A 288,358-nucleotide genomic window follows, 5' to 3' on the forward strand; every position below is an offset into this window, starting at 1 on the left:
AAGAGAAATTGCACATTTTAGCTTTTTGTTCGAGCACAAGTTAATTTGTATAAAGATTCTTTTATCCATCAATCATAATTTCTTTCAGTGTTGCACACGTTTGCAGTATAAAATAGTGACTCGACTTCTTCTGTGCTTATTTGGACTATTTTATGTATTCAGGCTCAAGCCCCACATATCGCCCAAACTGCCACTCCACCTTCATTTCCTGCCAGGCCCCAGCACGGGCTCTCCCTCATCTGACCTCTCACACAGTGAACCCCATGAATGGACAATAGTGCCCTTCAGTGGGGCCCCATGACCATAGCAAAGCCTGCAGCTGGAGCACATAGCGAGGCTGCCCTGGCCCGAGGGCACGCTAACAGCTGAGGAAGATCACTAAACAGCCGAGGGGATTTTTTTGGAAATGCTCAGGGAAATCACAGATGTGAGGATGAAAAGTGGCCTGCAAGCCATACGAGAGGATCAAGAGCTGGAGCTGTTTATTAGATGCAGAAGAGCGGTGGCCTTTAACAGGTGCTCAGGGGCTGGCTGGTGGATCTAACGCTAAACTGCATGAGGATGAACCTCTGCCTCATCCAACAAAGGAAGCAGGGGATTATGGCTGTACAATAACATCCACTGCAGTTTTGCTGCGTGTCAAAAATATTTAAAGAATATTAGGTTTCAGGATGAAATAATAAAAAAAACAAATCATGTTTTCCCAGTCACATAGCTAAATACAGTGATGGAAACTAAGTAAGTACATTTACTCAAATGTACTGTATTTTTGATGTATATCATAGGTCTATTTGCATTATATGCTACATTACACTTCTTTTTCACTACATTTCCGATATCACTATTGAGGGACTTGTCTTGTAATTCAGTGACTAAATATGTTACATATTGTTTTCTCTAGAAATCAGTAACAGGTAACACAATACAAAACTAATCTCTATAAAAGTTTGTCAAACACACACATTACACACATTACAAATTTGGAAAGAGATATTGCTGTTGAATTTTTCAAATGTATTTTTTGACACTCTGCACCACAAGCCAAGTGCCATATATCTCCATTACATTTGAGAGGAGTCAGACATCTCTACGACCACGACACTACAGGTAAGAGGAAAAATATGTATTTTTGACTTGGTGATGAACTGTTCCTTAAAGTAGTCCTTTATAACACTATCAAAGAAGTGAAATACAAAGTTAAAGTTTCGTAAAAAGCATCCTTATAATTATTAAGAATTTAAAATTAAGCAAACAAGTTTCATCAGATCATTTTACGTAAATGTATGACATCACCTTTTCCCAGCTTTTCTCCAACTACTCAAACAAGCAAAAAGAGCACAAACTAAAAACACAAAATACAGAAATATCTCATGCGAAATAGGTCACAATACTAATAAGTTGATTAAGAAAATAGGTGAGGACATCGGTTTTCAGAGCCCGCAAAGACACCATTCTGGCCTCATGTGCTGAACATAATCACATTCTGATCCATTAATTTTCATTGTTACAGCTAGGGCAAGTATTTTGGTATGTTTGACCACATTTTATGCTCCATGTGGCTCACAGAGAGCCAGTGGTGGGTTTAATGGTGTTATGGAGCTTGCTGATTGAGTATTGATCTTTGCGTTGCTTGTGTAATGAATGATCAATGTCTCTTAGCGAACACGTGTCTGCAACATGCTGTCAGCGCGGCGCGGCCTCCTCTGACGTCTTTGTATCGAAACTTACTGGCATCAAAGGAATGTCTGTTTGGTGTTTTGGTGCCTTGTTATTTCCCCTGAAGGGTTTCTAATTAGACAAGAAAATCAATTATGACTGAAAACACACCAAATGTCTTATCTGCAAATGCCAGGGAGTTATTTGGTAGTTTGTGCCACAGGGCTAGTGCAGGCAAAAATATATACATACTAATGAGAAGCGGGGAGAAATAAAAGTCAGTGCAGGAATAAATCCATCTGTGGTGTCTTTGGACAGAATAAATGTGATTAAAATGTTGCCGTCATCATCAACATCATCACACCACTTCCTTCTCCAGTCTTGTAACGACATGCTGTCCAAGAAGCCATTTGCTCCAGCCAGCCCGGCTGCACAGTGAAGTCGTCCAAATACTTGCCGGCGCCCCCGCTCTGCCTCTCCAAATGAGTTTTCATTAGCATAATGTTGTGTGCTGCTGCTTGGTGATTTCTTTTAATCAACCCCGGAGTCACTGGTAATTAGTAACAGACGACTAATGGATTCTGATGGACACTCTTGGCATCCCCTGACTTACAGTCGGCTGATTTGGTACTAAGAGGAATATCAGTGGCAGCTGCGACTTACAAATGTATTCATATCATGGGATTGTGGGCGAATTAATATCGGTTGACATTGATTTTTAAACAGCTGTCTGCTAGTGAATTCTGCACATTTTGATATTCTCTCCCACCTCCGCCGTTTGTCTCAGCAAAGGTTGTCTCCAGCACATTTTAGCTCATTGGATCTCTGATTTGACATTAACCTAATCTTACCCCGCAGGAAAAAAACTCCTCTGAGCCGATTGGAGGAAATTGACATTCCCTCCACCTTCTCCATCTTTGACTGTGTCTTGCAGCTTTGTTTCTCCACAGGACATGTGGTGATTGGAGCTCTGAAAGGTAATAGAAGGAATAATATCCTGCAGTGCAGAGACACAGAGTGAGAGACTCAGTGCTTCTGTAGAGAGGAGGTGGAGGAAAAAAGTTGTTAAAATTCATAGGACAAAAAAAGGAATCAACTGCAGAATATATTACACAGCATCACTGTTCCAAGGACAGGAAAGGTCAGGCTGCTCGTCTGGCATGCCGTCGAGCAGTCAATGGGACTGGTGGGACCACATTGTAAGAAAAAGCGAGGATTAAAGCTGCAGAATGGCGAGCTCCGAATCCATACACACAATCTGTGATAGCTTCCCTGCATCACTGTCCACACATATATATGTGTATATATATATATATTTATATATATATATATACGTGTCCCCTGACAGCGTGTGTGGGCTTGTATTTGCAGCACAAGTGGGCCCATCCACAGTAGCCACTGACCCATTTCTCCTTTCAAATTTAGCAGCTGACGCAACGCCCCGATGCTCCTCTTCACTCGGCTGCTCTGACCTTTGCTGGAGAAGACTTAGAGATCATGTACCCTACAGCACACAGAGAGCTTATCTCCAGCCTAATCTGTCCTGAGGCTGAGATTGATGCCATCCAGGCTTTGAAGAAGTTCAATACAGACGTGTTCCTTCAGCAGAAATTCACAAGGATGAGTTGCAGCAGGATTACAAATTACCAAAGTTGTTTAATCACGGATTGATAAGAACAATAGTTTCCCAGGAGACCAGACGACCACGCATTTAGCTCCCAGACATGCAACCTCCCAAACGTCATTCTTTGTCACTCTGTTTGCTTACCGTTTCTTAAATATACACAGATCACTCACGCCTACACACACAGAACTCAAAAACCTGAGCTTTCCCACAGATTCCTCCCTCTATCGCCCTCTAACCCTCAGCTCCACACATGCACTCTTTTATTTCATGTTCAAAGTTATGGCAATGCAAGATTGAATTTACACAGAAACCCCACCCAGCCTGCCTCTCCCTCCTCCCAGAGACTCAGGATTTCAACACAGGCCAGGAGGCTGGGTGTATATACTATATATGAGTGTGAGCCACACCCCGCAGCTGTGCACCTGGAACTACTCCCATTCCAGCATGGCAATGAACCCACACACCTGTTCACACCTGAGGCCTGCGCCTCTGGACCGCCACCTCCTCAGCCTGCCTTTGCTTCATCCATCAACTCCTGAGACTGACATGAGCTGAGAGCGGAGGCGGTTAAAAAAAAAAAAAAAAGGTGTCATGACTATCCGTGTCTCAGCAGAATAATGTCAGGTATGTAACAGTCAGAGCTCTGTGAGCCAAACTTAATACCAAGCAGTCGATGTCTGCTTTGATTAGACATTTCTGCTATTTTTCACATCTTTCACATCTGGCTGGGTGTAATCTCACCCAGCAAGTTAAACCAGCGCCTAGCACAATACGTTAGCATGATGAATTCCAAATGACTGACTTGGACCTTTTCTTACTTGGAGAGGAGTTCAGGATAGAAAAGGCATTTTTGTTGACATCTTTCACAATGAATGCAGCAGGTTTTTGTGTGATCTTTTGCAGCTGCGTGTCATTTATTGCATCGCTGATCTGTATTTCATCTGTGTGCCTCTGATTTAAAAAGGTTTGCAAGATAAAAATATCAGAACAGGTTCACTGAGAAAGACCTGGAGTCAGACACCTGAACTAAATTTGACACTACTTTGCTGTTTCCAGCACAATTTCCTGTCTTACTCATTATCTTCCCCAGAATAATGTTGCTTGTTCTACTCCAATGCTTTTACTGGATTTAAAATACACAATACAGTAATTATTCAATATTGTCAGATAATTTTAGAAAAAGAAGAAGAAGCGTATCAATAAAGTCACTCTGGATTGGACTAAATCCCGACTTTATGACTTTGATATTTCAATTCATGCATTTTATGCAAACCCCCTAAAATGTTTGAAAATTTGAGATTCATCCCTAATCTTCAGAGCAAACTTCTGTGTTAAAATATTCTAAAGTCAACTTTCACTTACTTGGCTTCTCACTGAGCTTTTTATGATATTCCAGAGCCTTCTGCTGCGATTACAGCTTGCTCAGGTGTCATCACATGGTTGACAGCTCTGTGAAAAACAAAGTAAGCTTGAGTTGAGAACATTTGACCACAGACTTTTTCAAATATATTTCTATATGTATAACATGGGCATTTTGTGAAATAAAACAAAGCAAACAGTCATTGTCAAAGTTTGGAACCTAAAAAGTCTTAAGGTCAAAAATGTTGAACAATTACTTCACTAATCTGCATCATCAGGACTGTGTGGGTGTGGTTAGATTAAATTTGACTGACAGTTTCATCTCCCTTCCAACATAAACAAACAATGCAACTGTCATCAGATTATGTTTAAGAGTGTTAAATTCTGATAGCACAACTCTGTAATGTTAAAACATCCACAGTATCGACAAATTAAAATGATATATTTTTCAGTTTCAATAGAGAGTTTAAAACATGGACACATCATCTTTGTCAAAATGAAAAACCAGAGGCAGCAGGAGTGTTTCTGGTAACCCTCAAACCACCGGTGCTCATGGAGGGCAATACTTCCAAAAATAAAAAGGAGGACGTTACAACCAAAAAAGTGGTCTAAAATATCCAGGTCCAGGCACTCAGGATGGTTGAGTGACTGCAGAGTGTAGTGATACACTGAGTGTGTGTTAGTGTGTCACAAATCTCTGCATACTCTATATAGACATGTGTATATGCTTTTATATTACCACATATCACAAACTTCATGTAAATGAATTAGTTTAGTTTAGTTTAGTTTAGTTTAGTTTAGTTTAGTTTAGTATAGTTTGAGTGTATCCCCAGCCACAGCATCAGTCTTCCTGCAGGGTCCGACACATTAAAATAAATAAATCCATTTTAAAAATTAACAAGCAATATAGTGCATTTCACATATTCAAACATCATGTTACATACAAAAAAGGGAAAAAGGAATCACATATCAAATGTTAAACACTTCAAACAAAATCTGCAAGCGGAATTTCATGAGTTACATCATTTCATTTGAAGTCTGCTCATAAGGTTACTCTTTTATTGTTTTCTTGAAAGAAGCTCTGATAATTATTTAAATGATCTAATTTGGTAAAGAGTTCCATCCTGTAATGGCTAAGTAAATTACAGCACATTCAAGGAGTGCTTGGAAAATGAAACGCTGCCATTTCTTAACCCTTTGAATCCTGGAGTGATTTAACTTTTTTGTGCTGTTTTCAGTTGCCTTTAACAAATATTAAAACATTTGAACCCTGAGCAAATGGTGTGATTTCTGTCAAAAACCTGGGGGGGGGTTAAACATGCAATGAGCAATTTGGTAATACAAGTTTCACAAATCGCAAGAAATTTGTAGATTTAGAAAGCCATTTCAAAAATGCTCTCTGCGAAAAAAAGAAAAAAGCTGGGAAAAAATTATACTTATAATTATCATAATTACATTCTTAAAATGTTGTTACAAAATTATTAAATGTTTTTCCATGTCTGTCTGTAACTTATTAACTTTTTTTAAATTTCATTTTATTTTATTTCATTTTTTGCAAATTTAAGGTCTATTTCCTGTACTCTTTTTTACGTCTTTTTTTTTCATATATATTTAAATATACATCTGTTTCATTTTGTGCATTAATGTGCTTCACCATCTGTTTGCCAGGATTCTGAAAAATACTTGTTAGGTATAGACCAATATTATTTAACCTCATTGTTTTTGATCATTAAATAACAAAGGCTTTTGTTTCTGTTTGTTTTGAATCGTCCTCTGTGACCACCTGTCAGTGTCCCATGTGGGTGAATGTGTCACTTTGCAGCACAAACAGTCTTTGCTAATGACCGGACCATTCCAAACAAATCTGGGAGGTCTGAGCGCGCTCAGTTGCTCCACAGCGGGGGCTCCCTGCTCTCCCTCATGCCTGCTGACAGGTATGGTATAAGACCATCTGTTGTGCTCTCCTATTGGTCTTTTTACTTCAACAAGCTGAATGGATTTAACAGAGGAAGTGTCTGCATCTGTGAGGGTTGACCACCAGCATACAAAGACAACACGGACACAGCAAGTGGATTCAAGGAAAAACACAACTGTGGATACTCCTGATGGCATCAATCCTGTTGGTTCCTTCAACCTGCTGTTAGTTTCCTACATGTCTCAGAATGACTCTCAACAACTCCCATGAACTTTTCCTGCTAGTCTTTGGCTTAAATGTGACAGTTAGGTCGAATTTGGATACAGAATATTTTTTTAAAACCAGCTGTCATGAATTTTTCCTCCTTTGCTGTTAATCATAAACATTTCCATGTCACATGTTTGATCTATATTTTTTTTAAGTTGGAAAAATAAATATGTAATATATCCCACTTTGCTCCACTTTCTGGCTCTCAGCTACATTTCCTGACAGGAACACATCTCTAGTCAACACCCAAAATATCTGCAGTATTCACATTCTCATTTGTATAAAATGAGGCTACTCATCAACGCACACTACAACTAAACAAGTAACGTCCCCTAAACACTAAGGGCAGGTTTTGTGTGCAAAAACTTTAAATAATTAAAATGAAAAGCAGCAAGTCCTGATACGTACAGTACATATGAGAAACTGGAACGAAGAAATGTTTTTTGCATAAAAAATGACATACATGATTATAAAAAAAGTAGCAAATTAATTGTCTAATTAATCAACAAATTATTTCAGCTGCAATTGTATATTTTCGTGTGGTTTGTGCGCAAAAATCTTGATTTATAAAGTATTTATCTAATATTAGTAATAGAGTAAAAAGTGCAATATTTCCCTCTGAAGTGTATTGGAGTACAAGTGGAAAGTGGCATGAGATTAAAATGCTCAAGTAACGTAAACGTTCCTCAGATTTGTATTTACATATTTACATTCCAGCTCTGGTCAGCAGAGGGCCGCACAGTAACTGAGATTACAGTTATTGGGATCAATGAACCAAGTATAGTAATATTTCTTTAGCCCTGAAATTTAATAATCCAGTCATTACAATTACTCTAAAACATTATCTAAATTTGATTTAATCATTTCATGCATTTTTTAAAATGTTTCTCAAATATAAAATGTATTTTTTCCTTGTGCTGGGCAACAATCTGTGGATTGAAAGTGAGATCTTTTTCTCTTATCTTGGTAAGAGTGCTCTTGACCAGTTGTCAAGTATTAATAATTTTCTTGCCTAAGACAGGAGCAAAAATAAGAAAACATTGGTCAATCCCAAAAATCAATGGGTACTAACAAAATAAGACCAAATTGTGGATATGAGCAGAAGTAAGAGGAAATTTGTTCGTTTATCGTTTCTTGCATGAGGCCCAGTTTTTGGTATTGTGATATGGTAATCAGATGTGAATATTTTTTAATAAAATATAGGGATTTAATGGTTTCTTTTAGAAAATGTGCAGCTGCAGTGGTAAGTCAGATCATGAAACATCTTGTGTCGTGCAAATTGAAATTGTAAAAAACAGTTAACAGCGCTATGGTAAATGCAATGGCTTCTGATCTGTGATATAGCACCTGTGGGATAATGGTTAAAGTTATACTTAGAATCAGTGAATTTGGTTTTCTTTTCTTTCTTTTTTTTGACATTTTGTTCATTTGGTTTAACTTCACAGCAGCCATCATACAATCATCTTCAGTTAAGTAAGTTGACAGAGTGAACCATTTTTTTACACTCTTAAAGCAACAATAACAAAAAAACAAATAAACAAATAAAAATATTGAAAATAGGGTGTTCAAAATTTTATAGAAATGAATATAAATAAAAAATACAGGGTTGAGTTATCATATTTAAACTAAAGAAGGGTGTTTCTGGGAAATATACGTTTTCCACTTCTTCCACGTCTTCAATTTTAGTTCCCTGAAGCCTATTTGAAAAGGTAATTCTTTCTATTACAAAAATTTTAGAAATGATATCATGCCAGTTAGAAATTTGTTTTCCTTTTGATGACGTCAGTGGAGATTGTTTTTGTTTCAGGTGAGGTGGTCCAACACTAAATTGTTGTGGGAAAACGTCATACTATATGGCCATACTACTTTTTTGTTTATCTGTTAGCATTAACTAGGTCATACATTATAATGGAGCTGTAATCTGAAGCAATTTTTTTTCTCTATTGAATTCTTTTGTCACTATTAACTCTGACAAAAACAAAAATAATCTAATCTAAATGACAACACAGATCCAAGAGCTGAAGGTAGATCGCCAATATCTGTTATTATTTATTCCTTAATTTTCACATGACATATTGATTTGATCATCATCTTGAAGTTTATCAAAGAATAAAGCAGTGTGTGCCTGAGAAAACAATACCACGAGCTGCGCTGGAATGTCTCAACAGTGAGCACGGTTGTCAGTTTGAATGTCAGCCATGCGTCTCTGCTGGGAACGGATGTATCTTTCCAGTTTGGCACCAATCCCGATGAGGTACCTCCAAAAAGGAGGCCATCTTTCATTCTCCTCAGTCTCTAAGAATAATAAACTTTCTCTCTCCTCTCTATTTGTATGTGACCAATGTTCAGTATTAGACAAGGCTGTCACTGGTGAGAGCCCAATTAGAGGTCTGAGACCGCCCCGAGGGCTTATTTTCTGCTCTGTGTTTTGAGGAGTCAGTTGCCAAGCACTGCCATGTGCACTGAAATCATTAGCGACTCTCTGGCACGTCACCCTGGGACTCTAAATACTTTAATTCTCTGTGGTTGTCTCTGAATTGATTAATTGGTTGTCCAGAAATAACACAGGCTTTTCTGTCTCAACAAGCATCCAGTGTGTTGATATCGTACTCTGTTTTACTGTGGATGTTGTTGTCACATTTAAACTTCAGCTGCTCAGGTCTTATTGGCAAAACCATCATTTTTATTAGTCTTTTTAATTGTATTTGTCAATTTATAAGTTACCTCTTTAGCTTCATTTACTTACACTGAATACCAAAATTTAACAGGATGCTGTTACAAACTGAATTTTTTTGTTGTTGTTGTTGTATAATGTATTCAAGAATTACAACTTTAAATCCAGATTCAACTGTAAAAGCGTTTTTGTCAAAGCTGCTAGTAACTGAAGCAGGAGGAGTTTCATCTTACATAAAGCAAATATATTCTATACACTTTCACATCATCTGGCACAAATAACATACCAAAGTCTACTTATTCACAGGGTATAAATGGCACATAATAATAGCTAGAGAAACTACCAAAACTAAAATTTCAGTGGCTGAAGTCCACTGGAGGTGCTTACATCATAGGACAGCTGGACTGTTCAAAACAGACCAAAAACACTTCTGAGTGGTGCAAGACCACCCACGCAGTCAACACTCTATGACAAAATCACACTTTGTTTTCATTATTTCAACTTCAAATATTATTAAATGGCACATGAAGCCTATGGTGCTTAATCTGCTGCAAGATGTTTGAACATTTCCAAGCCTGAATTATTCATTGATTGAAAGATTTCTGAGGTCAGTATTTATAATGAATGGACACAAGTGTTACACTATTGATTGGGCAACCAAGCAAAATGAAATACATTTTCTGTTCTACTTCTACACTTCTATTTTGGTGCAAACATTTACCTGCAAGCCTGGCAGATAGCTCTCCGAGATTTTCTCACCAAACAAAAAATGTACCCACATTTGGCTGCTTGTACACGCAAACTTGTGTTACATTTGAGTGTCCTGCACCAAATGGATAAAATGTACATTACTTTGAACAAAAGTGTTTCACTGAGCTAAACATTACAGCTCAGCCATGGGGGACACCATTAGTGTTTACATAGTGCTCTATCACGAGCATGAGCCTCTTGTCAGTGAGTAGATGCTCGCTTTTTTTCAGCGTGATACAGTTAATGGGTTTAGAAAGAAAATAGTTCCTACATGAGACTGCTCACAAAAAGATCTGGGCACAGTTGGTTGAAAACAATCTTATTCACGCCCCACCCTTTTGTGAGATTAATGAGGTCTGTTTGTGGAATTCAACAGCCACGACCTGAAACATGTGGAGGATGTGGGGTTAATTTAGTGGGATACACCATCAACATTAAAGTGGTACAGTTTCACGCAGTATGAACTATTAGTTGTTAACATAAACTATCAGTTTCCATCTATCTGAAAATGTACCACCTTTTCATCACTTACTTTTTGCATTATATACACAACTCTTTTGTCATGGGCATAGTTTTAATTCCTTACACAGCTCATGATGTCATGATGACGCTACTGTGCTGCATACATTTGTTTCAGCCCAGCCACCAGAGGAAAATGTTGAAATTATGCATTTCTTCAAACCACAAATGCATTACATTTGCACATTTAATACGTATCATATCAATGTTTATAAAATGACCAGTCCATACCCGGGGATATGCGCATCGTATGCAGACCACAGACCAATATATTGGTGCAGACTTTTCCAAAAATGCAAATAAACAGGCTAAAAAAAAATCTGCTTTGTAACAACATAGGTTTAACAGGTGTAACAACTGCTGTGAAAGAATGTAAAACGTAACGCTTTATTTCTGTCTTTCAAGTTGCAATTCCACCTTTGACCACATTGTGGGTTGCAATGGCAGAGTGGCGCTGTCTGTGTTGTTACTCATTGACTCCACGAGCAGAAGAGGAAGCAAGTCAGTGTTATTTGTGAAGTATTTTCATACAAAACGGGCACGGGTAGTAGGTGAATGAGACAAAAGGCTTCATCAGTTTCTACCTATGGAAATACTCAATGCCCATGTGCAATTTCAGATTGACTGGACAACACATTGAGGAGAAAAATTAATGCAGACCAAGCCACCAGGAAGTGATGCAAATTAAAATTTTACATTGTGGCCAAAAGTGGAATTACACCATCCACATTCATCACATGATGCCAGTGGGCCTGGAGAGACTTTTGATTGATTTATATTGGGAAAGAAAAGTCTGCTAATAAGTGGATAATATTTGTGAGCATCAAAACCCCTACGAAATGGCTCATTTCACCATCTAGATTTAAGCCATCCCAGTGGCTAACTTAGCTTGCAGATAGCCTATTTGGAACGGGGGCTGCAATTAGCCAGCTAGCTAGCTACAGCATATAGCATACTTACTGTAGATTTAAAGGGCTGCAACAATTTCTGCCCACCTGTGACACTGCAAGATCCCCAGTCTTTGTGAAATCTAATTCTGTGGCTAAAAACTCTCTGAGACATTGTGAGAATTAATTTAGAAATCTTCTAAATGCATTTTCAAAGTATTCTAGTGTATGGTATGCATTAATCACATATGACGCGGCATACATTCTTATAAATGCATGAACATGACTACTACTTACACTTTATTTAACGCCTACAATGAAACATTACGATGAAGCATAAATTATTAGACATGCATCAATATGCACCTTCCTTTACATTACACCTACAATGATAACTTATGATCCTTGAGTCCTTACTACAGCTAACTGTTGATGTATGAATAAGTGAGTATAAATGTTCATAATGCATTATAAGCCCCAACATTCAACCAAGTTTATAACAAGTCAAGAGCATCCATAAGACACTTGCCACTTATAAATCATTGTAAGTCAAATCTATAATGACTACTGATATAGTGCATCAGTTAGCATTATGTGTGTTTATGAGTGTATTCATGAAGCATTATAAATGCATTATAATTCACTATGAATGCTCTCATAATGCGTTATAGATGTGGCCTTCATAGAAGTTGTTAGCGAGCTTATTTTCGCTTCATGCACCAATGAGAAGTTCTCATAGGAATGAACAGGGTCTCGCCTCTTATCCAGATTTTCTTTATACATCCATAATGCAGACAGGCAGACATGCAGACAGGAAGACATGCGGACAGGCAACAGACGGATAGACAGACGGATGGAGTTGTCTTCATTTTATAGTAGGATGTAGTACCTAAGCCGACATTGTCATTGGGAGGTTGAGGACATGCTGGATGGTGTGACTCCTAGATGAGATGCCTGCCAAGCTGCAGACCACTTTTCGAGACCAGCAAAGAACAAAACCAGTTATTATTTAGTGAGCCATTGCTATTTATCAGCAGATTTTTGGCCACCCAATATGCAGGTTTTTTAGCAACCTGTCACTGTTTTCCCATGAGGTTAGTGCCACAAAAAGCAACTGTTTTTTTTACATAGACATTGATGGCTTTTCCAGCCATGTTTGCACCACAAAAACATATTTTTAAAGCCCAAACATCTTTTCCTAGTCATAACCAAGCTGTTTATGTGCTTACACCTAACCACAGGTTAACAACAGGGTTGATGAATTGTGAAGAGAAGTAACATTTCAACAAATCTGCGACATAATAAGGTAACATATCCATGGTTTGCAGAAAAGTACAATGCAAACATTTTATTTGGTATTTATTTGGTTGTTTATTTATGGTACAGACACACTGCTTTAGATGTCTGTCTGGATTTTCCTTCTAAACTAATGTAGTATAATTATATTAGTGTAGTATTGCATTATAGAAATACATGTAAATACATACATGTATTAATAGCATTTAACACGTTTACAACGTGGTCTTCTAAGTGCAAATGTGCCATATGGCCTCAGGGACAAAACCACACAGTGAAAGCGGAGGGGGAGAAAAGCCCTGACCTTTGACTGTCTACAAAGCATTCCCCAGACTGTGGGCCCATTGAACAGAGGTTTTTTCAGAGGTTTTCATAGAAAGAGCATCTCTAATGTGACCGCCATGCACAACTCACCGCAAATACTAATATCACCCAGGAAACTCATTCTCTGTGCAACTGCCAATGAGCTGTCATTACTCTAGGCTAGACTACAGGATGAGTCTGCTGCATTCACGGCCTTCTTGTTTAGGTGCTTTGTTCGTATGTAAAACATGTACTCTGTGTTTTCTCTCTCACACACAGATGAACCCCAAATGTCATGTGTCCATCAGTGCAGTTTGTAAATCCAGTTGGTATTCTTGGCTTCACTCTGCAGAGGATATCTGTCTCCAATTCAACATCTGTTTAACAGTCCTGTCAGCTGGAACAGTGGATAATCTCTAATTCTTCCAAATGTGGCACGAGTCGTGCATAATGCTGGCTCCAACTCGGGGAAAATAAGAAAATAAATGCACATCCAAGCAGCTCTGCCAAGATATAGATTAACTGCAACTGGCTCTTGTTTATGCATTTGGTTAGTGCTGTCTGAATTTTACAATATCACTGTGCCTCCAGTAGACAAAATATCAACAGCAAAGCTCATATTAAATTTAGTGGCTGAGAAGTTATTTTTAGGTTAGACCATTTTTAGTTTTTTTGAGGCCTCCAGGCTGTCAGTTACTTCAGATGTTGTCGAAATGGCTGTTAAAAACGCTCAACACGTTTAAAAACTCTTATCTGCTCATTGTGTTTGCTCAGCCTGTATACTCTGCCTAACTCCTTAGACTTAGTTGGTGTTTTTATGATGCTTATCGGATGTGACAGCTCTTTTTGTCGTGACGATCTTCATGCTTCATAATGTTTTCCTCGTAATCTACCGCAGTCCAAAAAAAAATGGATGAAAGGGAAAATATCTGCAAAACACAGAACAAATTGTCATCCATGCCTCTCGTGAATGGCTCGATTAAGATCTAGCAACAGCAGTGTTTCCGCACTTTCAGCCAGAACTTGTGTTGTTATTCCTTCGCTCCACTGGGAAGGCAGAGGAGGGCTTGGTGTAAACACCTTGAGAGGGCTTTCGCTCTCTTTTCTGTGCAGGTGAGAGGCTCCACAATGCACCTCTGTAGCACGAGCCCCCCTGTACAGCCGCAGCTATCTCTCTACTGGGTTCGGGGGGTCACTATTTTCCCACCAGGAAAACTTCTTTTTCAGCTCATATGCGACGGATGCATTATAGCCTCTGAATGAGAATCGTAGCTCTCAATGTGCATTCCTCTGGGTTTCTGTTCTTACAGAGGGCCACTGAATAAGAAATCAGCATCTCTATAAAACGCTCTTTTTGGCACACAGCCCCCCCACCCCCCCCCCTCCCAACTCCATCCACCCCTGCCTGCCCCCCCCCCCCTTCCCACTGCCATTCTGTGAAGTTAGGAATCCATAGGAGGTTTATTTGAGATGCAAGCACAAGTGTGAGAACACTGGGCTTGGGAAAAAATCCTTTCCTCTGAATGGGGGCATTTCAAAAACCAGACGTTTTTTTCAGGAACTCCTTAAGGCCCCGTCCTCTGTCAGCTGAACAAAACACTGAAGCCATTCAGGAAAAAAAAAAAGCTTCATTACTGGCTAATTTGATTGAGTGTCATTGTGATAATAGATTTGCCTCATTTAAAGTCTTTTCCCCCTCTCTCTTGTTTCCGTTTTGTCTTATCAGGATGGTAATTGTAGCAAGCCTATCTAGTAAATACGTTAGAGGCCTAACAATGTTTGAGGGCACAGATCAGATGCTTTATCCATAGCCCAGGCTCTGCTTAGCTACTGGTGTTCAGAAATGAAAGGAAAAGTCAGTCACACAGTGATACCCAGCCGCTTCATTCAGCTCTGCTCCCATTTACACTTTCTGAAAACATCAAAGTCGGTCGCCGTCAGAGTCGAATCACAGAAAAGAAGGACACAGAGGAGAGACAAAATTCCCTTTAAACTCAACATCAAATTGGCTTTTCATGACGACCAGTTCAACTGTCACACACATGAATAATGCATTGCATTCAGGGGTTATTGGGTTAATTTGCTACTCTGATTTTAAAACATCATTTACAGGATGTTTTTTTTCTATTCCTGTGGTACAGAACATATTTTACCATTTTAATCTACCTTACACGCATCCTTTCTGCATCTGATTTGCACACATTTTCATAAACAACTGAACTACTATTTGCTGCCATTGGAGTCTATCGTTCTCTTTCTTAAAAAGCTGCACACACCCCACCTCATAAAAAAGAGAAGAATTATTTTCTGCTGACACACAGATTGGATTTTCAGTAAGGCATTAGCACTACAAAATGGATCAAAGGATGATATTCGTAGAGGCATCGCTGGTGCAGCATAATGAGGTGAATCTAATAACATTGTTGTAAAAACCATCCATAATGTCGACTAATGCACAGATATAGACGACAGGAAGAGGCTGGCTCTGAATACAAACTCTATCTTGGCTCCACTGTCGCCAGATTCTTTGTTTCTTTTCCTCCTGCTGGCTTTTGCTCAATTTTGTTCTGCACCCAAATTTAAAGACTTCTAATGAAACCGTTCAGGCTTATTCAGACACGGCAGGGAAGCTGTTGCATAATCACTCACAGACTTTGCATATGAATGTTGTTGAAGGTGAAAAGAGAAATGCAGCTATTTTCTGTTTTCTGCAAAATACTTTAATACTCTTTATTTAAGAAATATTCGAAAAAATTCTCTTCTCAAACCTTTAGTTTGCCGCCTGCACAGACCTCTCTCAGTGAGATTATGCTGAATAGTAAATTATTTTGAAAGAAGAAGAAAAATGTGCTTGTGTTTACTTCTAAATGAGCCTCTGGTGCCTGGATGAATTGGATCAATGTGTTTTACGTGACGTTGTCTTATTGTACTGAATATTACGGCTTTCTGGGAACAAAAGTCCCGAGAGATGAAGTTGACACAAACCCAATTGTGCAGGGATGTTGCACATTTGTGTTTGATTCAGTCTGCTGTGGTTGATTTGTGTCTGTAGGACTGGAGCTCCAACATGTTGGAGTCATGTCATGTAAGCTCTGAAAGGCAAGGGTGTGAAATTGCTGAGCCTTTTCTCCATCAAAAAATAATGCAATTCTACAATGGCTTCAACCAACGATTTCTTTATCCATTAGGCTAATCAGCTGATTAGTTAAAAAAAAGTATAAAAACCCACAGTCCAATATGACATGTTTAAATGTCTTGGTTTATGTGTGCAACACTTCTCACTTAAAGGGGATCTATAATGCCCATTTTCTGGTTCATACTTGAGTTTAAGGTTTCTATTGGAACATGTTTATGTGCTTCAATATTCAAACAGACTTGATTTTTTTCCTCACACTGTTGGTGCTGGGACACCTGTATTCACACCCTGTCTGAGAAGGCTCCGTTTAGCACCTGTCTCTTTAAGTCCCCTCCCAAAGAAGCAAGTCTGCTTTGATTAGTCAGCGTTTCCAGGTCTTCCACATTTTGCCATCTCTGCACCATCGGTGTAGCTGGGGTAATGACTGTAAAGGAGAATAGCGACACAATGTTGTCGCCTAAAGGGGGTTTTGCGTGCTGTTTTGTTTGCTGTTGTCTGACATTGCACAGTACTGGGAAAAAGAATCCCCCCTCCCCTCAGGGACAATAAAGTCTAAGTCTTCTACTAGGGGTGTAAATCACTAGTTTGATCACAGTTCTTTGGACAATGATAAGATATTGGCGATAGCACAAAGTCTGACATTTCGACTGTAAAAAAAAAAAAAAAATACCAATAAAAGCCTCTAAACACAACCAGACATGTTCCAGCAGCAATATGATCCAAAATCGTGGAGAAATTACCAACATCAGCAAGCCAGATGACATGTTTCCCATACATTAGCATGTAGGTTTATGTAGCAGTGTACTTTTAGCATTTTTAGCTTTTTAACAAAATAGGCAACCAAGATGTAATGTTTTCCTTAGGTAAGCATGAAGCTTCATGTAGCAGTCTAGGCTACATGACGTAAAAGCTTTAGAGTGGCACGCCTGGAGCAGGAGATCATATAAACAAGTGCTATTATGATCGCACAGTTTATAGCCAAAGTAGAAAAAACTGTTAGAAACAGAGTATTGAGAACGGTCTAAAGCCTGAGGTTCAGGAGTTACTTTTACATACACACATCTTACCTCATGATTTGAATCTTTGCTCAAGTTCAAATGAATGTCCATCATGTGTCTGACAGAAAATGAGAAAAAAAAGCTTAATAAGTCCCCATTATCTATCATTTATGACAAATTAAAGCATCAGATCTGCAAATTTAAGAGGCTGGAACACATGAACGTTTGGCATTTAACCCTTTAAAATCTGGATCAGCATCTGTTTTCTTATGCTGCGTTCAGACGCCTTTCATAAGCATTTAAATATTCAATCCTTTGGTTTCCTTTAAAAAAGACAAAAGAAAAAAAAAGAAAAAAGACAATTAGCAACTTGGCAAGAGATGCCATTTTTTTAATTTTTTAAAGGAGAGGAAGATAAAGTTATTAGAAATTAATTTTTTAAAATAGGGATATATATACAGTATATATACAAAGAAATTTCTTGCTAAATTTTGAGTAATTTCTCGTTAGATGCTTATTACCCTCTCCTGATTTTTTTTAAAAAAAAATCAAGCCTCTTTGCTCAAGTTTCAAAGTGTTAAGCATCATAAATGGCTAAAACTGATCAATTTTCAAAGCAGTTTGTTGATCAACTAACTAATCTGCAAATACTTTCAGCTCTAAAATCTCCACTTCACACGAATCTCCACAATCAAGTTAACTTCAATGATTTGCTGTCCACTGAGAACAAACTAGCCTATGAAGTCATTGACTGGTGACCCTTTTACATCTAAATGCATACACTGTATTCCCTACAATTTGGTATCCTCATGCTTAATATGTCTGCTGTAAAAGCTTCAGCTTAAAACCTCACAGAGTTGTTGGAATAAACAGCTTTTTGGGAGGTCTATTACTTTAATTAACACTGAGGGCGAGCCTGACAGCTGTGATGGCAATAGGCGAGGCAATCACAGGTGCTGTGTGGGGCGCAGCGAGGAATGTGAGGGAGTGTTTGACAGAAGAGGCCATGTGCAGAAATAAGATGACAGGTGGTTGGCCTGATCCAACGCCAGGCTGCCAAAATGAGTTTGCCTTTGGGAGCTCCACAGAAACATGACAGTGTTAATGAAAATGGCAGTGATTAAACGTGTTATGCTCCACAACAGCATATCCCAAGGTTAGGATAGTGAAAAGGAAAGTCTGACATTACCTGAAATAGAAACTCATGAATGGCATGAATGGAAGGCTTATTTTTACTGCACTGAAGTTCAATAGAAGTATTTTAAAACTTTTTCTTCACACATTTTTTTTGTTTGAGTGTCTCTAACATAGTTTTTGGGTACTATTTTATCTGAATATGATGTCAAATATTGTGAGATTTATATTGAAAGTGATTAAACTGAATCTAACAGAGCAGAATTTCTTGGCATCCATATTAGACTCACTTTGCTGTTTGTAGATGAACCGAATCTGATTTTCACGGGAAAGCTTTGTTCTGTCATTAAAAATTAAACATTAAAAACTGTGGTGCAGAGCACTCTGGTTTTTGTTATAACCTCACTTCCTCTGCATGTTTTGGGGTCTCTGTGGGAGCTGCTCTGAATACCTCATAGCTTCCCGAAAGTAGAAACAGACACCCCCAGGTGCAATACAAGATTGACATGCATGTGAGCACGGAAACATGCAAAGAACGTGTTTTTTTTTTTTCTTTTTTAAGGAAAGGCTTTTTCTAAAGTAGAAGCATTTGTCAGCTGTTTGACATTTACATAAAAGCATCAGCTAACAAAAATTTATTAAACAAAACGCTCCCTACTTCTGAGTGGAGGAAGAAGTACTCAGATCCTTAATTTAGGTAAAAGTGCCAGTACAACATAAAATCACATGTCACATAATTACATGTAAAAGTATTTCATTCAAAAACCATAAGTAAGTATTTTCACCAAAATAAAGTAATCAATATGCAAAACAGCCCCTGTGAAAGATTTATTATTATGTATTATATTATTATTTATTATTATTTTATACAGATGCATCAACGCATAAGCAGCATTTTTATTGTGGTAGTTGGAGCGAGTTTTAATTACTTTATATACACTTTGATAGTTTAGTCCCCCGTGGGTCACAAAGTAAATTACAAAATAGATCTCGGGGGTCATGAAATGATTAATGGGGCATAAAGAAGGAAAAATTCCTGCCAACATTTTTTTTTTTTTTACTTAAATATTACTTCTTTCTGATATTAGTATGGCCTCAAACAGTTATTTAAATAAGACTAGAAAGTTTAGAGGGAAAATGACTTTGGTGGAAACAAGACAAGGGGACGGACTAGATACTGCTTTTGTAAAGCGCTAACATGTCGAGGAGACATCGATTTTATTTTTAACAAAGTAGCTTTAAAGGAATAAAACCCCCAATTTAAACATCAATTGCTCACTGCATGTTATGTTGAATTTGTGAAGAAAATTTTGTTTTTCTCACGTCTCCACGGTGAACGAAGAATCCCAAAAAGCAAAGATTCTTCAGGAATTGAAGTCATTGGGGTCCATGTTTAACAACAGCAAAACTATGTCAAGCATCAGTTTATGAACTCACACAATTTGTGCAGTATAATCCAACCCTCATTTATCCAGTCATATGCTCAGTACTTCCCCCGAACATGCAGTTTTGTTAAAACCATCATATTGAAAACTTCAGCATGAACAGGGCAGGCACACTTCTCATCTGTGTAAGACTGCTTATGTGGAGGTGTTTCAAATATTAGGCTTTTACAAAAACTGCATGTGTGTGACTGGATAAATGTCATACAGCACGACTTATGTGGCAGTTTGTAAACAGATGACTTCATAAAGTTTGGCTGCTGTTAAACACAGACCACTTTTACTTTCATTTATCAAGAATGTTTGTCTTTTCTGGATTCTTAGTTCACTTTGGAGGCATGCGTGAAAAATAAAGTTTTCTTCTGCAACTCAACATGACGTGGAGTGAGTTATTCATACACAAAAGGTCATTCAGAGGCTAAAGTACGTTCAATCTAAATTTAAAAAATTAAATAGAGTCTGATGAATGTAGTGGAGTAAAAAGTAGAATATTTCTACATCAAATGTGGCTAAGCCAGTGCAGAAAGTAGCAGAAAATAGAGATACACAAGTAAGAACAAATAGAACGGAAGTACAGTTCTTGAGTAAATATTCTTTCCACCACTGCTGACCCTCCAAACATCTTTCTAAACCTGCCAGTGAGACCAAACCACATTCACATTTTTTTCCTCCAACTTTGATACATGTTTACCGTCAACAATGCACTCACGAATAATACATCCATATTCTGTACCAACTTATGATGAATCCCTTTTTCTCACGTTCCTTGGAAAAAAAACACTAAGCTTGTATACAAAAACTTTCACAAAGGTAAATAGACGGTATGTATTAGTCCCATGGGCATATATTTTTGTATATGTATGGATGTGTTCTGATCCCTGCCAGCATTATTCCACCATGTTACTGTGGATGTTCTCAGTGTCAGCTAAGTTTCCAGGGAGTTGCTGCTGCGCGAGGAGCCGTGCATGCCGAGGCCTGTTTTTTAAGCCTGCCATTCTGACACACACAAAGGTGCTGCTCATCCAGGCTTTGTGTCGAGGATTAGGAGAGCAGATACGCTGCAGCCACAGAGAGACACATTCAAAAGTTGCTGCTTCCGTTTTCTCAAATAACCTCACATTTGAAACTGGCTGGTAAATTCCTCACAATACGACACAGGATCTTACTATGTGGAGCAGTGAAAGTATCAGCAGCAGCCGATGATGTCGGGTTTAAAAGTGAAATATCATTACAATAAAGAAGTCGCCACGAGGGGAAACGGTTAAACCAATAATCCGCAGTGTTATTAGCAAACAAAGTAGACTGTCAGAAAATAATTTAACTAGCCTGACAAGTTAAGGGTTTTATTGCTGAGCTCACAACACAGCACAAAGGACGTCCAGTTGTTTCTAACAGGTTTTAAGCCAGAAAACAGCACGAGCTATCAAGTCCAATCAGTTTTGCTCTCTAATGTCACAACCCAGAGGTTCAGAGCGCTGGACTGAGAGCAGCAGGAGAGGATTAATGGCCTCTGAAGCATGTCGAGGTAGTTAAAAATGCACTTGTTATGGGTTAAATTGTTACTAAACTTTCTCTTTCCAGGATCTGATCATATTTTGGAGCTAGAGGGTGTTTTGAGCGTCAGTGCTTTTATTTTTTCACTAAATAAACCATTGTTCTCACAGTTTTATGTTAGATGCATTATTACACAACAAGTAAGCAATCCAACCAAGCAATCTGATTGGTCAACAAAATAACATAACAATAATAACACAATAACATCAAACATTTGAAGTATGCTCAAATCGCCATGACAGTACATCTTATTCCTCACTGAAAATATTATTCCGACACTTCTTGAGCGATGCAGTTGCAAATATTCAAAAAAATGGAAATATTTACTAATTGGGTGACAAGGAGCATTTCAGGTTATGATATTTTGATAACACAGTGTCAAAAAAACTGTAGACTATAAACTAACACAAAGATGATGGTAACCAGTACAAACCACCATGTTCTGAATAGACTGTTAACACTGACAAAAAAATGACCTTTGCGTTTTGGAACATAAAACAACAAACCCGCAGACTAAAAACTACTCAGTCCAGCACTAGGCATGGTGGGAAATATAGGCTAAGTGATTGGGGTCGCAGTGAAAACATTGTTTTTGAAATGTGGATAGAAGCAGAACATACTGTTAGCTAACAACATGTTGTGAATTTTGGAAATGATGATACCTCTGTCATATTTCCATTAACTTTGACTTTTGAACTTTACCTTGCTCTTTAGTTATTGGAAATGTTTGTTATCCTCTGACATCCTCCATCAGCTGTGTCGCTGACACGGAGCTACTAGCATAAAAATACAAGGTAAAGTTTGTGGATGTAATAATTAAATCTGCATGTGGCAAAAAAAAAATTTCAGCAGATACCTTAGTCGAAACAAGACTCAGAGAGCTGAGCATTTCTGTGTTTATATCTGGTGTATTTATTTAGTTTGGGAAACCCCACAATCTCTAGAAAGCATAAGCACAAATTGGCTGGCGGACTCAACAGAGACGAGAAAATGTGTCTGTTGCTAGGTCATTATGAAGGTTCGACCTACTTGCTGGAGTTAGTAAACTAGGTCTCATTTCATATAGGATGCTACTGGTCTGACTGATTGTTTTCCAGTTATTAGTCAGTGTATTTCCATGGAAATGGAGATCACACTCCCAAAAAACATTTTAATTTTGAGAGCTAATTGCCCTAAAACAATACGATTATACATCTTTATTTTGTTGGTAATTACACTCCAGGGTGTGCTTTAACGTCATTTGAGCACCTCAGTGATGCTTGTGGACCTCATCCTAGCCGTATCACTACTGTGCTCAAATGACCCTCTCGTGTAATATTGCTTAAATAAACCATTGTTCTCACAGTTTTATGGAAGATGCATTATTCTCTTCTTGATCGTAGATTATCTCTGATGAGAGAGAAGGTCAGGGGGGAAAAAAGTTAAAACATGGCATGAAAGCACTGATTAAGCAAGAATAAAGAGTGATGTTGCCACTGCTTGCATGGCTGTCAATATAATGGCTGATTTTTAATGTCTACGCCGAATAAACCTTTCTCTTCGACATATTTGCTTTGCTTTCAGTTGTGTTGATAGAAGCAAGAATCCAGCTGCATGGATGTCAGTGACGCTCTCGATCGCTGTGAGGCCTGTCTATGCTCATCTCTGGATCCTCCAGCTCTCCTTTCATACACCCTTCATGCTTTCTGTATCTGTCTAAGTCTTCCCTGCCTGGTTTTATTCGAGCCGTTTGCCTGTGTGGTTCCAAGTGGATGCTTTAGAAGAGTTTTTTTTTCTCTCTCTACCCTCCATTGTGTTAAAACTATACTGGCTGACAGTTCCCTCTGTGAAACCAGGGCTTCAGTTCTTTGTCAGCCCGCTGCATTGTGACAGAGGATTCGCAGGTGCAAAAAGGACTGGGTAAATGAATAGAAAAATATTGTGGGAAAGGTATGTGTTTGAGAGCAAATGCAAAAGAAAGAATCTGGGAGACAGAGAGAGAAAGCTGGAGGATGTAAAATACTGAGCAACTCTGGATTTTTTAGAATAACATTAGTAAGCCCTCTGGGTATAATGGATGTTTGCAGGTCGTATGGCTGAAGGTTTTGAACAATGCATTGGGGTATTTTATACAGAGAGATACAGATATCAAGTCTCCATTCTCGAATGACCGTCGTTCTTCAACTGCTCTAAATCTACTTGGAAAAGCAGTCAGTACCATCTATCAATACTGTTAAAATGCATCAGAGGACAAAAACAGGCAGATTTTCTGGCAGAATTCATTCTTGGCTCTGGGATCTGACAAAAATTGAGTTTCTTATCTAAAATGGCAGAGTGATTTCAAATTTCCCCTGCGCAGGGTTCAGTGACCAACTGAGAGCTCACTCCAGTTTGCCACATACTGATGGTAGCACCATTGTGTGAGAAACACACCCTAAAGAAGGATGTATTTAAAGATACTGTTGATAAAATCAAAATGTCTCATTTTTGTTTTCAGATTCACATCTATCTGCCACACACTCTGTGTATTTCTCCTGTGTACAGGGTGTGGTAGTGTTTTCCAAATGGGGTAAAGTTGGGTCTAACATGTGAGAAGCTAAGTGTTTGACTGCTGATACCCAGGAATTCGCTGCAAAGATACAGCTGGGATCACGAGTGCGGATCACCTTACTGTGAAAAAGAGACTGATAGCAGCTGGAAAGCAAATGAGCATGTGTCAGCCATCTGGAAAAGTCACCCAAAACACTATGCATCCTCTGTGCTGAGACAAAGGGGTCATTTTACTTTATGAAAAGACTTGTTCATCCTTTTTCCACTGCAGATGTAGCAGACAACTGTAGTTCCTTTTCAGCTGGTTACAACACAATCAATGCAACAAATCAGAGTTTTAGCACGCCTTTTAGTCTTTCACAAATCACCTCCCACACTGAACAAACGTACATTCACCACATTTGAGGTACTTGAGCTAAAATGTTCTGGCCTGTGTGCCCTCACCTCTCCAACAGACTCTACTGCACTCCAAGTGAGCTGCACCTGCTGCAGTTAAGGTCAACAGCCAAATTTGGAAGGTTATATGAACTGGCTAGTAAAGTTAATGTGTGTTTGTGCAGGCCAGGCTGCTAAGAGCTTTAAACTCTTTCACCAATTGCCGAGCCCTGAGCACCACCAAAAACAGCATATACTGAAGGGAAACTCTTTTTTTCACAACCTGGACCCTCTTTTTCCATGTTTTTGTGTTTGACCAGTGGGAACAACCATTTTTGAAATTGGTCCAGTATTGAGCAAGAGCACTGCAGTCAGCAGCTGCGAAACAGGCTGCAATGCAGTCCTTTCTGGCATTTGCGCACCGCTAAAAATGCTTGCTTTTCCACTGATAGGCTAAGGCTACAGCCACACACACACACACACAAAAAGAAACTCATTTTAAAACACATTTTTTAAATGAAAATGATCTCTGTACACACGAGCCCATACAGAAAAAAATCTATGTCCTTACTAACTTGCCTGAAAACGCATACCACATGAGGATTCACATAAGCTTAACAAAAATACTACAGAGATGGCGAAAAGTAAGACCACAGATTTCTTTGCTTGGACTGACAACAAGGTAGAACTTATTGAGAGTAACAGAATATAAGGCGCACACACACACAAAGCTGGGCTTTTGCAGAGCTGCAGATCATGATTATTTAGTAAAATTTTGCAACCACACTGCAGTTTGCAAATACTATAAATATGTGAACTGGAGAGCTGTTAGTTTGTTTCCAGGGTACAGTGCATAAATCATCACAGTTAACGGCGCTGCGGTAAAAGTCTAAGTTAATGAGTGGGAGTGGCAGAAGTGTGAGCAAGTGATGCTTGTCTTTGTATTTGCAGAGCTCCAGTTGTGACTATTTGTAATTATTGCAATATAATTTTCAAGCCATATCACCCAGCCCTACTTTGCAGTGTGTTTTTTCGCTGCAGTCCTCTCGTTCAATACTTGACTAATTTTAAAAAAATGTTGTTCCATATTGTCACGTAGACATAAAAACATGGGACAACATGGAGAAGTTCCAAAGTTTCCCTTTCAGAGGATGGTAGAGTGTTGTCATAGAAAAGGGCAACTAGGCATTCATTGTGTTGTGTGATAAAAGGAATCATGCTTACTTTCTTACTTCCACAACCCTGACCAATAAGTGCATGTAACGGCGCATTGCTTGACAGATTGAAACTTTCAGAAAGTTACTGAAGTTGTCAAATACAGCCCTCCATTTAATTCAGCGTGGGAAAGATGTGGACGGAGGGGATTTCAGACCCTGTTTGACCATCCAAAAGCACTTGAGCTGAAGCATACTGACAACATTACAGTGAACAGCTGCTGCCTAGAAACATGTCTCACAACATCAACACAGGGTTATAAAGCTATCTAGACAGCTTCAAACTCTGACCACAACCACCAATCTTCAGAGAGATTGGAACAGTAAGTTTTTTTTAAGACTTCTGTGGCATTCAGGTTAAACTGTTCAGATTAAAAGTGGGAAAGATATTCACCTCCCACCTTCAACTTGTTATTCTGACAACTACAATATCTTCTCCTTCAAAAAGGAACATTCAGAATTGCCAACAAACCCTGGCAACATGGCTGTAAAGTCTCCATCACTGGCAGCTGGATTTAAACACCATCAAAATCAATAGGGCTAATTTTAAAGGAGCAAAACACTATTTATTTGTATCTGGTTTTACTTGTTAATGAACCGCTGCAGTAAGAAGGTGATTTGAGGGCGAAAACCATCCCCCTTGTTAGTAAAATGACCAAAATGTGTCTCCCTTGTTAACATGCCAAGTCAGAATAACAAGGTTTGCTTTTCTTGATCCTCCCCCTCTGAAAGTATTGTGTGAATGCAGAATTAGAAGTGACTCTTCAGATGAAATCTGTGGACTGCTGGAAACCATTTGTTTCACTCAGTAGCAATTGAGGTTGAATGCTCGCTTCAGTGCACACCTCTCTAATCGCTACAGCAAAACAACCCAAGGTGCTGCATAGGTGTTTGCGTGTTGCTGCAGGGTGCAAGCAAAAGCTGAAATCTGAACCCACAACTCAAGATTAAAGGTTTATTAAAAGCTAAGACACTGTAGAGTAGTATTAACTCTTTAGATTGTACAACTTAGAAAATCACAGCAACTATAATTATCCCCTCATTTAAAAGCTGTGAGTTAAGCATTGTGAGGTGTGGATGCGAATCACACACAAAATAAACTTAACAGTACATGATTTGGAGTCCAGTCACACTCCAGTCATAAATTTAATGATTTTAGACTCAACTTGACAAAATCAAAAAAGATTTGCAACTTGACTTCAACACCAATGAGTAGTGACCTCATTTGGACTTGAGCCTTTTGACTTGAAAATACCCAGAAATGAAAAAGTATGTTATTTGCTCCAGATCAATTTGTTTCTTGAATCAACTAAAGTTAAGGCTATTCATTTCAAACAAGCTGACACTTAACTCACTTAACTAAATGTTTCAAAACAAATGAAGAGGGAAAAGCACGTAACATGCACCCAACAGTCCCTAAGGGTTAAAATATGTACTTAGCAAACTAATGCTTAGCTGATGATAGCCAAGTAAATTTTAAACAAACTTGGAACAAATAGTCCAAATTTGAAAAAGCATTCAGGATTTTTTTAAATGTTTTTTTTTTGTTTTTTACTCTGTTAAAATGGCATTACAGTGGGTGACGAGCATGTTATGACTTGTTTAGGACATGAAACTCAAAGTTTAAGACTTGAGATTTGTCAGTTTTAACTTGGGACTTGATTTGGGACTTGTGTGTTAGAGTATTGTTAGTCAAAGTAGAATGTTGTACAATGACTCTGCACTGTTTAACTTTTCAGCTGTGCCATCCTGTGTTTTATTTTTGCCTGAGGCTTCTTCTAGCTGAGCCCCCGTTGTGCCAAGGCAGCAGTCTCATTAAACCCAATGAGGAAGCCCCCCTGTTTTTCACTGCAGTGTTATTGTCAGAGTCAAAAGGGCCCTGAGGCCGTGGAAACCAGTTACACTTGGACTAGCCCTTGAGCTCATCCAGGTGGGGTTTGATATTCAGAGGAAACAGGAAGGTCACATATTTTCCTCCTTAGCATGGAATGTAGTCTAATCTGTCACCGACTCCTCACCTCTCTGCTGCTTGTTTGTTCAGTTTGTGGCAACAGGAAACCCTTATTACACCCTTGAAAGCACAAAAATGTCATCTCTTGCTCATCACAGAGATTATTAATGCAAGATCTCCCCAGTTCTATAAGATATTTGATCAGAGATTAAAAACAAGCTTGTTTTCATGTTATTTTCCAGCCAGTGCACAGAAAAAAACTTGCTTGCCTTCGAATGTGGAGCTCAGAAGTACAAAGAGCTCAATTTCACACTCTTTGCTGCCTCCTCACACCTGAAGTAAAGTTGAAGTGGCAGCTCTAGCTCCTATCAGGGTGCTGGACATAATAGCCATGTGCTAAGTGGATGGCTGGGTGCCCTCAGCCAACTAACAAGAGGCAGCAGCACAGCTTTGGCTTTGCTACTGGCAAAGACCTGTCAACTGTGGCTTCAGGGGAAATTTCATTTCCTTGATCAGGATTTTGGAATCTGTCCATTTGATGTTTTAAAAAACAACCATTAAAATGAAAATTCCTCTTTTGACATGAACACAGTTTAATATGGTGTGCTGTTTTTTTTAAGAAGTGTGCCTTTAAGCAATGGTGGAAGGTCTGTGATAGCACAGTTTCCTGTCATGGATATTCTCAGTTACTATACCTTCATGCCTTTTTGGATACCTTTTCTACCTGCAAATCTAATTTGGCAGTTCACTAGGCAGGTTTCCATTACAGATTTGTGCAATTCTTAAGCGATGTTTTCAATATGTCTGTAAAACACAATTGCAAGATGTCTGCGTTTTCATTGAGTGATGTCATGCAACTTCTCCTCCCAGGATAACATTCCAAGAAGCATGGTGATGGATGTTCAAAACATTAGCAGCTTTATTTCTATTGCAGCAACCACACTAGCCGTCATTTTTTCTAATCCAAGGCCACGTAGGCATGCTATGCGTGCGATAATGGAAATGCAAGACCCTTATACATAGGAGCAGCCACGTACTATCTATCTATCTATCTATCTATCCTATTGTGTCAGTGGTGGCATGTCAACAACAGTGTGTTCTGTTTGAGAACAGCAAAGGATGCTTTTCTGTTTGTTTGGTTGGTTTATCACAGCCTTCTGCAGCTGATTTAAAATGGGTGTTAAAGTGCTTTTAACTGAGATTCTTCTGCTTTCTTCTTTTTCTCTGCAGCCAAAGGTTGAGATGATTTACATGCCCTGACAGTTACAGTAAGTGTCTGTCAGGACACGTGATAGCTCTTCATAAAAGGTAACCTATTTGAACTAGTGTGTCATTTGTCATATCATTGAGTTTTCATCAGCCAAAGGTATGTTTCTTCCTAGCTTTGCTTTGATTGGCGCAAATGAGAGGAAATGTAGACAATGCACGGGCAAGTAGAGGCATACAGACACAGGTTTTTCCTATATTAGCCATGAACCCACTATTCACTTTTTTCCCCCTACAAATTGTAACTTAACTGCCACATGACAAGGGGAGGTTGTAAATCACTTGCTCAGATAATTTCAGCAATATTATGGTGGCACCCTTAGCCTTTTTTGAATATAGATCTTAACTGTCACATTAATCTAAATCTTGACTTAAAACTGTCTACGCAATTTAGGCAAACCTGCCATGGATCACAAATGGTTCAGCTGTACAGATACATTACAATGAGGTTAAATATGTGGCGACTCCTACTCTCGCTTTAATTAAAGTTACTGTTGAGAGGACCAGCCTGCATGTTGAGACAGAGGAGATAAAGTCAACGTGGCCTGGAGGCAACTATGACTCACTGATGTTATTTTGGCTCTGGAATTGGTATTTTTTTCTGAGGGGTGGGGGGCCTTGAGTCTCCTCCTATTTCACAACTTTTCAGGCAAGCCGCTCTGTGTGAGGCGCTCACCACGTAGTGCCGTCAGGAAAACATCAACAGCCTCCATCGCCATTTCACTGCTCGAAAAACACCTGACCAAACACCGCGGGGGCTGGGCCAGACTCTAAAGCTCCAAAACCACTAGACTCACTGTTAATTAACCTCATTGCATATTAAGCACAATCCTCGAGCGAAGGCATAACAAATCAAACCTTTATAGCTTGTTCAGCACCAGTGTTTTTCTTTTTTCCCTTTTTAGGGTCTGATACAATTAACCTGCTTCTATTGCAACAGCCGAGACGGAGAAATTACAGTATCGTTTTACATATGATGATCAATAAGAGCATCATTTAGCCCGAGGGGAAGGTCCACTGTCTCTGAGGGCTGGGGATATCTGTAAGTCTTTCTCCTGTAATTAGACTTCCGTGGGCTCTTCAATTAATCTGAACCCAAAGCGCTGACATTTCCACAGCTCATTAATGAAAAACCGCACATTACAAAGATGGAGTGGACTGCAAGGCTGCACATGGATGTGAACATGGATGACATTTAGCAGCATCGTGGCCCTGCTGTCTGAACAACACAAGAGGCATTTCCAAATGTTTGGGAGCACCTAACGGGAAATATTTTGCCCTGCTGAAGAGATTTCATACATCTTAATGAGTTTCAAATTAATCTGTTTTCTCAGCCACCACTGAATTCCACTCTCCAACAGTTTTAAGGAGACTATAAATATTTTAGCATGGAAATGATCTTTTTCTGGGGCCCTAGAAGTGTTAATTCAGTTGCCTCCACCTACTGAGGATACAATTATGCTGCTGGACAGATTGTTCTGAAATTTTATCAAGCAACTGACCCATGATAATCGTTTTAAAACTAAAATAGGCTGCCAATTTGTATTGCGGATGGAATCTACTTTACTGCATGGACATTGGGAAGGAATGAAGCTTTTACATGCAATAATGATCATATTTGCTTGAAATAATGATAATTTGAAAGGAATTAGAGTATTAAAATGTGAAATGGAGCGAGTTGTGTTGTGTGGGATTTCTAGGAGCAGCTTTCCTGATTGGATACTTTAAAGTTAATGTGTGAGGTCAAAGTAAAAAAGAGAGAGCGCTAGAAGCAGCCAGGGCTAGAGGTGAACAATGAAAAACTTGCAAGCTATCAGTGCCATAATGCTGAATTTACTGGCTAGACTTATCAGGAATTAATTTCACATTGTCTCTTATTGGATTTGAATTTCTAAAAGCCAAATGCAGCTTTCCTCATATGATAAAGGTTGAGGCGACAGCAAACACTACATGAATCAGATTACTGTGCAGCTTAAAGAACCAGCGTGTTTCTCACTATCAGCAGAGCATGAAGGCTGTAAAGCGATTTCGGGGCAGCCGATAATTTGCTGGCACCTGCAAAAACTTGAGCTTTCCTCTGTGGCTATTGTGACAAGATGGGACAAAAGGAAGGGCAGAACGCAGTCCCTGCAGGTGTTCACACAGGACAACACTGCAGAACTCTAGTAAAGTGCAACAACCAAGCAGAAGGAGCCAAGACATAAAAGAGGCGTGAAGAATTTAGGCTGGCTGACACTGGCAGCGCTTTAACCTTCAAATACACATAATACAAATAGCAGGACTGAGACTGTGAATTGCTGCTTGTTGTGGTAAAGTCTACACTTTGCCTGCATTCTTATTTCTGTCAGTTGTTATCATCGCCCTGCATTTACACAGGTCAAGGATGGATAACCACAGTTTAGACGGAGCGAAAATTTTATATATTATAGTTCGGATAGGCAGCTCCAGAGAATTGTCTTGTGTTGTATCTCTACAACAATATTTCAGCCAGAAGAATACTAAACTGAGTGCTGCTGGCACAGCAGTGAGTGAGGAAAACAAAAGATTTCCTGACAAAAAAAAAAAAAATTCTAGCTTAAACATTATTATCGTTAAACAATACATTTTTGTAGTCTGAGGAATGAATGTAATTCACACATTTTCTGGATTAAATTCTAATTTACTTTGAGTCCAAATTGGAGTACCCCCCTTCATTGTGTGTGTAAAATGCAAAAATAAATAAATAAACATATATATAAACATATATATATATATATATATATATATATATATATATATATATTATATTATATATATATATATATATATATATTTTTTTTAAATGCAATAATTGTTTGTATGACAGCAAAGACAAACAAAGGCATAATGTCAAAACCGCTTATTATTTCCAAAACTGATTAGTTGTGAATTACTATAAATTAAATTGCCAGAAAGGTGTTTCACACTGTCTGGAGAAAAGCATTATCTAATTCTATATTCATAAACTGAATATTCAGATAGTGGTTCACTTTTTGCACCGAATTCCAGAAGCAGGAAATTAAAAAGCAGCTGTTGTATTGAGATAAGCCATGGTTTTCTTGCATGCATTTATGGCATCTTGCATGCTAATGGAGTCATGGCTGCTCACCAACATCGCACGCGGGTTTTTCTAAAACCCTGTCAGGTGCAAAATTGTGATGATCATTCATGGTCTATAACAGCTATTCATTAACTAATGGTCCTCCCTAAAAAATTGGCTTGATGAGATCAGATCTGTTTAGTAGCGGAGCTAATTGTTTGTCTTGCCGTCTGTACACACTCTGTCTGGTTGTGTCCATGTCTGGAATTAAACAGTGTGCATAATTCTCACTGGATTGCTGTCTGGCTATAGAAAGAGAGAAAATAAAGAAGAAGAAACTCTTCTTCGCCGCTCAAAATGAGAAAGGAGATTCTGTAATGAGGGTTTGCACATTCAAGCCCATTCCTCTGTGCGCACGCACAGGCCAATTTGCAAGCTTCCTGCATTCATATTGTTACTGACTGTGGCAGTAATTCCACACAGTGTCTGAGCCCCCACATATCACCCCTTAATAGAATTTTTTGAATTCATGCTCACACCTTATTACCAAAGACGGTGCAGCACCCCCCTCTTTTTTAAATGTCAATCATGTACATGAAGCATACATCTTAGTCTATATGTATTTTCACTGAATACCAAGTGACTCTCACTGTTTTAATTGTGTTTTTCTCATTTAACAGCCTTTACAAGATCAGAAACCACTGGCAGTAACGGGTCATTTTTTACACAAAAAACTACTCCGCAGTCACATTTGATACACTCAGCGGGGTCTACAAGATATGTTTCATAATACTGTGACAGCAATCCCACACTGAGGGATATACATATATAATATATGGGTGACATACATAAATGGATATTATTTCACACAGAGGTCAGGTCTTATGGTGTGTGGAGAATACAATAAAAGGCATGTGTCATTTAAAGGAGCAGACAGACATTAGCATTCTGTGGCAGTTGTTGGAAATCCTGTTCAAAGTCAACATGGCAGAACCATTTCTCTGATAAATACTGAACAAAGCCATGCAAAAGTAGGGCAGAGTATAGGACCCACACTGAGGACAAAAAATCAGAGATTTTCAGAATAAACTCATGATACTACTGGAATTACTACTAACTACTACTATTAACTAAATTTCGAGAAGTATTGGAATATTACGTGAAAGCAGTCATAATTTATTGAAAAAGGGGTCATATTAGATGAAAAAAGTTATTCAATGAAAGAAAAGATCATATGTGAAATTTACGAGTTTATTGAAATAAAGTTACGACTTAATACACGTAATATAATGTGACATTTTCTCTTGAAATAGTATGAAGTTATCTTCATTAAATTATTACCTTTAATACTGTGGCTTTATTCTAGCAATCTCTAATTATTTTTCTCAATGTAGAGCTAATATTCCATCGTACATAAGCTACTTGTACAACAGCTACATGTTATGAGAGTTATATATATTTGTATCTTATATTGGCATATACTGTGTATTTTGTATTTTCATTTAAGAATAGTTTTAACTCATTGAGCTGGCAGTGTTGCAAAGTAAATTAAAACAGATAAAGCAGCTTTTGTTTCTCAATACAATAGGTCTTGAAAAATGTGAAAAATCGCTTTGAAGCTAAATAATTTCGTTTTTTTTCCTTTGAGGCTGTCAATTTGAAGAAAACTGTTGTGTTGCTCTAATTGTGGTTCCTTTAACTATGAATGCAATAACCTGTTATTTTTGCAGATTAGGGCTGCAGTTAGCAATTACTTTCCGGATAAATGGATTCTCCGTTTAGGCTATAAATGTCACAAAATTGTAGAAAATTTGCATGACACTTTTTTGAAGCCCATTGTGATGTCATCATCATTTTCTGAAACCAAAATCCAAAACTTAAATGATACAGAGTTTATTATCAGATAAGGCAAAGGAAAGCAAATCCTCACAACTGAGCAGATGGAAATGACTTAAACGGTTAATTGATTATCAAAATAACTACCATAATAACTTAAGGGAGTGATCTTTTCAGCTCTATAACATATTAAGTTCATGAATTTTTAATCAACTCCATGTGGCAAGGAATAATATATTTAAAACTGTGTACAATAAACAGAAATGTAACACATTTCTATAGGTTGACACACTGATCACAGGAGGATGAGTCTGTATGGTCTCAGGCTGTTACATCATTGGTGGGCATCCGAAACACAATGCAGAGTGACACCTCAGAAAAAAGACAAGCTAATTGTTATGCTGCTGCAGTTCAAAAGGCTACGAGAAGGTCAGTAAGCACACTCAGTGTTTACTAATCCATGTGTGACTCAGAAATACGGCAATTGCTGACTAGTTTCCTACGTCTTTTCGTCCACTCCCAACATGTGATCAGCTGCTGGGACATTTCTTGTTATTGTTTTACTTATCACAGTCATATTCTATTTGCACATGAAGATGCAATGATCTGAGTTCAAATATCGTCAAACTTCTAATAAAAGCCTGGTCCTAATTAAACGCACAGTCCCTTTTAATAGCCCGGTGAGGCGACACATTTTGACAAATAAAGACCTGTCTCAATTAGAGGCTCGGTCTGGTTACCATGCAGTTCATTTTTACAGAAGTTTTTTGGATGTATAAAACTGGGTTGTTGGCTACCTGCTGGTGTTAACATTAGTAAGCTGCTTAGATCACGCATCCAAACATGTATATGTTTAAACTTTTGTCAATAAATGGACATGCTACTCACAATGTCAGCTTAGTAAAATTCTCCACAGTTAAATCATTTAGTTAATTTAAGTGAAACCATGTGTATCAAAAACGACCGTATTATCAGCATAAGAGAGACGCAAAAAATAGATTCGCCGATGTACAATTTTTTTTTTTTTTAAATAGGGAAAAATGTCCAGTGAACTATATTCACAATGTATAATATAACAATAATATAATATTTAAAAATATTAGACAGGATTATTAGAATTTTTAAGCATTTCTTCGAATAATTTCTTACTTTGTTTCTTGACTTTTTGGTTTGTTTGTTTTTTAAAATTTCTTGGTTTTTTTTATTGTTTGAATTTTTTGGCAATTTTTTGGGGTAATGTTCTTGTACTTTTTTTTGTTAAGATATATTTTCGGGCTTTTTGCCTTTATTTGATAGGACAGATATAGCTTGAAAGGGGGAGAGGGGGTAGGGTGACATGCAGCAAAGGGCTGAGGCTGGAATTGAACCTGTAGCTGCTGCGGCAAGGACACAGCCTTTGTACATGGGACACCCACTCTACCAACTGAGTAACTGGACACCCCAGTTTTCTTGTACTTTTCACCGATTTCTTGCTGACTTCTGGGTCATTTCTTCTTTTGTTGCTTATTACCTTCTCTCCATGTTTTTGGATAAGATTAAATCCTATTTGGTTGCAGTTAAATACATAATTTGATTATGTTTCCATTTTTTCTACAAAGGTTTTGTGTGAAAAGAATTAAAAGCTTGTCCCATATAGACTCCTGTCTCAAATATAAGCTTGGTGAGTTCAGTAATTTAAGCAAATAATAGCCCAGGCTATTAATTTAGGTTTTACAGTACAAAGAATTAAGAATAAAAAAAGAAACAGATACTGGAACTAAGTCTGTCATCATTAGGCTGGATTTCTGATAAACTGATGACCAGCATCTAAAAACATATAGCATGTGATGTTCTGAAGAAATGAAGCAAGAAAATTAAGCAAGATTTGCATGTGTTTATTGAACTTTCCTGTTTATCATGTTGCAGAAATATTGCAGTAACTTCCTATAATTCTGTGTGTCAGTAAAGTTGAAGTAAAATCATTCAGTATAAGCCTCTTTTGGATATAATATTCGTTCTATATCACAAGGTTTGAAAAATAATTGTCTCTGCCAGGATCAAGGAGCTTGTAATCTTTTTTACATTGGTCTCACAGGAATTCTCACCTCTCTGACAGATTTTTCTGCTGTTTCTACCTCTACACACTTTCTGTTTTATTTGCTGAGGCACCCTGAGTTTAACAGATTTTTATAATGGACTAAATCACAGGCTACTAAAGGAAATCACAGAGAGCCGCAGGGGTAGGCATTACTGAACGCTTCTTTTATTCCAGCCTGTAATAGTTACATGGCTGACTGTCACTGATTTGTTCTGTAAAATGAAGCCGACACTAAACTGCAACAAATAAAAAAATCCAAGTGTTTTATTAATGTGGTGATATGTAAAGCAGATCTGTTGTGTTCACTGGCCATAATACCTCAGCAAGGCAGCGAGTTCGCCAGCTGTGTTTGAGATGGGGCCGGCATCCGGCACGTCTAAAACCATTCTTTTCACACTGGGGTGTCACTCTTTCATGTTCTTTGGTTACATCAGTGTAAAATATGCTGCCTCTCAGTGGCCATCTGGGGAGGGCAGGTCTGGCCTGTGATAGTAAACGAGTGGATTACAGGGGTCAGTTTCTTGCTGGATGCACAAAGGGATGATGTAATGTGACAGCGCTGTCTGGTAGCTGCATGCCTACTGCAATGTCTACTGCATCAGCGTTAACAGAAGGTGAAATCACAGGGGTTTTAACTATCAGCTCTGCATGTCTGCTGGATTTGGGACAGTAACCACACTAAACTGATCACTCTACTGCTTGGGTCAGATACTGGAAGTCTCTGGCCTCCCTGGTGTGACGGATTTTCCTGATCAGAGGGAAACTGGAGCAGAGAGAACCTGGTATGTTGTACAGAGTGGAGGCTGGAAAAGCTGTAGAGGAAAAAGGAGGAGGGTGGGGGGTGGCTCTTGTGGTATTTTCCTGCATGCAGTCTGATCCTAAAACACAGGTGCAGCCTCCATGCAGTCCTCTCTGCCTTTGAGCATACCCCCACCCCCCCTTAACTCCCTGCTGCAAAGTGTTTGTCCATCTGATCCTCCATTAAATCCTGATTATTATGGATTTGTCTTTTTCCAACCTGTGATTTGCAAAGATGACGGGCTGCTAAAGGTTATCCGGTGAGGGTGTATATCTCGCAATGCAGCGTATTTGTTGGAAATCATAAGAATATTAAAGCAATGTGTAAATGGAGTTAAATTCAGTTTAAGCTGGTATTTGTGTTGTCAGATTTGCAGAAACTTCTATCTTAATCCTGCAGAACAGATAGTCCTTACTCTGAAATAAGGGGGAAAAAATAGGGCAAATATCACTGTCAAGACAACGACATGTGATTTAAGATGACAATACATGGGTTTAGTTTTACTTGATCTAACAGAAAATAACACTACAGTAGCCTACACTGTTTCATGACTCCTATCTCCCAAAGAGTGAACAACTATAAAAAAAAAAAGGAGGGGGGGGGTCCACAGCTGAGATTTGGGGCTCCCAGCGGCGTCATGCAGAGCCGATCATTGTCTCTCTCACACTTTCTAACTAGCCATTTCACAACATCCAGACAGCGGGTCGGGCCGTACGCAGCAGCAGCAGCAGCAGCTCTGCCCTCAGGGCTTTTTTCTCCCCGACGTCGACCATAACTAACAATTTGGATTCAGCGCGCGGATGAGGGCAATTACTGGACTTAATCTATCATAATGTCTCCTTTCCGATCGACCGATAATCAAATGAGTTAAGCAATGGCTGCAGAGATCTGAGTTCCCCTCCGGGTGGCTTGAAGTGGCTGTTTAAATGAATCCCAACTAACGAGAGAAAAAGAGCACTTTCGTTTCCCCGAGACGCAGATCGGTGGATACCATGCACGCACTGCTGGATTTAACACTCAGAAAGCCGCTGGGTACGTTTGATTTCGGATTACAGTGACACACAGGACGAGTTCGAGTTTTGTTTTGTTTTGTTTTTTTTTTTTTAAAGGGGGAGAATTTTTAGAAGTCTGCTTCCTCTCACTCCTGTTCGCTGTCCTCAGGGTTCCTGCAGGACTCCCAGAGTCGCGGAGAGCCCATGCAGTCGCCAAGGTTGGTTTAGTTGGATTTTAACCTACATTTTATAAGTTTGTTTTACGCACGAATCTTGACGGTGTTTGCTTTTCTTGCTGGCGTTTCAAACCGTATCTGCGTGTTCTAAAATGTGTCTATTTTACAGCCAGATGTATACAGTCAGGGGAGCTGGATTTCGGCAATATCGAGAACTTGATCCATTGCTGCTGTCACACAAAAATACACATGAATCACTTGACTCGTATCGTTTTAAATATCGATGGATGCTGCGCTATTTTATTAACCATATTGTATAAAGCATTTATTACTCTCAACATGCCGAATATTAAAAACAAAACAAAAAAAGGATGGTCTTCTTTAGAGCGGTGCAACAATTGAAACGCGCCTGCTGGCTGCACATTTACACCTCTGAAAGCCTAATTGCATGACAGCATGTAATTAGACCAATAACCGAGCTGTCCATAAAGATCAAATATAATGACAGGTTTGGGTGTCCTCATAATGCCATGTGCGTTTGTGTCATGATTTGAGGTTTCATATCAGAGCTCTTGACAAGCGCCATCTGTTGGAAAAGAGGATCAGTCCGCTGTGACTGTTAAGACACATGCACAGAAAAAAATGCAGGCTAGTGCAAATCATGAAACACTGGAGAAGAGCTGCAGCTCATCAATATTACTTACACGACAGCATATTTAGTGTGTGGAAATGTCAAAGTGGTGTCAGGTTTGACAGGTGATATCAGAGATTTAAAGCTGCTATTCATAATATTGGATTATATACTGTATTTATGGAGATGTTTTATTGTTTTTTTATGTCTCCTTTACCAGTCACAGCATTTGGAGAACCTTACTGGCCTCTGATGATGTCTCTGTAGAAATCTCTCTGTGGCAACATGTCCTAATTCATACATGATTTGCTTGATTCGCTAAAAAGAGGTGTTAGTAAACCCTATAGTTAAAAATCAATCAATTAAAAGGCCATCAAACAATCTATCGATTGATCCGTTACTAAAACTGTCGTTCAAAAGCCAAAACATAGCCGATGGCAAACGCTTGACAAGAAAAGGCTAATGAGGAGAAGAGGTTCTAACCTCATTTTGATTGGTGGTTGTCAAACTGATAAAATGAGCCATTGTGGTGAGAATAAGGGCTGCAGGTTATCATTATGTCCACCATAGATTGATTGTTAACTCTATAAAATATCAGAAAACAGTAAAAAATGGCATCACAATTTTCCAGAGCTTAAGATGATGTCTTCAAATTGCTTCTACAGCCCCAAAGCCAAAGCCTTTCATTTGACAGTGATTTGAAATGAGAAAAACAGTGGATCTTTGTACTTGAGAAGCTGAAACCATGAGAATGTCTGATATTTTTGCTCAACATGTGGCTTAATTGATTTTATTGATTATCAAAACAGCTGTTTAATCATTTTTTTTCCCCGTGAAATGACTGCTCTATTAATTGATTAATCATTTACACACTAAAACTATGATATTTCTTATTGGTAATAAAGAATAACTGTCCTAACTGAAGATTGATTTTGGACATCAAAATAAGTCGCTATCCATTAATATATATGTAAGAAATCTGTAAAATAATTAATTTCTCTAGGATCATTGTCACTAGAGCTGCAACAATGAGTCGGTTAATCGAATCATCGATTGAGAGAGAATTAACTATTTTGATAATCGAATAATCGTTTCAGACATTTTTCATGCAAAAATGTCAGACATTTGCGGGTCCTCGTCTCTTAAATTTGAGAATTTGCAGCTTTTCTTTTACATAGCCTGTATCACAGAGAATTAAGAGTCCTTGGGTGGACAAAAGAAGGAATTTGGACTCTGGTGGATAGTAATGAACATTTTTCTCAATTTTTTTAACCTTGTATAAACTATACAATTAACCGATTAAACGCAAAAATAATCTGCCGATAAATCAAAAATGAAAATTTTTTGTTGCAACCCTAATTTCACTGTCACTTTGCAAATGATTTCAGTCATCCATAAATATCTCTAGATATCTATTATTGAATACCAGAGTTTACCTGTTATTATTGGGATTTCAGAAATCTTTTCATGACAAATGCTCGGAAATGACTAATTATATGAGCAGGGTTGAAACATACCATATTAACGTCTTGTTCATCATCTTTTTCCAGATGTGACACAGAAACAAGGATTCTAAGCTTTTCAAACGTACGGTTGACTAACATCTGTCAAACTTAAATATATTTCTATGCCCTTAGAATGTCATAGGACAATATATTTTTCTAGTTTGCTTCTACATCCATAGTGTTGCTACTAAAGTGCCAAAAAACTGTTCCACAATTATTCAAAACACATCACAGCCAGGCTTATACCTTTCAGCTGCAGTCATTGACTTCAGATGGGAATACATGGCGTATTGGAGCTGGAAATCAGTCTGCATAGGGCCACCCTTGTTGAAAACATGTGTAGGCTCAGACCTCATTGTACATAAATGTATCCATCATCCACCAGAGGGACAGCATTCACAAAGACATTCACCGCGCTATGGAAAAACACTGTAGAGCCAGGCACAACCTGAGTGTGCAGCCATCCATCTGTGTGTATTTCGGTCTAAATGGCAAGAAAAGACGGCAGTACTGTGTCATTTGTACAAGACAATCAAAGGAGGTGCTATAAGAGGAGGGGATCACTGCCCACTCTCCTGATCAGTGGTAGAAATGTATTCAAATCCTTTAAACAAATATGCAAAAACGTACTGTACGTATGAATCTAAAGTCAAATCACTTCTTATGGTTCCTTGTCTTATTGTTGGTGTTTAAACTACAGCAATCCTTGTGGTTTGTTTTGCAAGTTAAATCTTTTTACCTTAAGTACATATTTCCATCCAGAGTGCGGCAGTTTTCATTGAGATCACACAGCTCATGCTCTCTGAATGTTAACGTAGAATTTTGGTCATTTGACAACTCAAGGACTAGTTTATATCACATGATTAGAGGCATATAACACGAAATGGGGTTTTAGATATTAATTCTAAATTCTCCTCCCCAATACTGAAACAAAACCTACACTCATGGTTTGATTTGATTCTTTTGGAGGTTAAATTCCATAATAACCCTTGCAGGTCGCCCATTTTTATATTTACCCTTTGTCAAGCTGACAATGCACCGGAGAGTTAGACAGTATCACACATTGAGCTGAAACTCTGGCGATATCAATGTGTCAGTCAATGGAAAATTAACTGCTAATTATTTTGATAACTGACTAATCATAAAGGGATAATCATAGCAAAAGTGCTGTATTTATGATAGTTCCACTTTGTTAAACATGAGAAGTTGTTTGCCATGTATGAAAACTAAATCCTTTAGGTTTAAGACACAAAACAACCAGTTTGAATATGCCAGCTTTGGCTTTCAGAAACTGTAATGGGCAATTCTTATTATTTTCTCACATTTTATAGACAAAATTAGTAATTAAGGCCATGTTTAGAAAGAACGGCCCTACAAAAAATGGAAAAGTCTTTCATTTGCGGTTCAAAAAAATCCGTTCATATAACATTGTGAGAACGCCCCTTTTGTACACGGATCCATGAAAATGACCAAAAACGCTGTAGTTTGCATGCCAGGCCAGTAGTTGGTGGTGTAACTTTGTAATGGCACACTACAGAAGAACACCATGCGCCTGTAGTGTGGGCGTGAAATCACCGTTGTCACAGGATCCACGCATTGCCAGTTCTCGCAGCGACAGACAGGATGGCATTTTCAAAAGATTTCACTCTGGAACCCGGATTCACAGATTGCATTTTCAGGCCCTCAAAATGCTTTTGTAATGTGAATGAAAGGCCGAACCATAACCAAAGTTTAACGTTTTATGAAAGTACCCTTGCTGTTTAACGGCCACTAAGAAAATGAGCAGATAAATCTTTAAGAAACGTACGAGTTAGTTCAAGCCCTAATTATGTATATTCTTGAACAGCTTGTTCCAGTTCTATACATGAATGTCAAGACTGCTTGTTCTTACAGTTTCACTATTTCATCACGCGTATATCGTAATTAGGGCTGTCAGCATCAACATGTGATGCAACTAAGGTCTTTAATAACTTTTTTTTTTAAATCAAGTCAATCACAGGCCAACATCCCTGCTCTAAGAGGCTATACAGAGCTGAGTTTCAAAGCTATAGTGATGACACAGTTACCATATGAAACTGGAAGACTAGAGGAAGTGGTACAAACCACGTCACGCTAGCTTCCCAAGAAGTGGGATGAATAAAAACAAAGTTGGGCTAAATTTTGGTGACAGAAAACTGTCATTGTCATTTCACAGGGGTCCCTTGATTTCTATTCTCAAGACATTTGAATAAAAATTAATTCTATGGGTACCCATAAGTCTCTTCTTTACAAACATGCCCACTTTATGCTAGTCCCATGCAGGACCTTTAAACTGTTTTGAAATGATCTAAAATTAAGTTTGACAAATTTAGCATTTTTATAAAATTTTAGAGTTACCACTCTAATGTAAAACAGAGTTGATTGGGCTTTGGTTGCTCTATGTAAGCTAACTGCTCTACCAGTGCTGGGTTGAAAAGGATAACTTGGCTTGCAGCCACCATTTCTGGTGATGCACATATGGCACAGGTGTGCCAAACACAGTAGTGAGAGCTGATATGAATGTCAAATCATATAATCTACAGCTTTTAGGGAATAAACGTGACATTTTCGTCAAATGTTGTTGGTTCTTTTCCTCCTCTTAGCTCTGTATTACTTTCAGCACGCTCTGTAGAGAATGGCACTGGTGACGCCTCTCTCAGGGCTGTGAGGACGAGTACTCTGCGGGTCGCTAAGACTCGGTCGTCGTCGAACAAGTCTGCACATTGAGTTGTAATTTGAAACTTGGAGAGGGGGTTTAAGGGCAGAACAGGCAGCCGTGATTGGTTCAGTGTGTCCGCTGGCTAACACAGGCTGCACCTTCTCGACACTCCCTAAAAGGAAGACAGATTGCCTGGCTTCTCTCAGCCGTTTGTCCCGCATTGAGTGTTAGCTAGCTAACTGAGCTGTAGCGGCTGAGCCAAACATCATACTAAAGAGGCCAAAAATACAAAAACTTCTCACCACATAGTGATGAAAAGGCGGGAGCGACTTCAGGCCTCTTTTATGGACTTTTTGTGGGTTTTCTCAGCGAGGACTCGGCGGCTCTAACTCTTCTCCTCTGTCCTTCCTTAATCCGGTTTGACCAGGGAGAGGAGTGAAGTGCGACCCCGAGCTGGATGGATGGTTATGGGGAAAAGAGGAAGACCCTCGGCGCTTGACGTGTGCAGAGTCCTTGCGGTGTTTCTCTCCCTCCTCCCCTCCGGTAAGATGCTACTTTTTTACTTGTAAATTAAAAAGTTAAAGTTTTTAAAAAGGCGACCGACTGTTTCACTGCTATAGTTTAAATTACTGCTATGGCTGGAAATACTGCTATAGTTTAAATTACCTAACGTCATTACATGTTAAACGTAAACGTAACGTAACAGTTTTTGCGTTCACGAACTACTTTTTCACTTTTGCGAGCAAGTTCCGCAACTACTTATGAGCCGAAATATTTTGGTGACATAATAAATGAACTACAGATACTAAGTGCACTTAAAAATGATGAGGGTTTTTTTTTGTTTTTTTGTTTTTGTTTTGCTAAAGTTCGCAAATTGTTTTAAAGTAGCGAAATATGTATACTCCGTCGTACAAATCAATTGGTATCCCACAAAACTCCATGAAAAAAAATATTCAAATTCACTGGTTCAGAGATTTAGGGCGAAGCGCTTACTTACAGACGTCTGGAAAAGGTTGGATGTTTGGAAAATATTACAACAGGCTTAAGAGTGAGCAATCATGCCATTGCAAGGCAAAGCTCGACTAGTTTAAGTGTTTTGTGTTATTTTATTTTATTAGAGGAAGGCAAAACAAAGTGAGAGGTCTCTTTGGAGCTCCTGCAGCCCTCAGCCCTTGTTTTGTTTGGGGGATGGTGCATGCCTCAGTATTTCACTTAGGCTCCTTGAAATAACTTTATTTTTCAAACTTCAAGTTGGCATAAATTTTGAGATGTTTTGATTTATGCCCTTGAAATTAAAAGACATTTTCTTGCTCAAAATGTGATGGTGGTATTATGGTTTGCATTTGCCTGTTGAAATGTTTAAAGTCCACCAAAAAAAAGCAATTCTGGACATGATTTTCAAAAGGTCCAGTGAGCTTTAGAAGAGGCAGCGTAATGTTACATAAGAAATCCATATTTTGCATTTAAAGTGACTTAATATCCATGTAATATGACAATTAAAGTGAGCCACTTTTTGCAGTGGGGACACCTCATTCAACTCACCTTGCACACTTGCCAAACCCTTATCAGTTTCCCTCTTAAGTCACTTACTGTCAAACAACAAAGTGATAATGCACTGATCGTCAAGATCTAGATTAATTTATTGCCATCCATCAAACGGCTGGTAAACGCAGAGGCAGTGTGGGTGTTGGAGGGAGAGCTGCGGTCAGGAGAGATATTGTTTAAAGTGTGACTTCAAAGTGTTGATATTGCTTTCCCCCCTCCCTTGAGACACTGGGTGAAACTTCTCACAGCCCATTCAAATACTTATATTAGTCAGAGTTAATACTGGTCAAACATGGTGTGGCAACAGGGCATCCTGAGAAATGTTTAAAGAATGTTTGTGTAAAGAGTTGGCCGGATGTGGCAATAAAGCTGGAGACAACAATCTACGGTCAAGCGGCCTTTACTATCACTAAAGGTGCAGATTGGGATCTCAAATGGCATTTATACTTTTACATAAACTCTAAGCCACTGGGTGTGAAATGGAAGTACGCTACAATTACCCAGGTTGACCCAAGGGAGGTTCAGACCTGCTTTTATGCTTTTCTATATAAAGGTTTAGTTCACCATTTGCTCAGAATTACAAAGTTTCATGCTGTAAAAATGTACAAGTATAGATGTAATTTGTCAGTTTGAATGGTTCATAAACAAACTCAGCAGCAACATACAGTACGATTATGCTATCCTTATCTAGTCCATCCTTTAGCGTTTGAGTATTTTTTACAATTTTTTAACCAGATTCCAAATGACAGACAAAGCAAAGTATGTGGCAAAAGATAGGAACTACAGTTTTGTTACAATTATTATAATGCGTATAATTTGAAATGTAGTATGTAAGAAAAGTAAGACTACATTTGGCACTGCAGCCTCACAGCAATGGCTGTCTAAGCATTGGCATTCGTTTGCATTCATGATAGCTAGTTGGAAAAAAATCTTGATTATTCTTGTTTTAGATACTGTATTATATGGATTTTCAGTTTTTGAACTGCTGCCTACAACAAGCAAAATCTATTTATAACTTTTCTGTGTCATTATCATGTTTCTCTGGCTTCTTTTGTTAACCCATGTCTTGTTCCTCCCTGACAGCGACTCTGCAGTGCAAGATCCTCAAGTGTAACTCTGAATTTTGGGCCTCCACCTCAAACTCTGGACCAGAGGAGGAGTTTTGCACCGCGCTGCGGGCATACAACAGTTGTGTACGCCGGACTGCGCGTACCTGCAGGGGGGACTTGGCATACCACTCCGCCCAGCATGGCATAGAGGATCTCATGAGCCAACACAACTGCTCCAAGGAGGGGCCCACTTCCCAACCTCGTGCCCGCACCCCACTTCCTCCTCCGCCCCCGCCGCTCCTGCCCGACAGCCAGGAACGCTCAGATGGCCCCGAAGTGTGCCACTATGAGCGCAGTCTTCCACGCAACACAGCGCCGCCCAACTACACCCACTGTGGCTTCTTTGGAGACCCACACCTCCGGACATTTGGTGACGACTTCCAGACGTGTAAGGTGGAAGGAGCCTGGCCACTCATCCACAACAAATACCTGTCCGTCCAGGTGACCAACACACCTGTAGTGCCGGGGTCTCTGGCCACCGCCACGAGCAAGGTGGGGATTCCTCCTGTTTGTCCTGTATCCATGTCAGTATGGTCCACTTAGGTTAGAAACTACAACTCTACTGAACATGTAGTTTATTAACAAGGGCTGCATCTAACAATAATGTTAATTTATCGACTCATCTGATGATTATTTTCTCCATTAAATACACAATTTTCCCCTGTGACATCCTCATATGTCTTGTTTTGTCTGACCAACAGTCCCAAACCTCAAAATATGTGGTTTGATATTCAATTTAAGATAAAGAAATGCACATCTGAGAAGCTGGAACAAGCTTAATAATCAACTAACCAACCAGTCGTTTCAGCACTACAATCAACAGACAAATATTCATCCACAACTGTGATAACCAGTTAATCACTGAAGTCATTTATAAGTATTTATCTGATTTTTATCATTTTATTTTGAATATGTGTTGAGTTTGGACTGTTGGTAAAACAAACAACAGAACAAAAAATCATTTGTGCGATGTAAATGTGTGAAAAATTAGCATTTACTGACATTTTCTAGGCTAAATCATTTTTAAAAATCAACAAGTTAATCTGAATTTATGACAATCGTTAGTTGCACCTTGATGTGTTGATTTTGTTTTTGTTCTTGGTGACTTTTTGTCAGTGCTGCATTTAAACATCTTGCCGTTCATATTTTAGTTTGTGTCCATGTGGTCTGCTGGTGAGAGCTGCCTCTGTCAGACTGGACTCTGGTTAGTGTTTGGATGAGGTCCATAATAACAGATAAAGAAGCCAAACCCAGCCCAATCGCAAAGATCTTGATAAGCTTTATAAATGATATGTTAGTGTTAGAACAGCAGGGCTGCGTCAAATGTTAACACGAGGCTCCATTTTCACTTTTCACAGTGGACAGCTCAGGCTGATGTTTGGCCTACTTAGAACAGAGTCCATGCTGAGCACACTACATGAAGGAGTGTTGTGTCTGCACGAAATTGTAGATATTTTCGTGACATTATGAGATATTTTCTTTTATAGATTTATCAGCAGCACATTCCTCAGGATTGTTGTTTTGTTTAATGGTGCATCTCTTAGTTTGCTGTTTCTGAAATGGCTTTCAGTAAAACTTGAGGTCAAAAACAAAGACGTAGGAGTTTTTGTTGTTGGCATATTAAAGTAGAGTTGGTCTAGATTTGGCAAAGTTTTGACAGCTGTGATTGTGGACCACAGCCACTTTGCAGAGTATCACAACTGATGTATTTAGACTGAGGTATAAGAGGACTTTGTCCTTAATCACATTCGTAGAAAGTATAATTTTCTGCAATCAGGGTTTCTTAATGACACTCTATTAAGCGTTTGTGGGATTTTAGCTTTTAAAGTAATGACATTTCTTTATGTTGCTGTTCTTGGAAGCAAATGAGACAGCTTTTTTAAGATCTTGATTCTGGACAAAGGAAAAACAAGGCAGCAGCCAATGCCACCTGTGCAAACAAGGCCCCTCTGGTAAAAAGATCTGCATTAGCAGAGCTCTGTGTTGCTGCATTGCTCTGGCTACAGCAAATAAAACTGTCTGGTTATTTTCATCTTCATTCTGATGCAGGGATAATAGAGGCATTTTTCTTTTGTTTGTTTTCATTAAAAGCTTTAGAAATGATCCAGGGAAGAAAACAGAAGTTAATGTAGGTGGGAAATGTTACCCGAGGGAAGGGGGGAATGGAGACAGAGCTGGTGCAGCAGAGGAACTGTCAGGCTAATATAGTATTCTGCAGACGTCCCCCCTGTCCTCTGTCCCAAGCGAGCAGACATCAGAGTCTCTAGGCTGTCCTGACAATGGCTCATTGGTGTCCTGATGAAACCAAGCTTGCAGAGTCCTGAGCGGTCTCACTTAATTAGCTGCAGAGTATATCACTGCGTCCTGGCCCGACGCCACTCCCTGGAGCATAGTTCTGGGGTTCACAGGCAGGTTCTTCAGCGCTATGAATGGATCGTCTTTGTGTCTGCAAACTGAGGCCTGATTTTTACATGGCCGAGACTCGTGTTTTTTGAGGGCGTTTACCTTGGCCTCCCCCATGTTGAGCCAGCGCTGAAATGTGACACTTAAGTGGGGTTATGGGGTGGATGGCACATATTGCACAAACTTTTACAAAAGTTTAAGCACTTCCTTTTTTTAAAAAAAAAAATATGATGCTTAAATTTTAATTTTAATTGCTTTAGATTCTGTTGTGACCCAAAAAAACAGCAACTAATGATTGAATACTTGCATTAATGATATTTTTTCCACTTTCTGTCCCCCTGCAGCTGACAATCATCTTTAAGAACTTCCAGGAGTGTGTGGATCAGAAGATGTATCACGCAGAAACAGATGAGCTGCCAGCTGCGTTTGCAGATGGCTCAAAGAACGGAGGGGATCGCCACGGGGCCAACACCCTACGCGTGGTGGAGAAGGTTCCCGGGCAGCACGTGGAGATTCAGGCCAGGTACATAGGAACAACCATAGTGGTGCGGCAGGTCGGCCGCTACCTGACCTTTGCTGTGCGGATGCCGGAGGAAGTCGTAAACTCGGCCGAGGAAGGTGATAACCAGGACTTGTACCTGTGTCTTCACGGCTGTCCCGCCAACCAGCGCATCGACTTCAGGAACTTCAAGGCTCGAGCAGCGGAGGCCCACAGCGCAGGAAGGAGCAGGAGCGGCACGGCGGCACACGGCTTCACCTATCAGTCCGCCAAAGCCAAGTGCAAAGAGCGGCTACCAGTGGAGGACCTGTACTTTCAGTCCTGCGTGTTTGACCTCCTCTCCTCTGGAGACATAAACTTCACCATGGCAGCCTACTACGCCTTTGAGGATGTGAAAATGCTCCACTCAAATAGCAAGAGATACCACATCTTTGAAAAGGATGCTTTTACGGGAAACGCAGCACAGATGGGCAAAGATTTCCCGTCACTCCTCTTCATTAACCTCCTTGCTGTCTTATTGTGGATTGAGTGTTGCACAGTTCATCTATAGTCCCTTTACAACAGTGTCGTCATGGTGCATCTGTCAGTGAGTGTTAGTACCATCGCTGTGTCGTCCATCGGCTTCTCTCCTCTGCTCCGGCTCTGTGATGTGACCGTTGGTTTGCCAGCAGGGCCGTCGCAGCCCTCATTTTAGTAGTATTGTCATGTCTTGACTTCAGTCTGATGACGAGGCGAGGTCACCGTGCTCCCACCTATCATCACATGTGTTTAGCTGCTTCATGGGACTGGTCTTTGATGAGAGCAGCGGTGAGAGAGCCCAGCCACTCCAGAGCTCAGGATATCCACCTGGGATTAAATCCCACATTCTCAGCGGCCGTGCATACCTATGGGAAGCCGGACAAGATGATCTTTTGCAGAAAGAAGAGTTTGCTGATCCTCCCTCCCCCCCGATCCACTCATTGGTGCCAAGCCAGTGAAGCTCTCCGTGGCTCATGTGGCAGAGCGGGAGGACCTGACAGGGGCTTTTGTTAACCTAAGGCCAGAAGCAGCTCTATGTTTGATTAGTTTCCAGCTTTGGAAAAGCCTGAGCCTTTTGGAGGAAACACTCAGCCAAAAGGATGTCAGAGCAGCGTCTCCAGTTGTCTGCTGTGGAGATTAATGGGTCATATTGTTAGGTTGTGTGTGTGTGTGTGTGTGTGTGTGTGTGTGTGTGTGTGTGTGTGTGTGTGTGTGTGTGCGCGCGCGCGCGTTAGTGCAACATGTGTGCAGAATTCAGCGTCAGTGGTTAATTTTGCGTGTTTGAGGGTGCAGGAGTTCGCAGAAACAAGATCGCTAATCTCCAGTGGGAGAAACCTTTCCCATGTTTTTTCAGTTGCACCCAAAAAATTAGCAGAAATAGAAAAGATGAGGCGCTCCAACGGTCTGTCAAAACGACCCCTTATCAGCCAAGTAGCAACTCCCAAAAGAGAACTGATAAAAATAATCTCTTTTCATTTTTCATAAAGACTTCCAGTCTATTGTTGGAGCTGTTGATCAGACCGTGTTTTGTATCTGTGATGTGAATGTAGCTGACAAGAAAAGCAACAGAATAAACTTAGCTGAGGGCACTTCATAGCGTTTACAGAATGTAGATCAACCAATCAAACTGAGACACCTCTTTGATAGCAGTTTGTAAATTTAAACTCCATTTCGAGCCGCAGTGGTGTAGATGCTGTTAGTATTAGCTATAAAGACGTCACCTCCAGTCACTTCAGCGCTTTATAGACTCGCAGTGTGCTGACCTGACTGTGGCTCGGTGCGTAAATGATAAGCATATGTCTGTAGACGTGATTTCATGGCTTAAGTCATTGCCAAAGAACAAGCCCTTGTGCCAACATTTCCCTTACTACTAAATTTCCAGCTTTCAGTCTTAAATATTCACACTGGGGGGGGGGGGTTCTTAACAGTATATAACTGGTGTTTGTGGGTGAATTTGCAGTACAGTAACACACTGTAAACGCAGCGTTAGTTTCCGTTTTAGCACTCTCACCTTTGCTTTTCTTGTGTTTCATGATAACACTTTCCATTTGAACTTTGGCTGCAGTACCTGCTAATGTGTAAGTCCTCCCTGTTACTCCTCGGGCACACTTTTTCAGTCATTTATCCTTTACACTGAAGTATTCGGCAGGCCTTACTACTGCTATTTGGAACATGTAATGGTGCAGTTTGACTAAAAAGAAAAAAGAAAATCATACAAACAAGTGATTGTAATGTTGAATCTTGTGTTAATAGATGTAATTTGTGTTGTGAGTTTTACAGTATATGGTTCTACAAGTGAAATGTGAGATTGTACATACGTTTTGTGAGTTTAAAATTTGTATATTACCAGTTGTGTTTTGAATCTATCACTCCTGTTTTTTGTACATCAGATGTTTTGGTGAATGTGAAACTTTTTTTTTAATTTGAAAAGGGATTTTTTGCAGAAGCATGAACACCACAGAACAAACTAGTCTTTACTTTGTACAGTATACTAGCCTGGAGGACGTGATAACACGCTGGTTGTCATCACTTGATGTAAACCATCCTGAATGCAGCCCACCTCATTTAGAAAGGGAATGTAGGAACATGTTCTGGGGTGCTCATGTTTCTGAGTTTAAAGCACTTTATGTTTTCTTTATCCATTTAGCTCTTATTTTGTTTGTGTCGGACTTGTAATGGTAGAAAAGAGTTTAAAAATAATAGCTGAATGGGAAATGCCAGAAAGATCAAACTGTATTTGTATGTAAAGCAATTGTGGTGCCACACACCAGCTGTTTATAATGTAAATTATTTATTGAATTAAAGAAAATGTCTTGTTAATGAGGTGCCGTTTTGTCTCTGTTTGTGTGAGAGCATTTTTTAAAATTGGCCTGTGTGTGTTTTCTTATGAAAATGTGCAGTGCTTGACTGCCCCCTGCTGTAAAGACGTAGTGGTGAACATGAGCAGATATTTGAAGTAAGACGTCTCAAGAATGTTCCTAAATTTTGACTTATGAGTCAAAAAACTATGAAATCTTAGTGTAAAGTAAAATTAAAAGTTTTGTATTAAATAACTGAACATGACTTTACCCCAAATTTAAAGATACTCTGCAGGATTTTCTGTAATAAATAAATAAATCAAATCCCTCCTAATCATCATATATAACATGGTAGAAGTGTGTGGCAATGTATTACTTCTGCAGATACTCTGCCTGTATTTTCTTATTTTTTCCTAATTTTCTGTGTTCGGGACGTTTATTGGTGTGCTCAGGTGAGATGGTCTTTACAAAGAAAACATTCCTTAGTTAGTCCTCAATTTTTTCACTGTTATGTTATACAGGTTAGTTGACAGAGGGTAGTGAAACGCACATCACGTGGGGCTATCAAAAACTAGCACGTTGGGGGGTACTTGGCCTTGCATCAGTGTTTCGGTAGCCGTGCAGACCAATGCTAGAGAGGACTACTGCCAGAGGAGGTAGATGTGCTAGGATTATGGTCATAAAGTTGTGCTAGTTGTGTACCAATGATTTCTCCTGCTGTCTCCTCTATTCACTCTTAACTAAGGAGGTCTCTGAAGACCTCTTTAACAATTTTTGAGCTGGAGACCAGGTCTGAACATTATATTAAAATTATAAACACCATTCTTATTCCTTGTATTAAATGGATTAAAATTATTACGATTTAATTGTGTTTCAAGGTCCAGTGTGTAGGATTTAGTGGCTTCTAGCAATAAGAAAGGAGTGAAAACTGAAAGGAGTGCCAAGCCACTTCCCTTCTACTGAACTACACCCACCAAAGATCACAGTGCAGAAGGAAGCGTGCATCTACTCATGGACAAGGGGCTTGTGTCAATACAGTGCAAGATGTAAACATTATCAGCATCCTCCTGCATTCAGATGTCTTTCAAAAGCATTTAAACTTCAGAAGTTTGACTTTTTTAGAATTTTTGGGGGAAAAAGACCGTGAGCAACTTTGCAAGAAATATCCCACAAATTGCAAGAAATTAGTCAAACAAGAAAATTACGTGAAATTTTGCCTAAAAGAAAAAACTATGGAGTTATTTTTGTTTTTCAGACCATGATACAAAATTTATACTATTTATTTTAGACTATTACTATTTAGAAATTTCTGTGGTCATTTTCTTGTTTGTTTTTTCTTATTTTTCTTCTTTTATTTCCATTTTCAGGTAATTTTCTTTTTCAGATCTTGCAGTTTCTTTTTTTTTTTTTTTTTTTACCAATTTTTAAGTTTCCTTCTTCCCATGTTTTCAAGCCAATTTACCCAAGTTTCAAAGGGTTAACCGGGCTATTACCTTTTGGAAAGAGACATTGCTGTTGAGTGTTTCAAATGTCTTCTTTCTTTCTTTTTTGGCATTTTAAGCACCATAAGCTGAGTGCCATCTAGTGTCTCAACAGCTGACATCTCCAACACTCTGAAACTTACACCAAAACAATTGAGATTGATAGTGCAACAGGTAAGAGGAAAAATGTGTTTTCGACTTTGGGGTGAACTGTCCCTTTAAGACCAAACTCTTAATTAAAAAAAAAAACAAACATCCCTGGCAATGCAAAAATCATAACAAAATGCATTCATCAGGAAGATTTAAGTCAAGTAAAAGTAAATGTCAGTACATATTTTCATTGTGTAACAAAGTTTATTACATATGTCCAAACATATGTACAGCACATTTCTCATGAAGAGTGGTTTTGTCACAAATATAAATTATTTAGACTTTCTTAAAGAACATATGATACAGGAACTGTAGCTTGCTTAACGTGGAAGAAAAGATGCTCTGGCTGTTTGCTGAAACAGGTCGACTAAGTGCCCTGGACACACACACACACACACACAATTTCTTTATTATACTGATGTTTGTTTTTTTTTTAAATCCCCCAAATCATCAAATCTTTTGGAAACCCCAGAACAACATGGTGATTACCAGAATACATGGTCCCTTCACCACTTCACTCAGAGCTATTTCCTTTACATGAGTGTAATACTACATCCTGCCTGCACCAGGCCCCGCTACTGTCCATGAACAACATACAGTATGATAATACACACATAAATAAGGCACAAATGGAGAAGCATAAAAAAAGAGGGTTTGGCACAGGAAAAGAGCGGCCAAAGGTAATAAACATAATGAAATGTCATCAGCAACTTCTGATAACCTTTTAACAGCCGACCAGCATCGCCAAACCAAAGATAAGGAAAGAAAATGTTTTACGGCGTTCAGACATAATTAAGTACTTTCATACTGTAAGTGGAAAGATGAGTGAATGAAACTACACTGGAGTGGAGTACCATTTTTAACCATCGTAATACTAAAAGGCTTAAATAAAGGATTGTTCTAAGTCATAGTGTTATGAGCCTTTGCACGAGTTGTTGCAATAAATACTGCTTAGAGAGCTTCCATTTCATTGGGCCTACTAAGAAGGGAAAGTGGTTAAAGTGAACAAAGCAAGAAGATTGCCATGATTTATATCGCTACACAGTTACAGAAATAATGATCATTTGTACACATGAGCAACACGAGTTTGCTAAAACTTTCTGTCGAGTGTTTGGAGGAAACATACTGGCTTCATTAATCATTCAAATTTCATAATAGGCCGTGCCTTCACACCGCCATTTTACCCCCAGCGGTGATTCTGGTCAGCTACATGTTCAAGAGAAACATTTTGAAGGTGCGGATAACACGTTACACATTCTTTTGTATTGAAATCTTCTAATGACATCATTTGCAAGACTTAAAGCTAAACACAAAAAACGTAATGTCCATGTCATGCTTCCTTTGGGAATAATCCCATACATTTAACCGTTCAGAAAGGCCGACGCCTTCAGGCACTTTTAGGATTGAGATCAGTCTTCAGTTCATTTATCCTAAATTCCGCTTAGAAAGTAGTCCATGGGACTAAGCATCCATAAGCGCTCCACTCAGTCTTACCATGGTCGACTGATTTGAGTCAATTCATTTAAATAAAGATGCTCAAGTTTTTCATCGTGGAGATGACGGGATAAACAAACCTTCAGGGCACAAGTCGTTCACAGCCACAGTCAGTGGGAGAAAAGAGCAGAACAGTTTTGCTGGTAAAGAGGGTACATGTTGATTCCCTTTCCAACTGTGAGCTTATGATTGGCAAGTCCAGATTTGTCCATCAGCAGCATGTAGTGGCTTTGACCCCTGACACAAACACCCAGATCAGCCTCTCAGCCGGCACTGGCTTATTTTTATGTTTTCCTGTTGTTCCAGTTTGGATCTGTCGCCACATTGGGATCTATGGGACGCTCTGGAGGAGAGCGGGAGTCCTGGGGAGACTTCTGAGCCTGCGGGGAGCGGGGGTCCAGCAGTGGAGGAGGTTTGTCGGGGTGGAAGGGCCTGTTATAGTGCTCGGGCCCGGGCGGACCTGCTGTCCTGTGCTCTGGCATTCTCCTGAAGTCCTGAGGGGGGCCCTCTCTTCCCTGGTGGTAGTTGGGACGGAATTCATCAGGACGTCTTCTTTTGGGGTCTGAATGCCTGGAAGATCATTTATAGCATTTTTTAAAAACAAGTGTTACGACATAAAAGAGGTGGACTGTACTTTACTTCTACTCCACTCCAGTTCAGAGGGAGATGCTGTACTTTTTACTCCACTACTGTTGTCTGACAGCTTCAGTTACTTTTCACATTACAATTTCCATCTACTTCCTGTCCCAGCGGAAACTGTGTCTCCAGGTGTGTTGATTCTGAATGTCAGAAACTGATGCCTGGAACACACTACCTGCCTGAGTGTCGGGGGGTGGGGGCAAATCTAGAGAAACGGTGGCTTGCGGAAAAACAGTGGTTCTCAGCAGAAATACACCATGAAAATGGTGTTTAGATAATTGTATTGACTCTATACCACTCTATACCTTTTATTAGTTTCAATGTCTTCAACTGTCACAGAGATGAGAAAATACAAATATATCTGCTTCAAAATCTCAACATTTCCTGCTTTGAAAAGTGTTAGATGTCCCTGTCTTGGCCACTGGTTAGGAAACTTAACATTAAGTTTGGCTCTTGAGAAACTAACTTATAGAGTGTGAAAGACAGCCTCTGAGTTAAATAATATTTGGAAGAAGTTCTTGAAATGTGTAAAATATGGTGGTATTAAAGAGGCATTAGAGGAGTGAGGTGAAAATGTCAATTTACTGTGAGAAATGTGGAATATACCCTGACTGATGCTGTATTTAAATACTTTTTCATTTTATTTACTGCCATTTGTATTTATTTAAGACCCTTTGCACGTCAAATTTGCGTTTAACTTCCTGTTTTTTGTTTTATTGTGATTAATCTTATTATTGCAATTATTATTATTATCATTATCATTATTATTTGCTTTGACACTGTCACATATTTCCTTTGGGGGACATTTCAGATGTTTGTACATCGGTGCTGTATGTTAAAATGTGTAACTGCATAAAAGTAATAAACATGTTTTCGCATTGCTTCTGTTTCAAAATAAAATTCTTCTGACGGCATGTCTGTTGACAGAATCCCACCAGTTGTTGACACAACGTATTTTGTTATTTAATATTTACAGGGCCGTGTTGTTGACAATGCAGGAGCTGTACGGCTTCATAAATGAGCAAAATATGTGCTTACAACTGTGGAAATACAGAACTCATAGCAGCAGGCAGTCCTGCAGAACAACACTGCCAGTGTGAGCACCACGAGCATGCAACACGCTGCAGTTCGTCAAGGTTGCTGTCACGCACCGCTCACGCATGCAGTGTGTTCCAGGTATAAAGGCTGAATTGTTCCAGTATTGTCGAGAATATTCCCCTTCTTAGAGGAGCAGTGTGTAGGATTTGGTGGCATCCAGCAGTGAGGATAGCAAATCGCCACCAGCAGAAACATCTCCTATGTGCCGAGAGCAAACTCCCGGTTAGGATTTGTTCAGTGTTCATTATTCATGAGATTTTTTCAGGGGCTGAATTATCCACAGAGGTCTCTTTCTCTCCAAGACAAATGGACCCGGTGATTTAAACCCATCCACACACTGAATTAAACAGTTTCACGTTACAAATCAGCGTTTCTCCAGGACTGTTTGGCTTGTCGCTGAGGGGGCCACTAGCTCAGCACCTGCTAATGAGTGCTTACATTTTTCCTCCGATCACTTCATATCCGAAAGTTCAGCAGCTTTTTACTTGGATGTGAATTATCTGCAGAGGTCTATTCCTTGCAAAACAAATGTACCCAGGAATTTAAACCGGTAAAAACACTGAATATAGCAGTTTCCCAATAAAAATGTTTTTTTCCTGTGCCATTCGGCTCGTAGCGGAGGTGCTCCTGACTACAGAGGCTGACTGAAAAAAGGCAAATGGACCTGTCTTAAGCTGGAGTTTGGTATGTCCATTCTAGGCCCAATGTAAAATTGCAACATGATGGACTCCATAGACCAGGAGCCGCTCCCTGTGTAGATATAAACAGCTCACTCTAAGGTAATGAAAACAAGTTTCTTTTTTTTTTAAGGCAATTTTAGGCAAAACAAAATATACGCATTATATTATATTTAATTTCTGCCAATAAATCCCTCTAAATCCCACACACTGGACCTTTAAGATAAATAAACTCTTTAAAAACCTTCTTGATGAAATGGAAAATGCTTCATCACAAAATGAGAACAGGGCTGGTCTTTCTGACACCAGGAAAATTTGACCTTTTTAGAGATACATTGTTCTCAAGAGACAGCAACACCACAAACACATGATGATCTTCTGTAATATGATTCATTATTGTAGAACAAACTACCCAACTGTATATAAAGGAGTGAAAATGGGCACAACCTTATGAAAATTGTACATTTTACGCACTTTTCATTCTTTGATAATTTTGCCTGTGTTCCTGTATATGGCATACATTTGGGCAAGATTGCATATTTCTGTTTAATTTTAAAATTTTCCAGCTCAGCTCCTACAATTAGTCTAAAATACACAGTGCAAGCAAAATTGTTAAATTCATACTGTTACGTGCAAATGATGCACCATGAAATCCATTCAAACTGCAATTACTGATCAAAGCATAAAAACATGCATTGTTTTATTTCTGGGTGTCATTCTGGGCTTTTGACTTAGATTTTGTCTTTATTTTTTTCCACCTGATGACATCATTTTTTTACCATATTTGTCATTTGGAGAAAATATATGCTATTTCCACTAGGTGCACTGTCACTATCAATGTTGCTGCAAATCATTGACTGACTGTCCAAAAAAAATCTACTTAGCATGTAGTATATTGAAAATAATTCATGTTTTGTGTTTTTTTTAAAAATCTAAAACATATTGGCAACATGACAAAAACTGGCATTTAAAGGGTAAAATTCTGAAAATTAATGAACATTTGATATTTATGATTAAGACTGATGATGATTAAAAAGTATGTCAATGAAAGTAGAAAGAAATATTGATGTAGAATATTTTTTTAAAGCTTGATTTTCAAAAGTGCATTTTGTGCACAGAGCGATACGTGTGTGTAATATTAAAGCCAGATCTAGCAGGTAATACTTAAGTAATTTCAAAGTTCGGTATTAATACTTGTACTTCAGTAAAGGTTTAGAATACTTATTCCAGCACTGATTCCCTCATATTTAAAAACATGTAATCAGAGTAACTCTCACCTGTCATAATAGGGTCTGTGGCCTCTGTGGTCCCGGTCGTTGCTGTACTGCTCATATGGCCTTTTTCGGGGGGAGCTGTTGTTGCGGTAACCGCCTGAGCTGCGGTACGGATCTCCATGTGGACGTCGATCTCCGTAGTGATCCTTGTAGCGATCGTATGGATGATGTCGGTCACCCTGCCATGGCTGGTTGCTGTTGCCTGGGTAATTATATTTACGGTCCCTCTGCCAGTCTCCTCTATCTGCAATTACACATGTAAAAACTTCTGTAAATCTTAAAGGAACCGTTTCAACATTTTGGGAAAAACTCTTTCACTTTCTTCCAGACATTTCAATAAGACAGTTGACAGAACTCTTGTGTCTGTGTGGTGAATATGAAGCTACAGCCAGGACACGGTTAGCTTAGCTTAACACAAAGACTGGAAACAGGGGAAAAGTTACCCTGTCCAATGTCAAGAAAATCTGTCTGCCAGCAGCTTTAAAGATCACTGCGCTAAATTGCAAGGGGTCTGTCTGCATCTGAATTGTAAATTCCTTATCTGTACAATCATTGAGATGGATATGTTTTTAACTCAAACACAGCCACAAATTTTCAGTGTATTCCATCTTTAGCGGGATTTTATTTTCACTAATCTGAGTAATATTTAAGATGAGCATGTTTTTGCACTGAAACACAACCAGATCTTTGATCTACTTGGTTCTTGGCTGGACTGCAGGCTGCAGCACAACGAAGTGGGTAAAAACATCAGGCTATGGTAGAATCATGACAAAAAAAATCAAAGAAAAAAATTACAAGATAAAATCTCAGCAAGTCTACAGTATCAGCTGGAAGGACGCTCCGCTTCTGAAACGCTCCCGGGGGGATACAGAGCCGCGTGGCGGACGGAGCAAAACAGTGTCGCAGACATAATCAACATGCTGCTGGTGGAATCAAGGCGTAACGCTCACTCTGTTCAGACATTTCCGTTGCTGAAACTAAAAGAATTCTATCAGCATGTACCATCATTGGGAAAGTGCCGCTTGTTAGTTGAGTTGTACGGCTCTCTGTGGTGTCCGTGGGGGCCAGGCTGAGTCGAGTGAGGGGCAGGCTTGGAGGACTGAGTACTCGTGGAGTCCCGACTGGAACCAGAGGGCTCTGGTCTGAAGTTTTTCACCCTTGCTCCAGGATCCTCTTTCTTCTTCTGCTCCTTCTGGAGATGTCACAGGAATTTTTAGGGTTGGTCAGTATAGAAACATCATGTTTACTTCCTAACACTTGATAAACCAGAGTGTTAACAACTCAAAAATATGAACCACTTGCCTCTTCCTCGTGAGATCGCTTCTTCTGTGCCATTTTGTAAAGCTTGTGAAGCTTCCTTGCACCAAACTCTGTAAATTTGGACACAAAAATCCAGAGGTTTCTGGCAAAAAAAGGAACAAAATAATCATTATCAGAGTTAAACAGGATAAAAATCAGGACTGATTTCACAAAGATAATAGCTAATCATCTCACCTCCGCCATATTTTGACGTGTTCGGGGTCACTGTAAGCTTTAAGGCATTCCGTGATTCGGTCTCCAATCTTCAGCAGGCATGTGCGAGTGTGCTGGAGCTGCTCCTGGTCGGTCAGACCCTCGTCTGGTTTATCCAGCTGCTTCAGGGCCTTCTTCACCGGCCTCATGCGCTCCTTACACTACACACGTGCACAAATCGCCAATGTTATTGGAGTGCACTCCTCAGAAATACCTCCAAACTCCACTGGCTTAATCTTTGCATAAAATCTAAAGGAGAGACTCACAATACTGAAAGTCTCCTGGTCGAGTTCATCGTCCTCCTTTCCTTCGATGGGAATGGGATCAGACCCGGCAGTAATGTGAACTGGACCTTGAGTCTTCTTCCCTTTGGCTCCTTTAGCCTAAAGTACAAAAACACCAGAAATTGAAGACAATTAACTCATTCATACAAAGGCCGATTTTTGTTATGCTACAACAAAAATCTGTTTTCCATCAACCATGTATCAATATAAACTTCAAAAAGCTAGTGCAAATCACGTATGATGGGGTTATGAATACTTTGCAGAAATACCTTATCTTTTCTGGGCTTGGTGCCCTTTTTTTCTTTGTCCCCGTCCTTCTCTTTTTTAGGAGTTCCCTGTTTTTCTTTGTTCTCTTTGTTATCCTTTTTCTTTTGTCTTTTCTTGGCAGGGGACTTCTCTGCTCCATCATCCTGCTCAAACACCAGAGAAGAGACAACATATGTTAAACAATATAACTGAAGGTCAAACAATAAGAAAGGACAAGGATTCAGCTGGATTTACCTAATCTAATGTACCACGACACCCCTTTTCCACCCAAAATTAGCATGTGTATGCAGGTTTTTCAAAAACAGTCTGTCAGCTTTCGTGTGTGGGTTGTTTTGTTGGTGTGTCCGTGTGACATCACAGACAGACCGGAGAACACATAAACAGTAGACAGCAGCAGGAACAGAGGTCATTGAAAACTCTTCAGTGGTTTCTTCTCTTTCTATATCTCTTACTTATTCAGTCTCTCTTTCAAATTCAGTGCAGATGAATTGAAGGCGATAAAAACTCGTGTCTGCTGCAGAGTCATTTGACCCGGGTGTGAACGCCAATCATTCTCAGTGCATTAAAAAGACAGATGTTAGCAGTTTTTTTTGTGCTGTGGGAATGAGGCTAAAGTCTATTTTGCAGGTGGCTGCGTCTTTTTGTTTTATAATTGTTGCAAGGTGGGGTGTCAGTGGCTCAGTGGATAGAGCGGGTGCCCCCAAGTACAGAGGCTGAGTTCTCGCCCCAGCGGTCACAGGTTCAACTCCAGCCTCGGCCCTTTGCTGCATGTCATCCCCTTTCTTTCCCCCTTCCACATGTACACACTGTCCCATCAAATACAGGCGAAAAAAGCCAAATAATATCTTTCAAAAATAATAAGGCAACCACAGAATCACCTGTCCTGAGCTTAACCACTAATTTGCTGTGAGGTAAACTCACAGGTCTGTACCTTAAAGCTGCATTAAAAATAGATAGCAGATGATTCCAATATCCCCGCTCACTTACATGGGGTCATTGCCTTTTCCTCCCTATTAGCTAGACGTGCAATTCTATGTAACTGAAAGGATATAAAATCCTCAATCACAGGGCCAGTGGAAGATGTGATGCAGGACATTAAGCTGGAAAAAATAAGATGCACCCTCGACGTTTCCATTAAGGGAAACCTTAGTGGGGATCTACTGATAAACTGTGAATAATCTACCTAACTCTACCTGGAACTTTGAATTCACGCCTCTACAAGTGGTCTGCCCTATATATGCTAAAATGCACTACAATGCACATATTTTGTTATGATGTTTTTGGTTTTTTTTGTTTTTTTTTCTTCCTTCCATGTCTCTACATTTCTGTTCATGGATGTACTTTGAGATTACATTATATGTTCATGTCTGAAAATCTGACAAATCTCTATAAATAAAGTCTTATAAAAAACAGACAGGCAGATGGCTCCTGCTATGGCTCTGACTGAGAGTGAGAGTCTGTACCCAAACAGTACGCTGCTCACAGGAAACTGGAGATCCTTGTGTGACCATGAGACTCACAAAAAGAAGAGCAATCACCGGGACTATCAGCAGCTGGTCCAGGGGCTTTGCCTGGATGATGGTCGATTCAAGGCTTAAATTAGGATGAGTCGAGACAGTTTGACAATCTGTTGTCGATCATCAGGCCTAATCATGGTTGGCAGAAAGTAGTTCAGGCGACAATCTGTTCAGATTTGTGGCTTGCTGAAGTTAAAAGTCACACAAACCATATAGGCCCCTACTTTTTGTCATCAACACCACAGAAGGCCCCGCCTTTCATGCATCTGATTGGATAATAGGAAAACCTCAGAGGACATTGAGTGCTTTTACCTCTCAGAGTTGAAGTAGTGTCAAATTGAGGCGCTCAGGGTGCTCCAGCAAAAACGTGGGGCGCACAGAGCAGAAAAATGCAAGGCACACAGCAAGGCAAAAGCAGCAAGCAAAACGCTTCACTCTCACTGAAACTAATTCCACAGTTCTGCTTTCTGTCTGATTGGAGTCTTACTCTGCTCATCTAAAAATAAAGCAGAATAACACTTGTTTGATTAGGTGTTGCAATTGTTACTGTGTATTTTGCTACATGGCAGGGCCTAATTTAGTTCTATGTGTAATTTATCCACTAATCGAGGCCGAGGGTTGCAGTCGGTGTGACTTTACTGGGCTGCAAAATCAAATTTGTTCATCCCTAGAGATAAGTAGTAAAAATCTTTTCTTATTCTGGCGACAACAACACCTGCAAATTAAAAGGGCAAGTTGTACATGTAGTAACATGTTTTAAGGTGGAAAACATCAGCTCCAGCAAGCCCCTGCACATAGATTTGTGAACTGTAGGCAGCAGAAAACTTATGCCACAGACTAGCAGGTGACACTGACCTTGACCTCGCCCTCCTCTGACGGGTTGTCGGACAGGCGAGGCGAGGAGATGTCGTTGCCCTGCTCGTCCTTGAGAATCTGCTTCTCCTTTTTCACCCGGGGCTTCCTCTTCCTCACTTTGACCTTTGGAAGGAGACAGTGGGTGAGCTGTGTGGGTGGTGGGTCCAAGGCAAACATCATGTGGTGAAAACAGTATGGATGACATGCTCAGTGATTGGTAGCAGCATACCTCCTCCCCTGTTTTAGACAGCTCTGTGTTGTCTTGCTCTTTTTTCAGCAGCTTGAGGAGGTACTCGGCTCTCGCCTGTAAATGCTTGGCCTGAGGCTTCTTGCTTGGATCGTCTGGGAGAATCTGGGCAGAGGGATGTCGGACACATAATTGATTAAAGAGGTGCTGCTGATTATGGTGTAAGTGGTAATGATGACAAATACACAAAAAACTGAAATCTTAACCTTTTAACTAGGTCTTGACTTATAAATGGTTTTATTTTCAAAATGACCAGTTTTGGTGGAATGTTATACATTTCTAATCAACTTAATGATAAAGGTAGAAAACTAACATTTACCTTATCAGCCAGTTTCAGGTCAGGATCAGTCTTGACCAGATCCCAGTTGCCAAAGCCATGCTCATAGGTACCGAGCAAGAGCTGAATGTCATCCTGCAGATCCCAGTCTACATCAAAGTGGGCTACTTTGACCCTGCATGTCAGTTTAAACCTGTTGGAAACAGATTTGTCAAATGTAATCTGCAACAGAGATGCACTTCTCTTAAAATCTTTCCTTAATGCAAAGCCTGTGCTGCTCCTTCTATTTGCAGTGGTATGCATAAATATTTGTGTTTTTATATTTTTAAATTACACACTAGTTTCATACATTGCATTGTAGCATAAGCTACAGTTTTATAGTTTATTATATTTTATAAACTTTACACACTCAGCAAATTATCCTTATTATAATTTAAATTCCCACAGACTGATTTTTCATTTTGGTAATTTTCATTGATGTTTTCACAATTCCATAATGAGCATATTTACACCCCCCTGGGGATCAGTTAGTATTTTTGATTCTTACTTATTTCTCTCTGCAGGATTAGCCGGCACCACTTTGTGCAGCGGTTCAAACTCTTCCTCGTGCTGGATGATGGACTTGGCATTGACCTGGACTCCTGAGATCTTGATGTTAATTCCTCGTCGTTTCCCAGGACCTTTGGCTGAAATAATAACATGTATAATGTTTGAACCTAAAAAAAATGTTGCAATTTCAAAGACCTCTAAACAAGTAAAACCAACACACCTTCAACAGGGTTCTCTTTCAGCTGTTCCTCATGCTCCTGCACTGCAGCCACACAACTGGTGTGAATCAGTTCACCGAGACGCTTCAGGTCTGCTATGGATTTGTCGACCAGTTCAGAGTCTCGGGCGATGGCTTCCAACCTGGATACAGACAGGAGCAACTTGAACATTTGAGCAACTAAGTTGTCTGACAAACGATGCATTCAAATCATGAAACGCAACACTTATTTTTAGTATCGTTTAACATTGCCCACCTTTCCAGCGGAGATCCAAATTTCTTGTATGCTTTGATGAACCTGTTGATGATATTATGAATATTTTCAAAATTCAATATTTTTTGAATATGTTCATGTGAGAAATTTTGCCTTGATACAAAATGCTCATGAACGCTCATTGAAAACTTCACCTGCGGATCTCTGCATCAGTAAAACCCTCCACGTTGTTTTTGCGGGCTCTTGGTCGGCCTCTCCTCTTTGGCTTCTTGTCATCGTCACTATCATCGGTCTCACTGTCAGAGCCCGACGAGCGGTGCTTCAGCTTGGAGCCCACATCACTGTCGCTGTCATTGGCCTGAGCCTGACACACAGAGGAACCACAGCAAAGCCTCAAGATCTGATCTTATAATGCTGCTGGATGACGATAAGTCTTTTTTAAAGTCTGCTGCTGTGATGCAGCAGTTATCTGTAACAAATTTTCTTAAATCAATCTGTAAATTACCCTCTTGTTAGAACTTCTGCTTCTGGGCAGCATAAAGATGTCCTCCATCTCCCGCTGCTTCTCCTCCTCCTCGACTTTGCGTCGTTGATCTTGGGGGATGATGTCATCCCATTCCCGCACGGGTTTATCCTCAAACTCTGGAGCCGTCTCCTCCATGCTGGAGAAATTAGCCACCTGAGGAGAAGCAAGGAAAGAATTAGAAACCAGTAAAGAATTTATGCCTCGTTTCCAACGAGCAGTCTGGCTCAGTCCTGTTGAGTTTGACACACAACAGTGTTTTGGTTGTAGAGGGGTAGTTTAAACCTTTTCATAAGCTGATCAAAAGAAAATATGTATCATGTAAACAATGAGGCTGATTTATCCCTGGCTGTGTTTTTTTCTGTGCATGCTTAGTCCTCACTTCTTATCCTCGTAATTGCCTCCAGTAGATATACCTTGGTATCACAGTGTTGCTGTTGCTTGATTAAGAGCATCATAACAGCAAATACTACACTGAACACATGATATAATCCATTTTAGACATTAAGTTGACTGAGTTACTCGAAAGACCCCATAACCATTGGAAGAGAGCGCTGTGCTACAGTCAGAAGTTAACCATTATTTGTTTTTCACTGCGAGAAAATGCACTTGCGGCATGAGAGTGTGTGAAAAGTGTCTGCGTGTGTCTCAGGTGCAAGAGTTGGCAGCCCTGTCAGTTTATTATATTCATCATTTTTGCCCATGTCACACAGCTGCTCCGTTTACATGTGTTGGCACAAGGAAACACCAGATCATATTAGAGGACATCCTGTGTAAAAAGTTGACCCAAAATCTTTCAATTAGATTGAGAAAAGGTGTGTATGTAAACGCAGCTGATCCAATGATAAATGGTGGAGCTAGAAACACTGTAGTCCACTGACTGATCAATAGAGTACCTGTTCTGTTTGTGCTGAAAATGACACGTAAACCTGTTCTGTTTTCTGCAGACTTTCCACAGGTACTTTACCCAAAGTAGTGGTAACACAGCTTTAGATACTTTACACAACAATACATCACTTGCAGGCACCTTAAACTGAGAAAGAAGTTCATCTGTAGCACTTGAGCCCTGGTCGCTTTCTCTTGTTTCAGCCAGCCTCAGGATCTCATCAATATCCATCTCCTGCAGACACAAAGAAACTGCTGTAATTTTACAGCTGTATCAACACAAACATTTATAATACACAGACAACTGCTAGTCTCTGTAATACCTGTGGTTCAGACTCCTCTCCTTCTGGCTCTTTGAAAAGCTCCTCTGCACCAAATTTAAGGATGGCAGTCAGTTCTTCTTTATTGAATGGGTTTGAACTGTAATAAAATGCAGAAATATTAACCAAACAGAAAGCTTCAGGATCTCAAAATTAAACAAATAATGATTTCTGACTTCTTACTTTGTGTTTCCGGAGTTGCTGTCCAGCACAGTTCGACCGGTGGTGTCCATTCTCTGAATGACAAGATGGTCCAAAACCATCTTCTTCTTTGCCCTCTCAATGATGTCCTCTTCCACTGTCCCCTTGGTTACCAGCCGATAAATATTCACCTATGACAGGAAAATATAGATGTAATTTTGTTTTTTACTGTAAAATAATTGTACCCATTCTGCAGCATCTTCAGGGATTCCTTCATCTTACAGGAAAGGGGATTTAAGACTTTTTAAGAACTTTTAATCCCACTGGTAATTAAATTTAAGTTTTACATTTTTTCAACAGTTACTAGAGATGGGAGAATCTTGTCAAATACTTTTTGTGACATAAAACATGTGTTTTTGATGACATTATTGCAAGATGCCATTGGTAAATTATTACTTTTTCAAAGTGACCCTTTTTTGAGCATTTACGGTGCAACATTAAAAAAAATCCCAAAATTTGAATTGTTACGACTTTTGAAAGACTGATAAAAGATATTTTAAGAACAGTTCAGGCCTTATTTTTAGATTCAATGCCTCTCAAGACTTTTCAAGGAGTGCAGAAGCACTGATATTTACAGATAAACCAAGTCAATTCGAGCCATGGATTACCTGTTTCTTCTGGCCGATCCTGTGAGCCCTGGCTTGTGCCTGCAGGTCATTCTGAGGATTCCAGTCAGAGTCAAAGATGACTACGGTGTCTGCTGAGGCCAAGTTTATCCCTAAACCTCCAGCTCTGGTGGACAACAGGAAGCAGAAGTCCTGGAAAATAGGTCAAACAGATGTAATCCACACTAAAACACACACCAACATTTGTAAATATAACTTGCATTATGAATCATAAGAACAAAATATGGAAATGGTAATCATCAATCAACTTTGATGAAGATGTTTCAAGTGATAATGTATATTTGATCATTTTTACACAATTCATAAAATAAATCCTTCAAGTGCTAAAAAAAACAGGCACAAAATGCAACTACCATAGTCCTGAAAACATGAGAGTGCCTTTTGTGATATGCAGATATTCTAATAAATGTGTTGTGCATTTGAGCATAAATGCATTACTTTGTTACTCAAACTCCTTCAACAACATTGAATTATTAGTATACATACCTCTGAGCCTTCGGCATTAAAGTGGTCAAGTGCTTGCTTTCGGATTTCTCCCTTTATAGAACCGTCCAGCCGCTGAAGGGGAGAGAGGCAAACGGAGAGAATTAACCTGTTTTTAAATTTCCCGGGCAGCTATCCAGTGTGACCTTGGCATCACTTTGCTTTACGTGCCATCGTTCCCAGTCTATACGCTCAGACTGATCACAACAGTCTACACTGAAGTCAGAAAAAACATCCAGAGTCCAGCGACTTACAGAAGTTGAGCTGGAAATAACTTGTTGATATAAATAACCACACTAACTCTCAGCCTGGCAGAGTATATGTGCAACAACACTGACATCTGATCCTCATCAGAGTCTAACCCACCTGACACAATCTCCCAAAAAGCCCCCTGAAGTGTGAACAGACTAAAAGACAACAGTCAAACTGTTCGTCATGACACCTTTTCTGGAGATACTGGAGATACAGCTGGTTTCTCTTTTTCATCGTTACCACTGGCAGATGGACAGCACCATATGTTTTGGATTATATGGTCAAAAATGTTGGGGTCTTTCGCAAATAATACTAAAAAAGGTAATCAAAGACAGTTTTTACTGTTCTAGCAAATACTTTGTTTGAGCAGAGAGCACAATAGACATTTGTCCTTTTGATCTATGAACACTTAACAAGCAGAGAACTACTTGATTAAATTCTATTTTATTTATAGAGCCATATTCACAAATCACAATATGCCACAAAGGACTTTACTGCAAACATCCCTCTGTCTTTAGACCCTCGCAACAGATGAGGGAAAAACTCCCAAAGAAACCCCCTTTAACAGAAAAATGTCCTTGCACAAAAGCCTACCTTTAAATATTCAAGCACTCATAACAGGTGGAATTAATTTTTCTATGTTAATGCAAACTATAGCATCATATAGTGGACCTGAATGTTGCCAGCAACCTGAGTCCCCAACTAATAATTTAGTAAGTCAGATTATTGTTTTGTCAAGTCTTGCCTATCACTGACTGACTTTTTGGAGAGGTGCAGTGCAGCAGTGCAGTACATAATACTAAAGCGGAGCAGAGGAGCTCAGTAGACAGACAGCACACATTACTTATGTCGGTGTATTGGCCTGTTGGTTTTTCTTGAGAGACAAACATAGAAAGACAAAGTGTAAGAGAGCTACAACCAGCTTTTTCTATGCTTCTCCACGGCTGATTCCTGCTGATTTCTAATTTCTGGAACAGGGATGCGTTATATTGGATTTTTTTGCTGGTATCCAATACGCTGACATTCAACAACTCATTTGGCCAACAAACAAGATCAACATATCCACCTTTTCCCCACCTAATTTTAGTGGTCATCATCAAGTCTCTTCTGCTGTGGAATTATCATATTATGCATAGGCCAGAGATGCACTTGTTGTTAACTACGCATATGCACGACGGCTGCCATGCGTTCTCGGCATTGGTTTGGCGTGTCGTGTGTGCGTCCTCAAAACGAGCTGCAGTATGTATATAAACAGCAGGGGCAGCATAGAGGCAGAGCAGATGTGACATAGTAAACACAGCACCGGAGATTACAAATGGCAGAAGAGCCAGCATGAGAGACACGTACTCCCCATTGTCCCATGGGTCGGATTTAGAGGCCTTATGCACCTCCGCCACTGTCACCTTTTCTGCCTTTATCTCAGCATTGACATGATAATAACCTCCGCGAGTGTCGCCATGTCTGATGTTTACATCCCACACATCTGAAAGATGTATTTGGCCTGAGCTCTCGTGTGCCCTCAAGAGGTATCTTTCAGTAACGTGTCTCCTATAGGCGAGTATATATACAAAAACACTCACGATGCAGCTGGATGCGTACACGAATGCAAGGTTAAAAAGCAAGTATATCTCCAGCGTTACTGTTATCATGAAGGCCACCAGCAGATCAAGACATGAAATAATTTTCAGTGTATGTAATGTTCATTCATTCTGCAAAAAAGGAATAATACTTTAACTTAGGGTTTATGCTTTGTACCTGTTAACTTTGTCAAAAATAAAAAATAAAAAAGATATTAAAAAAAAAATATCAGTTTGTATACTGGCAGAAATGTTGGCTGATATTTCATTTTAAAGCCAATATCTGCCGATACCGATGATGTGCTAAAATCAGACATTCAGCACCCCAATATACCCACATGTAAGAATCCTTTGTTTCATGACCTCATTTTCCAGCCACTGCTACTTTTACTCTCTGTGAGACTGGCAGTCAAATCAGGCTCCTTAGATTGAGTTATCAAATAGTCAGCTATTAGGACACACCTCTGCACAGTGTAACGTTTTGTATGTGAATGTGGCTCCTGTGTGGTACTAGAAATGAACAATGCAGCCCTGACAATGTGCAGCATGTACCTGGAACGGGTAGCGATTCTTGGCGAGGTATTCAGCCAGAATGTCCAACATCCTGACCATCTGGGAGAAGATGAGGACTCGGTTGCCTCTCTCTCTGAGTCTGGTCAGCAGCTTGTCGAGCAGCACCAGCTTCCCGCTGCCCCTCACTAGACTCTGAAAAGGCACAAAGTTAAGGGTGTCAGGGACAATAAAGCAACACTGAGCCTTCTGCTGGGACTGTCGCCTCTTCCATCGATGTTATATCACAACTAGTTTCCTTTGCAGAGCAGAGATATCCTGAGGTGCTGCTGGCAGCTAGAGAGGCTTTATATGAGACGTACCTGCAGGTGTTCCTGTTGTGACTCTGTCTCTGCATCCTCAGGCTGTTTAATGAGGAAACTGTGGTTGCAGCACTTTTTAAGCTCCATAACGATGTTCAGGAAGCCGGAGGAGCTGCCTCGGGTGCCTTTGGAAAGAGCTTTGTAATTCCTCGTTAAAATCCACCTGGAAATATTGAGGAACAAATTCAGTTAATGGGGAGGAGAAATGCAGTTACTGTACAGGGAGTTGAAGATGGAGTAGAAAAGATAACAAAAGACAAAAATAAAATCATACTTGTAGAACTGTTTCTGCTGTGCGGTCATGTCTACGCGGAGGATCTGTTCCACCTTGGCAGGGAGAGATTTTTCCACATCTTTCTTGACACGTCGCAGGAGGAAGGGCTCGAGGACTTTGTGAAGACTCTGATAACCATTTTCCCTTCCTTTCCCATGCTCGTCCTCAAAATCCTCCCAGGAATCAAACCTGCGGCGGCAGACAGAGATAACAAACGTCACTCATCTCTGGCTGGAATTCAATCTGACGCCCTGCTCTTCTTCACTATCACATCAAATAGGACGTACTTATCAGGCATGAGGAAATGCAACAGTGACCAGAGCTCTTTGAGGGAGTTCTGCAGCGGTGTGCCGGTAATGAGGAGCCTGTGATTGGACCTGAACTCCATTAATGTTTTGTACAGCAGCGAGTCGTCGTTCTTCAGCCTGTGAGCTTCATCCACACCCAGAAACGCCCAGTTGATATTCCCAAGCACCCCCTGGAGAAAAACAAGTCCTTGTAAACAAAAGTGACCAACACTGCACAGACATCAAAATAATAATAATAATAATAATAATAATAACAATAACTTTATTTAGTACCTTCAAAAACAGCATTTACAAATATTGCTTTGATAATCAAAGCAAAACAGAGGCAAGAAACCCCAGAGACAATAAAACAATAAAAGGCAAACAATAGCCAGACAAGAGTTAAGATTGAATTAAACAGGACATTACAGGCACAAACATGTTAAAAATATTATACCAAAATAAAGGCGGTAAACATAAAAAAAATATATATATTATTAATACTAATAACAATAACCAAGATCAAGACAATAAAAAATAAAAGCCAACTTTAAAAGATAAATTAAAAGACCAATAAAAAAGAGATGGCATCACATAAAAGCAGGTCTTTAAAGGTAAGGTAAGTCGTTCCAAAGCCGAGGGGCCCTGATGGCAAAAATACGGTCACCTCTGGTTTTGACCTCAACTTTGGAACGGCCAGAGGGGCCCACCTGAGGATCTAAGGCTGCAAACTGGCTCGTAAGGGGTCAACATTTCTGTTATGCAGCTTGGGGTGAGACCAAGACCAGCTTCAAAAATGATCAGTAAAATCTTAAAATCGATTCTAAAACAGGGAGAGAGGGCAGGATTGGGGTGATGGGATGTCATCTGTAAAAATCAGTGAGAAGCCTATTTCATGAAAAAAATAAAATAAACACAAAGAAACTGCCCCTACCTTATCTTTAAGTAGGATTTCATAAGTGGTTAATAGTGCGTTGAAACGGATCCTTTTCGTTGAATGGTTCACCCACTCGTAGTCACGGATCTACACAAAACAGGAGCAACAGTGTAAGTTGATGGAACCAACTCTGGAGATACGAGCAAACAATACGAGAACACCTGCGGGCTCTGGCGTACCGTTTTCCTGCTCATGACATCACCGAGGTAGACCACCACATTCATGTCTGGGGCCCAGGTTACAAACTCCCTCTGCCAGGAGGTGAGCGTGGACAGCGGCACCACCACTAAGAAGGGCCCGTACAGCTGATGCTGGTGGAAAAGGTACGACAGGAAGGAGATGGTCTGGATGGTCTTTCCAAGCCCCATCTCATCAGCCAGGATGACGCTATTGCACCTGATGATGAAGAATAAGGTTTTAAAAATATATATATTTACATACATTTTTAAGCATTACTTTTTTGAATAGGGTTACCAAAACCAACACAAAATATGATATATATTTACACACTACCTGCACCAGGAGTGAGCCAGCCAGTTCAACCCATCCAGCTGATAATCTCTCAGCTGCAGGTTGTCATCTCCGATATATGATGGCTGTTTCTTCAGAGCAACAAACCTTGGTCTTTGCTTTAACACCTGAAATGACAAATTTCCTCAATTAGAGCAGAACAAGAGAGAGAGAGAGAGAGAGAGACAGAGAGAGAGAGACAGAGAGAGAGAGAGAGACACAGAGAGAGAGAGAGAGACAGAGAGAGAGAGAGAGAGACACAGAGAGAGAGAGAGAGACAGAGAGACACAGAGAGAGAGAGAGAGAGAGAGAGACAGAGAGAGAGAGAGAGCGAGAGACAGAGAGAGAGAGAGAGAGAGAGAGAGAGAGAGAGAGAGAGAGAGAGAGAGAGAGAGAGAGAGAGAGAGAGAGAGAGAGAGAGAGAGAGAGAGAGAGAGAGAGAGAGAGACAGAGAGAGAGAGAGAGAGAGCGTCATGCATGAAATGATGATAAAAATATTTATTTTATTGAATATGAAATGTAACGTACTATAGGCCTATTTTTACCGTATTTAATCGGACCTGGGCCCAAAACTGCTGTCGTGTTTCGGGTCTGATCGGGCTTGGACAGAAAATGTGCTGATTCATGTCGGGTCGGGCCTGATTTTTTGGGGCCTGATAAGAGCCTTACTTCACACACACCTTTAACCATGACAGCAGAGAGGATCTGTACAACCAGCACAGTTTCAAGGTGGGCACCCAAGATTTAGTTTCACCAATTCTCAGTATCTGACCAAATGCCATCAATATCCCTTTGAATATAAAATGTCATCACTTCATTATTTTATTCAATTAGACAATTGGGTGAACTTTTGTCATTATAAGCAGATGAATTTTTGAGTTATGGCCAAAAACAGTGACCTTTGACCACCAAATTCCAGTCAGTTCATCCTTTAAGTCAAAGTAGACATTTGCACAAAACTTGGGAGAAATTCCATCAAGGCATTATTGTTTTTGTGAGAAGGGGTCAGACAGACAACCTAAAAAAAATGCCATTGCCAGTGCGATGGCCTGAAAAAATACCACCATATCAAATAAAAGAGGAGCGGCTAAAAAAAATTTCATATGGAGACCAAAGCACTTTGAGTTGTTCAGATTCAGCTCTTACCTTGCAGTCTTTAGAGGGGACGGTTTTACTGGAGTTTCGGTTAGTGAAGCTGTCGATGCAATGCTGAAACTTCTTTCCAACCAGCGCTCCATCTTCCCAGCTGCACTCTGAGTACGGTAAGCCCATCCACTTGCATAGATACTCTGGCTCATTGGAGGACGGGGTCTTGTGACTATGAGCTGTTTTTTTTTTTTTAAAAAAAGCACACAAGTGCAAACCAGTGATTGTGAGTAGCAGACCAGTGATTGTGACAGAAAATATAAGCACAGAGATGCATGGCACTGAAGACCAATAACCCTGTAACACCTTGATCAACATCAGTTTCCTTATGCTGCATTCTGAAGCCTTTAAATAACATTTACACCTCTTGAAAAAACTGGGTTTATTTCTTTCAAACACACAAGAAAAAAAAATGAGACACTTAGCAAGAAATGTGCCGTAAAGTGCAGAAACCTACTAAAAGTGGACTATTAATGGATCACAAGATACTATTAAAAACTACAAGGTAAAAATTTCGAGAACACTATAATTCTCTAAATGATATATTTAACATTATGTAAGCACTTTCTTGAAGTCACTTTCTTGTTTGTTTGTTTTTCTTGGGGTTTTTTTCTTACTTTCACTTATTTTCTTGTACATTTTTACTAATTTCTTGCTAATTGTGGCTTGTGTCCCTCTTCCAAATTTTTTTGAAAAAAAAAAAATCAAGCTAATTTACTCGGAAAGGGCAGTCAACAGAATGTGATGGTGAAAATTTAGAAAACGCACTCACAGGGGAAGTCAGAGGATCCTGGTGTCTTTCCGGTTTTTATTGCTGTTAAAAGAAAAAATATTTTAGTACAATTTTAGTACAACAACAAAGATTATCTGCTGTACTACTAGACAAAACCAAAAGCATCTGATAAGTTCTTACAGATAATACGCTCCACAATCTGAAACTGCTTGTTTAGGTCAGAAATGAGCTCCTGTTGGCAGTTATGAAACTCTACATCCTCAGGAGATGCCCGGTTCAACCTTTAAACAAGGAAACAATAAACTGTGAAAATTTTCAAAAAAAGATGTACATTTGCCAATAAAATGTTAACGTGAAGACAAAGATTTTCACCATGAATTGAGCTCGTCTTGTTTCTTTTTGTAGTTGTCCAGTTTCTTGAGTCCTTTGACCTTTTGCTGCGTCAGAGAGTCCATGCTCTCCCACGTGTTGTGGATGTAGGACCAGCCCTTCCACTTGATCAGATAGTGAGTCTCCCCTTCATCGTTTTTGGGGTCAAAGCCTTCATTGGGATCCCCGTTCTCCTGCACAGCATACACAGTAGTGGAAGCCCCAGTGGCTGCAGGAGCAAAGTAAGACAACTTTATGACTTTGTGCATGTGGCAAAATGTATTTTTATGAAAAACAATGTGATTTATCAAAGAGTTAAGCCTGGTATACACTGTGCGCTTTTAGGCTGTCCCAGACCAAAGATGACCATTGTGACAGAAACGTGCAATATCTTTGGCCCTGGCTCTAAAGCGATGCTCCTACATCACACAGTGAGAGAGATTCAGTCATTGTCACGGTCATCGGCCTGGGATAAAATTCTGACACTATCAGAAATTTGGGATGAGAATATCAATAGGCGGGCTTCTTTTACAGATTTGGGCAAAACATAAGTAATATTTTCTAAATATCGATAAAATACAAGTGCAAGATGAGTGCATTTCCATTGAGTGATGTTTTGCGACTCCTCCTCCACGATAATATGAGTGCTTCAGAGACTAGTGAAAATGCATCACCTGCTTTTTTGCCCGTCCTGGTGTCCATGACTTTTTCAATGGTCTCACTGTCGTCATCCTGCTGCTCCTCGGCTATGTCGCCCGTCATTTCAATCAGGTCATCAGAGTCCGTTTCAAAGTCATGTTGGTCCTCTTTGTAACTGTGACACAACAGAACAGAAGATAAGAATGAGGTGGATACAGGTGAGGACCGAAATGACAGCTACAAAAGAGATTTTTTAATACCTGCGCTAATGGAAAACAGTCTGAAAGCTAAACTATGGGGAGAATGGGGATGCACCTTTTGACTTTAGTCGCCCCCCGTCTTCGAGTCTGTCTCTTTGGAGTGTCTTCCTCATCGTCGTCATCATCGTCATCGTCATCATCGTCGTCGTCGTCGTCTTCTTCAGCAGATGAGTCCTGTTTCCTGGACTTCCTGCTTTTTTGAGACAGCTGCTTTTTGGCTGTGGATGATTTGGTCTGAGGTCTGTAAAATACACAGTTAAGCACAAACACATGCACAAACTTCTTAGAGACAAAGGAAACAACCTCCTGCATCAGTGATTTTGGTCTCTTCTGGCCGATTAACAAACAGCAGCCAGTGTGGTCAAATTTCTTTCCAATTAGAAGAATATTTTTTTTCATATTTTAGGTTTAAATTCAATTGTTAATTGACTGCAGCATTCAAGTGTAACACTTCACACCAAAGTAAAGGAGGGAAAACCGCTCACACAATATGGAATGATTTGGAGATGACCAGTGGGTAGCTGTCTGATGGCCAGGCTTCGCTACACTCTTACCTTCTAGCAGGAAGTCGTCTGGATCTAACTTTTTTCTCTTCCTGCTCACTGTCTGCACTGTCGGAAGCCTCCTCCTCCTCCTCCTCCTCCTCCTCCTCTTCATCATCATTTGAGTCATCATCTTTCCAGATATTTCTTACAACAAAGAAATGCCACAAGTTCACCCTCAAGGCCCATCACTGCTACAACCAAATTTTAAATTTCATGAAAAACTGGCCATAGGGCGTTCACTACAATCAGATTTGATATGGGATGAGCCGCTGATCTGTCCAATCAAATTTGAGTGTAAAACATGAACTGGCTGGCTGAAACTAACTGAGCCCATTTGGAACAAACAGATACCCAATCACAAACAAGCTTCAAATGATAAGAATCACAATATGAACACAGACTGGCAACACGATGATAAAAGCAGACATGGACTGCGTGAATCTACATGGATCAAATGTTGAATAACAAAATCTTGCTAACAAGAGTTCAGTAAAAGCCTCTCAACATGGCAGAATTTTAAAAATATTGTGCTGCACTATCAAATATATTATAAATTAACTAAAAATAAGAATAAAATAGTGACAATACAAATCCTAAAAGATGCTCACAGTTTTCACACTTACTCTTTTTTCTTAGCTCGGGACGTTTTTCTCTTGGGGCTTTCACTCTCTGAGTCACTGCTGCCCTGTAAATACAGAGGTAATAATAATAATGATAATAAATACCGTCAGATCAAAAAGTGAGTTTGATAAAGAGATTTAAAAGAGGTCAATGAAGCGATGCACATTTCAGCCCAATCCAACTTAATCCACATTTAAAAATTACAGATTTGATCACAGTGCTGTACATCAACAGAAAAAATAGCATAACTAACATAAAACAGGACATATAAAAAAAGGCATTAAAACCACAAAGTGAAACCGCCATCAGCCAGCGCTTTGGTTCCATGTGAAATGTGACAGCACTTCTTCACAGACGCCACTAGGTGGCACAAGTGGCTTGTTAACGCCAAGAGAAATAATAGTGCGGAGCCAGGCAGTGCAGCATATTGGCATCTTTTGTCTTTGTTTCATTGTCTGCATTCATGCTTTGTTCACATGCGCTTACCCCAGCTCCGATGTTTAGACGAGCCGGCTCCTGGCGACTGCGGTTTGACCGCCTGACCCCGTACACATCTGGATGTTCATCCCACATCTGTAAACGGAGAGCGATTGCTATCAGAGAGCCTCAGTCTTTCTTTATCAGTATACAAATATAAGATGTGACGTGTTCCCATTCCATTCTGCATTCTAATTTGTAAGTAAATGCTCTCAGACTGCAAAAAAATATTGTTTTCCTTATTCATTAATCTGCTGATTATTGTCTCTATTAATCAAGGTCATGGGACTCACATAGCCCAATTTGGGTCTTATGTGGGTAATGATGTAGATTCTTAAAAAAAACATTCATGTATTAAACAAATGATGGACAGCCTGCCTGAGATTTCTTAGAAAAATTACAGACATTTCAAAAATATGTCTCAGTTTTATCAGCATTCAGTCAGTCTACTACTCAGTGTCATTACAATATAGAAACATATTTCCAACTCCTGTGTGTGGATGCTTCACCACACTAGACTTATGTGAAAGCAGTTGAGGGAGCAAGTTAAATTAACCCCATCTTTAAAAACTGTTATCAAATCAAATGTTTGGGCAGTGCCTTAGCGATAATGTTCCACCAAATTTGTTCAGGTTTCAAAGAGTCAAATAGCTTGTGAAAGGCATCTGAACACAGCACAAGAAAACGGATGTCCATCCAGGTTTCAAATGGTTAATAGTCAGGTAAGCATACCATTATATATGCTAATTTGAGTATATTTTTGTCACTTTTCCATTGTGAGCACCCTACATACTCTAAACCTGCTTCGAGTTAGGATGCAGTATGGAACTGGGACTCAGCTAAGGCAGCAGCTCCGACTGTCCTGCATGTCAGAGTTTTGTGATTACATGAAGAGCCTGATTACACTAACAAAGTTCACTCAATCTCCATCATTGGAGGGCAGGAAGCTTAATCTGCTTTACAAACAGTAAGTCATATAGGTAAGTCTTTTGTACCTCCCTAAAAGTTGAGTGACCTTTACCTTCTTCACGTCTGCCAGGCGCTCCTTCTTTCTAACTGGCTTGTCTTTCACTTCTGCTGCTGTTTGCTGTGATTTGGACTCAGTGGACTCGCTCTCTGACTCTGAGTGACTCTCTGACTCTGAGGAACTGTTTGACTCGGAGTTGTGGGATCTTCTCCTCTCACTCCCATGCTCGCTCTCTGACTGACTTCCAGACTCCGACGCAGAGCGGTTGGATTCCTCTGAGGCCGAATTGCTACAGGAACAAAAACATGTTCAATCCTTTTCATTTTGAAATTCATATATGTTACAACTATTGTATACACACTACTGTACACCCAACAACATGGCAAAAAAATGTGACAAGAGTTGTGGCAGCAACTTAAAAATGTATCAAAATTTAAACTCAAAGTGCACAAAGTCTCACTAGGACATGGAGAAGATGGCATGAGTAAGGTGTGACCGTCAGCCGAGAGGAAACAGAAACGTAATTACATCATGCAGCATGTTCCTTACTCAGCTAACAACCTCATAATAACCTCATTCTCTCTAAGGCACACAAATCCTCTTAGAGTCATTCTGAAAGGACTAAGTCGCACTTTCATACCTAAAATAACAAGAGCTAAAGGTTCATTTAACAAGGCATCACTTCTTTGAGTGCTTACTCTGGATTAAAATTGTTCCTCTCTACTTACTTGTGACATACATAATACACTATAATAATCAAGTGGAATAAATATTAAAAATGATCAACAACAAAGCAGACTCTTATTAGCCCAACTCATATCCTTAATAAACTTCATACTTTTTATGAAGGAACAAGAATCTAAAGACTTATTGGTAAAAATAATGCAACTGGTTTCTAACCTTTTTAGGTCATGACACATGACAACAGAAGCAGTGTGTTGGTGACCCCTTATCACAGGCTATGGCCTTATTCGAACACGAGTTTTGGCAATTTGGGAAGAAGTATTCAATATTATGCAAGAAAACTGAAATAAACATAATTTTGTGTAATAGAAATGTTTTTAAGACAAAAAAATAACTAATTCAGATTTATCTCAAGTCTCCTTGTCCCTGCAAACAGGGTTTAAATATTTTGTTACCACTTAGAAAACAAGATGACACATTCCCAGGGGTACATACTGACGCCATACGTTTAAATTTGATATAAAAGTATCAATTTTCTGCACAATAACTACAACAGACGTTAATGTGGTGAAGGTCATCTGTGAGTATAACATCTATCGATGCATGGTGACCTCTCCTGTCTGGATTTGTCTGTGAGCAGTACGTCGTCTGGGCACATGGGGGCGCTGCACTCAATGAGAATAAGTCTGCAGGAATCACTGCCTTACATGGATCACTTTGGGGAGAAATATGAGTTTGTGTCTATTAAAGATCATAATATTTATTTAGTCTTAATAATTCTTCCATCGTGAATGATTAAGAACAAAGGATTCATACACTATTTGCATTATGAATTACTAAGAATGATTAGTATTCTGACATTTATGAAACTATAGGAACAGTACTGAAGAGGAACAAAAATCTATTTATTGGAACTAAAATATTATAACCTAACTGGTTTTAAAGTGAATATTGTGATGGGTTCACGCACGTCACAGTGTGTACACGGAGCAGCCTCTGTGACCAAACTCGGAAGTGCACGTCTCCTTCTGCTTTAAGAGAGGTCAAAAGTGGGCGGGACATAGACAGAATCTCGAATTTTCATTGGCTATCATGTTGCTAAGTGGGAGCCCAGCCTATAGCAGCGCAGTGCAGGCTTTCCAAGGTCTGAACTCTTCCTGTTCCTCCTCCATGTAGTTCTGAGCTGAGTTTTAATACAGATAAGTGAGCAAGCTGGGCACACAAAGCAAGGGCCATTTTGTGACTCAGGAGAGCATGTTTTTCATACCATACAAAGATATAATGTTGCATTAAGTCAACAGATTTTGTTTTATACTTCTCATTCTGCATCTCTGCATGCTCACAGTGCTCATCTAAGAAGTAATGCTCTCATCAGTAGCAGAGGACATATTTCACACACAGCTGAAAATACTAAAATGGCTGCCACAAGATCACACAGAAAAAACTACAAGTGTGATGTAACCTGCTGCAGTGTACAGTCAGTATAATGCTGTGAGGGTGATTACCTGCATTTAGTATCCAAACTTCTCTGTGTCTTTATCTAAAAACACAACAGTCTAATGTGATCAAGCTGCATTAATTGCTGTGAAAACATGGCAGCAATTCGAACACTAAGAACTTACTTTGGCTGAACATTTATGCAATAAATACAAATATCTTTTTATTTTAAATAATGGCTAGCTCCTTGTGCCATTTCTGAATTCCTGCCCCGTCCTGACACCATGCAAGTGCATCTGATATTAGTTTTTACAACCATCTTTATTGATGAAAATTGTTTCCACTCATTTCTGTATTTGTGAAGATGCAGATACCTGAAGATGATACACAATTGCAAATATTAGCCATCATTATAAATATCAGCAGAAAATACTGTAAAAAAAATTATATATAATGTAGTTCAGTATATATATCGGATATATATATATATATATATATATATATAATATATATATATATATATATATACTGAACTACTGAAGTGTATAGCCTCTTGGCCACAGGCTTTTAAATATAAATTACCTGTCAAGTGATACACATAAAGCTTGATTTAAATAGAAAGAAATATTTGTTGCTTGATTTAAATAGAAAGAAATATTTGTTTCTGTGCAACATTCACAAGCAAACATTATCAAGACATGTGCTTTGGCTAACACCATCAATCAAACATAAAGTTAATATAATAGTTAATACAAAAAGTGCACTTTGAACTAATCTAATCATTTAAAATGACACTAAATTAATATGATAGGGGCTATTACAGTATAGAATATTTTGCTTGCAAACTATTTAGTAATTCTAAAAATAAAGAATAATGTGTGTCAAGAGAAATATTTTAACTGAGACTAAATTGCAATGGGGCCCCTAAGAACAAAAGTAAAAACAACCCTCTCCTAAAATTAAATAATAACTTGGAGGTTAAAAGGGTAAGTTACATAAGCATGTGAACTCTGACATGACATCATAATACACCAAAGTGAAGTAATTTTGTAATATATCTAAAACAAGACAAAATCATTTACAAGCCATTAAAATAATTTGGATGAAGGGTTTAAATGAGCTAAAATAAGTATAAACAAACCTGGATTTATTTTTTTAAAAAAAAAAAAAAAAAAAAAAAACAACAGATCAGTAACTTGGTCAAAACTTTAAGTACAGGTCAAAATAAAAGATTACAGATTGATATAAACATGTAAACTGAAGCCACATACAAACTGATTTAAGGCTGAAGAACTAATGACACATTATGTTATATATACCATCTAAAATGCTGGACATTAGTAATACTAAAGCAATACATTGTTTCTGAATAAATAAAAACCAAGCAACAACGTTGATAAAATGGTGCAATGCAGTACCAACTAGTTAGACAAGGTCATTACATTATAGCGATAGGACATGAAACATTTGTGACAAATCATTAGCAACACAATACAGGACAAATTAGTTTTCCTGTGGTCTAACACATTCATGTTGTGGGCAATGCTGTCTTAACACAGGCCTGAAACCAGTATTGAGTGAGAGAAATGATAGGAAAATCAGGGTGTGGCTATTTAACAATAGCAAGGTCATTCATGACAGTGTGCACTTCATCAAAACCACGTTGCAAATGTATACACAGGTGATCAACCATGCCTGACAAGGTAAACAATCACACCAGATATGAAAAAGGTAAAAACAAGTAGAAGGAGCATACCTTGATGCATTGCTTTGAGTCGATCCTTCATCCTCTTGTTTTTTACTTTTATTCTTCATCATGGTAGTATCCTGAAAAAACTTTGATGGGAGGTCTTTTGTCCTGGTATTTACTGTCAAAAAGTTAGAGGAGCATGAACTATCACACAAGTCCCACAAGATTGCCTTTGCTCAGGTGGCAGTTAAAACCCAGGCGGTGCGACACGAGTCAAGAAAAAGGCATTAAATCGAAAGCTATGAGTGTCATTATTTACATCGCTAAAGTCAAATTAAGCTAGGAAATATGACAGGTGCTGCTACAATACGTTAAATATCCAACGTATGTCTTTCAATATAGTCCACGGATCAAGCCGCATGCAATTAATTCTAACTGCGTCATCACATGAAGGGTAAGAAAAATAAGATTTAAGGATGAGAAAATGAAGAAATTACACACTAGACAATGTAAACAGACGAATTCAAAGTGAAGAAAGGTGGTAGCCTATAAATGAACTATTAGATTCACGTTCGCTCTATCACAGGCTTTTTTACCGACTCGAATATAAATAACAAACTGTAAAAATAATAACTTAATATTATATTACAAAAAGGAGCTTTGTTTCGAAAAGCTTTTAGGCCTTCAAAGTCTTCACCTCCTGTCAGACTCAGAGCGACAGAGGCGAGCAGCACACTAAAAATGGAGGCGCGCCATGGCTGCCAGAGCCCAGTATGGAAAACAACGACAAGCACTCCCTCAGCACAGACGGCACGCACGGCTCGAAAAATCAGCCCAGAAAACACGCAAAACGCCTAAATTCTTGTTAAAACAACGATCGTAAGGTCACAGCACTTCATTTAAGCCCAAAATCAAGCGGTCTCGATCGAAAAACGGGCAAAAGAAGCGGTCTGACGAAAGCCCATGGCACCCTTCCCAAGGCTCAGCCGCCATCTAGAGCTCCTTCCTAGCTCTGAAAGCTTTGCCTTTGATTGACGTTATTTCCATTTACCCCACACTCAGGTGATGTTTAAGTCCCACCCCTTTTGTTCTGTTTAAAATTTACTTTTATATAAACTTACATTTATTTTTTAGCCCCAAGCATGAATTTGAGATCTTTTCTTCCCTCTTCTTCAAAAGGGTAAGAATGCTGATAGACTTTGAAAAAGTATATATAATTTTTTTGATGCACCAATTGCATCATTTCCTGCCCAGACAGGAAGAAGGACGACCAGAAGCCATTTTAGAGAGCCTTTGGAAACCATTTTTGTTCAGACCAAATCCTTTTGAACTACTTGCAATGTATCTTACAAGTAAGATTGTGTTCTTTGATTGTTATAATTGATTGAATTTATAATTTCCATAGGAACTAATTCATTTAAAACTATATTCTCTTTATCTAAATAATCAAGAGATGATTTTCATTGTCGAACAACACTTGAAAAAGAGAGCATTACACTTAAGGAGATTCATCAACCCAGTACGAAGCTTATCGTAAGCATATTTGCTAATTTATTAATTAGCGAAATCAGTGCTAACCAAATTAATTTGTCATACAGATTATCTGAAATATAAAAATCCAACAGCCGAGCTAAAGGACCTCAACCATACCAAAATATTGCGCAATTTATCCTCTCTGTTATTTTCACGTTAATTAGCTAATGAAACAAAGCCAGGGAAAAAAAATACGATGACATACACTTTATTTAAAAACAACAATTGAATATCAAACGTACAAAGGCTGATTTTGAGTTTCCCAAAAACAACAGTGTAATTTTTCACTTTCAATTTTCCACTACGCAGCCAGCAACGGTGTTCCACTGTCCGTGTTGTCGGAAAAAAAATAAAAATCCAAACATCAAAGTCCAGTCAGAAAAAAATGTTTCATCTTGCCAAAATTTGGCTAACCGCCAAATCACTTTGCCATCTTCACGTTTAACAACGCTGTCTCCACTTCAGCAATATCCAGTTGAATGGTGTCTTAAAAAAAGAAGGAAAAGTTGTAAGCCCACAATGCAACTTAAATAAGTAACGCATCACTGTCCAGCAGTTGAAGAAGGCATGCTAAGTATACTAAAATTAAGATAGTTTCACAACATACTTGGCTAGCTTTCAGTTGCGTTAGCTAGCATTACGCAAGTGCGTGTTTTATTCTGAAATATTAAGCTAGTTTTTAAGTTCATAACTGTTACTTTTTTCCCCCCTTTTTTAAACAAAAAATGTCATGAAAAGACATACCGACATAATGCATTGAACAGTAACTACAGATTGGGGGATGTTTGTTATCATGCTTGGCAACTGTTAATAATATTAGGGGCAAAACTGTGTTATTGAATTCGCGTTCAGTACAACTTTTATGCATCACAAATACAAATGCAATAAATTATAAGATTTGGCAGAATCTCGCATGTGGGAATTCTTGTAAGTTGTACGGTGACAAGTGCAGCAAGCCATAATGATCCAAGATCTGTCATTTTTTTTGCAAGGCTACGAATTGATATATTTGATTGGGCAATCCAAAATTATCTGCAAAATGAAATTCGGGTTTAATAGATGATACAACAATTTGCAAACAAATTAATCAACTGACCACCAGGGGTACGATGAGTCTGGGATAAGCCTGATTCACAACATGGGTTTTCATAACGCCTAACAACTACACAACAACAGTGCAGCTGAAATTTCAAATGATCAAAACAACACCGGCATGTACACAAACAATGCAAATTGCAAAATGCAAATGCAAATTGAAAATGTTTATCCAAGTCATCAAAGCAAATACATGATTGACCAACAACAGAAGAAGAACATAATAGCATCCAATAACTATTAATGCAACCCTTCAGACAATAACAGTTTTCACATATCTATTGCTCAGAATCAGAGAAAAAAATGTTCATTTTAGCTCCTTAGTGTTTAACACGGCAGCAAAATAAAACTGGCATTGGCCATGTTTTAGCATGTTTTCAACTTAAAGGCCCAAAACAGAGATTTTAGCTAATATGGAGAATAGAGAAAATCATGGAGAAATGTGGCCTTTTCTGTAAAGTACCAACAGGAGGCAATGCAACCAATACCCACATAAAGCCACATTAAAAATTGCTTGTATAATTATCAATAACTAAAGTAGCCACATGATGAAAATTCTTAAGCATAAAGTTACATTTACAAACTTACTCTTCATTGTGCACTCTACCAGCTAACATCTAGGTCTTTTGCTGGCCTTTAGAATAAAAAAGTGAGTGGTAGCAGAAAGTATTTCTAATAAATGTATAGTTAGGTCCGCTCAAAATAAGTGTGTGTTATCCTAAACCTCAACCTATCCAAATGGGATTTGAGGAACATATCTAGACAGCCAAATTTTCTATTTATTGTATAGAGCTCAATAAGCATGTGAATAAATCAGTCAAATATGGAAAACTTACAGAGCTGTCTTCCTTTTCCTCGAATTCTGCAAATCTTCACACAAGCCCATGCCTCCACTGCGGAAAAGATAAACAATGAATGAAACCCTTATCAACATACATTACAAAGATAAAGAAACTAGCTGGACCACTCAATGTAATTGGCATTTGGGTCTTCTGATTTTAAAATTTCAATTACAAATGACTTCAGATGACTAAAAATAACTACTTTTTCCAGCATAATTATTCTAATAAAACTTAATGTCAGCCAACTGTTATGCTGGTTAAATCAACACAGTGTCATTGACATCCTATAGGGGTTAACAATGAATGGAAGGCCAAATACAGCTAAGAAATTTAGCTATCATTGCTTCACTTATGGAAACTGATTAATAATTAAAACTTATCCTGAAGTCCTTTAAAGGGGTTTTGCAACAGACTTCCTTGTTTTTATTTCACAACAAAAAAGGGGCACTGCATTTACTACATGTGCCGTTGAGCGTCATGCATTCTTAACAAAGGCATGTGCAGACTTTAACCAAACGTGTCACTCTGAGTAGGGTTGATAGTTAGTGCTGTGTGGTGCGTTTATGTGCTCTTGGGGAACTTGTGCATCACTTAACAACTTTTCAATTTACTGAAAAATGTAATTTTTTTTTACATTATTGTGAAATCTGTCATTTTATCAAATTAAGCATTTGATATTTATAAGAGTATGTTTATGCATTTATGTTGTTTTTGAGGGAATTTTTGCCTTTGGCTTTTTGTTTGAAGGTCTCCTTACAATTTCTACAGCTACCCTTTTGACTTTAAGGAGCAAATGTAAAGAAGAAGAAATACACTGGAAGAGGTCAGCAAAAACAAAACAACAACAACAACAACAACAAAAAACATTTCCTAGACTGATTGATTTGTTGTGATCATGTTTTTAAAATTTTGTATAATGTTTAAGCAATGTCCAGATAGACATATATAGCCAGTTTTAGATGTTTTGGACTATAGTGTTTTGAGGATGCAAAAAAATGACATTGTTTCTGAAAGATATGAATCCTAACAAGTAGCCTTGTTTTTTAAAGTTTAATGTAATTTTACCATGGATTCCATTAGTTTCACCCCTATTTACAATTAAGTTTTATAGTTTTATGTTGCAAGTTGACATAATTCTTGTGTTTTAAGACTGGCTTTTCTAATTCATACTTTACGATTTTGCAATGCAATGCTTTTGGCAGCAAATAGCATTACAAATACTCTGACTTCAATTTGACTAAAATTTAGGGCTGTCTGACAAGGTTTTTCCCATGAATCCGAAACCGACAGCAGTAGCATGAGGACATAAATAATGCAGATAAAGTGCATCCCAAGGCACCTCATATTTAACTAGTGTTGAACAAACGAACATAGAGAAAATTAATTTCACTGTTGTCATGATGACTTCTACAGAATTGCATTTATAGAGTTCATTTGTACAGCCAAATTGGCAAATACTTATTTTATAATTACCCTTGCAAAATTTTATAAGTTTACAACATGTTATTTAAAAAAATGGAATACAGTTTGGGATGTTTGATGAACAGGTCCTTACATGCAAGGTTTCATATTATTCACCCAAGCTGACTTGTACTAGGAGTCTCAACTCTTTATTTTGAGTACAACTTATAAGAAGATGCAACATTCAAGTCTTCTGAGAGGCAAATTGGTAAAAGCAACATTGAATTATGCTATATGAAAAGTTTACATGGCTAGTCCATTCGCCCACGGCAATTTTAAGTGTGATCTCAGTTGGGCGCATCTTTTGTAACCCACTAAAATAACTTCTTGTTTTGGGGCCACTGTCAGCATTAGGAAATTTTCAATGCTTAAACTATGACTGGTGGCTCAGTGGATAGAGTAGGCGCCCCATGTATAGAGGCTGTGTCCTCGCTGCAGCTGCCGTGGATTCGATTCCAGTCTCGGCCCTTTGCTGCATGTCACCCCCCCCCCCCCCCCCCCTTTTTGCTGTCCTGTCAATTAAAGGCAAAAACGCCCCCCCAAATATCTTTTTTTAAAAATAAAAAATAACTGATATGAGTGCAGTGTGATGATTGTCCTCAGATGTTTAAATTATTATATGGGCAATATTGTGGACAAAAAAAAGAGGTTCATCATAAAGATTGTGAGTGCTTATCGGGTTAGCTAGCTACTGGAAAAGCCACCATAATCATATTACAAAGCTGAATGTTTTATTCAAATAACTGACTGTTATCACAATTAAATACATAAATGAATCAGTCTTAAAGTTTGTGTTTGTGAGCACTACAACGTTTTCAACACTCACAACACAAAATTACAACAACAAAAAAATGCAACAACAGTGGTTAATATTGAAGGAAACTTCTGGGTACATCCTAATGATTTTAATAGTAAAATCAAACAAAAAGGGATGTGTTGGACACCCACCACTGCAGCTTGTGCTAGGGTTTACTTTATTGTGGAGATAGGTCTGGCTATGAGAGGCTCGCGCTAGGTTGTCTAGTGAAAGAGCTGTGTGCAAAAATGGCTAACGTTAGCATTAGAGGAAACATCGGAGAGATAAGGAGTATGATGTACACCAAAATTGGTTAACCAGTAGATATATCAGAGTTTAAGTGTAGTTAGCATATTTTACTTGATTATGTTGTTTGTTGGCTTGTAACTGGCGTATTCACATTGTCACAGTTGTTGTTACATAAGTATATACCAGAGTAATGATCAAAGTTTGCAAAAGGTTTACAAAATTTCATCTGGCCAAGATTTTAACATTGCATGTTTTGAGTCTGCTCTGTGCTGGCCGTTTTAAGTTTTCTTTGCCAGCATTTGCATATTACACGGCATTTGGCTTTCAAATTTGTGACGAACCAGATCTAGCTCGCCCAGTACTATTGACGTACAGAATATAAAGACACCTCCCTTGTGACAAATTTTGAATGGGCACAAGTCAGTGTAATGAAGGGCACTCATTTTAGAGAAAATTAACATTGGAAAACACATTTTTGAGTGGAGGGGATCTTTTACTGTCAAACTCTATTTTAATTATTTGTTAGTGTGCTAACAAAGTGCTCCATAACTTATGTGAGCTGAATTTACAAACTTAGGTTATTATTTAAAACTAACTACCAATATCTCAAGTCAGGTGTTTGATTATTTACAAGTGTTACTGAAATGAACAACCGCGCTATATCGTACACTAGGGGGCAGAACTGTGCTAGTTTCAGACAAGTCAAAAGGAACCGCTATAATACACAGAAGCTACGTAAGACTATTTTAAACAGCATTTCCTCATAATTACATATACATAGAAGAGAAAAATACTCTGTTCACTATCTATTTAGCCTTGTTCCTGAGATCAGTAAAGAACTGTCACTTTGATCTGACAAATGCAAAGATAGCATACAAGGAATTTTCAACACATATTTAATCTACCTTAAAAAATATACTTACAAATCCCTGTTGCAGTGTGAATCTTCCGAATCCCTCAGTTCACGACATCATGGTGGCCTAACGTCAACCCTTTAAAATAGAAAAATAAAAGGTTAAGAAAGGAAATGTGACAACAGCACACTCTACTGGCTACGCGTATATAGCAGTAAAGACAATGACGCTGACGTCTTCAATGCTTAAAAAAAGCATTGGGTATTAAAGACAAACATACCATTTAGCTTGGGTTGGATGAACTTGTTTCTTCTTTGACGCAATTTGTGAAACATCGGGGGAATACCTGTAAGAATAAAAAGCATGATTACTATAATTTTTGTAGTCACCAATAACAACATCGCAATTTACTTTGGCATAAAAAACAAAAATCAATAGGCTATTTGTTTTGAGATCTCTTAAAGATTATTTTTGAGAATGTTTCAGAGCTCATTAACATATTAAGAAAATCATAAATAATTTGCAACATATTTTGTCGTGAAAATGTTTAATCTTAATGTGCCTTGGTGGCTCAAAATGCAACTAAATTAGTCTTCGACTGTAACATCCTTCTAAGAATAGCTTTGAGAGGACATTTTGTTACGTGCAGGGTGGTAGTGATATCCTTTAGTTTTAACAATATAGCTTAAGATATAACTATTAAAAAAGATTGGATATAATCTGTTTAATTATGTGTGGTATTTGCCTTTATGTGTGGATAAATCCACAACCTTGTCCATGAGACCGTGATATTAGGATGAATTTATTTCTTTATTTAATTTTAATACAATATTTTCAGTTTCCTAAAATTTAAATACTTGTCTAGAGGCTTTCTAACATAAAAATCTTTCTTAACATGTCTTACAGATGTAATGTGAATGGAAAAACGAAATTTATGAACATATTTAAATTACTTCTCCTTTCAGTGCCTGAAAGGGTTAAAAGCCAACACCCTATTTTGTATTTCGAAGTATATCTAAGCTTTTATGACATATAGAACCTTTATTTGGCAAACAAATCAAGTATAGTTTATGTATAGTGTCTACAAGGGAATAATTGTCATCAATAGTCATATTTTGAACATTTTGACAACTTGTCACAATTTATTCAAACTATTTTATATTAATATGTATTAAGCATCTAACACATACTTAAATCTTGTTAGAAACTACATCTGTACACTCTGTGGTATGATAGTGTAAAAAAAGGATCTATTTTTAAGTATTTTTGTGAATTAGAAATCGATCAAAAACCTCAAAAACCAAATATACTGAAAAGAAACAAAAATATGCTTCAGCTTGTTGTGTTGATGCCAATCAGTCTTAATACAACAGTTAAAAAACCAAACATTTGCTTTTATTTGGTGTTTTTGTCGAGTAAATTCAGACAAGGGCATTTGCCCTTTCAAGGACAAAGCAAATTTTAAATGCGTAGGTTGAAATAACTCCAAACAGGTCGAGAACAAATGTACTTGTCGAAATATTAACTAACTTAACTCAAAACAGAGCTAGCAAACATGCAAATTCCATCTAATGAAACACAATTTTAAGCAGATAAAGCTCTCCAGATCGTTTTCTGTATTCTTCGCTGACAACACCATGGCCATTTTTACAACACTGCGTCTAACTGTCGTTCTATCCACCATATTGCCATACAGTCCTGACTCGTATTTTACAGCCACAAATGTCCAATAACTTGAAAGTTCTTACCCATTTCACGGGCCGTATCTATCCGCCGTCGTCTACCCAGGCCAGTGTTGCATTTTGGGGCGACTTTCGTCGTTTTGGTGGGTCTTTGGGCCGCATCGTTCCGTCCTTCTTCCTCTCCGCTCTCGACGCCTTGCTCCTCTGTTGTGTGTGTCCTCCTCTCCGCCTCTGCCTGAGCTGATATCCTTCAGCGGCTCTGCCCACTTTCCTCTCAACGTAAGCCAAACTCCACTTCCTCTCCAGCCCTGTCGAGCTAGCTCTGGCAGCCCACCGAACCTGAAAAAGCGCGGAAAGTGTTCTGGTCTGAGCCGAAACACACAACAATAGATTTAAAACGTTTTTATCAACACAATTAATGGCGTTAACAAAAGTATTTTTGCGAGGAGGGGTTGAAGAAATAGCTACGCAAACCAATCAAATCAAGCTACATTTGCACGTTAACGTCAACTGTTATTGTAAACAACTGACCTGTGTGACCCACTGATAGGAAATCAACTAAAGAATGCTTTTAAGAAAAGCATTTATAATTCTATAAAACTGATACCTATGTGTCATGTTATGTGATATGTTAGAAAAATGTAAATATAATAGGTGTATTGTTTATTAAGGGGTAGCCTAGATATGCACACATTCTCTTGGCAGTGGTCCAGTTTGCCTGCTTTCACTCTCACATCAGCCATACAGGTACATTTTCCTCAAAATACAAGTATATTTGCTCTGTACTAACATCTCTCTTGCTTGAGAGACACCGGCCCCTTTTTAAACTGTTTCCTCAAGGAGAAATAAACTTTTTGTAAAATGCAGAGCTGTTTAATTTCATTTCATTCACTCATTTATTCGCACCATTGAAAACAGTGACAGAAAACATTTCAAGAAGAATATAGAAAAACAAGTGCTGGAGAGGTTAAAAACTCAAAGGGGCTCATAGAAATACTCACTGGAGGTAATACAGTAAATTACAAGTAATACAATAAATGACAGTATTTTAATATAAGCAATCGGGTCAACAATAAACGACAAAAAGCTCAAGACAGACTGTTTGTGCTTGTGTATGTGTGTGTGTGTGCGTGCATGTGACATGTTAATAAATGATTAATAACATATTTATATCCTGATATATGCAGCCTTCAATATAGTTCAGACATCATTGGACATTAACTTTTTTTGTCTACCTGCCACTGTGGCTGGGGGAGTCCAACATCTACCAGTCCCTCAACAGATTGTTTTTTTGGCTGGTGAATGAGGCAAATCCAGCAGCCACTTGCTTACTTTACCAGTTTTTAGTTGGTGGCTGGTGCTAATTTCCCACTTTACCTGATCACCTCCATTGCACAGTAATTACAGAGTGATTAAGGTCATGCACTACTCCATTTTGGAGTAAGATGACATGCACAGGTGGGATTTTTCTGTTTTAAATGTTAGTGTACAAAGCGCATACAACAATTCCTGTAAAGTAAATCTGGGTAGCTGCTTCATCAAAGCTCCTCAGAATAGGGATAATAATAACTAAACATGGATGCATACACTGCCTGTGACCAAATCAATCAGCTTGAACATCTTTTTTTATGTTAACTACAAAAGTTCGAGCAAAGTCCATTGGGGACAACCAAATTTAGCAAACTTTAGCTGTTCAGAATCCGAGCAGTCTTTCTTAAACAGTCCATGGAGTATGTGGTATGTGCTACTCCACCCCCATCACCGACCAATGAGATGCTTATCGCCACAGCGCATGCTCTCTACGGTGGAAGATTTCTTTAAAAAGATCCTCAGCCTAGCAACAGGAGAGCCCTGCAAGTGCATTACAAATCCAAACACTAGTGCAGTGTGCACACAGCAGCCCTGTAGTTCACTGACTGACTGGTTAGAGCGGTTTCATCAGGGAAGTGCTTTCCCAAAATATTCTAAGTGGTGTTTTGCCTTTAAAATAGGTTGCAATCTAAAATTGTGGTTTACAGATTAACTCTTTGAAACCAGGTTTGACAGCATTTATTTCTTGTGCTGTGCTTAGATGCCTTTCACAAACATTTTAACCCCTTAAAACCTGAGGAAATTGGTTTGATTTCTTTCAAAAACATGGGGGAAAAAGGAAATGACCAACTTGGCAAGAAGTGTCCCAAAAATGCAAGAAATGAGTTAATGGTCACAAGAAAATGACCTTTTATAAAGAAAAATAGAGGAGCATTATTAGAAAATTATCAAAACAAAAATAGTGAAAAATGTTCAGAAAAAAACTATTATTAATTGCAATAATTTTATATTTATATATATTTATGTGACTAAAGATATAATAAACATAAAAATATATATTTTCAACACTTTTTAGGTAATTTTGTTGTTTGTTTTTTACTTTTTTGTGTGCTTATTTTCATGTAATTGGCTTGTAATTTATTTTCTTTTACTATTTTTTGGGCCTTGTCTTTAAGATGATGTTGCCTTCTCCCTGTGTTTTTAAAAGAAACCAAATCAGTTTGCTCAGGTCTCCAAGGGTTTAAAACTGAAAATGTGTTCTAACCAGCTCAATTGTTGCACCCACAGACTGTATGAAATATGTTGCTGCACAAAACTTATATAACCTCTCTTAAGAGCACTAATTTGATTCTACTTAAGGCAGGTGTTATGATTGGTGAATGAGAGAAAAAGTAAAATACAAAAACACTTTTTCAACTGATCTGTGTAATTTAGGCAATTTCTTTGAATTGTTTGATTTCTTTGCATTGTTTGATACAATGCAAATACAGGAATTTGCTGTAGTCCCTGTAAGCAAATGTACACAGTTAGATGTTCAGTTAGTCAGCATGGGAAGTTTTTATATAGGCTTCATATTTACAGTCCCCCTCAAAATTTAGAACATGTGCGACTGCCACCCAAATAATTACATGAATGTAGCACAGCATAAACACCATAAATTGAATCAGTAAAACTACATATTGGTGCAAAACAAATTCCAGAATGAGGAAAATTAACTGTTTGATGCTCAGAATTTCTGGAAAAGGATCCCTAAATCCTCTGTTGCAAGTACTGTATGTCCTGCCCCCAATTTTGAATGCAATTTCTGCCCTTGTTTACATGGTACCACCATGACACACTCTCTGGTCTCATATTAACCTGCAGCAGGGATTGGCACTTCACATGAAACGTCTCTTTGTCACAATGGGAAGGTGGAAATGCAACTATTTGTTCTCTGAAGAGAAAAGTAAACATCACTGCTGCAGAAGGGTGTGCCTTAACAGCATCAACAACAGCAATTGTGGGTGTTGCATTAAAGGCATATGCACCAAACATCATGATTAACTCCAAATGACCTTTGGCAGTTGACATAAGGACAAGCTGCGTTCTCATGTTTGCCCTCTTAATGAGCAAGACAACAGATTCTGGTGTGGTCATGTTGTTCAGCAAACAGTGGAGATTCATGTTTGAAATGAAAATTTGGAGGGGGACAAGAGTAACATGTTTCAAAATCAACAGTGACTAAAGTTCATGACTGTACCGGAGAGTAGACTAAACTCTTTCAATGATTAACCCTTTAAAACCTGGATCAACAAGTTTCTTATGCTACCTTCAGACACCTTTACAAACTATGAAACCCTTTCAAAGTTTCAAATTGCTCTGGTTTCTTGCAATGAGCAACTTGGCAAGACCTGTCACACAAATTGCAAGAAATTAGTAAAAGGTGACCAGAGAATGACCTGAAAATTAATTTAAGGATTGTTATTAAAGAACGAATTTTTTTAAAATGGAAAAAATGCACAAATGTATATATTTATATATAACATATGTGTTATATTACATATATATATATTTCTTTTTCAACTCTTTTACAGGGCATTCTCTTTTTTGGCTTATTTTCAGCTAATTTTCTTGTACATTTTTACCAACTTCTTGCTAAACTGGGCCATTGGTTTTGTTAACTTTCTCATTGCCTTCTCCTTATGTTTTTTAGAGAAATCTGATGAATATGCTCAGGTTTCATAGGGTTAATGTTTGTGTTTAATTGCAGGTAAATTGATAGTGAAGGGTGAAAAAGCAAACTGTGGTGCAAGCCAGTTGGAAGCCATGTAACCTGATCACTGTGGCCACATTCAGAGCTGCTGCTCTGTGCAAAGTTCAGACCGTCCTCTCTGAATCCAATGCTCTAGCTAAAGATCTGTATCTTTTTCTGTGGCAACTAAATCATGCTTCACAGAGGGAAAATCTCTTCAATAAATCTATATGCAAAATCAAAATTTAGGCAATGCCCAGGCACTTCATGTTTTAATGTGTATGTTTGTGTACATTATGTTCCTCTAAAATCATAATATCACAACAGATCTACTGTAAGAAAAATTACAGCTTCCATATTCTGTTTTTACTGCGTAATGCTCCACATCCTTCAGGTCTACTCCAACCCCTCAGTGCTGAATTTTGACCTGCGCATTGAAGGAAAATGCAGGCTCCCTGTTGTTATTTTGTGCTGCCATCTGGTGGGCTTTGATCAAACCCAATAGCTCTCATGCAGGAGCGCAGCAGAGGGCCAGCACTCCCTGTAGTAGATGTACAGACATAACACCAGAAATGAAAACAGACAAAGCAACACATGCTGTCTTTAGTCTTTGTTTTCAGATAAAGGAAGCTCCGACAGGTTTGCTCACTGTTGGAAATGATGTTTGATGTCTTTTTAAAATACAAAATACAAGTCCTGTACTAGCCACAGAGGGATTATTTGTAGTAAATCTAAATGTTGCTCTACATTTTCAAACAGCTATGCAGATTTCAAATCTACAGCCTAAAAATAATAAAAGTAGAAATGGAGATAACATCATGAATCATGTGTGTCTCTTGATAATTGAGACAAAGACAGAGATTTGTTTTGTGTTTGCTTCATGCCTATGAATTTGCTGAATGATTATCCCCATCACTGATAAACTGACAGCTTATTTCTTTGTTGTCTGGGCAGGATTTGCCCTGGAATGTGCAGTCGTGACCCCCGGATCTGCTGCCCTTGGAACATCATGTTTGCTAAGGCCCATGGGTAAACAGAGAAATGCTGCCTTTAGATGCTGTTGGAAATATGTCCACCAGTCAACCAAAATGTGCAACAAAGTGGTAAGAGACTAATCTGTGACACTCAAGTATTAGGTTCACTGTGTCAAAAAAGTAAAGGTAATGTAGTATTTGGAATTTATGAAGAATTTGCACTAAATTCAATGTTTCGTCATTAGATATCACATCATCTATTGCACTAGCTAGCACTAACTATTGGCTGGTGTCTTTTCAGCAATAGGAACTGCAGTGTTGTGCAACAGATCCAAACACGACTCACTCTTAAGTTGTTCAAAGTGTGGCCCGCAGGTCAATGGTGGCCCTCAGAAACATTTTGTGCAGCTCCCCTGAACATGTCATAAAATGCTATTAGTAGAGACTCTGGCAGGCTCGACTGAACAAGTTAAGGAAGTCTTTTGTTCCTCAGTCTGTCAACTTATTCAATCAGAGAATGTCTTCCTCTGCCTCAGTGTACCTGGGCTGAACACTGAAATGTAACAGAAATGATTGATTTGCTGCACTGCATCCACTTTTTTGTAATTTCTGATGTGAGTATTAGCAGTTGTATCATGGTTTGGTTATTTGATTAAAAAAATGTTTTTGTTTGTTTGTTTTTTTGTATTTTTCTATTCATGTGAGATGGTTGACATCCTGAGACAAAGGACAATTTTAGATTTTGTTCTGATAATGAAGTCAAATCAATGAAAACAAAATATTTTCATCAGTCATGACCCATTTCAATACTTAAACTTTCACCGGCTTACACTTAATACACTCCTCGGCCACTTTGTCGAACTGCGCCCCCCCAACAAACGTCTGTCAGGTTAGGAATGACAGGTTGTAGAAAACTGGTTGCTTGGCAACTAGTGGCACCTGAGTTGCAGGAATTACGTTCAGCCATCAATACTAGAGCTGTTAGCTAAAATTAGCAATTTCAGTGGACAACTTGGCAGCATAATGAGGAAGTGAGATGGAAAAGCCACCAGGCAGAGCGATATATGGTTGAGGAGAAAGGGGGATTTTAGAAGAAATGGATAAACTCTTACTTCTGGGGTGACACACAAAGTGATCTGCCTTATTTTAAACCATTTAATTTGGTGCTCAAAGAATTTGTATATTAAATGACATCATGAGATCAATCACAAATGCTAGTTCATGTGTAAAGAACACAAGTGTAAGGATCAGCAGTTTCAACAACCAATAGTCAGTTCAGTTTGTTCGGGTCTCCTTGGTGAAAGTGGTTAACGACAATGTCCTGAACCTGTATGGCTCTGAATGATTGTGGGCTCTCTAAACTGGCATTCAATCATGTAAAACTTAAAGCAGCCCTGCTCTAAACACAGCCCCACCACTGTGGACATCAAGGTCATGTCGTCTGTGTTGTTTCTATTCAAGCTATGATGACACATTAAACCGGATGTGTTTTCAAAGATTATGAAAACACATCCGATACTTTTTTTTTTTCCAAATTTATACAATATATGCATCATTAATACTCAAAAATAAAGAAATATAGTTTTGTTTAACTGCATTGTATTACTGAAAAATTACATGACATGAAATGTGAAAAGAATGTAAAATAATTAGTTTGGTGGTTAGGCCAAACATGATGAGGGAAATGGATTTATGCATTTAGAATTCAGATCCTGACCTCAGGGCCAGGATTTCATAATTATTAGTTTATTTTATGGCCTAAGGTAGATTTAATTGTCTCCCTAAATAGAAAAACTGTCCTTGCTTGAATGTATTGCTGTAAAATAAAACAAAAAAACCCCCAAAACCAGACAAGGGACACTTAAAATAACAAACAGAAAACACACACTTTCAAATGACTATGAACAAAAATATGTACAGTTTTAAATATTTAAAATTTCAAAACATAAGGCAAAAAAATGCAATAAACTACACACATCTTAGTTACATGCCAGCAACCAATCACACAACAGTGAGAAATATCCAACAGTTACCTCACTGTCTCCCTGTACCTTTTTGTTGATATCAATGAGGTCTTTAATGTGTCCATAAGATTAGATATACGTAGGCCTCACTTTAAGGGCAAGGGTTGAATGTAACCAAGTACATGTACTTATGTACTAATGCCTTAGTATGAGGTTGTAATGGTTCACTGCAGTTTTTAACTGGACCCAAGAGAAACACCACAAGACAAGGGAAAAAGGGCTGAAAAGGAGGGAGCTGTGGCTTACAGCACAGGTGGTGAGAAGCTGGGCGGCATGTGGCTGAGGTGCTGGAGCTCAGACGAGAGAGACACTTGAAATGGAAAAAACAGTAAATTGTCATGAACCACAAAAACCCCACTGGAGAATCACAGTGGAAGAACGCACACCAAAAACAACACTGGAGACAAGCCATCAGTACCACTATGAAGAGCAGAAACAATCTGGCAGCGTGCAAGAGAGAGAGCAGGGTTAAGTTGCACTTGATGAGTGTGGAATGAGCAACAGGTGTGCATGTAAAGCTTCAGCAGCAGGAAGCCACGCCCAGCCTCTGACAGCACACAGAAACACAGCAGCAGAAAACAGCAAAAAAAAAATCCAGGAAGATGAAAAAAACATACAAAATTCAAACAACCACTGGGGTACATGTACTTAACGTCAACATTTCCATATTGTGCCACTTTATACTTATATTCTGCAACATTTTGGACACCAATATGGTAGCTTACTTTTTACTCCACTATTTGACAGCATGAGTCAGTAGTTACTTTGCAGATTTTTGATTATTAATAGGAAACATAAAACAGCTAATGAAATATGATGCATTATTATGGATTTTGCTCCTCGATAGTCTATTGAAAAATCTGAAAAATTATCCCCACTGTTACCAGCTGCAACAGTAGCAATGCTTACACATTAATCACCAGTTATAATTCAGTAATACAGACCTAACATATATATGATTCTGGAATGGGCCTTTCTGTGTCATGAGTATTTTACGTTTGGTACTTTAAGAATAATTTTAATACTTGGCAAAAAGAATGTCCAGAAAAAAAAGCAAAAATCCCAGAGAAAAATATGACAAGAAAATTAACTAAAATGTCAGAATCACAGAAAAAAAAAATACAATATATAAAATATATATATTGTTTCTTGTGTGTTTATGTCTTTTTCCCTTTCTTTCTCTCTCTCTCTCTCTCTCTCTCTCTATATATATATATATTGCAATATATATATATAACTATGTGCAATTACCTGCATGCTATGTGAAATTACTTGTTGCCTTCTCCTCCATGTTTTTTTTTTTTAAATCAAACCAATTTGCTCAGGTTTCAAAGAGTTAAATTAGATTCTGAATGCAAGACTTTTACTTGCAACAGCTGGTACTTCTACACTGTATACACTATTGCTACTTTCATCTAAATGAAAGATGTGGGTACCTTTACTTGGTAGATGTTGCCTATTACTCCATATCTATTTATACTTTTCTCTCAAAGAATAATCAAATATAAGCCACAAAAACAATAACTGAAGCTGCCATCATATTGGCCTTGTTGACGGGAGGTTTTTAGATGTTAGGAATTACGAGGTGGCCTTGAAGGCACCACGCGCCCACATAATGCTCCTCTTGAGCAGCGGGAACACTGGGCCAGCCTGCAGAGCTCTTCCGGAGGCGGATAATCCCCATCTCTACACGCAGTCCTAATGCAATAAGGAAGGAATCGCTATAACTCACCTTCAGGGGAACACGTTTTGGAAGCAAATGCAAGTTTTGACCTAGAAGTCCAGCATTAGGACGCGCCTGGCCGCGGAGGGACATGGATATTTGCCTTACACAGTATTGTGTAATTAGCAAAAACTGAGAGAGATAAACCGCTCCTCTATGATGTGACAGCTGCTGTCGCATTTCATCTCAAATTCCTCATAGATCGCGTTGTTTATTATCTCAGCAGCATGCTGTCATATAATGTGATTTTAACTTTTATTCTCGCGGCTCTGTGGCGGGTCAGCTGCGTCCCGCAAACTCCGTCTTCACCCGCGACGCACTTGAATTCAACATCATCATCCATCATCAGCGAGGATGAGCAGACACATAACGTGACAGATGCCGCCGTGGGATCCCGGATCTCATCTCTAATGACGCATCTGCCAACTCTGAAAAACATAGTTATTTTCATCTGCGTGCTAACAGCTGCTCTCATCACATGCCTGGTCATCAAAGTGGTCAGGTAGGCAGCTTGTTTCTCTGGAGCCATAAGCAGCCTTATTACAATGAAGCTGCTATCACAGTGTGATCATGGTTTAAATGTCGCTCCTGATGTCTTGCTAAATGAATTGATTAGGAGCATGTGGTTGTGTTAGGCCCGGGTTTATTAATATGCTCACACAGGGGATTGTAGAGTGGAGGCACAGGAGTAAGCAACCTGATTGTGCTTTATCTGGGTTAGCCTGTGTCCTTATTTGACTGTGCAGTATGTTTTTACAGCTCTGATCATAACAACCATCTTTGCAGGTTTACTGTAATCAAATTTTATATCAGGGCTGCAATTTAATATAATTTTCATTACAGGTCAATATGCTAATATTTTGTTGCACTTACCCAGAGATCTTTTAGTCAGTATATATTAGAAAATAGTTAAAAAATGGCCTTCGCAAGTTCCCAGAGCACAATGTGGCGTGTAAAAACTGCTTTGCAAAGATTTAAAACAAAAAAATCTTCCAATTTGAGAAGGAGTAACAAGAGAATGTGTAGCATTTCAACTGATCAATGATTACAATTGTAAGCCATTATTTTTCAGTTAATACAATAAGAAGAATTGTCTCAGCAATATTTTGGTTTTTCTTATCCAAATTGAGCTTTAATATGGTTGTAAGGACTCCAAATGTTACCCTTTGAATCCTCACAGTCTTGGAAAAATAAAATTCTCAGTTAATGAATCAATTGTCACAATTGTAGCGGTCAATTTTCAATTATTACGATAAGACAAATTGTGTCATCACTATTTATTAATATCCATTTAAGCTTTAATATGGTTGTAAGAACTGCAAATGTCACCCTTTAAATCCTCACAGTCTTTGAAAAATAAAATTTTCGATTGACTGTCACAATTGGTATTGATCAGTTTTCAACTATTATTATAACAATAATTGTCTTAGCACTATTTATCCTTATCCAACTTTAATATGGTTGTAAGAACTCAAGATGTCCCTGCTTTAATCCACACCATCTGGAAGAACAAAAATAGGTTTACAGCTGATGTTGTGGTTTAGTCAGTGGAGACTTTATGATGTTTTGCTTGTCTCATGTTTGGTAACGTTTTCTTTCACACAGATCTGGGAGACGAATCAGGAAAACACGGAAATATGACATCATAACAACACCTGCTGAGCGTGTGGAAATGGCCCCTCTGAATGAAGAGAACGACGATGAGGATGACTCAACCCTGTTTGATGTCAAATACAGGTTTGTTCCTTTCAGTTTGAACAAACTTCATGTTGTTCTAAGATGGAAGAAAAGTTGTCTTTTTTACTGCCCAAATAAGAACATTAGCAGCCCTAATCCCATTGAGAATGCGCCACACAAGTGAGGTCTGGATATAGAGGACACTGCAGATATTTACCACTTTATAGTGTCATATTTAACTAGTCCACAATACACACTCTGGCCTTTCATTTCTACAGAAGCGCACCTGCACAGAATACACCTCTAAAGAAATATTCCAGTGTTTCTTTATCAAAGTTTGACTCTATCAAACATATACAACTTCAAAGATTAGTGTAGATTTTAAAAAACCTGAACCCTTTACAGCAGTGATACTCAGCTTGCTTTGACCAGAGGCCACTTTTGCAACATGACAGCAGTCCAGAAGCCACTTAATAAACAAACATAAACATTAATGATATTATATAAATGAATAAACAAGGCAAATCCAGTCACAGCAGCCCTGAACAGGTCAGGTGTATTCAGGGGTGTTTCTTGAATTTGAGGACATTCGTGGTTTAGATTGGACCTCTGTCAGGGGATCTGGGGCATCCTCCCCTGCTGGGACTTTTTTTGTAAACGAGCTCTGTTTTGTGTACTCTGGCTCCATCTACATTCGAAATACAAAAAAAGTCAATGTTCATTAATTTATTTCCAGTGTGTATTAAAAAATGCTAGGCGGGCCACCCTGAACACCTTTGTGGAGGTTTGATCCATAGGCCATACATTGATTATCGCTGCTTAGTGTATTTTTCTACTTTAAAATTACCTGGTTCTGCTTGTCTTACTTTTTCTCAATACCTTAACTTATTTCACATGTTACCGTTGCTGTCTTGCAATGTTTTAACCCTTCAAACCCTGAGTAAATGGGCTTGATTTCTTTGAAAATCATGATAGGATGGCATTGAGCAATGAAAGAAGAAATGACTCAAAAATCAGCAAGAAATTAGTAAAAAGTAAAAGAAAATTACTGGGCAATTAGTGAAAAAACAAGACAAACAAGATTTGGAAAAAGTATGTAAAAGTAGGTTTTTTCCCTAGCTTTTTTTCCCTTTCTTTTTTAAAGATAATTTTGTAAATTAACTAATTACTTGCAATTTGTGGAACATTTCTTACCAAGTTACTCACTGCCTTTTTTTCCTTGTTTTTGACAGAAACTGCACCGATTTGCTCAAAGAGGTTTAAAAGTTTAAATACATGTGAATGGCATGTAAAAAGTAGTGTAAGGAAAGTGGTGTTACTCCAGGTTTCAGAGGGTTCACCTTGATTTCCCTGTGTAAAGCACCTCAGGACTGTGTTTGGAGTGTTAACTTTGCTGGGTGGCGGTTCGGCAAAGTTAGTTAGCCTGTGCTAATAAAGCAGATGTAGGAGTGTCTCACTGCTTTTAGTATGGCACTTAAAATTAAAGCATTCAACGTTTGAAGTAATGCGATGCAGTAAAAAAACACACTGACAGAATATTAGAGTGCATTTAAACATGTTAAAAATGTGTTATTGGTGCTTGCTTTTCTTGAAGAACCTAAAGAATCATTGTTTGAGTGGATCCGATGTTGACACTAGGTTTCACCCTTCCGTCCTTTCTATTGTTCTTTAACACAACCACTTCCTCAAAGGAAGATATGACGTCCTGTTTACCTGACATTCTTGACTTCCAAGTCAGACAGCTCTCTGTGGGCGAACATATTTCCTCCTAACCGAGTGGACAGTAACACCAGATCCAATTCTGTCTAACTGTGGCTTTTCATGTTTTTTGCAGGTGAATCTCAGCATGGACATCAATATTTGATTGCTTCGTCCCGGACAACTCAAATGATTTCTTGTATTTTTGTGTCGTTCTAAGTCTTATCAGATCAGAGACTCCACGTGCTGCTTGTGCATGGCTTTTATCTGTCTTTAGAGGACTGGAGCCGCATGGATATCGTTCTTTGCTGCTTTACTGACGCTTCTATCATGTGGCTCAAACAACCTGCACATATCTCTCTGATATTAAAAAAAAATCATGTTGTGGCTTCAAATCAAAAGTCTTTCAGTGATCAGGCTGTTTGTTAGTGACTTTAGAGTTCAAAATAACATTTTCTGTTTCTTTTTTTTTTAAATTTGACTGTCATTGTTTTTAATTTTTACACTTGAGCTTCAGTGGAGTTTATAGTAGGAACCTGCTTTGAAGCTATGATAAACCCATTAAAACTGAAGACCATAAGATTATTTAAATGTTATTAAAATGCACACTATAAAGAATTAAATAATATACAGTGATTGATATTTTTGATTAAACTTTATACCAAATATATTTCTATCTACGAACCACTAGATTGTGCATATATACTGTGGAAGGCTGTCTGTCCTTATGTATGGAGCAAGCATATATTTTTTTACATGTGTTGTTGTGGACGTTCCTTTTTTTGCTGCTATCTCAGCTGAAGTTTTAAGGTTCAAATTTGTTTAAAAGCTCAAAAAATAATGTCAGGGTATATTTGTGAGGTGTTTATGGATTACATCCATTTGCTATGAATGTAAATGCTTTAATCTGTTGTGATGGGGTGCACAATCATGTGACAATGTCATTTAATCAAGTAACCACTGAGCAATATCAACACCAGATGTGAAGCTTGCAGTGAGGTAGTGACAGTATTTGACATGTTCGACATGCTCCCAGTGTCTTATTTTTTAAAACCAAAACAATGTTATGTCACCATGTAATATCTTGTTACTTGTTTGAAAATGATCCCCAAAATTCAATCCGGTTTCACTCCCAATTCGTGAGTTGACGATGCTTGTTCAGTGACCCGTTGGCATCAGACACTGACGCACTGAGGCATTGCCCAAACCTAAACATGTTTTAAGTTTATTTTGAAAAATATCCAGTTAACAAGCATAAAGCATACATTTACAGTTACGCCATAATTTTATTTTGAAAAGAGACGATGCATGTAAGGAGCATAAATCAACACTCCAACCCTGAATGTCCAAAACTGGGAGGGGTACCCAGCACATCATATATGGACATGACAAGTGTTGATATTTGACGAGTTGGAAGTGAGAATGTGTCTGATATCTCTTGTTTGAGATAATATAGCTATAGTAAAGAATGGCAGAAGTGAAAAGTCTCCAAAAAATAATTTCCATTAATGACTCACTGACGCTTTTAATATTTAACTTGAAAAGAGTCATTTTGAATTCTTGTTTAAATCAATCCACATTTTTTCAATTGGCAACATAAACCTAAAGTGGGATTAATATGGAGGTTTTTCCCTGATTCTGAAAAAATCGTTAAACAATTTAATGCATTGGATGAGTTTTAACTTACTATTAACTCTTTGAAACCCAGGCAAGTTGGCTTGATATCTTTCAAGAACATGGGAAGAAGACAATGAGCTTAAAAAGAAATTACCCAAATTTATCAAGAAAATTCGTATAAGAAAATCACCTGACAATGAGAAATATTAAAAAAAGAAAGTAAAAAACAAAACCACAACATTGAAATGACCTTTGGAGGAAGTGATTTTCATACTTCTTTTTAAATATAGAACCATAACAATTTGAAATTAAGTTTTCTGTACATTTCCCCTGGTTTTTTTTTTCTAAATAAAAAGTTTCTAAATTTGCTGGACATTTCTTGTTTACCCTTCTTTTACCCCATGTTTTCTAATTAAATCAAACCAATTTGCTCAGGGTTCAAAGGCTCGCTTGTAAAAGTCGTCTGAATGCAGCACGAGAGAAGTGATCAGGTTTCAAAGAGTTAAAAACAATGAAAATCATGACTGATTTGTTAAATACTTTATATCTTCAATGCAAATACCAAAAACACAACAATCAACCAAGAGAAGTTAAGTACACAAAAGAAACAGCAGACAAGTTGACAAACCTTCCTTGTCTCTGTCTGCACCCTAAATATAATTACAACAAACTAACAACATTGCAGAGAGCACCTAGATTAGGTTTCTGCAGTAAATGTGTGTGTGTGTGTGTGTGTGTGTGTCTGTGTGTGAGTCTCGTAGGTGACCTTGTGTTTTAATCCAAGCTGTTATTTGATAGTGTACCATGGCCTCCAGCTGCAGCTGTTTCTGAGTGACCTCCATCCCTACCCTAGTTAACAGAAAAGACGGCGATGCCCAACATTTATCTTTCCAGGAGAAAGAACATTGTGTGTTTTTCTTTGTTTGAAACAAAGTTATTAACATTCACAGAAGACTGGATACATTTATTGTCACAGTTGTGGAGTGTGTTTGAATGTCTGATGAGGTTTTATAATCATATGGGATTCAAACTTTTGACCATATTTTTGATATAATGTCCTTAAGCAGACTGCTGGCTGTTTCTTGTGTTTTCCTTCAGACTCTCCGACCAGTGTTTGTGTTGTAACGTGTCATGTTTCATTCGAGTCTCTCACTGTATGTGCAGAAAAACTGCAGATCCATTTTATTTGCGCCTCCGCTAAGTTTGTCTCAGGCGAGTCTGTCACCCGTGTACAGTTATCCTCTTCCAGCGCTTTTCACTTTATCTTTAGTTGTGCGTGAAATTGTGGAAAAACCCGGCTCATCTAAAGATGCTAATTCTGGCGCTTTATTAGAAATGAATCATCTGCTGCAGACATTTCCTGTTGTAAAATGAATCAAAGCCATTGTGGTAGCTATCTGAAAGCTGCAGCTAATTTCCCTCATCCCACATTTAAACACACTGTTTTGGAAGTTTACTGAAAACAAGTCCCTGTGTACCCGCATCTTGTTCGCCCTGTTTCCATGTCTTTGAAACACTGCTGAAATAAAATTGCTTCCTTTGAAGTGCTAAATCGTTTTAAGAGAGAGGCTTGAAGTGCAATTTTTTTTCCCATTCTGATCTTTTGTGTGTTTTCTGCCACAGAAAAATACATTCACTTTGTCTTTAAGTATCCTTGAGTCATACTGAATATTTCCAAAGCCAAAAAAATGAAATATGTTGATTGTATCAAAGAAGACCAAACATGCACAAATTTAAACATTAAGCAGACATTTGATATACATTACAAAAGTAATTGTTTTTTTGGGGTTTTTTTGCAGAAATTGCATGTTAACAGCAACTGTTGCAAATCCAGATTCTGGGTTAATTAGCCTAACTGTGTTGGTCACAGAATGTTTCTATTTATATCGAGCTCGAACAAATAAACTTTTCATCGCTTCAGACTACTCCCATCTCTGGTACAACTTTCGTATCTATTCTTAACTTTACTGGCGGTGTTAGCCAACATGCAAGTCAACAAGCGCATCCTGTCAAAACAACACTATTATGGATAAATCACATGGCTGGAAGAGCATGAGAGGCTGCTTGTTAAGCTGTAAACTCTTGGAATAATTTGAATACTTCTGTTAATATTTATTAAAAGAGGCATTTTGTTGCACAAAAATACCCAAAGTGTTTGGCGGAAAGCCTAGCATTAAGACAACTGAAAAAAACTAAAATCTCAGCTGAACTTCAAGACTTTTACTGTTTTTTGTATATAAATATAATCCAGACTAGCATTGTACTAATTCATTAGTTTGTCAAATCAGTCTGATATTACCCTTAATACAACAAATCTTGAACCTGAACCTTATTTCTCATGTTTTTGTGATTAAGTTACTAATGGAGATGACATTTTTGGAACTGATCCAGTATAGAGAGAGATCTCTGCAGCCTCAGTGGTAAAACCAGCTGTAAAGTAATCCCTGAGGCAGTATGCACTGTCAGTTTACATGTACTAAATGTGTCTGTTTTTGCCACTGACAAGCTCATTATTATGTCCGACAGTATTATAAAGAAATAAAACTAATCCTGTCTGTTTGTTAGTGTGTGTAAGTTTGGTTAAAGAAGTCTTGCCTGAAATCTCCCAGACTTTTCGAAAGTGCCAATATTCAGCAATGTCATTAAAAATCAGATACACAAAGCTACACCCTCTGTAGTCCAACACAACAAACTCTACCAGGCACTCATCTCTCCAACTCATTAACGTTTCTTCCATTGTTTTTCCTGCAAAGATTCCTCCCTTAATAAGATTTCAGAACTAGACTTCTTGTGCAAGACACAAAAACAAACAGCTGCAACTGGTAAGGGAAAAACGTTTCATTTCTCTGTAGTGTCTTTTTTAGTAATTGTTGTCAGACATAACAATCTGAGCCTGTCAGTGGCAAAAACAAGCACTTTTAAGAGCTGTTTACACAGCAACGATTCTTGCATGAAAGGTCAAACACTTGTTGCGGTTTGGCCTTTCGTTCACACAACAACTGCATTTTGGGTGCCTGAAGACAAACTTTTGAAACTGGGTTACAGAGTGTAATCTTTTGAAAACCCCTTCTGTTGCCGTGAGACCTGACAATGCGAAAACATTGTTACTAGTGTTAGTGTTACAGTTCTTCTATGGTGTGTCATTACAAAGTGCTACTGGAAAGGAAAGACTTTTCTGTTTTCAGTAGGGCAGTTCTTGTCTAAACAGTCTTAGTAGATGTAAATTAGCGTTGCACAATTGCCGTAGGGATTACTTTGACGCACTGCTTCTGCAGCAGTCTCTCTCAATAGAGAACCCCAGGCGTGAGTCCTAAAACTCAGATATCCATTAGCATTTCAGCACCTCCAGTTCCCTTGTCTCAAAGTTAATGGGTTTTTTGAATGGGTTTTTGTTTAGAAGCCTGAAATAAGGTCTGTGGTTAACACAAGCTGAGGAGACTTTCACATTTTGCTCTACAACATAAAACATGTCAGTAAATATCCCGCTGTGAACTCTGAAACTTTTATGCATCTTAAAAGAGGTAGTTGCTAACAAGTGGCTAAATAAGACTACACAACATCATTGCTTTTTACTTCTGGCAATTACATTTAGTCTTCAAAAGTCCTGAAAGTGATGTTCATATATGAAGATTATCTTGTTGAACAAGTTATCTAATTATCAGAAATATTTATTTGCCAGTTTATTTTCTGCATTGATACAAAATTCAATGGAAAAATCCAATCAGCTTTTTGACGAGGGAACCAGAGTGATGTTAGCTTCATCGTCATACATCATCCCTAGGGCATACTGGACCAGTTTTCAAGGTTGCTGTATCCATTAGTAACTGAGACACAAAAACATGGAAATAGGGTCCTGGTAAAAAAAAATACCAAAGTTTCCCTTAAACAATACAATAAATCTACTTATTTTTATTTAATTTTTTGGTGGTTTTTAAGTGTTTATTCATAGCTGGATTTCAGAAGACTTTAAAGACTTTATAAAGTGTTGTAACCATGTTTTTCTATCTTTCCTGTTTTCCCAGGAATAACCCAGATAAACCCTGAACACTTTCTGGACATGTGAATGGTCCAATTACAAATTGTCCAATTTATTTATCATAGGCACAAAATACTGTCAGTCAAAACCCACAATCTGTATCTACGTAAAGTGGTTAACCTAAACAAACTATACAAGTACAATTCATACATCATTTAAAATGACTGAAGGCATACACATGATCAGCTCCTCCCCCTCTCAGTGTTATTGCACTGAAACTTGCTGACTTGGATTCAGAATTCATTTAAAGCACACAATTGGGCTCATTTCTTACAATATTTGTAAGAATATTACTAATACATTCCTTTAAAAAATCTAAACTTTCATTTCTATCACACAACTCCAGCCTGACCTCACTATTAATATTTCCAGTGCAGAAGCAGGGCTGGTGTGCTTCGAGAAAAGTTTACAGAAGACAGTTTAGCGCTGGCTAAGTCTGAGTAAACATTCTTATGTGAACAGCTGGTACACTCCCTCTTTATCCTCACAGAAGCTGAATACAGCTCAACCTGTTTCCATTTCTTCATTCAGCTCTCAGGGTGACCTAACTTTATCACATGGCAGCTGCGGTTGACTGGACTTTTGGAATTTTTTTGCTTGTTAGGAATTACCTGTTTGACAGTGAACACCACTGACGGTACTTTATATGAAGCTATAAAAGCATGAAATGTTTCACAAGTTGTTGTATTTTGAAGAAATAAAGCAGCTTTTTAAACAGTTGACTATATTTTTTTTCTGTCATCAACATTCTCCCTGATTATTAAGTGCCTCCATCTTGTGGTCCAAAAAGAGACTCACAGGAGCCATAAATTCAGCAGCTCCACATGATTGTTGGCATGCTGGGTAAATTACAACACACCTTTAACCCTCTATGGTGAGCATTATTATGGCATTTGGTAAAGAAAATGTTGTTGTTTTTTGGTGTTGTTGTTTTGTTTTATCATAAATTGTGTAAGTAGACATCATTGTAAAAAGAATTTCAAAAAAACATATTTTTAGGTATGTTACCTTAAAGCGACACTGCACCAAATGAGAAAAGACAGTTAGTGTTTAGTATCTTAATAAAACTGTATACAATACTTATGGAAGATACTGAAAAACCTTTAAGTTTAAATTTCATGCCATTTGAAAAAGGAAAAATATGAAAAATTAATACTTGTCTTAAGTTTTTTGTCCGATTGTTACCCTCAGGCAACATTGTAACACTGTGAAACAGCCCAGTGTTAATGAGTGTAAGCATATTTCAGCAAACTTTAAAGAACTTTAATAATTAAAAATTAAACTTTACTCATCTGTTATTTTGAATCTATTTCTTTCCAGATTGTAAAATGACAGAAAAATACATTTTCTGACCATCTTTTTGGAGAGAGTTGATGGGGCTGAACCGTGAGAGGGGGGCGCCAAAAAAGTGACTCGACATGACCTCCAGAAAGTCATATTATAATATTAACACTGTTATTGGTAGCCTTATTAAAGTATTGCAGCATAATTGAGAATGGTTTAATGGCCAAAAAAGCAGTGTTACCTAGAGTCAACACCATAGAGGTTACCATAGAGGGTTAAAGGAGCCAAACTGGGAATATTAATTTATGTTGCCTCATGAACTATTTTGGAAACACAAATAAGTGTTCTGGATCCTTAATCTAAAATATATAAGCATGCTTGAAACCTGGATGGACTTTTAAAAATGGCCTTTTCAATGAAACGAAGGGGCCAGCAGATGGACATGACAGCAGAAAAGGGTCTCATTATTTCCAAGGTTGCCATAGAAATCTCATTAAAAGGTAAAACACGCCAGTCAAAGAAGTCACCAAAAGAGCTTGAAATAGAAAAAGTTCATTCCAAGTACTGAAAATAAGTTAATTCAAGTTTCATAAAAGTACGTTCACAAGAAAAGTGTTTGTTCAGAGTCTCATAGTGGTTTCATGGAGATTTGCTCTGGAGCTCCTTCTGTGGTCTCCTGTCCGCATCGCAGGCCCCAGTGTGGAGCCGGAGGGCTCCCAGTCTGTGCAAAGCGCTCAGGGTCCTGAACTCCAAAGGCATGGTGTGAGGACTGGAGCTGGATGTGTACTCATACTTCAGAGTATCATAGTAGTGGTATTTGACTGGTTTGCCCTGCAGGTCGAGTGGGAAGGGCCAGAAGCCGTAAAGATGGATCTCTTCGCAGAAGCGAGTGGCCATTGTGTACATAAGGAGTCCCGTGGTCGGACGCTTGATGTGGACGTTGTTGGTCAGCCAGTACCTGTTGACAAAGACATATCGCATGAGATCAAATGCTACCAATGTCTCTAAAAGTGTCAACAAGAAATACAGCAAAAGGAAGAATATGAGCTCTCTTCTAGGCTGCACACTTAAGTCAGTATTCACGACACTTATCTCTTTCAGTAAGACCTTCCTCCCTCTGGGTTTTGATATTAATCCAAATATACAGTATGGTGGAGCACACAGAGTGGAGCTGAATCCTAACAAGTCACACAACTAAAAAATTTAGAGGGTGAGGATATGTTTCTGTGCTGTGGACCACCAAGCTGCCCCTTCAAAAACTCTCTGCTCACACATAATCAATAAGTGACCTTTTCGTCTCTTCCTCTATTTGCTCAGTGGATGAAGTCAAAATGTTTTCCTCTAAACAAGTAATGTACTCTAGTAGTTCATGTATCTTAGTGAATATTTGCTACATTTCTTCTCTTTTATAGCATAAAATAAATAAAAATGTTCTTGTGCTGCTGATTGGAAAAAATAAGCAATCTGATAATGCCATTTCAGACTCTAGGAGATCGCATTTTTACAGATTGACAATAAAAAAAAGCTTCTTGCAGCCCTAGTCTAAGCACAGTGAAACATTTTTTTCCACACATTTCTTGGCTGAAAAAATCTTGAATCTAGTGCAGCCATCTGCACAGGAAACAAATAATTTCTATTTGTCTAGTTTCCAGTCAAAGACACCCGTACAACAAGTGAAACCGCAGTCTGGAAAATTTGTTTTTTTTTCTCACCACACTGGCAGAGCTTTTGCTGTCTATTGTTTATGAAAAATGATGACTGAACGTTGGATTAATTGTTCAGGTTGGTGCGTTTACAGCATGTTAAACACACTTTGCTCTGCACAGCTGCATACTTCTATTTTAGCTGCTCCTGTGACAGTGAGAGACGCCCTCAGGAGCAGCTTCAGGGGCAGGTGGTCAGACGTTCACTCGCCCCAGCTTCATTTTTCTTTCCAGTCACTCGCCTGTTTCTCCAGCCTCGAGGCTACTGCTGCTGCCTCCTCCGGTGCTCTGCACTCTGGTGTTAGTGTGGAAGGTCGTGCTGAGATGTGGAGGTTGGACTATTTAAAGCAGTTCATGTGCCATGAAGGGCGAACTCCACAGGGCAGGTTTACAGTCCCACCAAACACTACAGCAGGTGATCAGCATTTTAACGAGCAGAGGAAACAGTCTAATTATCGGCGACATTGTCTGATATGACATTTGGTTGGAGTGCAAACGAGCAGATCCTCTGTCCTCTGCTGCACAAGATGGGTATCTGAAGTTCAGTCTTAGTGCGAAAAGGACAAGCATGCATTTCAAACCCAGGACGATTTCAGCTGAATGATTCTCTTGTAAAACACAATCAAACAGACTGTTAACTGCAAATATAATGGCCCTGTTCTACCCCTCCACAATACCCAGTGCTAGTTGGGGCATAAAGAAACAGCATAATTTGGTCACTGACCAGCGGTGGTTGTTAAGCTTTTAACAAAGCAGGAAAGATCCTGAGCAGAGTCTGTTGTGATGAAAGAGGAGTGAGGACAGCACTGAAAATTGCACAGAGGGATTTTGTAACAGCCTGAAGGCAGAGGAGGCTGTATTAGACAGATCTGCAAAAAGCAATCTTAAAAAAAAAAAGCTTCACTGACCAGCTCAGAAAATGAATCAGCACAACTATTAAGGATTAACAAAATATAAAAGTCCTGTTAAACCAGAGCTTAACAGTGTTTGTTATTATCTGTGCTATCCCTGCGGCACTGCACCAGCCTGTCAACTATTACAGCACTATCTAAATAGCACAATTTGAAAGTAAAAGTAAGCAATACTTTGTGTGTAATTCAAACATACAGCAAATTGATCGCTTTAAAAAGCTTTTTCAAAAATGTTATAAATCAGAGTTGATGTTTAAGACCATAGTTTGTAAATTTCACTGGCTCAGATACCTACTATTGCTAGTCTCATTTGTGGTGTTTTGTTTTTTTCATTTTGTGGTTGTGTCTGTTCTTATTTTGTGCCTTTCATTATGTCTTTTCTTTATTGTAAATAAAAGAGAGAGAGAGAGAGAAATCATTCAGAATCGATGCAGTAAAGCTGAGAATGAACACCTGCTCACAATGATCAGATTTTGAAGATCTGAGCTTCAATTTAACGAGTAGCTTGACATTTTGGGAAATGTGCTAATTTGCTTTCTTGCAGAGGGTTAGACGAGACGACTGCATCCTGCTGCTGATTAATCAAGAGATAGTCAAAGCATGTAACTCCCTGTAAAGGCACAAATTGTTTGTTTTTCAGCCAAGCTGGTGTTAGGCATTCATCCCGTCTCCCCTCGGAGTGAATTTAGGGATACATTTCAAGGAGCTGTATGTGAAATTCAGAGTATTAACATAGTAGCAAACAAGTGTTTGCTATGTAAAGACATAGTGGACTAGTGGCATTCCCATCTGAGTGTGTGGTAATCTGAGCTTCTCTGCTAGCTGAAGTCATAGTCTGCCCACATACATGAGTTCCTGTGAGTGTGTCCCACTGACCAGCTAACCCCCGCCACTATGCACTGTGCAAATATGGAACATGTCCAAAGGGGCATTTTTGGACACGCTTCTTTTCAGCATTGGCTGCTTGATGGGTGTGCCACTAGGCCTGTGGGCTGTCTGCTCCTAAATTTCAAATTGGACCAATATGGTGGCTTGTTTGGAAGCTTTCTCTTATACTACGAAAACGGTTCGGCAAAATGGGCCTCATGCAGCAACTTCCTCTTAATTTTCTCCTAATATTAATTTTAATATTCTCTTAGAATGGATCCTAATGTTCTGGTAAGAGAAAATATAAGCTCCAGATGCACCAAACATTCTTAACCACTCTGACCAGGTGTGCTCAATGCTGAACCACACTTGATCATAGGAAGCACAGGTAACGCCCCCTAAACACTATTTAAGGGCAGGTTTTGTGCCGTGTGCAAGACACATGAACAAGACTGGAGACATGACACCAAAAAAAGGTTGTAAGAAAAAGAACTTCTGCAGGAGTGAACTTGACGTACTGTGAAATAAACTTCAACAAAGTGAATGTGATTTCAGTGGAATGAATACAAAATTGTCTTACATGATTATAATAGCTGTCAATAGCCCCTGAATCATAGATATGCTGAATGTCACATACAGCTCCTTCAATTTGTCTTTGGTTTATGAGCAAATACCTGAAAACTAATCACATTCCCATCAGCCTCAGCTTTTCTTTGTGTTTTGTGCTAATTAGAAAATATTTGCATGCCAACACAATAAATTAAAATGGGGAATATGTTAAGCATTACCCCTTCTGAACATCAGGATGTTAGCAGAGTCACACAAAGACACATTTCACACTTGATCAAAACAGATTTGACAGAATGACTCCAGGTGCACACTGAGTGGAGAAAGACTGCAGAGCATTCTCAAACCCGCTGCCCCTGGAGATCAGCTCTAATGCTCTGTTTAAAAATAGCCACCTGGGCTGCAGATTAGAGTTTGCCGAGCCCTTCATTATACTGCTCACAGGTGTTCTTAAGAGACGCTGCCAGCCTGAGCTGCATCTTACCCTCTGACAGCGTGGAGGAGGCGCAGCGAGGGAAAGGCGGTGCGGACATCCACGGTGTGCAGCAGGATGAGACGGAGGGCCCATTCCACCCGCTCCTCTCCCCCCTTGGCCATGAAGGCTGGGATCCACAGCACGCTGCCCCGGAGGCTCTGGAGTCGCTGCAGGAAGCGATCCCTCCACTCCTCGCTCACCAGGTCCTGGAAGGCCCGCTGCACCACTGAGGGGTTCATGGTCACCAAGTTGGTGCGCCAGCCCACATCCTGAGAGTACTCCGCCACTGGTGCCAGGTTACACCTGAAAACAAGACATGTCAATTGAGTTCAAAGTCAAGAAATTTGATACTAATTCCTTTAATATGTGGTCCCTCTGTTTTTTTCAACCATACAAATCTGGAAATATAAAGCAAAGTGTAAAACCGTGATCAACCAACACTGCTTCAAACCTGCTTTGTATAAGTACTATACTAAAGTTATTTGTAGGGGACACCAGGTCTATTATATAATAGTGCTGTCAAACGATTAACCCTTTGGGCTCGCTTCAATATTACACACACTCCTATCGCTCTGCACACAAAATGCACTTTTCAAAATCACGCTTTAAAAAGTATTATACATCAACATGATTTTCTTCTTTCATTGAGTTCTTTTTAACCAACATTAGTCTAAATCATATCAAATAGTCATTACTTTTTAGAATTGTAACCCTTTAAATGCCAGGTTTTTGCCATGATGCTAATAACTGTGTTATTAGATAAAAAAAAACCAAAAAAAAAACCACCAAACCACCAAAAATTGCTGTTTGAATGGGTTTCAATGGAGCATTTTTTGCACTTGTTTACACAGTGTATTTTAGACTTATTGTAGGAGCTGAGCTGGAAATTCCAAGATTAAACAAAAATAGAAAATCTTGCCAAAACGTATGCCACAGCATGAACACTGCCAAAATTATCAAAAAAATAAAGATTGAAAAGCGTAAAAAATGCGCCAAACAGTCCCAAACAGTCCCTGGGGCGTTAATTTTGGAAATTCCAATAAATTGCAGAATTTCAATAATCAATCATGATTTATCACATATTATAATCACCTTTTCAATTCCATTATTTTACTTTCAAAATGAACTCCATATTGACAAGGTAAAGCAATTCTTACAAGATTGTCTTGGCTATGCAGTTTTCCCACTGCCAAAATTTACCTCAACTTTGACAAGCTAGCATGACACTGGTTAGCACAACTGGATTCCTCAGGTCTTCGAATTTCATATGATACCAGTATCATCTCTAACTTTAGAACTCAGCTTGGTACAACCAGGAATGTCAGCTACCGATAAATGCAATTTAAACAAAATAAAGTTACATACACTATGATCACTATGATCAAATCGCCATTAACACATTATCACTTACAGCCCTGTTGTATAGATAACACTGCTAATTCTCTCACAAGCTTCCTTTAAGCTCAGATGCTGTGACCTACAGCCCATACAGAGCGAGCAGAAATGTTCTTCTTACATTTCTCTTTGTATTAACACACGTGTGCCTAGGAAGGAAGAGGCTGAAATGTCTCGATGTGCAGTGGACTGTTGTTAATGAGTTAATTAAAGTGCTCGGCCTATATGTGATTTCAAACAGCCTTTGGTTCTGGCTGACAGCACCCTAAAGGATTCCTCAATATAAAGAAAGTAAGTGGAGCCTTTTCCCAAATTCATTTCGGTATTCTGTGGATGACAAATTAAATGGAAAAACCTGAATAAAAGTGGAAGAACAAGAAAGATATATAATGCTGGATTTTCTGTAAAAACAATGCATAGATTCACACAGAGGTAATCCCTGTCCGTCATCATTTATGACGTGCCAGAGGAGTGTGGTGGTGACTTTTTCTGCAGAGACTCTGCCCTCTGTCTGTATTTTCTTATTTTCTTCTGATTTTCTTTACTTGAATCTTTAATTGAACACTCAGGTGAAGTAAGGGCTTAAAAAAAATCTTGTAGCTGACGGTGCTGCATTGTATATCTTTTATGCAAATGTAACTAATGCAGGACGTGAGGAGGCAGTAACTAGTTTGATACATATGAAAATAACGAGAATCAGTCCTTATGCAGTCCATATTGCTGTGGTCTTCAGTCACGAGACTCCCGCATGAGCTTCATGAAAGCCAAAAATCCACACTTTAATCATACATGTCCTTAAGACTACATGATGATATGCAGCAGCCTAACTGTGACAGGTCTTTATTTTCATGAGCTGATTAAAGTGACCAAAGCTGCCTCTCTGCAATGGCTAATTAACTTCAGACATATACCTTTCTCAAAAACCTTAATCTCCCTGCAGCTCACACACCTGACTGAAACGCTTTTTTTCCCTTCAGTTTACCACCCATCTGTTTATGTCCTTAAGCTAGTCAGAGCAATTGCCCTACGGAAATTTCCACCAGGAGTGAAATAGAGCTGAAATGCGAGTGAAATTCAGCAAAAAAGCAGAGTGGCATTTTGTTTATTGATGTTAACCTCGGCCTCCAAGTAAACACCAGAAAACACAAAGCCAGTAATTATCATGGTGAAGCATCTCTATTCTGTGCAGCCGTGTGGCAGCAAAACAAACCAGGAGTGCTTCTCTTTAACATCTTAACACATTCTAATTTACACTTGTGTGCAAGGACATAGGTTTCATTTCAACATCAGGGGTGGGGCGCATATGAAACCAGAGGTGTGGGGGTCCTCCACCACAAAATTTTAGGACTCAAACACTTAATTTTTCTGCATTCTGGTGAATTTGTATGCACCAATTTGTGCTTTTTAAGCATCTATATATGTTGTCTGTCCACCTATCTATTGTCGTCCACTTATCCGAGGCCAGCTAATGGGGGCAGCTGGCTGAGCAAAGTACACCAGAAGTCCCTCTCCCCAGCAACACTTTCAGCTTTGGAACTTTTTTTTTTTTAAGTGTTATCTGCAAATGCATGGAATTCACAGACTGGGACTTTGTGTTATTTCATAGCTTAATGGTTGTTGTACACTCTGAGAGTTAATGTACCTGCTTTAGAAAACAGCTGTTTCAGTATTACACATGAACAGAAAGCGTGACAAATGTGCACCACCGCCTCTAATTTATTTCTGAGAGATCCAATAAATTGCTCACATACGCCGAACCATTACATTCCCACAACGCTGAGCTGAAACAATCTATAACCCCAAAACAGTCAACCTACTTTATGGAAACCCAACATAGAGCAGAGAACTATATTTAGCTGAGGCATTATCTCCCGATCTGATACATGAATGCCAGAGCAAATTCCTCAGCTTCTCAAAATGCCACGTTCACTGTTGTCTGCCTTCAGCCAAACATTACCGCCGTGCCCTGGCGTGATTATCATGCTGCTGTGGTCCAGAAAATCATGACCTCTCCCCATCAGCATAACATCGCAGCACTTAGAAAAGACAAGATGCGCCAACAGCAGAATCAATTTCAGAATAAAAAGGGGGCACACAAGGATTTTGAGGCCTTTTCAGCTATCGATCAATCAGTTCAATGAGGTGCCACCGCATACAGCCACTTCCTGCTCCATTTATGCAACGCTGATTTATTAGAGGATGTTTCTCACAGTGGATTGTGCGTGTTTTGTCAGATTGTCCCCAGCTGTATACAGAATCCAAATCAGAATACTTTTTTTGTGCAACTTTCATTACAATATGACCCCAGACAGATTTATTTTCCTCCAACGACAAGTATGAAGAGTGATAAATAACCCACTCAGCCACTCCTTAAACACTAAACAGAGGCGGCTGATGACTTCACAAACCCGACTCTCTGGTAAATGAGAGCAGGACCCCTGAGAGCACCGGTGTTTCTCCAAAAAAGCACAATGTTTTTTCTGCTGCAAAGTCTTTTCAAAAATGTCAGCTTAATGTATAATCATGCATTTAATTGCACTCAGTTCGGAAGCTCTTTTTTCCAACTTTTAAATCATTAAAAAGCTTTGACAGCTTTTTCACAAGTGCAATTAATATGCTTCCAGCTGTGTGAGCACCAACTCTAAACCTGAATTAAACTCGGGAAGGCGATTATCATTCCAATGTGAATTATACTCTCGGTTAGAGTGAGATAAACTTAAAACTGAAACTAATGTGCTAATCCATTTCAATTACGGCCCACTTTGACTCGTGTGTTTTATGATTTATCTAAAGTGGAAGAAGACTTCCAGCCCTGAAATCACTTATGCTCTTTCTGCAGGGTGGTAAAAAACACACCTGATAACGAAGTCATGAGAGTCGATGTCAGGTCCACAGCTGCTGTTGAGCAGGATCCCAGAGTTCCCCACGATGGCGCAGCGCCTGTGATGTTGGTTCTTCATGGGGGATACAGTTGGCAAAAGACGGTAGAGATTTTCAGAGATGTTTGTGGTGCTGTGGCGATCAAACACATAGTGGATGATGTCTCCTGGTTTCAGCGTGCCCTTCAGAATGGAGATGTCTCTCTCCGGATCCAGAAATCTCAAAATGTTCTTTCTGTGAGAAGAGAAAATACACAGCAGTTATGAAACGCTCTGCTTGGCTGAGTGTGAAAATATGTTGAGACAATAATAGAGGGAGTGATAAGTCTGCCTGATGAGGTTAGAGAGGGTCTTGTTGAAGGTCCAGCCGTTTGTCGAGAGCCTGGCGGTGCTGTTGTAGCTCGGACTGAGATGATTTATGTCCTTCAATCTTGTCAAAGTGGTCGGATCCGGTGCCGCAGCCTTTCTACATAAGAATGGAACGCCATGTTATTGACACATGATTGTGGATTAACATAAAACAAAAGCCATGTTCATAGGTCCATATATTGTGTGACTTTCTCCCTCTTTTCTCCCCCCAGTTATTTTCATTTTTCCCGTCTGAATCAAGTTTCTAAGAATAAAGGGTGTCATGTTCTCTACAGATTGAACATTTATTCATGTACAAATATTCCTAAGTAAATAAAGCTTTGCTTTTTTATGCTACTATATACTAATACTCCTCTACATGCATTGCACTTTTCTGTTGCACTACGCTCATGGATGGATTAGTTGAGCTACAGAGCCAGGGGCCCCCTGGTCACTTGCAAAATGTCACTGATATTAGGCAGGTTTACATTAACCCTCAAATTGTGCAAAATGAAATTGTGGATATAAAATATGCCTAATGGAAACACGTCAATTTTGGAAAAACTCTCATTTATCACCAAAAAAGTTTTTGCGCTCGCATGAGGTGGTATTTCAGGCGATTTCGAAAAAGCCATATTTCGCAAAACTGCAGTCGATTTTTTCACAGTCGCATAACAACACTCTATGGAAATGCAGTCATCTTCAACTGTGTTTAATCAACATTTCCAAAATATTATTTGAGTTTTGTGAAAATCTGTAATGGAAACCTGCCTACTAACACCTACCACCCTCAAAATAACATAAAATGACCACAAAGACAGAAAAAAACACAAAAAGATGCCAAGGGCCCCATCTTTTCTTAATCCACCCATGACTACAACTCATTTCATAGCGTCATATCTACTCATTGCACTGTGCAGGAAGATTTTACATACAAAGATTATAATATACTGTAAAACACTCATGAGGCTACATACTGCATAATGATTACTTTTCATTCTTCATATACATTTTAGTGACATCAGGCATACAACAATATGAAAATTTAATGTCACGATTATCTAAACCAAAACAACCGAGATTCACAATATATATAATCATCAAAATATGCTTTAGAGTCATAAAAAAACATACTCTAAAACATACTGCAATCACTTAACCTAACAGACAAATATTTTTACTGTATCACAGATAGTACTCATTTTCTGCTTTTAGTGAACATCGTCTTTATTGAAAAACAACCTTAAGAACAGGCTTCTCAGCTATTTGAAATGGCATCACATCTTTTCATATGAAACATGTTAATGCTTGATTATCTTCAGTGTTTTTTCTTTTATTTCAAGTTTGGAGCGTATGCAGTCAGCTCTTGCAGAGTCTCGTCGAGTGCTGCTGGATATTTAGGCTCATCTTGATAATGGAGGCTCGCCCCAATCAACTAATTACGTTTTTAATTGCGATCCACAATAAAATCATATATCCACCCATCCTTTGCAACAATATTTTTGGACTATATAATGCCGTGCTTTTACTGATGAAGGGGTATTTTTTACATAAAGGTATTCCTGCTATTACTTAATTAAAGGATGTGAATACTTCCTCCACCAACGTTGGTTTCTCTTGACTTTGTTTCAGTGAGGCTCGGAATCATTTAAATGCACTGTTGTTGATGTTATTTGAAATTCAGCTTTTTTAAAATCGACGTTATTCTCATGGCAGATGTTTTTTGTTATCACAAACACACCGCCACACTGATGTGTATTTATAGCAGCTGCCTTCTCGCTGTAAAAAGTAATGAGATGCTCACTGTGAATGACTCACAGTCAAGGCTGCAAAGGATTCCAATGACCAACATCTATAAAGATTACACACGGAGACCGGGGAGCCCTCCACGGGTGGTCCACATGCATATGTATGTATATGCATTTCTATAGGCTGTACTTGTGAGTGTGAAGGGAGAAAATTGGATTTCAGACCTGTGCGGTTTAGGGATGAGCCGGTGCAAGTTCGTCTTCTTTGAATGTCCACTATTTCTAGAAGAGAAGAGAGTGGTTTAGATTGAATTAGGAATCTGTAGCCTGAAGGAGTGGCTGATAATGGACTGATGCTTCAAATGCCTCCTGTAATCATATCCTATAACAATAATGCACTGACTGTATTCAACACCAGCCGCATTGTACTCCTGTCTTTTAAGACAGAATGAAGGTGGAAAGCATGCATCAAGGTATTTTTAAAGCAATCCACTGTGGGCCCATTTGCTGATGTAATGAGGAGAAATGTGGCCTTAATGGAACCCCATTATACTGAAAGCAGGTCTTCTTTTTCGCAGGGAAGTGAGCTATCTCTTTGCTGGAATGTTGCACACGCCAGCGGAGTTACATTTACAGTAAATGCTCTGTATATGCATTCAGATCTCCCTGTTTTGCAATCATGACCTTGCTCACATGTGATTGAATCGTGACAAGCCGCCAGCTCATCTTGAAGGAGTGAGAAACAGAAGAGTGCTGCTCTGACAGACAGGTGGGCTGATCTCAGTCTTTTTCAAAATCCTGCTGCCTTTAAGTATATTGTTATAATTGTGTTAAGCTTCATTTATGCAGGAGTGGAATTGGTTCTGGTTCTTCTCCCACCGGCACATCACAAACCAATATGACCTCATTACAACATGAGCCACAGCCGGGTAATTGCATTCAAAACAAAATGTTCTTGCTGAAAGGGAAATGTGAGGATCCAAAAAACACAGACATAAAAAAGTCATTTTTTGCTGTTCAGGTAGAACAGCATCTTTGGAGCGGGGATGATGATGATGATGAGAGGGAGATGAGGACGTTGCACTAGTTGGTTGCCAGAAGTATTTGGGTGCTAAATTAAGGATGTATTTTCTTGCGGGTCAAATACAAGTGGGGCATGTTGCATGACTTGGAAGATTTCTGCTGCACTGCTCAACATTTCAAAGTCTGGAAAATGAAAAAGAGAAAAGAAGAAAGCCTCTTTTGTTTCCAATCTTTCGCCCCCCTCTCTCTCCTGCCCCCCCACAGACACACGTACACACACACACACACACACACACACACACACACACACACACACACACTCTACTCTATAGTGTAAATGTATCCTATCCCGCATGCAGGCTGCTGCAAGACAAATAGCCAAATCCTTGGAGACCCAGGCAGGCTGCTGTCGGAACAGCTGCCACTGCTGCACCCAAGTGTTACAAATGTAGAAACAAACCACACGCACACTCCACATTTAACTCCAAACTCACATAAACTCATTTATTTCACTCATTTTGTCTTTTTTCCCCCAAGCACCACTTCATTGATTCACTGATTGAGGAAATAACCTGCTGGACAAGAAAACAATAGACGCACGCACACACAATGCACGGGGAAATTACGGTGAGCTACTTACGCAGTTTCTTCCTCCACTTCTGCAATATCATCAATTATCAAAACCACAACCAGCAGCGTTACAAAGCCGAATAGCAGCGTGCGCAATACCAGCGGCATGGCTGAGAAAGGGGCAGGCTGCAGCCGGGAGTCCCTCCTTCCCGCAAACACTGGGTTACACGGACCTTCTTGTGTTTCCCATTTAGAAACGGAAAATCCGCTCAGCCATCTCTCCCATTGTTCTTATCACCGGAGTCGGACACTCCCAGGCGAGCTGCGGTCCTTTTCTCCCCAAGCTCTCTCTTCACAGGATGATCTCCCGGTGTCTGTTTCCCGACGGGCCGATGCCGCTGCTGTCTCCACTGTTCCCTCCTATTCCCCAGTCAAACTTTGAAAGCGTGCACCTCCACAGCCTGCCATGGGAGCAGCGAGATATGGACCACATGCGGTCTTAAAGGCGCAGCGGCCAACAGCTCCATCTCCACACCAGCCGCTTTGATTCCGCTCTCCAGGTGTTGGCTCGCAGTGTAAAGGCAGCCAGACAGGTGCAGCTTTGCGCTAAGTGCTCCAAACACAGAGTGCAGTTTGATGCATTGTGTGGTCTGATAGCCTACATTTTTAAAATAGAGGTCAAAGCTTCAGTGAACATCCTGTGGCCCCCGAACACAGTGAGGGAGCCCCAGTGGATCACACACTTAATGAATTTAACGGGGACATCTTTTTTTAGTTCTCTTTCAGTACTGTGCTTAAATTCAAGTTTAAAGTCACTTGTAGGCTACTTTTATTGAGTAAAAACATTTTAAAAATACTTAAAGACTAGAATGTAGTATTTAGGGGAATCTATTGGCAGAAATATAATATTCATAACAATATTTTTATTAGTTTGTAATCACCTTAAAATAAGATTTCTTTTTTGTTACCTTAGCATAAGCCACTTTATACCGACAGAACAGGTTCTCTTCCATGGAGTCCACCATGCTGACATCAGTAGCCCAGGACAGACTAATCATAAAGTGAGCTTTGAAGCCAGTTTCTGTAGTAGCCAAACAGTTAGCAGGTTTCCATTACAGATTTGAGCAAAATTTAAGCTATATTTTTGAAATGTCGATAAACAAAACTACGAGATGACTGCGTTTCCATTGAGTGATGTTATATGACTTCTCTGGTGGTAACATTCCAAGAAGCATGGTGATGGATGTTCAAAACATTAGCAGCTTTATTTCTATTGCAGCCATCACACTAGCTGTCATTATTTCCAATCCAAGCCACGTAGGCGTGTTATGGGAGCGATAATGGACAGGCAAGCCTCTTGTACGTGGGAGCGGCCACGTATGAGGGAATTCTGGGAGGTGATAGTCCAGAATTGTGGATTCAAAACGTCCGGATGATCCGCTCAACTTTTGAAGAGTTATGTGATGCAATAACAGCTCTTGTAGCTCCTGCTGCATCATGAGGGAGCCTTCTACAACACTCTACAGAGGTCTCTCTGTACATCTGTGGGACAAACCAAACTCTGACTCTAGATAGGGTCATCTGTGCTGTTACGTCAGCCACCGTAGTTCTTTGACATGCTTGGAGAATTTTCATTTGTGCTACTTCACCACTAGATGCCACTAAATCGTACACACTGGACCTTTAAAACACTACCTTTCACATTAAGATTTTTTTAAAATATAAACATAGACAATAATCTTGTTTTGTTCAAGATTATACAAATAAGTCCCAGTCTTTTTTTTTTTTTGCTCAGAATCTCTTAAAGAAGTAGCATTTCAAGCTTCTTGTTTCAAAGACTGATATCCTCTTTTCATTTGAAGAGCTGTTCAATACCCTAAGAGTTAAAATTATCAAACATTTCACAAAAAAACAACAATGGAGAAGGAGACTTTTGTTTTTCATTCTTTACACCCTCATTAATCATGTCATGACCCTTCAGATTCACCCTGTGACCTTTTAGAGTGGGGCTGACCCCTAGATTGGGGACCACTGGACCACTAATAAAGCACTTAAAACAAGCTCAGCTTTGACAAGCTGCAACAAAAAGAACATTTTAATGATGGTACTTCTACTTATGTAGTAATGGGTGCAGGACTTTTACTTGTATTTGTAATTGAGTAATTTGTTTTTAGTATACTTAAAATAAGGATCTAAATCTTCCTCCACTGATGCTGGATTTTGGAGCAGTTAACTTCAGCTGTTTGGATGAAGGCTAACATGAAAGTTATGTGACTTTCTTTTTTCACTTTTGGCTGAGATATTCTTACTGAGTAATAAATGTTGGACGCTGCTATCATTCCAAAAAAATGTTTTTGAAGCTCACATTTCTCAGTTTTTTTGCATCGCTCAGGGGATTTCTGTTTTTTTTCTCTCTCTCTCTCCTACCAAATGGCAGGACTGCTGATCTTGGAGAAAGAAATGCATCAGACCATATATCTTTGTATAACAGTTACGACCACCAGCTCTGCTGGGTCTACAATTCTCTTTGATTATATATTTTTCAAAGCTTATGTTGTTTACTCTGAAAAAAGCTAGCTGGGCATGTTTGCTCTTTCTTGCAGTTTCCTGCTAAAGTGTTTGCTGCACCTCCGGCACACAGACGTTAATGTTGGATTCGTAGCAAAGCGCCATTTCACTGAGAGCAACAGCTTACATTAAAGCTCACTAATTGCAGCTCAATTTACTCGTGATTAAGCACTGAGTAAACACATGTTAACATTTTAATTATCTATAAGTTACAGATGTCAGCACAATGGCCATGTTAATTAGGACAGCTATTAAATAAGCTTACAGTGTGTGAGAATATATGGCTGCATTTTGGCAATAATTGTTTTTTTCATAAAGAACTAAAGGTAAAAAATGAGTGCAGTTTTTACAGTATGCCATAAATAAAGTGACTACAGATTATACATTTGTACATCATCGTCGTCCTTCACAGGGATTTCTAGTCCTGCTTGGCTTCATCAGGGTTCCTGCAGACCCTTAAAAAGTCTTAAAAGGCCTTAATTGGGATTAAATCAATTCACTTTACCTAAAAATACCCAGACATAGGAAGTAGGATTTTATGAACTGTTTTTTTTTCTTGTGTTGCACTGTACAATCTCAGTATAATCAACAATTATTATTGATAATAATAATAATAAGAAGAATTATTGTAGTGGAACACATGGAAGACAATGAACATATTATAATTAATAATTACAAAGTAATAATTTAATAAATGTATTTTCTTTATATAATAATATGTTCATTGTCTTCCATGTGTTCCACTCTAAAAACTTTTTAAAATTTATTTTCCCCAACATTTGATGTAGATAATTTAACTTTTTTCACAGGATTGAAAAAAGTCATGTTTTATGTTACAGTCACAATTTTTTCAAATACAACTATTCTTCTTCACGTTTGGTTATTAGAAACATGGTCTTATACTTAATTCCAAGTGGAATTTAAAAAGTCTTATCTACCTTGTGGTAAGCTGCAGTAACCCTGTTCATAGCTTCCTAAATACATTCACGTTTTCAGCTCTACTGCATCATAGTTTAATAATATCTATAACCAATTCATACATGATCACTGACCGCATGCGTAGCCTGTGTTTAATAGCAATTAAGCATTAATTAGCTAAGCAAATGTTGAGTATTAGTTCTGGCTGTTTTCAAATTTCATGCATTTATTATCTACACAATTGCATTTCATAGACACGGATGAAGAGCTAATTTACATAAATTGAAAAGTGCAGCTGGAGCCTTGACAGCATGCATAATGACAAGACTCATGTTCACCCTGGATATAATATCTGATATCTAATTCTGATTCATATATTTTGCATTTAAGTGATTTGACTCTCCTGTTTGTGATGTTGTTATTGAAGAATCTGCATCCGGGCATGAAAATCTAAATCTCAGCAGGCACTCATTCACACCACAATGATTCATATCCACTGATACATGTACAGTATATCTCTCAGCAGAAAGACAGAAGTCAAAGCTCTACAGAGGATTTACTGCTTTCTTTCTTTCTGCCAGAGTTGTTGTGCAACAGTTCATCTTACTAAAGCACCCATTAGGCTAATTGATGCCTCTTGATTAAAGGAGAAAACTCTCACCTGCAGCAGCTTCTATTTAGAGCCTGCTTGCCTTTTTTTTTTTTTTTTTGTGAGTGTGTTTTGACTTTCAACAAGGACACTTTCTGGGAGTCTCGCAGTTGCATTTTGTGTGTCTTTGATGTGACAAGCATCCGGAGCGAGGCATGTATCACAGACTATTGTTAACTGAGGCAGATGCTGCTGATACTGTAGCTGTTGTCATACATCAGCTTTTTTGTCTGGTTGAAGAGTGTCATTGTGCTATTATTAGATGTTACATCCACCTGACAGCACGGGAACACACAGAAATACACATTTTTTTAAAAAGCATGTCATATTTGCATGCACGAGTGCACAGACATGTCGTTTTCACTCTGTGGCTGCTCCAGTACACGAGCCAAACATTAAAATTTGAATAAAGTTGTGATTTAGTTTTTATTGTTTATACGGTATCCATTACTTATTTAATGCCAGAGAGACATTTGATTTAATGACATTTTATGATTCATTTCCTGTCCAGCAGACTGTGTTTTGTTGTTTTTAATCATGTTTGAAGATGACAAAGAAAAGGTGCCTTGAAGAATGTTTGGCATGAAAAATAAAAGCTCAGTTTTGGCTCAGAGCTGCAGATGGGCTTTAGATTTGGTACCAAGCTATTATTTATGATTCATTTTAAACATTTCAAGCTCAAGCTTGTCTGATCAGTCTTCAAATTCACTGCACACTTTGTAAAAGCAACATAACTACACACGCGCACTCATCCGAACCCCTCTGACCCTCTGCGGCTCTGTCAGACGCAGGTCAGACTCTAATTGGCTGTGTGCAGGTGTGACAGGTTCTTTGTTTAGACATGGAGCGTAACCTTTTGAAATGTTTTGGGAATTAAGTCGTCGGCAACTAAGAAATGTCATCTCTTACTTCATGTACATTAATGTTGTTTTCCATTCATGGTAATGTGCAGGCTGAAAAATGTAAAAAGGATTATTTTTTCAGTCCTCTGGTTATGGATTTTATTTTTACCTGGAAGGGGTCATCCCTCTTGAAAATGAGACAATATTTGGTTATTTATTGGCCACTTTGTATGTTTTTTGCTGTATATTTTGAAGAGTGCTAATGTATTAATGTCATTATGGAGATATTGCCCCACAGTTGGTGGAATATGAAACCTCCAAAACACTTTGGCGGCATACAGTTAGTTGAGAAATTTCCATATTAGAACAACTTTCCATCCCCTTAACTCTTTGAAACCTGAGCAAATAGGTTTTATTTCTTTGAAAAACATGGGGGAAAAAGTAGCTAGCAACTTAACAAGATATGGTAAAAAAAAAAAAAAAAAAACGCTGAAAGAATTTGAAAAAAAGTAATGAGAAAATTACTAAAAGCTAGTTAATTCATATATTGTATTGTGTTATATATTATATTTGTAAAATAATTTTCTGGACATTTTCTGTGTTTTTTTAAAAATTTCTAATAAAAGTAATTTTTGAGTAAGTTCATACAGCGCTGTTTATATATCAATATAGTTTTGGTGTGTGTTGCAGAGTGATGGAGATATCACCCTTAGAGATGTCTGCCTATTCTTCAGTATAATGGAACTAGATGGTGCTAGACGCCGCGGCACTTTGTGACGAGTTCGGAGTGAGAACGTATTGGTACCACTGCGCAGAAGGATGTGGGCATCTACTCATGGATTAGAAGCTTGTGCTCATGACATTGTGAGATGTAAACAAAGCTTGCTGCAATGTTAATGAGTTCAGTGGTGCTAGGGGGGCCAGCAGTGTGCACGATTTCTGATCTGCTGCTTCTCTCAGATGTCTCCCTCAAACACGGAGAAACAACATTAAGTTTCAGGCAACACATATCTTGAACAAACTCCCAGAAAACTTGAGATCTGCTCCAACTCTGTTGTCTTAAATCAATAATTCGGTTATTTATTCATAATTTGTACTTCACTGTGGCTGCACTGTAACAATTATTCTACTGTTTTCATTTTTTCCATTCTAGGTCACTCTTATTTTCACACTTTGTGTGTGTGTGTGTTTATATCTTGTCTAAATGTGTTTTTATATCTTATATAAAGCACTTTGAATTGTTGCTGAATAGTGCAGCACAAATAAACTTGCCTTGGCCTGTTTTATCTTTTGTCGCTCTTCCTTTAGCAGCGTTTGCTGTTAGAGAATCTGAGTCACATGAATAAACATGAATATATATGAGCAGATGAACATTCTGCAGCCTTTTTAAAGATGATAAAAGACTGCGACGTGAATGGCATCAGAAACCAGAGTGGATGGACGGGTGAATGACAGGAATCTTTGTCGTTCTTGTTGCAAACTGCTCACATATTGACCTGATTTTATTTAGAAAAAGTAGAGCAAATGATTTAACATCCAGCATCATATTTTACAGCCTCTTAAATTCTCAATGGCTCCCTTTATGAATCGTGACTGAATGATAAAAGATAATAGCTGAGCTGGAAGCTGTAAATCTGCTGCATGAATCAAAATATGAGAAGTCTTTGTACTGGTGTGGTCCATTAATTTTTGGGCTCAATACTTCACATCTTACTGAATGAGCACTTAGTGAAATATTGAGAATATACGATGAGCCGTGAGCAGGCACTGACTGAATTTCACGCTCTTTATGGTGCTTCAACACTTATCTGATAGAAAATAATGTAATTCTGCACAATATGTACAGTACATAAGGCAGAGGGTTCATCATAAAATGTTTCCTAAATTTTATGTATAACACCTGACTTGATTTATATCCCATTTATAGTTTGCTGTCCTTAAATCACCTTCTATTTGTTTTTTCTGCGACGTCCATGTTCCTTATTGGATTTTATGTTTCTCTTTACATTTTTTTTTTACAAGACAAAACCATTCCAATCCAGAGAGACTTCATTTAGAATGAACAATAATTTATACATAGTGCAGGATAAGCATGGATAGTGGAACGTTTTGTCGTGATTAGACTCCAATGTGATGTATATTTAGGGGTGATGTATATTTAGGGGGTAGAGGGGCCATGGTTAGTTGAGGAATATTCCCCTGATGGAGTCTAGATACTGGGAGTGGAGGTGAAGATGAGGATGATGGGATGTGGAGCGGGACTGGGCACTGTTCATCCTGAAATGACAACCAGCAGCAGCAGAGAGGAGAATGGTTTCAAAAATTGATTTGAGAGCCATGAGATTGTGTCAGAATCTGGTTGCATTCATGTGGGGTCGGAATTATTGAAAAAAAAAAAAAAAATCCCCCAATGGGAAATTTCATGTGAACACCCCCTCAACTCAGAACAGTTGGAGGAAATGTTGGTGTACTACTTGCCGAATTGATGTCATATTACATACAAGTGTTTCTGCTGCCCCAATAACAGAATCCAACACAGAGGTCTGACCATTCCAGCAGAAAAAAAATGCACAAAAGTTATGTTCAGTTTTTCAAGAAGTTGTCACACTAGAACTGCACGCAGCTCAACTGAGCAGCAGAGAGGGACTAACGAGGCTGATGCAGGACAGCTGTGACAGAAAGCAGGCGAGAAACACACAAAGATATAAAGAAACACAAGACATGACAAGAGGTAGCCTACAAAATAAATAAGGAAACAGACTGACCATGATGATACATGAAACAAGGAAAAACGAAAACAGGAAACCCTAAAACATACGATAAAAGAGTATCTAAAAAACCCAGGATTAGGACAGAAGTGTTATTATTGTTGCCATTTATATAAAATAAATAAGTTATAGTCTATGTGTAAAATGGCCAAAAAACCAGTGATAGCACAAAGAAAGAAAGGGGGGAGGGGGCGTTCCCAATTAGGGGCTGGTCAGAACCGATTATCTATCTAAATAATGGTTAAGTGTGAGGGGTTCTATCTAAATAATCTTAATGTAACCGACTGTGTCAGAGCCTCTCCAATCTCAAACATGTTTGATATTTACGATTATCGGCTCTGTCGGAATACTGAGCGGAAACCCGTAATAGCCAATATGAGCGAGGAGACCGGGAAGCGTCAACAAACGATATTGTGTACATGTACAGCTCAAAAACATGGTGGGCAACAAAAGGACCTCTGTCTCCAGAGCCTCACTCTGACGCTGCAAAATGTATAATCCACGCTCAATCCATATTCTCAGCCATGACTTGATCCATAACTCTTCTATGTTTTGGTTTTTCGCTGCAAAACAAGACGCATGCAAGTGCAGCAAGCTGACAACAGCGATCCTCCTCCATATTTGTTTTTCTCTAGATCTGGCCGAGTCTTCTAGTGTGTGTGTTCTGACGATCACGTTAACGTAAACGTTAAAAATCGTTATTGTCATTATGTCTGTGGTCTCCCACCTTTTAACAATCGGTTAAGATTTGAAAATTCTCTGTACTAGCCTTTAGAGCAACGCCTATAGTTAGCTGAGTGTAAGAGCCTGAGAGTGACATCTGTGCAAGCTCCATACTGTGAAAACAAGTCTTCTCTTCTCAAAAATTAAAAAAAAAATCCATTTGAAAGAATGCAAAAGCACTCGCATTTCAATTCATTTTCTGAAAAATAATTTATTTCCAGAGTAAAATAAACAATATGTTGCCATACAAAAAGTGTAAGAAAAGGGACAATGTCAAAACTGTAAATGCAGAGAGATCAGTAGACTAACAGGCCGTACAGTATGTGCCGAGTTAAAGAGTTCTTCAAATACACTTCCAGGAATAAATTCAGTGTTGTTGCTCACTTAGTTTGACCTTGACACACACAAACTCTTGGAACGTTTCTGTAACTTTTATTCCAGAAATAAACAGGCCTAGTTGATTTGGTTTGCTTCAATATTGCAGCATATTAGCTCTATCGCTATGAATTGTCCCAAATCTTCTGTGACACACACACATCTCAGACACTTAGATAATATATAATTTACTCCGTCTTTTCAAATACAATCTAATAAAACATTCTGGGCCTAATAATGTAACAAATATATTACTCCTCTTCTCTTTTACTTAAAAGAGATAGAGATATTTTTTTCTTTGTTTGCTCTCCCCCTAGGTGCAAAAGTCAAAAGAAGATATAATTAACATTCTCATTTGAATAATCCCTTATTAAGACGCATTAGGCTGAATAAACTCTGCAGAAAACCAAACATGGAAATTAAACAAACTGCTAGAATGAGAAACAAAAACCTGCAGTCTGACACAAAACTAGTCAAACATGGATGCATCATATGAATTGCACGTTTGCACCTACAGTATGAGACGAGACCTCATGGTCTAGTCTAAACAGTATCAAAAACAAGTGCCTGTGATCCAGCAAGAGAACGAGAAACTCAACAGTGCATGATGACATGAAAACACTACCTTGTTTTAAGTTATACCACTTGATTTTTCGGACAATTCAAACATCTAGTAGGCCACTATATCAACCCAGTCTGGGTGTTTCTCTTTCCTGCATTAGAAAATGCATTTAACTGATGAACTATTAGTCTGTAAACACTTGGCAACTTTTAAATATGAATAACTGAAGAACCAACCAAACTTTTCATATAATCATAAAATCTCCTTTATGAGAGAGTGACAGACAGAACACACAGTGCACTGACTGAAAGGAAACTGTCATTTTTCACACAGATCACTGAAATCATGACAGACCTAAAACAATATGGCAACTCTAGTTGTATAATAGCATCATGTCCACTCGCTAAAAATCAACTATGACTGAGGCCAGACAGTACTGGAGTTTGTCTTCTACCACCGAGTCAAGACAGGAATTCACCGGCAACACTGGACGACACCTCGCTGATACGTAAACGACTAAAATGGACCCTTGAAAGTTTACCGACGACGTGGAGTGGCGTGTGACCTGAACGGGCCATTTAGATAGATTGCCTTTATCAAAAAAAAAAACAATTTTATTTTATCCTTTGGAGAAAAAGAGGAATAAAATATTCCTTTAAATGTCCACATTGTCTTTTTTTGTGTAACAAACTATAAAACTGACTCCATGTTTTCGCAAAACTCATGGTCCTCTAGGTTGTATATAAACTGTGTCCTGTCCACTAGTTTGGGGCCGTCTGTAAGCGAGGGGTAAAACTCGGTCGGCGTCAGGTGGCCCTCGTGGCTTTTGATGTATTTCTTGTAGTTCCTGCGTAAGCAATACCACGTGGTGGTGTAGAGGAGGAAGGCCACACCCTTGAGGATGATGGCGAGGCTCACGTACAGGTGCCGGTACTTTACGTTGTCGTACAGTAGGCAAGCACCCCTGTCGCCGCAGTCCGAACTCCAGAAAAGGCAAGTCGAGTCGATCCCAGCACCGAAGATCAGAGGAGGGGGGATGAATCCTGTCAGAGAGAAGCAATCACTGAGTGATATTCCACTAAAAAGAAAAAATGAGATCTACTTTATGTTGATCTCAGTATTTCATCATTAAGTGGACTTGTTCAATGTTGAAAACATTCATATAGGAGTAGTGTTGTAAAGGCCGCCAACCAAACCTCGCAAACACGCGTCCTAGAGCCCACAACTCATACCCAACCAGCAGGAAATGTTCCCACAGCACTGGATAACGCTACCTACAAGTTGTACTAATGTTTTAAAAAAAACATTTTAATCTAATGTTCCAAGGGTGTTTTAAGGATGTTTACCATTTCAAATTATGTCCCTAAAAGGTTAAATGCTGACGAACGTTTTAACTGCAACATTCTGAGGATGTTTAGGTGATGCTGAGAGTTGCGTTCCTCTGCTGTCCAGAGATGTAATTTGACTAAGTACATTTACTCAAGTACTGCACCTAAGCACAAGTCTGAGGAACCTTTACGTTTCTTATGTATTCATAACACTCATAACACTGTCTTCTTCTACTCCACTACACTTCAGAGGGAAATATTTTTTTTTACAAATTTTAACTCCACTAGTATTGATATATTAGATAACTTTATAAATTAAAATTTTTGCCTGCAAACCAAAAATATGAATATATACAAATACATCTGAAACAATTAGTCGATTAATTAAAAAATTAATTGGCAACTATTTCTTTCATCTTCTAAGTCATTTTTCATGCAAATAAGATTTCATGGTTCCAACTTCTCATGTGCACTGTATGTATGAGGACTTGCTGCTTTTTCTTTTAATTATTTTGATTTATTGAATTTAGTTTTTGAGTGTGTACTTTTACTTTAATTACTTCAATACATTTTCCTGAAATTACATGTACTTTGTTTACGTTTATTCAACAGCAGGCCTATACATATATTTCACGCCTGCAGAAGTTCTTCTTACAACCTGTTTGGATGTCATGTCTGCAGTCTCAGACATCTAGCTTTGCTGACAGGTGACTTATGATCAGTGGGATTCATCATTGAGCATACCTGGTCAGAGCAGATTTGGGTGGTTAAGAACAATTGGTGCATCTGGAGTTGACTTCTCTTATATTTTCTCTTACCAGAAAATTAAGAGAAAAAAAATGAGAGAAATTTAAGAGAATGTTGCTGCATGAGGCCCAATGTGTCTTTTATGACCTGTGTGCTTCTACATAACTCAATTTAGACTTTCTTAATTCCATTACTCTCCCACCTCCTGAATGTGCATTTGTTTTTCCAGAGTCATCATCTCTAAAACTGTGCAGCTGATCTGATTTGTCTCTTTGTCGAAATAAAGAAAACCAACAAAGCACCTCAGGTCGATGGAGGCCTGTATTGAGTGACGAGATGATCGAAACGTGTTCCAGTGAGCTCTGGTAAACCTCCACACATTCAACAGGCACTGTGGCAAATGCTGCTGGAGCGAATATAGAGACAGTGTCTGAAATGAATGTGTCATCCTGTGAAAGTTCTTACCGAGGAGTCGGAGCAAAAGAAACAACACTCCGAGTGCGTACGACTTCAGCTCAGGGCTCACGGTCCTTTAAGAGAAGCAGACAGAATAAATTACCATGTGTTGTTTTCCTTATAGATTCTGTTCAGGTGGAAGCACTCACATCCTCTTCACAAACACTGCACACACACACACACACACACACACACACACACACACACACACACACACACACACACACACACACACACGTTTATAAGCACAAACCCACCTGATCAGGATTATAACAGAGGGCGTTTGGGCCATGGCGCCCACTAGGCTGCAGGCACAGATCACACACAGGAATATGAGGAAAGCCTCCTGGCAGCCCGGCATCGGACACTTCCCCGGAACGGCTGTGGCGGATTCACTCTCAGAGGAAACACAAGCGCATCCCGTCAGGTTCTGTGAAGACAAGAAGACCACCAGCTTCAACCAAGAACTGTTCGAAGAATAAAAAGTATTTTGAATGACAGGGAAAATGTGTTATAGCTGGTGCATGCTATTTTCACATTTGGAGGAAAGCCTGTTATCAACCCTGTACTTTATATCTACACTTTAACAAAAAACTAAAACTACTGCCACAACAGTAATCGTGATATTTTGGTGCTGCTGAGCTGAGAGAAATTCTCTCTGCATGTGATTTGAATATAAAAGATGCTAATCTGTAGTCGGCATCTGATCTGGTAACAACCACAGCACCACTTGACTGCCCAGCTGACGACAGGACTGTGAAACACTGGGGCTATTTAAATATATATATATATTTTCACTTTTCACGCAGGTCAAAATAAGAGTTTGCATCATTTGTAATTGATTTAGTGTTTTTTTCTGAGGAGCAATCAGAAGATAAGTGTCACTGATCGCTGTCACATGACTTGGGATAAAGACCTGAGCGATGCTGGACGCGGTGCGAGCGCTGCCTGATCCAGTGCAGCCAGCCAAGCAGGCGGACAGGTAAGTGACGCCGTTGGAGCCGCACACGGGGCTGATGGAGGAGGTGAAGCAGTTGCATTGACTCATGCACTGAGCTTCTGGTTTCTCACCCGGCTGCAGAGTCCTGCACAGACATATAGAGAGAAATCTGAGCATCCTTTCAATTTCCTGCAACCATATAAGTGTGTGGCACAAACAAAATCCAAGAAGCACTCTTCATCAGTGAGACTCTGGTCCACTTTAAACATCTCCATGGAAACTGCACTACACAGCTAACCTGCTCCAGAGCACGCTGGGTTCAGGCTACTAAAAAGGAAAGTAGTAAAACTCTGAAGTCAGTATTTTCTGCAGGTCCACCACACAGACAATAAAAATGCTTGCATATTGAAAAAAGAACAAATAAAGGCAAGGATACAGCTGGATATCAAACCTTAATACTTGTAAAATGTGTGTGAAACAACAGTATCAAAACAAGAATTTTTATTTTTTTACTGGGGGCACCAAAAAAACTAAAACTAAAAATAATAATAATAATAATAATAAAAGAAAAAGAACGTTAAAAAAAACAAGGAAATTACCTGGGGAAAGTGTTTGAAAAAAAAGAAAAAATACAGTATTACTATCATTATTATTATCATATTATTAGATATTTAAAAAATAATTTTTTAAATCTACAAATTTCTTGCAATTTAACATTTATTTCAGGATAGGATAGGACACAATATATGCTGTTTCGTGATAAATAAACAATGTCGAAAAGACAGGTTCTCAATTATTTGAAAAGGTGTCATATCGTTCTATATTTTAAATCTTTTAAGGTTGGTATGTTTACAGCCTGTTTTTGTGGAGTCTCTTTTATAGCTGGTTTCCCAGCAGCAGTCTCTGTGGGTGCTGGGACAATATATTCCAGATTATCTCTGTGATGGAAATTCACTTGGAAACAACCTATAGAAGATTTTTAAAGGCTGATTAAATAATGACAGTGCACAGTCATCAGTCTGAGTCAAGTTTCACTAATAATGATAGCAATGTTAAAAGTTCTTTAAGCACAGATTAATCCACAAAACTGGCCACAACACAATCTGTGGTAAAATCCTATACTGTCCCATTCCTACCTTGGACTCTGAGAAAGAAAATGCATATTAACTATATTATGCAATATTAAAAAATAATACTAAATCTAGATGCATGAAGCCCTCCTACAACACACTGATATAGAGACATTTTTTGTGTTTTTTTCCCAATGGAGTTATTATAAAAATAAAATAAAATGTCAACAGCTTGATGGGTCTAACAGCCTCTGATTAATCACTTGTCCAGTGATGTAATCTAGAGCTGAGGGGGCATGCTGGCTGAGAGGGTCTCTGACATTTCCATGTAACACGTAGCACAAGTGGCTTTGCTTGGACTCAATAGTAAGTGAATGACTGTATATACGTGTGTAAAATGTGTCCTTATTAAGATATTTACTGTGTAATGGACAAATAATGTTGATTGATTAATTGTAACTTCTGTTCTCAACCCTAAAGCTCTCATACTGTCCAAAATGCCTTTAATGTCTTTAAGTCTCCAGTTTTATTCAGCCAACAGTCCAAAACCCTAAAAGATTCAGTTTACTATCAAAGAAGACTGAGGAAAAAAAAGACATTTTTGCCATTTTCCCTTCAAAAACTGCATTAGCGTTTTTGTTACTGGCATCAGGGGTTGAAACAACCCACCTCCAGACAAAAAATGGCTATAATACATAAACAGCTCGTGACAGGGTAATGTAATTCATTATGACTCATCATTTAAAAAAAAAAGTGAATAAAATGTCCTGTTGCATAATCATTTAGCTCCAAAACTCTTTCATGGGACTGCTGACTGATTCAGTAAAGTCTGTTACATTTGTATTCCGTCTGTGTGGCCATGAGAAACACGAGGCCACTTTCTGAATAGAAAATCTTTTTATAGACACGATGAGACGACACAAAGTTGTTTTGAATAAAAAGAAAGCCCACTGTTCCCCGATGACTGGCAGTGATATGAATTTTTATTTATGTTTTTAGACCCTCTGTGGCTCACCGCCAATAAAATCCTCTAACCTTGGCTGCTATAATGTTGTTTACAGCTCATGTTTATTTATTAGAACAACTGGCTCCTTATGATAGGACACAAACAATTAATTTCTTTCACTCTCTATGGCTCACTGGAATATGGAGTATATAATAATATAATTACACATTATGTTTCTACTAAATCTACTCAGAGAGGTCTGTTTTTACATTGAACTGAACTTCCTCCTGAGGATGAAGCCTTTAATATTATCTTATCACACAACACTCTGCTCCTGATCTGCTGAAACTGCATATGATCAGTTAGTTCTTACAAAACCAGCTTTGTTATAAAAGCTGACTTCTAGCTAAACCAGAAAATCTTGGGTGAATGGAGCTTGTCATAAGACCACTTATCCAGGAAGTTATTATAACTAAATGAATGCTGCGTTCATGTGATGTCAGAAGGTTGGAGTTTCAGAGTTGGGAAGTCTTTCTTCCGACTTTGTTGTGTTCATGTGCTTTGAGATCGTAAAGTGGAAACAACATGGAAGCTACAATGAAGATGGGATGCATTTTAATGCTAAGAGCGTTTAAACAAGAGGTTGATAGCTGTTTCCAGTTTATTTATATATTTTTTAAAATATTTTACTCTTTAAATATTTGTATATTCATGTTTTTTGTTAAATTTTTTTATATTTAATCTAGGTCACTCTACATGGACAGCAGTTAACATTAAAATGATAATACACTTTACATGTGTTCAAAAATTGATATTTAGTATGTGAATTAATAAAAAAGTTTCTCACCATTGACCAAATATTGACTTTTGTCTGACATGTTTATGCATTTATGACGTCAAGTCAGCAACTTGTGTTATAAAATAACGTTATCAGTGTTAGGAAACTGGCCTGGCTGCTTTATAGTTCCATGTTTGCTTGCTTGCTACAGCTAATAGATGTAGATGCTAAAATGTGCAACTACTAAAAGTAAATGATAGCAACTCGGAACAAAATAACCGAACATATAATTTTTTACTATCACTTGTTGACACTGTTTCCATGCTTTCCTCCATTTCTGCTGCCCTGAAACGTCACACAAACATCACCACTCAGCAACTTGCGTATCACTGAAATTTCCCAATTTCCCACTTGTAATTATGACTTTGGAGGGCCGTTCCTGTGCTTGTAATGGATAAATATAGTAAATACGTTATTTCCAAGGAGCATGTGAAGGCAGCACAATTTAATGTGACTGCAATGCAACACGTCATGAGAGCAGCCTGAAGTGTCATGAAGTCACATTCCATCAGAATCATACTTCTCCATAATAAAGGACAGTTCATCCCTAAAATCTTAAATACATAGTTTTCCTCTTACCTGTAGTGCTATTTGTGACGACCCCCCGGGTGTAATTTCTGTGCTGTTGTGCTGTTATCTCACACCTATCTGTGTGCTCTCTTTGCAGGCAGGGCATCGTTAGAGCGACTAGGAACACCTGAGACTGTTTGGGTAATAAGCATGCTATAACTCCCTCTGTGGCTGAACCTCCACTCTGCTGCGGCTTCTTCCTGCCCTGCTTTGTTTTGGTTATGCTGCCTTAGAGAGTTTTTATACACCTTTAAAACACCCATACACATTTTAAACTGATGTAACACACACACACGCATGCACGGATGCACGCACACACACACACACACACACACACACACACACACACACACACACAACTGACTTCTCCTCTCCACATTAAATATTAAGCTAATCGTTAATTTGGTCTAATTTCGTTCAAGTTGAATACATAAATACTGACTGCCATTGGGGGCGGTTCTAGGCATGGGCACAGGGGGGCAGAGTACCATAAATTCTGTGCTTGCCCCGCAACACCAAACAGCCCCAAATAATTCTCTCTTTGAGTGGTTATCGTCACCAGATCAGAAATATTCAACTTGCTTTGTTTGGGGTTAACTTTTGCAAAATGACAGGAGGTCAGGGGACAGCTGCAGCATTCAATACATGTATCTAGGATTTTAGCATGTTTTTTAGGACTTTAGGACATTTCTCAGATTTTAGCACATTTGTAGTAGTTTGGGAAATTTTTCATTTTTCACATTAGACACAAATAGCTGCCATGTATTCATCATCTCTCTTACTCATTGGCGTATTTCACTGTCACTCCTGCGACGGGGCCGGTGTCGCAGCCCAGGAACAGGAAGGACACGTAGCAGGCCGTGGAGATGAGGTTGACCAGCATGGCCATGCGGATGGCTCCCAGCGCCGACAGGTTGAGCTTCTTCACCAGCAGACCGCCCATGAAGATCCCCAGACACGCACATGGAATGGCTGTCATACCTTCAAAATAAATTGATTGAAACCTTTATCATTACACTGGTGTAATACTGTATATAGTGTGTACACTGCTGTGTGTTTGCTGTGAACACAGACCTAACAGCTGGTTTGCTGAGGTGGTGGTGAGGTTGAACTGCTGCTCGAGGTATTTCCCCAAAAAGGCTGCAAAGCCAGCCACCACCGCAATCTCCATGCAGGCCGCCAGGATGATGCAGGTGAACACTGGGTTCGACAGGAGGTGCTTGGTCACCTTGGGGATCACTAGTCGTAAATAAATAAAGACGGATGATCATTAATATCCCGGCATGCTGGTAAGCAGGACAGACAGGACTCCCTTGTTGTCTGTTTTGGCTTCTGCTCTGATCTCATTTGATTACATTTGTTTAGCAATAAAATAGAATAAAAAATCTGAGGGATAAAGATGCAAATTAGCTACCAGCTAAATGGTGCAATTACTTTTAAGTGTGCACTGTCCTTGCAAAAATAAGCAATTAATAAATTAACCCTTAGGGCCCACTTTAACATTACACATACTGTGTGCACAAAATGGGCTTTTCAGAATCAAGTTTTAAAAAATGTTATACACTAATATTATAGAATTAATGTTTAACCAACATCAGTCCTAATCATAAATATCAAATACTCGTTAATTTTCAGAATTTTAATCCTTTGAATGCCAGGTTTTTGTCATGATGCCACTATGTTTTTAGATAAAAACAAAAAGTTACTTTCAATACACTACATGCAAAGTAGATTTTCATTTGATGGTCACAGCTGGGGTTATGTCAATGACTTATAGCAACATTGATTGTGACAGTGCATCTAGTGGAAAAAGCATGTATGTTCTTCATATGCCAAATTTGGTAAAACATGACATCATCAGGTAAAAATGACAAATTCCAAGGCAAAAGCCCAGAATGACATCCAGAAATTACAATGCATGTTTACAATGTATGTAGAATCAAGAAGTTTGAATGGGTTTAAATGGTGCATTTTTTGCACTTAACAGTCTGAATGTAACAATTTTGTTCACAGTATATTTTAGACTTACTTTAGGAGCTGAGCTGGAAATTCCAAGATTAAACAAAAATACGCAGTCTTGCAAAAATGTATGCCATATGCATGAACACAGCCAAAATGATCAAGAAATGAAGAATGAAAAATATGTAAAATATGCCAAAAGTCCCTGAGGATTAATAATACTATATATATTTATGGTAATATTATTATAATATAGCAATAACTTGGTGGATAGTCAGTGAATTAAATGCAGTATTGCAAAGTTCTCCAGGCAACCAGCATAATGAGTAACATTGCTTTTGATGCTCTAAATACACTTAGCTGATAGTATTTTTACTTAAGTAACATTGTTAGCAAAGGACTTTACTGTACTGTTTTAGCATTTTTCATTGTAGTACCAATACTCTTACATATTCAAAGGAGCTAAATACTTCTTTTATCACTGAGCAGGTCTAAGTTGTAGACCCAAATCATAATTTTACATTTAATTTTATTCCCATTTAATAAATCTAGAAAATAAATTCATTAATATATGTCATATATTTCAACAGAATGTGTATTTTCCTTGCATGACAACACTGCAGCACTGCACTGCATACTGCACACTCACCCCTGAGTTGCTGACAGCAGGTGGGGCTGTTGGCAGGCTCGTGGTTGCGCACAACTCCATTGCTGGGCTTTGGAGTATCATAGTCTGCACTCAGAGAGGGAGGAAGCATAACCTGCTCGCTGTCTGCCCCCTCCTCTCTCTCTCTGGTCGGCAGTGACTGGGGGAAGCCAAACATGAAGAGAGCGGAGCAAAAGAGTAAGGCACCGCACAGGAGAAAGCCTGCCCACCAGGCCCCGATCCACCGCGGGTCATCTGGAGTGATACCCAGCTTATCTGTGGAGAGGCACGGCAGAGGTCAATAAAGCACGTACACAGAGGAGCACGGTAAAATGACACAAACATTGGGGGAGTATAAAACTCGCCAGTGTCAATGAAGATAGCATCCACGTAGAACTTCGTGCAGAGGGAGCCCAGGATGAAGCCACAGGCAGGCCCGAACACCAGCGTGGAGAAGAGGATTCCTGCAGAGAAACACATATTAACTTTAGGGGTTTGCTTGGCTTGATTTCATCCACCTGTTGCTTTCATACATATGATAACAAGCCCCAAAACAAGTAGGATAGTTTTATTAGAACAGTATATTGTAGTGTAGGTCACCAACCAAAATCATGAGATGCATGAAGTTATACTGTTAATATCTTCTGAGTGATGCTATAAACTCCTCTGGCAAATGTATGACTGATCCTTTATATTTAGTGCAATAAATGCCCCCATACTGGGAGATTTCAAAAGGTTCCATCAACTTTTGCACATTCAGTATATTGTTGATGAACTTTTGGCATTTCTGTTTTATTAACAGTGACAGAGAGACAGGAAAGTCATCAGAGAGAGAGGGAATCACATGTAGGAAAGACCACAGGACAGATTCAAACCCGCACTGCTGCTATACGGATGAATTCTTAATGGTAGTCGCTCTACCAAGGGAGCTACCTCAGCACCCCAATAAATTGTGTTTATCATTTCTGTTCTACTGTATTTATTATTTATTGTCTGTATTAGTTAGACAAAGGGACACATACAATAAAGTTTAACTTTTATTATAAAAACATAATAAAAGGCCAGTGTGGTTTGCAACAATGCCAGTGAATTCATGAATGACTTAAAAAACAAGTACAAAAATCTCCACTTTATTGTGCAAAGCAATAAAACAACTTTAGAAATGTATCCACATCAAGGATCATTCAGTGTTTCCCACACATTCATTTGTTTATGACACACTGCCACATTTTTTGCATTTATTGCTACATTAAGTGTTTTTCTTTTGGAGGTGGATTTCTCTGTGTCTCTTGCTGCAGAGTGTATTCTGGGCACAGACAGAGCAGCAATTAGCCAAGTGTAGTGAAAGTGAAACTTCACCTCTCATTCATATGGTGTTGTTGATCATTTTCCCAAACTACTTAAGATGAAACCAGCTGCGGGAGATATAATCTGATGCAAGGCCATGCCGTCTCTTACAAACTAATAATCCATCAATCGGATCCGAACAGCTCTGATCCATCTGACCACAAACTGATCGAGAGTGTGACATCTCATGACTTAAATCCAACAAACTGCTGCTGAGGAAAAAGTAGAAAACACTGTGGTGAAATACATACTTTAGGTCATAAAATGAAAAATGAAAAAAAAAAAAACAATCGCCATTTTAAAAAGTCAAAATGAGTAATCAAAAACCAAATAAAACATTCAGTCTAAAATGATAAAATACACAGAAATGCTGCAAATTTTCGCATGTCCTTTGCGTTTCATCAGCTCCACTCTTGCGTTGCCTTTTCAGGAGGTGCAGTGTTAAAAAAGACAGCGAACAGAGAAACATTTTAGCTGTCATGAAAGATCAAATCAGCCGCTTAAAAACCACAAGGCGAGTGCAGCAACAACACACACACAGTGACTGTACTCGCTATGATGACACAGCTCGGGCCTCTCACCCTCACACAGAACAAACACACATTGTGAGGATGACACCTGACAACAGAAACCAGTTGTTTTGTCCCGATCTGCTCTGGTGGGCAGCTGGAGATAAAATGTGAGGCTTGATCCAAAATCCTCATTAGAGCGCTGTCAGTGGGGTGAGAGCCTGTTGCTGTGACTCAGGACTGCAGGCAAATAATGAAGACTCAAAGCTCAATTTGGGAGACAAATTTCTCCCTGACTGTATGTCCTGTGATCTGTGGTATTATTAGACTGCACTGTTGGACTGTGCACTTTTATCTGGCAAACAGCGACAAACCACATCTCATTTTAAGCTTGAGACTCACAAAGAAAAGGCAACGCTTGCTACAAATGACCATCAAATTAAAATTCAATCATGTCTGCTGCCCCACTTCCTCCTCCTTTGGCCCTGCAGCATTAAAAACATCCCCTTTTTTACTGGCTGCAGGTTGGCCTGAACTGCTATCAGCACAGAGCATCCAGTAAGATGCTGTCCAAATGCCAGGAGCAGCCACTTAATGAACAAGCGTGGAAACTGTGACTAAGCTCTGTACGTCTCTGCTAGTGCTGGGAGTTGGATGCATGGTCTGCTTCCCTGCCTTGACCACCCACATAGGAAGGGAGTCAACACATTCACATAATTGTGGCCTCATTCACATCATAGTTTATTCTTCACATAAAGGAAATGGCTCACAGATTGCTTAGGTGTGGCTCCGTACCTTTAACATTGTGTAAACAGGCTCATTTAGGCAAAGCGAGGAGTGAAACAAAAGAAAAGGGGCTTTTATGTTCAGAACAGTTTTTTTTTCATACAACTGAAACATCTTTGCGGTTGACAGTCGGACCAACACGGAAATGAAAAGACACAGATGTGTGTGCATGAGGTGCAAGGGCAGGCAGTTTCTTCCTACTTCAGTTTTAAACCAAGAAGCTGAAAAAACTAAACAAAACAGCATTTAATCACCTGGATGTACAGACAGAGAGCGGGATTCACACCCACAAACACACAGGAAAGAGCTGCTGAGGCACATCAGGGAGCGTTTAACAGACACCAATGAAACTGTGCAGTTTAACGGCACTTTCATGAAGGAGGGCTGCAGTGGCTACGTGACTGACTAGCGAATTTGCCTGTGGTGCTGCAAATGATGCCTGTGTGCACTCTCTGTTTGGAGTGTTTCCTTAGAAACTGAGTGTTGTCTTTTCATAGCAACTACATCACAATTGCTTTCACCACAGGAAACCTCAAAGAGGAAATTTTGTTAGTTAAATCACCTTGCAGGAGATGACGGCTGCGCTAACCCACGAGTCCGATACTGCTGAGAAGATAAATGTTTCCATCGAGATCCGCGCCTACCCCTGCTTGCTTTAAGAGACGCTGTCTCCTTGATGATAACATTGTGGCACAGCCCGAGCCTCGCATGTTGGAAGAGATCACTAATCTACGAGGGCCCATGCCTTCTTATCAATCTGCTGCCTAAGCACAGGAAACAAGGCAATTTTGAAGTTGGTGATAATCTTCACATGAAAGATTAACTAAAAATATTTCTGATAGTATTTTTTTCCCCTTAAGGTCAAAGCCAGTAGAGGGAAAGCATGCAGCATGTTGAGTCTCCTACAATGGGATTAAGCTGGCATGAACATGAACTGGATCTTGTAGTCAAAACATAAGCAAAGTATTAAGTCCCATAGTGCTTGAGCAAAGTCCGCCTCATTTTTCCTCCACCAACTGGAGCCCAATGCACTGACTGTGAGGTGTTCCACACGGAAACTTTCTTTTCACCTCTTTGCAAGCTGTTATATTGAAACATGTTAAATATTAAACTGTCTGTTCTGTTCTCCAGTTTGACTTAAACGATAGCTCAACATTTTGGGAAATGTTTATGGATTTAATAACACTGTATAGATTTATATGTTGTATATGTTTCGTGTTTTTATTCTAATGTTATTGTCTGACTGTTGCACTTTTGTGTGTTCATGCATCAAATTGCAGTGATGCTGCTTATTAGTCTGATAAAAGTCTGAAGAACCAAAACTTTAGCTCAGTTAAATTTAAAAAAATATCCAGCAATAAGTAAGACAGTGTATACAGGAGCTCTTTCCTTTATCTTCTGCAAATATTTATTAAAAAATAGTGAAACTACCTTTAGCTGTTGGAACATCCTACTCTATCATTTTGGGTGTAATCCAGTGCTTTTGGCCTTCAAAACTAAACTGAAAGTGTTTTAGTTGTGCCTTTTAATGCTCTTTTAATGTTTATATTTTATTTTATTTCTACCTCTTTTATTGGTTTTAGCTCATGTGTCTCATCTTTTTTTTTTTTTTTGGTCGACTTGGTATTGTTATTTGATTTAATTTAATTCTGACTTTTTAAAACTGTTTTGATGTAATTAATTATTTCTGGTTGGTTGCTGATCTAAATTATTTAAATTATAATCTTATCTCTCCGCATGTATTATTCATGAAACGATCTTTAAGATCAATGTTGTAAAAAATATGTAAATTACTCTTGACGAAAGTCCAGAGTAAGTAAGTCAGTCAGTCAGTCATTTTCTGTAACCGCTTGTCCTCGTAAGGGTCGTGGGGGGGCTGGAGCCAATCCCAGCTGTCATTGGGCGGAAGGCGGGGTACACCCTGGACAGTTCGCCAGACCATCGCAGGGCTGAGTAAGTAAGTATAACCAATAAATTGTGATGGGATCTTCTTTTCTCAAGATTAAAACGATACACAGTTGCATCTGAGATAGTTGAATGTGTGCATATCTCCTTCTAAATAGTCTTTGAACCATCCAAATAGTGTTTATAGCTGCAAGGTCCATGATAGCTCATACACTGTGCAGCACATTGTGCTTTCACCTGCAATGAAAGGTTCTGTACAAATAAAGTTTTGCCTGCTTGCAAATGATTCCTTCAGAGAAATTATTTGCATACAGAACAGAACAGAGCAGAGCAGAGGAATCATAAATACCAGCTAATCTGTAAATGAAGGATTTACCTGGGCACACACAGACTAACATTTATTGCCTGTCTACCTCTGTGCTGCAGTTATTCTTTCTCCTTTTCTTATTTCAAATCAGCCAACTTTGCTCTCAGGTCAAAGATAAAAAGACCACTGTGCCTGTACATGCTGTAAAGAGACACATTCCATGTTTGTCACAACAGGATTAAGCTGAAGAGAGAAAAAAAAAAACAACCCAAAGTTAAAGACATTAAATCTCCATGAAGGACAATACACCGCAGCCATGGGTAATCTTTGGAACACACTTTCCTAAACTGCCTCGAAATCCTTTTTCCCTGCTAGCGGTCCTGTTACGAGATAAGTACAAAACAAACTAATTTGTTCATGTTGTAGATCGCCTTTTAGTATCCTGTGAATTATACTCTCAGAGGAGCATGTCAGATGTAATTCAATAACAAAACTCGACTTGAGTGTTTTTGTCTCCCTCTAATTTGTTTAGAGACCAACAGAAAAGGCTGGAAGAGCTGCTGTCCATGAGGCTCATCCTTTTCCAGATATTAATTAAGCCACAGATGCATCCCATATCCTACCAACTACATTTGGAAAGCTGACTTAATATATCTGTTAACTATACAAATGCACACCCACGTATTCCCGTCAAAGAACACAGAGGGATGTTTTTTTTTATATTTTGTTCAAACTGTAGATGAGAATATTTCACATGTAAGTGCACTTGTGGTTTAAGCAAAAATGGAAGGTCCTTGACGTCATGCTTTCTATCTTCACACTTGGAGAGCATTTCTACATCAATACATGACCACACAAAAGCACTTCCATCTTATAGACTTTCCAAATGCCTCAGCAAAAAACTCTATGCAAAAATTAAAGCGACAGTACACCCCCCCCCCCAAAAAAAAAATAAAATAAAAAAAGGTCCTCTTACCTGTAGTACTATTTATCTATTTAGATTTAGTAATGTTTAGGTTATTTGTTAATTAAAAGTTTTTTGTTAATTAACAAAAAACAAAAACAGAACTGGGTCCTTATTAGAACCAGGTTTCAATCCCCAGCCCTACACAACATAATCAAAGCATGCATCTTCTGCTAGCTCACCTAGCACCACTTTAAAACTCAGCCATAGAGGACACCATGAATGTTTACATCTTGTGCTGTCATGAGCCTCTCGCCCCTGAGTAGATGCACGCTACCTTCTGTGCAGTGAGACAGTTGACTGGTGTGCTTTAGTGGAAAGAAAAATAGTTCCTACATGAAACTGCTTACAACAAGGTCTGTGGGTGATCTTGATAAACGGTCATGATTTCTGGAAAGAGACATTACTGTTGAGTTTTTCACATCCATTTTTTTGGCACGTTGAGCACAACAAGCCGAGTGACATCGAGTTTCATTATACAGGCGAGAAGGCAGACATCTCTACGGTGGGTATCACCAACACTTGGCAGCTCACACCAAAACAATATTGATTGGTAAATAACACTGCAGGTAAAAGGGGAAAAATATGTTTTTTGGACTGGGGTGTAGTGTCTCTTTGAGTCAGGATGGAGGAGACGATAACTATAACAGGCTGAGCTGCACTTTTCATTAAATCACTCCTGACATTAATGTGGCGCCAGGCGATTCTATGCCATTCCACACAGATACAAGGTCCCCCACAAAGATGACTGGCATTTAAAAACTATTCGTCCCAAAGTTTAGTTTCTTTAGCCCATCTGAGTCAGAGGGTTAAGATTATAAAGCAACATAGCGTGAGGTTAAACAGCAAAGCTCGTGGTAGTCAAAATGTCAGATGCATTGCGCCTGCACAGTCCTCCATTTATGTCATGCTCTCACTGTACAAAGGGGATTCCTGCTCCTCCTCTATTAATCCGGCCCAAGTTGGCTCAGTAATCCCCTGAGCTATATAAGAGCAGAGGGACAGTGTGATGTTACAGGCTAAACAACAGCTTGTGCCACTTTCACGAGAGGCCAGACTGAAACTGAGAGTGAGCTAAATGTGGACTGAAGAGAAGTTCCTCAGCTCTGTGGGGCCTAAACATCACTTTTATGTTGGAGGGTCAGCTGAGAGCAGAGTGTCGGGACGGAAGAAGTGCATAAAGCAGACACAAAAACCCAAGGTTTCATTTAAAGTGACTATAAACTTTTAAGACCGTACGATTTAAAGAGTTCTCAAACAAAAACTCTGTCTTCTTCCTCTGCTGTAGATCAGGCCATAACATCCTCTGTGCTGGGGCGTGAGGACATTTTCAAGATGGAGGAGACTCTAGAGAAACACTCAAACAAGCCAGAGATGTCAGAACGAGCACAGGCTATTTCCTGCATGAATTACAGTGGCATCACTCACACTGACAGTTACACAAAAGACTGAGGCACACCTCAACACACACCACACCTAACAACCACATGGCTGCTTCTTCCTGGCAACACGTTTCCTCTCCTCTCATCAAGTGCACAGAAACATACAGCTGTTTCCAGATTTGCACAATAAGTGTTCGTGTTTTCTGGACTGGGCACTGGACAAAAAGGACCTGTATCTGGAAATATCCAACAGTATAAAAGTTTTGGAATCTGTCACATATCCATAACATGTTGGGAGAGTATCCTGGAAGATCTGATCTGTAGCAGATCCATAATTATGATGTTTATGATTGTCCGCTATGGCAGCGGCAGCGCATGTAGATGCAGCAGCTGGTAGCTCCGCAAATCCTTGCTACTTTTTCCCTATATTTTTCTGTTTTCTCATTACAATGGCCCCCTCTGCTGAGACACGACTTTTTCTATGATAGAGTGGCACTTGTCAGCATTGGGAGAAGTTGTTTGGGGCTTGGACTGAGTGCAGCGGACCTCGATAAGATCTCCACTGGTGGACGGTGCCGAAGGGTGAGTCAGACCAGAGGGGAGAAACTAAACCAAAGGCAACAGACGAAGAGGGGAGAATAGCCGGTGTTGGGGCGAGTCTAACACGACCTGGACAGAGAGCTGTTCCTCTACCAAGCCTTCTTCTGTCTTATGTCTGATGCACTAGAGTGAAGCGGATGAGATGTGATTTTGGCTCACTCCACAGCAGGGGATCTGGGACTGCTCTGCACACATCTTTGTCATGATTGACCCCTAACTTCCCAGATCAAGCTGTTGCATTGGATGGGCAGACATTAGCTGTGGCCGAAACCATCCCCCTATCACGGATATAGTGCACTACATAGTGTGTTTGCCATTTTGTAGTGGTGTCCGAATTTTCTGCTGTTAATTTCATCCACTATATAGTGCACTATAAAATGTCCACAATACACAGCAAATTTGAGTGTACATATGATGTACACTACGTTCAACTCCCGTCTACCACAATGCAATGTGGTCGTGTTTTTCCGGGAGAAACAAAATTCCAACGTAGTGTCTGAAATCTCATTTGGTTATTCCTTACATAGTGCACTATTTAATACACACTACATAGTGAATAGTGAGTGAGTGAATGAGGGGACGGTTTCGCTACTTTTGGGTGCCATAAGGACTCTGATGCAAGTTACAAAAATGCACTGCAGGAATTGAACGATGCCATCAGCAGCAACATCACCAAGCAACCAGATGGAATCTACATAATAGCTGCTGATTCTAATCAGCTGAACTTTCAACTCAAAGATGAAGCAGGATCAAGGACCAATAAATTTTCGTTTTTTAAACTTTGTTTTAAAAATGACCAATAAATCTACCTTACCTTACGTTACCTTATATGATATCTGTAACATATCTGTTAAGATACCAGATTTGTATATCACAAAGATCACAGATCTTGAAAAAAAACCATCAACAGGTTTTCATGCAACTGCAGATACAAAGAAATCTGAGCAACATATTCACGGATCTGCATTACTGTCTCAACTGGCCCAAAAACCAAATCATCTATGGTCGAGATCTTTACACAAGCATGTTAGGGATTACATGTTTAACATTAAACTTGCTAATGTTGTAATATTTATCTATAGTATATTCTGTTAGAAACACAAGGTTATGTGTCCCTTACCCCAGAAATCTTACAAAGACAAAGGAACTCACAGCTAGTCTGAAAGATCCAGTGGTATACAATTTTATCTTTCACATATCCATAGGTATCTGGAAAATATCTTATCTGTTGCATATGCTTCTGGATATTGTCCGTACATATGTCCTATAAGATACCAGTCATACTGTAAATATATTTCATGAATTTTGCACAGAGAGATGTCATGATTCTGGATTTTTCATGGTCCAATACTGTTTAAGGATGTGTGTGACGCACGCACACACACACACACACACACACACACACACGCATGCATGCACACACCTATAGACCTTTATGCATTAGTTGTAGAGAGATATCAGAGTGATGGAGCTGACACATAGTCAGAGCTCCAAGCAGTTAGAGCCTTGGTGCTTTGCTGGAGGGCACCTAAGCAGTGTCAAGGAGGTGAACTGGCACCGCTCCAGCTACCAGTCCACACTCTGTAATGTGGTCTTAGCTGGACTATGTTATCAACTAGTTAGTGAGATGTAATGCTGCATAGTAATTATGCTGGTTTGCTACAAAAGCAAAACATGTTAATATTTGAGCATAAACACTAAACTGTTTAGTTCAGGACTCACAGTTTGGTATGACCTACAACCAAACAATTTATGTTGTTGCATTTACAAAACTTAAAATTTAATTGTCTGGTTTTTCAGTTAAATGATGTGTTGTTTATACATTTGTGCTCATCTTCAATTTAAAAAAAGTTGTTTTCATCTACATCTATAAGATGACAAATTCCATGTCACGAAAACTAAGCTACTGCTGTCCAGTGAGATCTACAAAGAGTAAGTGTTATTTTTATTTTCTCTAAAGTCATATTTGCACAGGACTACACATCGAGCACCAGATGTCATTTAGATATTTTTTTAGTTTTTGGGCTAAATCTGGTCTGCTTAATTTAGCCCCCCAAAAGACTTTAAAAAACTGGTCTGACTTGTTTGGACCACATGTTTAGACCATACATTTTTTTCAATTTTATTTATTTATTCGCACCACTAAAAAAAGTTAGAAACTCAACTGGGCTTATAGAAATATCTCACAGAAGGGAATACAATACATTACAGGTAATACAATAAATCACAATACTTTGATCCTAATTTAGCCCAAAAATTCCAGTGTTATACCTTTATGTCCAGATGTGTGTGTGTGTGTTTATGGGAAAAATATGAACTGCCCAGTAACTCAGACTGACCCCGCCTACTGTGCATGTCAGTCAGAGAGGTCATGCGCATCCTATTGACCGCCAGATTTTGAACGCTCCGACTGTTATATTTCGGGAACTTTCTGGACCCTTAGCTTGGCGGGCACTTTCTGATTAGCTATGTGGACCTTTAACCGTTATCATTCCAAAGAAATCCTCATTTGGTGAGTATTTCAGAAATCTTCCAACATTTTCTGTGTTATCTTTTCTTTTAGATGTATAACTTATGTATTTGAAGCTATAATGTTATACTGTGGTGAAAAATGTTTCTCTGTAAATGGAAATATAATATGGAAAGATATTATAAATTTACGTTAAAGAAGCTTTAGCAAATTACATTGCTGGCTAACTCATTCAATAACATTAGATAATGGAGGGTATTTTGGCGGGCATGAAGGGTGAGGAATAAATGAATAATCATTATATCAATAATATCAATACATAAATCAATAAAATCCTAACAATAACATAAAAAATAAATAAATAAATAATGGACACCAATGGAAGCAAGCAAACAAAAAAAACAAAAAAAAAAAAATCACACCCATATCACATCATAGGGTTTCCCCAGATAAAATTCTGTAATAGTCTAAAAATCTGTTGCTTTTTTTAAATTTGTGAAAGCAGGAGAGTAAAGTGTTGAGAATCCATCTAGTAAAGATTGAAACAGGGGTGTGAATCTAATTTTTTTTGTTTATGGTTAAAGAATTTCTCCATTAAAATAAAAAAACTAATAACATAGTTCAAATCATCATAACAGATTACATATAAAACGGTAAATCATGAGTGATATTACAATTATTGAAAACATGAGAACTTTAATTAGACAAAAAATTCATTGTTATTTTACAGAGAAAAAAGGATTAAAGTCTCATCAGCCTGCCCACAGAGAAAACATGTATCTTCTGGTTGTTAACATAACATAGGCTTTTATTAACATGTGATGACAACAAGCTATTTTAAGTGCACGTCAATCACACTATATATATAAAATATATATTTGAATGACACAGAAATTTTCCTTTTTTTTTAAAACAGACCAACATTTTTGGACCAATGTTTTTTCTTCCAGTCTGCAGATGAAATCCATTATTGGCAATCTAGTGGCTGTAAGTACTGAAATTTGACCTTCAGTGTAAGTGAGGATGAAAGCTGCATGGTCACTTAATTAGCTACACCTACAATCTAATGCTATCCAGTACAACAACAGCTCTGCATACATTCTGCCTTAAAGGGGAACAACCAGCCAATTAAAAACAAGGAGAAAATATATTATTCAGGAGCAGCTGACGTGGTGAGGGGATACATACACAAGTTTATATACAAGTTCTTTTTTAATTGTATATCGTTTTAAACACATTTAGTTTGTTATATCAATAAATGTACTTCTTTATCAGTTGTCTCATTTTGAGAGAAAAAAATAAGCCTCATTATCAATCATGAATTTATGATTATACATCTACTGTGTTACAAATTTAGTATTATATTGTCAGTACATTTGGGTAAAAGACAGCCATCGCTTAGCTCGTGCGAATGCGCTCCATGAAAAACAGATCTGGGAGGTAATTTCGACATACCATGAGGTCCCTAGGTAATAATATTCCTGTGTGAATGGGCCTTATGTCTGTGTTATGTTTTTGGCCGCTGTGCCATGACTATCCCTCTATATCTCGTAGTCTTTGTCTTTCTACCAGTCCACACTCTTTAACATGTGGTCCACGCTGGACTTCTGGACTCCAACTCAACACCCTCTGGTTCCCACACCAGACTTGCAGCCAAACTAGATCTACGAATAGTAAGGGCCATTTTTATTTTCTTTAAGTCTGAGTTGTGTTTTTGGTTGGCCGCCGTGCCGACTGATCTGTTTGATTATTGATTGTGACTGCCATGCCACGACTATCCATCTCTCATCTCTATCCCTTATCTCTGGTTTTACCTCTCTATCTCTCTGTCTATCTTTATTCCTTATCCCTTTTTATCTATATATGGCCGCCATGCCCTGACTATCTCTCTATATCTCCTTTCTATCTGCTGTGAGATTTAAGTGCCATGTACATTCTGCCACCTTAGAATTATAGTTCTATCTGCGTTCTGAGTGGTTTTGGCATATTGAGCTTCAATGTTGTGTTTGGTTGGTTGGTTTGATGATCTGTCACGGTCGTTGTGTCATGACTACCATTGTCTGTCGGCTTGGATCTGTTAGTTAAGATCTATATGATACAATAATTGTTGACATTTAATGTAACACTCTGTTATTTTTAATTATACACACACGCACACGCAGGACCTATAGACATGCATTAGTTGCAGAGAGATGTTAGACTGATGGAGCTAACACATACTCAGAGCTCCAAGCTGTTAGAGCTTCAGTGACTTGCTTAAGGGCACCATCCTCCAGTTTTCACCTCAAGTCCCTGCAGACTGAGCTATCGCCACCCAGCAAGGTCTACAAAAAGTAAATGCCTTATTTATTTTTTAATGTTTGTGTATATCAAGATATGATCCATCAAAGATGCAGTGCGTATTCTTCTAGATATTGTCCACATCCCTGACAAATACAAACATATCTGTCCTTGGATAGCTCCATATTTCGTATGTCTGATATATTAAACAGGATACGTCAAAGATGCATTTGATATATAAAGCTCATTAACAGATTGAATTGCAGAATATTACATGTATTTCCGGATATCAGAGATTCATTATACATATGAAATTACATCTGTCGGGTATCAGGTCCATTTATATCTGATATCTTAAAGAGGATACGTCGAAGATGCAGTTAATATATGAAAAATGCGACAAAGATCTTTAGCAGATTTGAATTCAGGATATATGCATATTTAAGGATATCAAAGATGCATTAAATATATGGAATCATATCCGTCGGGTATTCAGGTACATTTATATCTGATATCTGAAACAGCATACGTCAAAGATGCTGGTTAATATATGAAAAGATCCGACACATAGATCCTTAGCAGATTACATTGTAGGATATTTTATATATATTTCACAGATGAGTATCCTGATTCTGGACTTTTCAGGGTCCGTTTATGGAGATATGTCAAGATAGGATCTGTCAAAGATACAATGTATTCTTGTGGGTATTATCCGCATCTCTGACATATACAAACATATCTGACTTTGGATAGCTCTGTATTTTCTGGTCGTTTGTCCAGTGGGGATTAACCCTTTGAAACCTGTATCGTGATCAGTTTTCTTGTGCTGTGTTCAGGCACCCTTTCACATGCTATTTGACATGAGCGAATTGGTTTGATTTCTTTTAAAAACATGGGGAAAAAGGCAATGTCCATCTTGGCAACATATGCCCCACAAATTGCAATTTTGAACCCCTCATGATTGCTCACAAAGGCATGAGCCTCGTTCTTTCTTTGCCACTGGAGCCAGAATATTGAGCTGGGCAGTAAATAACCATGAAGTTCTGCATGTCCAACCCGCCAAGATTTACAGTTTCCACATGCAATCAGAGTGATTGGTGGTTGTGGACTCTATTGTTAAGGTGGAGGCCACAGTTAAGTTATCACCATTGATGTTACACATAAAAGCTGCATGGATTGACTGCAGGAAGCCTTTATTCAAGGCAAAAATGACTTTCTACACACATACAAGATGTGTTTACAACAAAAAGTAGTCAGGTCATACATGTTTTCACACAAACACATCACCTGACAAAACTAGAGCAACATACATGACCCATATTAATTCCTCACCTCTCAAAACTGCATGCGATGTGCAGCTGTGTACGGTTTAACTCTGACATTTTTCTGAGGTGGTTTTTTGGTTTACTTTAATAGGTTGACACTTTTTACTTATAACCTGTTAAACAATGACCTTTTAAACAGCATGCATCCCATTTCACATGATTCACAACCTGCTGCCATGAAAAACTGCATTTAGACATCAGTTCATTAGTTAATTAGAAGCTATGACATCAGTTGTTTATTTTTATTTATTTTATTAAATTTTATTTTATTCATGTTTTAGCTATTTTGTTTCCTTTTATTTATGGTTTTATTGCTTACTGGTCTATTTGTTTGTATTATTTTATATTGACATCATGCATCCTGCATCTTGCACTATTTGTCCACTTGTTTTAATTTGATCCTAACTCTAACTGAGTTTCGTCTTGCTTGTGCTCACTAGGACTGTTTGGCATTTTGTAAACTCTGTTTTAAAAGGTGCTATATAAATTAAGTTATTATTTATTATTATTAGTGATTTTCAAATGATTGCCCACTTTATCTGCTGAAAAAAACTCTTTGCACCTGCATGATGTTATAATCAGCTATGACCACATAGTGATCAATGTATCAATTCTGTAAATGTTAATCAAATTTATTTCAGTCAAGATAAATCCCAAGGAACTGGTTTGTCTATTTCTTTTTTATTTTACTTTTCTCGCAGTCACATCTGATCTGACTCTCGAAGTCATTTGTCTTCAGGCACTCTGAGGGGAACTGATGAAACTCTTATCTTCCATTTCTCAAACAATATCTAACTGAAGCACCACTTCCTCTTTCACATCTTTACTAACACCCTAATCCTGCAGACTCACAGCACAGCGATTCCCTGATGATGTCGACCTGTGAGCAGCAAGTGCCAGCTCACTGAGAGGAAATGAGCTAATCTAAATCAATCAATCCCCTTAGTGAGATTAAATACGATTGACTTGAACTTCTGTGCATGTTTGATGTGACACAAAATCCAAACTTCAGGCACAATGGCAGTATGACATCAGTTTCTGCAGATTGCTGTTATATAAAGTCAGCCCCCCTTATCCCTGCAGGATTAATAATAAACAGATAAGGTCTGCAAAAGTTGCCTCTGAGGTGAAGTCTATTTTGATGAGGTTACAGGGGATATCTATGGCTACCAAATCTTCAGTGATCCACAAGTAAGTACTACCAGCATTAAAGACCTTAGTGGCTTTTAGTATCAATGTCAACATCAGTCGTCAAGATGAAACATTGTTCACTCTGAGAGAAGGAAGTCTTACTGAGGAAAAATATCTCAAGAATCTTATAGAGTAAATGTTTGTGCCACTGCACATTTAATTCAATTATAAATAAAATAATAATAATAAAAATAACAATAACAATAACAATAACAATAACAATAATAATAATAATAAGAGCTTAATAAAGCTTGTCCTATGAAAAACAGCCCAGTTTTCAGCGCTGAAATGCATTTTTCATGCATTACATTTTTGTCCAAAGGGTTTTTTAGTGGTTTATTTGTCTTCTATTATATTACATAAGAAAAAAGTGAAAATTGTAAATTATAACAAGACTGCTTGTTATAATTAACCACAGCAAAAGGCAATGTATTAAAATTGCATATTTAGTCTTTCAGCAGTTAAAAACCCCAAATAATCTGTTTACTTTCATATTTAAAGCAAATCTTCACATTTCTGAGGCTGGAAACACTGAACATTTGTCTCGAGGTGTGATCTTCAATTTCTCTGTTGATTGATGAATTAATTTTTTATTTATTTAGAAAAAATCCCAAAACAAAATACTGAGATGGTTTGTTGATCAGCTGTAGCCTATAGTAACCCTGTTGGCTCCACACAGCCATGACCTAAATAACAAGCCAAAGCTTAAAGTAGGCTCTCAACTCTCACTGAAATGCCATTACATCAGGATCATCCTGCTTTGACTTCCGCTTACGTCAAATCATCTAAAATATGAAACTGGCACACTTCTGCCTGCGATCTCACATCAAAATCTTCTCGTCTTGTCAGCTTCTAACTTTCAACCGAGCAGATGAGTGTTGAAGCGGTTTCACCGATGCAGAATGGATGCCGCATAAAAAGTGCAGCTTGAAGGCCACGTTTAGAACTATTAGCATTTTGACCCTGAGGATGAAGCAGCAGGGTTTACTGCAGAGCGTTGACCGGGCTGCGGCTGGCCGACACACCCACTTCTCAGTGTCCCCTCAACGCCCTGTCACGTTAAGCTGAGCTCAGGCTCAATCTAAGCCTCCGAGAGGTCACGGCCTGAAATGGGAGTTTAACGCTGGGCCTCGCTGAAGACTTCTTGTATTTAGACTCCTAATATGAGTTTAGACTACTGATAACCAAATGATTTATTTACAGGTACTTTCACTGAGCCTCATGCACTGTGCTGTTTCATTGCATCAGCTTCCATTTAATTTAACACAAAACACAGCAATATTTTACGCAGACGCCAGTCTTTCATTTCATAATGTCAGACATGCAAAGCTTGTTGTGACCATAAATATTATTTGGGAAATGCCACTTGAAGTAACATTTAATGCAGATTTACCCCTGTCATGACCCTGCTCATGAGTGACAAATATTTCATTCACTATCAAACTTTTCAAACAGATCACAATACTGTCAAGCTAAAAAAAGACAAATGCTAAAAATCAATGTATTTCAACAGGTGTGGATATGCTATATTATTAAAAATGCACAATTTATTCTCAATTCTTATGGATTAAAAAAAAATAATAATAATCCAATACACAATAAGAGAAAAACAGATTAAAAAAACAAGTTCAATATATGTAGTTTTAGTAGTACATTAGAATACATGATGCACGATGGAGTCATTAATTAGTCAAGTGAAAATTATTAATGTGATTATTAACTCATTGTTTGTTTCAATGTTTTTTAATTTTTTAGCAAACATTTTCAGTTTCCAGCTACAAATGTGAGGAGTTGCTGCTTTTCTCCAATTTAAAGGCATTACCTTGGCTTAGACTCATATTTTGTTGATTTAGAATTTATGCAAATATTTGTTTGTATTTAGCAATGTTTTTTATTATGTTTACATGAACTGTTTTATATTAGAGGTAGAAAATAGTAAGTCCTGACTGACGAGCTGCTGTGCCCGACACATCTCTGTCCTCTTTTATAATTCAACGGCTGCGACAACCGAGCTGCCACATCCCATGACTCTTTGGATGACAATACAGAGAAAAATCACTTAAGTAAAACACACTGCAGCTGGATGGGGAACAAAAAAAAAAGAAAAGGTTTTTATCAAGTAAGAAACATAGTGGAGCTGGAACAGTGAAGCCCTGTCATGGAAATAAATGCTCTTTCTTTTTAATCTAAAAAAAAAAAAAAAAATCAACATCCGGCCCTCTGATATTATATAAAGCAGAGTGAAGCCATCATATTAATCTTTGGGAAAAGAACAAACTGTGTGTGTGTGTATTCACATCCTGTGTGTGTCTCCTTACAGATAAATATTGAAGGGTAACACTTGGATCTTGATAATAAAAGCAGAGGAAAGTCAACAAACATACGTGAGGGAAATTATGAAATGGGAATGATAGTTCAAAAAGCGTCTATTGCATATCTTCTAAATCAACACTTGTAAGTAGATATCAGACAGGTTCATAAAAATACGTGGCGCTGCCTGCCCCGACTGAATTCAAACTTCTTCATCAGGTATCCTCCAGTAAGAGTTCAACACTTCTGATGTTACTACACTCCATGTACTAATAAGGTAATAAATGTGTAATCTGTCTCAGCGTAAAAAGGTGAAACAAACACAAGAGTTGAGGAAATGTCAATCACGCCCAGAAAAAAATAGAAATTTCAAAATGTCCCAATAATGTTTTGTTTTTATATGGTTTTTTTTTTATAAACTATAAACACAACTGACACCATAATTTATACATCAGATGTATGCAACGTGGACTGTCTGATGCACATTCATCCAACGATGGACCTGTTCACTGTTGACACTGTTAGAAAAACTCGGCTAGCAGCTAGGCTAATTTATGTAATATAAAATTTCACAGGCTAATGCTGACAGTGTCAGCATAATAAATGTGTCTTGCAAAAGACAATTGTTTTGTCAGTTAACTTACTGATTTAAATAGAGCTGAATTTTATATCTTTGTCAATGTTCTCACTATTAAGCGTTATTTCTAAGGATGCACAGTTTGGGATATTTTGCTGATATCCGATTTACTAATATGTTGTATAATTTGGTTGATAAAAGATACAGATATTGATATATCTACTTTATTTCCTCTCATAATTTTAGTGATCATCAAGTCTCTCCTTTATATAGCCTGATTTTAAAAAGCCCATTTTGTTTGCAGAGCAATACAAGAGTGTTTATATTAAAGCAGGCCCTAAGGGTCTTTGTATTCAGTCCCCCTGCAGTCGGGTTCTTCCTCAACCTTGTAGGTTAGCAGCATTAGGCTACTTTAACCTGACATGCAGTAACTTAATCTTTGAGTCCAATTAACCTTGTGTCATCACACCAACTATTCCTGGAAGCAGTAAAAGCCCTCATTAACCTAAATGACATCTGAATTAGTTTACTCTAAATAAAAGTCTGTTTGGTTTTGTTTCATGTCGTACAGATTTCAACCCACACTCCTAATTAATGAAACAATCTTCATCGTTAGTAACCAGACAATAAACTGTTTTAATGTGAATCAGTGCTGTCAGGTCTTTGCTGTGCGAGGCTTTGAAATGTTACAGTAATTGCAAGCTTCGACCGCTGTTACAATAATGACGGTCTTTCTCTTCCATAAGATTACATAAACAGACTGGGCGTGTGTTCAAACAGGGCAGTGATGTGATGCTGGGAGCAGGCTGCCAGCGCTGTGTACGCTGGGTCAGCAGAGGAGGGAGAGAGAGACAGAGACAGAGGGGAGAGAGGGATGGATAGACAGTGGGCAGGAGCTAAAGTAACAGAGCAAAGCCTTGTCATTTTGCCCTGCTACAGTCATCTGTTTGTAATCTTGCTTCAGATGTTTGCTTGGAGCCCAGACGGAGCTACCCACAGTCCCTATTGTTAGGCGGTTGGGTGGTAGGATGAAAGCATGGAGGAGAAAGGGCAAAAGACCAGAGCATGTGCGACTCTCTGATGGAGAGGCGCAGCTGCTCTATTGAAGATGAGTGGAGGTTTGGGACTCTTTGACAGCAGCTGGTAACAGCTTCTTCAGCAGGTGGCTTGGCCTAATTATCAGGATAGAGATGCCAATCGCCTGTTTCTCCCGCGTTCACCAGGACACATGTGAGAAGCAGGCGCACGATATGTACCGACCACTGTAGAACACCATGTCCGCCAACTATAATGAAGCACTAATTGCGCTGCATCCTCAGGAGGAGGAGACTGAATGGGGGGAGAACACATGTGGCAGGTGTTTTGAGGAGTAAATAAGTTGACTGAGAAGTGCAGTGCCATGAGACTGGAAGAAATGATTGAAAACATTTTTTTTTCAACATGTGTCACAAAAGTCAAGGAGGCAAAATCATGAAAATAATCAAACTGATGCGACAAACTAAAGCGGGGCGTGGTGTTGCAATGGTATGAGATTTTAACGGTATTATAATGTGCTCAGAAAATATCGGTCAGAGCATTACAGAATTACTATCATTATTATCAGTCAGAATGACCCTTAAAAAGAGAAAAACAGAAGGGTTAGTTTTGACATTTTATTACTATCATTGAAACTTCAAACATTTTTATTGAAGTACTTGCAAAAAGTCTACCTTTTGAAAAAAAACAAAAAAACAAAAACAAACTCCAAAAAGTAAAATAAAAGTTAGATTCAGGCCTGATACCCTGTGCATGTTTTTTGTTATTCTGAGGGCCCGAAAACCCAAACTTTTGAAACCAAGTTTTAGATTGTAATTTTTTGAAAATCTGTCGCCATGTAAACTGGCAATGTGCAGATCCTGTGAGAATGGTGACGTCACGGCCGCACTTTGCACATGCATGTGGTGTTCTTCTATGGTGTGTTATTACACAGTTACACTGCCAACTACTGGTCTGGCATGCATACTACAGCATTTTCGGTTGTTTTTGCGCATCCATATACACACGGATTGTCTCATAATGACATATCTTCTGAAAAACCCAAAGGAAAGACTTCCATTTTTAGTAGCTCCATTCTCGTCTCAACATGGCCTTAAACTTGATGAATAATATCACTAAATTATCATTGAGTCCCACAGAGCCATCTTTTAAAAACTGAGCATTCATATTATATAACAAAAAAGTAAGCAGTTTGACCGCAATTTAAGGTTTGACATAAACTCGAATACTGCTAAAAAGAAGAACCTGGATTGTAGCGAAGCCTGAAAGAAATAGAGTCACTTCTGTTTAGACTGATGAAATAAAAGTTGCCTGAATCAAACGCTTAATTATAATTACTGCCCACCTATTGATCAGAGTCCATTTAATTAGGCACTGTTATCCCTCTCTCTCCGCCATCAGTGATATGTGGATTAAGTGCTGAACATGCTTCGGAGTAATCCTAGGAGCCCAGAGAGCAACCACTTACACACCACTCAATCAATGAGGCTTGGGATTTGTGGTAAAGCCACGAGCGCAACGTGAATTTGTATTTCCTAAGCAAAGTCCTTGTCCAAGGTCAGGTCTTGCCGCACACTTACACTGCCTGTGTTTCAGAGCAGTTACGTGCATGGAAAGTGCGGCAGCCGTTGGTGTGATTTTGAAAGTGCTTTGAAGATCTGGCAGCGTGGAGTGACAGCTGCATCCTCCACAGCAGGACTGAGCATCTCAATCCAATAGTAAAAACAAAAACAGCCTAACAACCAACCGTTTCTGTGGCAACGGCTTGCTGATGCTGCTGTGTTTATGATCTGTCTCCTCCCACCTCTTATCCCCACGCTCCTCCCCCAATGGATGACAAAAAAAATCCCCTTTTTAATCAGCAGTGACAGAGCCTGACCCAGATTGCCTGGAGACGGCTGCAGGGTGGCATGGCGAGGTTTACTGAGGCCACGGGACTCATGATGGAGATGAAAAAAAAAAAGGTGCCACAAGCACCGAGTTTAGACCAAAAACACAGGCCACAATGCAGCAGGACGCCGCATGGGGCACGTCTCAGGCTGCTGAGCCTCGTCTCAGCTGCTGCAGATGGCGATCTGGTAAGAAAAAGAAAAACATGCTCGTGGCAAAAGCAAGAAGCTCCAACATACGGCTCTGCGGGCTCTGGTGAGGCAGCCTGAGGGGCTCATATCTGTTATCCAACACTGATCCATTTCCTGCAGAGGTCTGACCTATTTACTGGCTTCCAAACTGACACTTTCTCAGTTTCCTCATGGTTCAGCTGAGGGATGAAAAGTGCAGCAGGCCAGAGAAGTTGGCCAAGCATCATCTTTAAAGGGTCTCCAGATGTACCATGCTGAGGCCAAATTCACTCAGATATTTCAGACTGGTCTGTTGTATTAGACATCTTAGATTATTTAGGTGTAAGTTTCACAAAAGTAAACACGTATTTTAAGCCTAGGAAGTGATCCACCCTGCCCCTAAGCTAACTCTTCTTTGATCTAGGGATGATAACATCGATCGATTAGTCAGTGGTTAAGAATTTGGACCTGTTTAACCCTTTGACACCTGAGCAAAATGGTTTGATTTCTATGAAATAGAAACGAGCAACATAATTAGACATGACGCAAACATGAGAGAAAAAAAAAACAAACAACTTTAAAACGTGCTCGAAATTCAGTAAAAGTTTTTAATTTATATATTTTGTTTTTATTTTCTACTAATATAATTGTAAATATAGTTTTCAGTACATTTTCCCCTTTTTTGGATAATTTTCTATTAATCCTCCCCTCTTTTTTTAAAACTATTTTTTTTCAGGTAATTTTCTTGTCACATTTTAATGATTGCTAAGTTGGCATTTTTCCCAATGTTTTAGAAAAAAATCAAACCAATTGGCTCAAGTTTCACAGGGTACAATAGCAAAGGCGTCTGAATGCAGCACAAGAAAACTAATGTCAATCCAGGTTTCCAGGATTTACCCTTAGGTCCCACTTTAATATTACACACAATCGCTCTGAGCACAAAATGTGGTTCTCTACTTTCATTTAAGTAAATGTTTTAACCAGCATCTCGTCTTTTCATTTCTTGCAATTTGCTGAAAAGTTCTTGCCAAGCTCCTCATTGCCTTTTACCCCATGTTTTCAAAAAAGGCAAACCAATTTGCTCATTTTTTGAACGGTTATTTACTTGGGAGGGCATCTGACCACAGCACAAGAAAAGTGATTTTGATCCAGGTTTAAAAAAAAAATTAAGAACAGCGCAGACCTACTACAGTCAGTGCTCTTGGTTTATGACAAAATAATAGCTTAGAGACAACAAAAGACTAATTTGTTGGGCCAAAGGAAGTTACCATTGTTCTGAGTTTTTGTATCCCAGCATTGCAGTCATGTGGAAGGATGTAAAGGACTTCAGAAAAAGGACTTTCATATTTCTATTGTGATGTGTATATTTTGTATGGATCAGCCCATATGGTATACATCAAAAATGCAACTAGTTCAATAGATTGAATGAGTATTCCTGGGAATGTTGTTTCCTGGGATAAACCCTTGTATCTATTATCTTTGCTTCATGGAATAGCTCAAATGGAATTAGTTCACATATGTTCAGCTGCTTTCCTTTTTTTTGTGTGTAAGCTGTCCCAAACAAAGAAAAATGAAGGATTTTGTAAGAACCTTTGGATGTTTATGTGATCTGACTGGCCAGACGTCCAACAGAAACGACTGCACAGACTGGAGCAAAAACATACACTGGCAAAATTACAGTGTCACTGCAATACTACCACACACTGTAAAATCTGACAAGTTGATTTTACTTAAAAAAAAATAAGGGTTTGCTTTGAAAAATCTAAGTAAATATCTCTATGAGTCTTAATTTATGTTTACTTTATACCTAATTGTCGAGTTTACTTAATTTTAGTTATGTTTACTTAATTTTGTGTAGTTGTTGCAGCTCAAAAATGACAAATTTAATTAAGTCAATCATAAGTTTTAGCAACTTCATTAAACCAAGCAGGCCTAGAGTACTGTGCTATATCATCAAAACCCACCTGTTTAAAACTGCTTTCAATGTATCGTTTATTTTTTATGTATTTTAATGTATTCTATTTTATGATCTTTTTTTGACTTCTGTAAAGTATCTAAGTTTCTTGAAAAGCTCTCTACAAATAAAATGTAATTTTACTATTGTTATTATTATTATTAATATATATTCTGCTAGTTGCTCTGCAAACTAGTCAATCATATTTGTGTTTTCTTAAAACATGCTAACAAAACAGAACTTGTAGATTTCCTAACCTCATCATCCTCCTTGTGATGAGGAGTAATTTCACTTATCATTTTTAAGTTGCAACAACTTCCCAACATTAGATAAATACAGCTACTTTTTTAACTAAAATAGATAAAAAGTTATATTCACTTTCCCTTTTCAAGGCATTCCAAGATTATTTAAAATAAGATGAACTTGTCGCATTCCTTCTGAAGCTACTACAGGGCCTGACACATTGCAGAAATGTGAGACTGTAAAAGTCCACACCCTTTTTGAGGTTGATTTAACACTATCAGATAGCCGTGCATGCTCGCCCCTTCTGATCCATATTGGAGCGACGTGTAAACAAACAACTCTTGCCATGTGCAAACGGCGGCTGATGAAACATCAAAAAATATTAACAGATTTGCTCTGCATGTTTCGCCTCGTCACCCGGCTGAGAGATGACCTCATTAGATCCAAGGAAGGACAGGAGAGTCCAATCAGATCTCTGCTCAGATTTAATGAAACTTTAACTCCGGGCAGCCACCAATCAATCACAGTGACTCTCCATTTAACAAAACGGGAGCACTTGAAGTTTAGTAGCTTCCCTCCTAGCTCCTTTCTGACTCCTTTACATGATACTCAGAGTATTTGGGGATAATTACTGATTAGCTTCCAGACAGCAGCAGCCTGTTGTTGACCAGTTGGATACAAGATAATCTCATGTTTGAGCCCTCTCTACCCTCTAGGACCAGCCTGAGATAAGCGAGTAGGGGGCTGCGTCCAGGCGTGCAGCCGAGCATACAGTAAACATCTTTGGGTCATTTAGCATGTAGCAGACTTTCCCTGTCACACATGGCCCACACAGTTCATCACAGTGATGCAGGGGAGCAGCGGCTGCCTGACGAGTGTTTACTGCAACGCCATTTATCATCTTGAGATAAAACAAACTGGTGTTGCTAGGCACACTCAGCATGCAGCTTATGGCAGGGACGGAAAAACCCATTTAGAATCTAATCCTTCAAGATGACATTAACATGCGCCGAGTTTAAGTAGCTTATATAAACGCCCTACTGCAGCAACTGTTTGGAGTCAGTGCATTTTAGCAGGAATGTTGACAAGTCTCTCGAGGATCCCTGTGAGACCTTTTGTCACTGCAACGACTGCAATCGGTTTTTCCTAACAAACCTGGAGCTAAATTTATCCCTGCAGAGCTGAAGTCAACACAAAATGATGAAATATACCATTAGGAGATTGCTGGAACATGTTAAGAAAGAATACAGTGGCTAGTGAGAGACAGAGCAAAGGCCTGAAAATGAAATGCAAACCAGTGGTTGGCAGCAAAATACAGAGATAGAAAAGGAAAATTATTTTACGCTTTTGCTCTCCAGGTAGAGGCAGTTATCTTGTCTCAGGCCACAACGAAGAAAAAAAGGACCTTTGTGTTTCCCCACAGCCAGTAGTTTGGTAGTTAGGCAGAGAGAGACAGAGAGAGAGACAGAGAGAGAGAGAGACAGAGAGAGACAGAGAGAGAGAGAGAGAGACAGAGAGAGAGACAGAGAAAGACAGAGAGAGAGAGAGAGAGAGACAGAGAGAGCGAGACAGAGAGAGAGACAGAGAGAGAGAGAGAGAGACAGAGAGAGAGAGAGAGAGAGAGAGACAGAGAGACAGAGAGACAGAGAGAGAGTCACTCTGACAGGATTGCACTTCATACTCTTGGCTGTTGTGCTCCTCCTGGCTTTACGCTGTCCAAAATCATATTAAAGGGGGTTTCAATTTTACTGTTAATATCTATTTATTAAAGATATGAGGGAAAAAAGGGTCTTAGGGGAAGCATTACAAAACCCGTTTTAGCATTCAAGCCACTAACTGGGCAGGTAGGAGTACACTGGAAACACAATTTTGAGCCTTTGAAACCACAGCAAACTGGCTTGATTTCTTTCAAAAACATGGGGGAAATAGCAAGAAATTAGTAAAAACAAAAAACAAAACAGATATTACCTATATTACCTATAATGATAATAGTAATTATAAAAAACGTACAAAAGTGTGAAAAAAAGGAATATATAAGAATAGTGTATATATATATATATATATATATATATACACATATAATACATATATATATATATATGATTTTCTGGACATTTTCTCACTTTCTTGATAATATCAAATACCCCCAAATAACCCCCCCCCCACAGCTAATTTTCAGATAATTTCCTTGTCACCTGTTATTTTTTATTTACTTATTTATTTTTGCAGTTTGTGGGACATCCAAACCAACTTTCTTGGGTTTCAGAGGTGTAATGCTGGTGAAAGGAATCTGACAACTGCTGTCAGATGCTTTTCACCTGGGAAATGCATCAAATGTGAGAATGTAGAGGAGCATGCTGACAATAGCATTCAGCTTGAAATACCACAGTGCCTACGTATAGTCTCACAGAGCTGCTGGCATGGCTGTAGTGAGCACCACAAGACGTAATGTACACAGCAAAACAAACAAAAAAAAAAAAACATTACAACTACAGCTAGACTTCAGTAATTAGAAAACTGCACTTTAAGCCTCCTCTCTGTCAGCACTTTTCAATCTGATTATACATTTCTTATATTTATTATGTAACTTAAGCAGCAAGCGATAGCACATGTCCAGATCTGTGGGATTTTGCCTAAAAAGGCATGACATTGATAAATAAATTAATGTCATTCACCATATATGTAGTGTGCCACGAGCTCCCCATGCTGCACATTACAGTTTTATGAGGCTGTTTAAAAGCTTCTGGGTTTGAATTTGTGCAGCAGGATTCACAAGGCCGACTCTAAACTCTTCTCTGTGTGTCTTGTATAGTATATTTATGCAGTCAGGGGGTCCTGTGGGAAGAGCCAGAATTAGCAGTGGATTTGAAAGGTCATAGAGCAGTGGGAATAGAGATCCTGTTGACGCAATCTGTCCAATCATATTTATTTCCTTTGGCCAGGGACGAGTGCCTACGTCTAGACCCGCAAAACACACCAAAACAACTCGATGCCACAATATACACACGTTTATGTTTGACTGTGCCTGGTGATGGCGTTCAAACTGGTTTTATAACAGCACTGAAGTACTTCCTTTTGAGAAGAACATGTACCATGAAGCAGTACAAGATCCTAAAAAAATCTTAACAATGACAGAGAGCACATCTTAACCAGACAGAGACAAACAGCTCTGAAGAGTCACTGCCAACTTTGCTTGAGTGTGTTTTACAGCTGTTTAAACAGCAGTAAGCTGTGTCTGCTGCAGTATACGCAGTAAAAGCAGGCAGCCGGAGCCTCTGGAGGAGTTGTTTTTCACAGGCCTGTGTGGTATGCATGTGCGTCCCGGCCCACTCAGACCCACCTCATAGCTGGCTGGTTGGCATTCCTGCCTCAGTCTGTAATTATGGCTCTTCTCCAGGCCTCTCGGCTCGGCTCTCCCTGCACCGCCACACTCGGAAAGGGCGGGTCTTGCCTCTGCCGAAGGCGTTCACTTTCCACCTGGCTGTTTGGCTCAGGCTCTAATTTTAATAATAACACATCACCAGGCGAAAATGTGTCCTGACAACAACAGTTGAGGTGGGAAAAATAGCAGTATGAATTACACTCGGTGTCATGTTTCATGGATCACGGTGCTCGTCGCTTTTTGCTGAACTTCAAATTATGTGATATATCACATAATTAAAGTGAATTAAAGAATCAAAGTGATTACTTTGCTTTCATCCTTCGCTCTCAGTGAGTGTGTGAAAAAGTTCCAACACTTAAAGCTGTGAAAAAGTCTACAAGCCAAACAGTGCGCAGACACACACTTGTGATCCGGCAGTGTGAAAATGAGAGCCTGGAGGAAGTTTAACTTTACATGCTCGTACAGCACATCTGTCTGCAGCTGTTCTGAGACACATGTCAGGTTAGAGTTTCTGGTCTCAGATTCAAAAGGTGTTTTCCTCTCACTTCTCTCCCATTGCTTCTACAAACCATAACAAAAATCTGCAATCTCTGTCTGAAGACACAAAATAACACAAGTGAGATGGTGGTTATATTCACTCATGTTTTGAAAATGTCACAATAAAGCTACAGTTTTCGTATCTTAAATTACATCATCTTGCGAGATTGTGGGACTTATTCCCAGGTGTGTGTTTATAGTGACATCAGTTTTATTGTGCTACATTCAGATGTCTTTCACTGGCATTTTAATCTCAGAAATCTAAAAAAACGAGTTTGATTTCTTTCAAAAACACGGGAAAAAAATATGATGAGCATCTTGGCAAGAAATGCCCCAAATGGCAAAACATAAGTAAAATGTGACAAGTGAATGATCTGAAAAATTAGCTGGGGTTGATTATTATATATTTGTTTAATAACTGGTGATAAAATGTTCCATAAAACTATATTCATGATTCTCTTAATTATATAATTAAAATCATGTAACAAAAAAAAGAAAAGAAAAAAAATGTTTTTTTTAGCACTTTTTGTTTACTTTTTTATTTTTTTTATTTATTTTTGGGTAATTTCTTACAACCTTTTACTTATTTCTAGTTGAAGAAAAAAAAATCCTCAATTTTTTTGCTTATTTTCGGGTAACTTGTAGCTTGTGACTTTTTACTAATTTCTTAATTTTTTTGCACAATTTCTTGTCAAGTTGCTGGTCGCCCTCTTCCCATGTTTTTGAAGGAAATTAAGCCTATTTGCTAGGGTACCAAAGTGTTAAAAATGTAATCTCTCTCTCTTTTAAGACTGGAGCCAAAGACTACAGAACATGTGCAAAACCTGCAGGAATTGAGCAAATATTTGCCGTTTCGTAACAAAACTTTCAGTCGCTGCTGTTAACAATGTGAACTTGTTGACGTAAACTGATGAATAATCCAAATACATTATCAGTATGTGAAAGGAAATCTCACAGAATTTCAGACAATCTACTCCATTCATGCAGCTGGGGGCACATGACATGCCTGCAGCAGAAGGATTAGGACGATCAGCTGAGCGCGACTCAATACCACATTGTTCCTCGCTGCTCACCGCTTGTTTTTCCTCCAACTCTCCTTGCAGCTTATCAGAGGAGGACAGAACCAAATCTCCACTCCCTTACGCCTGCCAAACTTCAATCAATCGCAGTCCACTTCCCACCGTAAACTGCTAACAAGCCCCTGTGCTGGTGCCAGAATGTCAAAGCCGTTTGTGGTACTTTTTTCAAGCTCTTTTGTTGTTTCGAACAAAGCTGGAGGTGCGTTTTGTAAATACAGCTCTTGTTCGGGACAAATCAACACAATGAACGGCAATTAAGAAAATCAGCTCTTGGCTTGAGATTACAGAGAGCACACTGCTGCCTTTGTTCACAGGTCACATCTGTATTTGAGTGACAAAAGGCAGCCACACAGCTGTATCAGAGAGAGGGGTGAGTGCCAGCCTGAACTCATCCTCTATTCAGGCTCTCATTGTCTCTGCTGCATGCTGATAAAAAACAGCACACACTATGCAGACACATCTCATCCACTCCATCAAAGGCTGATGTGGCAGTCTGCACTGCAAACACGCAGGTCCATGTCAAAACAACCAAACTGAATATATATAATATATATTATTATATATATAATATATAGTATTGGATATGTGGCTGCTAACTTCTCTGCTGACCAACACAATCAAGTGAAATGTTTGCAGGAATGCATAGGTGTAGTGGGAAAAGTAGCAGAGGACTTTTATTTTGACAAAACTTAAAGGCATATTTCACCAATTTCCAACCAGTTTTTGCAACAGAGCCTTCTCTATAGCCCTCCCTCTGGAACTCTCCCACAACACATTCATGACTGTAAAGACCTCTTCCAGTTCCAAACACTTATTAAAACCCACCTGTTCAAAATTGCTTTTAATGTGTAACTAATGTCATATGAACTTTAAAGTTGTGTGTATTTTATTGTAGGGGTCAACAGATTGTCGGCCTGGTCGATTATTGGGACCGATATTTGGCTTTTTGCCAATTATCTGTGTAGGTGTTTTATTTTAATGATCGCTTTGCAAAGTAAGTATTAGCAAGGGAGGAACCTTTACTTTGTAAAACCTAAGGGAGCCATTTTCATTTATTCATTTTTATGTAAATTGTCAATTGAGTCTCAAAGGGTAATACCCACACAACTTGATTTTTTAAATATTTTGATAATATATTTGTTAAAAAAAGTATACATCTAGGCCTGAAAAAGTTAATATCACAGCATTAACACATTGCTCCTTTATGAGCACAGTCACATATTTCACTGGGTGGTTCTTCTTGTGAAAAATCTGATACGGATTCACAGAAAAAGCCACAGAAGTGAAAATCCTCCATGTCTTAATGAGCCAAGCAATAAAGCTACCTTCTGCATACTGAAAATGCAAAATGTACACATCACAGCAAATACATATCCCTAAACAGCCATTGTGTATTCAGAACTTTGCACAGAAAGCACTTTGAATGCACCTTTAAACCTCAAAGAAGCCACATCAGCAGCATCTCGCCTTTGAGAAGAGGATTGAGAGAAGCACAGACATTTAACCCGCATCTGGCATCTTCGCCATTGATACGGCTGTAATGGAGATTAAAAAGCTCCCAAGATGTGCTCACCTGGCACTCACGTGAACAGACCTGTGCTCCGAACAAAGGACATGGTGAGCAGCATATATACTCTGTTGACTCAAAGAGTGCAAACATTGCACCTGATGAACAAACACGGTCACGGCAGTCTTTAGGCTGCACCAGCTTTAATTGCCCTGGGAAATCAGTGTGCTGCACCAAATAGATTTTTAATTTCCAGTGTGATAATCATCTCTTTCCTTGAACACTGCTTATCTTGAGCAGTGATATATAATTCAGCTGAAGATTCCATCTTCAGCACCTTTGGCAATCTGACTTTGATTTTTTACCCTTTTTTCTCAAGTGCTTAGGTACAAGTTGGGTTTTGATCATTTTGTTTTATGAATGTGGCTCACCTATATAGAGCGATGAGTCTTTCTTTTTCACGTGATCATCAATGTAGGACACCCCCAGGGGCTGCACCGGTGTGGCTCCGATCCCCAGCAGCACCTGGGCTCCGATCAGCAGCAGGTACATCATGTTGGTGTTGGCCCTGTTGTTGCAAACCTTGTTCTCAGCCTCCTGAGCGTCTATGCTGCTGGTGTTGGAGCAAACATCCCGACCCACATCAGTCCTCCACATTTCCCCGATCTCATACTGATTAGTTAGAAACTCAGGCAGAGCTGAGAGAAGGGCGCCGAGTGCCATGACGATGCCCCCACAGCCGATGAGACGGGGCCGATGTGCTTTGGCCCCAAAGTAGCTGACAAACAAGATCAGAGCCAGGTTGCCTATCTCGAAGCTGCTGGCTATCACTCCAACGTCAGCGCTCTGAAGGTTGAACCGCCGCTCCAGGGTGGTCAGCACGCTCACCTGAAACCAACAGGACACAGAGTCAGAGAGATGGAGTGATGCTGAATGAAGCAAAGAAGCGGCACAAATATAAAAGCAAAGATGTGTATGTCTAACGTCACTCACTGTAAGAAACTTCATTAATTAATATATCAGATGGAGTCTAATTAGCATTTTAACTCTTAAGCTATGTGCACACACACAAACTTCTGTGCTCAATGGACTCATTGCTTACAGTGTGAACTGTTACCGTCCTTAAGTGTCCAGTATGCGCAAAAGAAGAATAACAAAGACGTCATACACAGTAGGCTGTTGTATGGGAATAAACATGGAGGACACTGACGTCAGCATTTATGGTTTGTTGTTTCCCACAGAATTACATCTCAGAGTTCATCAACTCAGAATTTGTTAAACCTGCTTTCTGGAACGGACGCCTGATCAGCCAGGTGTAAATGCCCATGGCCCATGGATCAGATTTTATCATTCAGGTATAGATTATATATTAATAGCAGGTGTAAATGGGAACCATATTCTTGTAGAAATCGTTTGTGTTTTTGTCATCAGTTTCAAACGGAGCCTTTCCACTGGAATATCCTGAATAACATACACTTCAGATGTTCCACACTGTGGCTCCTCCCTGGAAACAGGCCTCTGTTTCTGATTAGCCGGCACAGCAACATTTAGCTTCAGTGAGAACAGCTCATCACAAGCTTCGCTCTCTTTCACCAGCTGTCATCCACACAAGAGCCAGAGCCCACCAGCACTTTCCAGCTGAAGCAAACGCAGCCAAATGCTCTTGTATCCCAGTTTTGTTTCCTATCTGTAGTTTATATAATGTAAGATTAAATTTAGACACAAAGCTTATCATGATATTTCATAGACTTTGTAATGAATCTGTTGTGAAGCAGAGAGAAAGGCTGTGTTTGCTCATGTGGGAACATTCTCTCTGTGCCATGTGAACCACAGTGTCACATTTAAACAGTTATGAAGCTATTTTCAGATCTGTCCCAAACTGTCCTTGAAAGGGCATCACAATTTTCCATTTCCCCCAAAGGGCTCTGTTAAAGAGTTTTGACTGAGCTGAAAAAAAGAAAAAAAAAAAGGGAATAAAGGAACCTGCCAACACAAACATCCCCTTCTGAAAAAAGTGCCTTCACTGCATGATGAATCAAGCTGTGGTTTTGCATTGGAAAATGTTTCCATCAAATGCTCAGTTATGCTCTGTTAATGTACACATTTGATTTGGATCGGACCAAAATGAGTTCAAACATTGAAATGACCTTTGAGTCTCCAGAAGTGAACTCTCTTTGTCTTGACATTTAAGTATCCTGCGACATATAAAAGAAGTACTTTACGGCTAAGAAAAATGGGCTTTCTATGCAGACCAAAACACTTTAAAAATTGGTGCCACATAAATAGAGAAAAAGAGAAAAAGAGATGTTGCATTCGCTTTTGCTCAAGAGGCAGAAAACCTACATTTACCAGAATGCACTGTGCCGTACCAGACAAATAAATGTTCCCATTGGTGGATGACGTAATTTGACTTTTCTGTCCAGAAACAATATAGTGCCTGCCTGGTGACAAAAATCTTGTGTTATAGTGAACCCTTTGAAACCTGGATTGGCATCAGTTTTCTTGTGCTGCATTCAGATGCCCTCAGAGATGGTTTAATTCTTTGAAACCTGAGCAAATTGGTTTAATTTCTCTTGAAAACATGGGGGAAAAAACAAAGTGAGCAACGGCAAGAAATGTCTCACAAACTGCAAAAAATTAATTTTTTTCTTATTTCTTCTTATCTTTTCTTTTGTCACTGTGCAAAGCTTTAACTCAGGAGCAGATGAGATGTCAGCTATAACAAACAGCGTGCAGCCTGCCTGCGCTGTCATCACAGTTGGAAAAAAAAAGTCATCCTCTGTGACTCTTCTGAAGCAGAAGTGACAGCAGGTCGTTGCTGCAGCTGCTGTGAACAAGGCTGCAGTGACTCCTTCACCACACATCAAAGCACGGGGAGCGTGATTGTTGGGAGCGGTTCATGCTGGAGTCCTTTCGGTGACGTTGAGTGGATAGAAAACTTCAGACTGAGTCATGACGTCCCTGCCCCTCGGGTGGCTCTTTCTCACACGATGCTAACACACCGCACAGGCTGCATTTCTGCCTGGCCGGCTCCACCCAGCTGTGATGTGATCGCAACATTGTCTCATGACGCTGTAGGTTTAGCTCTAAACAGACAGTAGGCTTTGTTACATTAACCCTTAAATTAAGCAAATTGAAATCGCAAATATTAAATATGCTTAATGACACACATCAATCAAAATAACAAAACTCCCATTTATTGCAAAAAAAGTTTTTATGCTTGCATGAGGTGGTATTTCAGGCGATTTGAAAAGCTATATTTTGTAAAACTGCAATGGAAACACTTTTTGGGCTTTTCTAGCTCACATGATGCTATAGCTATGTGCTTGTCAGTAGGAACTGACTCCCTCATGATGCAGCAGGAGCTACAAGAGCTGTTATTGCATCACATAACTCTTCAAAAGCTGGGCGGATCATCAGGAAGTTTTGAATCCAAAATCCCTCTGTGAAATCATGGACATAACACGCCTATGTGTCCTTGGATTGGAAATAATGACGGCTAGTGCGGTGACTGCAATAGAAATAAAACTGTTATGAACATCCATCACCATGCTTCTTAAAATGTTATCGCCTGAGGAGAGGTCACAGAACATCATTCAATGGAAATACAGTCATCTCGCAATGGTGTTTTAATGACATTTCCAAAATATCCCTTGAGTTTTGCACAAATTTTTAATAGAAATCCGCCAAACGACACTGCAACAAAGTGAAGTAAAGGTAGCAGAAGCCACATCTCATCCTGTCACAGGAGGCGTGAGCGAGCCAAGTGACGGACAGCTCCTGCTCTCAACTCAGCAGTGGAAACACTCTGGATGATTTAAGCCCTCATCTCCAGGTTCAACATGTTTATACACTTCCACTGTGACTTAAACAGGCAGCCTTCCAGGAGGATTACCGCCAGAATAAATTATATAGGAAAAATTGCACACTGGTCAGTGGTTACAGCCACATTTTCTCCAGATTACTTTAACTGTGGAAATGTTTAATCTGTTGCATGGCAACAAAACAAACCTCGTCACGTTGTGTGACAGCCCGTCACCCAACAGAAGAACGAGTCTTGTCTGAGCACGAGAAATCTCAACTTCCACAGACTTTTTTCAGGATTTACTGACAGAGGCTGTATTATTAGCAAGCAGCAAAAAAGCAGCTAAATGCTGACTTTCCCTTCAGCACATTAGGGTTTAGCACTGACGTCAAAGTGCTGAAATGGTGCTATTTGTGAATGCACAGCAGCTGTTTTTAAGTGAAGCCTCGGCTATTTGGAATCATTTACATTCAGTTTTATGACGAGTAACCCACTGAAGGTTGACTGAAGGTTAACTAAAGGTACTTTAACTGCTCTGAATGAGCTGTTTTTTTTAAGAGTTGTATTTAATGGTGGCTAAAATAAGATCCATCTACAATAGTGCTGCACAAAAGATTGTTAATGTGATGTCACGTCTGCACACTTACTTTTTTTCTCAATGTACGCCATTTCTTGATAGTGTTGAACCTACGTGATGCGCATATAATTATTCTCCCTCAACTTGAGCGGTAAACACATGGCAAGAGACTGTGATACTACTCTTTGAATTTTGGTATAATTACTCTGTCTGCAGGTACTCAGGCTGTGCGATCTGACGAAATATATTGTCTAAAAAAATGTCTATCATTTCATATTATGCTATATTGTTGATTTCATTTACGTTGTCTGATCACACTTTATGTCCATCCTTGTGACCGAGGGGGCATCTACACAATGCACGGCACTAAAACAAACGAACATGGAGGATCTGCAAAGCGATACTGAACGAGGGGATTCAGCACAAGACGCTGGCACCGATCGGCCTACTCAAAACGAGGAGGAGCTCGTACCCAAAAGAGGGGCTACCTCTATGTTTGGATGTGGTTTGGGTATGAACGGTCAGACGCAGAACTAGGGGTGGCTAAATATATGAATACACTCGATGTATCAGGGCTTGTTCCAGGTGCGATGTGGAGCCTCTCTCTCTCTCATAGATACACAAAAAGCAGAAGAACACTTCCAGCCTGATACAATAAAGCACCATGGGTTCCGCTTTGATTTATTTTAGCAATACTTAATTTAACTTTATACTTTACTTTATTTAACATTATAAATATACATATAAAGTAGTTTATGTTACTTTATATATGGCAGTAGCTTCTTTATTTATAACTGCAGTTCTTTTAATAATTTTGCATTTTAGTAGTTTACAGTAGTTAAGAGGAGATTTTAAAATATTGAGATATATATCGTTTAGCACGATATAACCTAAAAATAATGAAATATAATTTTACAACCATATCGCCCAGCCCTATCCGTAGGCACTATTTTGTCTAATTCGCTCGATGTTGTTAACTCTGAGGTATGACACAGAGATCTCGCCGTTAGGCAGGGTCCAACAATAAGGACTGCACCACGGCCTGGGCCACTAAGAAGCTTTGTCCGGCCAATAAATTCATCAGTCAGTTTCCTTTTTGAGTGTGTGCAAAAAACTGTAAGCAAGCGAGTGATGTTACTTCGTCTGCTCTACTTTCAAAGACTTCCTTCTGCTGTGCCTGTGTCTGTCTACACACCAGGAGAGTGCAGGCATGTTTACTTCACAGATGACATGGCAGTGGGTCCATAAACAACATTTGAATTGAAATGCAAAAAACAAGAAAACCAAGAAAAAAAAACGTTTATTGGAGAAAACATATGACTGGTTTGAGAATGATGCTTTGTGTTACAGGTGTAGTGTAGCTCCTTTGGGGAGTAGCTCAGTGCAGAGTGAGTGAGTGGTTGAGTGAGAGAGAGTGGCAGTGGATGAGCTCAGAGTAAACAGCTGCTGGCAATCGGAGCAAAGAAGACGTGAACATTAAAGTTGTCAAGTGGTCTTAAATGTACAGTGAAGGTCTCCGTTTGTCCATGCCTAAAAACTGCAGCTCCTCAAGGACCCTTGAATATCTGATCATTTACTGCAACTAATATCGCTATCACGATAATCAGCATTATAGCTGTTTCCTCATACTATTCAGCCCTTATCTATAGCATCAGCCATTTGCACACAGTGGTTTTTTTTGTTTTTTTTACTTTTTCATTTTCTATATCTTCAGCATCCATCTTTAAGTTATTTTTGAGCACACTGGCAAAGCTTACACATCTTTTAATCAGTTAGTGCATGTGGAAAATGCTTCACTTACAGTAAAGAAGCCCTCTGTTCTTTTTTAAAAAGCACTCGTCACTTTGGATTTTTAAACTTTAACCACTTTCTCAAGGGCAATTGACTTTAGGCTCTCTGTTAATGGCTACACCTGTGTATGTTTTGATTTATGTCTGTATATTAACCCTTTGAGACCTGAGCAAATGGTTTATTTAAAAAACATCAGAAGGCGACGATCAACTTATAAAGAAATTGCCCAAAAAAATAGTAAGAAATTAGTGAAGAGTTACAAGAAAATCACTTGAAAATAAGCAACAAAAAGTATAAAAATAAATTTAAAAAAAAAAAAAGAAAATGACAGTGCTTTAAAAATTGGACTCATATCTTTTCTTTTTTTCTGTAAGATAATTTTAAATATATAATTAGGAGAATTATAAATATAATTTCCTGAACATTTCCATCCTTTTTTTTGGTAATATCTTACATTTCCCACCAGCTAATTTTCAGATCATTGCTTGTCACCTGTTAGTAACTTTTTGTTTCTTTATAGTTTTCAGTACATTTCTTGCCAAGTTGCTTATTATGTTTTTTCCTTTGTTTTTTTTTTTTCTTCTCTGGTTTCAGAGGTTTAAACGCCAGTGAAAGGCATCTGAATGCAGCATGAGAAAGCTGAAGGGTTAACTTGAATTATTTGACATCTCTGCATGAATTAAATAAATAAATAGAATGACTTAATAAGTGATATATGACCCACTACATGCACCTTATTGGAACATTGCTATTAATGCTATGCTGTAATATGGTTTTAAAATGACAGTAATGTTCTCTTAAACTGTTGGAGGGCTTCTGCTTCCTTACAGCGCTCGGCTGATTCAGTGAGACTGTAGTCTGACAGGTTTGCTCAGCTGAGACGAGCACACTGCAAGTTCAGGTGTTAGCTGCACTTTGTAGCTTCAGCCCTTAAGTGTCACATTTGGTTCTTATCAGGCAGGTGTTACTATCACCGATCTCCCTTGCAAACATAGAAGTCACAAACAGAGTTTCTCAGGGCATAATATACTATAGCAATCACAAATCTGATGGAGTTACTGGAGAACATGAAACATGAAAGAAAAAATAATCCGCAAATATGGTGTTAATCATTTAATCATTGCAGTCACTCCTCAAGCCAGATGTGTAACATTTGCTGGTTCCAGCATCTTACATGTGAAAAAAATTCTTTTTTTCTGTGTCATTTATGATAAATGAGGAGTCTCTGGATTGTTGGTTGGAAAAAAAGAGCAAACTGAAGATGTGACTTCAGGCTCTGGGAAATTATAGACACCTTTTACAATATTTTAAACTGAACTTTAACTGAATAGCCTTCACCATTGATCCAATAATGGTAAAAATAATCAGCAGATTAGTCAACAATAAAAAGTTGCAGTTGCAGTTAGTTGCAGTCCTATTGAAGATATCATTTTGGGTTCTGAGTAGCAGTGATTGGCATCTACTTTTTATGAAGAAAATGACTAATCAATTAATCTATATAATCTGCCAATTAGTCACCAATGAAAGTTAACCATTAACAGTCATAAAGTCCATCAGATCAACTGCTCAGCAACTGCTGAAAGTAAGTGTTTATAAAATTATTTACATCAGATTTAAACCTTTGATCATAAGAGGCCAATTATTCGCTGCCATCACTTTAACAAAAACCGTAAAAATAGCAATTCTGTGAAGTGAGGAAAAACCCCAATTTAATTAGGAAACAGTGACACTCAAATCAGTACTGGTGTGTTATTTCCTTGCGCAGGTCGACAGTGTGTGCTCACTTGCAGTCGTGCTTGCTAAATCGGGACACCCAGCATGCCGCTAAGTGTCTTGTACAGTAAGCAGCTCAAAGAAAGCAAAGGGGGCCATGATAGTTGAGTTTTGTCCCTTTGCTGCCAGCAAAGCGCTCTTAAGTCCCATCATCCAATCAGAGATATCACAGCAGCTCATGTGGGTCGACACCAATTCACCAACTTGTCACTGAACCAGTTACCTAATGTCCTGCCTACAGCATGTGAATAGAGCTCCTTGTAATTAGCTCTGTTGTGCTGATGAACTAAAGTAGGCCAGAGAGCATCATTAGGTTTTTGTGAGTCAATGACTCCAACCTCACCTAGTTTATTGTCCAAACTATTTGAACAGGTGTCCAAAACTAAAAGAAGAACTGCCTGTTTTATCACAAATGAACGATAAAGAGGAAGTCCTCTTCAGGAAATCATCCAAACTGAGTTGCACCAGCGTCCTGCTGTCACCGCTCTGAGCTGCAGGATGCTCGGTGCCCAGCATGTCCACTAACAGAGAAGATAAGATGTTCCACTCCAAATATGGCCATGGCATTCAGGGGGTTTAGAGTCTATTAATTGTGAGCGAGCCGAGGAAGCGGTGTGATTGTGGGAGAATAAACATAATGTCAAAACTAAATGTTCACAGCGGGTTGCCTGAGGCTGTGCAGCTCCTCTGGGACACTTTGAGGAAAATTTTTGGAGTACTCAGGGAGCTTTGTCCCACAAAATCTATATTAGAGTCTCTGTACGAGTTCTGATGTTCTCTTTGCATCACAAAGATACACATTTTGAGGTTTTATAAAAATAATATCTAAAACCTTAGTGGTTAGGCTACTGCCATGGTTTGGTATGATTAATAACAAAAGTGAAAGAGTGAGTAAAACTAAAAACAAACAAACAAAAAAAACACAGGAAGTATGAGGGATGGGAGGGGATCCTTGACCTTGAATGACATTTTGGTTAAAATCAGCCAATTACTGACTTCCTAAACATGATAAGACCTTGTTATAAATGCTAAGCAGAGCTTTCAGCCTTAAGTTACTGCTGCAAGCTTAAAAAGGGGGCTTAGTTTGAATTGTGACACATTGAGATAACCTAAAAAACTATAACATCCAGAGGACAGCTGAACAGCATGAAATCTGTCCTGCAGGCTTTACTTTACTGTGCAGGACAGAGAGCTTTCCACGTCCTGTCACGGCTCTATTACGTGCTGTTTGGTCCAAAAGCATGCAAAGCAGCAAAATCCCCAAAATGCAAAGAACAGGAAAACAAAAGTGTGCTGTGACCCACAGCAGCAGCCTCAGTGAGTGTGTGTGAGGTTGTGTTGCACTCACCAGGTATGCTCCGACGGTGCCCTGAGCCAACATGAGGGCGCATTCCGATATCAAGAATATCTTGATATTTGAGAAGCACGAGGAGTTTTTTCGGAGGCTATCTCCTTCCAGCATGTTCCCGCCGCTTCGGTCCGAGTCCCGGTGCTTCTTCACCTGCATCCTCCACTTACTTTACCCACACAGCACTGCGAGAAACCAAAAACACGCAGGAGAATGACCGCAGGAAGACACTGGCAGGTACAGCGTTTCGCTTCTCTCTCTCTCTCTCTCTCTGAAGACTACATTCGCGGCGCTCCTCCGTGTAGCTGTTTGTCTCCGGATTCAATAACGTGTCCTCATACATGTGACAAGCCACGAAACAGACATCCAAACTCTCCGCTGGGCTCTCTGCGCCTAAACATTGCCTCGTCGTCGACGAGCAGGAACATGTGAACTCCCTGAAGGTGTTCGCAAAGGCACAAGTGAAGCACGCGCGCGCAAATCTCTGTCACATAGCATGTTTCCGTCGCGAGCTTTTTTTTTTTTTTTTTTTTTAGGTTTTTCAGCAGCAGGTAAGAGGTCCTGTTCGCAGTCTTCTCTAACTCCTGCCGCTCCGGACTGTCATGGTCCTTCACGCACAATGACTGCGCTCTGTCTGCGCTCTCACCTCCCTCTCTCCTCCTCTGTCAGCACATGCAAGGCTCTAGAGGCGCTGTGTAGCAGCATCACAAGTCTACTCAACTTCCCTCTCACTTGAAAAATCACTACAGTAGTCCTGTGGGGCCCCGTGTGTGTGGTGTTTAAAGTGACTCACTGCCATTTTCTGATGTATAATTTCACCACAATAAACCTGCAGGGATTATGTCTGCGGTGCTGATTGGCATGTTTGTTGAGCCTCAGGGCTGCGAACTAAGGATTATTATAGCGCTGAAACTAGCTGAGGCTAGTCCATATACTGATTGACACAAAATGATGTAATGAGTTAGGTCATCTGTCGAGGAAATATGGCAAACCTGTTATTCAGGGTTCTCCAATGTTGGAAGAAGCTGCTCTCTTTTTTTTAAATACCCTTTGAAACGGAATATAAGTATATATATATATAAGTAGTATATCTATAGGATGTATTATTAACTCCTAGGGCCCTCCTTCATATTACACACACGTGCGCATAAAATGCACTTTTCGAAATCAAGCTTTCAAAAATATTATACATTAATATTATTTTCTACTTTCAGTGAATATATTTTTTAACCAACGTTAATAATAATCATTAATATCAAACGCCATGTTTTTGTCATGATGCCACTATGTTTTTTTAGATGAAAAAAAGAAAGAATTATTTTTAATATACTACATAAAAAATAGTTTTTCTTTAATTGTTATCAGAGCCTAGGATATGTCAGTGATTAGCAGCAACATTGATTTTTATACATTGTTATTTTTGTGCAGTGTCAATTACTCACACTCTTACCACTCTTTACACATGCGCTTTTCAAAATCAGGCGATAAAGAGATTATACATTAATGTCATATTCTATGTTTATTAAGTTAATTTTTTGAAACAACACTTTTTTAACCAAGTCTTATTTTCAATAAATTACATGGTAAGTGTTTTTAAGGTTTTTTTTGCTATTATTGTCACAGTCTGGGATATGTCAATGATTAGCAGCAACATTGATTTTGACAGTGCACCTAGTGGAAATAGCATATATTTCCTTCACATGCCAAATATCGTTTAAAAATGACATCACCAGGTGGAAAATAGTAAAAATGACAAATTCCACAACAAAGCCCAGAATGACACCCCAAAATAATACAGTCCATGTTTTTCTGCTTTGATGGCTGTGGGATCAAAAATGTCAGTTTGAATGGGTTTCAATCGCACATTTTTTGCACTTAACAGTCTGAGTGTAACAATTTTCCACAGTGTATTTTAGACTTACTGTAGGAGCTGAGCTGGAAATTCCAAGATGAACAAAAATGCACAGTCTTGCCAAAATTTATGTCATATGTATGAACACAGCCAAAATTATCAAAAAATAAAGAATGAAAAGCACATAAAATGCACCAGTTACAAAGGGTTAAAGAGCATCAATGAGCGCCGAGTTCCTCCATTGAAACGAAACTTCTATAACCAACATAGACTCTGCTTCCCCATGTTTTTATGTCAAAGTGACTATAACAACAGTTGTTGAAATTGGTCCAGTACTGAGAGAGCGAAACAGGCTGCAGTGTAATCTGTCAGTTTTGTCTGTTAAAATCCATTCTAAAACAGAATAGATCAGCAAAAGGTAAGGCAACTGTTACAACCTGGCTGAAGTTGTAACTGGGGCTGTGATGTTTGCGCAGACTGTTTCCAACATTTATTATTGGATTATCATGTTGTCAGCATGTCTGGGATGAGGTATCGCAGCGGTTATGATGTAATGTAACCACATAATGTGATGATGATGGGGTAGAACTGCACAGGGTGATAAACAAATCTTGTGTAAAGGCTGCAAGGGTTTTCTGCACAGCTGTTTGCTCAGTTTTGGAAACGGCAGCAGCAGCAGCATGAGGACAAGAAAAGGTTACGGAGATGAGCTGGAAATTGATGAACTGTGAAATGTGACTGCAAACTGAACATTTAAAGGCTGGTCACATCACCTCAGTGATGTCCAAAATGGTGTACTGGGTTATTGTTAGATTTATTAAATATTTTTGATTAGCACTATTAGACCTGAATTGATTAGGTTAAAAAATAAATAAATAAGAATGCTAAATATTAACCAAGCTGTGGCTTCTCCAGTAAAAGGGTTTTCTATTTTGTCTCGTCTCAACTATATAAATCACATTTAAAAAAAAACAACTGGATGCTTGCTCAGACAAAAAAAGTGTCACCTTGGAATCTGGGAAACTGTGATGCAAATTATTCATTATTTTCTGATTCAATTAATCAAGAAAAGGCCAGCCAGCTTTAAGAGTGAAGCGAGGAGCAAGAGAGGACGGCATGTAGCAAAGAGCCACAGGTCGGAATTCGTTTGTTGAAACCTGTGACCAATGCAGGAAAGACAGCCTGAATTGCCTGCTCTAACAGGTGAGCTACCATGTTCCTCAGTCCATTCCTGAGTAGTTTTTCTGATGTGGGGCATTGACCTACTGGAGTGGTCACTGTGGGAGTGCCACTGTAGCGAGGAAGTGAACTTCTGCAACAGTATTTGAGGAAGGGGTGCATGTCAGATAGCATCTTCACAAATGCCAAGACAAAGGGTTTCCCAGTAGAAAATTGCCCTGTAACAAAATGATCAACATTATTCACTTCACCTGTCAGTGGTTTTCATATTGTGCTGAGTGGCATATATTTATGGCTATAGAAGATAAATCATCGTCTCTCAAAAAAATCTCCTTAAGATACCGTTTTGGTTCTTATGACTAAACATAAAAAGAGAGAGATCTTTTTTAGATCTTAAATATGAGACAAAATATAAGAACATCTTTTTTTTGTTTTTTAAGTTGAACATTTTGCTCTAGTAAAACACACACACACAAAGCATTAGGGTCAACCAATTGAACATGGGTTTAACCCTGTGACAAGGACTACTGTAGTAAAAAATGTAACATATTGATATCAAGATGATCCTGTGATAGCTCGCATCATTAATGTTTTCCATTTGACCCTAAGTTCCACTCTTATAGTAAACTCAGAGGACCTGAAACTGACTCTGTCTCACTTCCTCAGAGCAACAGATGTACTCACAATAAAAACTATAAATGAATGCTGTATGATGTAACAGTTGACAATGATTCAGGGTGACCCCCTCCTTCTCAGACTGGGTTTTTGGCAGGTGTCCAATAATGCAAAAATGGTCATCAATCGTAGACGCTCCCTCTCTCTCAACCGGCACACTCCCACACAGAAATCCTTCGTACGCTACTGCATGTTGCTCTGTGCCTGCTGGGAAAAGTGAAATGTTGAACTGTCAAGCTGACAGTTTTAGAGTCAGAAGCTTGAATCTGTGAGTTAGTGTTAAAATCCCACCGAGAGCTGATGTGCCAAAACTGAGACTAGTATGTAAATACTGAAAGCTAAATGAACAACATTATGAAAAATGTAAATCTGATTTAGTGTGGTTTGGCCCACATGTTAGTTTCAAATTGCTTTAAACCAACAAAGATTAATGATTCAAAGGCTGTGTAACCTCCGCAGCTGCACCAGCAGCCTGCGTGTGTCCAGATCAGTGACCCCTGAGGGCCCAGTGAGGCTTTGACTGAAATGCTAAATGCCCTGCCCACCTACACAGGTTAGATCTCTGATCATTTTAAAGCTGGTGGCACTCACACCACTATTTAAAACAGTGAAAACTTCTAGCATGTGCCAGACCATTAAGCTGTTTTTTTCTAGCACTTCCCCTGGCCTTCACCTGCAAAATGTCTCATATTGATCATAAAGAGACTGATCACAAAGAGAAACAAAAAGACCACACAAAAAAATTACCACAGAGGGACCGAAAAAATGCACAACGCCCAAACAACAACAAAAATCAAGTCACAGAAAGCAAAAAGAGGTATCCGGATAAGCGTTTCTAAACCCCTCTGCTTCTGCCTGTCTGCAGTAACATGCAGTGCTGGAGTTTTCAAAATAAAATGGGGACACCTGTATTTCCGAACCGCTCGGTTTTAGGGCAGTTAAAATGCTGGATTAGTGAGGATGCCAGGCTAAAATGTAGTAACACTGATGCGTCGTAAATTTAAAATGTATCAATGAGGATGTGGCCTCATTCCTATATAAGAAAGGCTGTGGAGCCTTTTGTGTGTCATGTCTACCACCCCCAACACCTTTGGCCAGTTGACATGAACACACATACAAACCTTCACACACACACACACACACACACACACACACACACTTGACCTTCATGCCAAATTTCACCCTCAAAGGGCGAAGAATACATTTTTGTGGTCCAACAGACCAATCAACCAGCATAGTGAGCAACAGAGCAGCTAAAAATGAAGTGAGGACAGTCAGTCTGCACACAGCCATGCAGTCCTGAGCAGATCCAGTCAGAGGGTTCAATCAGGCAATTGCTCACACCTGTGGAGCTACAGGTATGGAGGAACCTTTTCATTAAATCCGTTCTAACTTGAGAGCCTCCCTCACATGTTGGCCTGGTGTGGATTTGAGTTTTGAGCAGTTTAACCACATTGTGTTTTTTCCTTTTAAGTTTTTAAAACCATAGATCATTTAAATGTTGATATGTCACAAAAATATATAGAAAATAGAGAAAAGTAAATAAATAAATCAGGGGCAGCACAGTGGTGCAGTGGTTAGCACTAGGTGGGTTTTCATTAACGCTCACATTGTGCAAATTGAAATCATGAATATAAAATACACATAAAGGAAATGAAAACATCAATTTACAAAAAGATCTAATTTATCCCAAAACAGTTTTTACCTGCATGAGGTGGTATTTCAGGTGATGAAAAAAAAAAGACGTATTTCACAAAACTACAATAGAAACACTTTTTTGTTTTTTACACTTCACATGATGCTATGGCTATGTGCTTGTCAGTAGGAACTGGCTCCCTCATGATGCAGCAGGAGCTACAAGAGATGTTACTGCATCACATAACTCTTTAAAAGTTAAGCGGATCATCCATAAGTTTTGAATCCACAATTCCTCTGTGAAATTATGGACTATCAGCTCCCAGAAATTCCTCATATGTGGCCGCTCCAACTGGAAGGGGCTTGCTTTCCATTATCGCTCTTGTAACATGCCTAGGTCACCTTTGATTGAAGATAATGACGGCTAGTGTGGTGGCTGCAATAGAAATAAGGCTGCTAACGTTTTGAACATCCATCAACATGCTTCTTGGAATGTTATCGCCAGAAGAGAAGTCACAGGACATCACTCTTTAATGGAAACCTGCCTATTGTCGTCTTACAGCAATAAGGTTCCAGGCTCGAGCCGCCCAGCAAGGGCCCCTTTGTGTGGAGTTTGCATGTTTGGGTTTGCTCTTGGTTCTCCAGCTTCCTCCTACGTGGATGTTAGAGTAATTGGTGTGTTAGGTGTTACAGGTATGTTAGGTATGTTTCCCCCTGTAATAGTCTGCTGACCTGTCAAGAGTGTACGCTGCCTCTCCCCTGGATAAGCTCTAGTCCCCAGACATTTGATGCATTTCATACCTTTCTCTTTCCCCGTGTTTCCAGTCTGTATCTTCACTATTATATCACTATCAAATAAGACAAAATGCAACAGTGATTTTAAAAAGAGATGTTTATCCCTTCAATTGTCTTGTACCCCCACAGATTCAGTCGACTTAAATCAGGTTGCTCTGAAAATGAGTGTGGCTCGATTTTATATTTATTTATTTAGAACATGTAAAACAAAGAAAACAAAAAAGATAAAAATGAAACAAAATATGTCAATAATAGAAATGAAGGATAACGTATACACAACCTCAATACAAAGATTCTAATAAACAACAAATATTAAATCTTACATGTTTAAAAAAAGTGTAGGAGGAAGTATAAGCGTATTATTTCTTCCCCCTTCTCAGCTTCATCAGTTAATTAATTCATGAACTTCATCTCTACCATAAACACACACACACACACACACACTTATATACATACAAGCACACAATCACACACACACACACACACACACACACACACACTCACACGCATATCCATCTATATACATATATACATGTATATACACCGAACATGTCCCTCTGAATTTACACATACACACATATGCATACATATTAAACTGAACTGAAAACTGTTGCAGAACAACATAAAAGTAAAAATTACGCTCAGTGTTTGCAACATGAATGCACAGTACCATCAGTTACTACTGAAGAGAAAATACTTTTAAAAAGTTTTCCTAATATTGTAACACATTATTCATCTGGTCAGTTTCTGAGTTCAACAAGAACATTAGGATGGAAAACAGAGCAGAAATGTGTGTGTGTGTGTGTGTGTGTGTGTGTGTGTGTGTGTGTGTGTGTGTGTGTGTGTGTGTGTGTGTGTGTGTGTGTGTGTGTGTGTGTGTGCAGCACTGTTTACATACAGTAGACATGCAGGGACATGAGTCAGGTAGTAACAGGCAGTGGGCGGAGATGGCTCGGACTGGAGCCAGGAATGTATGAATGGAAAAGCCTGCAGACTATTGTTCTGCCTTTGCAAACACCTGCTATTTATAGGATTTGAAAAGGGTGGATTGTGGAAAAGAAGCCCAGCCCGTCTGCTGGGAGACACTGGGAAATGGGAGAAGTCTGAGGAATAACTGGGAGCATAAACAATGCTGCTGTGAGACAACGTTTCCTGTTTAAACTTTTGAGGAAAACATGTCTGCACTACCTGTTTATTTCAGAATGTTTACCAAGGAAAAGTTCAACTTTGCTGAAAATATTTAGTTACCTTTCCTTCCAGTACGTAGAGTGTAAAGCTCATCGTAAAGGTCATGTGGTGAAGTTTATGCTGCAGTCCAAGTTGTGCGCCCAGTGTTGTTATATTCTGAATGATTAAATTCAATATACACTGCAGACATTATAGGCTATATTGGCACCATACACTGTTTCAAATGACTTCTGATTTCACTTGTGTCCTTATTCCATACTTCTAGATTTGATGAATGAGAAGACATTCTCTGTACCATTTTAACATTATGGCGTTTGTGCATCTGTGACACAGAGGTGGGAGGAAGTCACATATGTATAAGTCACAAGCAAGTCCCAAGTATCTGTGGTGAGACTCAAGCAAGTCAAGCAGAGTCATGCAGGTCAAGCAAAGCAAATGAGTTAGATCTTCATTTCGAACATGCCAAATAAAATGGGAGAGCAAAATAAAATAGAAGCAAGAAAAACATCACCGGAATATATATATATAAAAAATAAACAAATATATCATATTAGGTTAGCAAATGTAAGTATTTCATGTCAGAAAAGGAAATCCTACTCCCCATTTTTCAATTAAAAAATAAATAAATAAATAAACATGAAAACTACCAATTTCTAACTCAATATTCACCATACACACCTTGATTTAAATTCTAAATGTAAGATTTCTAGATAGTAAATCAAAAAACCAATGAGATATCCAACATTCATGCACCTTCCTTTGTGGGTTTTGTAGTGACAGATGACATAAAACACAATGCTTTGAGTTGAAACCATGTTGCAACTCTTACCATTTCCATATTTGTGTTATTTATCAGAGCGTGTAAGTATGTGATAAAATCATGTCAGTATCATCAGCAAACAAAACGGAAAAAGAAAATTTACAGACTTAAATCGTTAATGTACATCAGAAATAATACGCTTCCTAAAGCTACAAGTGTTTATTCAGTACCACCAGATTCACGATTACATGGAAAATAAAACCATTATTTTTAAACAAATATTACATACAAACATATTGACTGTGCCTAAGTGTCTCCTGAGGGCACACAAAATGAGTTTGAGGTCAACTGTAGCACACTGTGGTGGGGAAATGATCCAGAGTCATGTGACCTCTGCTTAAATAACAACTTCTTTTTCCTAAACTTCTTCTCTCTAAACAAATAGAATAGTTCTCATTATAAGCTGTTCCAACAAGCGTTCAGATCTGTTTGCCTTCAGCCAAGTGACACTTCAATTTGCATAGCAAACATGATTATTCTGCGACAGCACTTTAGGGTGTTTTTTATAAGATATTTGTATATTTCCCATTATAAAGCTATTATAAAGCTAAAAAACAGGGCTCATAAGTGCACAAACGCTTGGACATGAGTCCTCAAAGTGCTGCTCAGTGCAGTCGCTTCAGGTTGCACATGTTAATGGAATCACAGTGGCTCAGCTCGGTGGCTTCTCACTTTGGGAGCAAGTTGTTCCTGTTTGCATATATTGTTTTGACAGACAAATGGAGGCTAATGTGAAAAAAAAAAAAAAATCACTGTGACTAGTAGAATCTGACTGAAATGTCCTCCCAAGGGCGATCCATTCTGTCCTGCCATTGTTTCCATCTCACCTAACTTGTAACTCAAAACTTGCCATGCTCAGCGAGCCCACAGTGCTTTTTCAGCGCTTGCTCTTTGTTTGTAGCCATCAAACTCGTCTTTCTGGTTTTACATTCAGGTGTCATTCCCATGCAGCAGGTTGGGCTGGCGTCTAAAAAGACAAATATGTAGTTGTGCTTTTGAGAATGCAAACACGTCTGGGTGGAGTAACTTTTTTTCGTTATGCGTGTATGTGTTTTTTAATACCACGTTCTAGGAAACATCATTTGGATTAAAGCCTCACAAGGCGAGCTTGCATCTGGAAATAAGCACATCTCTCGGCTTTATTTACCCCGGAGAGGAAACCGGACCACGTTGCTAGTCTACGTGCTATGTTTGAAACGCTCTCCCCAGCAGCGCAGACAATGTTACTCTATTTTAAAACCCCACACTGCCCTCTCTATTGATATTGGTGTAAAAATAGACAGCAGAGCGGCAGCATGAAATGGTTTAAAATGTGGAACAGACAGCAGCACGCTAAATTTAGACAGGACACAATCAGGAAAAAAAAGTGCTGCGTGACATTTTAGTAACACCCTGTTGAAGCTGCAAATGCCATTCCACTGTCCTTGTGTTCGTGCAGTATTTATGTGCCCCCAAGATCCCTGCTGACGTCTGAGGAGAACATTGACTTTGAGGTGTTACTTCACTTCTGGTCACTTTGAGTGAGCCGATGGATTCTGGCGCTAGACACAAATCTGCACTGTTTGAGTCTGACCTCTCTGTTGCTCTTTCTTTTGTTAGTGTTGTCAGCAATGAGAGGTGAAGCTGATCTCTCATTGTGGGATTAACAGTGGGCTATAAAGTCTATTAAGTGCCACAATGTGAGTTCAACTAAAAGTGAAAATCAAACATTTAACACAGATGGCTTATTAACCCTTTGACATCTAGGAAACTGGCTTGATCTCTTTGAAAATTACCTGAAAATAAGCATAAATAAAAAAATTTAAAAAATAATATAGTGTAATATAATATAATATAATATAATATAATATAATATATAATATAATATAATATAATATAATATAATATATATATATAATTTTATGGACATTTGTCCATTTTTGGTTTTTTTAATTAATACCCCCCAGCTATTTTTTAACTCATTCAGTGCCAGCCCTATTATATAATGGAAAGTGGCTTGTGCCAGCTTTTCTGGCCATTTTGATTCATCTTTCAAGACCCACAGAATATTTTGTACAAAGCACCGAAATAGCTCAAACACCGAATAGCTCAAATGAAAGAAGAAACTCTCTTTTTCGTCATGGAAAATAGAATTAGAATTGAATAGAATTAAATAGAGTCTAGTTTTATCAAAAAGACCACTTTTTTTTATAGAAAGCTGAGAAAAATGTATATTTTTTGTGAAAGGGAGTCTGTCAAGCAAAACAGTGATTTGAATGTTATAATTTTGCCTTCAATGACATAAAAGACATCTGAAAATTGTATTAAATTAAATTGTATTACAAATGTTATTTTATTGTATCATTATTGTATCATGCATCATTGCCCCAGTTCAGAGAGAGAAAACCCACAAAATAGAACCGGAGTCCTATTCCATTATTCCTACCTGCAGTATTCGGGGGACCGGGCTTGCTTCGAACACTAATTTTTTCAAAGTAAGCGCTTCGGACTCCACGGTTCACTCAGTCAAGAGCATGGGGGGGGGGACATGAAAGTTTCTTCCAGCGTCCGCTGGCGAAGCTGCCCACTCTCTCTGTTTTTTGGGGGGCCTTTTATGCCGATATTGAATTGATGTAGCTTCGTTGCTGTAGTTTCAAATCACCTCCATACAGATCGCTCTGCTCTCTGATCCCAGCCACTCTACTTCATGTTTTGATCTACCGTCTTTTGTACTACATCTATGAATCCCGGCAGAACCCCCAAAATTCCTCACAGGGAGCGTGAGAACGCCCCCTTGTGCCAGCCGCTGAAAACACACTTTGACGTATATATATACGTCAAAGTGGCACTCAATGGAAATTTTAAAGTTGCCCAGTAAGTTGTTTCACATATTTTTTTTAAAGAAAGCAAATCAATTTTTTTTCAGGTGTCAGAGGTTTTAAAAGCTAATTAAAGGCATCTGAGTGTGGCACAAGAAAACAGATGTCAGTCCAGGTGTTAAAGGGATCATACATAGCTTCATCCCAGCAGCTGCATCTACAAACTGTCTCTTTGTTGTTTTTGTTTGGCTCATGATGACACTGAATATGGAAGGCCTTCCAAAGGAAGATTTGATGCCACAGGAGACATGTCATGAGTTTTCCAGCAAATATTTCCTTGCAGTTTTCTGTGAGTTTTACATAAGGGCCGTCCTCTGCAGAGGCTGCTCCCTCCAGGTGTATTCCAGTTTAGCTGCGCTGCACGGCTGGGCGCAGCAGTGCCTGAGGACAGACTGACTGGGCAGCGGCCTGACTGAGCGAGCTTTGGGCTCAAAATGAACACTGTCAATGTCTGAACACGCTGTGGAATTTATAGTTTCTATTTGAGGCTGTTCGAACTGAGAAAACTGTCTAACACTGATGCCTTTGGATAAATGAAAGTGAAGGGTAACTGCAGGCAGTTCAGTGATTATCAGCAGGTTACATAACACCACAGTATTGGTGGTGATAATTTGCTGTTTTTTCCCTTCTGAGAATAAGACTGGCCAACAAAAGATCTGCACACTGAATTAAAAGCTCCCAGAAATTTTAAATTGAGTGACATTTTAAATCTATCAGAGATCTTTATCAGGCATTGACAAATCACCGCCACAATGCAGGACAAGCGATATATAGAGACACAAAGACACTCATGATCTGCATGATTCAGAGTCAATCTGTTCTCAAGTTGGACCAATCAGAGAAGAGCTGAATGACATTGTCTGACACTCCCACATAAAAGACAGAGTATGCCTCTAGGAAAGGAACTGTACTGGACAAAAAGTCAAAAAGATCTTAGATTTTAATAATGCACTCGATAGATATTATCTTTTGCGAGATAATCAGTCCGCCTCACAGGTATGTCATATCAAGATGCTGATTAAACAGCATCATTGCTACACAGGTATGCTTTAGGATGGCCACAATAAAAGCTCACTCCAAGGCCACATTTAGATGAGACTGGCTGTACTAAAATCATAAAAGTCTTTCCTTTGCATTTGAAAAAAAAACTGCATTCATATGATTTAAAATATATATATATAAAATAAAATATAAAAATATGATAACATTGTGAGGACGATCCTCCGCAAAACAGCCGAAAACACTGTAGTATGCATGCTAGGACAGTAGTTAGCAGTGTGACTTTGTAATGACACAACAAAGAACATCAGATGCATGCGTGAAGTGCGGCCGTGACGTCACTGTTCTTACAGGATCTGCACATTGCTAGTATACATGGCGACAGAGAAGATGGTGTTTTCAGAAGATTACACTCTGGAACCCAGTTTCAAGAGTTTGCCCCCAAAATGCTGTTGTCATATGAATAAAAGGGCAAACTGAAAAGTTTAATGTTTCATGCAAGAATTACTGCCGTGTAAGGGCCCCTAAAATGTGCATTTTGATTACAACAGAATGCTACATGTCAAAAGATTTGAAGAGCAAGAAGTTTACAAAAGCACGCACATCCAGACAACAAAAATGCGAGGTGCTGGACAAAAGATAATGCAAGAGAAGAAGAGCTGATGAAGAGCATGGCTCAAAATGTTACCTCGGTAAAAATTAATAGAAGTATTCATTAGAATATAATATACAGTCCTTTGTTTTTACCTCACACATTTTGGGGGAGCCTCTGGCATGCTGACTACAGGGCTGTCCACCAGAGCTGCCTGTAAACTGAAAGTTGATTTTACTACCAAAGCTCTCTCCAATTTGGCAGTACATCCAGTCGGCCTCACAACTGCAGATCACCTGCAGCCACACCAGCTCATAACCTCCACATCAAATGTTCTCACCCACAAGAGCATCTAAAGGCAGCCACCCATACAGCTGATGCAGTAATTGGTTTGCACAACTGAAGAATTTCTGCACAAACCGTCAAAAACCTTTGTTTGTTGTTTATTTGGACTGTTTTCAGAAATATAGGCAAGTTCATCTTAGCTGTTGGTGAGAAAGGCTTAAGATTTTGGGGGTGGGATCTAATGACAGATGAGAGGAGCACTGTGAATACTATGACTTTCTTTGAAAACCCGAGATGAGTGTTTGTTGTGGAAGCTTCCTTAGTGAGTGGCAGACGGAGAGCGGCAGATGTTTTTGTTGCAGGTCATGTTTGAGTTTGTGTTTGAGGCTTCAGGAGGAGAGACAGAGACAAAAACTATTCCTGACAGCTGCAGGTAACAGACAGAGTAGCAGAGACTGTCCTGAGCCTTTTGACTGGGGGTGAAAGCCTGTGTGGGACCAAGCGCGCAGTGAAGCATGAAAAGTCAGAGACAGTGTTGGTTTGGGAAAGTGATGGTTTACGGCTTCTTTCTCACAGTGGAACTGTGCAAGAAAAATATAATTACACAGAAAAGATTTCAGTCACAGTCTCCACAGTCCCAGCCCTGTTCCTGCTGTGGATGTACATATGTTTAAGTTATTTATTTATCATAAAATGCAAAAAAATTACAGGAGCAGTCAATGCCATTGAAAATATTGGGGCTAAGGTTTCCTCCAGCAATGCTCAGTAAATATGTATGAAAAGAAGATTACACAAGTATAAAAAAAGAGAATCTAAAGAATAAATTAGTGCGTGTTAAAATATAGGGATGAAATATAACAAATAAACTACTAAATTAAGCAATGTAACTCATATACATTTGTGGTAGTAATTACAAATTAATTAAACAAAAGTGTCAGCAAAGTAAAGTAGATGTGTAATAATGAGGAGTATTATTATATATATGAGGTGTAAAAAGCTGAATATAAAACCTTCACACGCAAACACATTCAGAATAAAAAAATTATCATTACCTTTTTTACTGAAATAAAACATCAGTCTATCTTAAAGAAGCAGATCTTATTATAAATCTATATATCTACATATATCAGGACTGATAAAAATATGTTAATAACACAGCATTTTATATGCACAATAAAAACAGAGGTAGTAGTCTATGGATATATCAACTAAATGTTTGCTGCTTGAAGATGTGTCATCTGACTGCTACCTCTGACAAGGACCACAATAGAAATAAGCTTTTAGCCCTATTGTGTTTTTTTTTCTCAATCATTTATTTGTAATCAGACATGGATGATAACAGCCGTGTATTTATCTTTAATATTAAATATATATATATATATATATATATATATATATATATATATATATATAGGGATGAAATATAACAAATAAGATATGAAATAAAATAAAAAATAAAATATAATTCACATACATTTGTGGTAGACAGTTGTCGCAAATGATTTACAAAAACTCAAAAACTATTCATTGCAACATGGTTTCAACTCAAAGCATTTTGTATTTTATGTTTTTCTTTGTTTTTATTGGATTTTTGTCCACTGTATGCTTTGTCTTTCTGCTCAGTGTGCTTCTTATTTTTATTTAGTTTTGACTTATTTAGTTTCTGTATTACTTTTTGTCTTTAATTTTTACATTTTTTTTTCTCCTTAAGTTTAGCAGAGGGCTGTTTGTGTAAGCCTGTGGCTTCTTGGCCTGCCCTGGCACATTTCTTACACGTTTTATGTGTGTGCAAACAGAAAAATACATAAATCATTAATTTTAATGAAACTTTATTTTTTTTGTTATTGTACCTTTCAACAGGCCTGATGACATTGTGAAAGGAGTGACTTGTAGTGAATCACCTACGGAATATTTTCACAAGAATCTGCAGCTCCCCTCGGCTGTACAAAGCTTTATAGCGAGTTTCAGCCTATTGTTTGTCTGTAACATAACTGTATTGATTCACTTTCACCAATTACATAGCTTCATTTCTGGATGCAGCACGCAGCTGTTTCAGTGGAAAATCACTACAAATCACCAATCATCACACAGCTGCAGTAAGTGACAGCTGAAAAAATAGTGGAGCACTTAGCAGAAAGGAGGCAGATATTTCCCTCAGGAGGTGTTGGAGACCGAAAACAGAGCTAAAAAAGAGAGAAAGTGTTGAACTTGCATTCATCATGTTTTTTTGGGGAGGGGGGCTTTTGCCTTTATTTGAGGAGAGAGTTTAAGTGTGAAAGGGGGAGAGAGAGGGGATTGTACCGTACCCACTGCGCCAACTGAGCTACAGTGCCGCCCAACTTGCAATAATCATGTTACACAACTCGACGAGTGTGCTGTGTCTGCTGGATGTTGTCACAAACTGGCTCAGTGGATGGGAAAAGGAGGGAGTCCACACAAGAGATTTAATTAAAAAAAAAGCAAAAAAAATATCAGAATTTATTAAACTAAAACACACAAAAATGAACAAACCAAACCAACAATGCAAGGTGGATGTCTGCTGGAGGAAGGGAGAGAAGGAGTCAACACCTGGGCCAGCTCTGTTGGCTGGGAAGTCAGCAAGCTGCTTGATGAGGCTGGCTGTCAGCCAAGACAGTGGGAGGGCCGTAACAATGTGTAAGTTATTAAAAAGTTTGTTAACAAATTGAACATATCAAATGGTAAATGGACTCATCACTGTAGCACTTTTCTAGTTGTTTGACCACAAACTCCAACAACAAAACAAATCTTAAAACAGAGTTTGTGAAAGTCTTCAGGAAAAGTTAGTTTTTAGTGTGCTAAAATGCAGTTTGCAATTGGACGAAAGGCCAAAACACATTAAAACAACCTAAGTTTAAAAATAATGCCTATGTCTGTGGGGACTAGGCCTGAAATGGTATTAACCCTGAGGCCCCGTCATCAGGTAGAAAATATAAAAAATGACAAATTCCAAGGCTAAAGCCCAGAATGACACAAAGACAAAACAATGCATGTGTTTATGTTTTGGTGGCTGGGAAATCAAAAATTGTACTTTGAATGGGTTTCAATGCCACATTTTTTTGCACTTAACAGTATGAATGTAACAATTTTGTTAACACAATGTAATTTTGATATATTGTGGGAGAGAGCTAGAAATTACAAGATTGTATAAAAATACGCAGTCTAGCTCACATTAATGCTGTATGCATGAACAGTCAAAATTATCAAAAAAAGAACAATGAAAAGCATGTAAAATGTGCCAAACAGGGTTAAACATCTGCAGCACATATAAAAACAGCAGCTGTTTAAGAGTAGAGGATAAAAAGCTTTCAGTGCAAGAAGTATATGTTGTGTCATGTGACTTCTTTTGAAATGTGAATTACCACAGGCCTATAATCCCTTTAATTAAAGCCTTCGTTCTATGGCTCAGCTACAACTGGCAACTATGGAGGAACAGACTCATAAATCAATTGCCATTGTAGACTTAAAGGGGAAGTTAGAGCAAAGCTTTGTTTAAGATGGGTGGGGTTATCCACATGGTGGGATTTGACAGCCATCCTCATGAGAAACAGTAACAGCACAAACCTCTGCAGTGTAGTCTCAGAGCATGACAGCGTGCATGGTAACAGCTAAGCAGTTTTACAGGCTTCATCCCTTCACTCAGCAGATTTCATCGCTCCTTTAGCAAGAGAGATATTTTAGTCGCTGACATTTTGATTGTCAATGTTTGGCATGTGGTGGGCTGATAATTCACGTTGAAAAGCTGACTAATTGGGCACCACATCCAAAAGGCTCTCTGTCACTGGAGGCTGTCCAGAGTTAAGATGATTTCATGCAACTGAGGAGATAATTCACTTGCACATTTTGCTCAGCGCAGCACAAGATATCCATGTGACTTCCCTGGCTTCAGTGGCACTCCTAGTCTCAGTTTCACAAGTTCATAATACAACATTTTTACATTGAGAGTTTTCAAGATTTTAGAAGAGACTGAAATTTATTTTCTTCAATCCTGGTTAAAAACACGGTCAAAAAGAAACCTAGAGTGAAAAAAAAAATCATGTACATATTGTTGCTTCAGTCTGTCTCAAGCACATTTACACACAGTAAATGTATGCAAATAAAGGTGGAAGCCACTCAGTGTGTATGAACCTTCCGGCCTCCACAATCTGCAGCATCTTAGGGGTATTTAAATCCTCTCCTGATCTCCGGTGAATTTAAGGTGTAGTAAGAAAAAAATCAAGAAGTAGAGAAAATATCTTAACCAGAAATTGTCTGTTGTCGTATTTGTTTTTACAGCAATTAAAAAATACATCCTTAATTTTGTTGTGGCATCCTGCGGTCTGAACAGATGCAAAGTGTCTCTAGGTTCTGCTAATTTTTTTTTTAAACTCAACATACTTCACATTTGAACTCAAGAATATAAGAATATTTATGCCATATGAAAATATATGTATCTTTCAACTAGTTTAGATTCATTTTTTGGCCACTAGTGAGCAGCTGTGAAGATAACAATGATAAATAATCACTTTGTGGTAAACAACAAACATTTTCTTAGTTACTTATCCATCAGACATAGAATAATATTAGAATTCATCTGAATTTGTGTTTTTGGCTTGTGGATGAATCTAAGTCCAATATTCAGTTTCCTTTAGGCTCTGTTTTGGTCTCCACCAAATCACAAGGAAAATATCTGGCTCTTTAGCTGTTAAATGCTTCACCAGCTCATTGCTTATTGTGTCTGTGCTGTCCTGCAGGGCAGGGACTGTACAGTGGTTTATCAGTTATTTTTAAAAAAATGTTTTATACTAAAACAGCACAGAGCTGATGGTTACTGTAGATAATTACATGGAAGTTTATCACTTCAAGTGACACCTTTCTAATTGCAGATTCATTTTTGCATTGCTAATATGAAAATACTAATTAGTGCAACATTAATGTTATAAAACTTATGTATTAAAGGGACAGTTCACCACCAAATAAAACAAATGTTCTTGAAAATGTTTTTTCTTTTACCTGTAGTGCTATTTATTGAGTACTTGTGAAAAGTGTCTGAAGGCAGAAAAAAAAAGTTACGTCTATCCTTCTTTCAAAGGGTTAATCTTGATTGTTTTGGTGTATGTTGCCAAGTGTTGGGGAGTTTGGCCTTAAAGATGTCTGCCTTCTCTCCACTATAATGGAACTAGATGGCACTCGGCTTGTGGTGCTCAAAGTGCCAAAAAATCAACTCGACAGCAATGTCTCTTTGCAGAAATCACGACCCGCTTACTCCAGATAATCCACAGACCTTGGTATCAGCAGTTTCATGTAGGAACTCTTTTTTTTCTACTGAACTAAACCCGCCAATCACGTCACCATGTAGAAGGAATCATGCATCTACACATGGATGAGAGGCTCGTGTAAACAATAAGCCTGGTATTGCCAGGAGAGCTAGCAGAAAAAGCACAATTTCAACAGACATTCTGATTCTCCTCAACTTTCAGATACACAAAAAACAGAATTCTTTGATAATCTTTCACTCGCTCACGTCCAATAAATGTAGAATTCTGAATGTTTTCCTAAAAATTGTGCTGTTTTGTCAGTAATTATACTTTTTACATAAAGTCATTGAGGTGTGGAAAACACTGAGCAGCCCTTCTGCCCTGGGGCACAAACTGAGAGGAAACATGGGAGAGATGGCGAGGACATTATGTCAAACTCTGAGGAGCCTCTGGGGAGCATTACAAACCACTTACCATATTCCATATTACCATGAAATATTCACGCTGCACTGTTCCCAGTAAGCACACAACCCATTCTTAAAATCCAATGCAACCAAACTGAAGCAACATGTGAGCATATGGTCGCTCGACAAATTTGTCTGCAGTGGGACAGCAGCAGCCTGGAAAATGTCTTTTCGTTGAGTACTTTGGCGTGGAGTCAGTTCTGTATGTGTGCCATAAAAATCACAGCTTTTATATGATGTAAAGGGATTTAATATGATAATGTCTGCCGGGAAAACAACTCAGTCTTGTTATGCTTGTGACAATGTGAGTTGGTGATTTTGTAAAAGCTCACAGTTGTTTAAAAACTTCTTTACATATTTGCTAGATTTTGTTTGGAGAGGCCTCTTTCCTCCTCTTTCGCTGCCAGTGCTGGCGGGAGGAGAGGAGGAATTATTTCACTTTCTGTGTATAAAGACTAGTGTGTCCTGGTCACTTTTTCTCATCCTGTAATTCTGACGGTGTGAGTCTGAGCGCTTCCTTCCTGTCTGGGAAATGACATGCTAATGGCCTGCTCTTCCTTCTCCTTTAGTCCTGCATCACAGCTGTCTAATGAGAGCAGCATGATGAGTGGTTGCTGATGATGGATGCCTTCAGTTTTATCAGCTGTGAGCAACTGATTAGTCCGGTAGTAATGATCCAAATGGACCGAAATCTCAAAATGTCTTCATCTGCAGATGTCCTAATGTAGATTTCTGTTCTGCATCCTTTATCGATAGAAATATTCTCATTTAATATCTAATCGTTTCAAAAAGCTTACCAAAAATGCACTTTTATTTTAATCATTGCTGTTCAGTGTATCCATATTTAAAGCTCTCATCAATGTTGTCAGCCATGTTAGCTGTGTCCTTATTTGTATTGTTTTTATACGCCGGCAGATGGCCGGAGAGCATCGTCCACGTCCAACATGCATAACTGGCCTCACTTGAGAAGGTGGCCAGATGGAACTGGCTTTGTGCGCATGCAACGCTGAAGGACGGCGTCAGGTAATAATGCTGCCGGTAACAACATAATATAAGGAGTGTGAGTGTGCTTTTAGAGCACCCAAGAGGGGAAGTGGATGGATCCCACAAACAACTGACCTTTGTCCTGAGTCCTGGGAGTCCTGAGTTTGCTTCCTGTGTAGATGTATGTATTTTTTTACACTTTACGATGTGACTTATTTGCCTAAACCTAACTGACTTTGTTGCTTAATCCTAGCCATCATGACAGTGGCATTGATTGCAATGTACTGTTTTGTTAACATAAGGGCTGTGCAGCGTCATCCCACCATGTGCATTTGTTGACACCACAGTAACGGTCTCCCGGCGCGTGAACAGCTGACACAGAAGGATACGTAAAACATCGTAAGTAGATGCAGATGGTTCTGACAGACATAAAAGTCCTGGGTTGGGATGACAAATGTGATGTGCTCTCTGCTGGATAGAGAAATGTACAATTGTTTGCTGACACATTTGACAACTCCACAAAGTGATAATATGACAAAGTTTTGATGTTAACAGCTGTCTCATATATGAGAACAGAACACTATGAAACTACTAACACTATCTATATTTTGCCTTTATGTGTACCTGTGTTTATGAAATGAACATGATCTGAGCCCAAAAAGGGTCTATTGGATGCAAAAATATGTGCTTATGATGACAAGAGAATGCACACATGCATAACCGAAAATAAATACATGGAGCCATATCACTACTAAGCCATTAAAGGTTAGAAACCCTGAGCATTAGGGCTTTCTTTCTTTTATGTGTATTTATGTACATATGAGAATATATTTTCAGATTATATAAACCATCCCTAAAACTGACTCTCTAGACTTTGAATGCTCACATTGCATAATATTTTTTAATTGAGCTGAACATGAATGTAAATTTAATGTGTGCACGTCTCTGACAGGCTGAGCTTCATACTACGGCCTCACTTCAGTTCAGCTTTATCCTTCTCAAGTTAAAGTGGCACATTTCAAACAGAATTGCAAATCAAGTGTAAATTCAAATAAGGCCTGCCAACTGATGTCTTTTATCGAGGGGGTAGTTTTCAGTTTATTCCCTTATCACAGCCCCGAAACAGGGAAAAGTGGAATTATCACACACATACAGTGAGCGTTAGTTAAGTCTCTAAGAAGATTTATTTGCATAAGTGCATGCCGCCGAAGCCGCTTCCTGTAAAACAGCTTTTGCTGAAAAGACCTTGTTCAGAGTCTATAACTACCGTACCTCTAAATACCACAGAGATTTGTTTCTTTATTTGTCCAATTTATTGCAAAAATGTGAATTTTAATGTACTAATAAATATGTTAAGTATTAACCTAAATACCTACAGTAATACCTCAGTCTTTTGAAATAATTAAACCCCAAAATTTCTCTCGAGTCACTGAAGGATGTAAATGAATTATGGAACATGGGAGATAGAGATGTTTTGCATCTTTCAAAATCCTCAAAATTTCACGTTTACTTGTCTTTGATGCTACATAATTCATCAACACATCACATGGTTTAAATTGTCAAACAGTTTGATGAAATTAAAGTTCAGTTTGCACAGTGTGACAGAGAGCGCCTCATACACCATCAGCGCTGAGGTACATTTACATATGTTCTATTACGTACAGTGACTGAATGAAAAGTCTCGGCAGTGAAGTTTGTCATTAACATAATTTTCTCCCTTTGGCGTCGATTATCTGGTGAAGAGAGTGGTGACAAAAGGACAGAGCTCCAGAGCTGATAAGGACGTAAATAATGTCATTCTCTAAAGCTTAAATTTTGTTGTGTTTTTATGCATCTATTAAAGACAAATCAGGTTTTATTAGAGACACAGAGGACTGGGTTAAAAATAATTTAAAAAAAAAGAAATAACTTAAAGATATAATAATCATCCTGTGTTGACTGCATATTAATTTGTTTGGGGGATTGTTTCCCTCTTAGTTAAATGCCAAAATGTTTCTCACCACTTTAATTCCTCTGCAGCTTCACCATATGAATTTTCATGAATGTGGCACCTTCGCCAGCCAAGAAACTTAATGTGCTTCGGATCACTGTGATGAATTTCACACAGACGCGTCATGACGATAAAGGTTGTTGATGCTGGAAAATTTGGTTCATTCAGTCCATCAAAAAGCTCCTCAACTTGATGATAAACATTCATACTCTCAACTGTGAATAGTTTTACACAGTTATTACTGAGGTCATATACATCATGTTATTATAAACAGGATATTAACTATGATTAATTGTATATAATGTAATCTAATGTACACACATTTAATTTGTGTAATTTTTATACATTATGGCCTTATTTACCTTACCTTTACCTTTATTAACCTTTAGGACAGCTGCGGCTCAGGTGGTAAAGCAGGTTGTCCTCTAGTTGGAAAGTTGGTGGTTTATTCCCCAGCTCCTCATGTCAAGTATCTTCGGGCAACATACTGAACCCCAAATTGCTTGTGATAGCTGTTCCATCGGTGTGTGAATGTGTACAAATGGTAAAAAAGTGAATAGCAGATGGCCCCTCAGACAGCATGAATGGGTGACGGTGACTCGTAGAGTGAAAGCACCTTGAGTTGTCGAATCAAACCTAGGAAAGCACATCTATTTACCTCATTATTTGAATGAGTCAGTGTCTGAAAATGAAAAAATACATTTAAAATAATATGAAATATAGGAGCCATTCAATATATAAGTGCATGTAGGACGTTACCTGTCCTGAGGGGGTCACTATCGTGGAATTGGGTGTGTTTTAATTTAGGTAGGAACCATCACGCATCAAGGTGTATTGCTAGACGGAAGGGCATATACAGGTTGATCACAACGTTGTGTGGTGTCATGCTGATTGCAACTATGAAAAGTTATGCTTTGATTAATGTTTATGGACACAGATGGTGAATTCCTGTGTGTTGATTGAAGTCCACAATGGTGACAAATAAACATCATCGAAGACAAGAAGAACTGGGAGTCTTGTTTTCAACAGACGAACAACTGATGGAAGACAGGCGAGCATGTCAATTAATAGCCCATCTAGACAGCCCTCAGTGGCTTTAAGTTTAGGCTTAAAACGTTATATGAGGCTCTTTCCTATATTGAGATTCCTTAGCCCAGTTGCCAGAGGAAAATGTTGGCATTATATGTTTCTGGAGACCACAAATACATTAAATTCCTATGTTTTATACAGATCATATCAAGATTTGTAAAGTGACATAATTTATGAGCTGAGATTATCATCATAACCACTGTCAGAGACCAACAAAAAATGAGTCAATTCTGTGTCCAGCAGCTTTTTAGGCACCAAATATGGGTATTATGTAGTGACCCGTCGTGTTTTTGCAGTGGATTTTTAGGCATGAAAAGTAAGTATTTTATATGGACACATTGTTGCTTTTCTTGCCGGGAATGTGGCCCCAAAACCTGGTAGGCATTTTCTACCCATTACTGATTGGTTGTTGCATCTAAACCTAATTACACATTGACCACAGCGTTGTTGAAACATAATAATTCAACATATCCACATAATCACATTCAAATGTAAAGTAGTTGTAGTTTGCAGAAATGTTCAATGCCAGCATTTTTTCTGGAGATTAAGTTAGTTTCCCATTGTAATGACATTCACAGTTAATGCAAGGACGATTACTACTAACAAGTTAATAAAAAACTGAAGATCACATGTATCGTATGGCAAGCTAAATGTTGCAATGTTTGAACTGTTGGTTTTGCAGTTTTTCCCTTCTATTCTATGTAATATGTGCAAAATGTATGCATGAAAATCAGTCATAACTGTGTACATTTGAAACAGCCAAATATTTGAATATCCATCTTCTTGGAGCTTCCAGGCTTGGATTTATCTAATTTACTTGAGATAACAGAGAGGAAATTATATCAGAGATGATGTAAAGGGTTTCTGTGATCTGGTTTTACTGCTGCAGCTTAAAGAAGGGTCAACCGTCATCGAGGAGCTTTTATTACTACAAGACTGTAAAATGTGGTAAAAAAAGTCAGCGCTAAATAAAAAAAGCATGCTTGAATGAAGGTTTTTCTTAAAATAATACCTGATTTGATCTTTATACACAGCAGTATTTGCCATCAGGCACAATGTTTACATGCACACAAGAAACCAGGTTACTTGGAGAAATCAGATGATAACAGGAAATTGTAGCCCACAGAGGAGTGAGTAAAGCTCGAAAAGATAAAGACAGATCACACACGCACGCACGCACACACACATAAACACACACACACGCACACACGCACCCACACACCCACACACACAGGGAGGCGGGTGTTCGCTCTGCAAGCAGCCAATTATCTGAGGGTTTGTTTCTGGTGGGCCAGTCAGTGTTTAGCTGGCCCCAGCTGCCTTTTCTGGCTCAAAGTAAAACACAGTCATCTGCTGTAAAGGACATTTATTGTAATGTACTTCCCCCTTGTGGTTGCTGATAATATTGCTACAGCAAGTGGAAAGAGCAGTAGTTTATTAGATTGGAAGTCTACAACAAAAGGCGCACTTCAAAACCTGCAACTTCCGAATTGATTAATAATGATTAACACATACACTGCAGTTATTAATATACCCTGAGGCTGTTTAAGGTTTCTTTCAGATTTAAAACAGGCCCATATTTTCAATAAGTTAAGAAACACAAAATAACTTTTTCCAGCCAGACAAACTCATTGTTTGTTTATGTGACAAGACCTGTAATTAATATCGTCAATAATGACTTATTGCATCTTTGGATTTTACAGCCTTGTGCAGACACTGACTTTTATCTTTAAAGCAGCTTGTGTTATTTGTCTTCAATGGTGCAGGAAGTATTTAGGTTCTTTACTTAAAGGTCCAGTGCGTAGGATTTAGGAGCATCTATTGGTAGAAATGGAATACAATATTCATTATTATGGTATATACAATCTTAAGTTTGTAACCTGCCACCTGAGGGCAGTATGATGATGCAGTGGTTAGCACTGTTGCCTCAAAGTGACAAGACAGAACCAGGAGCTGAACCCAAATGCACGACACCAGAGATCAAAAGTATCAAAAGCCATTTATATTTACATCCAGAGCGGTTTCTCATCTATGGAATCCACCGTGTTGTTTCTACATTAGTCTATCATGGACAAGCCAAGCAGTTGCTCTAGAAAAGGGCCAAAGGGTAATGCTGTGTCGGCTACCGTAGTTCTCCTCCATGCTTGGCACACAGGAGAAATTTCAGTTCTGTAACCTCACTGCTATGGGCCACTAAATTCAACACAAAAAGTAAAAGTAAAAGAAGTAGCTATGAAGTCAAAACAGAAAATGAGTATTATTATAGATCATTTTCTTATCATGCATTCACGTGTGACCAGCATTATAATGTTAAGTAACTAATACAAAATAAATCATGTTCTAAAAGCTGATCATATGTTGTATGTAAAATCATAACTGAAGAGTACATCGGCTACTATTGCTACTATGCCATTATTTTCCGTCAAACTTCTACTATAATACACATATGATTGTTATTACCACATACATAAACTACAATATTTGCATATACAATACATGCTATCATCAAATACAATTGTCATTTTTTTTTGTCTATTCAAAGCGTTATGTTATTGATCCTATTATTGCTTTGCATCTCTCCCCCTCTCTCTCCCTCCCTCTTATATCACTTTTTTTCTACCATTTTTTTTTCTCTGTTAAAGATTTTTTTTTGGGGGGGGGGGGGGGGGGGGGGGTATCCGTACACGCTGAAGGTCTTAGGACAGAGGGGTGATGTGTGTTGTAAAGCCCTCTGAGGCAAATTGTGATATGTGATAATGGGCTTTATAAATAAAACTGAACTGAACTGAATTGAAAGTAGTCACATCAAGTCGTGGAATAAAAGTGAAGTGGATGTTGAGGTGTATTATGGTCCATTTCTTATGGTTCTTATTTGGTCAGGCACAAAGAGACCTTGAGGTCAGAGGTCTAGGGATGGTTAGGCCTGGGAGTCAAGCGTGTAGAATACTGGAGCCAGGTTAAGAATAACATGGAATGAGGCCCCCTCCAAAAAAGGACATATTTGTGGGGTCTTGTGATTGATTACAGCAGGTGAAGAGTTGTTCCACTCATTCATTCTCACATTCATTCAAGAATGTATTGATGCCTGTACCTATATAAGAGACTTGCATGAGCTGTAAGACAGAGAGATTCGTATTGGTCCTGAATCCTCTCCCAGGCAGACCATGGTGCCTGGTGGATGCTGAACTTCGTTGTAATAAACTTATTCTTATGCAACCAAGTCGGTGTCAGCTGAGGTTTCTTCATCATCTACACATCATTGCTACTTAACAAACAACAATGTATAACGTGTAAAATGAACAAATTATGTATTTATAAATAAACAATAAAAAAGAGCCTGTGATAAAACGCGAGAAAAATATTCTGTTCAGGACATATGAAAACAAGCACATGGTAGACATCTGAAGATAGACATCTGTAGATACTGAAGCGATGTTCACGTTTCATTCACCTGCTCACTATGGCGCGCGCTCTTGCCACACACGCGTGTGCGAGATCACGTGAGGGAGACCTCGTTACATTTCATTGCTGCTGCAGTTGTTGTTGTTGTTGTTGTTATGGGTGATTTGTTTAGCCCGCCCACCTGTGTGTCCTATAATAAGAGCTCTGAGCCAGCAGCAGCAGTCTCCGCCTCTACATGGAGCTCACACAGCTGGCTCGCTGAAAATGGATGCCAACATCGTTGTTATGGGGACAGAGAGCGTCGGGAAAACAGGTATAAAAGAGAGAAAGAAAGAAAGAAAGAAAGAAAGAAAGAAAAATATGTAGTATAGTCATGCATATATTTCTATTGCGCCTGCATTTAAACATTTTCTTTTTCAGCTCTGACTGTGCGCCTCCTAACTCGGAGATTCATCGGAGAATATGGAGATATTGGTTAGTGGCGAGTCTTGTTTTTTATAAAATCGATGTAATGCAGTTTTATAAACTTCATCTCACTTTGCATTCACTTTTTGTGATGCAGAATCCATCTACAGTCACAGTTTTATGGTGGATGGGAGGGAAATAACGCTCAACATCTGGGATTCACCTTATTCTGGGGTAAGGAGAGAAATAAATAACTCCTTGACTGTTGCTATCAGTGATTTTTTTAATGTTATGCTTTTTTATGTTAGCTTTATCTTGCTGACATGCTCTGCTGTTACCAATGGACTCCTCAACTCTTCAAACTTCATACTACGATGTAAAAATGCAACATTACAAGTAAAGTTCATTCATTTAAAATTTTACTAAGTAATATCAAACCTAAAAGTCCCTTTCACATAATGAGTAATTTGGTCTGTCATAAATCATATTTTTGTAGATCATCTTATGTTTTGTGTAGAAAATTACAATCATGGCTGTGATTTATTTATTTAACCGGAAAAACGTCTTGATTCAAAACTTCCGGATGATCTGCTCAGCTTTTGAAGAGTTATGTGATGCAGCAACATCTCTTGTAGCTCCTGCTGCATCATGAGGGAGCCAGTTCCGACTGACAAGTACACAGCCATAGCATCATGTGACCTAGAAAAGCCAAAAAAGTGTTTCCATTGCAGTTTAGCGAAATATGGCTTTTTCAAATGGCCTAAAATACCACTTCATGCAAGTGTAAAACCTTTTCTTGCAATAAATGGGAGTTTTTTTAAAAAAATTGTTCCCTTGCGGCATACATTTGCAATTTCCACAATTTGAGGGTTACTGGAAACCCTGCTAGAGGTGAGTAAGGGGCTTGTAATTATTGATGAATCTCAATGCAGCATGATACATAGAGTCCGGAGCATGCAGTGAAAGGAGTATTTCTTAACATAAATGGAAAACCTTAAGTAAACTACAGCTATATCTGTAATAAAGAACAGTGTTTGTAAATGTATTTTGTTACTTCCCACAATGAACATTGATTACTATTATTTTATGATTTACCAGGATTTGTCTGAGGAGACGTCTCTATTTAAGAAGAAAGTCCAGTGGGCAGACGGCTATGTTCTCATCTACAGCATCTGTGACAGAGCCAGTTTCAACGCTGTCAGCAGGCTCATCCAGACCATCAAGTCCACCAAAGACTACCTGAATGCTGACAAAGTGCCCATAGTGATTGTGGGCAACAAGAGGGACCTGCACCACAGGCGGACAGTGCTGAGTGAGGAGGGCCGCCTGCTGGCTCTTAACACAGATTGTCACTTCTACGAGGTGTCTGCGGCTGAGAACTACCACAGTGTGCTCATGGTGTTTCACGGGCTGGTGGACAGGATGAAGGACGCCAAGCTGACAACGAAGAGGCCTCTGGGGTTCAGGGGCATAGTGAAGAGCATGTCTGCAGTGTTCGCCAGGAAACGGACAGACTCCTTTTAGTGACAACATGACAGAAGAGGAGGTAGTTTTCTGTGACTCTGTGAAAGAGACACATATGGATATTACACTCTGTCAGTGAAATATTATCATGTTACTGTGCCAAAGGCAACAATTAAGTCTCCTAAGGCAGTCATGCTGCGGAGACGGGAGCTGCTTTTCACTGAGGAGTGTGGAAAGACTCCAGAGAAGAAAAAGTCATTAAGCTTCAGAAACAATGGAGACAAAACAATGTCACTGATGTTTTTTGGTGTTAAGTTTTGAGGTTAGCTGCACTTCAAGCTACATGAAACTCTCATTCATTTTACAGATAGGTAACATGTAGCCTAATATTATATGCAACAAAGTATGCAACAAGGTGTGGCTTCAGATTGGAAGAATTTCTATGCACAAATTAAATTTAGTCATGATGATGACCAAAGATAAAAAAACAGTTCTTAGTGAAACTTGTGAAGTGACTAAAAAGTGCCCTACTTAATTGTGTAATTGATTCTTAAAGGTAAAATGTTTGTATTTATTCAAGTCTTAACACTGTAAAGCAAAATAACAAACTGTTTTAGATATTTATGAGCCCTCCCAAGTCTAATTCATGAATTTTACTGAGATTTACTGAGAATCTATTGTTTGTCTAAACCTTGTTTAATGACTTACAAAGAAATGTGATCTTTTGTGTTGACTCAAAAATTAAAATGTTTGTTTTCTAGTAACATTATTTATTGATATAAGGAGTGATGGTATTGGGTCAGCCTCAGATCAGTAAGGCTGAATTTGGTGGCTTTCTCAAGGGCACTTAGGCAGGGTGGTTGCTAAATGACTTTACGAAGGATGGTCTCTAACCGATTACATTGTCCCAAACTTTGTTGCACAACTTTACATCAGTGTCTGCATTAACAGAGCCTTAACAGGGATTTTTGCAATAGCGATTTGCTTGATTCACACATTAATCAGTCATATCTCAAAGTGATAACATGGGATCTGTCCCACTTGGGACACAAAAAGCAGACAGACAAAACGGATGTTAAACAGAAAGAGCTTATTTATTACAATTAGTGAACTGTGCAGGTGAATGATGGACAGGATGACTGGCTGAGGTGAGGGGTGGTCCGTGTTCCTGAGGTTTTCACAAAACAGGTCTTAGCAAAAAACGAACTGGCAAACAGGCAAAATGGAAAAGATCTGAATTAGATCCGGACTTGTGACACAACAGACTGCGTGTTTCAGTGGTTTGTGGAGCTGGCTCTCTTGTAGGAAGCTGGCTTGATTGCAGGCAGGTGTGTTGATTGATGAGTGCCACCAGGTGTGCAGCGTGAAGGAGTGCAGACGAGCGGAGGGGGGAGAACAAAGGAGAGACAAAACACAACAGGCACACACCAAACACACAGACTGACACAGAGTTTTGCTATTTCCTTCTTGTTTTTTGCTTTGGGTGTGTGCCCCCACATCACATAGGTAAGGTCGGGGCTTTACAGTTTTGTAGTAACCAGGTTCCAGACTGTAAAGATGCATGCAGTTAAAAGACACAGCACTGAATAATGGTGAAAAGCCAAAAGAGAGTGAATCTGGGGTTTACTGGCCAGCATGCATACGAACAGCAACTGACAAACATGCGTAGTACCTCTGTGAGTTTAGCTTCACAGAGGACACAAACAGCAGTCTCCAGGTCGAAAGTCAATGTTTGTTTGATCCATCCGAGACCAATCGCGTATGCAGACTTTTTTGTGTGTCCACCGCAACATAAGATCATCATTGATTTTGCCTTGGCATTATTCGTGTTGCCAGCAGGTTGTCTTTAAACACATTTTATCCCCACAACCACAAAATACATTATTATGACGTGTCCATGTCATGTATTTCTATGAGACCGGACAGTATGTTAATAGAGGGAAGTCTGGCTTTCCCTGCTTAGGCTGCTGCCCCCGCGACCCGACCCTGGATAAGCGGAAGAAAATGAATGGATGGATGGATGGATGGACAGTATGTTTGGAGAAGCCCACCAAGAGTTTCATTCTCGTTTGTGTGAGTATGTGGAATATTCCTGATGGACAAACAGAGGAAATGATCCTGCTCAGGTTTTTGAACCAGCCACACTTTTAGTAGACCTCATTGTCAACATCATCATTATCATTATCATCATCATCATCATCATCACAATCATCATTTATTCACACATTTATTCATTCATGTCAAAGAAAAAGTGATACAGAATAAAATAAAACCACAGTACAATAGAATAAACATGTGAAAGGGACACACTAAATAAGCTTTTGGGAGGAGAACTAAAAAATTAACATATAAGATAAAAAACAACCAACCAACCAACCAAACAAACAAACAGTACACCACAGTCAAAACAAAACAAAAAAACAAGAAAAAGATCCATAAACATTCTTGACATCAAACATGTACTTTTGCCTCCTTTCAGCCAGAGAGCTGCCTGTCGCTGTGTCTGTCCCCATTAAAAACTCTTTAAGCTGACAAAAGTAATTTTCCCATTAAGACAGCTTTAGTATTTGTGGAAGTTCAGCCCAAGATCAGAGACTATGTAGGAAATGATAAACTGCATGCTTTCACCACATTAATAAATGCTCTTTTGACTGCTATTACAGTGTCAAGTACAAGTAAATGTTAACTGAAGACTGAAAATATCTGTTATAGTCTACATAACAGTGAATGTGTGATGAATGGGATTGTCCTCAGATTATAATGTCAGCGAGACATCCAAATAAACCCTCTCACTTCTCATCCAATCTTCCTCAGATCTCAAATCATGCTGAGACTGCAGACAGTGGGGGTCTGTCAATAGAAGACTCTTTCCCCATGAAAATTCCTCAAATTTGTGTCTGACCTGCTCCACTAAACTTGGCCTGACCCTCAACATTTGGCGGCAGACACTTCCTTTCTTTTTCTCCTCCCTTCGACCTCTGTCTTGTTTGGTGTCAGGAAAATAACCATCTGAGTGGCTATCAAGGCGTCAGCATGGGAGGGCAAATGGCAGGTAAGCTGGTGCCAGCTCCCCAGCTTTTCTATTCTTGTGTGTGAGGAATCTGACGGGAACAAGGCACGGGTTAACAAAGTAAGATGGGGGCAGTCTGGCCCCTGCAGGTCCTTGTCAGAGGCGCGGATCACTTCACAGCACAACCCAAAACAGACAGCAGCCTGACAGAGATGTGCGAGAGCTGCTCCATGTGTCCCTGTGTGCTGCCACAGCTCTTACAGCAAGGAGTAAGATTTCTTCAGAAAAATACAAATGTGTATCAGGGCTGGGTGATATAGGCTGAAAATTATAATGCAATACTTTTAGGCTATATCTCAATATACGATATAAAATATCTTGATATTTTTAAATCTCCCCAAAAGCACTTTATTTATGCCAAAACTGGTAGACAGAAGTGAACATTGCATTTTTCTTTTTAAAATTTCCTCTTTGATGTGACAATATTTCAGTAATGACTGTTGGTACTTTGAAAAAATATTAACACAATTCCTTTTTGATCAATAATCACTAGTAATGTAGATATAATGACTAGGTGGGTGAAAGCAAGAATAAAATAAGTAGAACTTTCTAAAAAGGGGGGAAACGTACATCACTATGCTGCTGAAAGAGGAATTTGTATTTGGAAAAATTCTTATGACGGATCAAAACATGCATTAGCATCTTAAATAACAACTCTAGAAATTGAACACACCACACACAACACAGCACTTTTGTGACACATGGCACAATAAATAGAAGACACACTTTCAAGAGACATGAAATTTATTCAGGCAAAATGAAAAGAAAAATGCCTTTTGAGTGAAAGCTATGAAAGGGCACTTGTGGAGTGCTTACCATCATTAAATGCATTTTATGTATGGTGTTAACAATAATAAAATACATTATTTGTAGCATCTTTCATACAAAACAATGCAGCTCAGATGGCTTTATACTTAAAAAGCATGAAAAGCATAAAAGCATGAGACACAAATTAAATGAAAGAGAATACATGTAAAGCAAGCCCTGTAAAAGACTGAATAATAAAAAAAAGACATTCAAAAGCATAGAGGGAAGGTATTAAGTGCTGGCCATATGAATATGCTTTGTAGGTACATTATTCTAGGCTGCTCATTGCATTTATCACAGTACATGTTGCTTGTATCATAAAAGGTGCAATATGCAGCATTTGACACTTGATGCCCCTTAAAAGGCTGTACATCATTGTGTGCAACCTCTGACACTGATCCAGGTTCACTGTCCTCCAGTCTTTTCACTGTCCTCCAGTCTTTTATAAAGGAATTTTACTGCTCGTCTTTAAAAGCTGTCACACTTTAAAGCCTCACAGCACAGCTCAGGCATCCATCATTCACCGGAGAGACACTTTTTCTTTAGTCACCTCACTGGTGTCAAATATGATGCTTCCAGATCAATCAGTCAGTCAGTCATTTTCTGTAACCGCTTGTCCTCATAAGGGTTGCGGGGAGGCTGGAGCCAATCCCAGCTGTCATTGGGTGGAAGGCGGGGTACACCCTGGACAGTTCGCCAGACTATTGCACATATAGACAGACAACCATACATGCTCACACTGTGGGAGGAAGCCAGAGACCGCGGAGAGAACCCACGCAGACAGGGGGAGAACATGCAAACTCTGCACAGAACCGAACCCCGGTCCAACCGGGTTTCGAATCAGGGACCCTCTTGCTGTGAGGCAACAGTGCTAACCACGACGCCACTGTGCCGCCCGCTTCCAAATCAGCCTGAATAAAATACATCTAAAGCTCTCATTTGTCTTTTTTTTTGAGCTTGCATAAGGTGGTATTTTAGGCGATTTGAAATAGATTTATCTTGCAAAGCTGGAATGGAAACACTTTTTTGGCTTTTCTAGGTCACATGATGCTATGGCTGTGTGCTTGTCAGTAGGAACTGGCTCCCTCATGATGCAGCAGGAGCTACAAGAGCTGTTGCATCACATAACTCTTCAAAAGTTGAAGCAGATGATTCAGAAGTTTTGAATCCACAATTCTTCTCTTGCCTTTCCACAATCGTTGCATAACACACCTACGTGGCCTTGGATTGGAAATAATGATGACTAGTGTGGTGGCTGCAATAGAAATAAAGCTGCTAATGTTCTGAACATCCATCACCATGCTTGTTGTTGTCTCCAGAGGAGAAGTCAAATAACATGACTCTGTGGAAACACAGTCATCTCACAATTGTTTTTTATCAACATTTGAAAATATCGCTTAAGTTTTGTGCAAATCTGTAACAGAAACCTGAAAAATGTTGTCATATAAAAAGCAGAAACTGACACTTGCAAAACTGATGCTAGAAAGGTATGTCGGAAGTGTTTTTTCTGAGACTGATGCAGAGCTGGGGTTTTTTTTTTTTTTGGCCTGTCTGCTATTTTAATCTAAGGTAACATCCAAAATACTAGCAACAGAAATTCAAGCTAACACAAGCATTAATATGTCATAGCTTCAGGCCAAATTTTAGCTCTTCATTGGAAGCTGCTTCCTGCCTGGCTGGCAGCACATTTTCAAGAGACGTAAGTGATCAATGCAGCAACTCAACACACTTTTCTTTCCCCTTATTGAATACAAGCAGGCCTGATTTCATTATGGGGTAAAGAACTTAAAGAGGATATATGGGCCAGTGGTGGGTCAGTGGGTCCAGAGACATGGCAAACAGAGGAATGAAATAGAAGGAGATGGTGAGACATATCAAATTCCTTATTCCTTGGCCTGGAGCAGTTACTTCCTGGATTCTCCACTGGCTGCTTCTAGCCAAGAGATAGTCCCACACTTTTTTTTGGTTTTCCATTGGCTCAGTCGAGTTTCAAAGTGAACTGAGTCAGTACTACAAGGTGTAGATAAAATACTGCAGCAAAGATTTCCCACATTCAAGAAAATGGCTCCTGCAAAACCATGCTGTGGTTTTATTAACAAAGTGCCAACATTTCCCTGTTTGGTGGCTGATAAAAAGGATCCAGTCAGAACTGAATGGAGCAACGTTGTCCTGTGTTGATGATCTCACAGCAGTGTCAGGCAGGGTAGCTAAGAATGACGTCTATTAACAGGATACTATCTGTAGTGGAAAACTAAATCCAGGAAAGAGCATTATGTTTCCATAAAACAGCACCAGGACAGTTTTAGCCTTCAGTCTCTATACAGATTTAAGAAACTTCTTATAACCTGTTGATTAGTGAGCTTTATTTAGCACACAAACATAAGAGTGATCTCAATCGTATCATCTAAGAAAATGTTGAACAATGCATTTAACAAGTCATAGGGCAGGTTTCCATTACAGATTTGAGCAAAACTTCAGTGAAATTTTTAAATGTCTATACAACCCAATTTTGAGATGACTGTTTTTCCACTGAGTGATGTTCTGTCACTTCTTTCCTGGCTCTACCATTCCAAGAAGCATGGTGATGGATGTTCAAAACATCAGCAGCTTTATTTCTATTGCAGCCACCACACTAGCCGTCATTATTTCCAATCCAAGGCCACGTAGGCGTGTTATGGAGCCATAATGGAAAGGCAAGCCCCTTATACGTGGGAGCAGCCACGTATAATGGGATTTCTGGGAGGTGATAGTCCACGATTTGTTCTGCCATGTAGAACAGTACTGTCTTTTTGGTGCTCACAAACTATTATGGGAAGAAATTGCTCAGAATTTTGTCCTATAACAAACAATACATGTATGCGATGTAATGTCCCTGTTTCAGCTGAGGCTGGCTCACATCTGGACTCTTACTTTGTGGCATTACAGGCTTTGTCAACCTGACAATGACTTGCAATTTCCTAATACAGGATTTACTCAGGGGGTATGGAATGTGTGGACTATAAAATAGACTAAGGTGCTCAATGACCCTTTTGGTTAACCAGATTTATTAAGAAATGTGTTAACTGTTCAAGAATGCCAACTATCCCTGTGCTTATGCCCTTTTGCCTTTGCTAAGCTCCCCTGCAAAGGTTTAAGGACCCCCTGCAGCGCTCCACAGCTCAACAGCCCTTGTCAGGTCCGGGTGTGTACACACAGTAACTGAAAATCAACTCCCCACTCAAAGTAGAAAATGTTCAAAGTTCAGTAGCACTTGGTACTTTTAACCCTTTGAAACCTGAGCAAACTGGTTTGATTCTTTTCATAAACATGATCCAAGATTTGCTTAAAAAAAGGTGCAAAAAGTTACAAAAAAAAAAAAAGAAATTATAAGAAGATTACCTAAAACTATGGACATAAAACAGTAAAAACAAACGAACAAACAAATAAAAACTAGAAAGAGCTAAAAAATAATAATTATTCTTTTGGGTGTTCTGTTTTGCAATTTTAAATATACTTTTTTAATTGAAAGAATTATAAACATAGTTTTCTAGACATTTTTCCCTCATTTTTTGATCATTTTTAATAACTCCCCTCCCTCGCTAATTTCCAGATCATTTCATCATTTCCCTGTCACCTACTGTCATCTATTGTCAAGTTGCTCATTATGTTTTACCAATTTTTGAAAAAAAAAAACCAAAAAAAACCCACCAGTTTTCTCAGGTTTCAGAGGTTTAAATGCTACTAAATGGTGTCTGAATGCAGCACAAGAAAACTGATATTGGTGTTAATATCCAGGTGTTAAAGAATTTATGGTTTATCTCACCAGTGCTTTTCTGCATACAGTGTAGAGGTCCTACACCTGTTGAATATGCCGTCTGCATATGTGTTATTGCACATCTAGTTTCTCCATTGTTCCACTTTTCCATTCTTATTTCAAATGCTTACTAAAGCCAGCAAGGCAGTGTATTTTGACAAGTTGTCAAGTAGGTTTATGAGAACATTTAGGTAAAGCAGCCTTATCCGTCTGCATGTTGACATGAATATTACAGGACTCTCGAGCAGAGAGACATTTATCATAGAGACACTTATACAGCTGTCAGGCTTATCTTTGGCAACTTATCTGATGATTAAATTCTAATTTACAACATTTCTCACATCAACATAAATAAATGGTACAACAAGCAATTTGTATTTCAAATTTAACATCTAAATGCATCATAACTAACATGATCTTGCAGATCAAGAGATAATTTTCTGATTTGAGCCTTAATAAGCAGATGCTCCACTAAGTGCAGGGGTGTTATGTCTGTAGGGCAGAGCAGATAATGCTTTGATCTAATATAAAAAGGGTGATTGAAGGGGATTGAGTTGGGAATACGTTTCCTCTCACATGTGGGGTTCACGTGGAGGGGAAGAGAGACAAGAGTTTCGCACGTGAGACTGTAAATTAAATCAGTCATGACAATGAGTGACTCATTACGCTGTAATGGATGTCGGGAGGTTGACTGCCCGGGTTCCCACCTGCAGCAGACACTGCCTGCAGGACCTGGCGATAGGTGGTCTCAGAGGCACACATAAAACTGCTCATTTCTCACATTGATATTAAAACTGTTGAGTATTTATTACTACAGTATATTTGTCCTTTCAGTTTTAATAAAACACAATGTTCTTCGTATTATTTCAAACATTTTTCTGTTCTTTTTTTAGAAAAACTTTACACCAGGGTAGGAAAGTCTCTGAATACAACAAAAGTAGTGGTTCAACACTTAGGGAAATACCCGCCAGTTCTCACTACCAACTCAGCACATACTGCCTCTTTATCAGTGATCTCAGCATCAGGCGCGCAGTTTGCGGCAATATGATACGCACCAGGTGACAGCTGTGATGCTGCTGAAAACTACCATGTTATAAAGACTGAGAAAGTCCATTGGGGGGGGGGAGGGGTGGATGGGACTTTTAGGTGGGAGCCTGCTGTTTGTGTCCTGTGTGAAAACAAAAGTCAATGAAATCATTTAAATAACAACATAGTGTGCTAGTATGTGTAGCCAGCATGTTCTCATCACATGGTGCCGTTCTGTCAGTGACCTTCTGTGTCTATTTATGATGTTTTAGGCTGTTCTGCATCAGCTGTTTTAGGCTCTGGGATGCTGTTACCATGATGTCAACAAATGCACATGGCGGGGTGATGCTGCACAGTCCTTGTGTTAACACAACAGCACATGGAAACCAACGCCAACCGTCATGCTGATTGGAACTAGGCAACAAAGTCACGGATGGTTGGATTTAGGCAAAAGAGGCACATGATAAAGTATAGAAAAAAAACAAAACAAAACCCCATCACATCCACACAGGAAGTGAACTCTGGACTCCTAAATAAAAGTCAGTGGTTTGTGGGACCCAAACACCTCACCCTACAAGCGCACTTGCACGTCTTATATTACGTGGTTACCAGCATTGTAATTACCTGACGCAGTCCTTCAGCATTTCATGCACATGCGACCGGTTCTATCCAGCTGCTTTCTCAAGTGATGCTGCCCGTCTGCGTTGCATGTGGATGGGCTTGGTGCCGCCCAGCTGTCCGCTGGTTTGTATAATAATGCCACTGGCTCTGTCCAGGTGTGTTCTCATTTGACGCTGTCTTGCCGCTTTTCGCTTGGACGCAGAGGGTGGGTTTGGGGTCAGGATTTTATGCTAAAAGCACTGACAGAGTGGATGTACTTGTTGAGTTCAGAGTAAGAATGGGCAGTAACAACCCTTCTTATTTTAAGCCAAACCGTGTTTTTTCTAAACCTAAATGCTGCCTAAACCTATAACACAAATTTTCATTGCCTGAACCAAAGGAAGTAAACTTAAAGCCAACGTGTTTTACCTATGTTTTAAGTATATTTTGACTGAAAAGACTGTATGGAGGTGAAGGAGACTGTACATTTGCTGTGAAAACAGAAATGCATCAACTATATAATGCAAGTAACTAGCATTAATGTTTATGCCCTTTGTGTACATCCAAAGCTGATGCTCAAGGGTACCTCACGTGTCATATTTGTACACATAAATCTATCGACACAGCAAGTGTATTTGATGAAGATTAGTACAGGACAGAAATATGCTCATTTGCTTTCTTGCCAAGAGTTACACTAGAGGGTTATGTGCAGGATTATTTCTTGACCTAACTTCCTTGAGTTTTATTGATGTTACTGTGAGGTTATCAGGCAGAAGCCAAGACTCTTAACTAACTAATGAATGATTTACTAAAGCATTGCTGAAAAAAAAAACCTCTTAAAACTTGGCTTCGGATATTTTATGATATTTCTATGTAACAATAAATATTCATGAATAAATGAATGAATAAATGAAAGCAAAAGTTGTTTATGTTAAACTTTTCTGTTAGTTTTAAACTTTATTTACGCTTGGTGCTTCAGTTTGACGGTGTGGGTTTTATCAGATCTGATTGTTTGCATGTCTTGCCCCACAACAGTCCATAAATTATGATTCAAATCTTGATTAATTTGAGTGGTGCTTGCAACATTAAGTTCCCACTTTTACAGAAAATGTTGTGATCAAGAAGCATCACATCACCCATTGTAAGATGCCTTATGGCCTTTTCAACAAAAAAAAGCAAATGAAATGAAAGGGGGACATACTGTATAAGTGTTTTTCTGATGATTAACATTTAGCATTTTTTTAAAATATATCTAAATCAATGTGTGGTGGTCAGGTCAGGTTGATTGGTGACTCTAAATTGCCCTTAGGTGTGACTGTGAGCGTGTACGGTTGTCTGTCTATATGTGTCGGCTCTGTGATAGTCCGGCGACCTGTCCAGGGTGTACCCCGCCTTCCGCCTGATGACAGCTGGGATTGGCTCCAGCCCCCCCATGACCCTTGCGAGGACAAGTGGTTACGGAAAATGAATGAATTTTCCAATTAGCTACTGAGTTTCTTCATTGTACTTCAATTACATCAGAGACTTAATTCTTTCTCTAAAGGCTGTTTCAGCCTGAATTTACCCTTGAAGACTTGTTTTACATTATGTCCACTTTACATGCAATATGCTTCACACAGCATGTGCGTAGCATGTTCTCTCAGTATGAACATACATCTGAACAGCTTTGGCTGCCTGCCAAGCTGAACCTACTGCAGGGGTCCGATGTTGTGTAACAGCCCCTTTGTCTGTTAATCATCCTCTAAATTATGCTGAGAAAAAGGGGAGTTACAGGGAATGTGTCCTGAATGTGAAGAATGCCACTGCTTGCATTTCCAAAGAATTTATCTGAGAGCTGCACCCAGGGTCAAAGAGCAAGATGTCCTGCGCTGGGTCAAAGACTAATAGCACTTATAGTAAGGTCTATATTATTGTTGTTTTTTTTGTCAATTTTCAAAAGGTTGATAAAACACAATGTGAGATGACTGTGTTTCCACTGAGTGATGTGATGTGACTTCTCTTCTGGCGATAGCATTCCAAGAAACATGGCAATGGATGTTCAAAAACACAGCAGCTTTATTTCAATAGCAGCCACCACACTAGCCCTCATTATTTCCAATCCAAGGCGGCCAAGCGATAACAGAGGGGCAAGCCCCTTACATGTGAGTGTCTATGAGGGATTTCTGGGAGGTGATAGTCCATGATTTCACAGAGGAATTATGAATTCAAAACTTCTGGATGATCTGCTCAACTTTTGAAGAGTTATATGATGCAATAACAGCTCTTGTAGCACCTGCTGCATCGTGGCCAAGGGAGCCATCATGTGACCTAGAAAAGCCAAAACAAGTGTTTCCAATGCAGTTTTGCGAAATGTTGCTTTTTGGCTGAAGTACCGCCTCAGGCGAGTGTAAACATTTTTTTTCCAAAAATTTTATTTTTTTTTAAATCGACGGTTTTCCATTAGGTATATTTTATGTTCACAATTTCAATTTGTGCAATTTGAGGGTTAATGGAAACCCGACAACTGTAACAAATTTTCCTGTAAAATGGCTGTTAACTACTGGCAGCTGTAGTTGCCAGCATAATACTACTAGGCTATTCTATGCTGTGATAAATAATTTAAAAAGTCTATTATGGTTACATTTCTTACAGTATTCTACGGCTTTACAGTATAATAGTGTAGCTATCCTGCATGTGGTTTGTGTCCCTCTGTCAGGCCTACTTTTGGTAAGATGAAATATATTGCATAATAGTGTAAAATCATACAGCAGCCTGTTTATGTTAACTGTTGTTTTGGCTACAAAAAGCATACATTTTATGCTGTTTTACTGTATTGGGGAAAAATGGTACATAATCATTACAATTTGGCTGGAGCAAACAACAGTGTAATGCCATCTGATGATTTTTGCTATCAACTGAATGTAGGATCCTTTGATTTAGTATTGGGTGTGTTGGGTGGGTTATGTGTTCTGGTTTTTGTTTTGGTGTTGTTTTTTGTTTGTTTGTTTCTTTTTTTTCTCATCTAATTTTGATTTTTATTTATTTTGTATTATAAAAAATCTTGGAGAAGAGTGGTGTCTATAGTCATGTATATTATAGTTATGTAAATGCACTAATTATATTAATGCTGCAGTTGTATATGTATCAATAATTTCTATATTTGTGTATTTTTGCTAAAGATTTTTGCAAATTGACCCCTCTCAATAAAATGCTTTAAATAGAATTTGGCTGTATCCCATGAACATCCAGAAAGGGAATGCATCACATCTATCACTTTTTCACACTTAACAATGTTACTCATCTCTTTTTTTCATGTAAGCCTCTCATCAAAGTACACTCCCAAGAATTTTAAATCTCTGAACCTCTCCATTGATTGCACAAACAAAAATAAACCTCAATGGTCTTGTTACCAAATATTACATATTTTGATTTATCCACTGAGATCTAAATTCCCCACTTTTCACCCTAGCCAGTAACTGCGGTTAAGGCTACCTGCATATTTTCCATTATTTGTTTTATATTTTTGCCTCTTTTCCAGATGGCACCATCATCTACAAACAGTGAACATCCAAAGGCAGATCCAACATCTTGAAATATGTCATTTATCATTTCGTTAAACAATATTGGACTAAATTTGCTTCCCTGGGGTGTCACGTTATCAATGCCTGTACTATCAGAGTAAGCATTTGCAGTCCTTATTTTAGCATACGCCCTCGGACTCCAGCATCATAGAGCTTTATAATAAGCCCCTCTTTCAGTAACATATTGTACATCCAAAAACACCGCCATTAGTGCCTCCCCATTTATCAAAGCTTTCTTTATGTCACTGTCAGGAGAAAGCATGGAGTCCATTGTGCTTCTGCCTTTGCGGAGGCCACCTTGCACTGGGGTGAACCAACCCTTCCTCTCCAGTTTATACACTAGTCTATCTGTGACCATTATTTTCATGATTTTACATAACACTGCTGTGAGTACAATAGGGCTATAGGATTCAGCTTTTGAGGCATCATTCCCAGGTTTCAAAATCAGGACCACCACTGCTTGCTTCCAGGAGAGTTCTTTCTTTCCACATACAATTAATCAAAGACAATAATTCTTCCAACACAACATCACTTATGTTAACGTTAACGTTGTAACTGATGCCATCCTTTCTAGGGGCTGTTGACATCACTTTTTTAATTGCTCTTTGCAATTCTTCCAATGAGAAATATAAATTGCAATCATCTGAATCATCGTCATTTATTTTAAGCCTGCCCTCGTTCTGCTTCATAGTCTCATTTCTTTTCCTTAATCTCTTACTCACCAATGTTAGCTCCACTATGAACAGCTTTAAATTTACTTTCAAACAGTTTTGCTTTTTCTTGATTGCTCAGCACAAAAATCCCTTCATTATCTAACACTGGTATTTTACTTTTTCTATTAACTCCAGACATACGATGAAGTGCTCACCATATGTCAGTACAAATAATTGTGCCTGTAGGCACAATTTCTACCCCCTTACAGCTTCAGTACAATGCTTGTTCCACCACGGCACGCTAATTCTTCACTTGGAATTTTTCTTAATTGGAATACATTCAAAAGCATTATTCATAATCATTTTACACAAGGAACAATCCAATGAAGCTGTTATTCCAATTAATGGAATAACAGCTTCATTGGATTGTTCCTTCCCCATTCACCTTTCCAATAGATTTGTTACAGCTATCTGTAAACCGCTCCCAATCTGCCTTACCAATTTTAAAGTGCATCGGACTGCTCTGCTCCTCTATAAGTAAAGTTTTTCCAAATCTTAACAGTATTGGGAAGTGATCACTACCCATCGTATAGCTGTCCTCGCCAGCTGCTGATTAAACTGATAGAAGTTAGTCCTGAAGTTAGCAAGCTAAGTTAGCTTCCCACTGGAAACTGACCAGGCTCTCTTAAGGTGGACCAGCTTTTCTCATTGTAGTGACACTACCAGCTTCTTCTAAACAGATAATGGAGAAATGTCTGTTTACTGAGTCTCCCCTGAATTAGTGAAACAATCATTGATCCCAATTCAAAATTTATTTTGCTGTTATTAAAACAGTAACTGTTATGTATTGTTAAATTATATAAGTTTTATTATTATGTGAATGTGAACAAACTATAGTAATGTGCAAGATGTGTTACAGTCGTGGCTGCACCACAAAGCTTTCACTGTTTTCAGTTCACTTGTATTTAAAGTTAAAGGACATCCAGTGTTAAAAATAAACACCAGAGATAATGTTCAATAACTGCATGATGCTCTAAAGGCCAGTGAGCAATCATGTTAAATAACTGTTAAATAATTGTGATTTCAATATCAATCAAAATGATTGTGAATATTAGTTTGCCATAATTGAGCAGCCCTACTGGAGACTCACCTGCTCACCTGCCTTCTGCCACAATTGTTTTTTAGTGTGAACAGATTAAGATACTGTTACACTGACAGACTCAATGTCACACCTGAGGACAGTTTAGAGACTTTAGTTGATATGATGCATGTCTCTAGGAAACTACCCAGAGAAAGCCCACATAGTGCCAGGATACAGCAGAATACAGTAACACCACAGTTATAATTCAAACCCAGCTCCGTCCCGCTGTGTGCCAGCAGAGCTAACCACTGACTCATGGCAAAACGTGACCAAACAGTGATCCGAGGGGGACACCACTCTAAGCTGATGCTTAGAGGTTAAATGAAAAACCCTCATTCATGACTGAATTTCTTGGTAAGATGTGATTTTAATCAAATTCAGGACGTTATCAGCAATCCAAAAGCAATTTTCCCAGTGAATAAGCTGAATGCAATCAATGATGGCAAAAGCAGAAAAGGTCCAACAGATTTTGGGAAACAGCAGTCGTGTTTGTGTCAGGTGAAGAGAGGAATTCATCAGTCATCATGAGCAGTGCTGCAGTAAAATCTGAAAAAAATGCTTATTAAAGGTTTTGGAATTTGCTCAGGAAGGCAGCTGAATTTAAATTATATTTTGCCAAAAATGGACAGTGTGGATCATGCCGATCTGCCACATTGTAATTTCATATGACTGCTGCAGATTTCAAACTCATAAAACTCACAAAATTTCAATTTTAATTCCTATTCTGCAAGTAGTGGCTTTATTAAGTTGTTATGAACCCTTTGAAACCAAAGCAAATTGGCTTGATTTCTTGCAAAAACAAAAGGCCATGAGCAACAAAAGAAGAATTGACTAAAAAAATTGCAAGAAATTTGTAAAAAAGTCCAAGAAAATTACCTGACAATTAGTAAAAACAAACACAGAAAAACAAGAAAAAAGTTTAAACAAACAACAAAGAAATGACCTCAATCACCTAATTTTAAAAATGTTTCCTTTGTGCTATGTTAAGGTTATCTAATGCATCTCCTTGTATAATGGACAGATGCGATAGTATTGGTTCATACGTGCATTCTCCAAAATATTAAATTATTCCTTTATGTTACTCTTTTCAGGTTGAAATTGACACTATAATTGCTTTAGAAAGGTTTTTATTAAAGCATATACCTTTGGCATGAGAACGTTATTAATACTAAAAACTTGATCTAAAGCAGTGACACAACAATAATGACCTCCAGTGATTTGATCAGAGATGAAGCTCTCTCCGTGATAATGACACCCAGCAGAGGCGTGAGACCAGCTCCCTTGATTCATGTTTGTGTGTTTGAGCATGCTGATACTGACTGTAAGCCTTAATGCCCGGCGTGCTGAGCAGAGTCTGAAGTGTGCTGGAGCTGGGCAGCAGGCCAGCGGCACAGAAGCCTGCTCCCCCCGGAAACATCAGATGTTTGGAAGGAGAGCACTCAAGTGCTGGACAGGAAAATTACAAGTGGGGCGTGTCTGACACTCTACCTCCCGTCATCACTTAACATCATTAAGTGAAACATCTGATGTTGGATAAATAAGATGGGGCATCACACAACCAAAACAAATTCAAGGTTACACAACAGAATTTGGCAACTTAATTATTCATACTTAAAGCTCATTTTGTTCATGTTTACACTGATAGTCAAGAAATTAGTCTAATGAGGGGATTTCAAAATAAGATTAAAGCTCTTTGGGTCACATCAATAACTGAAATTTAGATTTTAAAAACTGCTCATTAGTTTCATGCGAGATGCTGTTGCAGCCTTTTGCAACGAGGATGAACAGTGTTACTGCAGAGAGACAGAAAAGAAAGAAAAATGACACACAGTATTTGTTTTTATTTTATTCATGTAGCCTTTATTTAACCAGAAAAAACTTTGAGATTAAAAATCTCTTTTTCAGAAATGTCCTGGCAAAGACAGGCAGCAACAAACAACAAACACCATTGACCAGAAATACAAAATCAAAATATACAACTCCAAAGCAACAACATAAAACACAAAAAGAACACAAAATAAAGTTACCACAAGGAAGGACTGAAAAGTATGTTATATGCTATAAAGAAACCATAAAAACAAGAAAAATTAAAAGACCAGCGAAGACACTCCCTGACATTGGCATGTGAAAGATGACATACAAAAGACCTGCAACATATCTCTGATGAAACTGTCTCAAGGAACCAAAGAGTGCAGCTTTAAGTCTTGCTGCAGAAGATTCCACATTTATGAAGCTGCATATAAAGGCTCTTTTGCCAAACTCCGTACGAGCCTTAGCTATAGACAATAAGAACAAGTTCTGTGAATGGAGTGTATAGCCATTTTATTTATTTTTTTGCTTAATGTTGACACATTAATATGCTGTATATCAAATCATTTCTGGTCAAAGTCCATAATTATCAATTTATTGTTTATTTCTTTTTACAGTATATATTGTGTGGCTTTTTCCATAGAAGACTTTTTTACATGTAACAGTAGGAAAAACACAGGTGTAAATAATGAAATGAGCAGTGACTGAATGATGTTAACATGCTCTCTGATTTTAGGGTCCTAAAACACATGTAAAGTATCCGTTATGAAAGTTCAAAACATAGTCTGCTAACGGTTACACACAAACTGCATTTGTAAAAATGACCACAGGAGGGCATCTGTGTCTAAAAAATCTGCTCAATGACCTTTGCACTGAATGATTGTGCCCATTCTGTCTGTTTATTTCTCCTCGGCTGTCTGTCTGTTTATTTGTCTGCTTTTTTGTTTGCCTGTTGACGTCTCTCTGCCTGCATGTCTGTTTGTTTGTCTGTCTGTCTGTTTGCCCGTCTGTGTGTCTGAGGGACAGCCAGAAATCCAAACTAACATCACTTTAAGTTTCAAACACATTATTAATAATTACCTAACTACTTTTAACTTTTTAGACAAACTATATGTCAGAATATGATAACAGTCTCATTTGTCCTTATTAACCTGAGGAACCTGTGAGGAAACTGGTTTGATTTCTTGTAAACATATGGGAAGAGGGCAATGAGAAACCTAACAACACATGGCCTAAACATTAGCAAGAAATTAGTAAAAAGTTACAAGAAAATAACATGAATATACACAAAAAAGGCAACATAAATGAATAAATAAATAAATAAACAAACAAGAAAATGACCCCAAAAAGTGCTGAAAATGAAAAAAAAAAAACCCATATATGTGTATTCCTTTTCCCCCCTGTGGGATAATTTAGTTATATATTTTGTAATAATCTGTAATATTTTGTCCCTTGGCCAGGGGACTACAGATGAAAAAATGCCTTCTGGCTTATTCTGGCATTTTATACCTTGTGTATTTATTTGTACAGTTCCTTTTTAAATAAATTAAACCTAAACCTATAATTAAAAAAAATTTCTGAATATAGATTTCTGGACATTTTTCCTATTTTTTCCCCCAATTAAAAAACAAAAACAAATTTTCAGGTAATTTTCTTGTTCCTTTTACTAATTTGTTGCACTTTATGGAACTTTTTTTTCTTTCTCATTGCTTTTTCCCAGGTTTTTGAAAAAATTAAAAGAGGTCAGGTTTTAAAGGGTTCAACAGCCTTTATTCATTTTTCATCTTATTTTGAACATGTAATGCGATTTTTTTTCCACTTCTTCTGAAATGTACATTAATAAAGTTCTCAAAACCAAAACCATATTAAAGTTTTACATATTTCGAAAAGGGGTGGGAAGAAGCATATGCTTATTTAATCCCACCCTTTCTCCATAAGCAAATCAAAGTTTATCTATTTTTATGCGTCCCTGTAAAATATACAACCCCAGAAACAGATATAGTATTACTGCCAATTGATGGTGTTTTGCTTTGTACATTATTTGTGCTGTTTGATAATTCACCAGATTACTAAATTTTAATATTTTTCACTGTAAGAATAGTAAGTTTGTGTGGTCCTGGTATCCAGCCTTGTGAATGATACGAATTGCTCTTTTTTTTTGGAGAATGAATAGTGGCTGTAATGTAGTTTTGTAAGTATTTCCCCAAACTTCTGCACTTCTTGATATTTTGGAATGGATGTATCTGATATGTGATTTCTAGTTGAGTTTGTTGTCTACAGTAATACAGAGAAATTTATTTTCAGGTACTTGCTCTATCGTAACTCCATCTACCGTAAACTGTGTTTACGGTAGTGTTTATCTGTTTTATTACTACCAAATAACATATATTTTGTTTTATTCAAGTTCAGGGATAATTTATTTATGTCAAACCATACTTTTATATTACCCATTTCTGAATTGATATCTGCAAAAAGTTTATCCAGAGTTTTCCTTGAACAAAAAATGTTTGTATCATCTCCAAATAAAACAAGCTTTACTATTGTTGATACATTACATAAATCATTGATATACATTAAAAACAGTTTGGGTCCCAATACTGACTCCTGAGGGACACCACAAACAATGTTCACTCAGCTTCACAAACTGTTGCCTCCTGCTCAAATAGCTTCTAATCTAGTTCAAGACAATACCCCTGATTCCGTATCTTTCCAGCTTTTTTATTAAGAGTTTATGTTTTTTTTTTTTTTTTTGTTTTTTTTAAAAAATCTATGAATAACCCTACTGCATATTGTTTATGGTCTATGGCATTAGTGATATCCTCTACGGAATCTATCAATGCATGTGAAGTTGATCTTTTTGCCCTGAACCCATATTGACTATTGCTTAGTATATTGTGCTTCTCTATCGCTCTTTTTCAGACGGCTATTGCAAAGTTTTTCAAGGATTTTGGAAGATTGAAGTAGTAATGAAACAGGTCTGTAATTTGTGAAATGGTGACTGTTGCCAGATTCGTACAGGGGACTAACCTTTGCTGTTTTCTTTTTGTTTGGAAATGTTCCAGTTTGAAATGACAAGTTACAGATGTGTGTGAATGGTTTAGAAATCCCCTCAGTTATTTTTTTAATCACAAACATATCAATATCATTATAATCAGTTGATCTTTTACTCTTAGATTCTTTTACAATGTTTACAATTTCACTCTCATCCACAGCACTAAGGAACACTGAGGAAGGATTTCTCTTTATTAAATTTTCAGCATTAACATCAGAAGGCCCACAATCTGTTTTTTTTTTCAAGGTCTGGTCCAATATTTACAAAGAATTGGCTCAAACTGTTGGCCACAACAGACATACTGTATTCGTCCTGATCATTATCTATAAAGGACATTGGATAGTTAATTTTTTGGGACCCATTTTTTATAATTCTATATATTATGTTCCATATTTCTTTAATATTAATTTTGTCATCCTCTAATAATGAGTGATAGTAATTTCTTTTACTAGCCCTTATGATATTAGTTAACTCATTTTTCTATATTTTATATTTGATTTTCTGCTTCCTTGGCTCTCTTCTAATAAAATTCTCTAAAGTACGCTTTTCTTTTTACAGGCATTTTTCAGACCTTTTGTTAGCCATGGGCATTCTGAATATTTAACTTTTGTATTATAATGTTTTAATGGACAGTTTTTGTTATATAACAATGTGAAGATTTTGAGGAACTCCTCAAAAGCAGTGTCGGTGTATCATTTGATAGACTATATCCCAGTTTTGAGCCACTAAGTCAGTTTTAAATGCACTTATTGTGTCCTTCGTTCTTGCCCCTCTATATTGTTGTTTAAATGTAGTCCTTTTATTGTTTTTATATTTTTTGTTGTATACTGTGAAAACTGGTAGGTGGTCACTGATGTCATTTATTAAAAGCCCGCTTACTCTGTTGTTGTCCAGGTTGTTGTTGAAAATGTTATCAATAAGAGTTGCACTATGTGATGTTATCCGGCTTGGTCTGGTGATTTTTTGGATATAAGCTTATTCTGTATAATGTATTGATGATTTCATCAGTCTATATGTTTAAGGTGACTGAACACAGCACAAGAAAACTGATGTCGATCTAGGTGTCAAAGGAATAACCTTTTCTTTGTGTTTGGTGGTACAGTCTACATGGAAAATGACCAGTTGTTCCCACATTCAATTTTGGGCTCAGATGGAAGCACAACAGATTAATGTGTTTGCGAATCACTTCCCAAGCGTCAGCATGCTGGTCCACAGCCAAGGTGCCACATATGGTGAGGAATACTGGCGTGCTGATTATTGCCCACTGCACAGGGAAAATGAGAGCAATACACAATCGGGGATGAAGGGTAATTGCAGAGGAAAATATTGGCTCTGCATGTAAAACTTGGGTGCAGTTTACATTTCTATGCGCATATTCTGTGTGAGCAATTTATGTTCAACAATCCCAGTGGTGAAACATTTATGTAGAGGATTATAGAGTAAAAGTGTGCAGGAGATGGGTCTTAAAAACGTTTACCTTGGACACCGCCAGTATGGCATGCCTCCAGTTGACATTACAACTATTGAATGGACATTCATGGTCCCCAAAGGATGAACCATACTGACTTTCATTCTTGGCCCCCTTTGGATGAATCCTAATGACTTTGGTGATGTCTCTTCTTTTTCATCTTGCACCATTAATTTGTTTAATATGTTGGTTAAATTCCTGCAAAACGATTAAACATTCCTTTCAGCCTCAGCTGTATTTTTGTGTACTCGGGGCAAATTCACAAATGAATTGTGGTATCACTTGCAACTGCTGCCTACCTTTGTTACAGTTTCAAATTCAAAAAAGGTATTGCGCTAATGATGTTACAGTGAAAACGCTGCCATTTTGCAACTGAGTGCAATTTGCCCTTTTTTGCGAAATTTCCAGACCATTAGCTCAGAGTCTTGACAGATGAGGTGCAGACATTCCTCAAAACTTAAGCCAACGAATCTGAATATGACAGAGAGAATTCACATATGGGTCTATCAGTGAGCGTTTTTTATCACTTTCTGAAGATTTTACTGCCACTGTGTGTGGCTATTAGCACTGATCTTTGTAAAATGGACTGTTATGGAGCTCAATCAATCAATCAATCAATTAATCAGTCAAACTCTATCTGAATAGGACTTTTCATACAAATGAAAATGTAATCTGACAACATTCTTGAGATGATAAAATGCTGTTTTAGTAATGTTTCTAATATGAGGTTTCACTAGCAAGGTCCACACCTTTAACGAGAAGATCAGTTGGACAATTTATTGACATGAATGGAATTGGTATGAACATGGATTGATTAATTATTTATTGGGGGATTGATTGGTTTAGTGCAGTGTGGGGAAGCTTTGGTGGGGAATCCGTTGTGGCTCCCAGGCACGACAGACCCCCTAGGACCCTATGGAGAGAAGGAGGAAACAAGGAGGGGGGGTGCAGAATACAAGAACGAAAGAGAGCGGGTTAGGAGGGTATTTAAGCCAGAAGAGGTGCGGTTGAGGTGTGGTCCAGCTCCTGAAACTCTGCTGGACAGCTTCACTCAAAACTAAGATCTGAAGCAAGGAGGTTTTTTACTTATCGACAGGGTTTCAATGCCAGTAGGTAGTTGTATTTTTTTTATTTTTTATTTCTGCATAGAAAGGGGACAGTTTTGTGCAAAAATGTATGCATATTAACTCATTTCAATATGTGCAGGATATAATGGTCCTGCAGATGTGCAGGGCCACTAAAATGCTATTTGCTTGGCAGTGAAGTCAGGAGTGGATTTCATCCAATGCAATGCTTTGAGAATTATAGGGCTCTTTTTATGTGATTTGCGCAGGCTTAGCAAAAGCTAAACAATCCTGATCTCACATGTCAGTGTAATTATGTAAGTGCTAATTAGCAAGGGTTAGCATGCTAAAACAATAAACTAACAGGGTGAACACTGATAATATACATTCTAAACAGCATGAGTTGTTGCACATAATGAAGTTACATCCAATTAAAATCATTAACAGAGAACATTTTTCAGATATATTCAGTCAGAATATGTTGTCTGATATGTTAAAGAGAATTGCATTGTTTTCCAAATGTCATTGTTCCCCCCAAAAATGCTGATGAAAATTATTGCACATTAAAAAAAAAAGTAGTTTAGGATGTGTCAGCATAAATGGCTGAACCAACATCAGGGAAAAACAATGGGTGACATTTTTTGGCTACAGCAACACATTGCAGTCTTTCTAGCAGGATACCTTCATTAAAATAGTTGACCTAGCAGGATAGTGATAGCAGAACATATTACAGTAATCAACCCTGACCATACGGTGGTAGAGTAGACTAAAACTGTACTCACTAAAAGTTTTTCGACTTTAAATTTGTTAGGACAACTAGAGTAGTAAGTATCAACTTGTAAGAGAATTGCAGTCAATTCTAATGTATGTTTTCAGAAATGGGCAAGCACAGTGCAAAGCTGACTTTTCCTACTCTCTGTCTGTGTCAAACTGTATTGAGGCACTGCAGCTCTCGATTTACCAGTCTTTGTTCCTACCCTCACCTATGGTCATGAGCTTTGGGTGGTGACCGAAAGAACAAGATCGCTGGTAAAAGCAGCCGAAATGAGCTTCCTCCGTAGGGTGGCTGGGCCCTTAGAGATAGGGTGAGAAGCTCGGTCATCCGGGAGGAGCTTGGAGTAGAGCCGCTGCTCCTCCGCATTGAGAAGAGCCAGATGAGGTGGCTCGGGCATCCGCCTTCGGGTTGGGGGACGGATCCTGACTGTTGTTTGTGCCTATGGTCCAAACAGCAGTTCAGAGTATCCACCCTTTTTGGAGTCCTTAGAGGGGGTGCTGGAGAGTGCTCCTTCTGGGGACTCCCTCGTTCTGCTGGGGGACTTCAACGCACTCACTGCAACGACAGTGAGACCTGGAGGGGCGTGATCGGGAGGAATGGCCCCCCCGATCTGAACCCGAGTGGTGTTTTGTTATTGGACTTCTGTGCTTGCCACAGATTGTCCATAACGAACACCATGTTCAAGCATAAGGGTGTCCATATGCGCACTTGGCATCAGGACACCCTAGGCCGCAGTTCAATGATCGACTTTGTAGTCGTATCGTTGGACTTGCGGCCGTATGTCTTGGACACACAGGGGTGGAGCTGTCAACCGATCACCACCTGGTGGTGAGTTGGCTCCAATGGTGGGGGAGGACGCCCAAACGCATAGTGAGGGTCTCTGGGAACGTCTGGCAGAGTCTCCCGTCAGAAGGAGCTTCAACTCCCACCTCCGGAAGAGCTTCGACCATGTCCGGGGGAGGCTGGGCATTGAGTCCGAGTGGGCCGTGTTCCGTGCCTCCATTGCTGAGGCGGCCGACCGGTGCTGTGGCCGTAAAGTGGTTGGTGCCTGTCGGGGCGGCAACACCCGAACCCGCTGGTGGACACCGGCGGTAAGGGGTGCCGTCAAGCTGAAGAAGGAGTCCTATCGGGCCTTCTTGGCCTGTGGGACTCCGGAGGCAGCAGACAGGTACCGACAGGCCAAGCGGAGTGCGGCGGCAGCGGTCGCCGAGGCGAAAACCCGGGCATGGGAGGAGTTCGGCGAGGCCATGGAAAACGACTTCCGGACGGCTTCGAGGAGGTTCTGGACCACCATCCAGTCTCAGGAGGGGGAAGCAGTACTCCGTCAACACTGTGTATGGTGGCGACGGGGCGCTGCTGACCTCGACTCGGGACGTTGTGGATCGGTGGAAGGAATACTTCGAAGACCTCCTCAATCCCACCGACACGCCTCCCGTTGGGGAAGCAGGGCCTGGGGACCCGGGGGTGGGCTCCTCTATCTCTGGGGCTGAGGTTACCGAGGTGGTCAAAAAGCTCCTCGGTGGCAGGGCCCCGGGGGTGGACAAGGTCCGCCCGGAGTTCCTCAAGGCCCTGGATGTTGTGGGGCTGTCGTGGCTGACACGACTCTGCAACATTGCGTGGACATCGGGGGCAGTGCCCTTGGACTGGCAGACTGGGGTGGTGGTCCCTCTTTTCAAGAAGGGGGACCGAGAGAGTGTGTTCCAACTACAGGGAGATCACACTCCTCAGCCTCCCTGGTAAGGTCTATTCGGGGGTACTAGAGAGGAGGGTCCGCCGGATTGTAGTCGAACCCCGGATTCAGGAGGGGCAATGCGGTTTTCGCCCCAGTCGTGGAACTGTGGACCAGCTCTGGACCCTTGGCAGGATCCTTGAGGGCGCTTGGGAGTTTGCCCAACCAGTCCACATGTGCTTTGTGGACTTGGAGAAGGCATTCGACCGTGTCCCTCGGGGAGTCCTGTGGGGGGTTCTCCGGGAATATGGGGTTTCGGACTCCCTGATACGGGCTGTCCGTTCCCTGTATGACCGGTGCCGGAGCTTGGTCCGCATTGCCGGCAGTAAGTCGAACTCGTTTCCGGTGAGGGTTGGACTCGCCAGGGCTGCCCTTTGTCACCGATTCTGTTCATAACTTTTATGGACAGAATTTCTAGGTGCAGCCAGGGTGTTGAGGGGGTCCGGTTTGGTGACCTCTGGATTGGGTCTCTGCTCTTTGCAGATGATGTGGTCCTGTTGGCTTCATCGGGCCGCGACCTTCAGCTCTCACTGGATCGGTTCGCAGCCGAGTGTGAAGCGGCTGGAATGAAAATCAGCACCTCCAAATCCGAGACCATGGTTCTCAGCCGGAAAAGGGTGGCGTGCCCCCTCCGGATTGGGGATGAAGTCCTGCCCCAAGTGGAGGAGTTTAAGTACCTCGGGGTCTTGTTCACGAGTGAGGGAAGGATCGACAGGCGGATCGGTGTGGCGTCTGCAGTAATGCGGACTCTGCACCAGTCTGTCTTGGTGAAGAGGGAGCTGAGCCGAAAGGCAAAGCTCTCGATTTACAAGTCGATCTTCATTCCTACCCTCACCTATGGTCATGAGCTTTGGGTAGTGACCGAAAGAACAAGATCGCGGGTACAAGCGGCCGAAATGAGTTTCCTCCGTAGGGTGGCTGGGCTCTCCCTTAGAGATAGGGTGAGAAGCTCGGTCATCCGGGAGGAGCTCGGAGTAGAGCCGCTGCTCCTCCGCATTGAGAAGAGCCAGATGAGGTGGCTCGGGCATCTCATTAGGATGCCTCCAGGACACCTCCCTGGTGAGGTGTTCAGGGCACGTCCCACCGGTAGGAGGCCCCGGGGAAGACCCAGAACACGCTGGAGAGACTACGTCTCTCAGCTGCCCTGGGAACGCCTCGGGGACCCCCGGGAAGAGCTGGATGAAGTGGCCGGGGAGAGGGAAGTCTGGGTTTCCCTGCTTAGGCTGCTGCCCCCGCGACCCGATCCCGGATAAGCGGGAGAAAATGGATGGATGGATGGATGGATAATCACAAATCACAATTTGCCTCAGAGAGCTTTACAGCATACAACATCCTTCTATCCTTAGACCTTCACATTGACAAAGGAAAAACTCCTTAGTTGTCCTTTTTAGGGATGGACAGATGTGCAATAGATGTTAAATGACAATAGATAACAAAATTATATATGGGAAAGATAAAGATAGAGAGGAAAAGAAAAAGAGAGGGAGAGAAGTGCATAGCAACAATAGTGGTAACAATACCATGACATATGACATAAAAATAATAAATGTGATTTATGATAGTATATAAAGTTATATGCAATTATTGTATTTAATGTTGAATGAAAAACTTAACGTTATTCAGATTTACATATTACATATAATCAAGTGATTAAGTGCTGTAATGTAACATTACCAAAGTTACTGTACTACCTAATGTTAGCTAGCATACTTTAATGTTGGGGAAAAATTGTGGCCTTGGCCGATTAAAAACCTTGAAAAGTCAGTTTAAGTGAAAGACTAGAGCAGTTTACTTTGTTAACATTTAGCTGACACTATCTAACCAGATCAGTTCTGTTTCCTAAACATAAGCACATCATGGAGTCAGGATGTAAACCTTATTCTCCTGTACCAAGCTTCTGCACAAGCAAACCAAACAACCAAACCACCTTCTCACTGATCACTCTCTGCAGCAACTACCCTATAATGTAAGTGGCAAATTAGAAGTATATACATATAATTTCTTGGGAACAGGGTTGCCAAGCACCATCTGTGGAATTACTGATCTAGTGAGCTGAAAATCTAAATTACTGCCCCCTCTTCTCTTCCCCTTTCACTGACCCTGTCACACAGTTTGTGTCAACAACTGTCATTATATTTAAAATTGCTGCAGTCCACCACAATGAGGAAACATGCAGGATGTAAGACAGAGCTGAGCATCTTCTGAGGACAAGCTTTCTCATCTCAAGACGTGTATATGTGGCAGGACGGCACAGCCCGTCTCCACTCATGTTAGTTATGTGCTGGGTCAGGTGGATAGCTGTGTAGGCTCGCCCCTTTGCTCCTTGCCCATTGAGTGACACTGGGCTGGGAGCAATCATCCAATTTCACCAGCGTACTGGGCGAGGCCAGCCAAAGCTATATATGGGGGAGGGCTGCGCCTCTCAGATGTGCGTCTTCCCGCCTCATCCGGAAACCTGAGCGTGTGTGTCGGCAGTGTGGTTTGGCGTGGCAGAGTTTGATCCACGTGGCTGTCTTGAGACGTAGGTCGGCGCGTCTCCTCTGCTCACTTTGCCAGGTAGGCTCGGACACTATTACTGCGTCTCTAGCTTGTATTGGTGCCGTGTCTGATATGCTTTCTGCTCTCCGGCAGAGTTGGCCTGTACTCTGGCCGGGGGTTGGGAGTGCGTGGCCTCGGAGCCGTGCGTAATAATCCGTGCCCCGCGTTGGGAACCCTCAGGTAGGCTGGCTCGTTTGTGTCTGGCGTGTCTCATGCGCTCTGTCGGGCTGCACGTTATGTGATTCTGGTCTCTGTTTGCTGTTAGCAGTTATAAAGGTGGTTGGTTGGTGGCTATGTCTCCTGTTGCCTGTGACGCTGCGCCCTCACTCACGGGTATGTATGCGTGATTGTTTTAATCCATCTAATTGCAATTCACGTATTAATTTTAGTCTGTATCACAGCAGGTGGCTCCTCCTCTGACGTGGGCCGCTGTGCTGCTGCTGCTGCTGTTCTGTCTACCGTTCTGTCGCGGATTCGCTGCAGCAAGCTCTCCACTCGTCACATTTGTGTCCACTGTTTTCCGTTTTGTTCTTTCCTTTGTATATAATTGTGTGTTCGGCGTGTGCGTGCGGTCTCGCACGCCTGGAGTAAATCCCTCTGGATGACCCGTGAGTGTTGCCTGCACTGTATGTGGTGTGGATCCTGTGGGAGTAACACGCAGCATAGGACTTAAAGCTGCACTAGGAGGACTGATCCACGCCAGTTAACTTTTTAATCATAAGTTGATTGTTTCTTTTGGTATTGTACTTAGATATTCTTTTTTATTGTGTACGGATTTTGTGATCATTGTTTTCTGTAGACTTTGTGTTTAGTTATTCAGTTAATTTTGCATAAGTTCTGTTTTTTTTCTATTGTTTTGGTTTGTTGGGTTAACTGTGCCTGAGCGGCAATTGAAGTACAATCAACCTTGGTGGTGACCTCCTGGGCCCAGCAGAGTGTGGTGTTGGGGCAGTTTTGGTTTAGTTTTGTTTTCTTGCCCTCTTGCCTTGATTAATATCTGCCTCTCTCTCTTGGACAGGAGCTGCTGGGTTGGTGTGGCGAGTGACTGATCCCCGTGGTGGCGGTCCCTTCACTCCCTGTACAGTAGTGCACCTGGGTGTCAGTCGATGGTGTGTGGTTTCTTTTTTTTCTTCACGTGTGGTTTGTATCATCAGGACCCTTCTCCCCCTCTCAGTCATCCTCGCCTGGTGAGCCCTCAGCCCTGTACCTAGCACATGCACTTTATTGGCAGCTCAACCAACCTGTTAAGGTGCCCTGGAGGATTGTGTGATATTTTGCCACGTATTATTATTATTATATTATTGCTTGCATCACCACTGAGATTTGTTCAGCCTTTTAACTTTTGATATATTGTTAATAAACTTCCTTTTGATACCTTATTTTGGAATCCCTCAGTCTCTGGTGCCTCTCGAACCTGGGCGACCTTGTTAATATTAGAGTGGTGGTTCCCCCTGATGTATTTCCTGGGGATGAAATTCCCCTAGGTGGCGTTGTCGGGCACTTATTAACTAACAAAAAATCAGTAAATAAATTCAACCCTCGTAGCATTGCCACATATAGCTGCAAGAAATGACCAAACACAATGTGGCATAACTAAAGACCACTTTCACTGTCGATACAAAGCAGGACATAAATGCAGTCTCTCAGCCACTTGAAAGCTGGAGCTGTATTAATGTCAATTATTAGCCAAAACTGGTAACAAGATATAAGGATGTGAGATTAAAAGATTTTTTAAAACATCTACAGATCTGAATGATTCCTGCGTGACTGTGACCTCCCGTCTTTTAGCAATTACTTTTAGTAACTGTTGACAGATTGTTCTTTGGAGAAAGTGTTTTTCAAGTGCTGCTTTCCCAAAAACAACATCTAGATTGACAGCAAACACACAAGCAATATTATTGTCTTTTTTCAGACTAATGCCAGAGAAAGCAATTTGGTGGAGTTCTGTTGTTCTTAGAATAAAGAACTTAGAATAAATATACAGCTCCTGGGTAATTTTAATATTGAAACGAGTGGCACATTTTTTTTCTTTCTGACACATTTAAACTGTATAAAAGAACTGCATGGAGCCTCCTACACAGCCAATCATTTTTACTCTTTGATGTTCTACCAGCATCATTCTAGCCTTAAGATATTACACAAAGAGCCTGAATTGTTATTAATTTGCGAATTACAAAATCCTTTACATTTTTGCCAAAGGCTCAGAATTTTGATAGCCAGTTTTGAATTTAAATAATTTTAAAGCAAGTTTAAAGCAACAATGAAATCTGAATGTGTAACTGGATAATGCACATGACTATTATTGGATGTGAAGACTTAAGCTACTAAGTGATGAGTCGGGCTCCAAAATGAATCCATTGTGGCTTGTTCTAATTGATTTTGCTCTCTCCATGTCTTATATATTATGTGCTGGCCAACAAATAAATAGGTAACGAGCCCCCATTCCCTTTAACTCTAATAACCAAAGTACTTCTGGCTGACAACAAACCCACACACATTTCTTTTATTCTGACTCACAGACCCTTAAGTGGCAACATGTTTAATTAACGACCAAAATGAAAGAAACACTGCAGCCTATAATGAAGCTGTACTCGTGTGAAATCCAATATTACTTATTTCTATGTGCTCACCTGAGACTTAATAAATATGATTATGGGATGTGTTTCATCGCTTATGTACTGTGACACAGTGTGTATGCTGCCTCTATAAGAAGCACTCTCACTGAAGAGGAACATGCATTTATTATTATTGGTAGAGAGCTGGGGAGCCTGTCTGGAACCATCTCATTTGAGTGGGTTTTACATTTGTTTTGAGGTATCTAATATATAAGGACTTTTATTTATCAGAAGAAAAATTGGATCTTATGGTCTCTCAAAATCTCTATGGATTAGGGATCCAACACCATTAAACATGCAATTTTTCACCTGTATGAGAGATGACAACACAGATTTTCATTTAATACAAGACATAATATTGAACATTAGTCTCTGTACAGTGCATGAGTGTACAATTTTTGTTTAGACTGAATGCACTCTTAGACACTAAAAGATGATGAAGGCAACACATCAGTTATACTATCACAATGACTACATCATTCTGAAAAAGGGAATAAAATATATACCACTGAATCATTTCAGCCGTGGTTCAGCGATGTCTAGACTGCCTCTTTGAGTCTACACTCAGCGCTTAATCATGCTAATTAAAGACTAAACTGACAGAGACTCCATCAGACATATTTTCTTGGCTTCTAGGCCCTTTCATTATTGTTGTTTCTGTCTGTTTGCTGCTTTTTCTAAAAGACATTAGACAGAAGGCAACAAAAAGCTTTTTGTTAATATTGGTAATAACGTATTGTTAATAAATGATAAACAGCGCTGCATGTTGCAGAACGCCATTTCAGTGTTAAAGACTAACTGAACAGTTATTAATTACAACTGGCACAGGCTTCATCAAACTCATTCTATTGACTTTGTGTTCTTTAATTACTGTTGTGCCTGACTGCAATTTTTTGTAAAAGAATTAGACAAAAAGCAACAAAAAGCTTTTTGTTATTACCGTCAATACCATTTTGTTAATAAATAATGGATGACTGTTTAGACCATAAGCGCTGCATGGTGCAGAAGGCCATGTCAATGTCAAAGAACTGAAAAATTATTAATTACAACTGGCAGAGGCCCCATCAGAGGCATTCTATTGATTTTGTGTTCTTTAATAATTGCTGTACCTCTCTGCAGTTTTTTGTAGAGGAGAATTAGACAGAAAGCAACAAAAAAGTGTTTTCTTAACTTTTCCTCTGAGTCTTCGCTTAAAAAGATCAGTGATGATCCTTTGATAAATTACAAATCACACTGTGGACAAAACACAAAGAATTTCAAACAATTTTTCAGACGTACAGAAAAACTTCAATGTATTTTTCATTGAACTACATGACAAATTATATTATACTTCCTGCAGCAAGAAACAAAAAAGTAATTCAAGAAACATCTGGTGAGAATTCAAATTAACGTATGTTATTCTGAAAGAATCCAGCATCATTGTATAAAGCAAGCATTTTTTTTGCAATTAATTAAGGGACTCTCAACATGATACAGCATATGCCAAGTGAGCTAATGAGCTGAACTGAGAGTATTAACACTGTTTATGGCACTGTTGCGAGTGGCAGCCTAGCGTGAAGCTAAGTGGCTGGAGAGACTCAAGCCATCTATCCCGTCTGTGATCATGGGAAATGTGAATCACTGCCTAATAAGATCGACGAGCTAAAAGCTAAGAGTTATCAGGAATGTTTATTTGAAATCAGTTTATTTTGCTTCACGGAGACATGGCTCAGTAACAACATACCGGATGCTAATGTGGACATACCTGGATTCACCTGTGTAAGAGCGGACAGAGACCAAAGCTCAGCGGCAAAAGAAAAGGCAGAGGTCTTGCACTTTTGATTAACAACTGGTGTTACCCTAGGCATGTGACAGTAAAAGAAACACTCTGGATGTCGAGCTACTAGCGGTGAGTCTCCAGGGACCCCAGGGATTTTTCACAAGCTATTGCAGTTTGTGTTTGTGCTCCATTGCCACCCGACACGGACCCAGCCGTGATCTGATACTTGAAACCGTAGCCAGGCAACAGACACAGCACCCGGAGGCTTTTATTTTAGATTTTAATCAAATCACCTTGGACCCGGTGCTCACGTCGTTTGTACAGTATGTGGACTGCCCCATGAGGAAAAACAGAACAACAGACCTCTTGTATGCTAATGAAAAAGACGCATACAGAGCCATACCTCTGCCCTCCCTTGGGAAGCTGGACCATAACCTGATCCACCTGCAGACTCAATATAAACCTCTTGTTCAGAGGCAACCTGCAACGACACGTTCCTTCAGGAAATGGTCATATGAAGCAGAGGAGACACTCAGGGACTACTTAGAGTCCACTGACTGGAGCACATTGCTGAAATCACATGGTGAGGACAGTGATGAGATTACACAATGCATGACAGGGTACCTGAACTTTTGCATGGACAATGTCATATCAATCAGAACAATCTGCTGCTTCACAAACAACAAGCCATGGCTCACCAGTGACTTCAAGGCCCTCCTCAATAAAAAGAAACGGGCCTTTAAGGACGGGAACATGACCGACCTGAGGAATATTCAGAGGAAAATTAAACTGCACTCACGTGAGGCTAAAGAGTCCTACCAGAGAAAAGTTGAGCAGAAGCTGCAGGGCAACAACACGAGAGAAGTTTGGGATGGTATGATGACAATCGCAGGTGGCAAGCTGGAGAAAGGTTGCTCAATAGAGGGTGATGTGGAAAGAGCAAATGAGTTCAACCTCTTTTTCAACTGATCTGACTGCCCAGCCCTGGCTGCCTCCCCTTCACCCCTCTTCTTCAACACTGCTGCTGCTGCCATGACGACCAACACAACCACTTTGGCAACAACCACCACCACTGCTGCTGCTGCCATGACGACCAACACAACCACTTTGGCAACAACCACCACCACCGCTGCTGCTGTGATGACCACCACTACTACTGCAACAACCACCACCACTGCTACAGCGGTGACCACTTTTTCTGTGACAACCACCACCACTGCTGCTGCGGTGACCACTTTTGCTGCTGCTGCGACAACCACCACCTGCGCTTCTGCTGCTACAGCCACCACCGCTGCTGCTGCTGTGGCTGCTGCTATGGTAACTACCACTGCTGCTGCTGCTGAGACAACCACTGCTACTGCCAATGTGATGACCACATACTCAGATCCCAGGTACAAGCATGCACAGGACCAGCTGCAGTTTGCCTACCAGGAAGAGGTGGGCATTGGATGCCATCATCATCATACCAATCACTTTTTTTGGTTTCTCCAGTGCATTTAATACCATCCAGCCCTTGTCGCTGTGTGAGAAGCTGGACGGGATGCAGGTGGACCCCTACTTGTTTATCTGAGACAGTGGTCAGTAACACAGGTGCTCCAAATGGGATGGTGCTCTCTCCTGTGCTCTTTACCCTCTACACTTCTGACTTTCAGTACAACAGAGACGTGTCATTTACAGTAGTAGTCTGATGATATGGTCATTGTGGGGTGTGTGAGTGGGGTGAGAGCACCAAGTGGGACTGTGCAATATGCTCTGGACAGTGCAATGTGGTGTGAGACTATGCAATATGGTTTTAAAATATAGCTTGGGTCTGTGCAATATGTCTAGACCTTTTTAATGTAGTTTTTATTGTCTACATCTTTTTCTATTGTTTGTGTCAGACATTAAGTTTTCAGCTGACAGATAAATTTCCCTTTGGGGATTAATAAAGTATGTTCATAATGGATTCTTACATGAAAAATCAAATCTGATTAAACAACACCCACACTGTCCTTTTTTAAGCAGATAAGCAGGTTTTTGAGTATCAAACTCTAAATAAGTAACACTTCAATATTTTTTAAACATTAAACTTAAACATTACTCATGTAGTTATGGATATTTACAGTTTTTGGAGATATGAAGCCAAGCTTTCAGGGCCTTTAACCATACAGTACACATTACATTTCATGCATTCGGATTCCGAATAGTAGGGGACAAGATATAAAAATTGTAAATGTCATGATTTAAGCGTTTGGGGTTGGGTTTTCTGTGTTTCTTTTCCTTGTTTCTAATTACTTACGTTCCGTTTTTTCTGTTTCATTTTATATTTCCTCCAGTCCTCCTGTGTTATGCCTGGTTTTGCCCCGTCTTTGTGTGTTTCCCTGATTAATTTCACCTGTCTTGTATTAATCTTGTTTGTCCTTCCTTGTGAGTCTTCCCTGTACACCTGTTTCTAACACACCTTCATGAGTTAGCCAATCCCTGTGTTTCCTGTGTCCACCTACCTCAGCTGTGTGTCATTTTCTTGATTAGTTCCCTCTGTGTATATATACCTGTGTTCTCCTTTGTTCTTTGACAGCTTGTCTGTTATCTCTGTCTGTTGTTCCTTGCTGTGTCCTGCCATGTTCCTGCCCTGTTTGACCTGCTGTTGATCCTGCCTTGTGGTTTTCCTGCTGCTATCCTGCCCAGTTGCCCTTCCTGTTCTTGCCACTGCTGTTGCTCCTGTCTTCATCTGAGTGTTTTCAGTATTATCCTGGTTTGTTTCAGTTTAGTTTTGTTTTGTATTTTATTTGTACTTTGTGTTTTTGGTTACCTGTTTGTTTTTTCTCCCTGACAGTATTGATGATAATAATAATAATATAATACCTTTATTGATAAAGCACTTTAAAAAGCAGAGTTTACAAAACAAAAGCAGAAACAGGATGCCCATACAGTAATATAGCAACTTAAAAATAATATAATACCTTTATTGATAAAGCACTTTAAAAAACAGAGTTTACAAAACAAAAGCAGAAACAGGATGCCCATACAGTAATATAGCAACAGAGAGAGATAAAGAGTGCTACCAAACATTAGGATTTAGTTAAAACAGGTGAGAGAAAAAAATGAAAGACACAACAAGTAAAAAAAAACCCACAAAGATAAATAAAAGCAAAAAATGCAGTAAAAATGGTAGAATTACAAAATTAAAATATAATAACATAAATCAAAAATTGACATCACTAGGAACCCAGTCCCCATGTGTTTTATTGATGTTTCTGTTTGACTGTGTTAACAATTAAAAGTTGTTTTATAAATTGAATCAAAAAGGGTTCACAAATACATTGTGAGAATTTTGGCATACTGCCAAACTAGACTATACAAGTAAGATGGGGTAGTTGTTTTTCATCCCCATTTGGGATTGGCAATAGCATGAGACAAGGGGGTGATTTTGTCCCCTGTTATTTCTAATCTATATATTGATTGTTTGTGTAATGATCTGAATGTATGTACAATTAGATGCATGATAGGTGATGCTTTTGTGAATCATATAATGTATGCAGATGATCTTGTGGTCCTTAGTTCTCCTAGTGCTGGCCTCAAACAGGCCGTTACTATTTGTTCTGTATATGATGTGCAACATTATATCAAATACAAGTAAGAGTGTTGTCATGATTTGTAGTTTGAAGAGAACAAAGACCTTAAATTTCTTGTTTTCAAGTTATCTGATAATTATCTTGATGTATGTAATAGGGTACACAATGTGATTTCATCTGTTAAAAGCCGTAAGAAGCTGAGCTGTTGCACTCTGAACTAGTGGGAGTGAGAGAGACTTTGATCCAACGCAACACTGATGATGGTTACCGTGGGCATTCCAGGCCTAATTTCTTGGACAGCCCATCAAGGATTGGTGAGCAGCTCCTTAGTGAGCAGTGCAGAGAGGCTCTCTACATTATTTGACGCTCAACAGATAGGTCTGTGATTATAGAGAAGGTGAAAACCACTTCCAGCCACAGAAACCGGTTCATGACCAGGATTTACTCATGACCAGGATGCAACATCTTTGGTCTTGGATGTTTTCCTTGGTTTCGATGCCGAAAGAAGGTAATTGCATTCATCCCTTAAAACCAAGCCTTTAAGCCTCTGGAGATGCGGCTTGAAAAAGAAATGCACATATTATGTCAAAGTTGAGCATCTCATGAAGTATTGACAAAAATCTGAGTAAAACAATAAATGTTGCCAACTATTAGAAAATGAAGCTGAAAACAACTCATTTTGATGACAATAGCATTTTCGCAGACTTTGGGTGTGGCAGATCATGTTTTGATTGACACCTCCTTGGATCCCGCCTTTGGTAGCTGTCTCTCGTCTCCACGACGACAGCCATGGAGCGAAGCAGAGTGGGTGTGGTACAGCTCTATCTGTTCAGCCCTCTGACTCTGGCTGCGTTCCTAAATCCAATCTGACGCTCCACACTTACATGAGAGAGCTGTTGTTTGAAGCCACAGAGCGTTTAATTTATCCATGAATTACAGAATGGTTGAGTTCATCACACATTTGCTGTTTGGCGCTCTGTTGCTCTTTCTCCCTAGACAGAGTACGCTCTGACATTTCCAGAGTGTGGTGCTCTGGGTAACTGAACAATACATTCCAACAGCGGCCCGACTTTACCAACTGTCCAGCTTGTGCCAGAGTCTGGTCCGGCAGCGAGAAGAAATGTTTCTGAATGCACCCTATTGAAAGGAGCATTGAGGGATTTCAGTTTGGCATGTTAAATTATCATCAACTGACAGCTGACTTTGAATTTTTGATTGGCTTTATCCAAATTATGTTATATGGATAAATTAAATATTAAAGTTTTTGGTGATTTGGGTTTCCAGAGGCTTTAAATGGCATGGTTTCTATTAGAAGACCATATGTGTCTCAGATCAATGCACAAAGATCTATGACCTGATGGGCAGAACACAGAACCCAATCCCCTGAGCTATGAGTCATTCCTCTAGGTTTGTATGTAAGGAATAATGTACAGCGTGCCTGGAAATGAACCCTGATTTACAGGCTTCAAGAATCAGAACTGTATCCATAGCGATGATATGTTACTCAGAACCAACAGACTGCAGAATGCTAAATTGAGTATTGACCACAGCCATGTAATAAATATGTATTTATGTATTTACATATGTATGTGTGTATGTATGTATTCAAGCTTCTGATGTAAGATATATGTTTCCATTTTTCATAAGCTAAATATCACCTTCTATCCATGTTGCAATCCATGAAAAAATGTGAGGGATCAGTAATAGTGTTGGCGGGCATGTTTTGGGAGTCATCAGGTCATATGATTATTCTGCTTGGCTGTATGACACCCAGTGAATATATTTCATAGGAGCTGTTACACCCTGTGATTCCATCTTTCCTGGACTAAGGGGCTATATCTGTGATGGCTGTATGTTCCAGAATGATAATGACTCCATACTGATAAACAAGAGAGATGGTTTAGTATTATTACAGTTGAGGAGTTGTATGACAACGTTGATGGAGGCTTTGATGCTGTTCTGAGTGCTGCCTCTTTCCAGGTCTTTCAATGCACTTGAGGGCTTTACATTATTGTGTTTATTACCTGCATGTCTTTGAATACTGGAAGGACAGATGAGCAATGTAGATGTTCCCCATACACTGTATAAACAATGGGCGTAGCTGATGTCACACATTGGTTTCTGAACTACTGTTTTGAGGCCGTGCTTTCAGCATTTTGGCTGTCGCCAACTTGGTTTTTCATGGAGCCGGCAGTGACCGTATTTGGAGAAGCGATCTGAGCAGTGGAGGAGGAAGGAGTGAGTCTGACTGTGAAGCCAAGGACACTATTGACAGACAACCTGTCACTCAAGCAGCCTCATCCGTAAATATGGGTAACTTTGGGCCTTAGTAAAATGTAAAAGGGTGAGAATAAAAAAAAAAAGTCACACACTGTACAGTATTGAGACCAAAACTCTTTTTTGTACCATGCTGAAAACATGTTAATTTCTGCTATAAAGTTGGATATTTTAACATGGGGGTCTATGGGGATTGACTTGATTTTGGGATCCAGCCTCAAGTGGTCATCCAATAAACTGCAATATTTTGCAAATTCAAATTGGCTTAATTTTTCAGCCCAGTGTTCTATTGTTAACATGTAGGGACTTTGTCTGGGTTTTCTCAGTTTGAGATAAGCATTAAACCAATGAGCTGACCCTGATGAATGAGCCTCTCAGTGTAATAACCCTTCCATCCCAGTTCGGCTCTAAACACAATAAAACAAGCTGAGTGTTCATGGGGTCTTATATGGATCACCAGGAGAGGGGAAATGAAGTGGTGTATGTCGTATGCAATAGGAAAAACTACATTAGTGACAAAAAAAGGAGTCTTGATTAGAACATGAATGATCATGGGAAACAGGCATGATCACCTACTTGTTAACAGGTAGGGGGTAACAACCATTTTACGCTATCATGTTGGCAAGGGGGCATAATAACACTTCAAAGTTGTGTCAAATTTTGGCGAGAGAGAGTAGCATTAGGGACTGTTTGTTATTTATGAGAGGGGGTGGTGCAAAACAGTTGAGGTGCTTCAGATAAAGCAAACTGGGAAATGATTTGTGTTTTTTTTTTATTTGGCTTAGGAGAGGCACAGTTAACTTTAACTGGTTGTATTTTGTATTAAAACTTACAACTGGGTTTTTTGTTTTCTTTATAAATGTCAAAATCACGACATTTATCATAGCCTGAAACTGTGTAATGTGGTAATTTATGGTGAAGGGAGGGATGCATTTTGCCCCAGCAACCTCCCCAAATAAAGTACATCCTTTGGGAAAAACACAGCTTGACAAGCTGGTTGACCAGCTTGTTTGATCATCTTAAGGCATGTTTTTGCCTAATGTTCTGATGGCTTATCTTGTCATCCCAGCTTGTGATGGTCACTCTAGCTGGTTTAAGTTTGAGAAATAACAGAGTCATGAGGGGGAAGTACATTATATACATTGGAAGCGAACGCCACACTCCCACATGAAATTCCATTGTTTGTGGGACCCACCCACCCTACAGGTGTACATGCACTCCTTGTATAATGTGGTTACCTGCAGCATTATTACCTGGTTTCATGCACAAGCGACTGGCTATGTCCTGCCGCATTGTCATGTGACACCACTCATGAGCGTTGCATGTGGATGCACCCAGTGCCTTCCAGCCAACATCAACAATACCACTGGTTTTGTCTGACTGCGTTCTAATCTGACGCCATCTAGCCACACGGAAGATGACTTTTGGCATCACGCTCGTACACCAAAAGCACTGACAGAATGGCACTATTTGACAAGTTCAGATTCAATGTCCACGGACCAGTGGTTCATTGGTCATTTTTGGTCATTTATTCGAGTGCATTTGCTTTTAATCTCTGCAGATAATCATTAGTTTCCATCCTGGTTTCGAAATTCCCCCTGCTAAAGAAGCCATGTTGAAGCAATGTTTTGCCACTCAGTCCAACCGAGGGGGCATGTTCCAGTGCAAAGTGATGTCAGCTCATACCCTCTATAACTGAAAATCATGAGTGGTACACCTCACTGAAATTCTTTCTCTCTTATCTTTTATATCTTGACAAGCAGGTGGGTTTTGAAATGGCAGATGATTCATTTTTTATTGATTTCACAGCTGCAACAGCAGAGGAATGTCAAGGTGTCCTCATTGATTATATTGTACAGGATTATTCCCCTGGAAAAAAAAAAAAAGAATCTCCAGCTGTGATGCCAGCACAGATGCAGATAATCACAGTTCAGAACAACAAAGTGGCCAAGTAGGATGCTGTCATTTGTGTCATGTCTTTGGGCCAAAGACATTAATAATTCATATGTTTCATAAGTTAGTTAAAAAAGTAATAAATTATTTCATTTTCCGTAAATAAATAGCTAAAAGTTCTAATAAATATTGTTAAAAAATCGAAGGTTAAAAAGTCTACAGAGTGAGACATCTTCTCTAGAAAGTATCGTTTCTGGGCCACTGAGTGAGTGCTCTCGCGTATAGACAATCTTTGTTGTTTTCTGAGCAGTATTGGAAGTTTATTTTATTTTTTCTGTATGTTTCAGTTACCACTTATTTTTGCAAGAAAGCTTCATAAAGCAAGAAAAGCAAGCCTTGTGTGCGGAGTTTTCTTCATTGGTTCGCTGGCTGTCTAGCAGCATACAGACACATCTTGTGAGGACAGCACAATTTGTATGCCAGGATTTGGGGGAATTTATCTGTAAATTTGCCCCTCTCTAACAGTGATACAGTTATCTTGCATTCTCAAACAGTGAGACAGAGAGAGACGGGCTGATGGAGGAGGGGTTGTCAGACCAGAGGGAGAGAAATTATCCCTAATTTCATGCATTTCCTATACTTCAATCCCAATGAGCCACTTCTTAGACGCATAGGCTACGACATACGTCACCAGCTCTATTTCAAAACAGTGCTTCAAGTACACACACAGTTGGTAATTTGCTTCAGGGCTTTTATCTCTATTGATCTAGCCACATATGGTGGCTATAGAAACCACTTCAAGCTGTATCTAAATTGTGACATGTTTTCTACATTAACACAGAAACCTGCTTTCTCCATTGCCTTAATGGTTGTCTTACAGTTGTCATCAGGTCTGAAGGTTCAGTAGGTTGTCATGGAGATTACAAATTGGCAACCCGTGTCACACAGAAACAAGTGGTTGCAAATGAGTCGGAGTCATGACCCTTGTCCCTTGTCAGCGGTAGTTTTAACAACTGCAGGCCAGCCATCAGGAATTTTGGGCAGGGGAGCAAAGTTTTCCATCAATGAATGATTACAGAAAGGTTCAAACAATTGGTACCCAATTATTGCAATTAAAAGACTATTAGGGGCCCTTGTGCAGCTGAAAAATGGTATGAACTGTGCTGCTGAAAAATCCATCTAAAAACCAGTTCATGCTGATAGCTGGCTTTGGTTATGTTAAACTGGTGGAGGACGGTCGTAGATGGTCCCAGTCCAGTTCTTGCTGGTCTCTGATGGTGTAGCTGGTTGGGCCACCAGCCAGACAAGCTGGTGTGAAGAGCCTATCAAGAGGCGCACATTTATCTTTATGCATATCCCATGACAGTAGACTTGGCTGATTTCAGCCCAGCCCGTTTTCACTCTGAACTCGTCAAACAGCTCCACTCTGCTATGTTGTTATCATACACTGGTGGACCGCCAGAGGGCACTGGATGCATCTACATGCAGTGATGCACGAGCAGGGACACTTGAGAACATGGCCAGGAACTGGTCACATGGGCATGAAACGCTGCATGTAACCATGTGGTATAAGGAGTATGAGTGTGCTTATAGGGCACATGGGTGGGAGGTGGATGGGTCTTACAAACAACTGACTTTTGTGCGGGAGTCTGGAGTTTGCTTCCTGTGTGTGTGTGTGTGTGTGTGTGTTTCCTACACTTTACCATGTGCCTCTTTTGCCTAAACCTAACTGTCTGTGACTTTGTTGCCTAATCCTAACCATCGTGATGGTTGCTGTTGTGTAAACATAAGGACAATGTTGCTTTCTGCATGCTGTGACATCACTGTAATGGGGTGTGTCATCCCACCATGACGTCATCCCACCCACCATTTGTTGACATCGCCATGACAGCATCCTGAACTTAAACAGCTGATGCAGAGGGATACCTGAAACTTCATGGGTAAACATGGAAGGTTCTCACAGAGCGGCACCATGCAACGATTCTGGAGTGAGTACGTGTTGGAAATACCTGAGGGCATACAAATGCCTTGATACTTGGTTGTACTTCAAGGCCGGATTTGTTGGCAAAATTAAAGTGAGAAGGAAACTGATGGACGGTCTTCATGTATGCTGACTGGTTTGTGCAAATGTTGGCTTTTAAATTATTACACCCTTTTATGGGACAGCTAACAATAGCTGCTGTATTTGTCGGCGTGAACACTGCTACTCATTGATGTTATAAAACTTTTTTTTTTTTGCAGTTAAAACACAGCCAGAAATAACTGAGCCCCCAGTAAAACCTTGGATAGCCACAGAGAAGCCAGGGACAGTTCTGGCAGCTCATTGTACATGCACGGCAGGACTTGGAGAGACATGTTTGCATGCAGCATTGTTGATTTTTGCAGTAATGTCAGAAGTGAGGGTGCGTGATGACACACTGTGCTACATGTCAATGACTTCAGCCAACACAAATAAAGACAGTCTGTTGCTTGGAACTGTCCTTTATATATATGACCTGTCTCAGAATGCAGAGTAGAAAGATTTTGCATCCAGTGGAATCTGGTCAAGTGAAGCTACACACAGATTATGATGATTTCATTTTTGGAATCAGTTAATCGAGACATAAATTTGTACACAAAATCCCTCATCACTGCATTAAAAGATTGGAACATTATGTGTCACAAACATGTGACTTGCCCATGTGACTTCTGAGTGCATCATTAAAGGCCACCTGAAGCCTTTTAATTTTTGCTGTACTATAACTGCACCACAGATGGGCTGTCTAGAACAGAGCAGTCAGCTATTAAAAGGGCTGTTTTAACACCATTTGTACACATTTTGGATTGTACATACAGTTTGTTGCACTGCTGCTGTACATCATAATCATCATCATCATCATAATCACAAAGATCATCCCTTATGATGTGACCCAAAAATCTCACTTTGTTCACCACAGTTAGCTGTTGGTCTGCCATGAAAAATGAGGGAGAATTTAGTTTATGATTCTCCTTGGTTTTTAACAATCATGACCATACTATTTAAAGGGTTAAATTTAATGTTATACTGCAAACCACAGCTGGAGCACATTCTGAGCAGCTGCTGTAAGCCAGCATTTTAAGCAGACAGAACTAATGTAAAACTAATGTAAGCTGTTGCTCAGTAGTCTCTCTGCCACTCAGCGGGTGTAACCGTAGTAACTTCTTTATACTGTGATGTCATATGCATACTCTCTATTGGGATTATACCAACAGTTTTAACTAATAGTGTACCAGTTTCAAAATCAATGCTGGAAAATCATTAATTACCTTTTGATATGAATGTGAGTGTTTGGCTTGTCAGTTCACAGTGATGTCATTCTATACTTGACATGCTGATGGTGTTTAGAGTGTTTACACTACACGACACATTGGCACTGTGGTAGCTCTGGTGGTTCTCGAAGTATGACCTACTTTCTAAATGTGTCAGACGTAGACCTGAAGGACCTCTACATTTGTAAGAGAATATGAACCTTAAAACAGCATTGTTTGTCGTAACGGATGTCAAAAGGAAATGTGAATTGGACAAATATACTCTACATGTTGTATTGCACTTCCCACATACATATAAAATCTTCATGAGACATCAGTCAGGTGCAAAACATTATCATTCATTTGGAGTTTTGAGTCCACGTGATGGATGTAAGTCCAATATTCACTCTCTGTTTGCTGCATTTTTCGTTTCTACCATATCCCAAAGGGTAATATTTAGCTTTTTAGCCACTAAATGCTGCTACAGGATCCAATAAATGTGTCTGGCTGCTGTTTCATGCTGTGCAGGTAGTGCACATAGTGTTTTTAGAGTTAGTTTTTTTTTCACTAGAAACAGTGGCTTGCTGTGGCAAAATAAATAAATAAATAAATAGCACTTTGAGACTAACAAGAGTGAGTCAAAAGGTGTCATTGGACAACCACAACGGAGAGCTAAGAGATGCTAAAACAATCTGCTGCAATTCTCTGTGAGTTCATCAGTATGAGTGAAACTTTTCACCATGTCATTTAATCCATTGTTGTTAATAAAAAATGCATTATAGTTACTTTACAATAAATGATGTATTAGGAATATACACATTTTGACACAGGACTGTCTGTAAGACATATTGCGGGACAAGTTTGAGGCCTAAATTTGTTTTATTAATTGTGATTGATGCCTGTTCCCAATCAAATTTACAATTAAATGACCACAAACCACCTTGTATGCAATAATTTTGGGGCCTATGATTTCCAACTTAGGGGTTCATAATCCATGACTGGAAGACAGATAATTAATCATTTTGACAATCTTGAAAGTGATTATTATAATGATATCTGTCCAGTCTTATAGTATATCAGACCGCCCTTGTGGTACTGGGGGTGGATAATTATTCAATAATTGCTTCTTTCTTATTTTACCTGGAAAGAGAGTAAACGCCTGTTCGTTCTTTCCTATTCTACCTTAATGACTTTGGTCCTGTTCTCTGAGCAACGCTGCAGTGCTGAACAGTCTGCCTAACCTGAGAGGACCAGAAACCAGAACCACTGCATTAACTTTCAAAAGCAATCTAAACACTTTTTGTATTTTCTCCGTCCGGACCAGCAACCCCTGATAAATAATCCTGGTCCCTTACTGCCTCCGTTCAGTTAAAATGTTGGTAAATGCTCTTCATTTAATATTGTGTTGTGTGTTATATCATAAAAAAGCATGTCAGATGACAGATGGCCTCACATAGTGCCACTTGGTCACAACAGAAACTGAAGCTCAGTGAGTAGATAATAATAGAACAGAAATATTTTACACACCATGACTTTGCCATCGTGGTGCTTGATCATAAAAGCTCCGGTATGAACCAAAATGAACCAAGACTCAGTAAAAAGTAAGAGACATACCATGAAGTACATTAGGATCAGAAAATGCAGCGATCCACTCTTGCTGTGAAGTGAAAGTGTATTTCAGTGAGTGTCACTTGAGACTCCAGTTTATGGAGCTTTGCTCCATAATGTGTCTTTACATAGCCTACAGTCTATGTACAGTGCATACAAATGTCCCATCTGGAGTTAAGCATCCCCATATAAAGTAGGCCTGAATAGTGAATTTTGATTTTTGTGAAATCCATAAAAATTTAAATAAGCTACTGTTTGAATTTAACAGCTCAACAATTTGAGAAATAAACTGTCTTTCTGTCTGAGAAGAGCTTTTATGTTTTCCTTTCATTACTGAGACTATGAAGAGAATGGTATCTAGTTGTTTTGCGTGATGTATATGATATTTGCAGTAGGAAAGTGGCAACCAGCGTTGCTGCTTTGTACGTCTCTTGTGGTGGGTTGCATGCATAAACACATCGTCAAAACGTTACAACCGTGCTGCCCATGGTCACGTCTATATGGCTTTACGTTTTACTGAGAGTTTCAGAGGTGAGACCACTCTGTCCCCCCTTTACACGACTGGATGTTATATACAGAACGGCGAAGCAGCATAACGGGGTGATATTCTCGCCTTCAGCAGGCTGTGTAAATGAAGGTTCTTTCTCTCTTTCTGATTGCAGGAATGGGATCAGGTATGCAGGAGTCAGCTCTGCAAACCATCCACAATCTACTATTCTTCAAATACTGGGCTTCAACTCCAGCATGCAGCCAGATTGCAGTCATCTCAATAGTCAGTCTCATTTGCCTCTTTGTTGATACTTGTACTTGTAAAGTTTTGCAAATACATGTTTCCATTTTTTTGCCCTGGTCCAACTCCTGCCTCTGAGCTCCACTCCTGCTCCACTTGGAAACGGCCTTGGATCACATCATATCCATTCTCCTCCACACTCGGAAACCCAGACTTTAGCCATCCATTACTTAAATTACCCCTCTGTTTCTGCTCCAGCTCTACGCTTCTGTCTCCATAAGGGTTCACAAGATCAGCTCCTTAACATCATCATACATTATGGGTGCATTATATGGCAATCATAGCCAATCAGTTACAGTACTTCCATGCCTTTTAACACAGGGCTCTTATTTTTGAAGTTTAATTCAGTCGTTTTTTGGTTGGTTTGTTTATAAAAATAATTGCTCACATTCTGGAAAAAAAGACATTAGGATTTTAGAAATGACAGACTGTTATAAAATATGCTATAAAATGGAACCTATCCCTCTACCACATCATGTTGCTTACTTCAATCACACATCTACCTCATTATGATTCAAAATGCTGAAAACAGACAGCATCGAACAAGACAAGTAGGGGAACAATGGTAACATTTACCTTAGTTTGTATGTGCCTGTGTGTGTGTGTGTGTGTGTGTGTGTGTGTGTGCCTGTGTGTGTGTGTGTGTGTGTTAAAAACAGGTATTAGAGGAGGGAAGAAGAATGAAGGACAGGGGGAGGGATGAGAAAAAGTTAAATGAGTAATTGATCAATTGATTTATCTTTTTTTAAAGGCCATGTTATTGTGGGTTGTCTCTGGTAGGGTCCAGAGTTTGGAGGGGGGGGTATCTGGTCAGGACAGCCACTGAAGGGAACTTTTTAGTTGTTAGTGTTAGTGACCTGATTAAAGGCGCCAGCCTCCAATATGCCTCTTGATTTTCAGTAGAAAGTGTAAAATGATTAACAGAGTCAATAACTTCGATGTGCGCATATTCACATACGTTTCTGTGGTAATTTGACAAAAGTTTCATGCTGGCTGCATAAAATGTAACCAGTGGATTACCTAAGAATACTTCTGCAACGGTGATGATTTAGTAAAGTTAATGTTTTACTTAAAATACGCCTTCAGTTAACTTGAAAACCCGTCAGTCATTCTGCCTCACAAAGATTGATTAGCACCAATACCAACGAGGCAGAATTACTTTTTTTGTGTGATCTGTTGTGATCATGTGTCAACTAGTTGTAGAAGTGGAAAGAGGATCAAAACATTTAACAAAAGAGGGATTTAAATCATTTCATAAAAGTTCATATGGGTGAGTTTTCAGTAAGTAAAGTGACCAAAACTTTACAGAACACAAGTGAGCTGCACTGTCGACCTGCTCTCAGCAGACTGCAGCAAGCTGCTCTTTGGGTCACCAAGATACCAAACCAGAGATAAAAAATAACCTCAGCCCTAAAAGAAAACACTGGATTAAGAGGATGCAATCTGGCAGGCAGCATGAAAAACAGCATTACATCAACCTTCAACCATCCTGCCAAGTTTCATACAGACTTGACAGGTTCTGTCTGGCTGTGTTCTCAAGTGACGGCACCCAAGTGCGTATTATGTGGATGCAGCAGGTGCTGTCCGGCAGCATATAATACCATTACCTGACACTGTCGAATGGAGTTTCATGCTGATGCCAAAGGTGGCTTCCTAAGTGGCAGCATTTTTAGAGTGAGAACAGATTGGTTTAGAAAAAAGCCTTATGGTTTGGTTTTAAATTGACATGGGAGGTGAACTATGGGCTTCCTGGTGAAAATCCAAAGTTTATTTGACCTATACACCACCCTTCCTGCAATCCCCATAGGGACTTTCTCACTCTTTATATCACTGTAGTTGCTTGCAGCATTACAAACTGTCACCACTGGGTGTGTATCATACCACAGAGAAAGGTACCTCTATGTGTCTGTGTTGACTTCCACTGACTAAGTGGCAGTATTTGAGGAATTAGGTTGTTGACTGCTGCTCCTAAAACTGATGCACCTTCTGTGTTTCATACTGTAATGGAGAGACCTGTTGCACCTAGTTTTACACAGATTTGCCTTCTGAATGATTGACATGTGGGAGTGATTTTGTGGTTGTGCATGTATTTGAGTTGGAGCCATTTCAAATTTGCTGTGAGCCATGGCTGTGGATCAGGGTGTGATTGCAGGCAGGTGTGTTTGGATGTGCCTCCTCACTCTGTTGGTTATTTAAGCATGTAACACTGATGACTGTCATTCTGTGTGTGCTCCTCCTCTGTGCAGGGATGGGTCTTCTTAAGGGGCTGCTGAAAAAATACAAGAGTTGTGGCTTCTGGAAAGTTCTAGTGTTGCCAGCCTTGTCCTATGGTGTCGGCTCAAAGAGGACTATCATCGAGCATGTAATGCTGTGGACTGTGTCTACCGCCGACGTTCACTGACTTCAAGCTCTCATTGCAATATTGACATGCCAAGTTGGCCTGTTTTTCCCAGCCACGACTGCATCCACATTCTCCTCTTCCTCTTCTTCAGGTGATGTCATCGTACAGTCTGCAAACATCAAGCTTCTCACCGAATTTTATCAAGATCTATGTTGCAGAGTGTCGCTGCACTAAACTTGTAAGTTTGCTAAAATCTCACAGTCTGTAGGAGGCTTAAGATAACGGAAACACAATGATTTTTTTTTAGGTGGTTATATATCACTGTAGTGTAATGTAATATAATGTAATTTAGACAGGGACAGTGCACAATAAAACATTCACCTCATATAAAACAAGGAGAGATGCATTGAACCACGTTCTAGCAAGCTGTTATTTTCTGCCCATAGTCCCTGGGCAGGTAAGTGGAATAAATAAATGAAAGAATTTGATTTAATAAAACACAAAATATCAGTTTTACAAACAAAATTTTAAAAACATTATTATCTCCATATCCCACCCGAACTTATCAAGAAAAATCTCTATTTTGTTCAAAATTGCAGCTATAAAATTATTATATTATGTATTATTATACCATTTCTACCAACATATCCCCCAAATCCACTGGACCTTTCATGTAGAAAATATGCTAATTCTTCGCCATTATTGTGCTAGTCATCTTGAGCAGCTCATATAAACTGTCAGATGAGCTGAAGGCAGCGGGCATTCTTCATTCATGTAATTCTCGAGCCACAAAGCTGCATTCACCAGTACTCGCACATATTAGACCTTTTTTTTTTTTTTTTTACAAATTAGCTATATAAAAAATATTTTTACTCTGACCAGCAGGAGGACTCCACTGCCACCACCTCACTACAGTAAGCAGAGGAGCTCCAGTGGTTGATGACACCTACCCCGGCTGTTTCTCTCGCACGTCAATTTGCGCGTCAGAGCAGAGGAATGAAGCGGAGTGCAGCAGCAGCTGCAGTGACTGTAGTGAGATCCCCCTCAGCGCTAACTGACAGCTCCGCTCCTAATTGCAGGTGAGCTATTTTTTATCTGACTTTAAAACTGGCTTAATTCAGATATCCTAGCTGCTCTTTTTCTGTCCCTTCGGGATGATAATGAGGCAAGTACCTTTAAACGGAGGAGGCGATGGAACCTGAGGAAATGAAAGAGGAGGAGCGTTTGAAGTTGTCTGCACTCCAGGATAACTGGCGTCTCTCTTTTTTCATCACCTGTGCTGTTTAGTAATGTATTCTCTAATATGATTTCTTATTCTTCATGCAGTTTAAGTGAATATAGAAGCTAAATAAAGCGGTCCTTTTCTGTCGTCAATTAAAGCCATTCGCTGTGCGTAATGTGCTAGGTATTCACGCAAGGCTGTTGTTAAGATGCCAGGTGCCACTAACGACCTGCACCTGCACTTTTGGCTGCATGCATAAAAAATCATACCAGTTGCTTTCTTTTCTCAGTTTGCACTGTTGAAGTTCCACTTGGAGATGCAGATGAAGAAGAAAGACACCATCTAGAAGCTGTATTGTCATTGCTTTTGACTTCGCTGCTCATTATGCTCCACCAGCTGGCGGATCAGACTTTGAATGGCAGCTGCCAGGCGGCCGCTTTACTGTGCAATAAGAGCGCCGATAAAGACGCGCTCCAGCTACCCACTTTCTCCACCGCGGCCAAAGTCCGAGTCATCATCACCTTCACCCTGTGCGTGGTGTCTGCCGTGTGCAACTTGGTCGTGCTGTGGGCAGCCAGCAACGGTGGCAAGCGCAAGTCGCACGTCAGGATCCTCATAATGAACCTGACCGTGGCGGACCTGCTGGTGACTTTCATCGTGATGCCCGTGGACGCGGTGTGGAACATCACGGTGCAGTGGCAGGCGGGAGACGTCGCCTGCAGGCTGCTGATGTTCCTGAAGCTGGTGGCGATGTACTCGTGCGCTTTTATAACTGTGGTCATTAGCTTGGATAGACAGTCTGCCATCCTCAATCCCCTGGGCATCAGCGAGGCCAAAAGGAAAAGCAAAATCATGTTGACTGTGGCCTGGACCATGAGTGTGTTTCTCTCGCTCCCACAGGTAAGAGATATACAGTCTGTTTGCTCTGTTACTGAAGTACAAATATCCATATTAAACGCCTGTGTTAAGCTATTATACCCGAGCAAGTTGTTTTGAGTTTTTTGAAAACATGGGAACAAAGTCAGTAAAAAAAATAAATAAATAAAAAAACTTGAAAAAAAAGAAATGTACCACAAATTGAAAAAAGTGACAAGAAAATTACCTTAAAATTAGTATTAAAAAAAGGTGGAAATTAAAAAAAAAATAAAGGAAAGGCCACAAAAATATATTCATATTTGCTGTTGTTTTTTTCATTTTTGTTTTCAGATAATTTTCTTTTAATATTTAATTAATTCCTTGGTAATTTTTGGGCCATGTCTTGCTTGGTTTCAAAGGAGATACATGGTTTGTTTGCTCTGTAACTCAAGAACAACTCAATGTACTCTTATGGGGCTTCTTACCACATGGCACCTTATGGTTGCACACATTTCTCATTACTGGCTCTTAATTCTTAAGAGAATCAAACCTTGTTGAAAAAGCAGATAAACAGTGTGTTGTCCTCCAGCTTGTTGAGTTTTGCAGAAAATAGGTGGTGAGGGAAGGTTAATCAAATAATTTGTAAAGTCTGCAGGAAACATGATGAAAGATTCAGGTAATCAAGGCAAAAATTGTTATGTTACTTAAGAAAAATGCAGCTAGCTCACTTAATCTACAGCTTGTAGAAGACACAGTGAAAATATTCAAATAGATAGATTTTGCTTTTCATCCACTTTGTCCAACAAAACACAAAAAGGTGCCCTTTGCCTCCATCTGTTGTGCTTATTAAATTAAGTTGCATTGTTAAAAAAAGGAGCTTACAATAACAATGGACATTTGCTCCAGCCCAAAGTCCTTGTCACTGATTACTAAAAAACATGAGATGAGGGGGGAAAAACGGATGAGAAATTCATCACAGTCCTTGAATTGGTTTTTACTGCTGAGCACAAATGAGGCTCACTTGAATCTAGTTGGATTTCTCATCAGGTGTAGCATGATGTCAAGGGATCATTGACCTGACAGTTTTTCAGGAGGTCTGCAAATATCAGGGATGCATATCTAGTGCCTCATTAGGTATAAGATCACCTTATTATTTCTTCAACTTTATCTAGAGTGACTGGACCACGCTGGGCTGAAAGAAGTCGAGATCTAATAACTATAGGGCCGTTTACAAGGCAACGTTTCTTGTATGAAATGATAAACTTTTCTTGCAGTTTGGCCTTTTGTTCACACAATTTCAGACACAGCATTTTGGGGGTAATAAAAACACAAGTTTGAAACCACGTTCCAGAGTCTAGTTTTTTGAAAACGCCACCCCTGAAGGGATCTTTGTTTTGCGCAGACAGTCGACTGTTTTTCTTACCCACAGGTGCATGAAAACATTCTACCCCATCCAGAACCCTTTTTGTAAAATGAGATATCGAGAGAGATGAATCACAAACTGTTGATGTAAGGAAAAGAAAAGTCCACCTGAGAAACATGTCCACAGCACAGGATAGAAACCCGCCAAAGTGGTGGGATCACAGTCTATCCACGTCAGATCAAATGGCATCACATTCACGAAAAGAAAATAAGCAGAAATTCTGCCTGACATTGGGAACAATATGTCTTTGAAAATACTTATATTTTTATTTATTTTTTATTTTTTTGTGACTGTGTTGTTATTTTAATTCATATTCAGTGCATTCCTGCACCATTTTATTGAAATGCAAATGTAAGTCTCGACATTTTTAGGGTCCAGTGGACTTTATTTTTCATTTTTAATGAATGGTCTGAGGCATCTTTTAATTCCTCTGCGATAATAAATCAGAACAAACTGACACATACACAGATTTACTTAAAACCTCTTTCCTTGAATTGTTAAAAAAGACATTGTTGGCATTATTTTTTTTACTTTTATCTAAAACTTTGCAGTATTGAATAACACTCCATCTATCTGCATCTGTGACCCAGTCAGATTAAAATTGCAGCCTCTGCCACTTTTCTCTGATTCACATTTTTTGGCATGCATAGTCATTATTTTTAGGGCCACAGTGTTACAATAAAAAGTAACACTGCAGGTTTCATGACACCACAGCTCCCTGGTTTCTGATGTGGCCTGACTTTTTTTTCATCCATTCTCTGACACTGGATTTAACTACTGAGAGTCTAAACCACAGGTGACAGGAAAGCAAATTGCCACAAAGGCGACAATGATCACTGCAATCAGTGATGAAACAAAATCTACTTCACTAACTGTGGGACTTATTTTTAATTAAAAAATACTTAACAACACAGTAGTTTCTGGCCTTACACTGTGATTATGAGTATTCATATAAGTTCCTACAGATCATAAAGTTTTGGTAATGTTCTTCATGTGCTTGCACCATCTGAATGCAGACAGCTATCGAGAACCACTGACCTCTGAGAAATCCCTCTCTGCTGAGAAGCTTCTGCAAAGGTTATTTGAAGGCAAACAATTATTCCAAAAGCTTTCAGCTGTTTATTTTTGCACATCTGAGAGATCCAAAAGGAACAAACCGCTTCACAGCGTCTTGCAAATAAATGTACTGCTACATTGTTATCAGGTCCTAAGACTCTCATCAGACAGCAGAACAAAAACGAACTCAGAGCCTTTGATGTGTACAACTTAAAATTTAAAACCTTTTTGTGATGTCTACTTACTTTCAGGAAGAGCTCTAAATGTCAGATATACCTTCCAAACACCAAACACCAAACACCAAACCAAACTCTTTTAATTCTTCAATTTTTGATAGTTTTGGCTGTGTTCATGCATATGGCATCAGTTTTGTGCAGGTTGTGTATTTTTGTTTAATCTTGGAATTTCAAGCTCAGCTCATAAAATAAGTTTTAACTACACTATGTAAACAACACTGTTAAATTCATATTGTTAAGTGCAAAAAAAAGAAGAAAAGTGTTTATTTATCTATATTTGGCATCTGAAGAAAATACATGCTATTTCCACTAGGTGCACTGTCACAATCAGTGATGCTGCAAGTCATTGACATATCCCAGGCTGTGATGATAAAAAATCTACTTAGCATGTAGTATATTACAACAAATGAATTTATTGTGTTGGCAAAAGCTATGACTTTGTTGGCAAAAACAGCATTGGGTGAAAAAAAACCTCTCATGATTATCTTCCCTCTTGGCCTGCCAGTTATTTATTCCAGTTTATCTTTGTTTTATGTCACACTATACCCCAAACTTGAATAAATGAATTAAATGTTGAAAAATGGCAAAATGCTCTTTTAAGTGTTTTTTAGACACTCACTCATATCCCACAGGACACTATAGGGACTTTTATCTTCCGTATTGTAGACTTCCCTTAATCAATATTCATTGAAATACAGAGGATCATCCTTTTTTAGGAATAACTCCCAGCACTACAGTCAAAACTACATTATAATTATTTTAAAAAAAACAACAACATTTGAAACAATCTCTTTGCAAAGATGTCATTGATTAATTTACAATGCATTTTACTTTGTATTTTATCAACTTTGCATTGCTGTTTAATCTTTAAATTTTGATCAATTATGCAGTCTTTGTTTTCTCTTTTTCTCTTTTTATGAATGATTAGTATTAGTCATAGGGTAGGTATTTGCCTTCTAACCTGTCTTGCACAGTGTTTAAACTTTTTAATTGTCTTTTTCTGTCTTTTCTCTATACATATGTATGTATGTGCAAACTAACTTACTAACTAACCCTGATTACCCTAACCCTAACAAAAGAAGTATCTTGTCCGTAAAACATAATAACTTATTTCACTTATTTTACTCTCTCTCTCCTTCTGTCCCATGTTGTATAACTTTAAAAAATATAAATATTATTTATTTTATAAAAATAAAAATAATAATATAATAATAATAATAATTAATAATAATAATAATAATAATAATAATAATAATAATAAAAAAATAAGCATTATTATCATTATTACACAAATCATCTTTGGGGAGTTTAAGCCTCTGTATTTGTTTTGAATTCCACGCTGCTTATTTATCATTCTTTTCATTTTGGGTTTTTTGTAATTTTTTTCCAGCTCTGCAGTAATTTCAGAGCCTTAACTCCCTCCGCCTGTCCTCCTGTCAGCAGATTCACTCCAACTGCTAATCCTCACTCTGTTGTTTCTCATCTCCCCATTACCTCCCTGGTATACATACTCGTCCACGTTTGCCAGCTCCCTGCCAGTTTGTCTCTGTGCTACATCTCTCAGATTTCCAGCATTTAAAATACTTTTTGCATCCTCTGTTTCTGTTTTGTACATGTGCCCTCTGAGTCATGCTCATGGGTTCTCTGAACTGTGACGGAGTATCTGACCACATGCTTATTACTGTCCGTGCAGGATCACAGGGTCAATTCTAAGGCTTGACTTTAACCTTTTACACTGGCCGCTGTGGCAAGTGGTTTTCTACAGTTAGTAGCCACAGTTCTGTTTGTGAGAAATCATATTCATCATATTCTGTGCTACAATTTAGTCAAACATCTATCTGTACAGCCCATTTAAATGTGAAATGACAAAAGCACAACATAAACACCTAAATCAAGACAACAATAACACTACGGTCATTGAATATTTAGCTGTGATAAGTTTGTGCGTTAACTCTTTTTTAATTTAGGTCTAAATACATGATGAGCCAACTGGTTTCTGTCCAGTCATATTTTTCACATGTTCGTGTCTCTATCTGCCATATATGGACTGTTACTCTGGATAAAACACTGAAGGCTAAAACACTTCTACAATAAATCCCCATTAACACTGTAAGCAGAAGCAAAACATGCTCTTACATTTCTTAATTGGGTGCATATTCTTTTTTCTGACTCACTTCTTTTGACTCTGCTGTATGTGAGATGTACTGTAGCTCTGAAGCAACACAAAAAATATCCACTGCAGCAATATAAACAACACATGTACCCTCACTCTTGGTAAATCTGTCGCACATGTGAGTGCAAATATAGGTCACTGAAAGCCCAAATACTGAAAAACACATATTATTTCAATCTCTTTCATCTACTTTTCCAATTAAAATTCCCATACATATAGCATAAAGGTTGAAAAAGATTCCGACTGACAGCATTATACACTGCATATTCTGTATCAGCATGTTCCAACATTTCATCGAAGCTACAGTATGTGGTATTTGCCTTGAATTAAATCTTTATACCTAAGACTCATTTCTCTGCACTGCTTAAATGAAAACGTTGCAGGTATTCTTAGGATCACTTCATATATATTTCTCCAGATTTATATATCATTTTCATGATACATTTGGTATTTTTCCTCTTCACTATATTAAAAGAAAGATGAATTGGAACATACCTTGGCCAGTAATGATTATGTACGGACTGAGAGTGAATGACAGTGAGATTGAATTGGTAAAGAAAAGAAAAGAAAAAGAAAAGAAAAGAAAAAAGAATACTTATTTGCACCAAGGTGAGGATATCACATTGCAGCTATTCAGCTATTTATATCCTTCCCTACACACGTTGTTATGGTTTCCATTGCATACTGACTGTGACTGACAAGTACTTATCAAGTTAAAGCGTCAGAGTTGGAAGTGGTTAGGACTAAAGCAAAGAGGTAGAGCTAGTACAAGATATTCTCAGACAATAAAGTGGTAAATTTATGAGAAAAATCTCACAACGCCAGAAAGTCAGATGAAGTAGCTTTAAGAGCAACATAGTCCGTGGAAATGGTGATATGTGGTGGATGAGTGGGCACACACAAGAGACAGGGGTTTGAGTCATGTGAGTCAATGTTGGCTCATAATTTTTTTAGACTTAGTTGACTAACTTGTTGAAATCCATAGTTGTCATGTCCATTTAAAGGCTTTTGAACTTTTGCAAAACAGCATGCCTTGAACTTTTTTGGTTTTGACTTTCCTGACAAAAAAATAACAAGTCTAACCTTTCCTTCCTTTTTGCCATCTATTGGATGCCAGCATCATGTTTTAATGGAAGTATGAGGCCAGTGGAGTTTACATTTTAAAATGGACATATCTATTTTCGTGAATCGAGTATAAATGAGCGTTAAATCGGCTGAATGAAGGCTTTGTACATGAGCTTTATCAGAAAAGCTGAATACACTCAGTCATCTTAACATTATTTATTGATGTTGCTAGGAAACCCAGGAAATATACACGTGTGGTGGAAATAGCCAGCATGTTCTCATCTCAACCCGTCACACAATGCTGCTCTGTAAGTGACATGAAGGGAACTCCAGACTCCCGCGCAAAAGTCAGTTGTTTGTGGGATCCTCTACCTCCTCCACACACACCCGCCCTATAAGCACAATCGCACTCCTTATATTAAGTGGTTATCAGCACTGTTTATAAGTGCATTGTAGCTGTAACAATCTTTCAGCATTACAGGTGCATGTGTGTCTTTTAGCGTTACAGGTACATGCATGTCTTTCAGCGTTACAGGTGCATGCAACCGGTTCTGTCCAGCTGCATCCTCAAGTGCACATTGCACATTGCATGTGGATGCGCGGTGCTGGCCAAACGTCTGCCAGCTTATGATAACAACACCATTGGTTCTGTCTGAGCGCATTCCCATCTGACGTCATCTGGCCGCGTTCTGCTTGGACGCAGACGGTGGCTTTTGGCGTCAAGCTAGTACGCCAAAAGCACTGACAGAGTGGTGCTATTTCACGAGTTGGAAGTGAAAACGGGCTGAAATTGTGACGTTACACATTTGGCTATGGACAGCTTAAACAGAGACGTCTCTGTCATAAACATGTTTGATTATTGGAAACCTACATTTTGTTTTATTTTTACCCTTTCCTCTGGACCGGGAAGTGCACTGACTGGCTAGCCTTTGACTCTCCACACCAAAAAGGTTTATTCTTAAAAATTAAGAATACTATGTTCAGTCTAAGCTCCATAGGCTATACTGATAAACACAGTATGCTGGAGGAAAAATGGGAGACTTGCTTATAAAGCAGACTCATCCACATACTGCTCCTGCCTGCTGCACAGCTCAGCCTTCGCATTACGTTTATCTTCATTTTGATATCTGAGGGCCTAAAACAAACTGCACTAAATATCTTAATCAAATGAAATAGCCATGAGCAATGCTGGAATGATTTCTATATTCTCAGTTCAGACACTGCTAGGTATTTTAAAAAGTCATGTGTGAGCCTTGAGGTTTTACTTCTCTTTACATTTAGAGTCTGCTCTCAGTTGAAATGATAACATTTGTACAATATGCATATATAAAACAGTTTGCATGTATGTTATCTTTTGCTTGTAATGGCTGTAGCCTGTGTCATTATCATGACAAACCTGTGAAACTGTAACCAGTACCACAGGCCCAGCAGGTAGTATGGGGTCCAGCAGACGATGAATGATGTTACAATGACAAGAACGTAATTAGGCACCAACTTTAACACTCCTTTAGGGCTGCTTCATTTGTCCACAATATTGCAATTACCATCAAATGGGCCTAAGTACAACAATTTATTTCACTCACTTATATCACTGACAATATGATTTATGTATTTACATGCTGAAAATATAAACAGGTGAAACAGGTGAGGTGGCATAATTTTTTAAATGCTGGGAAGGGAGTAATGTTTTTTGATTGGCTTAGTGGAGGGACAGTTGACTTTAAGTGGTTGTATTTTCTAAAATCATACCATTTATCACATCGCAAAACTGTGAAACGTGCTAATTTATGGTAACGGGAGAGTCATGCACTCATCAGCTAACCTCCTCCAACCCTTATTTGCCTGAATCTGGCTCATAGACCATCTACGCTAAAGTTTGTTTGAAAGTTTCTTATTGAAGGACCCTTTGGCACCCGGTACATCTTAGACCAATAGCTCTACCTCCTGAGCCTCCCCTTGGTACACTCAAGTTTGCTTTGTGTGTTTTTTTCAAGTGTGCTTTCTGTTTGGCTAAAGTGGCTCCTTGCTTCTTGCTTCTTGCTGGGATGCTGAGATGAAAGAATTTTTATTTTCTAAATTGGGCTCGATCCAGCGTCATCATGAGGAGACGGCAATTACTCATGATGCACAGAGTCTCCACTTTCCTACCATGTGGTAAAGTAATTGACATTTGATACTGATCACATGTCTGTAACTGTCAGGGAATGTGATGAATAGAAATAACTAAGAAACAATTAAATGGGTTCATTGCAGACGGGACTGATTGGACACGTGGCAGCAATCACAATTAGCTTTGATTGCTCTAAATGGAATTGCTAAGTTGTCTGTGAAAGTAAGTCTTTAAGTCCTTTGGGCGGCTGTGGTATAGGAGGTAGAGCAGGTCGCTCAATATATCAAACTACCCGTGGGCAACATACTGAGCTCCAAACTGCTCTTGATGGCTTTGATGTCAGTGTTTGTGTGCTTGTGAATGTTTAAACTATAGACTGTATATAAAGATGGACCACATGTACCCAATAACCGCATTATGCTTAAGTGAAGCTAGTTCCTACCAAAACACTAGCCCAACCAATTGCAAGCAGCTCTACTGAATACCAGCCCATGGATTGGCTGTCACAGCTGTCAATCATGGGGGAAAATCCCCTTTTTGTAGAATAAAAAACTGATTTAAACTAAACTTATCATAAACAACAACAACATACAAACACTTGAAGAAACATCAGGGTGATGAGAACTACTTTCAGTGACAGAAACCATCTTTGGGGAAAATTTATTTGGCATGTACTTTGAGTTTTTAGTTTTGCCTATGTCCCATTCACTAACACAAAGGGACGGGATTTATGACCTGTACTGCAGACAGACACCAGGAGGCGATCCAGATGTTTAAGCTTCACTTTGGGGGAGCTGTCATGTCGTCCATCTTTATATACAGACTATGGTTCAAACTGAGCAGCAGATGGTACCTTGTATGGTAGCCTGCAGTGTTTAAATGTGTATGTATATGGGGTAAATGTGACAGTAGTGTAAAATCACTTTGAGTGGCTGCAAGACTTTGAGCATTTACCATTTACTCAAAGACTGATGCCGGATAATAGGGGCCTAATTTTATCCTTGACTATGCAGCTGTGTGTGAGAAATATTAGGATCACTATTTTTTTCATGTGTTTTCATGAATCTATATACATGTAATATTATATATTATTGTTAGATATTAAAAAGTGCTCCCAAATAGCTATGATTAGCAAATGCTTACATTATTACAATCCTGCAATATTATAAATAGGACAGTATTCCACAGCAGCCTGGCTGTTCACTTACTATCCCATTGGTTCAGCTGACAAGTCAATAATCTGATTGATCAGATGTTACCATTTGGAGAAAAAGAAAAATAACTTAAACATAGGAGCTTCTTTGGAAGCATCCTCTGTCCTTGGACCTGTCTCATTTGTCTATTTTGTGCCTCCTTGACTCCTCTCTCATCCGTCCTCCTGCCTCCTGCCAACTTTTCTATGCTCTTGGAAGATGTTTCACTCTAAAATGCATCTCAAGGAGAGAGTGACGAGAGGGAGACGAGACTTGCTGGAGGAGCTATGGACGAGGATGCAGGTGTATCTTTTGCGGAAGTCTTTCTGGCACCTGTGACATGTAGAAGAGGCATGACATACAGCTAATGATGTAGCTATATGTGTGTAAATCACCAGTTTAATCATGAGTCCATATTATAGCCTATTGTTTGGACAATGAGATGATACATGCCAATATCACAACGTGTTTCACAGTAAGAGGGGTTGTGATCAATATGGGACAATACCAGAAAATATCCTCAGTAGGCGGTTTTCCATTTACCCTCAAATTGCACAAATTGAAATTGAGAATATGAAATACACCTAATAGAAACATGTCAATTTCTGAAAAACTCCTTTTTATCACAAAATAGTTTTTATGCTCACATGAGGTGTTATTTAAGGTGATTTAAAAAAGCAAATTTTCAAAACTGCAATGGAAACACTTTTTTGGCTTTTATAGGTCACATGATGCTATGGCTATGTGCTTGTCAGTAGAAACTGGCTCCCTCATGATGCAGCAGGAGCTACAAGAGCTGTTGTTGCATCACATAACTCTTTAAAAGTTGAGTGGATCATCCAGAAGTTTAAATCCACAATTCTTCCGTGAAATCGTGGACTATCACCTCCCAGAAATTCCTCATATGTGGCTGCTCTTAAGTATAAGGGGCTTGCCTTTCCATTATTGCTCCATAACACGCCTACAACGCCTTGGATTAAAAATAATGACGGCTAGTGCAGTGGCTGCAATAGAAATAAAGGTAATGTTTTGAACATCTACTACCATGCTTCTTGGAATGTTATCGTGAGAGAAGTCGCAGAATATCACTCAGTGGAAACAGTCATCTTGCAATTGTGTTTTTCTTAACTTTTCAAAAAATATCTCTTAAACTTTGTGCAAAATCTAAAATGGAAACCTTGGCTGCTAACCTTTATCTGTGTGGTACTGGGCCCTGTTTGAATGCTTAGGAAGGAGGTGCGCTTGGATAGAAATGGTGATACAGCCGTGAAATGGGAATTTCAAAATAAAGGCGTATCTTAAATACAATGATATATGTCCATGTTTTCACTTTGCATCGATGATAGCATACTTGCATCATGATGGTTTCAATCCAGATGGATACATCGCTACATCCCGAGATGTAGCTGTGCTACACATCATATTTATTTTAAAATGCTTTAAAATAAAAGCTCTGAGGAACAGATGTCTCATTTTTAAAAGTGCCTGTTGCCTTGACCCTTTTCTTCTCATGTCTCCTCCTCCACTTACATCTTAGGTGGGAAAGACGAGGTGAGAATAGGAATTGAGGATGTACAAACTGAGAAATGAGAAGAGGGGCTTGTAAATTCTGAGAGTCATTTAAGGAATCTGCACTTTTTTGATGATTGTGTTGAGTTCCAGGTCTCTGGGGGAATAATAGCTAAATGTCAAGAACCTCTTCTGTCTGTCTGACTGATTTGGACTCACCACAAAACTCCTCTTGTCTTTTCATGCAGATGTTTATATTTCACAATGTGACCATCACAGTCCCAGAGAACTTCACCCAGTGCACCACCCACGGCAGCTTCGTCCAGCACTGGCAGGAGACCCTCTACAACATGTTCACCTTTGTGTGTCTTTTCCTCCTGCCTTTGGTCATCATGATCTTTTGTTACACACGCATCCTCATTGAGATATCCAGCCGCATGGCCCGGGGGAATTGTAAGTGTTATGTTTTCTCCAAAATCTGCACTCAAAATATGTTTTCAGTCTATTTGAATAGACTATTTGTGACAAAGATTGTGTTTTCTCCCAGTGGTGTCCAGAGATGTTCATCTCCGCCGCTCCCACAACAACATCCCTAAAGCTCGGATGAGGACTCTTAAAATGAGCATTGTCATTGTAACATCATTCATCGTCTGCTGGACCCCATACTACCTGCTGGGCCTGTGGTACTGGTTATTTCCTGAAAAAATGGAGGAAACAGTCTCTCATTCACTGACTCATATGCTGTTTATCTTTGGCCTATTCAACGCCTGTCTAGACCCCATCACTTATGGGCTGTTTACCATCCATCTTCACCAGGGTGCAAAGAGATGCTGTCCAACATCAAACACACGGACTGAACTAGAAAACAACTCTTGTCTCGTACACATGACTCGCCTGTCGCCTCAAAGGCAGAAAGCCTTGAGTGGCCATAGTACAGACAAAGAGGAGGGAAGTGACAACAACAGCATCAAAAGTGCCTCAAGGCTAATCATCCCATTTAGCAAGATATAATGAAAAGAATCTCTGCTCTCAGTCAGCTTTGAGTTTAGTCTTTTCAAGCGATGATATTTCAATGAAACTGCTTTGAAAAGAGGAAGCTCCATAAAAATAAAGTGCTCTTTCATCAGACAAATATGTTCATTGTTGCTCCGCTGATCCAAACGATGGTGTATTTTAGCTCTGCCTTGGTTTATTCATCCTGCATCTCAGATGACATGGATCAGATTTTTGCAAAACACTGCGGAGTGTAGCATTTTCAAAGATTACCATAACTGACTGAGGGTGATGCTGTACATCACAGGGGTTATCTCACTCACTGCTGATTGGATTTTAATGAAGCTTAAAGACTCAAGTGGGACAACTTTGAGACAAATTTTATGCTATGTTCACACTGGATGCAGAAGTACCCTGATAAACTAACTGTCGCACAGCCGCCTCTCAGCTGCGGCCTGGATGTTCACCACAGAAGTGCATAAGCGACTCTGCTCTTCTGTGACTCTGTTGTATTTACATTAGGAGCTCTGTCTCTGTTTGCTTGCGTTTCTGTTTGTTTGTGTGTGTCCGCTTGTCTCTCTCCCTCTCTGTTAGACACAACTGACAAGCATTTAGAGGCATGAGATGCATATTCTATCACTTTTCATTATCAGATCCTTTACATCGTATCAAATATGTTCTTAATATTACCAGTGATACATAATCAGTGTGTTTTCTTACCTGATTCACTCACTTCTTTTGGAATGAATAGACCAGACACTAAAAGTATTGCTGCAGATTGCTAGTTGGCCATGGAGTTCGGGTCTATGTCCACCATGTGTCCTGGGTAAAAAGTCCAACTGGTTAACATGAGCACACTAAGGAAGTGGGCGGTGCTCCTTGGAAAATCATTGCACCTGGCAGCACTTCCACGTCTAGTGTGAACCAGATATTATCCCAGTCTCTGGAATAAAAGTTTGTCATTGTATGTTTCTTATTGGCCATAACTGCTTATCTTCTCAGGGGTCACGGGGAGGCTGGAGCCTACCCCAGCTGTCATTATGCGAGAGGCAGGTACACCCTGGACAGGTCGCCAGACTGTCGCAGGGCAGACAACCATTCATGCGGCCAATTTAGATTCACCTATTAACATGCATGTCTTTGGACTGTAGGAGAAAGATGGAGAACCCACACTGACATGAGAGGATGCAAGCTCCACACAGAAGGGCCTCCTCATCCAACCTTGCCCAAACCTGGGTTTGAATCTGTGAGGCAACTGTGCTAATCACTACACCACCGTGCTACCCATTATTTTGTAGTATGTTTAAAGCAAACCCCATATGTGTCACATTTACATTTTTTATAGAAGTTTAGATTTAATTTATATGAGCTGAGTTGGGTTGCCAAGCAGCAGAATACTGTTTGGGCCCAAAAAAAGCAGGTATTTTTTAAGAAGCGTTCAAGACATTTCTAGCCATGTGTGTTGCAACCAAACAGTGTATTCTAAGCCAAAACATAATTTTTACTTAACCAAGTGGTTAAACATAAAAAAAAAAAAATCAACATATCCACTATGCCAGGCCTGGCCAACCCGCGGCTCCCGAGCTGCATGCGGCTCTTTGCCCAGTTTCATGAGGCTCTTACGTCCATGTCGAATTTTGTGTTTGTGTTTTTTTTATGGTACGTGCATCTCATGTGCATGAGCGTTTACGTAAATGATTTGGAGGGAAAAAAACGTTGAGTAGTGTAGGCCTACCAAGTTTGCTCTCAAAATGGCAGGGAAAAAATGCACAGCAAAATGAAAATATGAAGATGAACACAGGACATTTTAACAGAGTGGGAGAGGTTTTTTTTGTTGAACGTAATGACATGCCTTATATGTCAGGCATCATTAGCACATTTCAAGGCTTCAAATCTTCAGCGGGACACCACAGTTCACTCCATGCTAACATCGACCTGGAATTTCCAAAGGGGACTGAACTTCGCAAGCACAAGTTGGTCACTTTGAAAGGTCAGGCAGAAAAGCAGACACAGTAGTTCCAAAAATTTCTGAAGCACTCGGAGACCGTAACGCTTGCATTGTATCAACTTGCTTAGAACATTGCACGGGCGAAAAAAGCCATACAATGAAGGGGAGTTCGTCAAAACATGCCTCAGTGACATTGTTGAAATCTTGTCTCCTGAAAACGACAAACTAAAACGAATGGTATTAGATATGCAACCATCCCGCCACACGGTTTAACACAGAATATCGGACATTAACATGGCTATTGAATCACAGTTGCACTCCAACCTACAAGTCTGTGAGTATTTTAGTGTCGCATTGGATGAGTGTTGTGACATACAAGACAAGCCTCAGCTGGCAATATTTGCACGGTCTGTTTAAAAAGATTGTGTGATCGAAGAAGAACTTCTTGATATTGTGCCATAAAAAGAATAGATGTGAAAGAAACAATGATGGCTGCATGTGTGAAAGCAAATCTGCTCATATCAAAACTAACTGCGATAGCCATGGATGGAGCGCCAGCCATGATCAGATCTGTGAACGGGCTCGTGGGGCTGTGCAAAGCTGACCAAACTTTTCCCGAGTTTTGGAATTTCCACTGCATCATCCACAGGGAGCATCTCGTGTCTAAATCATTGAATTTAGACAACGTCATGAAGCCTGTGACGGAAATCGTAAACTACATCCGCACACATGCGCTTAACCACAGGCAATTCAAAAATCTCATTGCTGAGCTGAACCAAGGCCCTCCAGGTGACCTGCCGCTGCACTGCACTGTGAGGTGGCTGTCAAAAGGCAAGGTACTTTGTCGCTTCTTTGACCTTTTGGATGCTGTGAAACTGTTCATGGAAGAGAAGGACAAGCACTATCCCGAGCTCTCAGACCTCAAGTGGATTATGGATCTGGCTTTTTTGGTCGACATGCCATGTCACTTGAACAGACTAAACCTGACCCTGCAGGGAAGTCAAAAATACTGCCTGACCTGGTGCATTTGCGTTTGCCAACAAACTGAAGCTGATCAATCTTTGTGAAGAGGACCAACTGAAACCTGCTTTAAGAGAAGGGACCATTGAATTCTGGAAAAGTGTGCCAATGGAAAAGTACCCAAATGTCAAACGGGCTACGCTTAAGATACTGTCAATGTTTGGGTCAACATACGTCTGTGAGTCTGTTTTTTCTACCCTGAAACACATGAAATCAAAGCATCTGTTCTGACAGACACACATGAAGGAAGTGGCAACAACTGACTATAAACCATATTTGAAAAGGATTGTTGAGGGCAAGGAATGCTAGAAGTCCCACTAAGCAACATGCATGGTAAGAGAAAAAGTACTATTGTAAATTATTATATTTTTGTTTGTAGACATGAACTGAACATTGAACTGAGAGTTTGTTTGTGAGACAGTGCACACAGTGTTCATCGTTGAAAATGACTGGCCTGTGGTCTTAGTTCTGTGGGAGTCAGTTTTTGTCATTATCATGTTGATGTGTGACATTTACAGTAAATCTGGCAGAGCAGAGGTCTCTGTGTGTGTAAGAGAGAGCGAGAGAGTGAGGGGAAGGGATGGGGGCACTTCATGTGTGCCCATATGTATGATTTGGCTCTTTGCAGTAACACAGTAAAAATTGTGGCTCTTAGCCTCTGACTGGTTGGCCACCCCTGCACTATGCCAACATTTATTCTAGCGATTGGGTTGCAACTCTGCTTGAAGTTGCCATAAATGGAGATAAAATGTCTTGCACTCATATACTCTAGCACCACTCTTAATAACAGCGGGTTAAATACCCTTTGATTGACATGTTGGAAAGCAAACACACACATGCACACTCAACACAAACACAATTACTCAGTTTTACTCTGAAGATATTCTATGTCAAAGAAACAAAAGATTTGTGTATTTGATCAAAGATATTTGGATAGTACATAAACTGCCTGTTCTGTAAAAATGTTTAAATGTTAATGTTCACATTTTTATGATGTTTTTGGATGTTTTTTTTTTTTTTTTGCCAGAAGGCTTTCTGCTAATTATTGCTGCTCATTGATTAAAAACTGCTCTGACTTGTTATTTGTTGTGTTGTGTGTGCAAAGTGTAAGACATTGATTTTGTTTCATTACAAACATGAATGTTATGAACATTATCGTCCATAAAGCCTTTTAAGTAAATTTTGTGGCTTACAGTACAATGTATTGAATGAACCTGCATAGCATGTTGCTGATGTGTTATTGACTGCATAATCGATTCTGTATTTACTGTGTCGCACAAAGTCACACTGGAGACAAGGCTCTGTCAAATATCTTTGGTTCATTTTGCTGCTTGTATTATTGTTACTATTATATTGTGAATTGTGATACTTTCTGTGACCAAGAAATTGACTTAGTTTAATTTAAACTTGAAACTTTAAAACTCTGATGTTATAAAGTTAAAAAGAAAAAAAAAGAGAAGTCAATAACATTTGTTTGTTTGCATGATGTTGCTTCTTTTCTGCAAATTATGGAAGATGTATTGTATACTTGCAACAAGTTTATTTATTGAAAACAAATGATGCCTCGATTTCAAAGCACTGGGTGATGCACTAACAAGGATCAACTTCCCACAGAGCTCATCTAAACGTGCCGTCAGGTGGGAATGGCTCAGTCAGAGAAAATGGGAAAATCTTTAGAGTTCTGGGATGGTTTTGGTTTTTATGTACTATGGATATAGCTATGTGACATTTATTATCCTCTCATTTTTCACCACAAAAAAATCCTCCACCTTTAAGGGTATGCTGCCCTACAAAGCCAAAGTGCAATATCTACAAAAATGCCAAACTGAAAAAAACAGCTTTTTGTGTTTTTTGTTTGCCAAATGTAAGCATCAAATCATATTTAACATACCAAGTGCATGATTGGTTAGAGGAGAGTGCAGTGGATTACAAGCATATTGTAGTTTGACCCTCGGGCTGACCTTGGCAAGTTTATGGCTAAAACTGCACTTGGCCTTTGCTTTTATGCAGTATAATTACATGGCCATACAGTGATATGACTATGTAATAGTAAGCAGTAAGTTGCAGTAAGTGAGAATGTCTTAGATTTTAATGTAATAGGGTGGACAAAAAGATGTCTATCCTATTCTATTCTCAATAAAATATTAATAAAAATTTTAAAAAATCTAAATACAAAAACATAACTTGCTATTATTTTATAACTTAACACCAGTCTGTATAATGCAGGATCCCTTCTACACATGGGGATTTATTCAAAGGCTAAGGCAAATGCCCATGGGAAATTTTGTTAAAAAAAAATTGCAAATCAAACCTTATGACAAAAAAGGATGCACTATACAGTACACAAACAAAGTCTGTCAAACAAAGGCCATCCGCTTAAAATGACCTGTAATGCTGTCCTATAAATGGTTAAATGTGTTTTTCACCCGCGAATCAAAGTTGTGTTTTAGTTTTACGTTGTGATTTGGTCACAAGTCTGTCAATAAATTTCAGGGTAATCACTTATTTTGGATCAAACAACATGGATACTTTTATTGTCTGGACTCTTGCCATGCTAACAAGGTCACGTTTGTTCATCCACCTTCATACTCATTTTACTAAATTTATGTTTGCACATATAACTGACACAAGACCAGTCACTGGATTGGTTACATAGCAATGCGATAACTGGTTATGGTAACAAGCCAACATCTGCAAGTGAACATAACAGGCTTTTGTGTAGGCTACTGCATGCCATTTTAAAAAATGATAATAAGTTATGGTTAAACCTGGTTAGAACCATTTTTGTGTGCCCCACGGTTCAGGATGTCACCTGTAAAGAAGCAATAAGTAGCAGCCTGGTATTCATAGCTGGTCCTACAACAAAGACTGTAGTACTGCAGTATCTGACATTCTTTATAGTGAACTAAAATGCAAAGTGCAGTAAGTGACACTTACTGCACTTTGCATTTTAGTTTTGTAGATACTGCAAAACTAAAAACCCCAATATCTCCATTTAATGAAGCAGTAGAACAACAAACCTTTGACAGATTGAAGAGCAGATACTGCACTTTCGATTAGTGCAAAAAAGTGATTTTTGCAAAAAGTGCAGATACTTCACTTTGGCTTTGTATAGCAGTATTTGAAAATAGCTTTTATGCAAAAGTATTTGGCAATGAACTATTCGATATGTGAATCAGAATACCAACTATCATTCTTGTATCTATTGTTTTTGTTTGTCTTTTTTGGTTTTTAAATTTTCAGGTAATTTTCTTCTTATTTTCTCTTATTTATTGACAATATTTTGGGTCATTTCTCATGAAGTTACTCATTGTTTCCTTCTTATCTTCGCAAAACAATTCAGACCAATTTGCTCCGGTTTCAAGCGGTTAATATGGCCTTGGAGCATGAAGGTTCGGCTCCGTTCTCGCTCCTGGATCTGGCCTGGCCAAAGTTGTTCGGGAGGAGGACTGGCTCTTCTCTGTTGTTCTTGAGAACTAGGATTTTAAAGAGACTTTCTTGTTTCCTGGCAATTGTGCATTGTTTTTCATACAAGGCGTCTTTGCACAGACTGAAATCTGTGTGCTGTTTCGAACAGCCCCCAATTTGGACAATAAAGAAAATACTAAACAGGGGTTTCACCCCGTTACATAATCATTTCAGGCCCAATTTACAATACAATCCCACAGAGCTACAGTTGTCGGGAGAAAATGCCTCTTAAGAAGCACAGTTCTTTTTCTTTCAGTGCTTGTACACAAAAATATTTGGAGATACCAGAGAAAATAGCTCTTATCTATTTTCAAAACTCTGCTTCTACAGATTTAATAATCAAACCTCAAGAATCCATCCTGCAATACCAGCAATCAGAGCTGAGATCAGGTCAGCACCAGCACTTCTTGTGAAGAATAATACTCACATTATGAGCCCGTTTTGTTCTCTTACTATGCAAGAATTTTCTGAAAGCTATTACATGAATATCGGTAACAGGATGCCATATCTAATCATTATCTCTTTGTTTATTAAGGAATTCATTCAGATTCAACATTCCTTGTCACTATCACAAGCTTATCTCTTTGTCTGTGTCCACTGCCAAAAATGTGATTTCTCTGAAAGCCATTATTAGGATTTTGTAAGATGAAAGTGTACTAAGGATTATATTAATCACACTATATTGTTCAGAATGTGTTAAAAGACAAGATCATGTCAACATATTTCATGTATTTTTCAGTCATCGGTTATTCTCAGTTGCGTCTTTATCGTGGTGTGTAATAACACAAAGCTGCTTAACCTAGAGAGTTTGACATTTGATGCAAAGAGAAAGCCATTATCAGGTTAATGAAGTGTTGCTTGGTGTGAAGAGTTCAATACACCAAATTTGAACCACTTGCGCTTTATTATAGCCCACTGTATATCTACACCCCCCCAGCCCCGCCCAAACTTGTTGTACTCTCTTTGCTTTTAATTATAACAAAGCAAAGTGGATAATGGTGCGTATGTGTTTCAGCAGATTGGCTCGGCTGACATGTTTGAAATAGAACTTTAATTTGTGTTATTTACTACAATACATGGAGGAGTGTATCAGATCTAATTAGTATCACTATTGTGTGTTGAACCAAAGACTGAATGTAATTAATTCCATCTCTTATTGCTGAGACAAATTAAAAGTCTCATGCAGATTTTACTCTGAGCACGGCTGCTGAACCTGAAAATAGTGGGTGACAGGTATATGGTATGCAAAGTGAAGTACTCGTCAGTGATGTGGAGCACATATGCTGTGCTACAGTGAATGACAAGGTCATTCATCTCAGCAGATCAACCAGAATGGGTGTAAGGTTGCTGGGTGACACTATTAATTTGAAACCCAGCAGGAGATGTCAAAGGAATGTTCAATTCTTGGCTATTGTCTATATGAACTGACTTTATCAGCAGGAGGTGGAGTGGATGGCGTATGGCAGGTAAGACACCACCAGGTGGACCACTGCTCAAGGCCAACAAACAACAAAAGCAGCATTTTTTTTTTTTTTTTTTACCAAAACAAAGCTTTCCTACTGGGATACTGCCACAAAAAGTGTTTATTTTTTACCCAGACATTGCTGCATTTCCTGCCAGTGCTGTTCCAAAAAAGTGGTTATTTTACAGAGACATTATTGCATTTTCTGTTGGGATAGTGTTACAAAAAGCAATGTTTTTATTTTTTTTGATTTTTTAACTTAGACATTGCTGCATTTCTTGCCATGGTAGTGCCACAATAGCCCCTGTTTTCTGAAAAAATCTTTATTTATTTTTCAAAAAATCTTTTGTTTATTTATTATTATTTTATCAAGACATGGGTTTTCAGCCAGGATTGTGTCACAAACAGTGGTTCTTTTACAGAGACAGCAATGCATTTTTTGTCAGGATAGAGGCATGGAAAATGTTTGTTTGTTTTTTTACATTGACATTGTTGCATTTCTTGCCAAGATAATGCCACAAAAACCTTTTGATTTATTTATTTAATTTTTTACAGGACTTGGGGTTTCAGCTGCGATTGTGTCACAAAAAGTTTTCTGCAGAGACTTCACTGTGTTTTCTGTCAGGATATGAAAAGAGGGTTTTTTTTTTACCGAAACATTGCTGCATTTTCTGCTGGAATATAGTGCCACCAAAAACAGCTTCTAACCTGCAAATGAAACTGGTTTACAGAAACATGCAATACAAGCCTTCTTTATGGCAACTTGGTTTTGCACTTATTTAAAGAAACTTTTATCAGTGTTGTGGTGCAAAAACAGGTGAGAGCATAACAAAATGGCCTTGCACAGCAGGAGCAGCGACACCCGTAGTTTTTGCTCCACATAAAGCAAGCAGCATACACGATTAAAGTAATCTCAGAGCATCATCAGGCGAAAAAGACTCTCAGCTGTGTTGAATTTAAAAGTGCCCCTGTGTGGTGTATCAGTCATACAGCAAATTCATGTCAAATAGTATTTCTTTCTGAGTCCCTGCACACGGAGAGCACCAGCTTATAAAATGGGTATTTCAACAATGAAATCTTGATCTCAGAGCAAACTCCACATATAATACTATTCATTTTCTTTGACTCCAACGTGGATCCAGCATCTCATCATCTCCACAGCATTTTGGCAAAAGCTCCGGGTTTAAACTTTTTGGCTAAGCTAGAAGAAAGAATGTGCTAACCAGCTGTTTTCCACTGTGAGGTTTTGCCTGACTGCTTTGCAATGTGTCAGTGAACAGAAGCTGTGGAAACTGAGCGAATCTAATGTTTGTGCATATTTTAAGTGAAAATCCAAGCATTATTAATACAATGGCTATGAGTTATATTCACCAGTTTGTTTGCACTATTTTTGCTAGTACTCAAATATTTCAGAAAGAGATAGCAGCAGTCAGCACCAAATGTTACATTGAATGCACAATTTAGGGGCCATTTACACAGCAACACTTGCATTATAATGTGACACTTTTGTTGCGGTTTGGCCTTTCGTTCACATGAAAATGCAAACTTTTGAAACCGGGTTCCAGAGTGTAATTAAAAAAAAAAAAAACGCCACCCCTTCAGTCACAGTGTAAACTGGCAATGCGCAGATCCTGTGAGAATGGTGACATTATAGCTGCACTTCATGCATGCATGTAGTGTTCTTCTATGGTGGTGTTGTTACAAAGTTACACTGCTAACTACTGGCCTGACAGGCATACTTTAGCATTTTCTGTTGTTTTGCATATACTTTTACACAAGGATCATTTTAACAATGTTATCATGTGAAAGTGGATTTTTTTAAAGGTAAAAGAAAGACTTTTTCAGTTTTAGTAGGGCTGTTTTTGTCTAAACGTGGCCTTAATTGTACATCCTGAGTAAAAAATGTTTCTGTAAATAAAAGTGTACAAATTTATAAAGGAAGAAAAACCCAGCTGGTCTGAAATACAACAGTTGAGGGTGAAGTCATTTTATTATTGTATTTTACTTTTACTTCATTTCTACTACTATTTTTGAAAATGTCATGTAATTTAATGTTGTGAAGGATGCCAACACAAACTTAAGCTGTATCACATCTGCCCCCGACCATGTCATCAAGAAGCAACTACTTTTGGACGAAATGATAAAACACAAAATAATAGCAGTTTTTCCTTAGTGTTAGACAGACTTATCCTTTTTTTTTTTTGAGAAGACATTTGTAGAAACCTTTAAAGCAAGATAGGGAGGATTTGTAACTGAAGCTGCATTAGGAAACTCCAAATACTGAAGAATATTGGGTTGCAGCTTTCAATTTCACACTCATCTGACCTGAAATTCTCCCTCTAAGTGACTCTTAGGGTAAAGAGGAGAGTCAAATTTTTCAGTGGATGGAGTATTTTTGCACTTCAAAACTACCACTGATAAACATTACCAGAGTCCATAGGGGACTGGGGCAGATGTCAGAGCTCTCTCTTAGAGATAGTTCGGGCTGATAATTTTGAAGTCTGTTTTTTTAAACTTAAACTTTACTGATCGACGTAGGTGTGACTTTTTTTTCTTGTATTTAATTCTTTGTTTTGCTGCTGCTGTCTTAGCCAGGACACTGGAGTTAAAAAGATTTGTAATCTCAGTCAGAGAGACATCACAGGTAAAAAATGGTAAAACTTTTTGATAGATATACTTGTGAAAGGTTTTAATGTTAGTTCATTACTTACATAAAGACGGTTATTTTGCAATGACGGATTATCTCATTAAAGATGTGCTAATATGCTTGAATTTCCGGGACAGAAAAATGAACACTGGATCAACCAAGTTCAAAATTATGTTTCTTTTTATTGGCATATTAGAGTCAAAGCTTTTTACAGAGGGGGATTTGAATATCTATTTTTTCACTCCATAAATCTGCAAACAAAAAGCCATAGTAATATATATTTTGTCATGTTTTTAGGAATAAAATTTTACATACATAAAGCTATGAATGATGTTTAAACAAGACCCTCAGTAAAACCTGAATATAGATTGGAATAAAACCAAAAAGTTTAGTTTAGTCTATGTAATTGCAACTGAGGTTAATATTTTTGGCTCAGGGAACGAGAAAAGAGGAACTGTAAAGATATGTATTTTATGTAAATGTTTTGTTTGGTTTTTTTTTAAACTAACAGATATAAACAGATAAAAGTTACATTTTTTTAAAACTAACAGATTTCACCATGAAAGTTCCCCTGTTGATTACTTACATCAGCACAATTATTTTTGTATTCAAAGTTTTTGGAAATTGTATGTGTAAATATGCAAATCAGGCATTATCTAGAAAGATACTCACTTTTCTCATAAATTTACAGGATATAAATCTTGATTAAAATAAACATTTTAATGTGTATTTTGCCTGAAAGAAGATGTGCTGAACGCAAAACAACCCAAAATCTCAAAATTGGCCTGCCAGTGCAGTAAGCAAATTTTGCTTGTTAAGATGTCTTAAAACCAGTAAAACTGTGTGACTCTCATTATAGCCCATAAAATCTTGAAATAAGATAAATAAGATCAAAAACACTAATTTCAAGCAATTTATTTAAGCCTAGTTGGACATACTAGTGCTTAAAATAAGGTTTCTATAGACCTGAAGTGGATGTTTCCAGACTTGTCTCCTGTATCTAGTTAAAAATAACTCAGAAAAAGACAAAGATGCTTAACAAAACCAGGCAAATGATATTTACTTGAATTAAGTCAAATGATCTTTCCTAGTCAGCACTAGATAATCCATTTATACTTAAAACAAGACTAACTAGATTTTTAAATCTAAATATAAGATTATTACACTTGGTTAGATCGGCAGTTTTTGCAGTGTGGCATTGGTCCCAGAGGAAAACAGGGATGGGTCGTTCAAAAATATCCATGTTTGGTGATTAAAAAGTTGATGAAAGCACAGCAGTGACTCACTAAAATACAACCAGGCTAGCTGTCTGTTGGTCTCAAACAGTGGTCTGCAGCTGGGTAGACATCTTGCCTACAGGACACACACCACATACCATCCCCTCCACCTCCAGATGATAAAGTCAACTTAAACGTCTGTTTAGAATCATTGATATAATACATATGAAACTAAAAATTGTGACATATTTGTGGTTTGTGGAAACGTAAAGTGCTTACATTTTCTTCGACGACTCAGCTGATTATAAGGTAACTTTTGTGTTTAATACAACTTCTTGTTATGAGCTCGATTTTCCATGAGCAGGCAAGACTTTTTTTGTTCTACTTGGACAATATAAAACAGGACGATAAATGTACAGTATATCTCCAGACTTCATCATCAGACTTCACTCTAATGACCTTAGCTCAAAAGAAAAAGTTGAGCTCCATTTTTTAATAGCTTACCTTTGACATAGAAACATCAAAGGGTGACTCTGCCAAACATTACCAAGCCCAAAAATAGTTTTTACTGTGAGATTTCCTATTTTATAAAGGAAGCACTGATACCTGATGTAGGTACAGTTAAATTAAGTGAGGGGTTTTAGGGGATAATGCATTTTTAAATCTGTCCAGTTAACATTTTTAGTATCTTTATATATCTTTATATCTTTATAAAATGTTCTGAGGTGGTTTTGACTTTTATGTGAGAAGGGTGTGCAGTTTCAGTATTGTGCTTTTTTGCTCTGGACTGGATAATTACCCTTTCTGATGTGATGTTCAGTAAATTGCTGGATAATTCCACCACTGTCTTCACCACATCAGCCTTTCCACTAAGAGGTAAATAAACCTCAGCTCCTACATCAATACGTCAATACATCAATACATCAATACATCTCAACATCCGCAGAATGCTGTCTGTGTAATTTAGAACATTTCAGTAGTTGCTGCCTCACTAATGTTAGCCTGTATCTTTCATTCAATACACCATTTAGCATTCATCAGGATATCAGTCAATCATCGTTCCACCAATGTATAACCCATTTTATATTCAGGGCGTTTAACTAAAAAACATAAAAACAGAAACACAAAACGCCAATAAAACAGAAAAGGGTTGAGTTAAACTAGATGCATGATCAATTTTAAAATTAAATAATTTCAGAAATCTTAAGCAGCATGTAATTGCCTCATACAACATCCCAGCCAAGAAAATGTTCAAATTGTATGTTTCTGCAAACCAAGAATATGTTTCATATGGTGTCATATTAACGTTTCTAGAGTGACATAATATGCTGTATAGGCTGACTTTGTCATCAGAAAGGGGGAATGGCGTGTCCGACTGTCGATCCCAACAAGCAACACCAGCTGATTTTTGGTGAGCCTTCACAGCATTCACAGACACTCACACAGTTCTTGTGGCAATTAAACTGGATGTTTTTTACCAACATGTTGCATCATTTCCTAGAGACGAACCAAGCCACTGAACCAAGGTGTTTTTTAACGGCACATTACAGCTTTTCACAGAAGTGTTTGGGTCACAGAACTTGGGTGTTTTTTAAGGCCGTTCTCACTCTGAACTTGTCAAATGCTTCTACTCTATCAGTGCTTTTGGTGTATGAGCATGACGCCAAAAGCCACCTTCCGCTTCCAACCAGAACGTAGCTGGATGGCATCAGATGAAAACGGATATAACCGATGGCATTGTTATGATAACAATGGACCCTTGCAGATCCACATGTAACATGCAAGGACACCCGAAAACACAGCCTGGTCACAAACTGGTCACATGCGCATGAAACGCTGAGGGACAGCATCAGGTATTGAGGCTGCTTGTAACATTTAATATAAGGAGTGCAAGTGCGCTTATAGGGCGGGCAAGGGGGAGGTGCATGGGTCCCATTAACAACTGACTTTCGTGCCGGGTCCGGAGTTCGCTTTCCGTTTTTTCTCTGCACCATACCATGTGCCACTTTTGCCCAAACCTAACCATTGTGACAGTTCATAATGTTGTGTAAAAATAAAGACGACGCTGCTTCATCATAACATGTGCATTTGTTGACATCACCATAATGGCATCCTAGAGCATAAACAGCTGACGCAGAAGGATACCTAAAATTTCATGAGTAGATGCAGAAGGTCACTGACAGAGTGACACCATGTGACAAGTTGGGATGAGGACGTGTTGGTGTTTTTAACACAATGCAGCATTTTCCAGCAGCATATAAGCCACTGATCTTGGGTGTTTTAATGGCAGATTTCAGTTTTTTCCAGTCCTATGTGAGCCACACAACCTGGGTGCTTTATGCCAACAAATTACAACATTTGACAGCAGCGTTTGGGCACCAAGGTTTGGTGTTTTTAGCTTCACATTGCAGCATTTCCTTGTAATATTTGAGCCACCAAACCTGGTTATTTTTCATTGACCGCCTCCTGTTTTTCCAAGGGCTTTAAAAATGTTTTTTCTTAAGCCAAAACACAAATTTTTCAAAGTGATTTTTGTGCCTAAACCTAACAACACATTAAGTGTTGTTTAGAAATGTAAAGTCTCAACATATCCACTACAAAATAATGTACAAATACATTGTTTCATGGTTTGCAGACATACAATGCAAACATTTCTTTTTTTGGAAATTAGATTGCACCAAAGTTTTTGGAATATAGGTTGACAAAATCTGCCTCGCTCATATTATGGATCTGTTCATCCAGTCTGTTCATTACTGCTGTTGACTGAGATCTCCTGCTGTGTGCACAATGAAGTGACAGGAGGACAGCGACAGGAAAAGCATGAGGCACTCAGAGTTCAATGTTACCGAAACACATTAACCTACAACATGACCCTTCTGGAATCACTGCAGATTGCTGAGCTTCAAAGGATTTTGATTACATGAGGTTGAGAACGTTTGAGCCGATGACGAGGGTTGCACAAATGCTGCCAAGTACCTGATTTCCTTTTCCATTTATTTCAGTCTCACGTTTCATCTCCCTGTTGGGTTGGCTTGTTGTTTTACACATTTTCATCAAATACTATGGATTTTTAAAGTTGAAAGTCATTTTCAACCAGCTTTTATTTCCCCCAAGCATTCCAAAAGTTGTGTTTCCTGTTGCAGGGAGATAACTTTGCACTGCAGTAAACAAGGTCCTCTTGTGACAATCCATAAAGTGTATATGAGAAGTTGCAACCATGATGTGTTTTTGCCTTGAAAATGACATACTATCAAATAAATTGTTGCCAATTAACTGACTAATTGTTTCAGTGGCACTTTTATATTTTCATATTTTTTCGTTTGTGCGCAAAAATCTTAATTTGTAAAGTAGTTATTTAATAGTAGTGGAATAAAAAGACAATATTTCCCTCTGAAGCAGTGTGGAGTATAATTAGAAAGTGACATGAAATTAAAATATTCAAGTAACATAAAAGTTCCTTGGATTTGTACTCAAGTACAGTACTTGAGTAAATGGACTTAGTTACATTCCAGCACTGTTGGAATTTACAGTAATTGGGTTCAATGCACCTAGTAAAGTAATATTTATTTAGCCCTAAAGTTTAATAATCCAGTCATTATAATTACTCTAAAACATTATCTAAATGTGCTTAAATGATACAAAAGGGATTATATAATAATTATGCTTTTTTCAAATGCTCCTCGAATGTAAAACTTATTTTTCCTTGCCCTGAGCAACGATTTGTGGTCCGTTAAAACAAAATGTTTTTCTCTTCTTTTGGTCATCTCGACCAGTCGTAAAACCTTCTCTTACTTAAGAGAAGAGCAAAAATAAGAAAACACAAGTGAATCCCATTAGAACAAATCCTGGATAGGAGCGAAAATAAGAGAAAATTTGTTCATATATCGTTTCTTGCATGAGGCCCAATATCACAGACACCACTGATTATACTGTGATGAAACTTGGGGGAAATATTGCCTTTCTGAATTCCTACATTTCCAGAATTGCTCTAACTGCCTCAGCATGGGCTGTTACAGCAGGATGTCTCAGTAATTTTTGCACAGGGGGATGTAGTTATACCTTTTTGGGAGAGAAATGAAGGCACTGAAGTAATCAAGGATAACAAAACCAAAAAAGGCAAAGATACTGCTGTGCCACAGCCAATATCATCACCTCCCAGTGAGACTACAGTCTCACATGAATACAGATAAGGGGCTAAAATTTGGTATTTATTGATATTATTTGATGTATTACAGAGAGGAAATAACTCTGCCTTTCTATATTGTTGCTGGACAAATAGCACTGATGACTGAGTATGGATGGAGAGCTAAGAAACTCTGATAACTCTGTTACCGTCAATGGATTCACCTATAAAAGGACATTCAGAGACAGTATGTCCTTTCTTTATCCCCTTACCACTGACAAATCATGTCTTGTTTACATTTTGAAAACTATGCAATCAAAAGGTATCAAGTGAAAACCCAGAGACGTGAAGGAAGGCTGCTTGTGAAATGAAAGATTGCGTCTACAGGGAGATGAGTCATGAGATACGTTGGTTTACAGCAGAAATATCAGCCCCAGAAAGAAAAAACAGACAGAGAGAATAATTTATTGAAATATTAGAAACTGAGACTTCTATTTTGCTTTGTAGCACCAGCTTACTTTATCTTCAGAATCCAATCTGTGGGCCTGAAACATTAAGTGAGCCCGACAGACAAATGGATTAAAAAGAAAGATTGACCCAGTGCCAAAGTTATTACTTATTAGGCGCAAGTTATAATAATTAGAGGGATAGCTCACTTGGCAACAGGCACAAATGACTTAACAGTATTTAGCAGGATTTTAAAACAAGTACAGTATTGTAAAAATAATCTCAACTCATGTTCTTTTGCACAACTTTGAATGTCCAATTTGAAGATTTTGCTGTGATTTGGTTTTGTTACCAGCCTAGGCTGTTCTCATGCTCAGTTAATGCGTATTCCTACGAAAAGTAATGCACTAAGAATTGGTGCATATCCCATGTTATCATAAGACCGTTATTTTTGTATAAGCAGCCTGTTCTCACAACTCGTCAAACACACCTGCTTTGTCAGTGCTTTCGGCGTACGAGTACAACGCCAAAAACCACCTTCCACATCTAACCGGGACACAGCTAGATGGTGTTGCACTGGCGGCATCACCTGAGATTGCAGCTTGACGGAACCTGTCGCGTGCACATGAAACTGCACCTCATCATGTGCCTCTTTAGTCTAATCCTGGCAGTCGTGAAGGCTGGCGTTGGTTGCCATGTGCTGTTGTGTAAACATGGCACTTCGTTGAAATCTTTTTCCTGCCTTGAGACACAATCAGCACCAAGTCAACCTCACGCCACACCCAGCAGTTTTTCGGGGTTGCACTGAAGTACCTACCCTGAGGCAGGGACTTGTTTCGACCCTGTAAAAGTTCTCGAAAATTGTTCTCTGGTGGAGACGAACTAATGGGAGAGATCCTTTTAAACCTCCCCCAAGTTCCTACAGTGGAAACAGACCGTTTGTTATTGTACAAGACTTGACGCTGTCTGAGGTTGATGTTAACAACAGATCTTAAATCATTAAAACAAGCATCAGGAATGTAGCAAGGGAACATGTGGCTCCAAACTGCTACACAATGCGTCCTCCTACAAGCCACTGTGCTCTGTACAATGACAGACATATTTTAGGTTCATTGTATGTCATGCTGAGCCAGCTAGATGGAGTGAAATCTAGGCTGCAATCTTTGCCATACTGCATCATATTTAAGATGCGGGAAAAGAAAATAGCTTTAGCTAGCTTTGTATTCATGTCATGACATATTTAGATTGGCGGAAGAGGGTTTAAGCAGCAGTCATATCGTGAGAATTTATTGTAAAGCATCTAACACTGTCAGAATGTAAAGTTCTGTCTGTAGCACTGTCTGCACTGTCTCATTGTGTGTTTTGGGATTACCATATTGGATCAAGCACCTCACATTTCTGTTTTGTCTGTTTGTTGTTATTTTTCCCTCACTATTGTGCTTTTGTCTGTCACAGCCCAAAACAGGACAGTGTATGGGGCCTTACATGAGTCAAGACATTTAATTTAGACATACAATGACACCAGCTGAAAAAACCGAACTTGGAGATGAACCCAAATGCATGACACAAGAGACCAAAGTAGCAAACAAATAATTTATTAAGAAAAAGGCAACAAAACAGACTCATGCAGAGGGAATTCAAAACCAAAAATCACTCAATCAAGGCAACAAAAACTGGCAAAACAAAAATCACTCAAGCGAGGAAAAAGAGCAACAAACAAAACATGACTAGACAAGGTTCTTAGAGCCTGGGAATGGCACTGGTTCTCAGACTCAAGAGACATGATGAACTGGCACAGGATAAAGGAAGATGCTGACTATATATACACAAGGTAAGGGGGACCAGGTGGAGACAATCGGGGCGGGGCCAACAATCACACTGGCGGGAAAACACACAAAGTGAGGAAGTACGTCATCTGAAACAAGAGGAGAGTTAGAATTTCAAAATAAAACAGGAAATCACAAGACAACTTAAACACAAGACAAAAAGCAAATCAACATAATTTCCTAGACATGACACCAGCTCCTTGAGTTTCAAGTCAGTCTGCAAAAAATTCCAGGCTGAGGATGTAGAAAACCCAAAAGCCCTTTTTCCCAATTTTTGTCCAAGAGCATGAAGATGTCCTGAGAATGCAATCAATACTGCCTGGTAATTTTCTGTGTGATAAAATACCAAGAATTGCCTTCTATTGAAAGGTGTACCAAGAGAGCCTTCAGGTCACCAGAGCACGACATCCTACCTGACAGCACAACTTACAAAAGTGGGTCAGAGCTTTACAATTTAGAATTAACCTCAAGGACGCATGGTTAGCTGTATCAGCCTTATGGAGGCACTGAGCAGAGGCGTACAGGTTTAAAAGATCACCACTCCATAGGCAAAAAAGTTGCAGCAACAAGTCACTTTTTTACATCAAAAGAAAAACACAACTTGTTTTAGCCTCAACTTTTATATTATCTTCTCTCCATTCACAATGTAAGTGGGGTTACTACTACCAATATTAAGACAAGTGGTAAACATTTATTGTAAACATTTTCTGATTAATAAAAGATTAATGATAATATTTACTGTAATTGATTTCCTCACTAATCTACAGAGAGGCTGCAGAGGGCAGAGGCAGTGAGTGTGCATGAATGAGACAGAGAGAGGCAGGGAGTGAACTAAAGAAATGATTTAAAGCAGTTGCTTAACAAAGCAATTAATCAAGAAATGATTGAGAAACGTCGGAAGACATGCACCCTGACGTTTTCGGTATCACTTTCCAACCTCTGCATAATTGCAGTAGATGTTCAAATGTCAGTCACGCAAGAGTACACGGTCAAGAATAATATGATAGCTGTTGTGTAAAAATACATGTACTTTTTAGTTCTGTCAACAGTCTAATTACTAAAATGTGGTGAAAATGCAGATTACAGTGCTCCTCAGTTCATGTGATTATTCAGTATGCAAATCAACTTCGTGATACTGCTGTCTGACTGTATGACTGAGCCCAAATGGACATTTCAATCGATCTGTTAATTTACTTAGTCGTTTATTCATTTATTTAGTTGTCACACTTTCCCCAAAGAAAAAATGCAATGCAAGAACTAAAAGTGAAATTTGATTGAAAGTGGTGACTTCAGACACATTTTAGATATTTTAGATATCAGTGGTTAAGTGCAGACAGCAGTCTAAATCAGCGTGCAGCACACATTCTGGATGTATCCACTGAAGATGGGCTGATGGATCTTAGAGCACATCTTGTGCCCTGTTCACAAACAACTTGCCCACTTTTTCACAGGGTTCATTCCAGTTCTCTTATTAAGTTTGAAATGGTGGACAGTTTTTTTGCCACCTTGACTCCCAGATGGGGGAAATCTTTTTTTTGATACACAATTTCCATGTGCACACTCATACAAATGCCATGTTATTTGTGTCTTACTTTATATTCTTTTCCACAACATTCAACATTATACCTCATGCATGGTTTAACTCAACTATGAGTTCATATGTGCAATCAATACCAAATATCAATGCAGACACTTGCATATGCAAATCATGCTGCTAAGCGTGGATGCAGCCTCAAACACTTCCGGGCTTTCTGTGTGTGTTTTTTTCAAAATGTTTTATAATGACAGCTCTGTCTTTTCTGTGCACTTATGTCTTAAACGTCTCAACACAGTGAGAGAATCTATAATAAGATATAAAATATATAACAGTTTTTTTTGATACACAATTTCCATGTGCACACTCATACAACTGCCATGTTATTTGTGTCTTACTTTATATTCTTTTCCACAACATTCAACATTATACCTCATATATATATATATATAATCGATGTATTGCTGTATATATATATATATAATACTGTGATATAAAAGTAAAGACCTCTTCCTATGAGAGCTATTGTAAATGATACACATAGTTGGAGAGAGCATCAAACGTCCTATAAATGTAATGGTACGTTTCTTCAGCTTCTGCTCAGTATGAAATTGTCTGTATAAACTCTCTAAACTGTGCCATTTTGA

At 39.0% G+C, this 288,358-nt stretch overlaps 7 protein-coding genes and 1 long non-coding RNA gene across 9 annotated transcripts; 4 read left to right on the forward strand and 4 right to left on the reverse strand.

Moving 5' to 3' along the window:
• Positions 1-37,343: 37,343 nt before the first annotated feature.
• Positions 37,344-51,001, forward strand: rgma (repulsive guidance molecule BMP co-receptor a). Its single transcript, XM_042496743.1, has 5 exons — positions 37,344-37,654; positions 37,784-37,832; positions 43,031-43,146; positions 45,232-45,749; positions 48,005-51,001. Exons 1-5 carry the CDS (start codon positions 37,615-37,617, stop codon positions 48,707-48,709), a joined length of 1,428 nt encoding a protein of 475 aa, XP_042352677.1. The 5' UTR covers positions 37,344-37,614; the 3' UTR covers positions 48,710-51,001.
• A 1,789-nt stretch (positions 51,002-52,790) lies between these two features.
• chd2 (chromodomain helicase DNA binding protein 2) lies at positions 52,791-82,377 on the reverse strand. Of its 2 annotated transcripts, XM_042496845.1 has the most exons (38): positions 81,109-82,377; positions 77,286-77,520; positions 76,274-76,360; positions 75,790-75,851; positions 75,176-75,310; positions 74,677-74,862; positions 74,397-74,536; positions 73,726-73,951; positions 73,534-73,634; positions 73,393-73,434; positions 72,621-72,799; positions 71,478-71,602; positions 71,144-71,360; positions 70,962-71,051; positions 70,028-70,218; positions 69,741-69,929; positions 69,467-69,629; positions 69,147-69,299; positions 66,769-66,840; positions 66,265-66,414; positions 65,639-65,787; positions 65,459-65,555; positions 65,278-65,370; positions 64,233-64,406; positions 63,922-64,091; positions 63,770-63,811; positions 63,517-63,656; positions 63,295-63,433; positions 62,790-62,940; positions 62,453-62,575; positions 62,224-62,346; positions 59,854-59,994; positions 59,567-59,683; positions 59,283-59,461; positions 59,091-59,190; positions 58,791-58,980; positions 57,792-58,032; positions 52,791-54,670 (listed from the first exon to the last, which is right to left on the reverse strand). In XM_042496845.1, the coding sequence occupies exons 1-38, from the start codon at positions 81,168-81,170 to the stop codon at positions 54,385-54,387; spliced, it is 5,460 nt and encodes a 1,819-aa protein (XP_042352779.1). In that variant the 5' UTR covers positions 81,171-82,377; the 3' UTR covers positions 52,791-54,384. The 2 variants fall into 2 exon arrangements, with proteins under 2 accessions (XP_042352779.1, XP_042352780.1); XM_042496846.1 differs by lacking the exon at positions 75,176-75,310 and having other exon boundaries at positions 81,109-82,376.
• Positions 82,378-82,767: 390 nt separating this feature from the next.
• LOC121950532 lies at positions 82,768-89,785 on the reverse strand. Its single transcript, XR_006106328.1, has 5 exons — positions 89,621-89,785; positions 88,153-88,218; positions 87,942-88,010; positions 84,507-84,563; positions 82,768-83,061 (listed from the first exon to the last, which is right to left on the reverse strand). It is a non-coding gene; the product is annotated as an uncharacterized LOC121950532 (long non-coding RNA).
• An 8,453-nt stretch (positions 89,786-98,238) lies between these two features.
• Positions 98,239-104,872, forward strand: fam174b (family with sequence similarity 174 member B). The gene is made up of 3 exons (XM_042496798.1): positions 98,239-98,819; positions 99,923-100,054; positions 101,829-104,872. The coding sequence occupies exons 1-3, from the start codon at positions 98,545-98,547 to the stop codon at positions 101,830-101,832; spliced, it is 411 nt and encodes a 136-aa protein (XP_042352732.1). The 5' UTR covers positions 98,239-98,544; the 3' UTR covers positions 101,833-104,872.
• A 2,367-nt stretch (positions 104,873-107,239) lies between these two features.
• On the reverse strand, positions 107,240-121,518 carry st8sia2 (ST8 alpha-N-acetyl-neuraminide alpha-2,8-sialyltransferase 2). Its single transcript, XM_042496338.1, has 6 exons — positions 121,186-121,518; positions 119,748-119,804; positions 117,758-117,892; positions 117,404-117,661; positions 113,162-113,455; positions 107,240-109,587 (listed from the first exon to the last, which is right to left on the reverse strand). Exons 1-6 carry the CDS (start codon positions 121,281-121,283, stop codon positions 109,269-109,271), a joined length of 1,161 nt encoding a protein of 386 aa, XP_042352272.1. The 5' UTR covers positions 121,284-121,518; the 3' UTR covers positions 107,240-109,268.
• An 8,256-nt stretch (positions 121,519-129,774) lies between these two features.
• On the reverse strand, positions 129,775-179,709 carry slco3a1a (solute carrier organic anion transporter family member 3A1a). The gene is made up of 10 exons (XM_042496342.1): positions 179,065-179,709; positions 170,202-170,658; positions 140,386-140,484; positions 140,024-140,296; positions 138,490-138,654; positions 138,198-138,396; positions 133,968-134,136; positions 133,309-133,481; positions 133,061-133,125; positions 129,775-131,563 (listed from the first exon to the last, which is right to left on the reverse strand). The coding sequence occupies exons 1-10, from the start codon at positions 179,221-179,223 to the stop codon at positions 131,211-131,213; spliced, it is 2,112 nt and encodes a 703-aa protein (XP_042352276.1). The 5' UTR covers positions 179,224-179,709; the 3' UTR covers positions 129,775-131,210.
• A 25,681-nt stretch (positions 179,710-205,390) lies between these two features.
• Positions 205,391-207,055, forward strand: si:dkeyp-59c12.1. The gene is made up of 4 exons (XM_042496927.1): positions 205,391-205,439; positions 205,547-205,600; positions 205,689-205,765; positions 206,630-207,055. Exons 1-4 carry the CDS (start codon positions 205,391-205,393, stop codon positions 207,053-207,055), a joined length of 606 nt encoding a protein of 201 aa, XP_042352861.1.
• Positions 207,056-255,715: 48,660 nt separating this feature from the next.
• gnrhr4 (gonadotropin releasing hormone receptor 4) lies at positions 255,716-268,037 on the forward strand. Its single transcript, XM_042496180.1, has 3 exons — positions 255,716-256,306; positions 267,275-267,479; positions 267,574-268,037. Exons 1-3 carry the CDS (start codon positions 255,791-255,793, stop codon positions 268,035-268,037), a joined length of 1,185 nt encoding a protein of 394 aa, XP_042352114.1. The 5' UTR covers positions 255,716-255,790.
• Positions 268,038-288,358: the final 20,321 nt, after the last annotated feature.

This window comes from Plectropomus leopardus, chromosome 11 (assembly GCF_008729295.1).
Source record: "Plectropomus leopardus isolate mb chromosome 11, YSFRI_Pleo_2.0, whole genome shotgun sequence".
Classification (NCBI taxonomy): Eukaryota; Metazoa; Chordata; class Actinopteri; order Perciformes; family Serranidae; genus Plectropomus; species Plectropomus leopardus.

Bases quoted from the DNA above. Each gene is read 5' to 3' on its own strand.
- fam174b (XM_042496798.1), top strand. From the start codon at position 98,545: ATGCTGTCATATAATGTGATTTTAACTTTTATTCTCGCGGCTCTGTGG. The intron at 98,820-99,922 runs GTAGGCAGCTTG...TCTTTCACACAG, and splicing joins CTGGTCATCAAAGTGGTCAG to ATCTGGGAGACGAATCAGGA.
- rgma (XM_042496743.1), top strand. From the start codon at position 37,615: ATGCACGCACTGCTGGATTTAACACTCAGAAAGCCGCTGG. The intron at 37,655-37,783 runs GTACGTTTGATT...CGCTGTCCTCAG, and splicing joins AACACTCAGAAAGCCGCTGG to GGTTCCTGCAGGACTCCCAG. The intron at 37,833-43,030 runs GTTGGTTTAGTT...CGGTTTGACCAG, and splicing joins GAGCCCATGCAGTCGCCAAG to GGAGAGGAGTGAAGTGCGAC.
- st8sia2 (XM_042496338.1), bottom strand. From the start codon at position 121,283: ATGCCGCTGGTATTGCGCACGCTGCTATTCGGCTTTGTAACGCTGCTG. The intron at 117,893-119,747 runs GTCTGAAATCCA...ATTCTTATGTAG, and splicing joins CTCATCCCTAAACCGCACAG to AAAGGCTGCGGCACCGGATC. The intron at 109,588-113,161 runs GTAAGATGCAGC...CTTTGTCAACAG, and splicing joins CTCCTCCACGCTGTCAGAGG to GTACTGGCTGACCAACAACG.
- gnrhr4 (XM_042496180.1), top strand. From the start codon at position 255,791: ATGCTCCACCAGCTGGCGGATCAGACTTTGAATGGCAGCTGCCAGGCG. The intron at 256,307-267,274 runs GTAAGAGATATA...CTTTTCATGCAG, and splicing joins TGTTTCTCTCGCTCCCACAG to ATGTTTATATTTCACAATGT. The intron at 267,480-267,573 runs GTAAGTGTTATG...GTTTTCTCCCAG, and splicing joins CCGCATGGCCCGGGGGAATT to TGGTGTCCAGAGATGTTCAT.
- si:dkeyp-59c12.1 (XM_042496927.1), top strand. From the start codon at position 205,391: ATGGATGCCAACATCGTTGTTATGGGGACAGAGAGCGTCGGGAAAACA. The intron at 205,440-205,546 runs GTATAAAAGAGA...TTTCTTTTTCAG, and splicing joins AGAGAGCGTCGGGAAAACAG to CTCTGACTGTGCGCCTCCTA. The intron at 205,601-205,688 runs GTTAGTGGCGAG...TTTGTGATGCAG, and splicing joins CGGAGAATATGGAGATATTG to AATCCATCTACAGTCACAGT.
- chd2 (XM_042496845.1), bottom strand. From the start codon at position 81,170: ATGATGAAGAATAAAAGTAAAAAACAAGAGGATGAAGGATCGACTCAA. The intron at 73,435-73,533 runs GTAAGAACTTAT...TTCTTTTAACAG, and splicing joins GATTGTGGAGCGTATTATCT to CAATAAAAACCGGAAAGACA. The intron at 62,347-62,452 runs GTATGCTGCTAC...CTCCTTCCAAAG, and splicing joins TGTCTAAAACAGGGGAGGAG to GTCAAAGTGAGGAAGAGGAA.
- slco3a1a (XM_042496342.1), bottom strand. From the start codon at position 179,223: ATGCAGGTGAAGAAGCACCGGGACTCGGACCGAAGCGGCGGGAACATG. The intron at 138,655-140,023 runs GTGAGTGTGCAG...ATTTACGACTAG, and splicing joins CTGCTGTCAGCAACTCAGGG to TGATCCCCAAGGTGACCAAG. The intron at 138,397-138,489 runs GTCTGTGTTCAC...TTTATTTTGAAG, and splicing joins CTCAGCAAACCAGCTGTTAG to GTATGACAGCCATTCCATGT.